A 219,568-nucleotide genomic window follows, 5' to 3' on the forward strand; every position below is an offset into this window, starting at 1 on the left:
TCGGCGAGGGGGCCCGGCCGCCAGCGAAGCTGTGACTTTATTAGGGAGCCAATTGGAGAGAATTACAGTAATTACTGCTCCATGTAATTAAGCGCTGGGGAAGGGCTCGTGCTGTCGCTGTCGCTGCCGGAGGACGATGCTCGCCTCGGGAGGGAGCGAACGGCCGGGAGAGCTCCGGCGGTGAGCGAGGAGCCAAACCCCACCTTCCCGATTCCCTGCCCTCCGGGGACATGGGGGGACCTGCCGTGGCTTTGGGCAGGGAAGGGCTGTGGGATTTCCCTACTCGCCAGCTCCCCACGGCTGCTCCCCAGGCATCGCCTGGAGCACGCCGGAGTATTTGCTGGAGGGGTTTTGGGGGTGTTTTGCAGTGAAGATATTGAGGTCTGGGGTTTTTTGCAGTGCAGTGGGACAGCAGCTTTGCTGGGTCTGTGCCAGAGCCCGGCAGACCTGGCAGTGCAGGGATCTCAGGAAGATGAACCCACATTATCTTCTAATGTGTATTAGTGAAACCATATTAAATCCTCAGGAGATAAGTCTTATTCCAGATTTCAAGTGCTCTTAATTCAATTCCGCGGTGAATGGAGCCGCGTTGAATTTATGCCTCTTTAATTGCGTGTGAAGTTTCCGTGCCACGATTTAATGGCCGTTAATGAGCGCCTTTCCCACTCCGAGCTCTCCCTGCTCCCAGCGCCTTTGGGATGTGTCGGGAGCGGGACAGGAGAGGGGAGTGGGGCACCCCGAGCTGTGTTTGCTTACACGGGTGCTGGGTCCAAACCAGGCCACGACAGCCAAACCTCAAACACAAAACTGAGAAGAGAGCAGAGAGGGAGGGGAGGAGCGAGTGCATTCAAAACCCCAACAATGGGGTGAGAAAAGGGAAAATCCAGTAAGGCACATCAGCTGCTCCAATGCTGAGGGCTCAGGCCCCGCCTGTGCTGCGGATGGTGGGGGCTGGGGAGTGTCCCAGGGAGACACAGCCCCTGGGCTCTGCTCTGAGCCCTTCCCTACCTAAAGGCTGCCAGGATTTGGGGAGCTCAGGCTGAGCCAGCAAGGCCGTCCTGATGCTCTTGCGGGTGCAAGGGGAAGGAGCGGGAGCTGGTCCTGGCCTGGCCACCTGTGTGACGGCAGCGCTTAACACTTGACCCCCTCTTGAAGCTCGAGGAATGGGGGGGGGGGGGGGGCACTGTTAGCTCCAAAATTAAGGATGGAAGTGCCCATCCCACCTCCCAGACCTGCACTGGGAAGGGGTCCAGTGAGCCCTACCCAAGGTTTCCATCTGCCGCAGGACCCCCCACCCCTGGGGCTGCTCCAGCCCTGCCTTGCTCCGCGCCTGCAGGAATTTGGGGGATTCCCAGCACAGCGGGGCTGGCTCTGCACAGGGGCTGGGGCAGGATGGCCCAGCCCTGGCCCCGGGCTGTGGACCAGCAGCGCCATTTGAGACACAAAGCTGTCATTAGTGGGAACACCGGCCTGGGCTGGCATTTATGGCCAGGGAAGGCAGCCCAGGGCTCACCTGCACTTCTCTGTCTCCCTCTGGGGATACATGGCCATGCACACGGAGGAATGGGCTGCAGCCCCCAAGGCTGAGTCTTGGCAACAGCAGCCTGTGGCACAGTTCTTGGTGCCTTCCAAGGTTCCATGGCTGTCACCACCTCCCCGTGCTACTGGCTGCACTGCCAGTGCCTGGACATGACTCCTGAGACCTGCAGGAGCTGCAGAGAGGGGGTGGCTACAAACCCAGGGGGTCCCTCTGGCCACCCCTCTTTGGGCTCCTGACCCCCCTGCAGAGCCTGGAGCCCTTTGGGCAGGGGAACACACTGTGTGGGTGTGGGGTCCCTGATGCCAGCACTGCCCAGGACCTCACATAGCCTCTGCCCCAGGAGTGCCCTGCCAGGGCCCAGTGCGTCAGGAGCAGTGCTGCCAGGAAACTGTTATTTGTTATAATTTTTTGGCCTCCTTTGAGTGCTTCACATCCTTGGCTGTCACTCTGCCAGTGTGCGGGAAACAGCCCGGGGGGACCGGGACCTTCCTGGGCACTTCTTGCTGCCATCCCAGGCCACAGGGGCCATCCCAGGGCTGGCACCAAGTGGCACTGACCAGGAGCCACCACTTGCTCCCTCCAAAGCTGTCCTGGAGGCCCACGGGCACCTTTCCATCCCCAGGGCCAGCACAGGCATCCCCAGTGAGCCCCTGCTCAAAAACTTGTCAGGTTTAAGACTTTAAGGAAGAGCAAATTGGGTTTTGCCTTTAGGGTTGGACAGGGAGGGCTGCTGGTGGCTTTCTCCCTGGCTCATTCCCTAAGGAGGCGTTAGACAATCCCCACCTTAAATCCAGCTGTGAAACAGTGACAAAACCAGGCAGGGGCTGAGAAATCCCTGTGCTGATCCCCTCGAGTTCTGCTGGATCCCTGGCTGGCCTTGCCAGGGATCACTCCAGAGGCTCAGGTTTCCAGCAGAAAAGCCCCTTCCCATCCTTGTCCTGGCTGTTACCATCAGATATATATATATATTTTTTTTTAAATCTACAAAGCAAAGCCTTGGCAAGGCTGGCTGGGAAATGCATTTCAGATAAAAATAGGGGAAAAAAATTAATGCCAAAAAACCAGCCTAAAACCCCAAAAAGAGAAAGATCAAAAAAGAATCAATAGTTATAATCAGCCCTGCTACTTAACAGTGACAAGTAGCACACTGTACAAGGGAGCCATAAATATTTGAGCACAAAGCCCAGTGGTAGCAGGGTCACAGGTGGGGATGGATCTGGTGGCATTGGCGGCAGAGCCCTGCAAGGGCTGGGGGATGGAAGGGACCAGCTGGGCTCTGCCAGGCCTGGAGGAAGTGCAGGGATTCAAACATCCCCTCCTGGCAGTGACACAGGAATGGCCCCCACAGGAACACCACTTGCTCCCTTTCTGCAAATCCCAAATTCCCCAGCTGAGCCCCCAGCTTGTTCCCTCCATTGTGCACCTGCGTTCTTCCAGCAGTATGCCATGAAAACAAGACATTCCCCACACCTCAATGTATTTTAGTAACAAAGTTGTTGGCACACAGTGCTGGGATCTCGTTTAGTCCAGCAGTTTATTCCAAAGTGCACCTGCACCGGTGCCATTCCAACTTGCTGTCACCCTGAACTCCCTGGAATTGGACAGAACCCTCAGTTTCACCTCAATTCCTGGATGATGGTGTTAATGGAGCCCAGGAGCTCCCTGAAGTAGCCATCCTTGTCCCCTTCCCTCTGCTCCTCAGCCGCCAGCTCCTCGTACTCACTGCGCAGGAGGCTGAGGGTGGTGCCCAGGGCAGGGTCCCCCCGGTAGTGCTCCCTGCAGAAGGCCACCAGGACCCCCACCAGCTTGAGGACCTTCTCACGGGTGTCATGCTCGGGCATGGCCAGCAGATTGGGCACCAGGGTACACCAGCCCTGCTCCACCACCGCCGGCACCAGCCTGACCTGCTGGTACTGCTGGATTTTCTCCTCCATCTGCTCTCCATGCTGGGAGTCCTGAAGCAGCATCTGTGGGAAGTGGTGGAACATATCCCTGTCAGAGAGGAACTGCTCCCAGGAGGTGACACAGTAGAGGAGGATGCGTGTCCTGTACCACTTACCGTGGACAAGGACTTTGCCACAGACCAGAGCGAGGTTGTGTCCTGGCTCCCTGGCCACAGGGCCTGTTTGTTCACCCTGGAAAGCTCGCAGGGACTGGGGGTTTCTTTGTCACACAGCCTGGGAGGGGACTCGGGGGCAGGATGCTCAGCAAGATTTGTAAAGTCTCTGGTCTGATGCTTTTTCCTGCTGACAGGTGCTTGCAGCACCTAATGAACATCATCACTTGGCTCTGTTATGCTCCTCCCAGATGGGGATCTCAGTCTCCTCCAGCCACAGCCAGACCTTCCCCTGCCAGCCTGGTCCAGTACTGAACCCCAGTACTGAAATTCTGCAGGGGGCTGGATCCCTTACAGTGAGAGAGACCAGCCCAGATGGGAAAGGGGACCAGGGGGAGGAAGGGAAACTGCCCCACACCACCCTGTGAGCCCTTGGGTGGAGAGGCTGTTGATAGCATGAGATTTCCAGACAGGGACATGGAAAGACAACACCAAGGAGACCTTCCCTCTCCTGGTCCTCTTGAGAGCTGCCTGATGATGTGCAGGCAGGATTTGGGGTGAAAAGGAAGGAATGTGGCAGGAGGAAGCATTCAGAGCCCCAGTGACTCCTGTTTCACACTGAGAGCTGCCAGAGTGCTTTATGATTCCAAACCAATCCATCTGACAGCCAGCCAGCCCATCCCAAACGTGCCACCCCAGCTCGGAGCAGGCCCCCAGCACCCAGGGTACAGCATTCCCAATCCAAAGAGCAGCTAAAAATCGCTGTTTTAACATAAACCCAAGAATCTGCCAGGCTGTGGCTGTCCCAGACCCACGGAGGAAGGAACAGATGGGGCTGCCGGAGGGGAGAGCTGGGAAATGGGCAGCAGGATCAAATGGGAATGGTTTGAGTCAAAATGCCCTTGTCTGCTCCTTTTCCATGGAGCTAACAGGATCATGTTAGAGTCAGCACCTGATAAGATTTCAGACCTGCTAAAATAATTTGCACCTTTACAAAGTCTCCTGGAAAATAACTGATTTAACAGAGAGGTGCTGCTCTGCCGTGCCTGCAACCCAGGTATTAGAGCAGCCATAATCTGCAGGGCAAATTGGCCATAAACTGAGCCAGAGTGGATTTAATTCCCATTCTCTGGAGTCAGGGAAACGCACAGACTGAACAACAAGCCATGGCAAGGAAAGACAGGCTTTAAACTGACACTTACAGCAGTAATCCAGGGTATTTGAAAATAAAACATGGAATGTGGCAGGCTGGGCTCCAGTGAGGGACGTGCAGCAGGCAAAGGGCTCTCTGGCAGGCAGAGACCCAGCAGGGCTGGCCTGTCCCTTGGCCTTGGCTGGACACCACAGCCCAGGGCCAGCATTTCCTACTTGTGTTCCCTGTGTCCTGCTGTTTTAAACACTCTCGGGAGGAAATGGTGGCAGTGACTTGAAGGCAAACAAAGGTTTCAGCTTCTCTGGGTTCCCCCAGGCACTGGTGTGGTGTTGGCCAAGGGGCTGAAGAGGACTCATCCCCACTGATGCTGGGCTGGCTCCTCCTCATCCTCGTCCTGTGAGGATGTTCAGGCCTGGCTGGGTTTAGGGGTGAAGGTGGGGAGTTCCTGGCCAGACGCCACCCCAGCTCTCACCTTCTCCATGATGAGGTCATAGAGCAGTGTCACCACACGGACATGGAGGGGCTCCATCCCCTTCTGCCGGAAGAGGCTCCTGAGCACCTGGAGGCCGCCCAGCTTGAGGAACTGCTGCTGGGCGTAGGGGAAATGCCTCAGCATGGAGGACAAAGCAAAGAGAGCCTGGTGGAGAGAGAGAGGGCAATCACCAAGGTGGCTATAGCCACCCCATGTGGCATGGCCCCTCTTGATGGCACCCCATGGAGACAGCAGAAATATGCTCCAGTCCATCTGTGTGGAGCTCCATGGAAAATGCACCCCAACCTCTTCTTGCTGAAGGACATCTCCAGCAGTCCTGTTTGCAATCCCAATCCTCCCCAGCACTGTGAGGCTGCCAAATCGTGGGTACTTCCATCCAAAACCCAGGCTGGGCTGTCACTGAGGGGCCTGTGGCCAGCCCCTGACAGTCCCAACCCCATCACTTCTCCATGTTCACCCCCGCAATGGGGTGAGGAGTGTCCAGCACCACCCAGCAGAGCCTGATCCCTGCGAGGTGATTTGGATGCCAGGGGTGATGTCCCCACACCCCCACAGGTAGAGGACAAGGCCATGATGTCGCCAGCCCCGACCCGGGCCCTGTCAGGGTGCAGCCCCACCAGCCAGAGCCCAGCACGCCGCAGTGCCCCAGGGGCTTGGCTCGGAGCCGAGGAGGCAATTAGGGGCCAGCCCAGCGCTGCCTGTCACCCTGGCTGGCTCTGACGGCCGGGCCGCCCGGGGCAGGGGACGCGCTGCTGTCGGGGCCTGCCCGGGTCCCCACACGCGGCCGGGCCGCGCCGGCTCCACACGGACTGATCCGAGCTGACAGCCGCGTCTTCCCTGCTCCCATTTGTTTCTATTTTCCATTTTCCGCGTTGCTGCTGGTGAATTTGAGATGCTGCTGTCTCCCTTTTGAATCGTGGGCCAGAGGACGGTGCAGGGAAGGAATGCACTTTTGGCCTCGCTGCCGTGCAGGGCTGTGAGCACCGGGGCGGAAAAACCATCGGAGCGGGAGCCCGGGGCTGCTGCCCTGTGCAGGAACGGGCTGGCCACCAGCCTGGCCTTGGGATCCGGTCTGGAGACACAGGACACTGCACACAGCACAGGAGCTGCAAATTAAAACCTCTGTCCTCCTGGAAAAGAGGGTTCAACCCTTGGAGGGTCTCATGCAGCTGTGTGTGAATGTGGACAATACTGAGCCCACCCCTCTCATTTCTGCAGGGGCTGCCAGCACGGTGCACTCAGGTTCACTGGAAAGAACTACTGTGGTTCACAGCAGTGCTGTGAGAGCCCCTGCACGGCCAGCCATCCATCCCCACCCCAAAAACAGCTCTGGGTTGAGCCACCTGCACTCCTGGGAGGAGTTTCTGAGCAAGGAGCATCCCATAGGATCTCCTTACATCCATAGCCAAGTGACATGGTGTTTCACAGCTTTCTCCTATGCCTTTCACTTGCTGGAGGATTCTTACCAGGGTTAAAAGGGAACATATTTTAGGGAGCTCATTACAGGTGAATGGAAGAGCCAGTGGTCTCCCCACCTTGCTGGACCCCTCATGCAGGAGGTCCCTGTGGAAAACAGGGCTGGGGTTTGGGAGCAGCCAGGTGGTGTTACAGAGTGGCATCACACACTAAAGTGAGGGTAATGGGATCTCATGCTCCAGGGAATACAGCAGGGAGGCAGGGAGGGGGCGAGGAAGCCCCCAGCCCGATGGACAGCGCTGCACATTTGGCTTGGGGCTCTTGGTGCTGCTTCTTGCTCCAAAGCCTCTGCCAAAGGCAGGACACAGGGCTGGCTGCGGCAATTAGCTCCTCCAAACGTCAGCTCCCATGTTTGTCAGGCTGTGATGGCTGTGCTGCCGTGGGGACCCTCGCCCGTGTCCCCCAGGAGCTGTGGCACCATGCTGTCCCCACGGGCTGGCAGAGGCACCATGAATGCCACTGCTGGCACTGGGGGGACATCCGCAGAGCCGGGGGAGTGCAGGCTCCACTGGTGCTGCTGGGGTGGTTTGGTACCCAGGCCCCCCTTCTGCACCCCTGGGAGTGAAGCCCACCCAGTGTGGGGAGCAGCGGGGGTCCCACACTCTCCATGTGTCCCTGTCCTGAGGGTGTTTACATGGAGCTCAGCACAAACCCAGCTTTGCCCAGATGTGCAGCCCCACTCCTCACCTTCTTCCTGACAGCCAGGGGTTGTTCTGTGGCCAGGATAACCAGGAGTTTCTGCAGGGCTCCCCCCTCGATGGCTTCAATCTGCACTTTGGGGTTGCTGCAGGGATGAGAGCAGAAGTCAGGTCACCAACAGACTGGGGCAGGGCAAGGTGGGAGACACCTGGGTCTGGCTTGTACCAGCACTGGGGTGGCAGCAGGACCAGGACAGTGATTGTCCCCTGTGCTGGCACTGCTGAGGCCACATATTGAGGGCTGTGCCCAGTTCTGGGCCCTCACAGCAAGAAGGACACTGAGGGACTGGAGAGTGTCCAGGGAAGGGAACTGGAGCCCCAGGAGAGGCTGAGGGAGCTGGGAAGGGGCTCAGCCTAGAGAAAAGGAGGCTCAGGGGGACCTTGTGGCTCTGCACAGCTCCTGACAAGAAGGGACAGCCGGGGGGTCGGGCTATGCTCCAGGGAACAGGGACAGGAGGAGAGGGAACGGCCTCAGGCTGGGCCAGGGCAGGCTCAGGGTGGACACCAGCAGGAATTTCCCCATGGAAAGGGTGCTCAGGGATTGGCAGGGGCTGCCCAGGGGGGTTTGGAGTGCCCATCCCTGGAGGTGTCCCAGGAAGGCCTAGAAGTGGCACTGAGTGCTCTGGGCTGGGGACAAGGATGGGATCAGGCACGGCTTGGACTCAGTGGTATGGGAGGGATTTTCCAGCGTCAGTGGTTCTATTTAATTCTATTTCCACCCCACAGTGGACATGAACAAGGGTCAATCCAGCCTGATCCCAAAACAAAATCCCCCAGTTCCCACCAATGCTGGCTTATGGTTATGGAGAAGGTACAAACCCTGCAGCCACCTCGAACACACCTGAAATGAAGGCAGCAGGGATGGGGACAGCACACTGGGTCACCTGGGCCTTCCCACCACACCCTCCATGCCACCTGGCTTCCCCTGGCAAGGAGCCCTCCCCTGTGGCTCCCTGGTTCTATGAATCCTCTCACTCCACATCACATCCACTCCTGAACAGCCTTCATATTCCAGTTCCTGCTTCCCCCTCCCCTCACTTGCTGCGAGCATGCTGATCACCCACACACCTCTCACAGCAAGAGCTCCTCTCCAAGGACTACTGTGGATAAATCCACCCTCCTGCCTGCCAGGACAGGCTGAAACCTCAGGTCAGGATGTCAGCAGCTGCCCAGGGACACAGACAGACACACAGACAGACCATTCCCCCTGTCTATGCTGACACATTGCAAGCCCACTTCTAATGCATCTTGGAAGGTGGTGGAGCCATCAGACGCTGCAAGCTCCCTCCTTGGCAGGGCTTTTACAGTCAGGGCATAGTGTGCCAGCTGTCTGATCCCTGATTCCAGTGCTCTCACACTCCAGGAGCAGCTCCACACTGCAGCCTTCGCTGGGCTCTGAAGCAGCAATAGCACTGTGCCAGACAGAGGTCACCTGCAGCTCCCGCTGCTCCCAGGGAGCTGCTGCAGCAGCCACAGCCCAGCCCCTCCAGGAAATGAGACACAGAGGCAGGCAGGGTCATAAAGAAACAAAACCAGAGACAAATGGGGCTAGGCAAGGAGCAGCTTGGAGTTAAAACCACTGCTCAGAGCAAAGCTGGTGTGGGACTTCCCAGCTGGCAATACCAGGCTGACCTCAGGGCAGGAAAAGGGTGGTTGTTGAAAACCACCTTTGATTTCTCCTTCCTCACCCGCTTGCTGCAGCAGACATCCAGGCACAGCCATGGCACTGGTACTCTGCGAGGTGGGGGCATCTGTGACTTGCCCAGACAGGGCACGAGGGAGAAAGAACAAACCCAGGAGCTCCAGGATCTTCCTGCACACGAGATTTTCGCAGCACAATTCTCAGACCCCCATGTACCAGCCCTGCAGCATCCCTGGAAGCAAACCAGCTTCTGCAGTGCCTGGGTCAGGTGGGACCTGACACATCCACCATGAGGAACCCATCCACAACCTCCCCATGCCAGGAGGTGCAGAAGAGTCTCCTCCTGCAAAAACAGGATGCAATTTTCCACCCCAATATGTTGTGCAATGATCCATCGATGGCATCTCTGAATGGGCTGGAGACTGATTTGGGGAGTCAACAGAGGCAAACAGCACAAGCCCTAAAACTTCACCTATCCCCACGCCACTCCTGGGCCCAAGGCCATTTCCCCCAGCTCACAACTGGGGCTCTCATTCATCTCCAGCCTAACCTGCAGCCACAGCCATGGCCCCAACAGCATGGAGTCCAAAAACCTGATCCCATTTCATGTGCAAGTCCCTCTGGGCAATGGAGACCAGAGCAAATGAAGAAGCAGCTTGCAGGAAGGCACTTTGCTGAGTAGAAGTGCACTGAAAGGACAATCCCCTGGGCTGGAGACCTCCTGGTGCCATTCAAGGAGAATGGCACATTTGGGATTTCAAGCTCTTTTGTCACATTTCTCTAAAATAAATAATAAAAACACTTACAGCAAGAGACACAGCTGAGAAATTGGTATGCCTTTAATACTTGGCTGGTCACCTGGAGGATTTGATCTAATTAAAATCTCTGAACCATGGAGCTTTTGCCAAGGAGCAGCTCTGGAGGTGAGGGAGCCTTCCTGGCTGGTGGGTGTGCCGCTCGCTTCTCAATGCTCCTGTTGCTCGGTCTCTGCTATCAATGGTCCTGGCTTCAAGCTAACAAAAAAAGCTCGTCTGAAGGTTTGGAAAACTCAGCAGAGAGCTGTACAAATTACACTGTCAAGCCCAGGGAAAAGCAGCCTGAACAAAATAAACACAATGAGACAGACAGTGGAGCGCTCGCATGGGAAATTCAGCCGTGCTAATCTGTTAATGGAGACAGGATGGCGGCATCTGCAACAAAATTCACTGAAACGGGAGTCTGAGGCTGGGCCAAAGCTGAGCCAGCCTATGGTGACATCCCATAATGCTGCAGTGATGGCACAGGTTTGGGTGTGCTGCACTGATGAGATTAACCAGCCCCTATCCCAGGTGAGGAACAGCCACAGGCTACGGGGACTCAACACAGGCCCCTGCAGCTTCCCAAAAGAGACCCAGGTGTGCTGAACAGCCCCAGTTTGCCCTGGGGGGCCCAGCCTGGCTGTGGGGTCACAGCACATCCCCTCCAGATGTGGCTCTTGCTGCACATCTGAGCTCCTTGTCCTCCCAGCCATGCTGCCCACATTCTGTGCATTTTCACCGGCAACTCCTGGCATGGAAGCAGTTCCTACTTCGCAGATGAAGGAGTTTTTCAAGAGTACTCTCTGCTAAGAGACACCCGTGTTCCACTCCTCCTAGGACGACCCCAAGTGCACAAATTTAGGAGAGACTTCTCAAAGTTTTTGCAGACTGCACATGCAATGGGTGTGGGAAGACTGAAAAGCAGCAACACAGCCCTGAGGCGACAGCAGCTCTGGAGTTAGGTGGGAACTTACAATGAGGCAGCAAAATTAGATTTAAATTAAAAAATAAAAAGAAAGCAAGCCAAGTGGTGCGGAGGGACCTGAGGACTTGGAGGCACAGAGCAGGGCAGGCAGGCAAATGCCCTCATCTCTACTGCTCTGACAAGGACACACACAGAATATTTATTTCATGGCCTGCTTGTTGCAGAAACTGCATGAGACCTTGGGAAAGAATGGCTGACCTCCTCTCCTGGGCATCCTGCTGAAGCCAGGTGGGGAAGGACCAAGCAGGGTGTGGAAGGGAGGGAGATGGAGGGGCTGCCCCTGCCTGGCTGCTGGCACAGCGCTCCTCCTGCCCTGGCATCTCCCCAGGCACAGGGAGGCGAGGCTGCAGAGCTGAGCTCTGATGAAAGCCCGGTGCTGGTGCAAAGGCATGATAATCACCGGGCTAGACGGGGCTTAATGGGTCTCTTCTCTGCTCAGATTCAGCGCTCTGCGGTGCCGCCTGGGAAATCAAAGCCAGGGATCAAAGTCTGCAAGTCTGTGAAACAGCCTAAAAAATTTAGTGTAGTCTATTTAGCTTGTGCTGTAACCTGAGGATCAGAAACAGGCAGCGAGGCAGCATTGCTTACCTTGCCCTCCCCCTCTTTCCCTTTCCCTCCCTGGTTTTCGGTCTGAAATCTGTTAATGGAGAAAACAACAGCAAACCAACAGGACTGAAGTGTGCCTTGTCTGGCTCCTGGGGCTCTCAGACCCTCACACCTGGGTCACAGTTTGACAGGCAATGGAAAAGGTCATTTCCATGAGCCCTGAAAACAAAGCAACACAAGGGTTGCACTTGAAAAGGCCAATGACTTCTTCATCCTTCTCAGTGTTTGGAGGGTTTCTGACAGCTCTTGTAAGCACAGACATGTTAAAATTATTTGACAAATAATAGATAGAGAGATAAAACAGATCATTACAGTGTCAGTAATTCCAGCCCAAACTAGAGCTGTAAATCTGAGACTGAACAAGGGCAGAAAAGAGAGGCAGGGTGATCAGCAGCTTGTTAATACTTGAATGACTGAATTTCACATTGCAGGTTTAAGAATAAAAAAAAAAAAAGCATTCAAACAGTTCAAGTGAGAAGCAACACATAAGGAGAACACGGCTTCCTTCCCCACTCCAAGCTCTGGCTATGAACTATCCCTGTGGGAAATGACCATGGAGCAGCTGCAGTGAGCCAGATGGCTCTGAATCCATGACTTCCCAGGTATCCACATCTCCTTCCAAACTTCCTAGCTTCCTTCCTAAGAGGAGGATAACTGGGACAACTCCATATCAACAGCCCTGCAGTCTCCTCACCCTCCAAAATGATACCCTGGCTCTACCAGTAAATGACACCTAAGCACAGGGTGGGTGAATCCCTCACAAAACACACATTTAACTGAGGCTTTCCACAGTCCCAAGCTATGGAAAAGGACATTTGCATGCACAATATGAGATACAGGATAATAATAAAATAACCCCAATGCCACCAAGGTTGCCTGTGAGTGTTGGAGGGAGAAGGAGGAGGGATGAGGCACAGTCACCCCCAAATCCTCCCCCAAGGGCCATGTGCAGCAGAACTGGCCTAAAAATCCTCTTCTCCAAGCACCAGCTCAGACCTGAGTTTATCACAGACAAAGGCCTTCAGAGATACGACTTAAGGAGATTAAAAACCACACAGAAAAATGGAGCCCTAAGTCGTTACACTGATCAAAATACAGCAGAGAAGAAAGCAGGGGTGAGGGGGGAAAACCTGACAAAAGGAAAACTAGGTTTCAATAGGCAACACAATACAACAATTTCATATGGAAGATGTGAAACATGAAAGAGATGTTAGATGTTCAAAAGCCCAGAATATAGGAGAGATATAAAAAAATCCCCAAGAAGATGAAAATCTTCACTTCAATGCAATGCTGCCTTCTCACTTTCTACCAAGCCAGGCGCTGGCTGCCGTGGCGGGGGAGCAGCGGCATCCCTGGGAGAGCACCACGGCTGCCTGTGACATCCTGGATTACAGGGACACAGCACGGCTTTTAATGAGCAATTAGGTTAGGGAGTATTTGTTGCTAAGAGGAGAACAGAACTGCAGAGAAGAAATTGGAGCTGAGTGTGTGGCTCTGTGATTCTTATGGGCTGGTGTGATACTCAAAGCTGGGAGCATGAATCATCCCAGAGATGCAGGAACAACGTGGAAGGCACCTGGAGAAAGCTGGGGGAACCTTGGCTTGGCTTCCAACCACGTATCTGTGTCCCAGGCAAGAGAGAGGCAAGCTTCTTGTGAGCCCTCCAGCATCCCCTCTGAAAGCAGGAGGGCTGTTACATCCCAGTAGAGAACCCCAGGCTCCCTGGGAGCACAGTGACATTGGGTTTAACTGGAACACGCTGCTCCCAGCCACATCATGGACGTGGGAATTACCTTCTGCGAGCTCCTGGCCCTTTGCAGTCACAACGCTGAGCTGGAAGTGCAGAGCTTGGTGTGGTCAGGAGCCACTGGGAGCCCTGAACCCACTGGGAGCCCTGCAGGGAGGAGACACGGCTCACCTGAGCCCAGGCAGGGCAAGTTAAGTGTTTAAAACAGGAAAAAATCCCAGGAGCTGTGATGCCCTAACACAGTGTAACAGATGGATAATTAGATATATACAAAGAGCTGTAAAAGAAAGTAATTAAATTAAAATACAGAATAACAAATCTGCTGCAGCAAGACACCTTGCAGGGCTGCAGAAAGCCCTTGCAGCTGTGACCCAACATTCCAGGCATGGCATGCAGGAGCTGGAGCACTTGTATGTGTCAGCCGAATCAAAGAGGTGTCCAAAGCACAGAGAAAACAATGGGAACACAGGGACTGAGTTGAGTCCCCTCCTCTTCCTCACCTCTCTAGGGAGCAGAGTAGAGTGAATACCAGCTCTGGCAGTAAAATCTCAGGTGCCAGAACAAAACCAATCACACCAGATTGTTCTGCTGAACACACACAAACAAACTGACTGTCTCTATTTATAGACATAAGGAAAAATGGTCCCACAAAAACAGACAGGAGATCACACACAGCCCCAAAGCGAGCCCAGGCAGGAATCTCACTGCCCCAGCAGGAGTGAGGCCTCCAAGGACACCCTCAGAGCCCTTTTCTCCTGACCCTTGGCGTTGCCCGCTCTGAGCTGTATTTCAGTGCCAGCATGAGCCCCTGGTTCCAAGGACACCAGCGCTGTCATTGACCCTCACTGGGCTGCTCCAGGGGGAATTTGCCCCTGGAGCTCCCACAGACACCCGGGCAAGTAGGGGGTGCAGCTTCAAGGGCCTGAGCTGACAGCTCAGATTCTATGGGTTTAATCAACAACCCACAGACTATTTTATTATAAAATACAGAGGTTTGGGGATTTTCAGGATGACTGCCACCGCCATGTCAGCCCATCAAGGTCAGCCTGACTTCTCTGTTCTGATGGTGAAGGATGGGCTGTGCAGGCCACTCGGAGGGTTTGTCACCCCTCTGTGACAAACTGGGCTGGACTGGGTGACTCGTGTCCCACCTGCAGCGGTCACAGGAGCAGCATGAGCTCTCTTCCAGCTCAGTGTGGTGAATGATTGATCCTTTAGGTAGGTACAGGCAAGTGCTCCACAGTGCATGGAGAAAGGCATCCCAGGAAACCCCCCCAGTGTTCAATCACCCAAACTGATGCTTTGTTTCTGAGGATAAATCAACCTTATGGCTCTATCTGCCACACTTACAAAACACACCCCATGGATTCCTGAAAGCCTGGTATTTACTGTAGGTCAGACAGGGACCGGTGCCGAGGGATGGGCTGTGCTTCATCAGAGGCTACATTAATAAAAATGAGGAGATGCTTTCCAAGTGTGAGCAGAACTCATTTATTTCTGTGCCATTTTAGCCAGAGCCCTCAAAAATTGTGATGATTTCTTTTTTAAAAAATCCCAACACAGCAAGAAACAAGAACAATAGTGCAGGATTAATACCATGGCCTCGAGCTCATCCCATGTTGTTCATCTCAGAGCCTTCAAAGCACCCCCTGATTTATAGACGGGGAGACTGAAATGCTCCCAGGAGCGTTGGCAGCCGCCTCAGGGTGCGAGTGTGAGTGCTGGCTCCTGCCTCCCTGCTCCTCCTCTTCCTCGCATTCCTGTTCTCTGCATGCCTCCACCCACCTGGCTCCAGATCTGGTGGTGACAGAACACCCAAGGTCCTTCCCAGCCCTTTGCTGCTGCTGCAGGACCCCTAGTGAGCCCCTCAGACCCCGCGGTGGGGCAGCTTTGCACAGAATTCTCCCCCCGAGCACGCTGAATCACTGTGGGCATCATTTCAGGCGCACCAAGTCACTCGGATATTTCAACAAAACCTATTCACACGCCTTAGGTGAGATGAAAACACTGCAAAAAGCTGTCTGAAAGCACCACAAGAGCCTCGCTCTGAACGCTCCCGCTCTCCGGTGCCGATGTGACACATCCCACTAATCATCCTGAGAGATGCTAAAGGGGGCCCGAGGCTGAGCCCTTCCATTGTTACTCGCTTTGTTTGCTTGCTCATTTGAGCTGATTTTTCTTTAAGACAAGTGCTAATAATATCAAAAACCCGAGGAAGCCTTTGCCTGGCGCGTTCCTGCTGGGAATGCCAGCGGAGCGCAGGCTCTCCGCAGCTCTTTCCGAGACACAAAGTGAAGTGTGAGAACAGGCATTTCACTCCTCTCCCTTGCAGCAGCAGCTCGGCGCAGCTCTGTCCTATTTTAACCCTGCCATCTGCTCGCAGCTCCTCCCGTCCCCGGGCAGGCAGAGCTGCTCCGAGCGGAGCCTCCCTCCGCTCCCACCCGCCCGGCTGCCGGCCGTGCCCCGCCGCAGCCGGGTACCACGGCGGGAGGGAGGCGATGCTCCTTAAACACCCATCCACTCATCGCTCCCGAGCCTCATCCCGGCCCGTCCCACTTCTTGGCAGGCCAGGGAAGATGCTGGATCCACCCCACTGCCGTGTCACTCTGGCTCTTCCTGGTCCCAGCGGGTTTAATGGTGCTATTAGAATCGTTTTAGTCGATAAAAGTAGATTTGTTTCACTGAGTCATGACTCAAAACCAAGACTTTGCTCCATTTACAAAAGCAAATCACCATCTCGCAAATGCCAAGCACAGATTTCAGCTCCAAAAGTGAAGTCTGGGGAATGTTTCCAGCCAGAGGGAGAATGGAAAACTGCATCTGCAAAAGCTAGGAAACATTTTTCTCATTTATCTTGTTTTGATAAACATAGAGGATATCCTGTGGAATACCAGCTCATGAAGAAACCTGATGAACTCATTCTACATCAAGCAATTTAATCATGGATTAATAGAGGGGAGAGCAACAGCAGGAGATGCCACAGGACCAGGGACTGCAATAAAACCCATGGATAATTCCAACCAGTTCCTAGGTGGGAAGCCCTCGAGGAAAACTTGGGAGCCACAGAAAGCACCAGCAATTCTTTCTGCTTTCTGATTCATCCCTACTCACCCACCCACATGCCACAGCAGAGGAGGCTGTAACTGCTACATTTAGGATGACATTTAAAAATCAAGGTTGTGCTGCTGATGGTCATTAAAAATCCCACAGCATTTTTCAGAAATAAGTGGGTACTCACATCAGTGTCCCTGCCAAGTATCAGCACAACAGTCATTTTTTCTAGCAACTTCAGTTAAAAGATAAAATAAAATCGTGCCCACCTATAATTACTGTTATTACCATTGGTTTTTAAACATTCACTATATACCTTTACATTTCCTAAATACAAATTAAGAAGAAAACATTTCCCCAAACTTTTCCAAGTGTCAGATTCTTCTCTTTTAACATCAGACAGCTACAATTAAGACATCCAGCCCATAAAAGCTGCCTGGGCTCCCTCAATAACATGTCCTGACCTGCGGTCTGCATGTCCCTGGAGACCCTGTGCCTGTTTTTCCATGGGACATGCCTTCCCTGGCTAGCCCAGAGAAGCAAATCCACTGCCCAGAGCTTTAGGGTCACTCTAAAGGGGGCTGCATCTGTTCTGAAAAGCATCTGAGGAATTCAAGGTCAGCAGTAGCAAGCAGAAAAGATGATTTGTCTAAGGGGAGATGGGGCTGCCTTTGACTCCTGCCTTAGCTGGAATGATTTGCCAGCTGGAGGATTCCCTGTCCCTGGCTGGATAGCCAGCTCAGGTGGAGACTCGTGTAGGAGCACTGCAGCTGGGTGACACAGATCCCATCTTCAGAGAGAGGATGAAGGAAACACCTATGAATGCCTGAATCAAGCTCTCAAAGAGCCAAGGTGATCAAGGTAGTTAATAAAATACAGGAATAACTAAAAGGATTCATATGCAGGTGTAAGAAACAAGGCCATGGCAGATACCAGAGCTGAACTGGGTGTCAGGAAGAGTGGGAGAAGGGAGAGGAGCACTTCCAGAAGGGAAGATTCTGCATAAAAGATGAAGTGGAATAAGATAATTATGCAGAAGGAAGAGAATGTCAGCAGTGTGCCTTATATCACTGATGGATGGAGAGAGCAGGTACCTTGACAAAGAAAGCCAACATGCTATTTAAGATTTAATGACCCTGAAGGCAAAGACAAAAAGCCCTCCTTTGCCACAGTGGAGAAAGGAGTGGACAGAAAGCCTCAGTCTGGCAAGGGAAGGTTAGGAAAAGCCCAAAAGATCATGAGATGAACAACATCTCTGCAAGAGAGAGCATTCCAACACCAGGCTCTGCCAGGCAGGAGAGAAGGGCTCCATCCCTAGGGCAAAAGAAAGCTCCAAGAGCTGAGCGTGGTTGTGGAAGCCGAGCTGCCTGCATCCCGGAACAGCTTGAAGGTGAAAGAGGAAGTGAGTTCAATTCATTCCACACTCTGGAACTGTGGAAAGACATACGCCAGGCAAATGTGAGTTGTGATGATCACTTCCCACTGCTAGACTCCGCTAGGAGGGGATGGGGAGGTGACACAACCAGGAGTTCACACATGTGCTGTGAAGGCGCAGGAGGAGCCAGGGCTTGCCAGTAATTGCTGGGGTGTAAAAGCCAGGCTGACTGCAGCCTCGTAAACAAACCTGGCTGTGCCTCCCCATGGCTCTGCTGCCCACGGGGTCTGCCAGGGCCAGAGTGCACACCACAGGGATGCCAGCCCTGGGGAGACCGGGTGCTGCCTCTGCTTTCAGAAGCTTCAGGAAATCACTTCAGAAATCACTGGTCCCGCACCAATGCTTCCTGCCCAGATGGATGGCCGTGACTCCATGTGGGAGCAGCCTGTGCTGAGCTGGGGCAGAGCATCTCCATGCTGAGGTCCATCAGCAGAACTCAGACTGAGCCCAGGCCATGCACACCAGGGAGGTGGCCATGGCCTCCAGCAGACCACACAAACCCTGCATAAGGGGCTGAGAAGCCACCTGCTGTGTGATGAGTGAGGACATGAGTGCACCGTGCTCCTCTGGCCAGCCCCTGGGGTGTGACAGGCTGGCCTCTTCCCAAGCCAAGCTGCCGCTGTCTCCCGCTGACAGCATCCACGTCTGATTTGTGGCAATGACATCAGCCTGCTCCTGCTCCTGCCCTTACTCACATCCTGCCCTTCCTGCTCCCCCAGCAGCAAGGACACCAGCCTGCCACCAGGCCTCATTCTGGGCTGGCTCCCCCCTCACCCCACAGCTTGTGGCACCCAGTGGCACCAGCACAGCACAGTGACACCTTCCCCACACTGGGCAATGCAGAGTCCAGGTCACAGCATTTGTGGGTGATGTCTGGAAACCATCACCCCGTGGTGAAAGGCTATCACACTGACCTACCTCCTTCCCATTTTCTGCCTATTGTGCAAAAGCAAGAAAAATCCTCTGCTTGATCTCAGTCAGCCATTTTTAAGTTCCACAGTGGATAGCAGCTATTCCATGGATTCACCTCTGCTCTGGAGATACGCTGAAAGAGGTAGAGTGGAGAATGGAATGCTCTGAGGAAACCTCAGAGACCCTTCCACTGCCTAGAGGGCTCCAGGAGAACTGGGGAGAGACTTTGGACTGGGGCCTGGAGTGACAGGGCAAGGGGGAATGGCTTCACACTGAAAGGGGCAGGGTTAGATGGGATATTGGGAAGAAAATGAGACCCTTGCACAAGGTGCCCAGAGAGGCTGTGGCTGCCCCTGGATCCCTGGAAATGTCCCACGCCAGGTTGGACACTGGGGCTTGGAGTAGCCTGGGATAGTGGATGGTGTCCCTGCCCATGGCAGGGGGTGGGATGGAATGGTCTTTAAGGTCCCTTCCAGCCCAAACCATTCTGGGATTCTGTGATTCTCCTCTCCCAGGAGGGCTGACTGCCCAGAGGAGCTGGAGACAGACCAGTTCTCATGTTGGGCAGCATGACTTGGACAGGCTTGGTTTAAGTCCATCCTGCAGAACCATTATGTTCAGTTCCAATTCCCTCTCTTTTCTGTGTGTTCACTGTGAATTCCCCAAAAGTATCACAATCTTTCAGCATTCCTGCCATGGGATGAATCTGGGCAGGTTCCCGGGCCTCACTCACTGCTCCCTGTTTGTGTCCTTCACGCTGTGCTGTGACAGCCTGTGCCACAGGATGCCTTGGACAATCTGGGCCACACATTTATGGCCATGGACCTCTGTGTTTCACAGCACAAATTTGGGAGCCCACAGCTGACCATGGACACATCACTCATTCTTGAAATGTAGGCCACAAAGCTACTTTAGTTCTGTTTTTGCTTGTAAATCAAGGGCTTACATATGTAATTGGCCCAGCCTTAAGAGCAAACAACAGCAGTGGTAGCACCGTGCCAGCAATTATTCATGCCTGTAATAAATGGCTGTAAAATTGAAAGCCAGCCTTTAAAAATCTGGCTCCTCACTGCACAAACAACAAAAACTCATTTGCAGGGCTTGGCCAGGGGAGTTTTTAATTTGGGGAGAGAGATTGAGGTGGGTGAGGATTTATTTTTTCTTTTTTCATTCTCTAAAAACACCATTCATGCCCACGTTTAGGTCACAGATTACCCTGGCTACATTTCAGCACTGTGGAATAAACCCAGTGGGAGGCACAGGGGACAAATCTGCCCTCTGCATTCCAAGACTAGGGCCCTGGGAGCAGGCACAGCTGATCCCCATCCCCTGGCACATGGGAACAGTGAATTGTTTGCAGCCCTTCCTGCCTCCATGCTGAGCCAGCAGCGAGCCTGCAGATGAGCCACCATCCCTGGGGATGACACAGCCCCTGGCCCTCCAGCTCCAGCAAACCCCATGCTGCTGTTCCACACCAGGACAGGGATGCTGAGCCTTGCACAGGTCCTACCAGTTAACAGGAGCATCCTAGCTGATAAATCACTCCTCAGGGTCAAGGAGCAAACATCCCTCTGCCTCTTGTGCCCTCTTTAACCAACCGTGGCTGCCACGCAGCGCTCTTGGACTTGCAGGAGCAAAGGTGTGATGAGATCATTCCTTCTGCTGTGCACATTTCTCACCCACAACGCCAGAGCAACCCCTTCTCTTCTAGCAACTCTTCAGAGCAACTCTTCTAGCATGTGGCTGAAAATCTCCTTGGTGGTGCTGAGCAATGGCACCAGAGGAATGAGCAGAAACTGATCCCTGCTCCCTCAATACTCACCAGGCATGAGCAGATTTTTCCCACTCCAACAGCAAATGACAGTAGCAGGGACCTTCCACATGCTCTGGAATCCCCAAGATTAGAAGGTCTGAGGCACTGACAGACTTCCTTACTGTTTTACAACCTCCTTTGGCATTTCTGGTTGGCTTCCTCCTGCTTTAAGCAGTGGCAGAGCACGAATGGAAGAGCTCTGTGAGGACTGCTCTCCCTCTCTGCTGTGGAAAGCTTCCCTCGTCAGAAATCCCCTCTAACTACCAAGTTTCAGTTTCTTCTGAAGGAAGCCGCATTCATCACAGTTCAGAAGGGACCTTTTGGCCTAATCCCCACTAGAAAAACTGCCAAACTGATCCTCCCATCGCACAATTAGCAGCCACAGAGACTTTGCTACACCGGGCGATGCGGCGCTGCTATGACAACAGGAACGGGAGCCTCGTTAAGGGTCTCATGGAGAGGGATAACGAGCAAGCACGGCTCGAGAGGAGGCAGGAATCAATGGGAGCTGTTGATACCGGCGCGTTTGGCTGCACCGGGCCAGGTACTCGGGAGCCCTGGAAGCCTGACTCGCGTTGTTACGGCACGGTCGCCGCGAGTACAACTTCTGAGGACAGGCAGATTCCTGGGGAGTAGAGATGAATATTCATGAAGGAGCTCAGTTTGGGAGAGGAAATGAATCAAGTGTGACAAATGCCGCCTATTAGGAAAAGAGGGTGGCGTCTATTTTTAGTGGAGTTAAGCAAACATTAAAGCTCACTCTCTAAGAACTCCAAATAATACCACTCCCTGCTCTGCCTCCCCATCGGCAGATAAGAATTTAGCAGCACGTTCCCACCAGCCAAAACCCGCTCGCCTCAACAGAACTTTTCCGATTTAGCCCCCGTGAGTGTTTTATAAAAATACAAGTTTTAATCTCTCATCTGCATAGGAAGATGTAACGGCTTCCACCAGGATTTATTCCCCTCCCCCCTTCTCCAGCATCATAAGGCTTGAAGGAACCTTTTTAAGACGGAAGAAAACGCTGCATTGAAATCTCCTAAAAGAGCACTCACGCGGAGCTGTAATCACTTCAGATGCACAGAATTATCAGGAGGAGAAAATTCATCTCACTTAGAATCAAGCCCCAATTTGAAGCAGAAAGGAAGAGGCTTGGTTTGCCACTGTGCCAAGCACTCAGACTTTTCACTGAAGTCAAAGAAGCTACAGCTGCTCTGAGCCATTGAAAATCATGCCCAGAATCTCTAGCGAAACTTGTTTGCAGAGATGGCAGCAGGCTGATAAGGATGTTGACTATTCCAAATAGGCCCATGTTATTTTATATTTTTAGAGATACTCAGCCTGCCTATTATTATTATTAAGCAGAGGTGGAGTATTTACTGCCCTTTTCTAGAAATCTGTACAAATGGTGCTTTTCAGCAGGCTCCTCTGTTCTTGTGGTGAACATTCCTTCTTTTATTTTTCAGGCTTATTAATGTCCAATTAAGGAAGACAACAATGAGAGGATAGTGCCTAACAAAAACACCACCATGCCCACAAAGCTACTTGAGAGACCTTCATCCCATAAGATAAGCTGCTCCCCAGCCAAGATTATGACCAGAGCATTTGGAAAGCAGTAGGACATGGGTGGTCCTAACAGTGAGCACTTGGAAGACCCCTGGGTGGGATGGGGGGGGACATGAGTCAGGGGTGAAGGACCCTTGGCACAAACTCTCCAGGCTCAGCCAGGCTCTGCTGGCTCCTCCATACACCAAGGGCCAACTCTTCAAGGCAAATGCCCAAACTCCTCCACGTGCAGCACCACATGGCCTCTGTCACCTCTCCTGTAGAGCATCAAACACAGTCTTAGTGTGGGTTTAAAAATAAGCTTCTCTGAAATTAGACATGTCAAGTGTTTATTATCGATACCAGTCTCTGGCACCAACAGCAGTGAGACACATCCTTTCCCAGACCATCCAAACCCTGGGAAATCGTCTATGGCTTTGGGATCACTGGTGGTATCCCTCCCTGAGGTCCCCTCCTTGGCCTTTCTGTCCTGATTGAGTGTCCTCATGAGTCCCCTCAGCTTTCAGGTTACAAGCTCCCCTTCCATGTGGAGGGGAAGACACCCATGGCTAACAAATTGTGACTTGTACCTGGGGCAGCCTGCATGCCCAGCACAGCTGGGACCCCCCCAGGACAACAGCCAGCACACAGAGTTGTCCATACATCACCTCCTGGTGCTCGGCAGGGCCATTTGTCAGGGCAGTTGGGCCCGGAGTCCTTTGGAGAGCACATCTCCGTCCCTCACCATGCCAACCCTCAGCAACTGTTGCCATGGTTATTTCATTGGAGTGCTTTTCATCAAGGAGATGCTGCAACTGCTGAATTGTCTCTTGCAAGAGTTATATAGGAATAACTAGCTGATAAGTAGGAATAACGGGTTCAGACTGCCCACGGAAGCCAGCGATCCCAATTATTTTTGTTTTGATCCTGCCTTTCTTTTGGTCTCCGCCAGGCTCAGGTTTAAAGCGGGGGTTAGAGATAAGCAGCAGAGAAGGAACGCTTCCTGATGGGAAGCGCACTTGGCTCTGTCAGGAGATTAAAGGTCTCTCCTCACACAAAGCCTCTGCTTTTCAATCAACCCTAAATAGGCTCTAACAAGGCACAGCAATCAACCAGACAACATATATCCATCCTCACCTGTCGGCTTGGGGCGAGGAACGAGATGTATTTCCCGGTTCCATCATGCTAATTGTTAATCAAGATATTATCGGCGCAGCCCCAAAGCCGTTCATCAGTAGGGCAGTGACGGATGTCCTGGCTCTGCCGCCGGGGGCAGGCCCACGGCTCTGCCGGGGCTCGTGGTGAGGCGGCTGCCTCCCAGACCCACTTTCAGCATCACAGCATGCAGGAATAAAGCCTGCTCTGGAGAGCCAGGGCCGTTTTGTTTAGTCCTCATTGAAAGCTCTGGGTAATGATGGATCTGCTCTTCCCCCGCTCGTGGGGTCCCACAGCGCAGGCCGTTAGGCTTTGAGAGACAGAAATGCCTTTTTCTGCTCTCTGCTGTCCTTGGCACAGGGTTTGGGTAGGGAGGTGCTACCTCAGCCCTGGAGAACAGTGCAGCTGGAGGAGAGGCACATGGAGCCCACTGCAGCCTGCACAGCCACCAGTGTCACACAAATCCCAGCCTGTGACAGTGGAGGGGACGCCCAAAGAACAGGACCCTCCCCACGGAGGGATGCAAAAGAGCAGGGGAAGATCTCAGCTTTGTTCACAGGAATGAGCCCCGGGGCAAACAAAATCTATTAGATTTTTCTTTCGTCCTTTTTGGGGGGCATCAGGCCCAGCATCGCCAGCCAGGCAAGGGAGAGGATTGTCCTACTCTGTTCTGCATTGTGGAGTGGCCTCACCTTGAGTTCTGAGACAGTTTTGGGTGCCATAATATCAGAGAGATCTGAAGTTGTTCCAGAGTGCCCGAAGGAGGGGCCGGGGCTGGGAAGGCTCTGGAGGAGCCACCCGAGGAGGGCTGAGGGCACTGGGCTGGTTCAGCTGCAGCAGAGGAGCCGAGGGCACAGCTCAGGGAAGGAGGGAGCGGCTGCAGGGGGAGCTTTGGGATGGACACCAGGGAAAGGTTCTTCCCCCAGAGGGTGCTGGCACTGCCCAGGCTGCCCTGGGAATGGGCACGGCCCGAGGCTGCCAGAGCTCCAGGAGCCTTTGGACAGCGCTGCCAGGGATGCACAGGGGGGATTGTTGGGGTGTCTGTGCAGGGCCAGGAGCTGGACTGGATGATCCCAGTGAGTCCCTTAAACTCAAGATATTCTGATTCCAGATGTAAGCCAAGCACACCTCACACCTGGAGCTGGGCAAACACTTGGTGCTGTGCCATGGAGAGCACTTGGCAGAGACATAGGGTTTGACAGGGTGTCTGCCTGGTAGACAGACACCTGAACTGGAGCCCCCAGGCTGGTGCCAGCCCTGCTCCCTGGGCTGAGCTCCCCTCCCTGCACTGGCACAGGCAGATGTGGCTGCAGACAGCCACAGCGCCCGGCAGTGCCCGGACACTCTGCAACCACCCACGAGGGATGGGTTCTTCTGGAGAGCACTCTGTAGTTCTGGAACAGCCACAGGCTAAAGACAAAGAAGTGAATGTGGATGATGTGACCCCAGAGAGATCAGGATTCAGCCATTTCTCAAGGTACCAGAAGAGACAGAGGACGACTTCGCAAATTCCAGCTGAAATAGCTGGATTTAAAGAAATTAAATTTGTCAGTTCATTAGTGCGTAACATAAGAATGAAAAAGGCATTTCTAATTCCTGATCTGCTAATCCACAATCCGCCAATCTGCAATCCCCAGCGTCCCCAGGGAAAGAAAAGAAAATCCACAGAAGCCTCATAGTATCTTTCCACGACTTCTGGCCAGCTCCTTCAGAGAGGGCTGAGCTACAGAGCCTTCTTCCCTGTACAAAACTCACCTCAGCAAACCTGCTGCCATCCCAGAGGGGCTCAGGGATAACAAAAATCAAACTGCACTTGTTGGAGTGAGCGAACATGGATGTTTGGTGATGTGCTGGGTATGATGCCCCAGGAGTTAGCTTAGCTCCCCACAATCTGCAGGATCCGCTCATTTCCAGCAGTGCTCCCACTCATCAGGACAATTAGCAAGGTCCCAGTCACCCTCTTAACTGGGAGGGCTGCTACTGCACCACAGGAAGGGATGCTGGTGCCTGTGAAAAGACTGCCCTGGCTGCATTTTGGAGATGCACCCTGTACCTTCTTCCCAGCTGATGGCCCCATGGATGCAGTTTGTTTTCCAGTTTGTCCCAGCAAAACCAGTTCAGTGCGACACACACCTGCCAAGCACACATAGCTGTGGGCCACCAGCCACGTCCACACCTTAAACCATCATCTCCACAGCCAATTTCAACTTCCCACGCCAAATCCTTCCTTAAATTATTGTCAACACTCAGCTCCATTCAGCTGCCTCAGGGGGAGGCACCCACAGGCCTCTCTTTGGCACGTGGGCCATGGCACCACAGCCTGTGCACAGAGGCCAGACCAGCAGTGAGCACCAGGTGGGAAACTGGGAATCCCCTGGGGTTGCCACCACTGCCCTTGCCTCTTGTATTTGCAGGCACCCCCATGGCAGGGAGGAATGATGCATCTGACTCCATGTTCTCAGAAAGCTAATTTATTACTTTATTATACTATATTATATTAAAGAATACTATACTAAAAAAATACAGAAAGGATACTTACTGAATGTTAAAAAGATAGTAATGAAAACTTGTGACTCTCTCCAGAGTCCCGACACAGCTTGGCACTGACTGGCCAAAGAGTCAAAACAACTCACACCAGAATCCAATGAAACAATCACCTGTGGGTGAACAATCCCCAAACACATTCCAGATGAGCACAACACAGGAGAAGCAAATGAGATAAGAATTGCTTTCCTTTTCTGTGAAGCTTCTCAGCTTCCCAGGAGAAAAATCCTGGGTGAAGGGATTTTTTCAGAGAATGTGAATACCACAATTGCCCACCCCCTTCATGCCCTCCCCAAACAGAAGTGCTGACATAGCTCCAGAACAGATCTCAATCTGCCTTTGCAAAACAACTTTGCCTTCACTTGCTGCATCTCTCCAGCTCCAGAGCTGCTCAGGACTTGCTGACCATGAAAGCACCACCATGAGCAGTAAAGCCAGTGTGCACAGGGAGGACTGGTTCCCAAAACATGATGGAGAACTCTCCTTTCTGCAACACCTTTTCCTCCTCCTATCCAGCAGAAAATGCTGTAAATGTCAGTGGCTACAGATCCCAGAAATGTCCAGTAATGCTGAAGCCACCACACATAACACTGCCTGGTGTTTCTTCATTATTCCCTTCCCTCTCACAGGAAAGGATAAGAAACCTGAGGAAACTGTGCAGGTCACACATGGAGCAGGAACCCAGAGCAGAGCCCAAATCCCCATGCCACTCCCATGGCTCCACATTACCAAGTTTTTCTGAGCGTGCCTCAAAACGTTCCCCTGCTCAGCTCTCTGTGCAGGGACACAGGAGCCATCATGCCCAGCTGTGGGAGGCTTGAGGCAGAAACAGCAGCTCGTTACCCAAGTACATAATCCTCACAAGGACCCCGACATGCCACCATCCCTCCCTTCCCCTGACCCACACCTGGGCCACCCTGCCCTCCTCCATCCACAGGTCCCACTGGGAGAGGACAGCTCGGGGCTGGCTCTGCCAGGTGACATCTGTATGTCTCCCCCTGAGCTCTTCACACCCTGAATTGATCCCTAGGTGCTGCCAGGGTAGGACCAAGCCCTGACTCCACTGCACTCTTGAAGGTTTCAATTAATCATAAAGCCAATTCCATTTTGGGCTCCATCTGTCTTTATTCCTTCCAGGGACTAATAATGCCACACTGTGTGTTTTCACACACTAGCTGAACTGAAATTAAGACAGATTTCAATACGAAGTACCTGAGAAGAAAATGCATTTTTAAAAAAGAAATCTCAGAGTTGTTACTGTTCTCAGCTTGGAAAAACACCTTGTTAAGTAAAAGCAGCGGGGTATTAATTTGGAAAACAACTCAGGTGAGTTCCTGCTCATTGCAAGACATGCAGACAAACTAAAATCATATTTAGGGGCTTTTATGACAAAGTATGTATGGAAATATAACACGACCTGCTTCCAGAAGAAGAGGAGGAACATGCAGAGGAGCTCACACAGGCTCCCATGTGCAGCCTCCGAGCAGAGGGATGCTGGCAGCAGACACCCTGCTGCACCAGGCATGGACCAGCACCCAGAAACCCTCCCTGTTGCAGTGACAGAAATAGATAAAACCCAAGAACCCTTATGGTTCATCGTGTATAGCAGGTTTGAGCTGCTCAAGGCTTCGGGAAGCCTCATTTACATGTCAGCACGCTGTTAGCACCTGGGTTTTGTGTTCCTTCCTCTGCAATCCCCCCACGGGGCCTTTCCAGCCAGCCAGGCCTGCACGTCCACTTCAATAAGGCAATTCCCATGTTGATCTGGGGGGTTATACAAAACAACAGCCCTAATTATTGATCTCAGCAGATGCAGCTAAGGATTAATGACCTGTCCTTTGGAACTGGCACTGCAGGGCTGTGCCCCCATTGTCCTCTGGCTGTCAGTCTGGCAGCACCAGCACATCCCCTCCCTCCTCACCCACATGGAGGTGTTGTCCCACATGGTGACAGCTGAGGCTGGGATGCCCAAAGCCAGCTTCAGGATGATTAACAGAAGGGAACAGTTATGGTGTGCCCCGGGAGGGAATAACTGAGGGAGTCATGACTGTGGGGAGGAGCAGTGACAGGACGTTCAGCATGACCCACATTTTGCCTGGGCTTTGGCTAGCACCACGTCACTGCAGGAAGAGCCCTTCCTCTCTCCCATTCCCTGTGTTCAAGGCATTCAGGAAAAAAGGAGAGACAGTCTGGAAAGGATGTTTGCAAGAAATTATACTATGTGCTCTGCGTTGAATTCATAAGAGACACGTGAGACGTGAGAAGTGCAGAGCGCTGAGGGGCACGAGGATTCTGATGGAAGCCAAGATCCTTTGATGGCAGCCTTCTGGAACTGGCTGCAGTACCTTGGAAACTCATTAAATGCAGCAGAAAGGACAAGTGACGTACATCTATTGATGCTCTGAGCAGCAAATTAGTTTTCAAATCTATTCAGGGCTCGCGCAGTGGCACCGAGGGGCCGAGCCTCAGTGGGAAGCGGCTGCGAGAGCCTTCCTCCAGCTCCTGTGGGGACCCCAGCTGCCCTCAGGGAGGGGCTGCCACTGGCCCAGCTCCACAGGGACATCAGGTGGCCACAGACAGCTGCCCTGAGCATCAGGGCTCAGAGAGCTGCACAGCTGCCACGGAGTCATCCCCTCCCAAAACATGCCAGGCTGCTCCGAGGGCCTCTGCTGGACATCTCCTTTCAAGCAGAAAAAAAGGTCATTAATAAAAAAGGGCATCAAAACCTAGCTCAGAAGACACAGAATGTCAGCACCTGAGGGCAGATCAAGTAGTTAACAGAGAGAAGGAGGTTCTTCAGAAAGAGATAATTTCCAGTAAGCTGTTGTTTTCTCTCATCATCCCGTGCAAACACCTGGAGAGCCTCGAAGCAGCTGAGGTTGGCAGCAATCTGGTAGAAGACCTGAGGAGCTGTCTGCATGGATGAATAATCACCTGTTTCAATGAATCTTTAAGCACATGAATAGACAGATGAGAGAAAACTTATCAAAGCACTGTATTAAGAAAACAGGTAGGCTGGAAGATGCCAGGCTGGAAACGAGGTTGATCCCTCTTCAGTCAGGACAGCCAAGGGCTGTTCTTGGATGTCATGGGAGCCTGCAGTTGCTGCTCTGTGTTATTCTGCCTCCTGTGAAAGCTCTGCTGCCCTCTCCTCAGCACAAGGAGAGGAGTGGGGGAGGAAAATAAATCCAGAAGAGAGGCCACAAGAGGAAAGGGCAGCCCCCCAACATGCCTCTGACAGCCCAGTTCTGCCAACTGGCAATGAAATCCAACAAAAACCACCATCAGGAAGGGGTAGGAGGGTGCAGACAGCAGGACCTGCAGAGGAAGAGATGGGATCTGCATCCTCCCAGAGGGTCTCAGACAATGGCTGCAATCATAAGAGTCAATGCTGTCCACCCCAAACCCTGCTGGAAGCAGGTTCTCACTGAGGCTGGATCCTGCATTTCCCACTCCTGTTGTTCATCTCCCAGTCTCCCATTCTTCCCTTCTTTCTTCCACTCAATGCCCTTTTTCAAGCTCCCTTCTGAAACACACCACAATGGGCTGCCACAGCCTCCTGCACACCCTGAGCAAAGAGCAGATGCAGGTGCTTCCTCTTGGTGAGTGTTCTACACCTGTTGCTTGGAGGGAATGCAGAGAATATGCCAAGACCTGGGAGTCACAGCAGGTCAGGAAAATAATGTAGGTGGTTAGGGAGGAAAATCTCTGAAGCCTGTAAAGGCATTAGCAGAGTGTACAGGCTGTAGAAAAAAGGATAAACAGAAAACATAGGATCACAGAATCATTTAGGCTGGAAAAGACATCCAAGATCATCAAGGCCAACCATTAATCTCACACCACCGTGCTCACTGCTAAACCATGTCCCTAAGTGCCAAATCTGCACAGCTTTTCAACCCTCCAGGGCTGCTCCAGTACTTCACAACCTTTTCAGTGAAAAAAACTTCCCTAATCTAAACCTCCCCTGGCAGAACCTGAGGCTGTTTTCTCATGTCCTATTGTTTGAGGGAAGAGACCAACCCCTGCCTGGCTCCACCCTCCTGCCAGGGAATTGTAGACAGCAAGAAGGATGAATAAATAGTGGCTGAAGAGACAGAGGAATACGTGTCCAGCTACAGAACCACGTCTGCACTCGGAAAGAGCAAGTTTGGCCTGGTTTTTTTGGCAGAAAGTGATTAGGTAACCAGCCTGAACATGTATTTTAAATGGAAACCACCACAATAACTCAAAGGCTTCAGCAGAGAGCATTTACTAAACACGATGAGACAGAAACAACATGTTTTATATAATGCACGAGCTGGCTGTGATGAGTCTTTCCCTCCCTGCTGAAGCTCTGCTGGAGCAGCTTCCTAGGGCTCCCCATGCCTGTCACAGCCCTGGGCAGCACTGGCTGTTCTGTGGGGCTGTGTTTGCAGGGCAGGACACCTCCCACAGCTCTTAGAACACCAGCAGCCATGGACTGAGGAGGCCCTGCAGGCTCTGGGAGCACTCACTGCTGTGTGAAGGACTCAGGAGGACAAGGCCACCTGCCTGAGCCCCGGGTACATGGGAGAAGCCAGTGGAGCCCAGTGCTGGGGGAGCATGTGGGAGCTCACTGCCCATGAGGGATGTGAGGCCAAACACCCATTTCATCCTCACTGCTTGACCTCGGTGTCCTCTCAACACACCAGCCCAACCCAGAGAAGTCCCTCCAGAATTCGCCAGAAAGGACAACGAGCTCAGCCTAAGCCCAGTCCCTCGGGCTGAGGAAGGTGTCCATCCCACCTTGTCCCCTCTCCAGCAGCCACAGGCACCTGGGGAAAACACACCTGGCAGAGACAAGGACCTGACCCCACCCTCTGCCACTTCCAGCCATCAGCATTGCTCCAAACATTTCTCCCCAAAAACCCAGGAGCAAACCTTGGATTCTAGACTTTTCCCTCCTTGTCTTCCTGAGAGCACAAGGATGGCAGTTTACTCTTTAATTGTTAATTACACTTCCTTGTTAGATTTCAGGGGCTGAAAAATGTTTAGGGATTTATTCTTCTGTGTAATTAACCACAATGATGAAACATCCATTTATACCGCACTGCAGTTTTTGTTAAGGTTATTCATAATGGGGAAAGGCTAAATAGGTTGAGTTCATTATCATTACAGAAAAAAAATTGAGGTGACCCAATCAAATTAATTTGAAATTAAGTGCAGTGAGGCTGATAACTTCACACAAGTCAGGAGTTCAAATAAAAATAGAGGAGACAATATAAAAAGCAAAAAAATATAAGCAGTCAAGGAGTGAAGCTGGAATTACTGCAACTGGGAGATGGCAAACACATGGTGTGGGCAAACAGGGCCACTGAAAAAAATCAGGGAAAGTGGATAAAGAGATGGGCAAATACTGCAGGATGTAAAAGGAGAAGCTAGAGGAGGAAGGGATGAAGATGGATTGGAAATAAATGGGTAGGGACAGTGCTTGTTAAGCTAACCAGATTTATTTCTCTGCACAGAAATTCTTATGTCCTTACAAGACAGCATCAAAGCAAGGTCTTTAATTTTACTTTTCCTGGGTTTATTGCTTGGGCCTCTGTGTTATTTAACACCAGTGAGCACCAACTAGTTTCAATGCACAGCTGGACCTAACTCAAACCCCTTAAATCTGGTGGAATTTAAGGTGTCCTGGAGGAGCTGCTGCTGCTTCTCCAACAGAGCAGGGAAGCCTTGTGCTCTGGGAGAATGGACAGCACCAGGGGACTGCTGGACAGAGCAAGGAGACAGCATTCCCACATCCCTCTTCCCTCAGAAAAAAAACAATGGAAAAGCAGAACCAAAACCAGGTGGACCCCACAATGCTGAGCTCTGTTGGACACTCCAGCATAGCAGGAGGAAACAGAGCCCATCACTCAAGGAGCTTCTCTGAGGCTTCTCTTGAGAAACAGACACATGTTTTGTGCCTCTCTTGGCTCTACCACAGTGGGGCAAGCTCTGAACGAGCCTTGGAGCTGGGTAATACAAATAATGGTGAATGGGATATTCAGGATGCACATGGTCATCCTTTAAGGGGTTTAATCTCTGGGAAACAGCTAAGACAATCCATGGAAAACCCTTGTGTGTGGCTACAGGATCATGCTTCAGTTCTCACCAGTGATGAGTTTATTCCTGAGCCTTTACCAAGCCCTGTGACGTTATTTTAGCACTCAGGGCCAAAAGGGAACAGTGAGAGCTCAGCAGTGCTGGGCTTGTGGGCAGAGGCTGTGCTGGGACTGTCCCATGCCCTTCTAGGACACATGGCAGATGTCAGCTAGGACCACCAGTGGGACATCCTTGTCCCTGGACACCCCATGGGGTGGGTTTTTAAAGGTCTGGCCAAAATGCCATGAGTCTCTCACTGCAGCTGCACAAGTGGCTGCCCTCCCAGTCACCCACTCTGGCCAGGTCAAAATCTCACCTTCTGAGCCCTTCTGCCTTGTCCCCATGAAATACAAACTGCTTCCCTTTGCCTTGGCGGTCCCACAGCTTAACTTCTCTCCATCCTCACCTCCAACTCATCCCTAAGCACATGGGGAGCGTTTGGGATAAAGCTTCAAGAAGGCATTCAACATAAATTATTATTCTCCTTCTAAACGGATTACAAAAATCCTTTTATTACAAAATACTAAAATGTTCAAATTATTGGTGTGGAAAAACGTTTCCTGTAGGTAAAATTTTCAAAAATGGAGGTTTTAATCACAAGCATAATCCTTTCTGGCTAACATTTCCAGTCTTGTGAAACATGGAGATACAGATTGCACAGAGGCCTGGCTGTGCCACGAACAAAGGGAGATGCTGCCTGTAAATAGCTCAGAGGACATCAGAAGACACTTCTCTCATCAGCAATCTTTTTTAGCTTAATATAGCTCCTCTTTGCATAAAACATTGACATTTTTGTAATGTTTGGACCCAATGGTGCGAATGCTGATTGTCATGCGAAGATACTGGAGTGTACCTTCAAAATATGCAGGAACATTTTACAGACAGTAGTTTCACTTGCCTCCAAAATGCTGGATCTTAATATTTCATACTTATATATATTTAAATGTTAGTACCACAGGATAAATTCTAACATGCTTTTATGCTAATGCAATCACTGGAAATCCAGATAATGCTGTGTATTGGCATATACTGTTAGTGAATTATGGATACCTAAATGTACAACCCCACATGCCTAGCAATTATTTTTGTTAGTGCATTTAACTTTTATTTGCAATCAGAGCACTTGAGGATTGTTCAAATGAAGTTTACTTTTGCAAACTGCTGAATGGAAAAACATTTTGTTAAAGGCTTAAAAACAGTAAGAGTGTGATGAGGTTTTAGACTTGCAATAAGGGCACTGCTCAGAGAGCTCCTCCAGATGGAACGATGTTTGATTTGGTCACAGACTCAGCAATTAAAACCCAAATGCCTGAAGTGAAGGACGTATAAGAAAAACATGAGATGAAACTTTGATTTCTGCCCTGTCAGGTGAAGAAATCTGCCTCTCCTGTGGCAGAGGCTTCCAGAGGCAGATGGATGCCAGGAGGCCAGACCCTGGCAGCTGGACCGAGGACTCTGTGCCCTGAGGTCCCAGTCATGCTGTGCTATGGCTGCTTTTCAAGTCTGCTTTAAGCCAACTACATAGGAGCAATATCAGGAAGGAGAAATCCTGAGCTGGCCCTGTTGTGCCTTCTCCTCCTGCTGCCTTTGCTGATCCAAGCCTTGGCCAGCCCCCTGGCCTGTTGGCTCAAGATGCTGATCCCCTGGAAAACCCTTTTATTCCAATGGGCTTCCAGCACAGCCAGAGCTCTGAGCCAGGTCCTGGCAGGACCACGTGCAGGCAGGACCTGGATGCTGCAACTGCTCGTTCCATTCCTTACCTGTTTCACTACCTGAGCAGAGTTAAGGACAGTGTGAATCTGGAGGACATCTGGGTATTTCTGAGAGCTGAAAAGTTCTGGATGTGACCCAGGCACATCTGGAATTGCTCTGTATCCAGTGGTTCCCTCCTGTGTTAAACACTTGTCTACAGACAAGGCCAAACTCCCTCTTCCAGTCTGAGCTGTGCCAGGAGTTACTGACCTCCTGTGCCAGGCTCTGGAGCTACTATCATCATGCCCCGATTTCCCTCTGGGAATGTTTGCCTGGCTTGAAACCACTGGCCTGAGCCAGCCTGGCTGAAGAGACCTCGGAGGTGGCCACAGACCCATTTGGTGAGCAGCAGACCATTGCCTCTTCCCAGGCTCAGCATCCAGCACAGGATCTGACACCAGCCCCAGGCACACAAGCACAGAGCAGATCATGTCCCTGCAGCCCAGCGAGCTGTGACACCTCTGGGAATTTACCGGAAAGACCTACCACCTCTCTAAGGTTCCCAGGAGCAACCATGAGGGAAGGAAATAAAAAATAAGCCCTCAGAAAAAACACAAAATGCTGTGAAGTACCTGAAATGCCCCCAACAGTTTAACTAGAGCATGGAGTAAGCTGAGAAAATGTATGAACAAACGAATTAAGCAAGCGAGCACACAGCAGACGAGTTGGCATGTAGGTGTCTACTGAGAAAGCTTAAGCACGGCAAGGGGAGAAAAAGCAACTCAAACCAAGGCATAATATCCCTCACATTTTGGAGCAGAGCTCTCAGACAATGTATCATCCAAACCACTCCAAATTACCATCTGCCAGAATGTCCTTCAAAGAAAAAAGGTCCACAAGTTTGCAAAGCAGCAGTTTCATGCTGTCATATCAGAGGAGAGGCTCTCTCCAAAGAAGATTTTTGCACTTGAGTGAGAAATACTACACAAAAGTGTGACTCTTGTGGCCACTGCTACACTGTCAGGTACCATGAGACAGTGAATTTTTAGAGTCCTGACCATGTCATGGCAGGTACACCTGGAAATAAGCTCTTTAACAGCCCCTGTCATTTCACAACTTACCTGAAAATGTTTCCAGACCCTCTGCATGATCTTCTCTGTATGTAGAAAGAGTCTACAAAAAGAACCTGAGTATTGGAGTGTACCAGTATTACAGACGGGACTGCCTTGGTCTGTCTGGCCTCAGCTGCTGACCGAACAGCGGCACCTGCGGTGTTTTCTCTCCAGAGTCGCTGTTCAGCACCTGCGGGTCGCAGCTGAGCACGCGGAGACAGATCCGGGCATGCCCCGAGCTCCAGTGCTTGTGGGCTGGAGCTTGCTGTGAGGGGGTCACTCCTCTGGCCTTCCTGAGCTGGAGAAACCTTTGAGGCGAGGTGAAGAAAGGAGTGGGTCCTGATGGAGAGTTTTTAATCCAGAGTTTTTATTTCGGTGGCACAGCCTCTGAATCTTGCAACAACTCCAATGACCTCTCCAACAGAACCCCAACCTCGTGGTCTGCTTGCCCTTTTACCTAGGCAGAGGGGCAGGGGAGGGGACCCAGGGAGCACCAGCCAGGCACAGGGGGAGGGGGTCTCAGGTGAGAGGGACACCTGGGTGGGCCAGTGGCCCTCCAGGGGGTGGAGAGCATCCTTTGAACCTGCCAATCACTTGATGCTCCCCTTGGAATTTCTGGGTTGATAGACACTGCCCAGCAGGGGTCAAGGGTGGGGAAAAGGAGAGGTGATTGGCACCCCACCTGGCAAGGAAACTTCAGGGACAAACCAAGGGAAACTGAGGCAAGTCATGACATCACACCGCAACACCTGAGCAAACCACTCTGTTATTGTTTCAGAGACTGAGATATACCAGAATATGAAGAGCAAGTTTTTTTTCTGATGTATCTTCCTGTCATCCCGAAGTCAGGCTCAGTTTCAGACTAAAAGCTGGATCCTTTCCTGGTATGAACCTGGGTACCTACTCCTGTCCACGAGGCCCATCACTCCACACACTCTGAGGGCCAACTGCTTTGCATACGAGATTGCCAAGTAAATGCAGGTCTGTGGACCATGTGTCAGACTAAGCCATAAATAATTTATGATGCTGGAGAAGGTGACTGTATTTTTAGGTGTAGAAATATGCAGATAAAACAGTCCTGACCTTCAATTTTCACTCTGCACTTCTGATCCTGAAGTCTGAGTCCATCCAATGCATTTCTAAAGCCTCTGCAGCTCTGAATGAGCAACACACCCCCTGCAAAGCCCCAAAACCCATAAATCAAAAAGGGAGCACCAAGAAAACCCATGGAACCCACAGGATACCTCCTGCAGCACTACACAGGATGCCCCAGCATGAGACAGAGCAGGCTCCTTCCCTTGAACCTCAAACATCCTGCAGGTCAGTCTCCTCTGGATTCTGGCTGCTGACCCTTATTCCTGACCCCACATCTAATCAACACCCCTTTGATGTCAGAGGCACATGTCCATGGGGCCCAAACCTCTCTCTAAAGCCACGGGAGCTGCCCAAATCAGCACCTTGCCATCCTCAAGCAGTCCAGGAGCAAGGATGAGGAAGGACAAAGGTGCTCACTGGGGTGCTCAACTGTAACTGTACCCTCCACCACATCTTCCTCCGGAGAGGGCTGTCAATGGGAGAGAAGGAGAATTATTCCCCACTTGGACTTTGTAGAAACAGGGAGCCCAGGGAAACTAAGAAATAATCATGGATTTGACACCACATTACTTCGGGATATGTCCAATGAGCAAGATAAGGACACACTGAGGAGAAGGGGAAATGGGTGTTGCAAGGGCTAGGAAGGGGACAAGACAATTTTGTGGTGTGTCACAACACAGCTTTCGGTCTCTGCTATCAGAAATAAACCAAGGGAGGTGAAGAGAGGCAGAGCCCAGCTGAGGGCAGGTCTCACCTGGACAGGGCAGCTCCCAGGACGAAGGCAGCATGTTCCTTCAGTGAGGCCTCACTGCTGTTCAGCCCCTCGATCACCAGCTGGAGCCCACCGATGGACAGGAAATCCTTGGCATTGTCCACCTGGGAGAGAGCAGCTTCCATCAGCACAAAGCCCCATCCCCTGGAGGACACCTCCCTTCACACCCACAGCATCCCTTCCCTCCTGCTCTTCCATCAGCAGGGAGTTTTACAAGGAATTAAATATTCTGAGGGAATGGCTGTGGCTGAGCTCGGCACAGCCCTGCCCACGAGCAGCGATGTCACGGCTGCACAGGCACAGTGTCCTCGTGGGAGGACATTGTCACACTCAGAAGGCATCGCTAGAAACTAAAATACTTTGATTATAGCTATCAAAACTGTTCTTGACACTTATTTTGGTAATTCAGCTGGTGTCAAAAACTTGATATATCTGCTGATGTCAAAAAACTCCAGCTCTTTGCTCTCCCCTGTGCAGCCTTTACTAGGGACCCGGGGAACTGCATGTTTTGCAAATGAAGTTAATTAATTGATGCTGTAATTGCAGCACCAGGAGTCAGAAATGTTTAGGAACCTGTCAGCACCAACAGGGTGCAAAGTGGGCATGGGAGTGAGGAGCATGGGCAGTTCTGGGAGTTCTCCATGAGTTCCATCAACAACTTCCCATGGACAAGGAAGGAAAAAGCCAGTCCCTTCTTGGAGGGGTCAGACAGGAGCTCCCGCAGGGAGCAGCCCCACAGTGACTTTTAGCAAACAATAATGGATCAACTGCCAGTAGGGAAAAGTTTACACATTAGTGGGGATTCATCAGCCTCTGGGTCTAAGTGGATCAGGGGCTAGCCAAGCACAGTCCCAGTGGGCATCTGCTCTTGGAGAGGAGATCAGAAAAGGCTCTGAGTGCTCACAGACAAAATTTAGAGAAACAGCACAAACTACTTCAAGTACAAAATTCAGTCCAAAGTCAAATCGATGCATTTTGGTATTCAATGATTTTTTTTTCCAGTTTAAAAGAGGATCTGATGAATGCTCAGAACTGCCTGCACAAAAAAATCAGGTTTAGAAATTCAACATTTCTCTCTGAAAGACACGGATACAACAGCAATCGTTGGCAGATGGAAACAGAATATAAAAATGAGTTATCAGCAGGGCAAGCCGACCCCCTGATGGGGTGGGACAGGACCACAAGCCATGCAGGGCATGTGGGACACTCTTCTAGTCAATGACTTCATGCTATATTTATCTCAACCATATACTTTCATCAAAATTGGCCCTAAGTCAGATATTTCAGGTACCCAGGAGAACGAAGAAGCTTTGTGTCCTACGGGTCTGTCATTACCAACCAAAGCAGGACCTGGGGAGCTCCAGCTCATCTCTGCTCCCCAGTGGGACAATGCCCACCTGTCCCTCTGCAAAGCTGCTATCTGCAGGTCTGCTGGGGCTGATTCAGGATTTGCAGCAGCTTTTGTATCCTTTCAGATGCTGTTCTTTTAACTGTCCCTATAAGCCAGGCCTGACAGTTCTCTCACTTTTCTGCAGACCCATCTTTATCTACAAAGAAATCCATGCAGCAACCCAATTTCAGCTTCAGTGGGTCCTTTTATTATTCAGCCTCTGTAAAAACTGGTTTAGTGCTGGAATCGGACATTGACTTCTGCACCAGAGGGAATGTACGGACAGGCAGGAATTTGCATCCAGCAACTGGTGTGGTAAAACCAGCCCCTGCTGTAACCTCAGCATCATCAGAGTCCTTCATGCTGCCCCAGCGTCAGTGAGACATCACAACAGCAGAATGTAAATTGTGCTGTAAAGCTTATTCTGAAGATGTGTTTATCTTTTTTAACCAGAGTCTGTCGTGAGAGCTCCAGTTCTAAAACTAACAAAATCCCCAAACTTAACAACTTGAAGGTATTAACCTCTCTGGGGAGCAGCAGATGCTGCGAGGCAGCAGCTCCTGCCTCGCTTCAGTCCACTGAAATCGGCACAGAAGAAAAACCAAAGATCAAAAGAGCTGTTGAGCAAAGTATACAGGCAAAGCAGGCAAGGGGAGGGATGGGAGAAGAGCAAATATGACAGCAGTTATTCAGGAAGCAGGTTTGAATTGGAGGAGAAAGAAAATAGGGAGGGAAGGTGAGAGAGAAAATGTTAGAAAACAAGAGCGAGGGAAAGCAGCATGTCAACTGCACGCGATGGAGAGGAAATTAGCAGAGAGAGAGATGGTGTAGCATGTCAGAGCAGAGGAGAGGGGAAGATAAGCAGAGTAAATAATTGAGAGAAAGAGCCTGCAATGCCTGAGAACGGGTCTTGGCTCCACACACTGCTGTGCAAGCACCGTGAATGCTGTTTATGAGTTACGCTCTGCCCTCTTCACATTTGCATTTGGGTTTTATGCGCTACAGATAACCCAGCAAGCCAAACCCTCCTACTCCTTCTCCAAGATGGGCTCCTGAACATGCCAAGCTGAATCGTGGCTGAGGAGAAGCAAACCAGAGCTGGCAACCAAAAGCTGAGCAAAGGCAGAGCCCTTGGGCTGGCTCTTCCAAGACAGGAGAGAGCATCTCCCCGAGCTGGGCACCAGCCACGGCTCCGACAGCGCACTCGAGACACGAGCTGCCCCACACCCACTGCTCTGGGGTGATGATGGCACAGAGTAGGGAGCAGCCTTTGCTTGCATGCCCTCCAGGGCATGGCGTTTTCCACTCCACAGGCCATCCTGTGCCCCAGAGGCAGCAGCAGGATGGCCGGGAGGTGAACAGTTCTGAAAAGCCACTGCACGGTACTGCTCTGATGGAGGCTGGGGAAGGTGAGACCAGCAAAGTGGCCCCACACGTGGCCTGGGCCACCAACACCTGCAAGGATACCCTGCTCCCACGGCAGGGCTGTGACTCGCTGCAGAGTCCTGAAAGTTCAGCCCTTCCAGGGTTATGCGGCACAAACGTCCTTTGGCTGCTGTTCAGTAATTACATTAAGCCAGTGCTGCTAAAGTCAGTCCCAAGCAGAGATAATGCTCTGGACGCATTCAACTGACTGGAAGAAGAAAGAGGAGGAAAAGCCATGCTGGCTTAGAGACAAGTCATATTTCTTATCAGCTTCCTGCCTGACGAGAAGGTGCTGCCCAGCCATCTGCCCTGACAGCACGGGCACAAAGCAGCGCTGTGATCGGCGCACAAAGGAGCCCCTGTGCTCCCGCCAGCCTCCTGCCATTCCCCCTCTCTGACCCCTTTGATACTGCGTGTGCTTCCCTTTGATGCTCCAGTCCCTGCTCCTCTGCCATTCTGAAATTGTTTGCTCCATCCTGTGCTGCAGGGATTTTCTGCTGGAATAGTCCTGACTGTTATACTGGAATCCAAGGCATCACAGGGCATTTGGGAGTTGCTTTTTAGCACAATGGCCTGATGCTCTGGCACCCTTAATCAGGCAAGATTAGCCCTGAGTACAAATATGAAGCTCTTTGGGTGCCCATTGTTCACAGCTATTCTCTGAGTCACACAGATGCCGTCAGTGACACAAAAGCAGGGAGAACAAACAGCAAGGAAGCCTCTGCATGCCCACAAGGGCAATTCAGAGTGGAAATTCAAGACAAAGAGCCCTGGAAATAACTTCCATCACCTGGCACATGGACTCCCTCTTTCACAGCAGCAACACCTCAGCTACCTGCCCCCCAAATACCACATTTTGTTCAACAAGTGCTGTTCCAGTGAAAGGGCTTGCACTGGCACCTCCCAAGAGTTGTCCCATTCACCCTCTGAAATGACAAAGTGCCACTGGAAACTCTCCCAGTGCACTCCAGGTTCTCCCAGTCACTGGGGAGGGAGAAGCCAAGTCCCTTCCCACATGGCAGAGCAGAGGCTGGATGCCCAGACACCCTCCCAGGGGTGGCACCAAGGCAGGCACCAAGCCCAGGGAAGCAGAGCTCTGTGCCTGCAGCTGCATCCAAGGGGAGGTAGGAATGTGTGAGCTGAAAGCAGAGCAAGAGAGATCAGAGAGAGGGAGGAAAAGTGTGAGCACAAACCCGAGGAAGCAAGATGCCAGGAAATATGTTCACCCTCACACAGAGCTAATTAGCACAGCGAGGCTCTGCTTGCCACTGCTTACTCACACCAAGACAAAATAGGGGGTTTTGGGTGGCTGTCACCTTCCCTGGTACAAAGACATTCTCTGTGAACTGATGTAAGGACACCTACCATCAACCACGGCAGTTTTCCATGGAAGCAGAGAGAAAATAATTATTTTCTGATCAGCCACCACTCTACTTACCCAAAAATGGCAGCTAAAACCCCATGTTGTAACATTAAGAAGATAAAAGAGGAAAAAGAGACGATAAGAAAACCAACCTGAGAACAGACAACAAATCAGGCAACCACCAGGATACTTCTGGTTCCTGGCACAGGCGATGATTATTTCCAACCTGGATATAAAATAAGCCTCCACTAGTCCTCTGCTGTCTGTTATTGTCCCAGGATTATGGTAATTAAGCAATTTGTATTACCTGATACCGATAAGAAAAATAAAGCCCCGTTTATGACACCGTATCCCCTGGATTTTACACGGTAGTTACTGAGGCATTCTTGTTACCTGGTGAACATAATATTCGAGATCATAAAGCGACGCGACTTTTTCATCCAGCGTGGAGGCAGAGCTGTTGAATTTGCTGATTAATTTAACCATAATTTCATAATCTGTTTCTATCTTCATGTTCAGCTTTTCAAACTCCTCCTTCAGCTGCTCTATGGGCCGGAACTTCTTCCTCACCTCTTCCTCTCGGGCCTTGGAAACAGAAGGAGGAAACCAGATGTGAAGATAGGAGATAGAGACAAGACAGACACAGAAAGGAATGCCAGCCCCAAATTCACAAAGGGAGCCTGGCTGTCTGTGCCAGTAGATTTATTGCTGTGCATCAGAGGTGCAGGGACAGGGTTGGAGGGTCCTTCTGAGAAGCCCAGGAGCCCAGTTAGCTATGAGATACCCACAATATGAGTGAGCAGTAGGGCTTTGTGCGCCACTTCTACATCTCTACACCATTTGTACACCACTTCTAAATCCCTACAGCATTTATGCACCATTTCTACATCCCATTTCCATCCAGCTCTATATCAAGCCCACAGGCAGCAGTACTGCTGTTCTCTGTTTGCCTGCAAGTGGATCTTCTCAAAACCTGGCTGCAAAAAGCCCTGAGGCACCTCCCTGATCTTACAGTTGAACCTCTCTGGAACTGGACATGCAGCTGGAGAGCTCTAGAGATCCCATCCAGCCCGAAGTGCCCAGTGACTCCAAGGAGACACAGACAAAGATGCTTTTGCCATTCCAAGCATTGAGCACATTCCAGAAAGGCTCTGTCTCCCAGGGAGAGGTGTGGGGACAGAAGCTGTCGTGATAAGATGGGGGCAGCTGATGTGCTGCACCATGGGGCTTGGCCAGCAAACAGCCTGTCCTGAGCTCATCTCCCTTGCAGTAACAGCACCCCAAGGGCTACCCTGAACCAAGAGAGCTGACACAAAACATGTGGTGAGGAGGAAAGGATCTGTCAGAGATCTCAGAGAGTCCCAGAGGCGCAGGAACATCAGCACTGGTGGCACTGGGGACAGAGCCTGCTGCTGGCAGGGGACAGAAGCAGCAGAGAGGCCAGGCTGGAGCTGGGCTGCCCCAAGGACAGGAGAAAGGCAGAAAGCCCCTTTTGGAAGGGATTTGTCACAAATACCAAGATTTGTTTATATGCAGAGTGAGCCCAAGATGGAGGGTTTGCATGTGTCCTGCTCCCCATGAGGGATCAGAGAGAGCTGGAGGAAAACCAAGTGAGCAATGGAGGTGCAATCTGTGTCGATGGAATGATAAATTACCACAGGTACCACACCCAACCCACCCTTTCCCGAGCTGCCTCTGCTGGAGCACAGAGGGGCTCAGTGTAACTCCATTTCCTCTGACATAGAGCCTTCAAGGATGGATTTGCTCTCTGCAGGAGTGACTGCAAATGGAATACTTTAGGTCCATTAGATGTAGCTGCTTTTAGCCTCATTGCTGGGACAAAAGCTATTCTAACAGGGGGTTTTAAAATATGGCTTATTTTCACCTAATAGAGTATCACTAATTTTTGCATTTCAATGATCCTCATTTCCAGCAGCCCTTTTCAGCAGCCCTGCAATCAATCAGCAACGCTGCTATGGAAATAATCTCCAGCAAATGAAATCGTACCATGCTGCCACATAAGGGAAGAAAAAGCCTTTCTGTGACATAAAACCTTTAGAGCCTTGACTCCTCTTGCAGTTTTCGTTTGAGTGAGCCAACACCAAGGCAGCAGGAGGAGCAAGGGTTAAGGAAATGCTGCTGAGAGGGAGAAGGGAAAGAGGTTGTGATGCACCTGATGAGTCACACATCATCCCACCTATTTACTTCGGGTTGTGGGTTGTTTTGTAACTAAATGGACAACTTGGAGCTTGTATAAGGAAACTTCAGCCCCTGCTTCACCATGGCCACTTGGGATTTGCTATCCAGGGCACAAGGTTGGAAACCGAAAGGAAGGAGAGTAGTGAAAGGGAAATACCCTCCGTAAATACCGTCAGCTCCAATGCAGTTCCCTTTGGGGTCTGCAGACATTTTTGTGAATTGAGCTGCAGTGAAACAGGTAAATTAAATTGTTCAGAGCAGCTGTGGCTGCCCCTGGATCCCTGGAAGCGTTGAAGGCCAGCTTGAATGGGGCTTGGAGCAACCTGAGATAGTGGAAGGTGTCCCTGCCATGGCAGGGGGACTGGATCAGCTTTAAGGTCCCATCCAACCCAAACCATTCACAGAATCTAAGAGTCATACAGAAATTCCAGGGATCAATACCACTAACAGGTTAGTAAAGTATTTTAGGTCCATATTCACCACAAAATTAGTTTGCACACTGTTTTCAAAGCAATCATTTTAATCACTGTATTTCAGCATAGTGTAACCGGGTGTGTTCACATCCCTGCAATGTGCATTGCTTTAGAAATGGGAAACTTACCTTCCTTTCTGCCTTCTCACTTTCCTTCATTTTAGCCAAGGCCTTTTTGAGCTCCTCAGATGTGAATGAATTTGCATCAACATCAACCTTGCCCAGACTTGCAGAAGAAAAAAAACAAACGAGAACATGTTAGAAGTGAACAACTGCCTCTATTATATTTTCACTGTGAAGTTCTAGCAATGGCTAAGGTAGGAGGAAAGGAATGAAAAAACCCTACATGCTCAAGAAGAGATTGGTATGAGTGCTGGATTCTGTGTGGGGCCTGCTGACATCTCTCCCTGACAATCAGGGGCTCTACAGACAAAAAACCTCAACTCCTACCACAATAAAAATAGCTGAAGAATTGATAACTCAGAATTTTGTGTTACAAAAGAGGAACCATCCCTGTGGCACGAAATCATTGCAGAGGGCCTACAAGCTTCAACTTGGAGATGTCAGCATATGAATATTGTACAAAAAGTACCAGGAGACCTCAGAGCATCTTTCCAGTGAGTGAAGGGGCAACAAGGAAGTGGGACAGGACTCTTTGTCAGGAACCGTAGTAACAGGCCAAGGGGGAATGGGAATTAAACTGCAAGATTTGGAATCCATTTGATAATGGGAAGATGCTCTTTACTGTCAGGGTGCTTGTCCCTGACACAGGGACCAGTGCAGAGAGGCTGTGCATGCCCCATGCCCAGGAACACCCAAGGCCAGGTTGGACAGGGGCCGGAGCAACCTGCTGTGCTGGGAGGTTGCTCAGGTTGGAACCACATGATCTTCAGGGTCCCTTGCAAGCCAAACCACTCAAGGATTTGATCATTCTACCATGCCCATCTCCCAGTCTGCAGCGGCCCTGAAACGTCTGTGACATCACAGCTCCCAGAGTGTTCCAGGTGGAACGTACAGGACCTGGAAACGAGCAGAGCAGACACTGCGCCTGCTGCCAGCGGTCAGTTGTCGCTCGCTCTGCACTCTGCCTGGCAGCGCTGAGCTGTGGCTGCTGCCTGGGCTTTTCCTGACACATGCTCTGGGGCACCAATCCCAGCAGGATGTGCACTCCCATGCCAGTGGAGGTACAGTGCCATTCCAGGGAGGGAGCACCCTGCTTGAGCTGCCAGCAGCCAAGTGGGAACGGATCGTGTGGGACGGGAACCCCACTGTGAGATTGTGCTGCCTCTTGCAGACTGCCAGAGACACTGTGGAGGAGATGCAACTCCTCCATGCAACTCCTCCATAAGGACATGGTGCTGGATGCGGAAGAAAGGATGGAGGTGGATGTGGAAGAGCCGGTTGAGGGGATGGAAGTAGACGTGGAGGATAACATCGAGGAGATGGAAGTTGATGAGGAGGATAATACCGAGGAGACGGAGATGGATGTGGAGGACAGCATCGAGGACATGGAAGTTGACGAGAAGGATGAGGAGGAGCCCATGGTCCTTGGATGAAGATGGACACCCAACAAGTAAGATGGACAGATGCTCCCCATGGCCTGCCCACAGACACAGTGGGTCCCCTGACGCCAGGCTGGGGCTGGGCTGGATGGCCCCGCTCAGGGACACGGTGCCCGCAGGGGGCCTGGATTGTGGTGGCACAAGCACCACCCCTGGCCTGCCCTGCGCTTGCCTGGGGCCACACCAGCCCTGCCAGCCCTGGCCCAGCCCAGCTGGGGCCCAGCTCCCAGCCCAGCTGGGCCCAGTCCTGCCAGCAGAGTCCCATTTTGCTGCTTCCTTTCTTGCAGTACTGATGGAGGTGATGGCTGTAGATATTACAACTTTGTATATATGTTTGAAAACTCAGAAGATTTCTGTAAATATGTTCTTAGATTAGAAGTTTACTGTAAATATGTTTTGAAGATTGTTAGTCCATAGGATCCCTTGTAAATATGTTCTATAGATTGTTGTTGTTATAAGGATTATTATAATGAAAGGTGTTCTGTAAATCCTAGACTTTGCCGATCTTCGGCAAATAAATACTGCTTCTTTTTAGAACCGCACTCTCTGTCATTCCTTTGGGCACAGGCAGCCTTTGCACAGTTGGGGTTTCCACTTGTTCTGGGATCCCAGCGATGGAGGTCCCTGGGGGAGCTGGCACGGCCACCCCGGGGCTGGGGGTCCCTGTGCACAGGGCGTCCCACTGACACCACTGCTGGCGCTGGGCGCCGCTGCTGATCCTGGGCTGGGGCACAGCGCTGTCCCCAAGAGCTGAGCTGTCACCAGCACAGAGGGGGCTCTCACAGCAGAGGCCCCTGCAGCCATGGCACCAAAGCAAGGCAGGAAACTTTCAGCCACCCTTCCTGCTGCAGCCACAGGGACTCCTGGGCCCAGAGTCGGCATCAGGCCCAGGGATGCAAAATCCACCTTCCCGCTCTGAAGGCCATGGCAGCCTTGGCAACTGTGGCACCTGGATCTGGGCTGCTCCAGGGGCTGATGTTTAAGGCTTGGAGCCTCCAAAGGCTCTGGGCTCTGCTTCCCTGCCTGCTCTGCACTGCCCTGTGCCCGCATTGCTCAAGAGACAAAAGCCAAGCCGGGTGATCCTCACCCTGCCCGCATTCCTACTGCTGGCAGCGGCCACTGGCTCCTGTCCCCCACTCGGGTGACAGCAGGACGGAAAGGGCAGGATGTGCTGGGCAGGGGGCAGGGGGCTTTGGGCCCTGTGGGTGCTGGTGATGGGGACCGTGGGCCCAAAAGGGCCCCGAGCTCAGCCCCTGCCCGGGCAGCTGTTCCCAAAGCCCCACACTCCCCAAGAATCCCCATCACAGGTGGCAGTGGCAAATCCCACATGTTTCAAGAAAGAAATTCCCCATAGCAACTAAACCAAGGGTCCCAAGGGAAAAGTCAGCACCAGCTGATGTTTACAGCACCTTTACAAAGGTGGCTGCAGGGCAGGTGTGTTCTCCAGGGCCTCTGGCAGTGCCTGGTGTGCACGTGAGCCTGTGGGACTGCTCCCAGTGGCACACAGCACCGGGCTCACGCCAGCCCTCAGCCCCTCACAGCTGATCCCAAGGAGCAGGCTCAGAAAGCCGTTTCACACCAGTTGCTGCAGATATTTCAAAGGACTAAACCTCATTCAAAGAAGCCACGGTGCCAATTTCCTTGTGGTGTCGGGGCACGAGAAGCCACGAAGGTGGCCCTGAATGTGCACTGAGGGCACCTCCACTGCCATCCCAAAGGGAACCCAAAGGACAGGGCTCTGCTTTCAGCACTGCTGAGCTCCTAACGCAGCAACAAAGTCTCAGCAAGAGGCAGTCACTGAGTGCACCAGAGAGCCTGGCCTGTAATAAAAGGCAGGAAAACCACAGGCCACCCAACCCAAAGCCTGCCATGTCTGTACCTTTTCCTTCTTCTCTTTTCTCTCGTGTCACTTTCTCCCTTTTCTCTGTCTGGGAGCTTGGCTTCTCTCTCTCCTGTCTGCAGGTTCAGCCGCACGTGTGACCCTGCAGGAACAGCTTGACCTGCAAACAAAGGTCACATTATTTCAGAGTACTGCACTGCTCCAGCTTTGGTAGGGACTGGGAGCTGATGGCACATGCTCCCCCTTGGGAGTAGCTGCTCCCCGTGCCACACAGTGAGTAGTGGGGTATCCACCACTGACCCCCCTCCCACTCAGCAGCACTCCTAGAGTGCTTCTTTTCCCTCCCAGAAGTGCCACCCCAAGCCACCAAATGTGTTCCTGTGCTGCCAGGCTGGCTCTGATCCACAGTGGAGGTGGAATCATGAGCCCAGCAGATACTGTATCCTTCCTCCCTTCTGGCCCAGGTCCTAGGAGAGCACTAAAACTCCATACCAGGTGTGGATTTGGCGGCCACATGGAGAAAGGGGAATTGTTGCTGACTGGGGCAGACAGAATAAAATGCAGCTGCGAGAGGGAAATTAAAGCATTCCACAGAGTACAGCCAGGTATGCTGCACATCAAGGCTGTGCTGGTGTGGAAATACTGTATTAAAAGGAATTTATGATCACTACTATCTGCTAACAAAAATACACAGAATACATTAAGCTTCGGTTTTAAATGCAGAAAAGATAGGAAATTCAGAGTGGTTTTTACCAGTTCACCACAAACACATCTCAGTGGCCAGCCCAGTAGTGGGGTGAAGAGGAGGCAATATTTGGTTGCTACTTCTTGATAGCATTTCTTCTTCTCTTAATGCAGGAATCCTGCCTGCACAGGACAGTGAGGTTGCAGCTGAGCAACCATAGAGCTGTTCACAGATGGACAGACAGACCACAGCTGCTCACCCTCCTCCCTCCTGAGAAGGATTCTCAATTCAGCCTTTCCCTTCTCTCTTCCTTTTACCTAAAAAGGTACCTGAGATAGAGTAACAGCTTGCAGGAGACAGCTGTTCCTTCACTACCAAAGGGAAGTGAAGACAAAGGTAATTATTTTGTACAATAAATACATGTACTCACAGACAAAAAGCTCTGGTCTTGGGAACAACTGGGATGATCCCTCCCTGTTCAAGACCAAAGAGACATTTCCCTGATCAAAGGACCTGGTGCATCCTATGTAATACCAGGATGTTTGTCACAATTCAGTCAGAAACATTTCAAAGCCTGTAGTCATCCAATAGGTATAAATGCATTTAGAAAATGCAGGGAAATACATCTTGGAGGATTTCCTATTAAAACAGGGTTTGCATTTCTGGTAGACTCTCTTTCTCTCCATCAGTCCTGTACACTGGAAGTTGCATTGGTTGGATATGTGAGAGGACAGGTGTGATTATCTCCCCATTTTAAACTAGGGGAGGACAGGTTAGTTGCACCTCCTCCACACTTGGAATCCTTTCCATGGACAGATCCCAACCTCCTCCTGCTCCTTAAACTTGTGATACACAGGACCTTTAATCTCTGTCTATCTGTGGCAGCATCCTCCCACGCTGAGAAGCTGGGCTCTGCAGGAATTTGGTGCCATCACAAATCTGTGCCCCTTGCTGGTGGTGGAGTGCTGGTCAGAAAGGAGTTTGTAGGATCTCCATGAAAAGGGCAACACCACATCTCCTGTTCCTGGCTCGGACAACACTGGGACAGGGCTCTGCCAGCAAGGAAAACACAGCCAATGTTAACGTGCTCCAGTGGGAGTTGTCCCTGCCCACAGCAGGGAGGTGGAACAAGGTGAGCTTTAAGGTCCCTTCCAGGCCAAGCTGCTGTAGGATGAAATGCCATCGCATGCTGAACAGGAGGCAAAAGGACAAGCCCCTCCTCCGCAGACACCGAGGCGCTGGGGCACAGCCAGGACCCAGCTGGCTGCCTCCCCCCAAAGCCCAGAGCTCTCCTGGCCGTGCCACCAGCGCTGGGCAGGCCAGGTCACAGCCCCAGCAGTGGCTGTGGCAGCTCTGGGCTGTCACTCAGCCAGGAAAGGCCTCTGACAGGGAGCACAGCACAGCTCCAGCTGCATCCAGCCACACTGGCCTGCCAGGGGAGAGGAAGGAGGTGGATGGAATCCCATGGAGGGAATCACCCCAAGGAAAAGCACAGGAGCAGGTCCAGAAGGCCTGGGGGACCCAGCCCTCCCGTTCCTATTCTCAGTGTGAGAGATGCTACTCACTTCCAAAAATTTAAAAGGTTTATTAAAACCTTATCAAAAATACAACAGAAGACTGAATAGAGAAAATATTACAGCTCTGGGAGCACTTCTCTTAACATTTCCCTTTTAATTGTGAGAGTCAACCATGGCATTACTCATCTGTCACATCAGCAAGCAGGAAATAAAACCAAACCCACGCCTGGTGCTCACGAGCTGCACCCCCAGTACAGCCAAATCCCAGAGGCTGCATCAGCCAAGGCACAAACCCTTCCTGCTCCTGCTTGGCACACTGAATGGGATTTAACCAGGAGCATCCAAACCCCAGAGCAAAACTTGCAGCCCTGATAGGTTTCAGCAGCTCTTGGTGCTCCAGGGATTTCCCCTGGCCACTCTGCACAGCAGCCCAGGTTCATGGCACAGCAGGACAAACACGCTGCTTTAATAAATAAACCATGAAAAACATCTCTGTTTTCAACAAAAAGATTGACATTGACACTTAAAAATGTTACAGCTGTTCAAGGAAGGTCTTCTGTCTTATTTAGTTTGGGGTATTTTGAAGTCAAAAGTGTGTTTGAGGGTGGGTTGACTTGAATAATGTGATTAAAATTCCTGATTTAGATGAGTAAGCTGGAAATCCTGAATTTTAATCATGTTTCAGTATGTAGCTTCTAGACATTTCCCTTAAAAATAGTTGATTCTCTTTGATTCCTATAATTTGATACTATTCAACAACTGGGAGCACACACTGGAGCAATACATGTGTAAGCAATTACACAGCTTCACATGCTGCTAAAACAGAAACCATTCTGTTAATAGCTTTTTCCCAAGAGAAATTAATTTTTTACTTATTGTTTGCATTAAGTTGCATTTGGGAAATGAAACTCAATTAAAAAAATACAAAATCACATTTTCATTTAAGCCATTTTGTAACATTTTTTCTCCTTGACACCTCAGACAAATAAAAGATGTGTATCCACAGGTAGGCACTGCATAGATGTGTTATTGGATTGTCCCTCTTCCTTGAGAGCTGCAAATCCTACAGCTGCCAGACCTCATCCCTTGCTCCTCATAAAGGGAAGGAAGAGTTTCCATTCTAGTTAATTTCCCAGCTCTAAATCAACTACCCAGTGAGTATAAATAGCTGTGAAATTCCCTCCACAAATGTGCCAGAAGGGCTCCAGCTGTGAAGGGGGAAGCAGCAAACTCTTGCCCCCACAATTAGTTTGGAACTCTTACCACTTAAAAAATATCCCACTCTTGGGATTTTTTAACCACAACTAAAATAAATTAAAATTGATTAAAAAATAAGATCACAGCATCACAGAATGGTTTGGTTGGAAAGAAACCTTAAAGTTAATCCCGTGCCACCCCCCATCCCATCCCATCCCATCCCATCCCACCCCTTGGACAAAGCTGCCAGCCACTGACTGCCCATCAAGAGGAGCCAAAGAGGGACAGGAGACTCTCCCCTTGCAGCACTATCCTGTCCCCCTTGGCAGAGGAATGTCCCCAGGGAGGGCTGGAGCAAGCAGAACCAAGGTGATCCAGCTCACTGAGGCAGATCCCTGGCTTGTCCCCAAGTGAGCATCCTTGTTTGCCATTGTAAGAGAATTCAAAAATCTACCAAGGGTTTGAAAACAAGCCCCAGTTATGAGTCAGTAAGTGGCTCTGCAGCTCTCAAAAATTACCTTGGTATGTGAGCAAGCCTCAGATAACATCTACCTTCCTTTATTCTTTGTTTCTCTCCACAAAGGGAGGGAAAAGGGACTTTCTTTCTAGTACAGGCAACAAAGGAATCTGGAATCAATATGTGAATGTTCCAGCAAAACACACCAGCAGTGCTGCAGTACTGAAATAATCACACTGGCAGAGCATCCATAGTAAGTTATCTGATGGCACCACACCTTCTCCCTTAATAAAATAATGATTAAAAACTACCAGGAGACAAACCCCAGGGAGCAGCAGAGCTCCCCACATCTGTGTCCCTTGCTCCAGGAGCCACCAGTGCCAGGGCTGGGGAACTGGCTGAGGCTGGGGCATCCCATGCTGGTGGCACACAGGGGACACTGTGCCTGACTCCAGCTGTGCCTGGGTGGATGGGATGTCCCACACCAGGGTGCTTGGAGGAAAACAGAGGAGCCAGGCCCAGTCTGGGGGGCTCAGCTCACACCCTGACCCCAGGCTCTGGTTAGAGCTGCTGAGCAAGGAACCAGCAAAGCCTGCCGGGTTTTTTTTCCTTTCTTTCCTACAAAGGCAATTCCTACCACTCTGCAGATTGTTTGTTACTTCAAAACAGAACATTTTTACACACAAAAGGAAGACATGTAGCAAACACAGGTAAGAAAGAGATGGATTGCTGATGAGAAGAGTCCTGGAGTCTGAATCTCATTTTATTTCTTTCTGTCCTTTTTTCACTCAGCTCCAGCCTTTTGCATTAGTTCAGTGTCTGGCACTCACTGCTCCTCCAAATTAAGTGCCACTAGAAAATGTCATTAATATGCTCTATGTCACCTCCTCCTGATAGCTAGTGGAGAGGTTTCACAGCACTGGAAGCACCCCAGCATTCCCCACCTCGGGCAGGGAGGAAGCTCAGACACCTGTGTGCACATCCCAAGTACAAACTCCTGTGATGCTGGAAGAAATGCTTTACAAATCCACTCCCTGGGCAGCTCTTCCTCCCAACTGCACTGCTGGGAAGCCACAGCTGCCTGTTGAGTGCAGCATCTCCTCAGAGAAGCACCAGCCTGGTCACTGCCTCTTGATTTCTCAGGTAACCAGTAACAGCAGGGGCTCTGTTACCTACTGCAATTAATTATAGAGAAAACTCTTTTATAAAATAACTGTCTGCTGTCCATATTCATAAAGGGTTCCCTAAGCATGAGCTCTGACGAACCCCTGGGGTGATGCACCATGCCCAGTGCCATGGTGCCACCTCTCCCAGGCGCTGCCCCGCTCAGGCTGGAGGAGCTGGCTGCCTCTGCCTGTGAGTGACCAGCCCTGCTGGTGCCAGCCTGGTTTCATCACTGCTGTTCTGTCTGATCATTGCCCAGAGGGCTGACAAGGACAGGGATGTCCTTCTCTTCCTGGGATTGCAGAGGAAACCCTAAGAAAGGAGTTTTGTCCTTACAGCATGAGCAAACAATTGGCACTGCTGCTTCCTTCTGCCTCCCAGGGCACCCAGATGTAGCAACATGGGGGTTTAGATGGTGGTTGCTGCTACCTTTTCCCCAGTAAGCATCTCCTGTGGAAAATGTGCTTGGGTAAACATTCAGGGAAAGCAGTCAAGTCCACACACCACACTCACCATGGCCAGCTCAGCCACAAGAGGCAGAAGGGCCTTTTGTATGATGAATTCCAGACAAGGTTTATTCCAGCATGCCAAAGGGGAACCAGGGACAAAGACCTGGCCATGTGGTGTGCACAAGGTTGTGCAGGGGTCAGTGGCCAATGGTCCAAAAGGCACCAGGGCAGCACAAAGGGCAGGGCGAAGGGCATCGCTCTCGAGGGAAGACACGGAGCCTGCCACCAGGGATACCACAACCAATGAGGGAACAGGGAAAGGAGAAACGACCAGAATTTGGGACATATGGGGAAAGGAACTGGGGTGGTTCATAGTGTTGTGCAAGGCTCCATGGGGAAGTCTTCTGTTTCAGCCTAGGTGAAGACTCTATAGTATATCCTTCCAGGGCAAGGCCCTGGGAATTGCCCTGAGGGATTCAAAGGATTCCACACCCAGACACATTGGGAGCAGGCAGGGCCTGATCCCCCAGCCACAGATGTTGCAGAGGCTCTTCCAGAAAGGCCTGAATGGGATGAGTTGTTGAGAGGCTGAATGAAGAGCTCAAAGCACCTCAACAAAACCAAGGAAGTCTCATGTAAGAACTTCAGTTGGTTAGTTTATCTGACAAACCTTTTTGTGACATTCCAAGCTATGTTAAAAAACATCCTGGAAATCGACCTGGCAGAACGGTGATGTCTAACTATGACATCTTCTCCAACACTTATTTTGTTCTGTGCTGCAGTGGAGCAGGGACAGAAGCCATCTGAAATACTTTCAATCCTGTCAAGGGTGAATCTGTCCCCTGTTCAACACTCAGCACTGCTGCTGGCAGCAAAGTCATTCCTGGGAGAGCTCCAAAGCCACCCTGTTCTTATATATCCCAACAGCAGGTGTATTCCTGCCTCTTCACAGGTCCCAAAGCAGCAGCACTGCTTTCTGCTGGACTACAACCCCACTTGAACAGGGGCAGGAAAAGAATTATGGAATGGTTTGGTTGGAAGGGACCTTAAAGATCATGCAGTTCCAGCTCTCCTGCCACAGTGATGCCACCCCGAAAGGGCTGATCCCATTGCAGTTTCTCATTTAGAAAGACAGAAGTGACCCACTGGTGCTTGCTGTGCTACTGCTATCCTGTGGCTGATGCCACAGAGCTCACTGGGGGGACTCAGGGTGATAAGGCTCCTCACACCAGGAATACAGGGAGACACTCCCCACAGTAACCCTTGGGAGAACTTTCTTGTACCCTGTGATTTTTAATGCCAACTTGCTGCAATAACCACATCTCTAAGCACCATCCATCAGGCCTTCAGCTCAAATACTTGTTTGGCTGAAAAGGGTTTTAGAGGCACTCTTTTGTCACAGTGCTGAGAGGTCTTCTCTGTAATTTGTTCCCCTCAGCAAACAAAATGAAAATGTTTTTAAAGTGATGCCAGAATCCAATCCCTCCTCCCGTGATTCAATCCACAGCTAGCAGAGAACAAAGCCTCACAAGGAAGGGGCTCTCCACTAAGTAACCCTTGATTAGAGATGTGAAAGCACCCTTCCATTTGGACATTGGGCTGGACAGTGCTCACAACTGGCCCTTTTCCCTGAGCCAGGGCTGTCCTTTGGCACTGGGATTTATGTTCTCCCAACTGATCAGCCAGTGCTGAGTGCTCTGAACGCTGCTATTCAAACAGAGGCACCCATGAGGCTGGGCTGTGCTCCCTCCTCACTGCCTGCCAAATCCACTTGGCTTCTGCACCTCCTGCAGCAAGAGGGAAGGAGGGGCAGGCGAGCCCCTGGGACAGGCAGGGCCGTGGGGACAGGCAGGGCTCGGGCTGGCAGTGCTAGAGTGGGTCCCTGTGATTGCTGCCCACCCTCACTGGCAGCCAAGGTGACGATGATGAAGACGGGCCCAGCCTCGTGCTCAGAGCTCAGCCTGCTGAACACACACCAGACCTCATCCCTCTTGTGCAGGGGAGCCACGAGGACAGGAGGGGTGGCTGCCACACACAGGGCACAGTGTGGCCCTCCCATGAGGTGCCTGGGCCCCCTGAGAAGTCTGGAAGTGATGGAAGAGAAGGTGGAGGCCAGCAAGGTGCCTGGGGAGGAGGGATCTCAGGGAAGGAAGGGGTGACAGGAGGGCTCGAGAGGGAAATACAGTGCCTCTGATGGAGGCACTGCTGCAGCACCTGCTGGTGTATCTACTGCTGCTGCTGCTGCAGGAGGGAGATGCTTCCTGTGGCAAAGAGCTCCTCCAAGTGCTCTGCCCTCCCACCTCCCTCATGGGAGGGCTGCTCTGCCTTGCAGTGCAACAGCAGCAAACACACCAGGAAAAAAATAACCACAGGGCAGGAAGAAGGGTTGTCCTTTTGCAGAGTGGGCACAACATGTTTTCACTTTCCCAGCAAACCCTTCTCCCCAGTTTCAAAGCAGGCACTGCAGTGAGTTACCACAGCCCCGGGTGCAGCAGGAGCCATGTGCTCAGGATTTAATACGAGGCACTTGATTTATATTTTCTTCTGATACTGGGCTTGAAGTCTGTGAACTGCAGCAGTTTAGAGAGTTTAATCCCACAAAGGTCCGAGCAGAAGAAACAGAGAGACCAAAGGTATCCAGCCACACTCTGATATTTCATCTCTCAAATGGCACACCAGACTGCAGAGACACTGCAGCGACCTTTGTCTCACCACGTCCCCAAGTCAACATCCATGAGAAGCTTACTTACAAAAGCCAGTTTTAAACCCTCTCCAACTCACTACATTATTTATCCCCAAGCCAATGCTACAATCCATTCAATAATTGTCATTCCTCAGGTCTATTTGTTACTCCAGAGAGCCCATCTGGGATGCTGAAGGCTTGGCGACATTCAGAGAAGATCAATGCAGGATGTAGGCAGAGAAGGACAAAGCAGCTGACCAGGAGAATTGAGAACCTGACAAAAGGAACTGAGGATGATATTAATTATGTGAAATTTTAGGCATTTAATACCTTTTGAGAGAGGCTTCTTTACTATGATGGAGGTTAGCACCTCCAGAACATCATCAACCATCATGACTCCCACATCTGTCACTCTCAGAGAGCCTCTTCTCCTCTCTCAGGGACTCAGAAGATGGCCACCAAAGAACCTGGCAATGTGAAGGCACAGAAAGGACACAATAGAGAGGGATAATCCATCAGGACCAAAACCAGTGTGAGAATCAGAAGGTTTAAAATGGCCATGGTTAATCTGTGTTGGAAACGAGGAGTTAAAGGCTAAAAGGGCTCAACTTGAGAAGGGTAAAGGAGCAAAAAAGGAAACTATTTTCCAAGGGAGGGCTGAGAAGCTCAAGAAGGGACATTCATGACCAGGCCTCAGACCTCTCTTTTCCTGTCCTCAGCTTCTGAGTCTGTAACTCACTGCTGAAATTGCAAGGATGAGACGTGTACGACACAAACTCCCTTCTCCCAGCTCCAGCTCCAGTGGGAGCGTTTCAGGACACGCTGTGCTGCTGTCAGGGCGTGCAGCTGACTGCCTTGGATCCCATCTCTGCTCGATGTGTGTCAGCTGGCTCCCCTCACCCATGTCCCAGCACCGGTGTCCCCCGAGCCCGGAGCGTCCCTGGTCCCGAGGGCACGGCTTCGCAGTGTTTGGCCAATGCTGCCCAGTCCAGCCCTGGAAGGTGCTGGTCCCACCAGCCTGGCTGCGAGACAAGCAGGATGGATGGGAAGAGCTGCCTGCCAGCCCCGCTGCCAAGGCAGAGTGAGAACAAATTTGGATAATAAAAGCTGGAATAAGGAGATGCCTTGGAGAGCACGCTTTGCAAAGCTTCAATTTAAAGCCTTGTTTCTACAGCTAACGCAGTCGTAAGGGACATTAGCCTAATTTCTGTCAAGAGAACTTGTCAACACTGCAGTATTTAAGATAGACACTAAAGATGTGTTTTATCTCACAGATAGATCACTACGAAAGGAAGGAGCTGTGCCACACTTGGTTCACAGGAAAATAAATTGACGTTCTCCCTGGGCCTAATTGGTGGATGCTGTTTTATAACACCACATGCACGAGCAGCCTCACATTTTATCAGTGTGCAGCTGAGATTGGTGCCAAATCCACTGTGGGGTTAGATACAGGAATCCACAGGGACATGCTTCAAATGGGCACCCAAGAACACAGAGCTGGGCATTTTCCAGTCACAAAGTAGATGAAACATTTGGCCATGTCCTGAACGGTCAGGTCCTTCTACTGATGGGGCTCACCAGCTGAGCCACAGCTAGTGGGGTGGGAATTCAGGGCCAAGGGGAGAAAACTGGTGACAGAAGAAGAGAACTGGCTTGGCTTCCTCAGGACCACCAGCAGGAACTTGCCTGGCCTGTTTTTTAGGGACACGCCATGGTGAGTCAATAGAAAACAAAGAAAAGAGAGGCTGTACCCTGCAGCTTTAGGAGAGAAGTGTTAGCATGCTCCTGCTCCCATCATACCCCACTCTGAGGAACTAAAATGTCCCCAGGAGTCCGAGTGTGTTAAGGTTGGCATGGCTCCACACGCCCCACGTGCCAGCCTTGGAGCTGGGTTTGAGTCATGCCCAAGATAATGCTGGTGCCACGGCACAAAGGTTTGTCCCAAACTTGCAGCTTCTGCAGTGGAAAGTTGAAAATGCCCTTTCATTTGCAGTTGTTACACAGAAAGAATAGTGATGTGACCTTGTCCCAGCCTTGGAACAGAAATCAGCTTGCAAAGGAAGCCTGAGGGAGCACGACCCTGAGCTGCAGGCTCGAGGGCAGGAGGGTGGCTCTGCTCTGCCACGGATTCTGCACTTGCAGAAGAACTAAATCACTACAACAGCCAGAAATGTCCCTCGGGAAGGAAATCCTCTCAAAGATAAATCAATAACTCAGTGTAATTTTAGCATGCAGCCAGGAGAATTTACATTGCCAGGAAGGCTGAGAGCTCTGCCACAGAGACAGAGGCACAGCATCATCAAACAGCCCTGCACAGACCCTGCACAAGAGCTCAGGCTCTGGGTGTTCACTGCAAAGCCATGAGGCTGGGCTCTGCATTTTGGAACCCCACAGACCCAAATCACAGGGACAGCAGCAGGGATGTGGTCCAGCCAAACTCCCTTGGGACAAACCCACCTTTCCCTTTTCTCCTCTGCGGCAGCAAGGCTGCAATCATGGCAGTGGTGGCAAACACTCCAGGTCCTGCAGGGTGAGACACACAAAGCTCAGCTAAACCAGGCACAGAAGCAGAGGGGGAATGCTCCAGCCACAGCCTCCACCCCTGGCCAGGGGGTTCCCACCAGCCAAGCCACCCACAAAACAGCACAACAAGGATGTGCCGCAGCCCCTGGTGATTAATGAGACTGCAAGTTACGTAATTATATTAATGCTAAGTACACTCAGAGCAGTAAGTTCAAGGGAACTAATGGCACTTTAGAGCACAGTTCAACACTGAGCAGTAACTCCAGCAAAAAGGGGGAGGAAAAAAAAAAAGCCCCTAATTATTCAGTAGCTCTTCTCCCAGATTCTCAGGGTCAGCTTGGAGGAGAAGGTGGCCTGAATTATATTTTTGTTTCCAGAACATCAACAGAATTTCTAAGTGAGTTCCAGCGGCAAGGTCAGAGCCTGCCCATTGTTATGCACGGCAGCCCATGCCAGGGCTGGGCTGCCGTGTCCCCTGCCAGCGCTGCCACCACCAAGCCCTGCTATCCTGGGGACACAGGACCAGCTCCTGTGCCAGTGTTTGTCCTGGTCCCCCAGCACGGACAGACAAACTGCAATAACCAATTCCTCAGAAGCCAGATGTAGCCTCCATGTCTGAAGGTGCAGGAGCTTGTCCAGGATAAGCTGAGGAGCAAACAGCCCAACCCAGCAAGCAGAGGTTTGTGTACACCCAGCCCACTCCAGAGCGCCTGTTGGCACAGCCACAGCCCCAGGCAGATGTGGAGCCAGTGCCAGGGCATGCAGAGCTGGGAAGGACTGTGCCCACACACACAGAGCTCTTCCCTTGTACAGCCCACCTGGAGCCGTGGAAGCATTTTGGAGCACTCGTGCTGGCCACAGTTCTGTCACTCCTCACAGGTTCCTGTGGTGCCAACAAGCTCTCACACAGATTGTGCCATCCGTGCTGATGTGCTCCAAGAGCCTCTGTCTGGAAATCCAGCTTTACAGCAGTTACCAACACAGTCTGGGCTTCTGTATTACTTCATTGAGACTTGGACTTTTACAGGTGCCTGGAGTGGACAGGGAATGGCTCCCACTGCCAGAGGGCAGGGATGGATGGGACATTGGTAAGGAATTGTTCCCTGGGAGGGTGGGCAGGCCCTGGCACAGGGTGCCCAGAGCAGCTGTGGCTGCCCCTGGATGCCTGGCAGTGTCTAAGGCCAGGCTGGAAAGGGCTCGGAGCAGCCTGGGACAGTGGGAGGTGCCTGCCATGGCAGGGGGTTGGAATTGGATGAGCTTTAAGGTTTCTTTCCAACCCAAACTGTTCTGGGATCCAATGACTCTGCACCTCTGAAATGCTGAGATCTGCCCCAGAGCTGCCCCAAGGGCCAAGGTCAGTGCTTGAAGCTGAAGGTCCATTATGACCACCCCACACAAAGCTAGGACAATGACTTCTTTTGCTCCTACAACACAGAACACAAAGCTGCCTGAGAAGCCAGGGCAGAAGAACTCTGCAAAGGCAACACAAAAGAGGAGACCCCACAAGCCTTACACGACCCCTGTGGCTGACTGAAAACCAAACTCCAATTAAATGAACAGGCACAAGTTTGTGTCTCAGGATTGCACTCAGAGCTGTCCTGGTGCCTTCCAAGCTCAGCAACAGGGAACATGCAGAAGGCAACTCAGTGATGATTAGGAAGACACATATGAAGTTATCCATCACAGAGCAACCTGTGTGCACCTACATATCCTGCAGTACAATCAGAAATCAATAGCAAGATGCAGAAACCCTCAACCACTCAGTAAAATATAAAGAACACTTGTAATATTGATTTTTAAAGCACCTCTGTGAAGACAGTTGAGAAGCCTGAGAAAGCAAAGCAAAATGCCTGAATTGAAACCTTTTTTTTTTTTTTTCCCTCAGAAAGACATTAATAATGGATTTTCAATGTAAGAAGAAAAACTGAAACCCACACCAGATTCTCCTGGTAATAACAGCTTTCTGCAAAGCCCAGCTATTAATGTAACAGGGACGTCCATCAATCAAGCACACAGAAAGTACTTTGAGAGCTAAAAAAAGAGCATGCAAACATCTGCTTTTGGCAACTTAAATTTTGCCCTTAAGCACATGGAACATAATAAATTATCAGGAGGTTGGGCTTGAACTTGTTTTCCTCCATCCTGGACCTAAATGCTGAGGATAAGGATGAAGGTACACAAACATACTGCTGCTGGGATTTGTCCTGACAAAAAGTGGGCAAAAGGAGCACGGTTTCATTGGTGTTTTCATTTGAAAACACCTGGTGCAAGAGGACACCAAACAGGGGTGTAGCATTTCCCTGTCTGCATTTCAGAGAGCTCCTGTGAACCCTTTTCCACCTCCAGCATCCTCAGCACATCCAAGCCTGCTGGAGTGGTCCCACAGTGGAGTGACAAATGTGCAGTGTGCTCCAAGGTGCCCACGGCCTCCCTCCTTGCACAGCCCCTTCCCTGCTCCCCGTGGAACTGGGGTGATTTTGGCAGGTCCTCAGTCCCTCAGTGTTCTCTTCAACCACCACATCACACTGCCTGAGGTGCCCCAGCAACCCCAGAAAAGCTGGATTGGCACCAAGGAAACGGCTGCAGAAAGCAGCTGGGGTGTCCCCACGCCTCCAGTGTCTCCTCCCTTGTAAAACACAGCAGGTCAGAGCAAGTGTTGAAGATAATGAACACAATTTACTGATTCCAGCACAGAAGGCTGCAGGCATGGCTGCAACTAAGCTTTAATAAATTCTGAAGAGTGACACCATAAAATGGCATTATGGAAGCCTGTATTTATTGTCTCCCCATGCTTCCGTCTCCAAGGTGCCACGTTACACTTAATAACAGTTTTCTCCCCAGCTGCCAGTGTTGCAAACCCTGACAAGCTAGTGGTTGAGCCAGCCCTTCCCAAACACACACACCTCCACCCAGCACACAGCTTCCGTGGCAGGAACAGGCAAAAATTATTAAACCAGGCTGCCCAGCCTGTCCCCTCTGTGCTGGCTCTGCAGGGCTCCCTGCCATGCAGCAGGACAGGAGTTTTGTCCCTGGAAGTGATGCAGAGGAGGAGCAGCTGCTGTAGGGTGGTACCTGCGTGCCCAGTGCCCTGCTGGGACAGGAGCATCCCTGCCCTGCCCTGCTGGGAACACCAAGGCCCTGCCAGCAGAGCAACCCCACCTGAAACTACTGCCTGCTGTCACAGCTCAAAGGCATCAACACATCCTTGTGGAGAACCACGGGGAACCAGAGGTCCTCATGGAGGACCATGGAGAACCAGAGGACCCCTGGTTCCTTGTGCCAGAAGAGCAGGAAACCTCCCCATTCAGCATTCCCAGCTCCACTACCACTGCAGTGTGCACTTCCATGGTTCCATATTTAGCTTTTGGACCATGGATACAGTTTTTCTGGAGCATGGTCTCCACTGAGTTTCTTGTTCTCCCTGCTGGTGTAGTGTTCTAAGCCTGCAAGAAAATCACCTTTGAGCTTCAGGCAGCTCCTCGGGTGTGGATGGAGACTGGACAAGTATAAAGATGCCGTTGTTCCACCCCTGCCTGCATCACCTGCACCGCAGAAGGCACAAAAGAAATCATGTGAACCATCTTTAGTTCTCTTCAGAATACAAAAAGGTAATAAAACCCCCCAAACTCACATATATCAGTTTATCAAGTACAGCAAACAGTACAAACAGGCAGTGCAGGTGTGTTAGGCCTCAGAACACTCCCAGTGGATGGAGGAGAGTGTGTACATCTCCTCACCCACTGTCCACCCCTCTGGCCACAGCTGGGCTGCAGGAGTCTCCATGTCCCTCCGCTCTTGCCAGCTGACAGCTACCAGCTCTCCTCAGCAGCCTGGCTCCGCTTCTCCTCCAGAACAAGTCCTTTCCCCTTCAGAAAGCAATCCAAAGGTTTAGAGAGCATCTGAAGAGATCAGTGTGTGAAAGGATGATGAAACAGGGGTCGAGTGAAAGGCCCTTGACTTCTCTTCCAGCAAAGGCTCTGCCCCCATGGGGCGCCTTCCCTGCAGCCTCTGGCTCCTGGCTGCAGCCCTCTGGACTCACAGCTCCCCAGCAGCTCAGACATTTCCTGCTGCCTCTTTTCTGAGAAGACCTTTCTGTGCTTGCCCCACTCAGACTGCAGCTGATGTTAGTGGGGGAGCAGCCAGCACCACCACCAGGGCTCGCAGCTCTCTATGAAGCCACCATGAGATTTCTGTCTTAAAAAAGGCACTACCAGACAGTCCCTGATGGCTGAGGCTGGAAACACCTCTGGGATCAGCCCCTGCTCAAGCAGTGTCCCCTCCAGCCCAAGGCCTGTGCTCAGGAGGGTCTGAGATGTCCCAGGACTCCCAGGACTCCACCGCCTGTCTTGTGGAGCTGGCCTGCTCCAGTCACCTTGCAGTAACCAGATTTTTCTATGTTTAAGAAGTGTTTTCTGGATGTTTTGCTGTGGAGGTGTCTTGGAATGGCAGTACAGCCAGCGGGACAGCAGCCACTCCTCCACGTTCCCTCAGACAGGCTATAAATACCTGCACTCCACCTGCAAAACCCATCACCATGTGCAACCCCCTTACAGCTCCAGCTAATCCAGATACTGCCAGGGATAACAATTTTTTGTGTATTATCTGGTGAAGAACAGACAGATAACTGTAATTAGTAGCACCCTGGTTAGCAGGTGAAATGATAGTGTAATTAATGAAGATCAGGTGGGCTTTGTCTCAGATAAGAAAAGCAGCAGATTCTATCAAAATGTAAATGTAGCTTAAAATCCAGCCTCGGTGATCACTTAGAGGTGCTTTTAGAAACACCACCAGCCTGAGATGCAGAGGCTGAATGACACATCCTAAAAATAAACGCTGGTCTGGGGCTAACATGTAAATTGTTGATTAGATCTATTTATTCACACCCTGCAGTGATGGGGGAGACTTGCAGCTCCCTGTTCCTCCTCTGGCTTTGCAGGATCACAGGCACATTCCTGATATTGCTGCTTGCAAGGACTCTGCAACCCTGGGAGCTCTCCAGCAGCAGAACAGCAGCAATTCCAAGTGACAGGCTGCATACATTAATTCTGTATTCAGATAACATCCTGTTGCAAGTGAATGACCCAAGCAAAACTTCCTGCAGTCTTAAGGAGCTGGCAGAAAAATCAGGAGAGAGGAGCCTGAATCTTTTGAATCAGAAACGTTGTCCCTCATTAGAATTTCCAACACCACCACCCTTACTCCTTCCAAAATGTAAACACATAATAAAAAATTAAACATTAATCGGGCGTGGAAGAATTCTTCCAATAAATGGGAATTAGTTCTACGAAACATCAGGACAAACCCAAGGAGATTACATTTCCTTCCCCAGCTTTTTCTGGTAAAGCAAGGCTGAAAAAACAGAGCCATATTTATTTTTTAACTGGGAAGCTTCCTCAGGATGCTAAAGGAAGCAGCTTCAGTAAAGCAGAACCATTTGTCTCAGTGTGCGTTCAAGTAAGAACAAATGCAAAACCAGCTTCTAGACCTCAAGGAGCATCAAATAGCTTTTTAATTTATGTCCCAAATTCCCTGCAGATTCTGAAATCAACAGAGGGCAGGGTTCAGAGAAAATGCCTCGCTCAGTCAAGACAGCTGGATGGATATTCTGAGTTTTCCTCCGAGGAGCAAGATGCTTCCGCACCAAAATGGAGCAGACACAGCACGTGGCTCTGGAAGGATCTGTGGAAAAAGCAGACCTGTTGCTTGTGTGACCCTATAAATAAATGCATGGAAAATTGAATAACTTAGGAAAGAAAAAGGAGAAGAAAAAAAAAAAGCTGGAGTCCCATCTGAGCAAGAGGACAATTTGCAGGCAAGAACTGTGATGGAGCAAGTGAAATATTCCTCACAGGAGCCATCTGACTGTGCTGACTGCCTGAAAACGCTCTGACTTTGTCCTTGCCCACTCAGAATCAGTTCTGTGGAAGTTTCAGTAAGTCAGGCCTTAGCCCATGGGGGAAACTGAAGGGTGGAAGGGCCTCAGCAAGACCATGGAAAATACTCCCTAATTTTGGAAAAAGATAATGATGCAAAGCTGTGGTTAAGGGATGTACATGATCCAGACTGAAAGGCAAGGAAAAACCAGGGATTAGCCCCTAGAGCAGCCAAGTTCTTTTGCAATAACTGCCACACACGTTCCAGGGCCCAAATCCAGCATCTCCTGGAGCATATGGCCACATGTATCCTGGGAAAAGGGCTCAGAAATGGTCATCCTGGCCCCAGGCTCAGGCACCTGTGCTCCAGCAAACCTTCAGCCAGGGCAGGGTCTGGATACAGAGCCAGCAATGCCAAAGGGACAGATGTGGAAGGAGCTGGAAAGATGGTGCATCCCCTCGGGGCTGGGGCTGCCTCCATCACCAGCAGCCAATGACAGCAAATACAGGAGAGTGGGCTGAAAACACAATGTCTGCAAGATATCTATAGATCAGGTTTTAATTTATGAAATTATTGAATAAAGTCAACAAATTTAGGAAAAAAAAAATCTCTGCAGAAATGCCTGACCCCCAGAGCTGCCAGCCTCTCCCAGAGTGTGTGGTCAATCCCATCCTGCAGCAAACACTGCAGTGCCCGTCCCATACAAGATCACACATTTGAAGCCTGAGGGAGTTGCTGTGATTATGTTTGATCAAACCTTCAGAACAGTTTCAGTGACTCTGGGACCCAAGTCCCATGTTTTGAACTATATTCCCACAGAAATTTCCCATTTCCCAAGGAAAATGTTGGAGCCGTGGGCCTGCTGTGGCTTGCTGGCTTTGGAAGGAGGAGGGATGATAGCCAAACTGGAAATTCAAGATAACCAAGGCTGGAGGCACTGCCAAAACATTTTAGAGGAGGGAAAACATTTTTCTTCCAAAGCACTGTTACAAGCTTGAAATAAATGTGCAGACTGTTAGATAAAGACAGAGATAAAAATAGGCCTGTTATTAAATACCTCTTCTTTAATGAGGTTCATCCTTCTAAACAGCCACACAAAGGTTATTGGAGCTATTGCAGAAAATCCAGCCTGCTTGCACATAAAAACCAGAGCAAGATATTCCTCATCACCCAGCACACATTTAAGCACCTCTCAGCAGCTCACATGCTCACAGCATCCCTGGCTTGGCAGGAAGGAGATAAAAGCAAGGAATGAGAGATGTCTTCTCTGGGAAACAGTCTCTCTTCTTTCAAAGCACTTTCCTCCCACCAAACAATGTGCATTTAACCACAGGAATGGTTCCCACTGCTGATGTCTACCGCTATTACACCACCAGCAGCCTGAGCATCATCAAAGTGAAGTTTGAAATTATTCTGAAAGCTGCAGTTTAACCTCCTCCTCTTGCACTAAAACCACTGCTTGACTCTCAGCACCTCCTCTCCTGGTTTATGACCACTCCAGACCACCTGGAATATCCTGCAGGGCTCAGAATTCCACAAACCACTAGCAGGAGTCATGGTTTGGCTCATGAAAACACTGCACCCTTGTTTTGGTAATGCCCACAGCCTAGTCCATGGCCGCACGTTAGAGAAGCTCAGACTTTTATTCTGGCTGCTCAGAAGCACAGTTAGTTTTTGGCAGAAGGAGCATCACTGCAAAAGACTTTTGTAACCAGTTTGAAACCAGTAACATCACGGCCAGTAAGGGATGGGACTGACCTGACACACCAAAAATCCACCCCAAGCCCACTCTGCTCCTAAGCCTGAGCAACAAGGTAGGGCTTTTTCTCACCACACCAGTGCTGCCAGGACACTGCCACTTCTGGAAATGACAGAAGAGAAGTTTTACCTGCATTTGTGGGGCAAAAACTGGCTCCCAATTCATGGAATTGGGGCTCCCAATTCTTTACAGAAATGCTGAAACCAAGCTGCAGGGTGGGACACTCGTGCTGTGTCTCCCTGCCCAGAGCTGGCATCCTTCAAACACCTCCTCCTGCTGGAGCAGGGGGCTGGGAACCCCTGCTCACTGTCTATTGTATTTTCAAGGCATCCCCGACAAACACAGGAATGATGCATCTGACTCCATGTGCTCAGAAGGCTAATTTATTACTTTATTATACTATATTATATTAAAGAATACTATACTAAAGAATACAGAAAGAATACTTACTGAATGTTAAAAAGATAATAATGAAAACTTGTGACTCTCTCCAGAGTCCCAACACAGCTTGGCACTGATGGGCCACAGAGTCAAAACAACTCACACCAGAATCCAATGAAACAATCACCTGTGGGTGAACAATCCCCAAACACATTCCAGATGAGCACAACACAGGAGAAGCAAATGAGATAAGAATTGTTTTCCTTTTCGCTGAGGCTTCTCAGCTTCCCAGGAGAACCATCCTGGACAAAGGGATTTTTTCAGAGACTGTGAATGCCACAACTGTCCCTGCATTTCCTGAGCCCCAGTCCTGTCCTTTCACCAACAGCTGGAAGGAAACATCTCTATCCCTCTTACCCAGACCGGGACTTGGGCATGAAGGATGGGCTTGGTGTGCCACATCTGCCCGGCACTGCCCCACATGCAAGGCAGGAGCAGCATCTGGAGCTTCAGCCCTGGCACTTCTGCCAAGGACTTGGAATTAGGCACAAGCCAATGTTAGGGACACTGTGCCCCCTGTGATGTGAAGATGAGGGGCAAAGGAAAGCTCACAGGGTAGGAAGCTGAGAGAGGAGCCCATGAAGGCAGCTGGCAATAAAAAGGACAGGCACGAGATAAATTTAGGAGATGAAAAGCCTCCTATGCAAGAGGTCAGATTGAAAACAAGCAGAGGGAGAGCTGCCAGGGACCATAACTCAGCTTCCAAGCACTGAATGTTTGCTCTCAAGTCAGCCTGACCTTTCCTACCTGCTGGATCCATCCTCCAGCTCTCCTGTCACTGGCCAAACAAGATTATAACAACTTCAGAGTTTGAGATTCCTCCCTCTGCACATCAGTAACAAGTCATTTTATAAAAAAACTTGGAGAAGAAGCATTTCATCTAGTATAGATGAGGTTTTTAAAATTCCATTAGCCTTCCCTCTATGTGCAAATCTGTGCTGAACTGATGAGGCTCCTATTTCCTGGATCAGACACGTCAAACTTTGCAAAAACGAGCATACCCTGGTGGTTTCACTCTGTACTTCACAGCCCACTCTTGACCGTGCTGCCATAAATATTTCAGAGACCTGCCCACCATTGTCTGGGTCAGCAAGAAGCCCATGGTTTGGACAGTGATTAATTCAGCAAAGCAATCAGCAAGAGCTGCTGCAGCTCAGGACATCCCAGTGAGCAGCAGGAGCAAGGTCCCCACGGACAAGGTGTGAGGGGACCCTCAGCAGCAACCACATCACCACCACGGGCTGGGGACACGCCTGGCACAGATCCCTCCTGCCTCCTTCCTCCCCCTGCTTCAAGAACCTCTTCTCAGCTTACAGCAGTGCTGCCTCATTTGGCCACCAAAATCTCCTGGAAGACACACTGGCAGTGAAACTGGACTGGGTTATTGCCCATCCTCAGCCCTGCTCTTTCCACAGCAAGTCCTTCAAAGCAGCCTCTGAAAACACCTCCCCGATGTGGCTGCCTGGAGAACTGTGTTTCCACAGGTGTAAAACCTTGTTTGAGCAGCAAATGAGACAGGAGAATACCTGTGACAAGCAGGAGCAGCAAAGATAGCCTGAGGATCCTTGGGAGCTGCAGCCATGGATATTTAAATGCCAAGCAATGTATCACTGGCTCCCTGCTGAACATAAGATGGTTTCATCTTTGCAGAAGCTGCACTAACAGCATGTTCACATCAGCTTCACTCTGGCAGCCTGATCAGCAGCAGCAGCTATGGCTCCTTGGTTTTTAACTGTGAAATAATCAGGCACTTCAGAAAATTACTCTGGGCAGCACAAACGCCGAGGAGTCACTGCAGGTTCAGCTCTGCAAGGCAGAGCTTTAACCACAGCTGAAGGTGCAGGCCAGCTAAGCTCCCTGCTCTGCCCTGAGACATCCATCCAAACCCCAGAGAGATCCATGCTGCACCATGCCAGTCACAGTGCCAGGCTCTGCTCTATCCCTCCAGTCTGCAGGGAGCTGCTCTGCAGCAAAGGCAGCCTCTCTGCCCCACTGCTGCCTGTCTGCACAGCAATCTGTAAATATTTTGATATTTTGGGCAGAGGAGGTTCTCACTTGTCCATCTGGATTGGAAACTGGACTCATTAACTCCCAACTGTCAGCTGGAAAAGCTGCCAAAGGGTTTCTGCCACATTAGGGAGCAGCAAAGTACTGCTGCCACAGGGATGGGCAGAACAGAGCCCTGTGCAGCCCCAGCTCTCCACTCATCACTGCTGGGGGGGATGATTAATGCTCTTTTCCTTTCCCAGCTAAACCCCTGCTCTTATATCCTTGCTCTGAATCTTCACAGCAAACTCTTCCCAGAGGAGCCACTGCTGGGTGGAAAATTTCCCATCATGCTGGGTGGAAAATCTGCTGCTCAGTGATACAACTAGATGGTCAGAGCAATCCAACTTCCAATCATCATCAGGAATGCTAAACAAAATATTGAGAAATTTGGTGCTCAAATAACAAAAGTAAAATATGTTCCAGCTCCCAAGGGTACTATCACCTGGAGAAAGTGTATTCTGAAAGAAAAAAGACATCAGAGGAAGCACAACTTCAAACTCTTTTACCTGACCATGAGGAGTCTGAGCAGGGGTGTGAACCTTCATTCAGAGGACACAGCAATCCCACTCACTAAACCCCAAAAAACCTCCTGGTTCTTGTGGACTCCAACCATGGACAGAAGTAAAAGCCCCACAGATGATGACCAAAAGTCCAACAGCAGAGGTGCTGGAAGCCTCTCTGAGGCACACATCTCCCTTCAGTCTGAGCCCTGCACCTGGTGCATTATTTAGTGCCAAGTGAGAAAGAAGCAATGCCTAACGAAGTGTTAAAGGACTTTGGGAAGTTTCACCAACCTTTCCAGAGCCGTCAGCTCCGGCTGCCTGGCAGAACAGACAACTGATCTTGCTTCCAGATTACAGGCAGCACAGCTCTTAGGGCAACTGTCTCTCTGTGTTTGCATCCAGCTACTTCCAGCAGCTTGAAGTGTGCTCAAAGTGCAAGGAAACACTTGATCAAAATCCAGCTCACACTGTAGACAGCGAGGAACAAGCGCCCAAAGTGTTGCAGACACAATAACAATCGAATTTGGGGGGGGATTTGACAGGTTACAGGTTGATGACACTGCTGCAGTCCCGGTGGAAATGTGGATTGATGCAATTAGCAACAGGGAACTGGAAACTCAGCAGAGGAAAACTGGGAATACATCTATAAAAGATGAGCTGCTGCACCATTGTAGAGAAGCACAAAATGCTGTGTGAGCTCAGAACAGGAACAAGTTGAAACAGGAGTGAGATGGGGGAAATGCAGCTCCAAACTCCCTCCCAGTGTTCAGAACTGTAAATCCAAATTCTAAATTCAAACATTTGCCTCCCTCAGAGAGACTGGCCTAGTTTGCCAGAGGGATACAACGGGAGAGGGAGTGGGGGTGTCCTGGAGAGATGGGCAGCAGAAGGCAAACTCTGAGCCCAGCCCAGCAGGCTCTGCTCAGCTGCCAGTGAGTGCAGCCACATGGAAAACATGGCAAGATGCAGAACCAGTGGGTGAGAGATGCTGCCAAGGTGCATGGCTCTGCGGCACCAAAAGGTACATCCCTGTGCAGCCACAGCAGCAGCTTCCCTCGTGCCAGGTCAGCGCCCTGCCCAGCCACAGCTCAGCTCACACTGCGAAAGTGTGGGCCAGAGGCTACAGGGATGGGCTCATGCTGGCAGCAGGGCCCCAGCCTTGGCTAACACGTGCTGAAGGTGTGAGTGCCAGTCCTCACAGGATTTCAGTCCAGAAGAACCCCCAGGAGACAGAAACCCAGGCCGGCAGCAGGAGACCGAGGCAGGCTCCTCTTTGTGCCATATCCCCAGTGCTGGGATCTGTAGCAGTCAGAGCATGAGGCAGGACATCATTTAAGTCTTTAGAAGAGTAACCAAAATTACTCTCCTCTGTGAATACTGACAAGCTCCCCACTTCCACAAGCCCTTCACTGCATGTGCCCAACATGGAATAACTACAAAAATGAAGCAGAATAAGGCACCCAAGCAGTGGAGAAGGTGCTTGTGAACAAACCCTGCAATGAGGTTTCTAATGATTGCAAGTATGTACATGTTCTGTTCCAACAAAGCTGGTGGGGATCTGCCAGGCTGAATAATGAGCAGGGACACCACACGCCTTCCATACATAATGGTACAGAAATGGAATATAAGTATATACTGCAGCTCTGTGGAACGCAGGGGCTTTCGTAGCCATTTATGTTATACAAAGATTTACATTTGGAAAAGTCATTCTGTTATATCTGGCAGAAATTTCAAGACAAATGGAATCCATACTTATTCTTTCAATGATAATACTGAGCACAGGATAAAGCTCTTAAATTCAGAGCACTTTATAAAAATTAATTACTACTTAGTTCACCCTTGTGAGGTGGGGAGGTATTACACCTGCATATACATGAGGACACCAAAGCACAAGTGGATTAAACAGCTCGTTCAGGACCCCAGAGACAGGCTAATTGTTGAAATATGTATGCACACGTGCATCTGTGTGTGTTTGAATGGGTTTGGCCCCTCCAGAGCCTACCCAGCACACGGAGGCCAAGCTGCTCCGCTGGGCTCCTCTCTACACAGAGTCCCAGGCATGTCTAATGAAAGACACCAACCCAAAGAAAGGGAAGAGATTTTTTGTGGTTTGCACAGATGGAAATAAAAGCTAACTTTTAAACAGCCGAGGAACAGAAAACCCATTGTTAAAAAGCTGTGCAGTGCTCCAGTGACAGCTCCTAATCAGCTTGCCACTGAGCAGCACCACACCGGAGCACAGCAGACTTGGGAATCCACGTGCCAACAAGTGTTATAAAACCTGGCCCTTGACAAATGAAGAGAGAAGGGGCTGTGGAGCCAGTGACAGAGACAGCCCCCCACCTACAAGGGAGCTGGCAGCTCACTCCTCCTGCTCCAGTGACCTGAAAGCCCTGGAGCAGCTGCTCCCCTCCTTGGACACTTTGCCAGCAGCCCCCAGTCCCTGCACTGGGTCACTGCATCCTTCTCTTTATGTGAACACCAGCAAAAGCACACATTGTCATGGGAACAAACAGCTCTTGGAGTGTCTGCACGGCTCCTGTCAGTGCTGGCAGGTGGGTTCCAGAGGCATGCTATAATTAGCCAGCAGCAGTTACCTGGACGCAGGGTTTGCCACTGATCCGTGGGGTAAAACACTTCCAGGTCTTCAGGATCAGCGTCATCCTCTGTCCCCGGCTCCCTTCCACTGTCATCTTTTATGTCGCTCTCTTCTATTTTTGTAAGGGCAAACTCCTTTTGGAGAGAAGAGATTCACCTCATTAGCAATTGCATCTGGGTAATTTAGTGCTGGCTGAGAATACAAAATTTTTTCCCTCGCCAGCAGATTTTTTTTTTTTTTGACATCTGAGATTCTTTCCACATGGTTAAATTTAGATTTAAAGTATATTAAAGGTTAAACATGCATAACTAGCATGACATTTGTGCTGAACAAAGCAACGCAGCTTATTTCCTATTCCAGAGCAGGTTGCAGATTTCAAACCAGCTCTCACAGAGCCTCACCTGTATTTCAGTCAGAGGCAGGAGCCCTGGCTATTATTAGGGTTGTGTAACATTGTAAGACCCCATTTTCCCTTGCCTAAAAATATGTCAAACTTTTAACTTTTTCAGCTGAAATTTTCCACACGAGTGGAATGCCTCAAGGCTTGTTGGTTGGTTTGGGGTTTGGTGGGTTTTTTTGGTTTTTGGTTCTTTTTTTCTTTTTCTTAAATGCACTTATTTCAGGCTTGGAGAAGATTTCAGCTAAAATAGTTCAACTGTTTCCAAAATAGGACACAGGAAAAAATACACCGAGTTGCCCACATGATACAAATGTGAGGATCCTCTTCTCCACCCTCTTCCAGTGTTCTCCAAGGCTTTTAAAACAATGAGGCAGGGATTTAATCACCACCTCCATGGCAAGTGCAGCACGAGGCTGGCAGAGGTGTGGGAGAGCAGCCAGCACGAGCGGCTTGATGTTACGCCAAGGGAAGAATAGGGGAGAACAGCAGGGGAAAAAAATCCTTGCTGTGAGGGAAACCTTGGTGTTCGATGGAAAGCCTCCCTAGGGAGCTGGTGGGAGTCACAAAAAACTCTGGAGAGTGCACAGAAAGTACCTGTACTCTCACACCAGGCATTGATTCCTGGGTCTGGGCTGTTCTGGTTCCAACAGGAACAGATGAACTGGTCCAGGCTCATCATCCCCACAGCTCAGTGTCTGCTGAAGGGAATATTTTCAGCTTCTGAGATCACCAATTCAGTCACCACTGAAGAATTTGAGACAACCAACCTACAGGGAATGATTAGTCCTAATTGTTGGCAATTAGGATGGAGTTACAGCTCACTTCATGAAGTGTTTGGATCTTAATCCTCAGGATGTTTTCACAGGGAAAAATAGAAGTAAATTGAGAGGTTAACAGGAAATTCTGGGACACATTTTGCCTTCAGTTCTTCCACTCTTTGGGAAAAAATGCATGCACATTTTCTGTCAGAATTTGGATGCTATGCACATAAATATCCATTTCCAGCCTAGAAGAGTCTTTCTAAGCAACAGAAATGTCAACCTGAGCAAAACACGCACAGTAGCAACGACAGTGTGGATGTGGCACTTGGGGACGTGGGTTGGTGATGGCCTTGGCAGCACTGGGTTAAAGGTTGTACTCAATGACCATAAAGGTCTCTCCCAACCTAAACAATTTCACAATTCCATGACTGTGATAACACACAAAGGTGGCTGACAAACCTATAGAATGTTTTTATTTCAGCTGTGGAAAGGGACTGTGATTTCAGAAATGCACGAGAAACCAGATCTTAACTCCTGCTGTTGCTGAGCGCATCAGGGGCTTGGAATTGTTCAAATTACAACAAATGGTTAAAGCTCAGGAACAATCACAGCCATAAAAGCCCAGGTTCTGCAGATGAAAATCAATGTTAACATTTTCTGAGCCAAGACTCAACAGGACTAAAAAGGAGTGAGTGGAGCAGTTATTACTTAGCTGATTTCCACAGCTCTGTGATTATCCAAGAGGGAGTTAGTGATACAAGCTATTGTAAATTTACCACCAGGCCTTCCAGTGCTGGATCTGTTCAAACACATAATGGAGACAGCTGATGTTTACCAGCTCTGCTCAGGAAAAGTGCCGGGTTTTAAATGCTCAGTAAGGATAAAAGGATGTGACTTGGTTCATTTAAGTGTTGCTGTCACTGCCTGGCCAAGTTACTTTGCAATAACCCATTTTCATTAGCATTTCTAGCAAAAACAGGCAGCACCACACAAGCAATTCTTCATTTACACAGAAATCAGTAGAACCCTTTCTGGTTTGTTTTCATAAATCAAGTAGGAGAAAGACATTTCCTAAAGAATAATGGACATTTCCTTAAGGCAAAAAGCATTCATGTTTCATCAGTCTGAAATCAAGCTGGAGCAGCCAAAACTTACAGGCACTCTGTGGCCCACGCTGGAGCAGGAGAAGAGCACAGACCCCAGCAGCAGCAACAGGCTGACTCTGGCAGTGGTGGGGAGGAGCCCGGTCCAAGGAGACATTGCCACCAGCCTGAAATGCAAAGCAAAACAAGTCCAACAGTATTTTTTTTCCATTTTTGCAGGTTTCAGGACTCTTTACACAACACTTTGCAACACAGCGTGGAATCAGGGGTGTGACACAGCAGGAAGCACAACACCTCGAGGTGTGAGCACAGAGGACTTGCGGGGGGCTCACTGCTAATGGGGTTTGTGACTGGTAATGCCAAGCAACTTATACTGACCCCACAGGGGATAATATTTCTCCTGAAAAATATGAGGAGACCTGCAAGACTTGTTTAAAATCACTGTGTCAGTGCCACGGATAACAACTAGAAGGAAAAATAAAAAGCAGTGTAATCCCATGAGGGCTTTTTATGCCTGTGCCTCATTTTAAGCACAGAAGTAGCTACGTTAATTCAAATTAAACAAAACGACCAGCTGTCCAAGGATCAGGGGTTCATCTAATCCATATGTAGGTTTTTCTTGAGGAAAACAACATTTTGCAGAGGTCAGCAAGGTTTACTTGGTGGTTTCCACAGCACAAGGCTTTCCCTGCTGCTCAGAGCAGAGGCTCAGCCCAGCTGCGGCGCCAGGAGCTGGCTCTGACCAGGCTCAGGTGGACCAGGGAGCAGAGTCATGGCACAGAGCCTCCCTGATGGACCACAGAGCCTCCCTGATGGACTACAGCAGAGGGAAATGAAGGGTTCTGCTGTCGTGGGTGCCAGTGCCCGGGCACGGAGCTGGTGTGCCCACCCTGCATGTGAGCACACACACGTGTGCCCCCAGTGCCTCACACGAGGCTTGGGATCCACCTACAGCCTTCAGCTCACTGCTGGGCTAGGGAGTGCAGCAGCCTGCCAGCACACAGGCTGCACAAGTATTTCCTTTGATTGGCTCTAAATTTACATGCTGCTAAATTAAACTAAATGAGGTCTTTTGAAAGAAGATGGGACTGATTAGTTCCGTTCAAACACTCCTTCATTACTCATCCCTCCATCAAGTCTGCTCCTACTCCTATCCAGGTTTTAAAGAAGTTCCTCCCCTACACGCAGTCCGAAATATCTTGCTTTACTGTCCATCAGGATGGCACATCAGATAGCAGAGTTTTCCCTACTTGACAACCACTTTGTGTCCCACAAAGCAGAAAACCTGCTCACAGCAGCACCCAACACCAGCTCCTGCCACCAAAGAGCCTCTGCCCCAGAAGCCTTCAGGGACATGAAGGGAAGCCTCCTCTCCTTCCACATTTTCACTGGTACCTTGTCCCTCCACTCCACTTTGTTACTATAAACTCTGCTTGGTTTTTGCCAGAAAAAGAAAAAGCAACCCTCCACATCCCACTGGTCAGTGATGGACAGGAGAGGGACAGAGCAGGGAGCAGAGGTAACAGTGCACCCGATGTACTTCTGCATCTTCCAGAAACTCCTGAGCCAGGGTCTTCCTGAGCAGCAGCCTCTACCTCTGAGCCACCTCTACCACATCAACTGGATTTTTCTCATTAAATGGGTTTGGAACAGATCTGGATTTCTGACACCCACAGCATCCCTGGGCAATGACTTCCCCTGCTTAACTCTGTGCAGGAAAGCATCACCTCCCATTTCCTCCTTCAGTGTCTCCTCTTTTCTAAAGGGTCAAAGAACCACCTCAAGGGCCCACAAGCCCTTATTAAACCACAGCTGGAATAGAAGAAAAGCTCCATGTTTTCATAAGCCTCTATCTCTCTCCCGGGACATGGCCAAGCAAAACCAGGCTGCAACCAACACCCTGAGCTGGCACACCCAGAGCACAATGCACAGCCTCAAACTCCCTCTGCTCCCAGAAGATCTTGATCTTCGTGCCCTTTGGGACAGTCCCACAGTCATGACCTCAGTCCAGCATGACCACAATACACAATTCCCTCTCATCTCAGAACAAACTAATGCTTTTTACACAGGGAACAGGTTTTTGGGTTTGGTTGAGGTTTTTTCTGTTATAAAACAAGCAGCAAAACTGGAATAATGAAAAATAGATGTATCCCTCAAACTTCATCTGCAAGCCTGGAAATAAAAAGAAAAGATAGATGTATCCCTCAAACTTCATCTGCAAGCCTGGAAATAAAAAAAAAAAAAAAAAAAAAAAAAAAGAAAAGAAAAGAAAAGAAAGAGAAATTCAACAAAGCAGTGGCTGAAAGCAAACGCACACTCCCAATAAAAATAGAGCTCACGTGTACCGAGGAGGCTGCTAGCAAATGACAGCACAGCCTCTTTCAAGCCTGCAGCCTCCTGCCTGCCTGGCAGATGACATCTGCACAACAATTAGCACTTTGCTTCGGTCCCAGGTAGGCAGGAGGAGCCAACGTGCAACAGGGAGCTCTGGAGCTCCTGGAGGGCAGCCTGCACAGGCTGACATCTTACAGACAGACGCACGCAGAGGGCAGGAGAGGATTTCCACACAGCATGTTCTGTGGACACAATGCATTTCCAGAAACAGCCCTTGCAGCTGTGAAGCGGAAGGGGTGGTCATGGTGATCCCACCTGCATAGGGAATGTTTGCTTGGATTTGAGGACATCTTTGGGGATCCAGCAAGCACAGCAGCCAGGCAGCAGCAAGGCTGGACTAGGCAGGCCACAAATTCCCCTTGTGCAGAGTGGAGAGGCTGATTTTTTTCTTATTAATCCTTTTTTGTCAAACAAAATCAGATACTAGGGAAAGAGCAAAGGGTCAGACTCCGAGAAGCCTCCATGCTACCAGTAACTGTCCTGTCAGAGGAGGAGATGTTGCTGGCTGGGAGGTTCTGCTCCACAGCTCCAGAAATCGCAGTCTGCGCCAGCGGTGGCAGAAACAGCAGCCCAGAGTTGTGCTCCCCATTAGCAGGGACATTCCACTGAGGGCAGAGCTGTGCACGGGCAGCTGCACAGTCCCAGAAATGCAGCTCCCACAGTCACAGGTGACAGCTCCAGGGAAGCCAGCAAGATGAGCACATTTCATTCATGCCTCCTGCTGCTGGCAGCAGTGCGCTGTGCTTTCACATTCCGGCACAGAGCCCACACTGCCCGTCCTGTGCCACTCCAACAAATCCGCCAGGAGCCTCGTCTGAGCTCTGACCTGCTGCTCCAGGAGAGCACACAGACATTCCAGAAGCTCCTCAGCCTCAACATCAGCCTCTGGCTTTGCAGCCAGCTGGAAAGAGAATTCCAGAATCACCAAGGTTCAAAGAGACTTCCAAGACCATCGAGTCCAAGCTGTGCCCCATGCCCACCTTGTCCCCAGCCCAGAGCACTCAGTGCCACCTCCAGCCCTTCCTTGGACACCTCCAGGGATGGGCACTCCAAACCTCCCTGGGCAGCCCCTGCCAATCCCTGAGCACCCTTTCCATGGGGAAATTCCTGCTGATGTCCACCCTGAGCCTCCGCTGGCAGAGCTTGTAGGTCATTTCATCTTGTCGTGTCCCTTGTTCCCTGGGAGCAGAACCCAACTCCAACCTGGCTCCTCCCTCCTGGAGAAAGTTCCCTCTGAGCCTCCTTTTCTCTAGGCTGAGCCCCTTTCCCAGCTGCTCCTCACAGCACTGACTCTCCAGTCCCTTCCCAGCTCCATTCCCTTCCCTGGATACGCTCCAGCCCCTCCATGTTTTTCTTGCCATGAGAGCTAAGAACTGGACACAAGATTGGAGGTCGCTCAACACAGGGGACAGGCACTGTCCTGGTCCTGCTGCCACCCCTGTGCTGATACAAAAATACCAATTATCTCTAAGAATAAACAATAGCAATAAGCTAATCCTTGTTTTCACCTAGGGATAAAAAACTGCCTGCAGATGAACAGACTCAGGCCAGGTTTTTGTCCAGCCAGCCTGAGATGGCAGTGGGAGCACCAGCAGCACAACATGTGCTGCCCAGCACAAAGCACCAAAAGAGCTCTCTCGATGAGTGCAGGGCAGAGATGGGAACCCTCAGAAACACAGCCCAGGCACCTCCAGCTGAACCAGGGCACAAAGACCTGCTGGCACTCACAGCCTCTGTGGCTGAAGGGGAAGTCTCCTGAGCAACAGCAGTTCAGGGAATGATCTCCAGCCAGCCGTGCACAGGGGCTGTGGGATTGGAGAGGCTCTCAGGAACACAGAGTGCACTCACAGCGAGCTGAGATCCCCTTCACACACAATGTCCTTCCAACGGGTGGCATCCACGGCCAAGCCCACCGTGACAGGCTGAGTGATGTGCAGTGCCACGCAGAAAAAGAAGGAAATGTAGCTGACCTGACCTGCAATTTTCCTCCTCTGAGCAAGAGGGTCCCCAGGTCTGTGAGGAGCACTCATGCTTGCTGGTATGCTACAGACACCTTGGGAGCACCCTGTGGCCAGCTGTCCCTCCTGCTTGCTGACTGTACAGCTACACCAACAGGAGAAAGAGGAGGCTTGGAGCTGAAATTCAGCCTGTGCCTGAAATTCAGCTGGTAGGCAAAAGAGGATTTTTGGGAGGCCACAGAGGATTACTGGGAGGCCACACTCTAATGCCCTTCCCCAGTCACTAGCTGGGTCTGCACAACCCTGTGCTTTCAAGCAGGACAACCCGCACACATCATCACCTGAGGTCAATGCCTGGGATGATCTCAGCAGCCCTGCTCCTCCAGGCATCCTGTCCTCAGGAAAGAACCCCTGTGCCTCCAGTGGGCATCCCCAGCCCCAAGCAGTGAGAGCCCCAAGCCCTACCAGAGGGTCCCACCTGGGCACGAAGCCCCAGCCAGGTAGGACACCCAGGGAGCAGCAGTTGTTTGCAAGCCCCTTCACACCTCCAGGATCTCAGTGGAGAGGGTGTAGCTGCCATACAGGCCATTCCATTCATGTAGCTTATGAAATTGCTTTAAAAAACCATTTATTCTTCTTGCTTGCTCCTCATCATTTACTCCTACTAGGACTCTGCTCTGGCATGTTAAAAACACTCCTACACAAAGGGAAAAGTTGTGGGAACACCTTCTTGCTGCCTACAGAGAACCCACACAGCAAGGAAGCCACACTTTGAGGTTGGCAGGAATAAACTGGGCTGGCTGGGCCCAGCCTGAGCATGGGCAGTAGATCCTGCTCCCACCTGCAGCAGAAGCCCTGCTCCAAACTGGAACCAGCCCACAGGAGGGAATTGTGACACGGGCACAGGGTGGGAGGGGCAGGATAACTATGGCACAAACACGTTTACAGAGCTTGGCATCTACTGAGCACTCATGCAACCTTTGTAACAGCTGCTAACAAATAATAACAATAAATATTAATAACCCCTCCAGGCTACCTGTGCAGCCATCAGCTCACACCAGCCCCTCGAGCAGCAGCTTGGCCATGACACCACCCAACACAGCTCTGACAGCACTGCCAGGTGCCAGGAGCAGGACAGGGATGTATGCAGCAGCAGGAGATAGCCCAGCCGTGCCCGGGCATGGCGGGGACAGCTCTTGACCCAGCAGCTTCACCAGCACTGCCACAGCTCCCCCAAGAGCAGGGGAGGGAGTTGTTGTGCATCACTTGGATAAAGCCAGAACAGCCCCTTCTAGCCAGCCACAGCAACCCTGACCCTGCTGATTATACAACTCACACAGTTTAACACTAAGCATCGTTTAGTCTATCATTTAAATTGACTTAATTAATTCGTTCAGCAAGCTGCATTCACACAAAACGCTGCTCTCCAGAGGGCAGGAGCACAGCTTTGTGCTGGGGTGGTTTGAAGCCTGAGCAAGGCTGCCCTCGCTCTCCCCACCTCTCGTTAGCAGCCGTGGCACAGGGGCCACGCTCATTAGTGCTGCTGGCAGAAGGGGCCACGCTCCACCGTGGCTCAGCACGACCCCAGTTCCATGAGCTGCCTCCCCAGCATCCCTCAGACCTTCCACACCAGAGACAGACTGCTGAGTCCAGAACGGGGGATCTTCTCTGTCAGCATGGAGTGTGCAGAAGCAGAGCGTGCCTCGGAGATCAGAGGCTGAATTTATCATTTATTATTTATAAGCAGTGCATCTCTCTGAATTTCTGGCAGCTGCTCTCGCAGGGCTCTGCACTGCCTGCACACCACATGACACTCGCACTCCTCAGAGCTCTGGGGTTGGCAGGGACCTCTGGGCCCACACCAGAGCGCTAGTGCTGATTTGCTCCAATTTAGGACTTTAGGACTTGCCTGGAGATGAGAGATGCACAGGGACCTTCAGGACAAACTTCTTTCTGAAAGCTGTCACATTGCCTGACCTCAATCACATGGAACAGCTTTTCCCTTCTTCCTCACCTCCCCACCACCCCAAATCCCAGCCAAAAACACCTCTCATCCTGCCTGTACCTATTCCCTTCTCCCACTCCTTGCTGCAGTTTCCCATGTACAGCACATACAATAAGTGGTGTTTTCTCCCCCCACTCAGATCTATCCTTTCCATCAGTTCCTATCTGCAAGGTGACACCTTGCCTCACACTATCCCAGGAGTCTCCCAGCATTCTGTGCATTTTTATCCCCTCTGCTTTCCCAAACTTGGAGAATTTAACAGGAAAGAAAGCACATGCTATGCTAACAAGGTCCCAGAGAATCCTGATGTCCCACTGCAGCTGGGTCCATGAATTGCCAAAGATTTAACTGGCTTATTCCCAGCCTCTCTGGAAACAGCTTTTTGTATTTTCCAAGTTCCTGCTGCTCACCCATGGCTCTCACAGGGAATAACAACCTCCTTCCCCTGTCAGATTCCAGCTTCCCTATAAAGAAACGCAATTAAGAGGTTAAGAAACCGTGAAAAATTCCTGCTCAGTGTTACAGAAATCCAGTGGTGATGGATCCAGCACATGACTCCCACAGCAGCACCAACACCACAGTGTCTGCCCAGCACAACCATCCCTGCCCCTGGCTGTAGCTCAGCCTGTCCCAGCCAGGAGCCCCAGCTCAGCCTGCAGGTTTCCCATGGGGACTGCCAAGCCAAGGAGCCACTGCCACTTCCTGCAGAGCACCTGGCACAGGTGGGCATGCCCAACTGTGGGCATGCAAAGGACTCCTCCAGCTGCCCTATCGATCTGCCAGGAACCATGAGCTGTGAGCTTTATGAAAAATGCATTTTCTCACCTCTCCACAGAGCGCCAGTCAGTGGTGACAGCTCTGACTCCCTGTGACAACCGAGGGGACAGGGAGCAGCAGGGAGCAGGATGGCAGCAAATGTGGGGCTCGCCTGCTACATGCTATGAAAACGTGGTCAGGAATAACATGGCATAGCTGCTTGTGGATTGACTGCATGGGATTCCTGGCTGATGTTCAGCCCTGGCTCAGCTCCCATATGCTTCCAGTTTTGTGGCAAGCTCCCAGTTGAAAAGGCAGAGACCACTGGGATCCACCTTGCGGGTCAAACCCAGTCAGGAGCTGCCAGACTGGCAGCAAAACCTGGGATAAAGCCCTAACAAGCCAATCTAAAACCCGCCCCTGAAGGGGGAATAAGGAGCTCTCTGGGGATGAACACAACCTGCTGCCACACAGGTTCCCTCAGGACCAGTCCTCACTTTGTCCCAGTCCTGCATCAATCTGGACACGTCAATCCCCGTGCTGGGGCTCAGCTGCTCCATTCCAACACGGACACCATGGTTACAAACACTGGGGTCAGCAGCAATACCTCCCTGTGCTTGGATGAAAGGCTTGATGCAAGTTTGCTTTTTCCCTCCCTGCACTGGTCCTTTCTCAGTGGTTGCAGAGGATGCCTTTGTTAAGCAATTAAATAAGCCCTGGGACAGGAATGAGCACGAAGGGAGAGCTGAGAGACTGCCAGTCCCACCAATCAGAAGTGACTCTCGTGGTGGTTGCCATTCCTCTAGCCAGGCATTTCCCACCAAGACTGAAAAGCAACTCTTGCTCCCCAGCCATCAAAGCTTCCCCAGGACAAAGCCAAAGCAGAACAGCCAGCCACTGCAGGCAGCATTCCTTCAACAGAGTTTTTCCTGAGGAAATTTAAATCAAAACAAGCCCCAAGGGCTGCAAACGCAGAAGCAAATGCACAGACACAGAAAGCTGAAAGAGAACATAATTCCTTCCCTCTCCTGTTGTTCATCTGCCACCCCTGCTTTGGGGAATGGTTTGTTGCCTTTTAGAGCTATTTTAGATGTTACTTGCAGCAATGTATGGAGAAAACAGTTGAAATGGGATGGTGCAGCATTCTTTTTAATTAAACAATCCCTCAGGCACAACAGAATGGCTCCAGTCAAGCCTGGGACACTGCAGCTCTGCCTCCTCAGGGGGAGATGCTGGCCCCACTCTTCCACCAGAGCAGAAGGTCTCCCAGGCCCCTCTGGAGGTCTGCTATCAGATGGCCCAGATCTTCCACAGGGTTTGTGTCCTTCCTGCTGCCATCCTGGCTTTTTGCCCCAGCTTCTGCTAAGCAGAGCTTTGATCTCCCAAGCAACTCCTGGTTCAGGGACCTTCTTTCCTTCTGCTGCCCAAACACAAAGGACATGGAGCTGGAGCTCCCCAGCACCTCAGCTTCAGATGGGAAGGCTTTGATGTGGCACTGAGTGCCTGGATCTCAGATTCCTCTGGTCTCTTCAAACAGCAGCAGAGCCACAGCTTGTGATCCGTGCAAAAGAGCATTTTCCTTGGGGAATGGAAGCCACGCCAGCGTTCATCTTCACCTTGTCATGGCAGAACAAGCTGCATCGGTGCTTCAAAGAGCTCCTCAGCCTTAAATCCTTATAAAATGTTGATTGAGTGGAGAACCTGTCTCTGAATGTCTCATGAATCCCAGCAGAGGTTATGAAACAGCTTTCCTGTGACTGCCTATGGGACCCCATGCATGCCGCTGGAACCACAGCACCATTGCACCACGGGGCTCCCCTCACAGGGAACACTCTGCTGCCCCAGGGAGACCTGCACTGATGGGTTATGGACAGAGAATTAAAGAGCTAGTAAAGCTCCCAGGTCCCTCCTGGGCTCCGTGACCAGGCTACCTGCTCCTCGGAGCTGTGGGGTTCACTCAGGAGCAGTACTTTAGCTCCATCCCCATTGGCCCTGAGCCACAGCACTCCAAAACCTGCTCTGAGGAAGGAGAACAGAGATGTGTGGGTTTCCTCCACAATTTTCTCTTCCAAGGGACAATTACTCTGTTTGTAACCTCAGTACCTTCCAGTCAATGCACTGTTTCTCATCTGGAGCTCAGACCAACAGCACGAGATCCAGACACTCAAAAGGAAAATCCTTTTGGTGAGACACCCTATAAAGAGCCATTTCATGGACTGGCATATCTCAGTAGTTGAGCAGCACTGGTCCACAGAGGGTTCTTCCTTTGACAGTCCTGGCTGTCACTGCACCTGCTGGCTCTGCAAACACCCAAGCAGCAGCCAAAGGACACAGGGACTTTCACTCTCCATGTTTTGGTGTTTGCTGTGAGATGACTGGCAAAGCCAAGAGCTCAAAATCTGCTGTCAGAGTGAGCAGTAGGCTGTTCCCACACATACCCTCAGCTCTGATCAAAGAGGCACCTGCAGCACCTTCCTCTCTGCTGTGAGACACCAGAACATCCTGAGCAGCTGCCTGTGCATCCTGGTGGTGCCGTGGCAGGTGTAGACATGGCACATCCACACAGGTCTGCCAGACCACGTCTGTACATGTCTGAGCTTCTCCCAAGATGACCACAGCCCTCAGCTGTCCCCTCCTGCACACAGATTTTATCCCGAGCTGTTCTGCATAGCTCCTCCATCAGCTGCCACCTAAATGAAGCTGCTCTGTGAATCCAGGCTGTTTCAGTGACAGCTTCCACAGTGACTTCCAGAGACCACACACGTCACATGTCAAGACAAGTTTTGGCACTGACCCCAGTGAGTGAGAAATCTCCACGCACCCAGAGGCAGGCAGGGGCAGTTCCTCATATGTCAAAAGGGAACAGCAGTGGGAACAGGCCACATGTTTTCTGAGGCAAGGACCCTGTCATTTATGAAACAAACGGTACATTTATTGTGCTATTCAGGAAGAAATAATAACTACAGTGGCCTCCAGTCTCCAGCTCTTTTAAGTCTGTACTTAAAGAAAGAGCAAAAAAAGACCAAAGCAAACAAGCCTTCCACAAAACCCTATGAACTGGCTTTTAGCTGCTGGACAAAAGCGTGGCAGCAGGAACTGCTCTGCATTGTCCCCTCTCGTTCCTGTTTCATAACAGCCCTGGCACTGCAGGCAAAGCACGGCAGCAGCAAAGAAAGCCCTGCTCAGTGCTGGAGCTGCCCTGAGCTCCAGCTCTGCCTCACCACCGCATTCCAGGCGTGCTCCAGGCGTGCTCCTGGCGTGCCCGGCTGCCTGCTGGGCTTGTTCATCCCAGGGCAAGGAGCCCGGGCACCTGTGATGCCATGAGGATTTTTTGCCTTTTCTTTTATATTCCTTTTATGTATTCTCAGTGCCCTTAACATGCACACTTGTAATTCCTTAAGTCTGATAACTTAGCATAAACCTGGCATTCTGTTAGGCCAGAAAACCAAACATGCTAAAGGCCTCTCAGCTGAAGGCTGGAAAGCCCTACGCTATCTTGAGAAACCAAGGTCCCCTCAAAAATACAACCTGTAAACTAAAATTAAGCCCATCTAGTGAAGAATACTTCAAAATAGGAAGATATCATGCTATTCCTCCAAGCCTCCCATTGAGGCATCTTTGTTAAATATGCTAATTTGCCAGATCTATAAAATAGTATACGCGATCTACCATGTGTGTGCATTTCAGCACATTCCACCTTGGTGAAGTGATGCACCATAAAGATCCTTATTAAATACCAAGATAAAAACCCTTTATCCCCTAACTGTGTCTGGCTCTTAATTTTAAGACCAAGGAAAAGGCATCACTTGGTGGGTTCTGCGTGTCCAAGGGCATGGAACAGCAGCACCCAGGGCTCCATGCACAGCTCCACGATGATCTCCCAGGAACACGTTCCCAGCACACATAACTCTCTGTCTAATCAGGCACTCAGCCCTGTTTTGGAGGAGATTTACAGAGAGGTTTTTTTTCTCTTGGAAGCAATAATAGATGGACAGCAGGAAAGGGAAGAAATTAATGAACAAGTAATCATTCCCAAGTTGCAAATAGGAACAATTCCTCACTCTGAGACAACTCTGGAAAACAAGATTAAAATGCTTAGGGGACATATTCTGAAAACTGCAGGTAATAGAACAGATAAAATGTATTTACACTATCTCACAGGGGACATGTACTTTTTATTCTGCTGAGGAATGTAATATTCTGCTGTTCATTGCAGAGCTAAAAGGGTGTCCTAAAAAAGGAACTTAACAAAGCGTTTTTAGTGGCGTCTGGGTCTGGTTCCAGAACACAGGTTCTCCCCTGCCCCGCAGCCCCCACGCCACAGGGACCACAACCAGCACCTGCAGACACACCCAGCACACAAACACCATTAATAATCCATGCCAACAGCACCGTTATCAACCAGCAGAAGGGAGGCTGGGATGGCGGGGGAGGGTCAAAGTAAGGCTCCCTGCGCTGATGTTTCCTAAGAGGAGGAGGCAGGGCTGCCTTCCTCCACTTCCCAGCGCCCGCAGAGCCACGGCTGCCAGCGAACAGACTGTGCCTCAAGTAGCCGCCAGCAGAAACAATTTGTCATGTGTCAGATCAAATAAACTCTTATGAGGCCACTGTGCTCCCTGAAGCAGATGGCTGCCAAACTCCAAAGGAGAAATCCAAGGAAGTGAGCTGGCCGGTGTCAGCCCCAAGTGCTTGTGGAGCCCAGCACACTTCTTGTTGTGAGACACCAGCTCCTGTGCAGCACCCCCACGCCGGGCAGCCACCAGCAGCTCCCATCAGGAACAAGGATTCCGTGTTTAAATTATCACTCCACATAGTCCAGGAACTCCGCATTCCTCATCCAGTGGCACAGCACTTCGCTCATCCCAGGGAGGCCGGAGGAAGGCTCGTATCTGTCAGGTGTCTGGAATGGGCTGCAATGGATTATCACTTGTCTGAGCAAAAGTCCCAGCCAGCACATGCTCTCCTGCTACAGGAATTCCCTCAAAACTGAATTACAGATTATTCATTTTCATTTTAAATAGTCCTAAGACTTTTTTTTTTGTTCATTCCCAAGCACCATCACAGTTTCCCATGCACTGGCCTTGTGCCCTTGCATTGAGGCCCTTTGCAGGTCCCGTTTGCTGCACAGTCCTGCAAGAACCACTAAAGCACGGGGCCCAGGCATGTCTTTGTCTGTGATCCTGCTGGGCAGAACAAACCCCTAAAACTGCTGTGGGCACTTCTGCAAGAATAAATCATGCCAGCAGTACCGTGAGGATCTCAAATCACTCACCTGCTCCTGCAAAGACCAGGCTCAAGCACTCCCTGGTCTGCACAGAGGGCACATCCCTCAGCCCAGGACTCAGCCACTGGCTCCAGGTGTTCCAGTGTTCCAGGTGCTCCATCTGGGAGCAGCCACCTGAGTCCTGCCATAGCCAAGAGAGCCTCTCCTTCTATAGATGGTGGATAATGGCCCCATAAAAGTGAGTCTGCAAGAGGTCTGATGTTCCTGGCTGGAAGGAGATTAGTTTATGGCAAAGTGAGAGCAGCCACAGGGAGAAAGGCAGGAGATGCAAAAGAAGGACAGGAGAAGCTGGAGGTGTTGCTTCAATCCACCAGAAAGCAACCTCCTGCCCCAAACCCCAGCAACAGAACCTCGACACTGCCTATCAACAAAAAGAAGTGAGCAAATGGGAAATCTGGCAGCCTAAAGCAAAGAACAAGGGAAGAACAAGGAATCAGGCAGGGGATATTCCCCCAGTATTAGCAGGGCCAGTACAAATCTCAGCTGCATGGGGTTTTCCCAGTTTATTTAAAGAGCATCCGATGCCTTTTATACAAGTTACATTTATACCCCTTTTATCTGTACCAGGTCCTGTGCTCCTCTCCAGCCCCAGGGACTGGCAGGAGCACAGGACCCCATCCATTGTTCCAGGAGCCTCTCACCCAGCTCAGAACACAACACTCAGCCGGCCCAGGCACCAGGACAGCTGCAAAGGACTCATGGCACTGCTTCCAGCAAGGAGCAAACACAGGCTGTGCCTGGAATGCAGCAACTGTTACACTGAGATCCCGGGGAGGAGGAGGAGGAGGTTACAGACTCCAGTCTGTCATTTCCAGCCATGCTTTTCAGGCACTTACAGCTGCACAGACATCAGGAGTCAGGTTCCCACAGATTCCCAGCCTTTGCATGCTCCAGTTTCCAGGCAGCAGCTCTCTGGACTGTGATCCAGCCCAGCTCAGTTGTGGAAAGCAGTGCCAGCTCCTGCCACAGCCCTTGCCCCCAGCCTTTGAAGGCAGGTTAAGCAGGCAAAGCTTGAGGCATCAACCCAGGACATGGCTTGAACTCACATCTCTGAATGGAGACTCTTCCTCTGAAAAATTAATGCTTTTTTCAGCTCTCTGCCTTTGAGAGATTTCTGAGAGAATCAAAGGGCTGGAGTGCAGTGGGAGTCACACTCGCATCGGGTTCCTCAGCAAACTCTGGTTCTGCTCCTGAACAATGGTAAATTCTCCAGACACCTGGAGAAACCAAATCTGCCTCAGCCACCCCATCTCACCCTGCTCCTCAAATCTGAACAAAGGAGCCCACTTACAGCACCAGTGACAAATTTCTTTACCCAAGAACACGTGTCCAAGTGCCATGCTGTGAGTACTCAGATGGTTCCCAGAAGCTTCCTGCTGACGTGGAACACTCTTCCCGAGCTTCCCCACATACACTCTGTACTTGATTACCCCACGCTTGCTGGGAGAAGAGGAACAAAATGCACACCAGAGCCACTTGCTGATCCTGATTTGAGTACCACCATGGCAGCAACACCATTTTTTCCCCCCCTTTCCAAGGCTGGCACATGCCATGTCCAGTTCCCAGAGACAGGAACCTCACACCCAGCCCTTCTGTTCCGTCACCCTCAGGAGGGCCCATCTGGAGGAGCCATCACACACTAGGTACCAACACAGTATTCAAAACTACATGCAGAACTTGCAGAAGCACTTAGATCACCCACAGCTCCTGCTGGAAATTTTCCACAGTGTAAGGGTTTATTTTGTGGACAGGAAGAGAGCAAGAAAATTAAGTAAGGCAGAGTAAGAAGAAAAAACTCCTTCTGAAGTGAGTTAACTACACTAAAGCAGCAGTTGTGAGCAGGCCAAGTCCATTTTAAGGGCTATACATTTTCACTTCCACAGTCTTGAAAAGGAAAATGAAGAGACTTTGTTCTGTATGCATATTGTCCACCATTTGTTATTGTCTGTCTATTGATGCTCAGTTGAAAAACAAAATTTAATTAAACCCCACAGTGCTGCATTGCCTGCCTTTGAAATATGCCTGCATTAGTGGATCATTACAGTAAATGAAATACAGCTTCATATCAGATTTTTCAAATAATGTCCTAAAACTGTTACAAATTAAATAATACTCCTGCAGAGAGAAATTAAGAGACAGTGTTTTTAGCAAGGGCAAAGAGATGCTTACAGATGAAGTTTGGAATGAGATGTGGAGGCAATGAGGCAGAGTTGCCACAGGGCTCTTCCAGACCTTGTTGACAGGGTTCTGTGTACCAGAAACTAGAAAGAAAAGAGTGTGCCAGGGCCAGGCACGCAGAAAGGGCAGTGTCCCCAGCCCCCCAAGAATGTCTGCATGATCAGACCAGGATTTTGGGGTGTGCTCAACCCAGAGAGGTGTTTCTGCACAGGGGAGAGCTCACTGCAGCCACACATCCTCCACGTCCTCTGCAAACCTGGCCAAAGCAGCAGCAGCCATGGGAAATGAAGCCTCGTAACCACTTGAAGCACTGGTAGCCTGGACACTCAGTGGGCAAGGAAAGGGATGCAGGAAGGTGCTGTTGTGGCAGAATGAGAAATACATACACAGGGAGAAGAAAAACAACAGGAGCTTTGTTATCTCAGGGTAAGTAAAAGCACAAGTGCGTCAGTGAGTCAGCGTTGGGCACAGCGGCAATGCCTGATGTGGAACACAGCAAAGCAGGTGAATATTGCATGAGCCTCACAGCTCTGGCTTCAAGAGATCTTCTCCTTAATAACACCTGGGCTGATGCCAAATTTTCTTTGATGATGTATTTACTCCAAAAAATCATTTTCCCTAAATAAGAGGAGCCCGTTACCACATTCTTCTTCACATGAACCTGAAAAAGGCTACGCCCTGCAGCTCCTGTGGCCTCATCTCCATGGTGATGCACCAACACACACACTGACTCCAGCAAGAAGGCAAACCTCCCCAAGGGAAAAGGCTGAACCTCCCCAAGGGAAAAGGCTGAAGGTGGCAGAGCTCTCAGCAGCACAAGCCATGGCACAAGGTGTGCTGCAGGTGTTGGCAGACAGAGCTTTCCCAAGAAGCAGAGCAGGCCAGCCTACAAGCAGGCTGGAAATAAAACCTTGCAAGGGCACCTCTGGATCCATTTTACAGGAAAATAGTAGATTTCCAGCTGCTGTCTATGCCAGAGAGCAGCAACTGAGAGACAAGTTCCTGTAGTTCTCATCAGCCTGTGAATCAATTATTTATCGGAAGAAGGTTCAGCATATAATCATTGAAAGCTGTCAACTTCCAGCCCAAGCAGAGCTTCCTCTGTGGAAAGGCTGCTGCTCTGTGAACCAGGGACTCCTCACCCCTGCATGTCACAGGATTAAATGAGCAGCTGTGACACGAGGGGATCCATTACACTACAGCCACAATGAGCACTGGGACCCCAAGGCACTAACAGCACTCAGCAACATCAGGCAAAAACCACAGAACTACAGCAAACGCAGCCCAGGATCCTTCCTAAAGGAAAAATACAGTGTTGAAAGGGCATTGGGAGTGATGTAACAGAGCTGGCACATGGAGCAGCGGGGGAAGGAGACTCTGACAGGACTCTGTGGGGCCAGACTGTCGAAGACAAGGCAAGCACAGCACTGAAGCACCAGCCCAGTGCTCTCCTATCCCCACACCAAAGCCTCTACAGGGATCAACTCACAGCCACTCACCTGCACACCCACAAATGCTCTCCCATCAGGAGATTGTGGCTTTGTGCTTCCCATGCTGTGGCAAAGCCACCCCTGACAGTGAACAGCAGCACAAGCAGCTTGCATAGAGGATGGAGATTGCTGAGGCTTTGCAGCCTTCCCGAGGTGGGAGCAATCCACGAATGCCACAATCATCAGGCAGTGGGAGCACGCCAAGAGCAGGGCAGAGGCTGAAAATGAGCAGCTTCACACTCCAGGATTTTTTGTATTTCAGGAAACGTGCTCATCCTCAGCTCACCAGCACTCTTTGAACACAGCCAGAATGAGGTCTGAACATTAAAAACACACCAGAGTGCTGCTCCCAGTCTGCTGGAGGAAATAAAGGGAGGGGGATGTCCGATAGGGAGGAGGCATAGGCAGCACAGGCACCTCTGGAAGTGCCCTGCTTCTGCAGTTCAAGGTTAAACACCTCCTTTGCACTCATCTCTGAATCTGCCTCTCTTTAAAGCTGCACCAGGTAATTAGAATCATTATAACTATTATTAGACCATAATATTATTATAGCATTTTTGCTACACTTGACATCTGTTGGCTGATAGATTTAACTGGTACATAAGAAATAACTGTGCAGAGATTTCTTGCAAATGAGCACCAACACGGAAGACATTAAAGCATTCTGCATTCAAAAAGTTAATTTTATGGAAGGACACTTGAAATAAACATTCTAAAATTAAGTTAAACCTTTAAAACCTCTCGTTAAAGGAATTATTTGGGCTTAAAGTAGGCAACCATTTAAAACATCCCGACTTTTATTTAGATGCTTAAAGGTATATATGTGGCTTGGTATCTCCTTCAGATCAACATATGCATCTTTTTCCCATCTACTTCAGAGATTTCTAAATCATCCTTCCATCTTCCTTTCCCTCTCTCTGCAGCAGGCACTTGAATTATTTGGGCAGAGTCTGACTGCACAGGGAACCAGGATAATCAGGGCTCTTACAACCTGCTGTCTGCAAATCCTATAGAATTATCAGCAAACACACATCTAGAATAAAATACAGCTTCCTGCAGCCCATGAAGCCCAAAGGGCTTTGCAAACTAGACTTGGGATGCAATTTATCCACCACTGAGATTCCGCTGTAATCCAGAGTGGAACACAACCTTTCCATCCATATTTAACTACAGCACACAGCCCCCTGGAGAAAAATGAGGAAGAATCCAACAGAAGCCATAGGAAGGTTTTAGGGAGACTGAATTTTCTCCCCTGGAACTGAAATTAGGTCAGGGCATCCACCAAGTTGGACACAATGATGTTTGTGGGTGCCTTCCAACTCCGAATATTCCATGCTTCCATGATTCTACCACCAGCCATGGACCAACACAGGAGAAAAAAGAGGGCACAGTGTCTCCATCCTGTTGATGGTGTCCCTGAAGCACAGCTGGAGTGAACAGCTGGGTACCACAAGTTACCAGCCTGGAGAGGAGGAAGACATGAACACCACAGAGGAATCCTGTGTTATCCCTAAATTCTGTAGGGCCCAAATTTCACCCCACAGTTACACTCACGCGCAAAGAAAGATGGAATAGCACTTCAGAAAAGGACCAATTCTTGAACTTCAGGCAGCTGAGCCCAGCAGCACAGTACTCACAGAACTCGGGGAGGGTAGAGCTGGTCCTGCTTGGGCAGTGATGTTTGCTCCAGTGAAATCTCTTTCAGCTCAAGTAACTCCTCTTCCTTAAGCAGTTGGCACTGAGGTGACAGCAGAGGCCTGGTGCAATGAGGTATCCTGCAACCACACCCACCATGACACACTATTTAGGAATAAAAATGAGTGTCAATTTCTCCAGAACAAGTAGCTTTCTCTCTTTCAGAGAAGAGCAACCACACAAGGAACTTGGATTGCTTGAGAAGAAAAATGTATTCTTGCTACCTTAGCCACTACAGACAAGCCCAAATATCACTGAGGAGAGACCTATGAAGAGAAAAGGGGAGCAGGAGATGCTGGGCACAACTTCCCCCATGCACAGCCCACTGCTGAGGCAGCTCTGAGTGGGAAGCAGGGCTGAGGATTGTCTTGGAGCTGTGCCAGCCCCAGCAAGCGTCACCAAGAAGCCCCAGGTGAATAAAGTTCATGAAAGCTCTTAAAAATCACCTTAGCCTTCAGAAGGAAAGCACAATCCCCCCTACAGAGACCTGCCCATCATACCTCTGACCAGCACAAAGCAGGCTTTTCACTCTATCTGATGCTTTCAAAAGCCAGAGGAGCTGGGTCTGGCCAAGCCCACCTTCATGAGGCCCAGTGCTCATTAATAAGAAAAAAAAAGACCAACCAAAGCAACTCAACCCCACACACTTGAGGGGTAGCTATCAGAAATTCCTTGTCACCACAAGAGAAATCCTTGTGTATGGGTCCTGGGAGCTCAATCCAGGTCTGCTTCTGTTCAACCACTGCATTAATAGTTTGAACAACAAAAGAGAAAGCACTTTTATAAAACCTGAAAGGATGCCCAGGAGTTCAGAGCTGGAAGCACTCTGGAGGTCATGATCAGAATTGATAAACTGAAGAAAAGTTCCCAAAACACCCACAAATCAATAGAAGAAAAGCAAGGAAAACCATGCAAAGAAGTGCACTTGCAAACAGCACAAACAGAGATCAAGTACACAAACAGAGTCCAGGGAAAAGCCCTCCAGACAGAGGGAACCTGGGGAAAACTGGGGACCAAACTAAATGTGCCAGCACTGTGACACCACAGCTCCAAAGAGCTGAACACCACTCTGTGATCCAGGAACATAAAATACCTAATACTGGGCTCTGTGCTGGGTATCAGCTCTGAGTTACTGACAAACCAGAGGGTCTGGCCAGCCAGCAGAGCAGTCAGCAGTATAAAACATGCTGCCCCATACCAGCTGTGGAGGGGTTTCTCCATCCCCGCTCCCTCCAGAGCCAGTACCAGCTCTCAGATTTTAACAGGGTTTACTTACAAGGACAACCAGCCATGGAGCTCCCCACTCTATGAAGGCAAGAGACAAACTCACTGCTCAGTTTGCTGCAAAGGCAAGTTAGATGAGCTGTCAGGCTCTGAGAGTGGGATTCCATCAAGGCCCACAGGGAACTGGGCCCTGTCCAGATCTGCATTACCATCCACCACTGTCCAGCCTGGAGCCAAGTATCTCTCACCTGGCTTAGGACAAGGGCACAGAAAAGGAGGCTGTTCCAGCCTGGTACTTCATTTTAGCATCCTCCATCTGGCTACTCCTACAGCAGTCACAAAGCCAAATGAACAGCCTTCTCTTCCCCAAAATACAACAGAGCTCCTCATCCTGCTGAGGGGCACCCACACAACACAGACCCAGCACCACTGTGGCCGTTTCCATTCACGCCTTTGTTCCCCCTCACAAACAAAGCTCATCGAGCTTCATTTGCCACCTCACTGCTGCAGCAGAGAAGCCAGCAGGGAATGGGATGCTGGCCTGGGGAAGGGCACAGCTCCCCAGCTTCCCTCCTCCCCTCCCACCCCACACAGCCCCATCCACTTCTGCACGGCCTGAACCCCACAGGGGCCATGACCCAGCCCTGCCTACCCCAGACACTTTAATTTGAGGGGACAGTCGTTCAAAACCACTGAAGTCATTGCCACAAGATGTTACAAAGCAGGTGACAGCAGCTGGTGCCGCCAGAACACAGCTGCGCTAAACCCAACCACCAGCTTGGGAGAAATCCAGCGAGGGGGCAAAAGCTACAAATCTCATGCAAAAGCAGGGCTTAGCTCTCAGGAACATTTCAGATTTCCCAAAGACTCAGAGGGATTTGGGGTTTTGCTGAGCTGCCTCGTGAACCACAGCCAGAATGGATCTGACAAAGCTGCGGTGAGCAGGCGCCGTCTCCCTTGGCAGGGCTGGTTCCCAGAGATCCCCAGCCTTGTGTCACTTCCCACTGCAGGTGCTAAGAATATCTGTGTATTCATAAAAAATAGCAACCAGCTATTGAGAACTTATCAACAAAGTGCTCAACTAAATCTTAATTAAAGCTGATTCACCTCCCTCACGAGCCCGAGTCGACCGTCATTTCTCAGAGGAGAACGCTGAGTGTAAGAGCTGAGGTGGGTTACAAAAGCCACGGAGGGAGTCAGTAGCACAGACGATTAGCACATGGAAAGGTTGACTATTATCCCTAAATTTATTCCAGTATTCCACTGCCTCACAGATTCTCAAGTTATGGCTGCTGTGCTTTCAACCCCATCTGCCCAACCCAAGCAGAAGCAGACAGAGACAGGTTTGGGGTGCTGGAGTTTTCCAGGTGTTTTATTGCTAAGGTTAAAGGAATTCTCCACTGTAAAAATGAAGAAGGTGGTGGCAGTAGCACCAGCGCTGCTCTTGTGCTGCTTCAGGACACAGGGACAACACTGTGGGCTCAAAGGCTGTTCTGACAGTTCACCAGGAATTGTTTCCAGCTGATTTCTTCCCAAGAATCATATTTGTAACCCTTCAAGTTTAGTAAACACATGGTCACACAGACAGCAGCGTCCAGGAACTCGCAACACTGCTCTCTCACCTCTGCTAGCTGGACTCCTACACTGAAGTTTCTGGGACAGTATTTTGGATACTTCCACCACAGAAATGCCCTAGAGGCTGCTGAAAAACAAAGGGGACCAGGCTGGGTCATTTTAAGGCAGGGTTAGGGAAAAGAAAAGAGAGAAACTTAGAAGCGCATTCCTTAACAGTGCTACTCCCAGAGAACAAATGAATTCAAAGGATCACAGGGAGGCAGGAGCACTGCGGCAGCACGTTGGGTAAGTGACAGGGCTTGTCATCGTCTCCTGAAAGAGCATCCTCTGGACACTATCTGCACTTGAAGGGCTCCTGCCAGGCTGTGCACGGACCAGCCTCTTCCACAGACAGCTCCACCACAGAAATGCCTCTGTAGATTAGCCTCCTTTAGCTCTGCCTCTGCGCTGTACTTGGGACTGCGTTAGTTCTAGCAGAAAAACACTGCAGAATAAATAACTTGGCCTTAAGAAATTTTGTCTATAGAACTTGACCCTCCTGAAGGCAGGCAGCATCAGAGCTCTGTCAAAGATCACTCCTAATGCAAGTGTTAGTCAACCACTGAACTTAAACATTTGAAGGCAACATTCCAAACAGTGTTTATATACAAAATCCCATTTGCTCAGTGTTCCCTTCCTGGCCTTGTGGAATGCATCGTTTCACCAGCTCTCCAGCCAGAGAACCATATGCAGGCTTATACCAAAACAATTAAAACAGTTTTAAAATTCAGACCTTGTGTTATTTACAGAGCGCACACCCTGAAGAAACATCCATTTTAATATCCCAGAGCTACTCCAATTTTTCCAGCACATTTTTATTCCACAGCAGCCTGAGCACACAGTAGGCCGGAGGTCAGGCAGCCCAGCCTCGTGCTCCGGGCAGAATCCAAACTGTGCCCGTTGGGGGAAACTTACGTTTAAATATTTTTGTTTAAAACCCTTCATTGTAAGGAATCCCTGACCTGCCCCGACTGTGTGCCCTCACAGGGCCCGCTGCGACACTGCAGCCGCAGAGGCTGCCTGCGCAGCCAGGCCTGCCGAGCCCCCGGGGCCGCACACACACCGTCCCCAACGGCCCGGCCACGGCCGCTCGGAGGGGAACGGGCCGGCGGGCAGCCCCCACCCCGGCAAGGCCTCGCCGCCAGCTCCACTCGCGCGAGGGCAGAGCAGGGGAGGCAGCGGCCGGTGACCCATGGGGCCGAGACCAAGGCTCGGGGCCGGGACCAGGCTCCGTCCGGGACCGCGGGTCCCCGAGCCGGAGCTACGGCCCAGCCCCCACGGGGCACCAGCAACACCGCCCACCGCAACCCCCCCCACCCCACTCACCGCTCCGCACTACGCACGCTCCGCCCGGCCCCCCTCCAGCCAATCAGCGCCGTCCCTGGCTCAGCTCCTGCCCTTGGCCCCGCCCTTAACACCGCCCTACCCACTCAGCCCAGCCCCACTCTTGGCCACACCCCCTGACCCGGCCCGTTCTGTCAGCACCGCCCCTTTCCCCGCCCCCTGCTGTTGGCCCCGCCCCCGGCCCCGCCTGTGCCCCGTGAGGCGGCGGTGGCTGGGCTGTCCTGGCCCCGCTGTGTCCCGGGCTGGGTTCGCCGGGCTGAGCCTGAGCCGTGGCCCGGGCCGATCTGAGCCATGTCCCGGGCTGGGTTCGCCGGGCTGAGCCGTGTGCCGGGCCGGGCCGATCTGAGCCATGTCCCGGGCTGGGTTCGCCGGGCTGAGCCGTGTGCCGGGCCGGGCCCCGGAAGCCGGGGCTGCGCTGGGCGGGCAGGAGCTTCCCTGTCTGTGGGAACGGCCTGTCCCGGGCTGCGGGCAGCAGCAGCCCCGTCCTGCAGGATCTGTCCCTCAGGAGGGGACAGACAGGAGTGCCTGGTTTGGCGCGCCTCTGTGCCTCCTGTTAGATTGGACTTCTGGAGGAATTTCTCCATGGAAAGGGTGGTCAGGCCTTGGCAGGGGCTGCTCACGGAGGTGTTGGAGTCCCCTGCTCTGGAGTTGTCCAAGGAAGGTCTGGAGGTGGCACTCAGTGTCCGGGTTGGTGACAAGGTGGGAATATCTGGGATGGGTGCTGGGGATCAGAAAGGAATATTCACAATGATCTGGAGATGTTGGCTTTACACATCACATCATACCTGCCGCAGGCTACTTCACCACCCCGTTTATTTTTCACAGGTTTTGAGGAAGGTAGTGAGGTTTCAGGTAAATACAAGGGTATAAATTCTCAGCCTTGGCACCCCTGGCTGATGCTGAAATGAGGTGAGAAAGTCAGAGAAGGCACAGGGAGCTCACTGGTGCCCTCACCTCATTCACTCAAAGCACTCTGCTGATTAAAATCATGCCAAAGCATTTCCCACCCCTCTCCCGACTGCAACTGAGTGATGGCATTGCAGAAATGATGGAAAATCAGCCACAAGCTGTGCAGCCCTCCCAGGCGAGGGCTGAGCTGTGGCTGAGGAACAGGCCATGGGTTCCACTGCACAGCAGCCAAAACCAACATGCCAGCCCCAAAATTAAACCTGCAGTGCTTAATCATCTAGTGAAAGATGCTCAGTGACACCAGGGGGACCTGTCCCTGGGCCACTGTCCCCACAGCTCTGCTCACCCGTGCTGCGTTTCACTGCTGGCACCCACAGAGATCCTGGAGGCAGGAGATTGACTGTAAGCAAATCTCAGCTCTCCTTGCCAGTAATTGAATATTTTCAATCTTTCCAGGTTGGTTGTAAACATCTCAAAAACATAATCTGGAATCAAATCCCTCAAAGCCTGTCAGGAGTGCACTAGAGCTTTATTGATGTTTATGATTTTTGTTGGGGTTTATGGTTTCTCAGGCAGCTATGTGATTGCTGCCTGGGTGTAAGCCCTGACCTTTGGATGGGGGAAAGTACTGCTGTACTTCAGCCTCTTCCTCCTCCTTCTGGGGTCCACACATCAAGCCCAAGGCTGGCAGCCAGGCAGGACTGGTCTCTCTGCTTGCAGCCCAGGAGCCAAATGCCAGCTGGGGCACTGGGAAGAGGATTTTCTCCCTGCTTGTCTCAGGGTGCTGGCACACCACCACCAGGCACTTTGGGAAGCCTCACTGAGATGCTCAGTCCATCCAGAGAGGCACTGCTGCATCCCTGGGCAATCCCAACCGAATCCCACATCTGAAACTGCTCCCACATCTAAGAGATAAGAAAATACACTCTGCATGTATTACCTTCTGCATCTGAAGTTCCTCTCTTTGGTCTGATGGGGTGGAGGGCTTTTTCAAAAGGTATTAGAAGATGGGTGCGAGAGAGTAATTTGGGACTGGGAGTAATTTTTCATTAGTGTACTTAAAGACAATCACAGCACTAGGAGGGAGGCCTAATTGTGGAGTTGTGTAATTAGTTTTTATGTCACTGCAATTATTCTGTTGGCTACATATAAAGAACATGGGAAAATGCAGCACTTAATTTTAAATCAAGACTTGATTCTCTTTTAGTAGGTAATTGATGTTGATCACATCACTTAGCAGTGACTATAAAATGTGCTATTTAGATTGTAAAAGGATGGAGAAAAGGACTAAGCAGATAGGTAATTGATGAATCGCGGGCAGCGTTGGTGGAGGCAGCAGGAATCCTTCAGCTGGCTCTGTCTGCAGCTGCTCCTGGGCTTTGGTAGTGCCCAGGGCTTTGACAGGCACTGAGCCCCTGTCCCTCAGGACACAGCATCGCTCTGTCCTGGACAGCAGCAGCAATAGGACAACTGCTCTTCATGGATTGATCCCTCCTGGTTAAACCCCTTCCTTTAAGGAATCCAGATTTTCTTCAGGAAAAGGTGTGTGGGTTTGTTCCTAGGACTGCCATATACTCGTCTGAAGCCACCAGGCTCCTCTCCTTGAGGCTGTTTGGCTTCTCCAGTAGTTCAGTTGTGGCAATGTGTCCCAAATTTGGTCACAAATAAAATTACCTGACTGGTGCTAAACACCCCCAGACACATAATTGGACATTTAAGTCCAAAAGCAAAATTAAGTCACAAGGTGCCAGTGCTGTGAAGCCTCACAGTGCTGCCCCTTGACAGGTAACTCTTCATTTTTGGTGATATTTTCATATTAAAAGTACCTGCAAGTAGTTTTGGTTGGGGGAAGACCCAGAGAAAAGCCATGGACGGTGTTTAACACAGCAAGGCAGAGACATCCAGAGGGTTCAGTTGCCCTCTTCCTTCTGGAAGGATGCCAGGATGATGAGAGGTGTCTCTCCTGGGTTCAAAGCAAACTCCACAGGCTGCAGGAAACTCCTGAGGTCACATTTCTTGGTAGCAGGTCCAGGCTTTGCACTTGCACTTAAATAGATGGATACGTGGCCAGACAAGCCTCTGCATAGAGTCCTACCAGGATTTTTAAGTGAAACACTTTTCCCCTCCAGCCTTTCCTTCCCCTGAGCCTTTTTTGTGTGCTGTAGCAAAATGTGAGATGGAATTTGAGCTGCAGTGGGTGTAATTGTTGAACAGCCTGCCCTGGCCGGCCTCACCGCTGCCAGAGCGCTGCCCACAGCCACTTTCCGTGCTGATACAATGAAATGCATTTTTACAGCCCAAGACATGAGTCATGACCCAGGCTGAGTTCAGAGCAGAGCGTTTTTGGAGTACATGTGATTCCAAAGAGTCCAGAGAGGAACTCTGGGCTTGAGATAGGATGGCATCACAGCTCAAACACAGAGTTTCCCCAGACACTTTTAAAAATGCTTTTTCTCACCCATTTTTTGTGCTGGGATATGAAGGCTATTGCAGGACTTGTTCTGCCATGTCAGCATCAGCCTCTCTGAATTGCTGTGAGGATCAGACGGGTCCATCTTGCAGTCTCTTATCACCACCAGCACAAATCCTATTTCATTCACTGCCAAAAAAAGACACTCATCCAAGGGCTTTTGCCGTCAGTCCCTCGGAGGCTCTGGAGCCATAAGTGGGATGCGATGAGCCCAGGGGCCATCCCTGCTCTGGAAGGGCTCTGCCGGCGGGGCGCAGCACAAGGCTCACGGGTGAGCTGCTGCCCGTGCAGCAGCGGCACAGCTCGGGGTCAGCGCCCGCCGGGTGACAGAGCCTGACGGCTCCTCTGCCTCCGGCCGTGTCCCCAGGACAGCTCTGTCCCCGTGGCAGCTCCAGCTGCGGGGCGGGGGGCGGACTGTGCCTGGGTGAGACGGGCGATGCCGGGTGGCCGCCGCGTTTCGCTCCAGGTTATTAACGGCGCCGGTCGGCACCTCCAGGTGCTTCGCGGCACGCAGGGGCCCCCGGGCTGCCCTCATTCGCTCCCGCCTGGTACCGGCTTTGGATTAAATCAGCGAAGGCTAGACAGTCATCAATTCCCAGTGCCCTCCTTCGGAGCCGGGCACAAACGAGGAGAAAGCAGGGAGGAGAATAAAGCCAGAGTGAGAGCACAGGGACCTGCAGGTACAGGAGGGGTGAGAAGGGAAACTCAAGTTTTTAGTGCCACCAGCTCAGCTGTGACCAGGCAGGGGCAGCGATCCTAGGGATGCTTTTCTAGAAGCCATCATGCCAATGACCTGGGTAGGGGCCTTTATGGGTGCTCAAGCAGGGATCTGGATGAAAAATTGGCCAGCGCAGAGGGCCATCAGGTAGCAAGGGGACAGTTCAATCCCCTGCCTCCTCCCCATGGAACAGACTCTGGTCACATACACACAGTCCTGGTTATCCCCCAGCAGAGTCAGACTCCATTGGCCAGGGGGCAGTCAGTCCCTCCCAGGGCTGAAGGCTTCAGATCACTGGACAGCTGTGGGCAGCACCCATCCCTGCCTCCCTGGCTACCTCCCCCTGGAGCCACATCCCAGCTGCCACCTTCGCTTCACAGTATTTGAAGCAAGTCCACATCACAGCATACATGGGCTCAGGAGCAAGGGCAGGGGCAATTAATAAAACACCTCCCCTAAGGTGGAAACATGAGACCACCCATCTCAGCAGTGTCACACCACTAGAGGAGAGGGGATGGTTATGAGCCATTATTCCCTGCACAAATGGGCTTTAAATCATCATCTGTCACCAACACCCAGCACTGGATGTTCCAAAGGTGTCCAGCAAAGGCTTTGTAGCTCCTTTCCACCACGGCACAGGTGACCACAGTGCCCATCACCCGGAGATCCTTATGGAGCCTCCACAGTCACACTCTGCTGCTGCTCTGGGAAGAAATCAGCCCTGTCAAACATCAACAAGACCAAACTGCTGCTTTGGGGTCTCAGGTCCATTTCCCTGGGGTGGGATCACAGCAGGGCAGGGCTCCCCAGCTGCCTCACCCCTCCTGGCCTGGCAGGAAAATTGGGTTGTTATGGAGCAGCAGTGCAGGAATTGAAAGCCTTTTTCCTTCTGGAAGCCCTTGAGGCTGCCAGTCTCAGCTGAGCCGCCGCTTGCCAACAGCTTTTCATTTCTTCTCTGTTTCATCTAAACTTTCCATTGGGTTCCTCATCCATCTGAGCTGCAATGATAAATATGGAAATAAAGAGGAATTTACAGCCCCTCTCTTGGGCTGGTTTTGTATATAAACAAGTTGTGCTCACAGCATCTTCTTATTCACAGTGCTGGTACAGGAGCAGCAGGGTCTGCCCAGGACTCAGTGGGATGAAAGATTTGGGGGAAATCCCTGGGTCACTGTGGGGAAAAAACTGCAGCAAAAGGGATGGGGCAAGCAAGGCCCACCGGCACTTCTGTAAAGGACTAGACGGGAAAGAGCAACAGCTGAATGTGTGAATTTTGAAGAAAGGCTTTAATTTGCACAGAATCTCTTAATCCATTAATCACAGGGACATTTGTGTATGAAAACCTCCCTCTCATTTAATACTATCTCAGGTTTGTCCAAGAAGGTAATAACTGCTTGGTAGGGGAGTGGGAGGGGCAAAGTGGGACAGGCAGAGGCCATGGGCTTGTTTGCAGGGAGAGATCAGCCATTGACAGTGTGGAACCAGGGATGAGCAGCCATGAAAAGCACTGGACACAGCAGCCAGGAGTCACAGTGGCACTGGGGACACTAGTTCCCTGAAGGAGGATGCCCCAGTGCCTCTTGGCTCTCTGGAAGTTGCCTGCAAAGGCTGGACAAACTTGCCTGGGTGCCTGGAACAGAGGGTTTGGGGCTTTAAGAGCAGACTCTGACATCTTCCCTTCCCCTCCACCACAGTCCCTTCCTCTCCATTCACACTGTTCCAGTGCTCCTTCCCTTGCCCCACAGAGCTGGGGGTGTGAGGATCATCCTGGAGGCAGGGGGAAGCTCTGGCAGCATAGCATGGACTGATCCATTCCCAGATCCTCACCTGATGCTTCTCTCAGGTTTAACCTGTTCTGCTTTAATCCCACGTGCTTTCCCAGCAAAGCTGGCCTTGCACCAGACCAGCCAAAGTCTCCTTGTGCCCCATGATGGTCCCACAGACCTCAGACTTCCCTGTCAGCCAGCGGGTAACCATAGTATCTACAAACCCAGCTGCCTTCCTGGAGCTGTTACCTGTGTTCCTCAAGGGAGGAGAATAGGAAAAATTAGTATGCGGCTTCTTCCTCAAGAAATCAATGCGATCTCAACTCACTGTGAAGTTCCCTGACTGTTAGAGATGCTGCACTGGTAAAAACTAACCCTCAGAGGAGAAAGGGTGGGGAAAAAAGAAAGAAAAATAAATTCCAGTGACTAGACAAGTCTAAAATGTTGCAGAAGGCTAAACTGCCAGGTCTGGGGTTTGTTTGGAAGTCCCAGAGTGGAGAGGGCCGTGCAGTCCAGCTGTTTATCACCCCATCAAGAATCAGCTGTAATTGTTAATTCTAATTGGAGCTGTTGGGTAAAAATGTAATCAAGAGTTTCCATTAGGAAAAAAAAAAAAAAAAAAAAAAAAAAAACTTTTCATCTAAATTAAAAATTTTGTTTTTAAGAAAGGGGATAAACGTTGAAAATTTTGTAACAACCCATTTCAGCATTTTCAAGATGAAAAGGGATGTATTTTTCCTGTGAAATGCATCATCAATTCAAATGTGTTTTATCTTACAGTCTGAAGAGCAAAAAATAGTTTTCAAATCAAAGCAAAAATGGTATTTTTAGACATTTTCTTTAAAAAAGCCTATCTGGGGGTTTCTGTCCTAATTAAGAGTGATTATTGGTTTTCTTTTTTTCTTAATGGAATAAGCTTCCTAGTTAGCTCTGCTCTAAAACACTGGGTTGATGTGCCCACCCATCTGTCCCCAGCACCTGACCCCAGGGCTGTGCTCACACCACCCCACTCTGGGTGCCAGTACTGCCTGAAATCCCTGGGATTTGAGTCAGGCTTTATAAAACTCACAAAATTAAAGCAAATCCCTTGCTGCCAAGAGACCTGGTGGGGCACTGGAAGGACACAGGTGTGTTTGGTGGGCCTTGTGCAGGTATGAATTCCTAAGTTGAGCTGATTGTGGTGCTCACACTCAGGGCAAGGCAGCTGCAGCCCCCTCTTGTACCCTGTGGTTGATGCCATGGGATTGCCACAGATCCCAGCAGGGGTTGCATCCTGGAGGATCCTCTCCCCAGGATTAGCAGATCACATTTATCACACTGAGACAGTGGTTTAGGATCTGGTAGATGAATAGCAGAGCTTGTGGCTTGTGGTAGGAGCACTGAAGGAGAGGACAGAAAACATGGGTGTTAAATAGGAGCAGAAGGGGACAGCAGGGAAGGAGACTGGGCCAGGGAGAAGCTCAGAAGGAGAGGAGGATGGAAAAGGAAGGGAGCAAAGCTCAAGGGCTCTGCCAGAGATGAAACAGAAAAAGAAATTGCTGTGCAGCATTTTCAGCCCAGAACAGAGGGAGCTGCATGGGCTCCTGAGTGCATTTTGAACAACAAAACAACAAAAACCAGCAAGCTCTGACAGGGCCAGGAGACCCAGGAGGGCATGGAGGGGGGAACGGAGAGAGGGGCTGCAGGCCCGGGGGAGCCAGGGTCCCACAGGCACGGCACGCTCCTGCCCAGCCACATGCAGGGTGGCAGTGCCCTTGCTGCTGGTGCACCACCCCTCTAGCAGGCTGATCGGGGGTTATGTAACCCTTCCCGACTGCTCTTTCCTCCACACCAAGTGAGGCTGCTGCTCCAGCTCCCTGTGAGGGAATAGCCCGAGCAGCCTTTTCCCCAGCTGCCCAGAGGGACACAGCCAGCCCCAGCCTCTGAGACAGCTGAGCATCAGGTCCTGCCCCACTGCCACCCCAGGGGAGCTGTGCTGGCAGACCTGGCACCCAGGACATGGCACCAAGCCCCAGTGGGAGGCTGCAAGCCCTTGGCCAGGGAAGGAGATGGTTGGATCATGGGTTCTTCTCGCAGGGAGCAACTGGTGGATGTAGCCTGCAGCACCCACTCACACGTGGGAGCAAACACAGGATAACACACTGCACCAGTGCTTCATGCACCTAACTCAAAATAAGCTTTCTTTTTAAAAAACATATCTAAGAAGAATGATTTTTCCTTTTTTTTCTTTTTTTTTTGTTATTATTTTGAAGTTATAAATTACTGAGACTTCTCACTACTCTCCCAAATCATTCTCAGGCAAAGAAAAGGCAGTTCTACCTTCAACAGTGCTTTGTAACAAAATGAGTCAGGTTCATTTCGCTCATGATTTGCCATTGGCTCCCTTTGTCCATGTCTTAAACTACATCCTGGCTTGGTCTGATTAGCAGTGTCTCCTCGGAGGCAGAGGAGGCCCTGCAAGAGCTGGAGCTATTGCAGGTCAAGATTAAAGTGCTCTGTATCCCATTCACTGTCAAAACTATAACTGGCTTAACTCAGTGCAATTAGGTGGCTCAGAGGTTACGGAGTAACGGCAGCAGTGTTTCAGTGCCGCTGACTAAAGCACAGCCCTGGCATTAAGGGATGTGATTAAAAGGTGGTATCAGGGCTGAGACCTGGCAGAGGAGCTCAGCAGGCAGAGTTAAATCCACAGCTTCTTCTGGGGTTGGATACCCCAGGGCCTGGAAAAGGTCTCTTAAGTATCAGCTGAGCCAGCTCAGCTTTTAGGTCTGGAATGCCATCTTGTGATGGCAGTGGGGAAGTGGAAATGGCCCCTCTGTGGAGTCAGAGATGATGGAATTACAGAAAGGGTTGGGTCAGAAGAGACCATAAAAATAATTTTATTCCTCCCCCTGCCATGTCAGGGACACCTTACAATATCCCAGGCTACTCCCAGCCCTGTCCAGCCTGGCCTTGGACACTGCCAGGGATCCAGAGGCAGCCACAGCTGCTCTGGGCACCCTGTGCCAGGGCCTGCCCACCCTCACAGGGAGCAATTCCTTTCCAATATCCACCATCCATCCCTGCCCTCTGGCAGTGGGAGCCATTCCCTGTGTCCTGTCCCTCCATCCCTTGTCCCCAGTCCCTCTCCAGCTCTCCTGGAGCCCCTTTAGGCCCTGCAAGGTCTCTGAGCTCTCCCTGGAGCCTTCTCCTCTCCAGGTGAGCACCCCCAGCTCTCCCAGCCTGGCTCCATGGCAGAGGGACTCCAGCCCTGGCAGCAGCTCCGTGGCCTCTCTGGACTTGCTCCAACAGCTCCAGGTCGTTCTGATGCTGGAGCAGCTCTGCAGGGGCATTTCACAACAGCAGAGTAGAGGGGGACAATCCCCCCCTCACCTGCTGCCCACTCATCTGTGCGTGCAGCCCAGTGTAGCCATGATATTTTCTGAAAAATCCTTTTGCCAGGATTTTTCTCCTGAGGAGCCTCAGGAAAGAAATGTAAACAATTAACTATCTGCTGCTGTGGAATGCAACAGGTGCATCTTCCATTGGTCCATGTGGATTGTTTTCAAATGATGACCAATCACAGCCACTTGTGTCAAGGCTGTGAGCAGTCACAAGATTTTGTTATGCATTCTATTCCTGTTCTTTCAAGCCTTCTGATGATCTTTTTTTCTCTGTTCTTTTAGTATAGTTTTAATGTAGTATTTTAATATAATATATATCATAAGATAATAAACCAGCCTTCTGAAAACATGGAGTCAAGCCTCACATCTCCACACATGGGGAGCCCAGCCCAGCACAGGGGAATTTCTGGCTGTACATTCAGGGCTGCTGCTGTACATTGTTGGCTCATGTTCAGCTTTTAATCCATGATATCCTCCAAGTCCTTCTCTGCTGGTCAATGAGCTCTTGTCCCAGTCTGTGCTCATGTGTGGGGTTGCCCTGACCTGGGTGCAGCACCTCAAAGAGTCCTGAATCTCCCAAGAGAGGAAAAGGCACCACCGAGGCCATGGCTGCCCCACCACCTCTGCTGTGTGGAAGCCGAGCAAGGCTGGTGTCCCTCATAGGGCAGTGCAAGCACCAACACCCACAAGGTGTCATCATCATGGTCCCCAGCCATGACAGACACCAGGGGGACAAAAGTTCTTCTCACCAGAGCCTGAACGTGCTGTGGGGCTGGAGGTGACCACCATGGTAAATGACGATGTACATCCACAAATCTTTTCTTTCATAGGTTTACTGAATTTTCTTCCTCTTCCCATGGTACTACTCTGTCTTTTTCTCTGGTGACTGACGGTGTGGCCAAATGGTGTTGAGCCAAAATCTGATTGGTACAGAAGGATCACAGTACCAACCCTGCAGTGCCAGAGCTGGAGGTGAGCAGTGACATGGGGCAGGCAGCGAGCTCTAAGCATAGGTGTGTTCAGGACTGAGGTGACAGTAAAGGATCTCTCTTGCTGCCACAGAAGCTGCAGACCTTAGCTACATGGGGGATGTCCCACCCCAGGCTTGGAGCACAAGTATTTTGAAGCACTACAGCTCCATGCCAGTGCAGATCTCTTGAGTGGATGCACTGTGCCAGCACAGTGTCATGTCCTGGTTTAACCCATCCTGCTAATTTATGGGAGCAAAATCACTCAGATGTGATTCCTCCTTTATGCTGCAACTGAGCATTCACATGGCAGAGGTTACCCAGGCTTCTAGAGCCTGTTGAGTTGCTTTGAACACAAGCTGCAGGGCTGTGCTGGGATGCACACAGGGAGCTCAGGGGAGGCTGTGTCTAGACTAGAGGAACTCTCCTGAAGGCTAGCTGGGCTTTTGTTTTGTAGTAACTCATATCTCTAATCTGGCTAGCAACAAAGCATGTCAATCCCTTCAGACCCTGCCACAACACTTGCAGGAGAAAAGGAGGATCTGTTTAGTGGTCAGCAAGCCAAGATGAACAACAGGGACTGGCTGCAACTAATGCAGAAAGCACATTCCTGTGACAGAAAAGGGCTTCACTCCCATGGCAGACCTGCTGTGTTTCATCTGGTTTGATGCTTTTCACCCAAAGTTCACAAATGATGTGCAGGCCTTTGTTTGAGGCCCCCTCTGAGGCCAGCAAGCAGAGGAAAAGCTGTGCACACAGAGGGAATATGTACTGGGAAGTGAGAGACTGGTCCTGGCACTGAGAGTTGCTGAGTTCTAGTATTTGGCATTCAGGAAGCTTTTGAAGTATCTCCCCAATCCTGCTGAAAATGTCTTATTAAAAGAGACAAAGCATATTAATTTGGGCCCCATGCTGCGCTAATGAATTAAACTGTTCCAGACTGAAGCTGTGGCTTAGGGTCTCAGCAGAGTCATCATCCACCCCTGTGGGGCACATGCACTCGGTCATGGGCAGCGAGACCCGCAGGAACAAGAGCATGAAATGCTCTGTGTCTGCCCTTACCTGTCTCTCCTCCAGACCTGTCTCTCTTTTGCTGTGCTGCACTGGCCATAGCTGGGAAACCTGTTCCTCACCAGGTTCATCACTTACAGGGGAAGCACCGAGCTCCTTCTGCTCAGCACCAGCCTCTCTCCCTGCACACAGTGGTGTCCTGGGCACAACAAACCCAGAGCTTCCCAGGACAAGGCAGGATCAGGCTGAGTTGGGGAGGAGCACCCCACATCCACGAAGAATAGCTGCCTGCCTTGGGCTGAAAATAGACCGTGAAACATTTGAAGACAGAGCTGGAGTGGATGATTGCCTGAGGCAAGGCGCAGCTCCAGCTGAGTTCGTTGCTGAGCTCTGAGAGCATAAGGACATGAGAAGCATGTGGGAGGGATGCCAGGCTTTCTGGAAAGGCTTTGAAGTGTCCCACTGGAGCACAAAGCCCAGAGAAAAACTTCCTTTGAATGGATCCCCAGCAAGGGAGGTCACAGTTACACTGCTGTGCCCAGACATGGATACACAGAGCACTGGGCTGATGTTAAGGCATCCACTGGAGGCCAGGGAAGGTGTGGAATTGTGCTTCTCCCAGCAAGGCACTTGGCAGCACCCCAACTTTTTCTCTGCTTATTTCACGGCTGGATTTTTGTTGCTGGTAGCTGTTTCTGAGCTGGCACTTCTACCTCCTGTGCCTGAAGTGGGATACATCAGGGGCAAGCAGAGGCAGCTCACCAGCCCTCTGCTTCCCATGAGCTGGTGCTTGAGTTCAGTTCTCCCAGCTCCACAGAGCCTGTATTTCCTGCTCTGGCTCGGTCAGGGATGCTGGAAGTGTCCAAGGCCAGGCTGGACGGGGATTGGAGCAACCTGGGATAGTAGAAGACGTCCCTGCCTATGGCAGGGAGCGGGCCGAGACGATCACTAAAGTCCCGCCCAGCCCATAACGCTCTGTGACTGATTATCGAGGGGTTTTCCCCGCCCCGGGGGGAGAGGCCGAAGCGAGCGGGGCGGTGCCTGTGGAATCACCTCGGCAGCGCAGCTAGGCCAGCTCCTTTTCTGCCCCTGCCGCTCTGGCGGGCCGGGCTCCCTCAGCTCCCGCCATGGGGGCGAGGAGCGGCTCTGGCGGGGCGGGCTCCCTCAGCTCCCGCCATGGGGGCAAGGAGCGGCTCTGGCGGGCCGGGCTCCCTCAGCTCCCGCCATGGGGGCGAGGAGCGGCTCTGGCGGGGCGGGCTCCTCCCTCAGCTCCCGCCATGGGGGCGAGGAGCGGCTCTGGCGGGCCGGGCTCCTCCCTCAGCTCGCCGCCATGGGGGCAAGGAGCGGCTCTGGCGGGCCGGGCTCCTCCCTCAGCTCCCGCCATGGGGGCGAGGAGCGGCTCTGGCGGGCCGGGCTCCCTCGCCATGAGGGGCCGCCGCCGACATGAGGTGAGGGGGGAACAGGGCACGGGTGGCGGCGGCAGCGGGGCTGGAGACCGGGGCTCCGGGGAAGGAAGGCGCCACCTGAAATACTCACTTTTTCTTATTTAGCTGTTCCTGCCAGCCGACAAGCCCTGCAGCCCGCGGTGCCCGGGACTGGGGATGTTGCTCGGCTGTGCTGTTCAGCATTAATTCCTCAGCCTCTCGCTCGGTGTGTTGGCTTTTGTCCTCTGCCATAAGCCAGGCTGCTGCTGTTGAACTTTATGAATACAGATGGAACTAATAGATTATTTGCGATGTTTTTGCTGTCCTCTCTTTAGGCCTTCAGCCGATGGGGGGACCGCGGTGACCCGCAGCTGTCGGTGGCCGGGAGCAGCCCTGAGGTGGCCCGACCTTGTCGTGTGTGAAACCCCCAAGCTGTGCTGTGCTGGGACAGCCAAGCAGGCTCTCCAGGAGGGGCACTTGAGCCTGTGGAGATGTGAAGGAATAACCTGCCCGTGAGAGACAGGGAGAGCTCTGGAGCCACGTGGGTGAGGTGTGACAATGAACCAGTGAGAGGAAATGGGGGAAAATGTTTGTTTTGCTGTTTTGAATTCACTAAAAGGCCTCTGCTGGCTCCTGTGCTAGCCTCAGGTCCTCAGCGTGGAAATCACATTGCTGGTTTATCCAGCAATTAGGTTTAGCTTATCCCTCTTGCTGAATGAAGCCTTGATGAGAGTAGGCATCATCAGAGAAGTGCCTCCACGTTTTTTCTGCCCTGTAAACCCCCCAGTTTTGGGTTTTTTTCTCCCAGCAGTAGTCAGCTGCCCGTGGCTGCTCAGTGCCTGTGGCAGTGTTATGCTGCTGGGAGAGAAAGGTGCTGCTGAGCTTTCCTGGCACCGGTGGGGCCGTCCTGGTGCTCAGTGGTGCCAGGTTTTGGCAGCACTCTGCATGCCCGAGAGTGGAGTAACTCCTGCCCGTGGAGTTAGAGCCTAGATTGGATGCAGACAACACACAGAAAATGGAAAATTCTGTTGCAGATATTTTAATGTGCATCTTTTATATAAAAATGAATGTCAGTTAATTAACTGGTCAATGCTAAGGTTGGAATAGGGGTCCTCTTTTCAGCTGTCTTTGTTGGATTTTTATTACAGGTAAATTGTTGGTGTGAGGCTTGCTGGAGCAGCAGGAGTGGTCAGAAGTAAAGCTGTCAATGCTGCTTTGAAGATCCTTGTTTGAAAGGTATTGAGAAGATGGAAACCTGGTGCCCACAGTTTAAAGGGGGCAGCTGGAAAAGAATTTGTTTTCAGGATGTGGATGTAGGAATTGGAAACATCAAAGGTGATTTGGGGCAAAGTATAACAAGAATTATTTGTAGAGTTTATTGTTAATCTCCTCTCATTGCTTGTTGGAAATACATTTTTATATGACCTCAATTAAACGTATTTATATTTAAACTTGCTCAGTTTGCTTTTCATTATCTTACAAGGCTGTTGGATGCAGCAGGATTTGAGAGTGGAGACAGGAGAGGCTGTAGTGAAGCACCAGCTCTCATCCCTAGGCCTGGGGGGAAGTGAGCCCACAAAGGAAGGTTGGAAAAGGCTGATGGATATGTAAAATACAGCAGAACTGGTGGGGAGGGACAGGGAGGGTTTCAGAAAAAAATGGTATTTAAATGCAAAAGTTGGAACAAAAGGAGTGTTTTGCTCTGCAAAATGAGATTTGGATCCCTTTGGATTCCTTGCAGTCTTCTAGGAAACCCTGAGTTTGTGAAATAATCCAGACTCCTTAAATGTCCCTGACACTGTTAGTTTAGCCATGAGCCCTTCTGCCACCTGAATATCCAGAGCTTTGAACACACTTTTTTTTGTACTGCACATGGGAATACTTGTTAAAATACTAACCTTGGGAGTAAGAGTTTTTCCTGGTTGAAGCCTGAGTTCTATTGTTTCTGTAGGAACAAATCCCACCTGCAAAACTAATCAGGGGTTTCCCTGTGGATTTATGTTGTGTCCAGCAATTTTCCTCTTTCCCAGGGCTGGGTGCCTGCTGCCTTTGTGGGAGGGGGGGGTCCTGCCTGCTGACAGCCAAGGAACACTCACTGTGTCAGGGGGCTCTCCTGCTGGACCAGGTATTCCCAAAAGTGGTAAAAAATGGGGAATATGGGCTTTTCCCAATATCCCATCCATCCCTGCCCTCTGGCAGTGGGAAGCCATTCCCTGTGTCCTGTCCCTCCTCACCTGGAAATTGTCTCTACATGTTCCCTGTCAGCTCCTTCAGGTCACATCACCCCAAAGCTTCTCTCCAGGTGAACATTCCCAGCTGTGCCAGCCTTTCCTGCCAGCAGAGCTGCTCCATCCCTCTGCCCATCCTGGAGCCTCCTCTGGCCTGGCTCCAGCAGCTGCAGCTCCTCCCTGTGCTGGGCCAGGGCTGGGGCAGCTCTGCAGGTGGGCTCTCACCTGAACACGGGCACAGGTGATGCCTCAAGTTTTAGCTTTTATATTTTTCAGATTCTATTCTGCTTTAGTGTGTAAGTTTAGGGTTCATATTAGGGAATGGTGAGCTCTCTTCACAGAGTAGAGAGACAAAACAATTCCTTCTCTAGATGGGGACCAGGGACAAATGATCCAAATCTCAGGCCCAAGACCACAAACAACATGGACTGAAGAGAGAAAAATGAGAAGGATGGGACTGCCTGGGCTGCACCTGGAATTGGACACTTAACTCCAATATGCAAACGGAGCAGAACTGATAAAAGTGTGAGACCCTGTGACCAGTCTTCCATTTTGTGCACATTTTGGGTTGTGCTGCCCAAGGTGGATCTATTTGAGGCCTCTTAATAAATACCTATTTTATTCTTTAGCTCCTGTCTAGTCTCTGTTCTAGGTGAGCCTTCACAAGGCATCACAGTGACAGAATGACCCCCTCCCCTGCTGCCCACACTGGGGCTCAGTCCAGGGCATGCGGTGGGCTTCTGGGGCATGTCCAGCTTACAGCTTTGTGCACAACTGGGAAATAAAAAATAGGGATGTCCTGAAAGGTTCTCCTGTGGTCAGCACAAGCATGAGGTCTGGAGCTTGGGGTGTCACCTCTGGCAGGAAGGGGACAGTCAGCACTGTGCAGCTCCTTCTGCAGCAGGAGGTGATCAATAAAGGTCAGGATGATTCACCTTGGCCCTGCTCTGGTACCTCGAGCGCAGGACAGCAAAGGGAATTGGGAGAGAACCCATGAGGTCCAAGACTGGCAGGGAAATAAAGCCAGGAAATGGAGCAGGACCTGCATTCGTACTTCAGAATTGACAATGTGATTTATGGTTCTGCTAGGAGAACCATACATTTTGCAATCTATATGTGACTTCTGTTAGGCAAAAGTGGCTGGACTGCATGGATTTGCTCTGCTTTACTACTCTGCAGCACCACAGCACAGGAGGATTGTTAACTGAGATTTATGGGCTTGTTTTGGAGCACTTCATTGTTTTTTACCTTGAGCTTGTTAAGAGCTGGATTTCTTGTGATTGTTCTCTGAGTATTTCAATATTATTTCAGCACGTATATTGTACCACTTCCATTTTTTAAAAATACCTTGTGTTATTTCATTGTGCTCTCCAGCCATTTACAGAGGAGGAAAATCAGCCTGTGATGAATTGAAGAAGCAGATTTTTCCTTTCCCCTGGAACTTTCCCTCAATTCATGTACACACCCTCATTTTCCTAAAGTTGCTGGAGCACAGCAGCTTCCAGGCTAACGGAGAGACCGGTTCTTTAGCCCCAGAATTAAATAGGGAAGAAAGATGTTGACTGCGAAATAAATCCAAATTACAAATAGCACTTAAGGGGCTGTACGAGTACTTTGGTGACAACTCGCCGATTTCAGGAGGGCAGCGGCACAGGGACCTCTCCTCATCCAGCACAAGGTGGCAATGTTGGATCAGAGGAACAGCACAGCCTTGCACATCGGCTGCAGGGCCTTTTTACCAGAATCTTCTAACGGCCTCACAGCCAGCGAGAGCCCAGAGTTTTGAATATTTTAGCGATGGTAACATCTGCGTTGCGCTGAGGAGAGCGGCCTCGGGCTGGGCGGGGCTGCCTGCGCGTGAGCGTGCCCTGGGACACAGAGAACAGCGTGGGGACAAGAGGATACTGTGGATATCCCGGACACTCTGGATAACCCGGACACCTTGGCTACCCCGGACACACCCCGCAGCGGCGGTGCCGGCGGTACCACTCCCCGAAACCGGCTGAGGGGAGCCGCGAACCCGGGGTCCCGGGCCCCGCGCTCCTCCCGAGGGGCGTGGCCGCTGCCCCACCCCGCCCCCCGCGCCTTCCCATGTTGCCCCGCGGGAGCGCGGACAATGAGCGGAGCGCGGGCGGCGGGCTGGTGGCGCGCGGTGCAGCGGCGCTCTCGCGAGAGCACGGTGAGCGGTCCCCACCTCTCGCGAGAGCCGTACCGGCTGCGCCTCCTCCCCGTCCCCATCCCACATCCCTCACGGCGGGCGGGGCGGGCGGTCCCGGCCAGCGGCGGGAGCGGCGCGGACTCACCGGTGATACCGGAGCCGAACGGGGCGGCCGCCGCCGGGCACGTGAGCAGGCGGGCAGCGGGCGGGCGTGCTCTCGCGAGCGCGGCGAAGCGCGCGCGGGGCTCGCGCAGCCGCCCCAGTCCCTCTCTCCCTCCCTCCCTCAGTCCCGCTGTCCGTCCGTCCGTCCCCTTCCCCCGCCGCTGGCGCCGCACCGAGCGGGAGGCGCCGCCGCCGCGTTCCGTCCCTGCCGGCCCGCAGGTAGGAGCGGCGCCGCGCCCCCGGCCCGCCGCCATCTCGGGGTCCGGCGGCCCCCGGGGCGCCCCCGCCCGCCGCCAGTCGGAACTGCGGGCGCGCCGGGCTCGAACAAAGCCCCGACCCCCGCCGCCGTCCCCCGCGCCCGGGGACAGCGGCTCCCGCTCGGCCCCTCGGCGCTGCAGCTGTGACCCAGCTCCACCGCGCTTCCCGCTGCCTGCAGCTCTCCCCTGCGCCCTGCCAGCGCTGCTGGCGCCAGCCGCGGCCTCGCAGGCGGCCTTGTTCCTCCCTCCTTCCTTAACTGTCTAAAGGCCGTTAGATTCTAAAACTGCGGGTTTTGATGCCTATCTGGTCTTAAGAATTAATGAATTGAGCAACAAGAATCCTGACAGTGCAGGCAGCCGTTTGACCCCTCTTTCTACTCAGTTTCACTTTCATATAATTCAGGCTGTGCTTACAAATCAACCTGCGGGGGTGTTTTTTTTTTCTTCCTGTGGTGGATTGATAACGTGCCGTTTCTTTAATGTACACACTGTGCTTCCAGAGTCAGAGTAATGAGATACAAAGTTCACCTATTCTGAAAACATCCAGAAGTTGAAAAGAACTTTCTGGGAGCCTGAAATACTGCTTTGTTAAATGATAAATGAGGCATTTACGCTGTTGAAAGAAAGCTGAACCATCCCTCAGATTCCGAATGTGTGGCTGTTTTTCTTTCCGCTATGCAGACCTTTGGGAAAAAAGTATCTAATAGTGGTTCAAACTGCTGAATGATCTTTATTCTTTTTACTCAGCCTTAAATTCTTCAGGTTTTTTGAACTGTAGGTGGTCCTGATTCCTGGAGTCAGATAAGTAGGGAGCAGCTCTGGTCGCAAATGTAAGTTTCTTAAAGCAGTCTGTGTAGTTTTCATGGGGAAAAGAAAAGGGTACATTTTCAGGAGCTTCTTTACAAAGAATCTATTGATCCAGTGATTTAATCTTCTCATATTTGAAACTTTAGTATTTCAAGTTTTCAATGTGCTAAAACGGCAAATTGCGTTTATAACAATGTAGTGGAACGTACTAACATTTTTATTGTATGCCCAAGAAATTAGTGAACTTCTGTCTTGAATTTTATAAAAAACTTCCCAAAATGATTCATTACTGAATTCTTAGTGAGGATACTGGCACTCAGACCTTGGATGTGTTTGTGAAGTGATAAGCCAGTGTTTGTACTTTTGCATTGTGCACTTGGTGTTACATACATCCTGGAAATAAATTATGGGAAAAGAACCCCAGAGAAAAACCTAAACATGTCCTTAAAATGCGGATATCCGTGTTCCTAAAGATAAAAACTGAAAATCAATTAAAAAGAGGGGATTAATAGAGTCAGTGTTTGGGGTCCAGACTGAAGTTTTGTATAGCTGTTATATTATAACCACTTGGTTTATTCCGGAATAAACTGCACTTAAATAAAAACACTCATTAATTGGGTGAGAAATTAAGAAAAGCTGTGTGCTGCCCTTTGCTGTGACTTGCACGTGTCTCTGCTGAGAGATTTGGTGAATACAAAGGTATTTTATAATGTAATACTCAACAGGCTTCTTGGTGGCTCAGCAAATCTGGGGGAGAAACTGCAATGAAGCAGAGCTGCAATGAAATGATTTCAATTCAGTTTGTCAATTTATGAGTGGTTTTTTTCAATGCTGCTTCCTTTCTTTATCAGCTTTCTGAGTCAACAAGTCTTGAAAACAAAAGCAAATATTAAATGATATTTCTGAACTCATTTAGTTTGTGAGTGTTTAAGTACCATATTGTGCAGTCGTAATTTCAACAAAAGGGTTTTTATTTTGAGCACTGAACCAGTGAAACAGTTCTTTGATTTTTCTCTCCAGCTAGAATACTTCTTGCAACTTCAAGCAGGATTTCAGCTGGGAAAGACCAGGATTTTATCCCAGCCCTGGAAATGCCTCGAGGCAGATGGAAATTCAGGTTGCCAGATAAGAACACAGAACTGTTCTGTGTGAGGTTTTTCCTTTTATTTTTTTTTTTTAATGGTAAAAATTGGTCTGTGGTTTGTTCTGGTGTTGGTGTCAAGATTTTGGTGTCTGAGGAGCTGTTGGTCCCCACACCTGCTGGGAATGAAGGAGGATTGTGTCCTTGCTGTGCACAGGGACACAGTTGTATTGCTGATGCTTCCCAGTGCAATCCCACAGCATTCCACAGAGACACTGCTTTGGGCAGAGCCCCCTTTGTTAGTGGCTTTTTTGGAACTGCAAGAACCTATGTGCTTCTGTCTTACTGGAGAGTGGGGGCTCTGAAGGTGTCCCTGGCATTGAATGCAGTAGAAAGGAATGGCTGGAAGCCATATAGGTGTTTGTGGTGTGGTCACCTCAGTGACAGCAGTTAACTTTTGTTTTCTGGGTGTTACTCCTTTCCCTTTAAAAAATAAGTGGGTTTTGCCTTCTTTACTGTTCTTGAATCTTTTTTCTACTTCTGTTTCTATAAAGAAATAAATGCACCTCTTACAAAAGAGGGCTGGTTGAATATATTAAATTATATAATGAGCAGAAATAGGAAACCAACCTCTTTTGTGTTCCTCTTTGCATTTGGATGTTGAAAACTGTAAGTTCTTTTAAGATTCTTGATTGCTAAACCAATAATTTTAATTCCCCATTTGTAAATATGCCTGTTCAGATGTCACACTTCCCTGTTCTGAAGCAATCCTCTGTTACAGTCACTTCAACTCTCAGATTATTTTGTGTTTCTCTGATCAAGGAAGTCCCTGGGATGAAGAGAAACATAATCCTAAGAACTGAAACTCCTCCAGTTGTTGTGCCTGAAGCAGACTGGTTAATCTGTGCCCAGAAAAAGTGTGAGTCCCCTGTGCCAGGTGCTCCTGAAGTTTCATGAAGGGCATGACCTTTGAGGTGGCTTGAACAAGATGAGTGCTTTTCTTGCATGTGGAAAAGCAGTATTAAATAACCACTCTGAGTATTGGGAGCTGAAATGAGCAAGAATCTGCATTTCTGTAAGGCAGCTGGGCAATTCCTCCTTTGCCTTTGGACAATACAGTGGCCTTTTCTGTATTGTCCAAAAGTTAATCCCTTGGATTTGAGATCCATTGTACTTGGTCATTCAGCAACTAGATAACATCTGCTTCTAATTTCCTTGCAAGTTCTTGTTTTGCTACCATTAATTCTCAGAGCAGCATAGGAGGGCTGCATGTCCAAATTCCAGATCTCTTCTCTCAGTAGCCCTTTTTGCCATGATGTGCTGGAGCCAGTTTTGCCAAGGAGCAGAAGAATTCTCCCATGGCAGAAGGGATTGCCACACCAAGTACGATGTGTAAGAGAGGAAGAGGAAGACGTATAGATGTTTATCCAAAGAGCAGACTTCCAAAAACTTCTATGGTACTTTTTTCCCAAGGGTGTATGGTCTGCAAAAGCATTGTGTTGTTACAAAATCAGGGTGTGTTTTTCAGTTTGTGGATAATTTCATGTTTTTACCATAACTGAATTTTTGTTCTAATTCAATGTGTTTTGAAGTGAAAGTGAAACTGACTAGAAAGTGAAAACAGACTTTTTTTCTGTAAATAGTGGAATAGGAGTGGGTAAAAGATGAGTTCTTCTAAGAATAAGATCAACATTAAAATTACAGTAACTTTGCATAGGTTAAAACCCCCTGGGAGTGGCAGAAGGAATAGGGAGCTGGGGACTTATTTTCAGCCTATTTGTGTTCCATGAAAGGTGGCAAGCTGAGGTTATTGTGTTCAGCATGATCAATATATTCCAAAAATTCACTGAATTAAACTGTTCTCAGGTCAAACGTAATATTGGAGCAAGAGTTCATAAGCTTTATTGGAAAGATATGCTCAGATTTACACTAAGAGAAAAACCTTCATAGTGTTTGAAAATCAGCCTCATTTTGGGCTCTGTTTGACAACAGTGTACTCTGTAGGATTCAAATTCCTTATTTTTGTTGTCTACCTTTATAGAATACTCTTTTGCAACTTGTAGATACAAATGGTTTTCATTGTCTGCATTTGTCTGGAAATCTAATAACATTTTGACTTTGAACTTATTTCAAGATTGCTTGATGTTATATATTTTCAAATCTTAATAATGGCCAAATTTCTGCCCACAAATCTTAAAAAAAGGTGTATCTGAAAGCCTGTCTGTTCCCAATTAGCTGAAATTACATGGAGAACAAGTAGCATAACACTTTGAACTAACTCGTGTCTGGGTCTCGAGGCAGCTCTGTTCAGTTCTGCCCATCTTGTTGCTGTGACTCAGTTGATGGCACCCTCTCTCAAAAGCTGGCCCTGCTCCATGGGAACCTGTCCCTATCAGATACGGCATGGAATCATCAGCACAGGAAGTGCTGCCTTAGGATCACATTAAACCTGACCCTGTGGAAGTTAAACATCTTTGGTGTGAGGGTAGGGCTCTTCCCCCACCTCCTTCCGTTGTCTTAAAGGATGGGGTTGGTTAGAAGTGGAGTGCAGCAGCCTTTGAACAATGAGTGATGTGATAAATAGTGGGTTTTTGAGGATATTCAAACTCATTAATTGAAGTACTCAAGTACCTAATTGTATGTAGGGCGTTTCCTGACTAGCACCAATTGCCAGCTTGTGCTGTGTCTTCATCATACACTTGTCTTACTGTCGCACTTCATGCTTTTCCATAAGATTGTCCCTCTCTGTGTCTTTGTCTTGGTTATTCTCCCATCTTTCCTATTTTTATTTTCCCTTTGCCCCTTCCCTGGGTGTTTGCAGCTGCAGGAGCTGGGTGTGGTTTTGTAAAGCTCTAGAGTGGGGTCTCAGCATGGTGCCATCAGGTCCTGTAGCCCTGGTCCTGCCAGGCCGGGCTGCCATGGGTTTTGTTCCCTGCTAATCTCTGCAGCAGCACACAGTGAACTGCCAGTTGACAGCTGCGACAAGAAGATTAGGGAGCATTTGTTCAAATAAAAAATAAAGGGTGTTTCTGAAAAGTAGAGAACTTTCCTGATTTAGTGAAAACTTGAATAGTGTGGATCCTTGCACTAACAGCAGGACACAGCGAGCCTGTCCTGACCACAGGGGTATCTGTGGAATTGCTGCTGGTCAGACTCAGAGAGCCCTCTGGAATACCTGATTTTATGAAGAACCCAGTAAGTTCAGCTTCAGACCATTCTGAGAGTGTGTGAATGAACTAGGAGAAAATTTATGTGTAACAATTAAATGAGTAAGGATTAGCTTGTAAAATTGTCATAAAAGTACTTTGAATAATAATAAATGAATGTAAGATAAAAGCATGGTACCCAGCTGAATATTAGAGTTCCTCTCTGAACTCTGAAGAGTCTTGATTTTTATAATATAGTTCTTCAGTGCTTTCTGTTCAAGTGTCCTCCAGTGTGGCCCCCTTCTCTGGGACATCTCCCTTAGAATTCACCTGGTATGCTCCCCCTGTGTTCTTGTGTTGCTGTTTTCCTCTGAAGCTTTCTGCAGTGTTTTTCTGTCTTCTGCCTCAAAACTTTCAAGCTTATTTTCATCCTCATGTTTCTCAATCTCTTATTATTAACAAATGTCATACAGTTGAGCTTCTTTTTAGTGACTCCAGTGTATTTGAATCTTAAAAATGTAGCTGAAATGAGCTTAGATGCATTGATAACAGATTATGTAGCAAATTGTGTAAAGGAGTTACTTTTGCAGAGATAGAGTTGTGTGAGTTATGTGTGCTTTGTGTATTTTTCAGGGAATCCTCTTTTTTTTTTTCTTTTTTTTTTTTTTTAACCTAAATGGTGCTATAGAGAAAAAAAACCCAAGTGGTTTTCAGCTTTGTGCGCTGTTGGAACAGGCTGTGTATTGAGCAGGCAGTGGGGCTAGAGATCTCTAACCTTGACCTTTTTCCTTCTCTTTCCAGTCCAAGAGCCATTGCCTTCTGCAGAGCTGGTCTCTTCAAGGAAAAGTCCTTGCTTTTGTTTTGTCCTTTCCATTCCTCCCCAAACGTACCTGTTCTCTTGGGAGCTGACTTCATTTGCAGCTGTGCATCCTGTGCTTGTTTCGTTTCTCAGTGATTCTGTGTCTGATGTGCTCCTCGGTGGCAGTGCTGGAGAAGCAGAGCTGCTCTGCCCACGCTGGAAAGGGCTTTGCAGCGTCGGGGGCCCAAGAGCAGATTATTCCTGCTGGAATATTTTCACATGTGTTGGATTACTTTAAACTTTGTGTATCTGTCCCAAGGCTGGAGGAGGATGGGGTGAAGTATTACAGTTATTTCTGCTCTGCCCTGAAAAAAACATTTTATGAAATTTATTCATTGCAGCATGCTATGGATATTGATAGACTATTTAGTTAGAACTTTGTGTAAACACAGTTGAACCAAATATTTGAGTGCTAGGTTATTATTTTAGTGGGACACTAAAGAGTCACCTCTCTCTTGTGAGCAGTGTTTTAGGATCTTTAACTCCCACAGGTGATCACAGTGTCAGTGCCAGCCCCAGGCCAGCAGTGCCGCTGGGATGTGGTGCCATCTCCTGACTCACTGGGGTCTCTTCCTGCAGGAGCAGGGTTTTTCTTGGGTCTCCCATCCCAGCACTAAGCCTGACCTTGTTTAGTTTGAGGTCTGAGAATACAGGCTGGTGTCATAGCTGCCATGTAAAGAGTAAAGAATCCCTTCAGAAATGCTGTTAGCAGTGTAACTGCAATTGGAACAAGAGGTCTTGTTTACTTCCTGCAAAATGTAAAACTTGTTTTTCTCGTTCACATCTGTCTTCACATCAGTAATTGGAATTTTACTGCATAAAGACTTAATATTATGTTTGGTCTTATTTACAGATCTTATAGCAGAAACTTTTTGCCCAAACTTCAGTTACTTTTAACTTCCTTTCGTCCTGTTCTGTGGTGGTAGAGGTTTCATTTTCAAATATGTGATATATGCCAAAGTCATCTTGGATTCTATGGACCTAAGTTTTTTGTGGTCTTCTCACAGACACAGTACAGTAATGTAGGGTATGAACAAAGCCATTAACCAGAGATCAAGGCTGACATGTCAGTAAACTTTATAGATGCTTTCAGACATCGCAAACTTCTGAAATTCACTTTTCTTCGGTGTGAAAGTAGGTTTTTGTGGAAGAAGCGTAGTATGTATAGGAAACACTACTGTATTTTTATCTGCAATAATATATGTAGGTTCTGGGTACCTCTTGAATCTGTGATGTGATAAAAGCCTTGTAAGATTGAGATCTTTAATGTTTTTTTAGCTCAACATGATGCATAAGTTTAAAACTGCATCTGTTTAAAGGGATTTATGACTAAAACTGCTTGTTTTTCTACAGAATTGTCTGGTGTTTCTCAGCTTGAAGAAGATCTGCAGTCATTATTGATCCTCTTTCTTGGCGTTACCATTTTTGAAGTGAAGTTTGCCTAGCTTTCTAGTGTGAGCTCTCTTTGCAGCCATCTTAAAAAAAAAAAAAAACTAAACAAAAAAATTTTTTGATCCATAAAGTAGACAAGCTCTAGTTCTACAATGTCCAAGTCATTCCAGCAGTCATCTCTGAGTAGGGATTCACAAGGTCATGGGCGTGACCTCTCTGCAGGAATAGGCCTTCTTGCTGCTGCTACCCAGTCTTTAAATATGCCAGCATCTCTTGGAAGGATGAACCAGGGTACTGCACGCCTTGCTAGCTTAATGAATCTTGGAATGAGTTCTTCATTGAACCAACAAGGATCTCATAGTGCACTGTCTTCTGGTAGTACCTCTTCCCATAATTTACAGTCTATATTTAACATTGGAAGTAGAGGTCCGCTCCCTTTGTCTTCTCAGCACCGTGGAGATGCAGACCAGGCCACAAACATTTTGGCCAGCTTTGGTCTGTCTGCTAGAGACTTAGATGAACTGAGTCGCTATCCCGAGGACAAGATCACTCCTGAAAACTTGCCTCAGATCCTTCTACAACTTAAAAGGAGGAGAGCTGAAGAAGGTTATGGTAGAGATGGCAGATCATCCACACGGGAACCACCATACAGAGTACCTAGGGATGATTGGGAAGAAAAAAGGCATTTTAGAAGAGATAGCTTTGATGATCGTGGTCCTAGTCTCAACCCAGTGGTTGACTATGACCATGGAAGTCGTTCTCAAGAATCTGGTTATTATGACAGAATGGATTATGAAGATGACAGATTGAGAGATGGAGAAAGGTGTAGGGATGAATCTTTTTATGGTGAGACTTCGCATAACTATCATAAATTTGACAGTGAGTATGACAGAATGGGTCGTGGTCCTGGTCCCGAGAGATCTCTCTTTGAGAAAAAGAGAGGTGCTCCTCCAAATAGCAATATTGAAGACTTCCATGGATTCTTACCGAAGGGTTATCCCCATCTGTGCTCTATATGTGATATGCCAGTTCATTCTAATAAGGTGAGTTATGCACCAGATACTTCTATTTTCCTTTACGTTGTAGTATCTGTTCTGTTTTTACCTATTTCATTAATTATTTCTATGGCCTGGTTGCTTTTGAAATGATCTGAAAGTTGGTTTGAGAGTGAAAAAGGCACTTGGTGTATTTGCAAGGTAATTGTTGACAAACATTGTAAACCAGGGCTTTACATTAATGTATTTTATTTGCCCAGATTGCTTAACTTCAAGTCAAACAGCTATCATCTACTGGGATATCTTGTTTATATTTTACATCTACATGTTCTCTTAACCACAAACATCTGGCATTCAAGCAGTTTTGGGGTGGGTTTTGGTATTTTTTTGTTGGTTTGGGGGTTTTTTGCAGTGTATCTACTGTGCCATTCCGGAAGCTAGTTTCAGCTCTCCTCCACATCTGTCTTGATTGCGGATTTATATGTAGTTAAGATGCATTCTTGCACAGTTCTGCTTTTTCCCTGTCCAGAGGGAAAGAGTTAATGTAGAGCCCTGGAAGTTATTTGCAAAAGTAAAAACCACGTTTTAGATTAGCTCATTCTTGCCTTTTTAATTTCACTTTAACACTCTATCTCATACTATGGCTGAAATTTGTCGTCATTTTTCTCCCTTTTTCACAACTTTCTTAGAACACTTCAGACTCACTTTTTATTGTCACATGTTGCATCTATCCCTGTAGACTCTCCGAGCAATCAGTCTGCTGTTGCAGTACCCTGCTCTGTGTTCCTAGTAGTGTTCTTTACTTGGCTCACGAGTAGAGTGGCTCTTCGGTGTGTTCGGTGATGCTGAAACTTCCCTCTTAGTTATCCATGCCTAGTGCAGCTCTGCAAAGGGAGCAGGTTACTCAGCATGATTCAGATGGTGTTTTCAGAGCCTTCTCACGTTCACCTTTTCCAATGTACTCATCTTGCTGATTTCCAGTATACTAGGCAATTTAATTGGCTAATTGGCTAATACAGTGCCCCTCTTGTCACAATTAGTGGCTAATTAGCTTGAAGGCCTTCAATTGAAAACATAATACGTGCTATTACTGTAAAATTGATACAATGTGGAATTGCTGTTACTAACCATTTCTTTACAGTTACCTCTCAGAAAGTGCTGTTCTGTACATCTGATCTTTTTGAAACACAAGAATCATTCTGTCCCTGCAAGGAAAGGATCAAACCAGTTCTAAAGCACACGCTGTATGGCTCCACGTGATCTGACAGTTTATGAACTTGTGTTGCTTTAATTACTTTTGATATAAAATACAGTAATCCAGGTTTCTTGTCTCCTGTATTTGACGTTTATTTTCACTAAAGTTTTAAGTGTTAACAGTTTAGCTGCCATGCTCAGTTCTGTAAAAGGACTTCACTTGGTTAGATTGAAAACATTAACTTCTGAGGCCCTTGAAGATGGCAACCAGTAATCCTGTAAGTAGGGGTCTTTCTAGCTCTTTATTTTAAAGGCTCATGGCTGTTAGTGTGCTATGGAGTGCAGATCTAATGAAAGGATATCCTCATGGAAATACCTTTCCAGGTATGAGAAATACCAAATTCTTTTAACAGCATAACCTAAGTGACTGACCTCTTCTGTAACATACAAAACTTTTTTTCTTTTTAGGAATATACTTTGACTTTAAAACTGGTAGTACACAATAAAATACTTGTGGTTGGATCATCTGGTTCTTATGACCCAAGTTGGGGCTTTATTTCTGATTTCAGAAATCATGTCACCACAAGAATTTTTCTCTTTCTCTCCTTCTTTCCTCTGCTTTGCATACCCAACCATTTCAGAATTCCTTATTTTGTGTCTTCCACAAAATCAAATCAAGTAAAACATAACTTTTAAAATAATCTGATTTGAACCGAAATGTATGGAAAGCAGAAAGGGAATGCTTTTCATAGCTGGGACTATGTCAGTTTATTACTGTAGTAACAAAATCTCATTTTCCCCACCTCCAAATAAAAATATCGATGATTTTTGAAAGTGTTTGATCAAGCTATGTGTATTTTAAATGCAAGCAAGGTGTTAAACATCCTTAGTGTAACTTAAATTGGCCGAGTGGTCTTCTAGTTTTTTTTTTAGTGATGTTCTTAATTGCTTCTTTAATTTGATGTGTGCATATTTTAAGACCAGGTTTATTTTCTGTGAAGTAAATTGTGCCCCAGTTACTTCAGGCAGGCATTTTGTCACTCCTGATCCCTTTATCAGGGAATGAGGTGCTAGACATGGAGAGATTGTTTTCCTGCCAGAGACAAAGGCTGATGCAACCTGAGCAGATGAATTTGGAGGTGAAACGCTTGAACCTGGTACATCTCAGAGGGAGAACCTGGCTGTGACCCTGGGAGAGGGCGGGCTAAAATTAGGTGCTCGAGTGTGGCCTCATTTTCTGAGGAACAGAGTGTCCTCTGGCTTTCATCAACCGAGCCAAAGGGGAATCTGGGTTTTCAGAAACTCGGTTCAGGTTTTCTCTCGCTCAGCTTGGGGCCTTTGTGTTAATGAGTTCCTGTAAATACAAATAATCTGGTGCCCCAAAACCCTGGGGAAGGAATGCTTCCAGATGGGTGCAGGCGGCAAAGGGAATCCAGATCAAGAATTGTGTAATAAAAAGTTAATGTAGATGAGCTACCATTGTTCCCTGGGGGAGAAGAAAAATCTGAAGTTACAATCACATCTCCCTTTTTTTCCAATTTAAAAGCATTTGAATGAGAATTAAATCTCCCAAACTTTGCCTCTAGTTTGCAGGTAACTTCTACATCAGTTTTGTGCTGAGACAGGTTCAAAGTATGTTATGTCTGGTGGAGCCAGCCACTGAGGCTTTACTGACTGTGCCCCCGAATCTAGAGGGGTTTGGGGTTTAGAGGACTATTTTCTAGAGTGTAATGCTAACACTTGTTAGCAGGTGTTGAACTGAAGAAACTTCATATTGAATGGTTCATAGACTTTTTTTTTTTGTGGGTATTTTTTTGTCCTAATTGCCAGCCTATTTATAGTTGCAGAGCCTACATCTTGTGCAGTTAACAAGAAAAAGTGGTGCTCTCATTTTACATCTTGATAAAAGGGATGACTTCATCTTGCTCCATGTCAGGAGCATCATGGAGTAATATTGTAGTACTTTATGAGAGACTTTAAATTCAGATTTTTCTCCTTTGTAGGAAGTGCAGGATAGGCATTTAACATAAGGAAACACTACAGTGAGCCTTGGGAATGTCTCATTGTATGCAGGATGGCTGTAGTGTGGCAGAGACCAAAAATTTGGAAAGATAAGGGATTAGGCAAAAGTCCTTTGTGGGTGCTGAGCAGAAGCAGACATTTAACAAGAGCCACATAAAGCAGTTGCCAGTGCACTTTGTGTTCATAGTTGAAAATGTGGCTGATAAGAAAAAACCTTCAGTTGGAGAAAACCTTCAGCCCCAAGGTTCTTGGATGACTCTCCCCCCTGTGTTTATCTCTGCTGGTCCTTTTCTTCCCTGAGGAGCAGCAGAGTGAAGGTCAGGCTGTGGCTCCCAGATGTGCAGCAGGGAAACTCCAGAGTTTTTGTCATTTTACAAATGTGAATAAAACACAGATTTGTGCTCTTACTTGTAAGAATATAAAGATACAGAAATCAGGCACTAAAATAAGTAACTGCCTTTGTAGTTCAAATGGTCTGCAGAGAAAAAGTAGAAATCCCTCATTTCTTTCTAGTACTAAAACCAGAACCAGGAGGAGTTTTACCTGGATGAATTGGTTCAATTTCATTATTTCTCCTTTGTAACATCTTGGTTTAGAGCGGCTTTTTTCCTTTATTATTCCCCTTGAGTAGTGATATATTTTATATTCACCTGTATATTTGTAGTTTGTCCTAGCTATGCACTTAGGCTTCTTTTAGTCTTTCCTTTCTGAATTCCGTGCAATTTCTTGGCCTCTTTATGGTTCTAAAAATTGGAGTGTTTCCTTCATATTAATCTGTAGAAATCTGAGGAATGAAGCAGAGTAGAGGAAATTCTGCAATGCCTGAAGACATACAAACAGCCTTCCGTTCCAAAGGCTGCCATTGGCCCTCTGTGCCTGGGCTGGAGTTTTCCAGGGAGCATTGCACTCTGAGGCAGGAGCAGCCCCATTCCCATCAGACACCTTTTCAGCCAGGTTAGCAGAGAAGAGGTAGGTTCAGTGTCAGTGTCTCCTCAAAGCACCACCAACAGATTCCATTCTCTATGGATCTGCGAAACTGCATCATAGCAGAGAAGACACTGCTGTAGGCCATGACTTTGTGGGAAGGACTGCCTTGTGTGGCTGCTAATTGTGCCTTGTTTACTTTGCTGCAGGAGTGGAACCATCACATCAATGGAGCGACTCACAGCCGCCGCTGTCAGCTGCTGCTTGAAATGTATGAACTGAAAGTACAGTAACTGGGGAGGAGGGCTCAGCCTGGGCACAGCACCGGCCTGGGACAGCACTCAGGCACAGCCTGCCATTCCTGGGTGTCCTGTGCAGGGCCAGGAGTTGGACTGGATCATCCTTGTGGGTCCTTTCCAGCTCGAGATGCTCCCTGATTTTAAATAACTGTTGCACAGAGCAGGTTTAGAAAACTTACTGTGCCTTCTAGGGAATAAAAGCAACTTGGAGCATCTTCAGGACAAAAAGGGATCCTGGTTCATAGCTTTGGAATCCTGCTGATGTATATGTAACAGCTGGAACTTAGCAGTTGAGAATCTGTTGTAATTGTAGTTACTGATACCACTTGTACATTTTTGTTGTAAAGCCAGCAGTTCTGCAAACAGAGTAGGGAGTTTGTCCTGAAGAGCAGCATTTCTGTCAGTGCTGCTCATGGCTCTGGCAGTGGGCCTGGAGTGTTGCCTGTGATGCACCTGTGTTACACCTCCAGGTATTGCTGCTTGTGTTACACAGCTAGAGGAGATTGCATGTTTCTTACATTTTCTTTTAATTTTGTTTCTTTTAAGATACCCAGAATGGAATCCTGACAGTGATTCAGGACATGGAATGTAAGTAGTAATTAATTTTGAAGTATTTATTAAAATTGTTTATTTGAAATTGTTTATTTGAAGCAGAGGGAGTTCCTAACTTTTTATGTGAAACAACACATTTCCTTTGGTTCAAATGGATTCCTCCCTTTGTTTTCCAGCTGAAGGGCAGAAGTAAAAGTAGCCTGAGTTGTGTGCATAGAAGCTCTGCAGAAATTAGGGTGTTTTGTGAATGAAAGCTTCACAGTTTCTTGGCTTAAAATGACAGTGTGTTTTCTCCTCTTTCTAGGGGTGATCCCTTTATGTTGCAACAATCTACAAACCCTGCACCAGGAATTTTGGGACCACCACCACCTCCATTCCACCTTGGAGGACCTCCTGTTGGGCCCAGAGGTAACCTCAACAGGCACCTACCTTCACCAGGCTTAATTTTTAGCTAGGTTTTTTGTGGGTTTTTTTTTACTCTTGTTTAAATTTGTCACTGGTGTTCTAAAACAACAAAGAAAAATGTTTTTCTCAGCACTGGAGCTAAAATGCTTTGGCTGTGGTGGGACTAAGGACTGGTACTGTGTTCCCACACTTCACCTTTTTGCCAGCTGCCAACTCCCTATGGCTGGTGGTTTTTAACTGAGATTAATCAACATGTGTTGAGCACCTGGATATTTTTTTTCCTATGTAGGAGATTTTTCTATCTGTCTTCTGAGTAGCTACATGTTGGTGGAGTTTTCTGGTAAGAATTCAATGTCCTAAGTGTTTTTTCCTCCTATTTTCAAGTGAATATGAGAAATAAATTGGAATAGAAGTGAGAAGTGGGAAGATGGATGATGCAAGCCTCTTCCTCTCAGGAAAGGAGGCTAAGAATCAGATTCTTGCCTGATGCTCTTACTTCCTACCTTTTAGATAGTTCAAATGACTAAAAGAGCAAAGCTGATTAATTTACCTAGCTATCCTGACAGAGTGCAAGTATTTTAGACACTTTTTAGATGATAGATGCACTCATACTTTATTACATTAAAATAGCACCGTTAATTTTTCAAAATATCTCAAATTTAACTGTAGGCCAAACTATTTGAAAGGGGGTTTTGTTTGTGTTTGGTTTTTTGGATTTTTTTATGGTATTGTGATTGAATTGGTGATGTTTTAGAACCTAAACCCTCAATTGTATAAAGAGTGTCTTAGATAAAGAAATCTCATACCCTTTGTGTACAGAGATGTTTTCTTCTGGCAAATCTTGTTTAAAACAAGAGATATTTTTTTTTCCAATGGGCTGTGCTTACTCTCTGCTGTTCCTGGTCAGCAATAAATGCAGCTCTTTCTCTAACGTTAGAGTGAAGAGAAGGAGCAGGAATGAGGACCTCACATTACAAGAGCTCTGAAATAAATAAAAAGCCTTTTTAGTTTTTAGAACTTGATCTCATTCTGCTATTACAAGTGACATACCTTTTCAGAACTCATGATGAGACATGTTAATCCCAGTCTTACAGGTTGAGCTAAGCTTGTTCATTCTTTTAATTTCTTAAAGGAGCTGGAAATGGAAATATGCAAGGACCCAGACACATGCAGAAGGGCAGAGTGGTTAGTATTGAATTTTTTTTTGTTTTAACTCACATTTTTGTTGTATAATTTTTCTGTTTTCTTAAGTTGTGGATTTTGTTTGTTTAATGAATTTATTGTCTTTAGAAGTGAGATTTTAGAATTAGTGTAAAAGTACTGAAGCTTTGGCATGAGATTGGGAGTTTGTGTTGAGTACGCTACAAAATTTTTATTCCAAAACTGTACAGAACTTCTTTAAATGTTCTCTTCATGATGAAGCTGTGGGAAGTGAACTTAAGGAAAGGCAGCTTTGGCACGGCAGGCATCTTGCTCTGGAAATCCGTAGAAATTCTGTGCCTTTTCTGGATGCGTGTTTTGGTCACTAGTGAAGATAGATAAAAATAGTGATTAAAAATTTAAACAGTTACACCAGTAGAGCAGAGCCTTGGCAGACTTTGGCTTTGCTGGTGCTCAGGTTTTCTCATGCTGTGTGCACATGCTTTGTGTTCAACAGGAAACAAGCAGAGTTGTGCACATCATGGATTTCCAGAGGGGAAAGAACCTGAGATACCAGCTGCTTCAGCTCGTTGAACCCTTTGGGATAATCACAAATCACCTGATTCTAAACAAAATCAATGAGGTAAGGTTGGGTCCCAGGGCACTGCTGCTGGGGCTGGCTGGTGTGTCTGGTCGGCTTCCTGTCACTGTCTGAGCTTTGTTTTTGGAAAAGGATTTGCTCAGCCACCCACTGAGATGCCACATCTATCATCAGGGCCATGTGGGAAAGGAGGAGTGTGTTTCCAGACATGCTGCACTACCGCATTTTCACTTAAATATTGAAAAATCCTCCTGGTTGGTTGTTCATTGCTTTCTTAACAACACCACATTCTGCTCTTGTTTGAAAACTATCTGAAAACTTTTTTGATCTTAAGTTTGTATTCTGGAGTGTGTCTTATTTTGAAGTGTGAAAAAAAGCAATACCACAGAAGTGGAAAAAGGAGGAAGCAATTGAATGTTTTGAATTCAAATCTGGGTGGAATGTAAACAAACAAAATAGTTCTGTTTGTGCACCTAAATAAAGTATCTGCCAAGCTCTGCAGGTCAGTTCACGTTGTAACCAAAAAGCAGTTTTCATTTCTGATGCAGTTATTTTTAAAAGGAAGCATGGAAGAGCTTGAAAATTTGAAACAGAATTAGATTCCTGAAAGAGCAGCACTTAATTTGATTTTGTATGATTTCAGGCATTTATTGAAATGTCAACCACTGAAGATGCCCAGGCTGCAGTGGAGTATTATTCAACAACACCTGCCCTGGTGTTTGGTAAACCAGTCAGAGTCCACTTGTCACAGAAATACAAGAGAATAAAGGTAAAACACTTCAGCTTTTTTTAACATTGCCTTATTTTAATCTGGGGCAGTCAGTGTTATGAGGCTGCAGCATTTAAGTTACTCCTAATTTCTGTACTTTTCAGTACATCAGATTAATCAAGGGACAGTCACCCTTGTATATTTTATACATAGGTCTTAAAAAATGTCTTTGCCTTTTAATCTAAGAAACCTGAGGGTAAACCTGACCAAAAGACTGAACCACCAAAACCAGAACTTGGTCGTGTGATCCACCTGAGCAACTTGCCCCACTCGGGCTACTCTGACAACGCCGTGCTCAAACTGGCCGAGCCCTACGGGAAGATCAAGAACTACATCCTCATGAGAATGAAAAGCCAGGTGACTGCAGGGGAGCCCCTAGGGCACGGCTTGGAGGGGGGTGTTAGTTGGGAAGAAATGACACCTTCAGCTGGGGCATGTGTGGACTTTGTGCTCTGGCATAGGCTTGGAAATGGCTCAGGGTATGTCTAGGTTGGGGGTTTGCTTTGGAGCTTCCTGTGAGAGGTCTCTGGAATATGAGCTGCTTTAAAAACAGAAAAAATATATTTCAGCATGGAGGTTTAATTATTGGATGATGCAGATTTCGTGGAGCCTTGCAATTGTTTTCTTAGGGCTGAAAAACCATTACCTGTGAAACACAAATATATTCCACTGTTAAAGCATGTTTCTTTATTTACCCTTTATTTTTCATTCTTTAAACAAAAGCAGTTCTGCTGTGCTTTTTTAGCTTAGAAAAGAAAGGTTTGAAGACAGACCATTGCATGTGTATAGGGCAATGCAAGATTTCTATAAGTATACAGGAGTTTAAACTATTTAGCTCTATTTTTTTAAGCTTTACTGTCCCAGTTCATTGCTCCCTTGAGTAAAAAAAGGAAGTTCTACTGCTTTTACAAAGAGATGGGTGCCTGAATCCCCTAATGCCACACTTGAGAAGTGAAAAATTACTGAAGTATTGTGTGACCCCCTAGGAAGTCCCTGACCTTATTTCACTGGAAAAATAAAATTGCTTGCTGCCTAAGTTGGCTGCTGAAACAGCTTTCAATTTTTTGGCAAGGATACTCCAACCCAGATGTGTGTGTTTAAAGCTCATTCAGCAGCCTTGTGAGACCTCCTCACAAAGCTGGAAGAGCAGCAGTTGCTGCCTTTCTGTTTCAGCCTTCTCTCAAAAACCAAAAATAAAATACTGAGGTAGTCTCACAACTCCCCTGAAATTCCCAGGTACATAAGCACTAAATAAGAGTTTCATTGTCCTGATACTTTTTTTATTTAAATCATATTTTACTTTATGATGACTTTTTTGGCAGATTATTTAAATGCCTGTTTAATTTCAGAACTGTCTCTGGGACAGATGCTCGGAATGGAAAAGCTGGGATTTGTAAAGCACTTGGGTAAATGTTCAGGTGTTTGGTGAGGATGGGTATAGTTGAACCTCATGATTTTGTTTCAGTATTTGGAAATGAATATTTCTTAAGTTAAATCACTGCCTGGAAAAGTGTTTCAGAGTCCTTTTTATTGTGTGTTTTAATCTTTTCAGGCCTTTATTGAGATGGAGACCAGAGAAGATGCTTTGGCCATGGTTGAGCATTGTGCCAACAAAGCGCTTTGGTTCCAAGGCAGATGTGTGAAAGTGGATTTATCTGAAAAGTACAAGAAACTGGTGTTAAGGGTAAGGATTTCTTTAACTGTAGTTGAATATGTAAAGGGAAGTAGATGACAGCCATTGCTTATTGAAAATTCAATGTTGCATGTAGAACTGAGCAGTTGGCTTTAATATTTTCTGGCTCCTTGAGTGCAGTTACTTGGCACGAGTGGTGGTATTAGGAGGACAAGTTAAAGAATATTCCTTTCAGATTAAACAAACCACAAACAGTTACTATAATTCAGATTTTAGAGTAAATTATATAGATTTTAATTAAAATTACTCCATTTAGACCATTCTCTAATGTGGGATCTTTTTTTCCCTTTGTCTTTGAAAATGAAGAAGGTTTGTGAAAACTTTAAATGTATTAGAACTGCACCTCTGCCTGTGCAGCTCATATAAAGGAGGGAAAGGTTGACTGAAGGGTTTTTTTACATAACACCAGGGTAACATTCATGCAATTATCGGTGTTTCTTCATTGGACTAGGACAGTAGGTACAAAACTGAGAAGAGGTCAGCTGGTCAGTGTTGTGATGAATTTTCTGTGTATGGAGACACAAGGTTTGACTCCATTCAGAAGGTTGATTTATTATGTTAAATGTTTTACTAAAATGCTACATTAAAACTGTACTAAAAGAACAGAGAGAATAGAGAGATCAGAAGGTTACAAAGAACAAGAATAGAATAGAATGCATAACAAAATCTTGTGACTGTTCACAGCCTTGACACAAGTGGCTGTGATTGGTCATCAGTAGAAAACAATCTCTATGGATCAATGGAAGATGCACCTGTAGCATTCCACAGCAGCAGATAGTTATTGTTCACATTTCTTTCCTGAGGCTCTCAGCTCCTCAGGAGGGGAAAAATCCTAGGAAAGGATTTGTAATAAAATATCATAACTACAGGTCAGAGCATGGTGCTGATAAATGCCAAGGTTGTGGGTTCAGCCCCTTTGGGCCATTCACTGAAGATCTGGACTTGATGATCCCTATGGGTCCCTTCCAACTCAGAATATTCTGTGGTGATAATAGGTTGACTGAAGGGTTTTTTTACATAACACCAGGGTAACATTCATGCAATTATCGGTGTTTCTTCATTGGACTAGGACAGTAGGTACAAAACTGAGAAGAGGTCAGCTGGTCAGTGTTGTGATGAATTTTCTGTGTATGGAGACACAAGGTTTGACTCCATTCAGAAGGTTGATTTATTATGTTAAATGTTTTACTAAAATGCTACATTAAAACTGTACTAAAAGAACAGAGAGAATAGAGAGATCAGAAGGTTACAAAGAACAAGAATAGAATAGAATGCATAACAAAATCTTGTGACTGTTCACAGCCTTGGCACAGGGGACTGTGATTGGTCATCAGTTGAAAACAATCTCTTATGGATCAATGGAAGATGCACCTGTAGCATTCCACAGCAGCAGATAGTTATTGTTTACATTTCTTTCCTGAGGCTCTCAGCTCCTCAGGAGGGGAAAAATCCTAGGAAAGGATTTGTAATAAAATATCATAACTACAGGTCAGAGCATGGTGCTGATAAATGCCAAGGTTGTGGGTTCAGCCCCTTTGGGCCATTCACTGAAGATCTGGACTTGATGATCCCTATGGGTCCCTTCCAACTCAGAATATTCTGTGGTGATAATAATGAAGTCCTGTGATAATGAAAGCAGGAGCAATCTGAACTGTCAGGCTGTCTCCTAGAAACATCAGCGTTGTTGTGGAGCATGAAGAAATCTTACTGATGCACATGGTAGTGCAGCAAAATGAGCACTTAGTGGCAATTTGAATAGATTTCCTTGTTACTGCCTACAAGTGACATTTCCTGTTCAGTACTTCATAAACAGGTGAAGTGATGGAAGTCTGCTAAAGGTATTCCACTAATGGTGGAGAAAAGTACAGCTTAGGACTGATCTGTGCCAGTGCCTGCATTACATGCTGCTGGTTCATAAACAAGCCAGGAACTGTATGTGAATTTTTTGGAGCAGGATGTCCCATTTGTTTTGTATTAAATAATTACTATGAATAAAGGCAGGGAATTTCTAGGTTGGTCAGGTCCTGTCTGACTTGAGATAAAGGTTTACTGATCAGTTGGTGGGTGGCATAGACAGAGTTCCTGGGGGTTAATGTAGCTGGAAGCACTTGGCTGGAGTGGATTCTGGTCTTCATTAATGCTACAGCACTTGTGTAAGTCATACTCTGCTGTGACTCACAGATTTTTTTAAATTTTATTTTAGATTCCCAACAAAGGAGTTGAACTGCTGAAAAAGGATAAAACCAGGTAATTTCCTATTGTTAAAGCATGATGTTGTTTAAGGGAAATATGAAAATAGTGAAAATAACTTATTCAGAGTATAGAAACAATAGAAAAGAGTCAGGCAAGCTTTGAGATCAAATGGCTGGAGGTTGTGCCCAGAGATTAACTGTTTCAAATATGCTACCCACCCTCTTCCTCTAACAATGGAGATTTCACAGCCTCTTCAGTCTCCTAAGGAAATCCTTTGCAGTCCCTAATTAGCCTTGCCTTCCTGCAATTTAAACATACAAACAGTTGTCGTGTCTTGTAAGGATAATTTCTCCTTGGAGCAGCATTTTGTATGTTTGAAGAATCATGTCCTTCAGGATTTCCATCGGCTTTCCATTTTCTAAACTGAAACATAATAGTTTCCAGACTTATCTAAAAAAATCTGATATTTTTCTTTAGTAATTTCTGGACTCTCTCCAGGTTTACAAGCAGCAATGTTCTTTGTCCTTTACAGAAAGAGAACATATTCCCCAGACAGCAAAGATTCTCCCAGTGATAAGAAGTCCAAAACAGAACCTGCTCAGAAACCTGAAAGTGGCAATACAGAGGAAAAAGCGAAAGAGGAGAAACAGGAGGATGCTGCTGAGCCTTCAGGTGCCAAAAGTGGGGAACAGACAGAGCAAGATGAGCCCAGTTTACTCCTGGAGTCTGAAGATGAGCTGCTGGTGGATGAGGAGGAGGCAGCAGCACTGTTAGAAAGTGGCAGCTCAGCAGGAGAGGATGCAGATGTTGCCAATTTAGCTGATGTGGCTACTGAAGAAAAAAAGGACACACCTGATGATGCAGCTGTAAAAACAGAGGGGAATGTTGCAGTCACTCCAGGAGCCAAGAAAAAGCTTAAAAAGGTAACTCACACAGTGAGCTGCTGAGTGAGGGAAGCCCAGTCTAACTTAGGTAGCACACCATGTACATTCTGGTGCAGACCTTCCTCTGTGGGTCTTTAAAACTCCTGTCTGGAAAGGAGCAGGTGTTAAAGCTCCTGTGAAGAAAGTGGAAGATCTCACTGGGTGGAACTTGCCCATGGATTCAGTTAAAAAGCCCTGATTCTCTTTTGACAGAAGCCTTTAATTTGTGGTCTTTTATCCTTGTTGCTTTCTGGGGATTTGCTTGCTTTTCACCCTTTTTTGATTAATACTTAACCAGGAACTGTGTTCTTCTGAGCAGTTTCTCAGCAAACTGTATTTACCCTTGAGCCCAGAAAGCATGTTCAAAAAATAATGTACTGGGGGCTTGAGGCTAATCTGGGCTTGGACAGAATTGGATGTACAGCTACACCTTACACTGAGGGGCAGGTAGGGCCATCTGCAGTTAGCCAGGGCCCCTTGCCCACTGGAGAAAGACAAGAATTGCTTTCAAGATGTTTCCAGTCACAGGCTACTTGCTGTGACTTCCCTTTTTCTCACCACATCATCCCACACTCTCGTGGGTTTTATATCGTACCTGCTTTGTTAATCATACTCAGTTCTGTGCAGTAGTGTGCAAAGTTGCAGTAATTTGTTGACTTGGATTGTTGTTTTGCAAGAAAGGCATGTACCTAATTAATTAATGAGATATGCATGGATCTCAATTTTGGGGGATCCTTGTCAGGAACCTGGTTAACAGTGCTGAGATGAATACTGGCCATGCAAATGGCATTTCCCAGTTTTCTTAGTGTTCCTTATTGCTATGTTGGCATTGGCTGTGACAAACTGCTTCAAAGCCAGACTTCACTCCTTTGAAGACCTACATTCACAAAGCTAATGCTGCCTCAGTCCTGTTAAGTATGTGGAATAGTGATACTTCCATATCAGCAGGAGCATTTCCAAAAATTCTGAATTTAGACAGTCCCTCTTCTAACAAAACCTGGATTTTCAGAGGCTTTCCCAGTTTGGGTGGTTGGTGGGTTTGGGTTGGGTTTTGTTTCTGTTCTAGTGATTGTTTTAATGTGGATGCTCTAAGCTTTCTACTGGTTGAAAAGAGCTTTTAATTCTTTTTTATGAACTTTCATACCATTAGTGGGGACAGAATAGTTCTGGTAAGGTTTTGCCTTCTATTCAGGCCATGAATTCAAGGCTCTTATGGGATTTTCAAATAGAAACAAAATTGGTGCACTCCAAAATTACTTTCACTTAAGGTACTCATGTTAAAATACTTTCATCTTGAGAATTTAAGTGGTTTTGGCTCTGTTCTTAAGTTGAAATTATGTTGCTGTGGTGAAACAATGGCCATTCCTGATGCAAAAAAAAAATCATTGTGAAAGGGAGTCCTTGATTCTGGGGCAGTGGGATACAAAAAGAGCTGGTTAAATCTTGAGTAACAGTTTGAGTGAGCGAGGCAGCTCTCGTAGGAGGAGTCTGGAGCACGTATTTGTGCTGTGCAGCTGAGGGGGCTTTGAAGGGAGCACTCAGGCTGAGCTGACACGGCCCCGTTGTCCCCGCAGCGCTATGTGGGCGGCTTCCCACGCAGCATGGAGGGCTTCGTCACCCTGGACGAGGTGGGCGACGAGGAGGACTCCGACCACCAGAAGCTGCGCAAGTCCGGGCTGGCAGCCAAGGCTGCGGGCAAGAGCGAGGACAGCCTGGCAGAGATCAAGGTGGACAAGATTGAGGAGCCAGAGCAGGAGAGTGAAACGTTAGAAAACGGAACAAAAAGCGAAGAGAGCGCCAAGGCTGAAAGTGTTGAAGCTTCTGATGCTACGACAGCACAGGATACTGAGAAAAGCACCCAGGAAAACACAGACCCCCAGGGCGAGCAGGAAACAAAGAGTGTTCTGGAGAAACCTCTTGTCCCAGATGAGTTTAGGATTGGGCCATACCAGCCAAACATTCCTGTTGGTAAGGCTGTTTCCATTTCTTTTCCAAAATGTCTCTGTGCATCACAATAGCATTTCTCATTTCATCTGACTTTTATTTTTGGCAATACATTGCCCCATAGCCTTTCATTTTAGGGCTTCCCCCTCCTCCCCCTTCTTCACTCCTGCCCTAAACCCAGTATTTTCTTTTTTCCTTATTTTCATAGCGTTTTTCATAACCCTTTCCTTAGGCAGAAATTGACAGAGGTATCTTTTAGCAACACAAATTCAATTGCTAGCACAAAGCACAACAGTGATAATAGTTCAGAGTCATATTAAATACTCCAAAACTGATCACAAGACATTGTGAGTTCTTGAAGGACCCAATAAAATTAACCCTTAATCTGAAAGGTGAATTTTTAAATATAAAAAAACCCAAAACCTGCACATACTTAGTTACTATTAGGCCCCTGCTTGACTAAACTAAATCAGAGACTTTTAAAGATAAAGCAGCTTTTAATGTAAAGTGAATTATGGTTTTAAGATTTAGCTGAAATGACATTAAAAGAAATGATGTAGAGTAGATCTCTTAGTTTATTTTGTGGTGTTTACTCCTCTAGGTGTGAATTATGTGGTACCCAAAACAGGGTTTTATTGCAAATTGTGTTCCCTGTTCTACACAAATGAAGATGTTGCAAAAAAGACCCATTGCAGCAGCCTTCCTCATTATCAAAAGTTGAAGGTAAGGCAAAAACTTGTTCATTTTAAATGGCTTGATTCTTTCTGGGGAATAGAGCTCAACGAGACCGGACTGAGAATACAAATACCTTTCAGGCAGTGGAAATTGGCTTTCTCAATAACTTTAACTCTAGATAGACCTCTCCAAAACATCATCTTGTGAAAATAATATGCAAAATGCACAGTTTAAAGAGTGGCTCCAGCATTTTTTATCTTGTAAATTTGGATTAAAGAGGGAATTCCAATTGGAATAAGGCCAGGCTTAGAAGTAGTGATGCAGAGTAAATGCAGATGGCCCAGATCCCTTCCAGTTGTCCCTTTGAGAGTGTTTTCAACCAGTCAACATTGCTTAAGATGAAGTTTTATATGTTTAAAAAAGCAAAAATCTTTGCAACTTCTGATTTTGTGAGCACTTTTCCATTTTCTGACTGGATGAGGTATCACATGATTGCATGGCATGAGTGACAATGCTGCTGCTGTAACCTCATACTGTGAGCTGCAAACATGACCTCCAGGAAAGGCAATCCCAAAGGAATTCTGATAGTCCTGCAGTGTCACATTAATGCATTTCAGGGCAGTTGATCCCTGAGGCTGAAAGCAAACCCCAGGAGCTCCACAGAGAAGGAGAATGTGGCACCTCATAATTTAAACATTTGCCTTCTTGCAGTAACGGGGAACCCCTAAATAAACAGAGGGCCCAGGAAGGCAGATGGCATAAAAATTGTCACCAAACAACACTGTGAAGGAGTAGATCAGAAAATCAGTTCCTATGCAGGATCTTGTAGGAAAAAAATCCACCTCATCCATCACCATAGTGTTTTTTTCTTTTTTTTATTTTTTCCATTGAGGTACCTGCTTATGGGACATTAAAGCCTTGATGTAAAATGGGAAGGGGGGAAAAGTGCCAATTTGTGAGGTTTGTTACTTGAATGAAACATTATTTGTTCTGTTTTTTCTGTGGCAGAAATGATCAGTGAGCTGTTTTGTGGGTGATTGTGTGACTGTGGTGGGGTTTGGAATTGGGGAGGGAAGGGGGAAATGCAGCTTCTGTTTCACACTGGCACTTGATTGGAGCTGGGAGTCTGCTTGGAGAGCTGGGAAAATTAAATAGGTGAATTGATGTTGCTGCCAAATGTCATCAAAGTGGTACCAAATTCCTCTAAATTAACCCTTCTCTGGGGAGGGGAGATACTGTGTCCCTGCCTCTGTAGAGGGCAGATTCCACCCAGGTAAGTGGCTCAGTCATGTCACAAGTCCATGACAAAAGGGGAAGGAATTCCCTTGGCTTGCCAAGGAGAGCTCCACTCCGGGACGGGGAGAAGTGCCAGCCTTGTTAGTTAGGATCTTTGCAATTGCAATTGATGCTCACAGATTTTAAACTTGGAAATTTGATTTATGTTTCTGTTCTTTTATGTTGTGCCTGTGAGAAACTCTTTAAATATATCCCCAATATAACTGCTTTCTTTCAACAGAAAATTCTGGATAAAATGGCAGAAGACTTCAGGCAAAAGAAAGAAGGTTAAAAAGAAGGATGTAAGGAAAACGTGGCTTTGTTTTTAATGTTAATCTTTTTTAAAAGCAGTACAAGTAGTAGATGGAAATACTGTATTCTTTTTTGTTTTAGTGAGATACAGTAGGCATTATAGGTCTGTTCATGTGTTAAATGTTGTAGCAAAAAGCATATGCAGTTAAGTTAATGACAACAGTTTGTTCTTAATGTGAGAATGGCAACAACCTTTCATTTGACACTTCAAGCTATTACAGAAAAAGAAATCTTGCACCCTTGTGGAAAGCTCATCTATGAGAAGAAAACTGCGTTTAAATGAAATTTACTACTTTCAAGCTTCAGAAATTGTCTTTCAGTTCCATTCTGAATAAAAAATGAAAAGTAATACTGTATTTTTATTTTATCTAGAACATTCCGTATTTTGGTCTGAGCCTAGCAGCTGTTTAATTTTGAGTGTAAGGCTGTCATTGCATTTCACTTTTGGAAAAGTCGTTAAATGTAAGTTGCATTTTTAAGTGTTGAATTGCAGTTTCTTTTAATGTCACTGCTGTTATCTATAGCAAATAGGGAAATTAGTGATTAGTCAGCTTTACAACTTTGTGATTTTTTTTTCTAAGCTCTTGCTAGACTTTCCTATTCAGCTATTCCGTGTATTTTAGTGAGAAGTAAATGCCCATTCTCTGACCAGTATTATTTCCTCGAGCTCTTCCTGCTTTTACTTGAATCTCGTCGCTGTCGTACATCTCTGGTATATCAAAAGCAGCATTGGAGTCCTAAAAGGGACAAAGGTATCTTTATATTCTTCACATGGAAGTTTTCATACCTGCATTTTAACACCATTTTTTGTTAAAATCTGGTTTTGTCAAGACTCTTTAGAACTGTGCACTTAATGTACCTGCACATGTGAGATGTGAACAGGAATTTGCATGTGTAACCTGTGTTTATCTGTAGTTTTTGTTATTTACTGCTTATTTGTGACTTCAGGTTACTAAAGTGATTCCCAATAAACAAAGCTAGACCACAGTGATTTGTTATAGATGTTTGGCATGTTAACCAGTGTTTCTGCTGAACTCTCTATCCTGTGTCACATCACCACATCAAAACTCGAGCTCTCTTTTTAAAATGTGCATGTTTATAACACCTTTGCTTCAGCAGCTTCCTGCATAACTCTTCTTTCTCTTCCCTAAACCCTCTTGCATTTCCAAACAAATTAAAATATCACTTGTTAAAACCCTGGTAGGTATAGTCTGCCGACACTTTTATTTCTGGAGTTTTGGGGTGTTCTCATCAAAGCTGAAGCCACATCCCATTCATGCAGACAAAACATACTGGGGCCCATTCTTCCAGCCTGAGCCTCCATGAGTGAGGATCTGGGGCTTGCGAGGGGTTTGGCATGCAGGAGGCTGAGTGTTGATGAAGTTGTAACTCCTTCGTTAAGCAGACACACCCAGCAGACACAGGACTTTGTGTTGTTTGCAAGTCAAGCCTTAAGAACTTGTTTTTCCAGCTGTGACTTTGTGTTGCACCCTCACCTGAGGGGGTGCAGTCCCTCACAGAGCTTGAGCTACCTCCAGTGAGGGCAGCAGGTTCTGTGGGGCCTGGAGAGGGGAGAAGTGCTGAGGAGCAGCTCCAGTGCAGGGTTTGTTGAAACAGCACATCCAAATTAAAGTTTTACCATGCAGTGACTCATCCCTGTACAGAGAGCAGTTACTGCTCTGTACACGACACTCATTAGTATGCAAAGTGATGTTTGGGTTTGTAGGAAATGGATTAAATGTCAGGCATTGATAGAATCTTAAAGCTTTCTGAGACCCCTGAAAGAAATCAGAGGCACCAGCAGCCCTGCACTTAGAGCAGAACAAAGTCAAGGATGGGCTTGGAGCCCCATTTAGGTGGCGTTTGTCACTCATCTGTCACTGAGAGGCTGTTGAGTCCCTCTGCAGTGGCTGCAGACCAGGCACCCCTCTCTGAGGGAGGCAGATAAATTTATTTGCAAGGTCTTTTAAGTTTCCTTACAATGTGCATTTAAGATTAATGTATCGAAATACTACATTCAGTTTTTTAAGTAGCCTTTTGTTAGCTAATACTTGTGCTGATCTTGTAGCTTGTGTGAATGCTGACCTGTGTACAGTCAAACATGTACATGTTTAGTGTTTAAACATTGAAGCATTCCCAGGTGTGAGTGTAAGGATGCTTTTACATGTCAGAAGTTAAATCAAACTCACTGCTTCACCAAGTGCCTTCTGTTCCCATGCAGACGTCAGGGAGAATAGAGCCCTCAGGATAATTTCTGAGAAAAAGGTGCCAGAAAAACCTGCTCTTGAGGACAGATTCCAGACACACATGTTGGTGTCATGGGCTGCTTATTTGGGAATAACTACACTGAAGGGTGAGGGAAATCCCAGAGTGCACGGGTGAGTGTGAAATGTTGGGCTCTGTGCTTCAGGCACGAATTTCAGCTGTGAGGAGGAAGCTGGAGACTGCTGACCCACTGCTGTGGGGAGTGAGTAGAAAGAGAAACCTCTTCCACTGAGAAAACCACATCCTGCTGGATTTGTAGAGTTGGAAATTGTGGAAATAAGAGTAGCAGGTGCACGGTGTTGTTTTTCTAAGGATGATGCTTTCAGAGGTATTTTGCAGTGTTTGATGGACTGTGGGGAAACCCTTGGGCCCTGGGAACAAGTTGGTAATGGTGGCTGATGAAATCAGTATAAACTAGCGTACACTTGGGCATTTCCATCTGCTTTGTGTGCCACGACTGGCTGCAGCTGGGGCAGCTGGCTCGCGGAGGGTTTGTGGCTCCAGATTTTGGCTGCGAATGGGCAGGAGAGGCATTCCCACCTTCCCCTGAGGAAAAGGGAGAGGAGAAGCAAAAGAATAAAAATGGCTTTTTGAGCCCATTTTGTAAATTGGGCTGAAGCCTCGGCATGTACTTGATAAAGAATACCTATTATGTCCCATTTCCTGACACAGAGCCTTAAAACGCACGAGTCCGTTCACAGCCACCGCTTTGTGAACATTGTTCCCCCAGTGAGGCGAGGGGTCTGCGCCTGCGGGGTCAGCCGCTGTGCCGAGGGACGCTGGGGTGCTTCGGGAGATGCCCGGTAACGGGGAGTGTTGGCATCGCGCTCTGCCAGCCCCGGGGTCGTTCGGCGATCCCTCCGCGAGCCCCCGGGGTCTTCGGTCCCCGCCCCCTCACCGCCGCTGCCACAAGATGGCTGCCGCCGCGCCGGACTGCGCTTCCCGGCGTGCCCCGCGCCGCCGCGCGAAATGGCCGCCAGATGCAGTGCGGGACTACAGCTCCCGGTATGCCGCGCGCTGGGAGGAGGGTGGGGGGAAAGACTACGAGTCCCGGTGTGCAGCGCGCCGCCCCCCCGCCGACGCTGCGGCCTGCCGCGCGCCTGCCGCCGCCGCTTCCGGGGGAGAGAGGGCGGGGCCCGGCGCTGACGGAAGTGACGTCAGGTCCGGCGGTGTGTGGCGGAGCGGGGCGGGCCGGGCCGAGCGCGGACCGGGCGGAGCGGAGCGGGGCCGGTGGGTCCGGTGGGGTCCGGGCGGGTCACGGCGGAGCGGCGGCTCCTCTGCGCACCGCAGGTGAGAGGCGGGGGACGGCCCCGGGCACGCACCGTCGGCACCGCCGCGGGGGCTCGAGGGCGCCGCCCCCTCCCCTGAGGCGGCGCCGGGCCGCGGCCTCCACCCCCCGCGGCGGGGCCGCCCCTCGGTATTGTCTGCGGCGCCATCCGGGGCCTGCGGGGGCGGCTGGTGCCGAACAAAGCGGGGCCGGGGGCGGTGGCCCCGCGGCGTTACCGCCCGCACGGGGCCGAGCGCGGGGCCGGGGCAGCGAGCGGCGCGGCCCGGGGTTACCGGCACCCGCGTTACCGACAACACCGGCTCGCGGCGGCGGCCGCGCTATTACCGAAACATGGCCCCGGCGCGGGTCCGGCCCGCCGCCGAGGGGCCCCGTCCCTGCCGGGGCGCTGCTCCCACAAGCCCCTGCTCAGCCCCGCGCGGGCGAGGCGGCTGCGTTCGGTAACCTCCAGCGCAGCGCTCGGAGGCGTTTAGATCAGATAGCGCTGGCGTCCCGCGTGGATTTGATTAAGAAATCTGTTTATTGGGCGAGTATAATTATTAGACGGTTATAATCAGCTCCCTTGATAAGAGCCGTGTGCTAATCTCGATAGATACGGAGGAGCTGGGCCGACTCGCAGGAGCAGTCACGGCTGATAAACAAGTCACTGACTTCTGGCCGAGCTGCTCTAAAACACCTCCTTTAATCTTCTGCTCACACTAAAACCATGTTATTTTTGGGCTCTTAAAGCAAATACCGTAATTTTTTTTACTTAATTATTCTCTTTTTTTTCTGTGGCGGGTAAGGACCTGTGGTTGCTGCATGGAATTAGGCCTGACCTCACCTCCGGAGAAGGCAGTGGATAATCTTCTTTCGTGACTGGATTTTAAATGCAGACTCTTCAGTCACAAAGCTCTGAATTTTAATGATGGTCGGTCAAGGGCTCTTCAGGGCTGTAACTGCAGCAAAATTCAGGGAAATGGGTGAATTAATGGGCCTTAGTGATGTTCTGGAGTAACAAGCTGCACACTGCATACAGAAAACAATTCAGGGTTAACTGAAAGCCTGTTGTTACAGGATTTTTTTATTCCTGTCTTCGTTCCTAAGATACAAATGCTATTTTTTATTAGTGTCTTTCCTTATGCATTTGCACTGTGCTTGCTCCACCACCCCCACTCCACACTAAAATCCCAGAGGAACTCGGGTCAGAACCTCAGTTTGTCACCATGGCAGAATTCTCCCTGTTTTCTGTTCCTTAGCACTGCCAATGTTACATTTCCTCTTCTGCAGTGAGGAGCTTCAAGCTCCTCTGCTTCCCACCTACTCCCAGATGGAAAATGGGTTATTTTTGTTCCCAGCAGCAGTGTAGCCTGGCACTGGGGCTTGTTTCCTGCAGCAGCCTGCTTGGATTGGGACTTTTTGCAAGACTGAAGTGGCATTTGGCTCTCCCCCTCAGAATTCCCTGACTGAAAAGGTTGTAGCAGTACTGGTGGAACGAGACTCAGCTTGTCCCCACACGTGAGCACAGAAGCTTGCTCTGTGTCTTGAAGTGGAGAAATAGAAAGGTTTATTTGTTCTAGAAGATTTATTTGTTCTGTTGGAAGCTGCAGAAAATTAAATCGGGAGTGCTGTGAGTGAGGAACCAGCCTGGGGCTTCCTCAGAGTTCCTGCAGGATAAGTGGGCGTGGGCATGTTTCCTTGTGGGAAAGGCATGAATGGACTGAGGGCTTCATCAGATAAACTTCAAATATTCAGGCCGAGCCTGGGTCCTTCTTGAAAATCATCCCCATCATCCTTGGGCAATGGTGGACAAAGCTGGTTTGGTCCAAGCTGGACTTCTCTTCCTCCCTCCTAAAGCTGGAACTCCTGTCTGGTGGGAACGCTTCAGAAATGGGAAAGTTTGCCTGTGATTCAACAAATTAACCTTCCAAGCTTTTACACAAACAAGTAGGGTTGGTTTTTTAGTTTGGGTTGGTTTTTTAAATTATTTTTACCATTCTGGACTTGTCTGGGTACAATCACCTTTGTGTACAAGCTGCCTGAGTTCCTCACTGCTGAGGCAGTTACTTTCAGGAAAATAATAATATTACTAGCTCACAAAAGAGAAGGTGAACATGCATGCCAGTAAAAAGTGAGGGGAGAAAGAAATACGTTTTTTTAGGCTTTATTTCGTATACTCCATCCCGTGTGTTGGCTTGGGAACAGCTGAAGTGGCTTAAAGCAATTTCAAGCTTGAATTGGGGTGTTAAAAGCAATGTCCTTTCCTGTTTTATGTAAATGCTGCCAATAATCCTCAGCAAGTTTGTTTTGAAAGAACATCAAAAAGAGCCTGTTTTCCCTCAGTGGAATAAACAGTGGAGTGCAGGCATCTGCTCCCGGTTGTGGCACTTCCCAGGGAGCTGCAGTGACTTCCATGCTGGGGTTTGCCTTTGATTGGGAAACGTGGAACACAGCAAGCCAGGCAGGTTCCTTCTTCTTTGTGCTTTTCTTAATCGGTCACTCAGATGTGGCAGGTTTTTAGCTGGTATTATCGAGAGTTTTGAACCAAAACTTGCATTAATTCCCTAGATAACAGGACCAACTGGAATGCCAAGAGAAAATGGGAGGTGCTGGGTGATAAGCCCTTGTACTCTAATAACAACAAGGCTGTATTTTGATACCCTCCTCTCTGAAGAAGTCACTCTTTGATATGCAGACAACAAAATTTTGTTAATAAAATAAAAATATTTTCACTTGCTGCTGAAACTTCCATTGTGAATTTTAGCATGAGAAAAGCATTTAAATTTGACTTGAGTTTTTTTTTGTCAGGTTTTTTTGGTCAGGTTTTTTTTAGGTCTTTTTTATGATGTTGCCTCACTTTGTGTACTGTTTAAAGAAAATCTATACTACCAGTGTTAGCATCCAGCAAATACTGAGCTTTGCAGTGTTGATCTGTGCATTTGGGCATGGTACAGAAGGACAGCAATGCTGTCTCACCTCAGAACACACAGATTTCCAGGTGGCCCTGTGCAGGGTCAGTTCCTCGTGGTTTCTGCTCCCTGCAAGGTTTCCCAGCAGGAAAGGGCTGTGAAACCTGGCTCGTGCCATCACACACAACACTTAAAAGTGCTTTGGAAAACAAATTCTCCTTTTGAGTGTTTAAATATTTTCCTACTGGCAAGTTTCCTACTGTTTTTTCCTGTCACTTTTCATTTGCCATGGTGCTTGGCTTCGGTAAGGTTCAGCTTGGGAAATGAATTTGTCGCTGGAATCCACACACAATGGGAGCGGTGCTTGTGATGCTGTTCCTTGTTGTGATCTCAGAGCTCCCAGGGCTGTAGTCAGGGCAAGGCTGCCTGGAGCCTCCAAATGCAGGTGCAGCCTCTGTTCCCTTGGGCTGGGCTTGTGCAGGGCAGGGAATGAGGAACGTGCAGGTGTTGAATGCTGCCCTCCTCAGTTGCAGGTTTGGGATCGGAGTGGCAGCCATGAAGGACCCGAGTCGCAGCAGTACCAGCCCCAGCATCATCAGTGAGGATGTGATCATCAACGGGCACTCCCACGAGGATGACAACCCCTTTGCTGAGTACATGTGGATGGAGAACGAGGAGGAGTTTAACAGGCAGGCAAGTCTTTCCCTGCTTTCCATGGCCCGTCTGTCCTTTGTCACTTCCCAGCTGAGGGGACAGAGCTGGGGTCCACCACTGACAGACCTTTGGAGAGGAAGTTTCAGATGGGCTCTCTGGAGTGATCTGGGGAACAAACAGGTCTCCCTTGCTCTGGCAGTAAATGCAGATCTTGTGTAGTCCTGGTGGAAAACACAGGAAGCGCAGCACATTCTAATGCATCCATTAATTAATTCCCTGCTTCTGCAGGAGCCAGGGGAGAACAGAGAGTTGACAGAAGTACGTGGCACTTGGGAAGGGCTGGCCCGGGAGGTGTTCATGTGTGGACGTGCTGAGTGCCCCAGTGCTGAGCTGGGGAATTCCAGGTGCACACCTGCCTTGGGAACAGCACCGCTGCTCCACAGGGTGCTGGGTGACAGCTGCTCATTTTAGTACTTGAATCTTACAGCTCGCTTCTCTGTCTGGTGGGAAGGAAGCCTTACCTTCCTCTGCCACCTCGCCTCTGTCACCCTTTTCTCTCATGCTCTGGAGACTGGGAACAGCCCACCTCTTTCCACACCGCTTTCCCATTCCCAGCTTGCTCTGTGCTCTCCATAGCTGCTGCCTGTGCTCCAGCAGCTGTGTCTGTGCTGGGTGCTGAGCTACCAGCATGGGATCCTCAGGGTGCCAGCAGCTCTGAGCTCATTCAGAGTCAGTTTTGCTCACAAAACCTCCGTTCTCTCTACTCTCGTGCATTGTTTCCTGTTTGGTGGCTTTTTCCCCCTGGGAACTGTCCCACAGTTAGCATACAGGGGGTGTAGTTCTCTGGGAAGGAGCTGAGTTGTGTCCTGCTTTTTCAGGCACAGATTCCATTGTCAGAGCAGAGGAAAGGTGGATGTGTGAGGGGAGAAGGGTCATGCTCAGACAGACACACTTGGCGCAGCCTGGTCACCTGCTGCTGCAGACACAGTCCTCTGGGAGCCTGAGCAAGTTAAACTGGAGCTGGAAAATAAAAACAGGCAGTCCTAATTTCCAGCTATTTGGGGAATTAAATGTTATTTAGTACTGCTAGAGCTGCCGTGGAGGCACCTGTAGGGGTACAGGCCTGTAACCAAGCCCCTGGAGCTGGGCAAGCCCTGTGTAACAGGGGCCTGTGGCTGTGTGCCCATAGCAGGAGGGAGGCAGTGCCTCCTGGAGGTGCCACCCAGGCTGGAGTGCTGCTCTGGGGAATCATTGAGTCAGCCTTCAGTGCCTCTGGAGTGCCTGGGCGGTGGCTCTGACCATGTGGGGATGAGTCCCTGCTCCCCAGAGCACCAGGTGAGCTCGTGGGTGTGTTTGCCCCAAGGGCAAGGACCCAGATTGCATAGCAGTCCTGATAATCTGGTGTTAATGTTTTTGATTTTGTGTTTGTGGTAACTGAATTTCCATTCCAGGATTGAGGAGGTGTTTGATTTCAGAGCGAAGGGTAGATGGGAAAACTTGTTCGAGCTTCCACTGAGTGAACTTCTAAATCTGTCCTGAATCAATTTTCCATTCCCTTGTGTCTGGGCAAGTCCTTCACACTGGCTTCTGTTTCCCTCCTTTCCCTTCTTACGCAGTCTGGTTCAGGACATGGAAAATTTGTAGGATGATCTCGCTCCAAAGCTCGTTTACTGAACAACCAAGGAAAACTGCTTTACTCTCTGCACTGCATGTCAGTTCTGCCTGGGTTGGTTTGTCCTGCTCCCAGGACAGCAGGGCTGCATTCCTCACAGCTGCTGGGATCAGGTGGGGTTCCCCAGGAGAGGCTGCTTGTTCCAGGTGACAGGCAGGGGTTATTTTTTCCCCAGGAGTCCCACAGGACACTTTCCTGGGGAGTGTTTCCTGGCTCTGTGTCTTGGCACAGCTCCCTTCCTCATACTTGAAGCGAGCTGGGTCCAGACTAGTTGGTACAGCTGAAGTTTTTGCTTGGGACCTACATTTTCCTTCTCCTTCAGGTCATAACAAGAGCAAACAAAACAGCTGGGGCTGGGGGGTTCTCCTGCCTCTTCCTTTCAGCCGCAGCCCCAATCCCTTGGACAAAGCACTGATGTCCTCCTTGCTGCATGGACATGGTGCTGGGCTGGGGTGCTGCTGGGCAGCTGGGAAAGTCAGCTGGGTGCGCACACCTGGGAATAAACCCCCCTCAAGCTCACAATAGATCTGTTGCTGAAGCAGTTTCTTTTCATTGCACAGATTGAAGAGGAGTTGTGGGAAGAAGAATTTATCGAGCGCTGTTTCCAGGAGATGCTGGAAGAGGAGGAGGAGCATGAGTGGTTTATTCCAGCCCGTGATCTCCCACAAACAATGGATCAAATCCAGGACCAGTTCAATGACCTTGTTATCAGTGACAGCTCATCGCTGGAGGATCTGGTGGTAAGCCCAGCTTCTCATTCTATTTCTAAAGCTCAAGTCTTTGTGTGAGGCTGGGGCTTACTGCTGCTTATGGCAAGAGAAAGTCCTTTCCAGCAGGAAGGAGCCTGTTAAACCCTGCCTGGCTGTGCAGGGTAGGTGGGAAGGAGGTGTCTTCATGGGATGTGACCTGTTTGGTGGCTTTCTTCATACCCATGCGGAGCCTTTCCCATGGCACAACTCCAGGAGTGGGTGGGATGTTATGAAAGAAGGGCACTGAGTGGAGCCAGGGCTGGGAAAGGGTCACTGGGTATCTGCCAGCACTGACACATTGGGCTGGTCTGAGCCCTGTCCCAGGGTCTGGTTGGGACTGGGAGAACCACAGCAGATCCCTGGAACAATTCTAGGGAAGGGGAAAGCAACCAAACTGATTATTTCCCTCTTTTTGCCGTCTGACTTATGTGCAGAGCTCAACCCAAAGGAAAGGGCAGCATGTGCTTATTTTCCCTCACAGAATCCACAGCTGCTTGTACACAGCACAGACCCCACACAATCCTGCCACACAACTGCTCTGAGATTCAGGTGCAGACCACAACTTTCCCAAGCTGAAGCAGCTGCAGGCAGCAGTTTCAGCCTCAGTGAGGATCAGAAAAGCCTAATGCTCCATTTCTTTGTGATAAAGAGCTCCTTTTGAAGGTGCTGGTGCCCACCTTGAACTGCAGGACATGGAGCAGCAGCAGCTTGCCAAGGGGCAGGACAGGGGAGTCACAGACAGAGACATGTAAAAAATCAATACAGTGCTCATACACATGAAATTCCCAGAAGTGGCTGAAGTTCCTGGAACAAGTCACCTCTTGCTTAAATAAGCAAAATTTAAAAACCTCATGGCACGTTTTAACAGCTCAACGTGAGAAAAGGCTGTTTCAGCATGAGGGGAAGCTGCTGTGTTTGGTGCATGCCTGTGGTTTGCTGCTTATTCCCTGAACCCTCATCCAGCTGAAACTTCAGGTGGAGCTAAGGAAGGTTGGCTAACCTGGGGAGTAGCACAGAGGAATGGGCTTTTCTGGGGATTACAGACTGCTGCTAAGTGTAAGAAGCCTATTGTGTACCTGATTGTTCCTCTAAATCCATAAACCTTTGCCTCTAATTGTCTTCAGCTTGAAAATGGAAGCTTAAAATAATGATTCACCTTGATTTCTGCTCTTCCCTTCCTCAGGTCAAGAGTAATCTGAATCCAAACGCAAAGGAGTTTGTTCCTGGGGTGAAGTACTTAAACATTTGAGTAGACTGGGCCCTCTTTTGGTGGATGTAGCACAATTTCCACACTGTGAAGCCAGTATTAGAAGATTTAATTGTAAAAGCTCTCTCTTCTTGTCACTGTGTTACACTTATGCATTGCCAAAGTTTTGTTAGTCTTGCATGCTCAATAAAAGTGCTGAGACTGTTATTAAGTAAATCTGTCAAAAGTTTAATGGAAACATAATTGGGCCCTGGCTCTGTGCGAAGGAGGCAGTGAGGTAAGAAGCACCAGTCAAGTTGAGACAAAGTACCACGTTAATAAAACCTTCTGCAGACTCTGACTTTTTAAACAGGACTTGGAATTTGCGGTGAATGGTCTGTTTTTAACTAAAGATGTGTTAACTGGTGCTAGCTTGCACCTGATAATGCCTTAACTTCCAAGTGAAAGTGAGGAGATCTGATTGTTATGCAAATTAGCTAACTTTCCTTTGAGGTATCAGTGTTGTTACTAATGTTAATTTCCCCCCCTTACAAAACATCATGATCCTGGGAGGCAGCGTAAGCTTAACCCAAATCTCACAGGCCTGTACAGAGTCGTAGATCTCAGCTCCTGAACTAACATCCAGACGATTGGGAGGAAGCAGTTCCCTGTCCTTTGCAGTGTGTGATCATGTTAGAAACCTTCCCTTCCCGTGCTGTTCAGGGAGGTGTGGGATCCATCACACTTCCTGCCAAGAACAGGCATCCCACATAGCACTGCCTGTGGAACCCTTGGCATCCGACTTCCCACAGCTGGATTAAACCAGGCAAACCCCAGCGTTAGTGATTTGAGTGGTGCTTTTCCCTTGCTTTGTTTAATCATCACTACACAATAGTCTACAGCACAATGACTTTTTGGGGTTTTTTTTGGTTTTTTGGTTGTTTTGGTTTTTTTTCTTTTAATAAAGCTAGAACAGTTTTGGCTTCTTAAACTTCATATTTGGGTAGGTTAAGCTGCCATACGTGTTCAGTGTGAATAGTGTTTAAGTTGAAAATATTGTAAAAAAATTATATTTTTTCAAAAATATTTAAAAAAATAAATAATAGTAGAACTGATGTGGTGGCTGTCTCATAACTGGGCATCTGGCACGGGAACTCACTCGGCAGCATGTGGAGGACAGGGCTGGCACTGTGGAGCCCCATGGCCCTGGATCCTGGCTGAAGCTGGACTCTTCATGGAATCACAGACTGCTCTGGGTTGGAAGAGACTTCAGAGACCCAGTTCCATGAGCAGGGATGCCTTCCACTGTTCCAGCTGCTCCAAGTCTTGTCCACCCTGGCCTCGGACACTTCCAGGGATGAGAATTTATTCATTTCCTCCCGCTCTGTGCTCTCCCATCATTCTCCCTGTGGCTGTTCCAGGCTGGCAGGCCTAGGAGCAGCTGAGGACTCTCAGAAGCTGCTGCCTGGTGCTTGGCACAGGAGCCCCAGAGCTGGAGTCGAGTGCTGGCTGCAACAGCTTCTCCAGCCCCATCCACTCTTGCTTCATGGAATGTCCTGAGTTGGACCCACAAGGATCAAGCCCAGACCCTGCTCAGGAGAGCCCAGCCTCGCTGTTAGTATCTCCTTTTTAAGCTCGGATTAAGGCGAAGGGGCCCAGCTGAGGCTGCAGCTCTGCAGGACGGGCAGGGTGAGGCGGGGCCTTCCTGCAGGTGCTGCCCTGCGGCAGAAGCATCTGGCTGTATCAGGAGAGCCTCTCCCCCCTGGGGGAGCTCCGCTGCACCAACCCCTTCTGCTGCTGCTCTGCAGAATGATGGGCACTGCCCTCCCTTCCCATGCAGAGAGCTGGCAGAACTTCTCCAGGATTTCCACTGACCTGGGGAGAGTTTAGACTCGAGCACCTAAAGGAAAAGGTCAGCAATTCTGTCTGCACAGCTGATTCTATCTGCAGTGGGAGTTCCACCAGCGAGTCCTGCAGTTTGTCCACGAGCTTTGCCTGGCCACCGTCACCTCGGGGTGGTGGCAGCTGAGTGCAGCAGCCAGGAGCCAGCGTGTGGAGCCAGCCTGGCCGTGGTGCTCTGCTGGAGCTGGGTTCATCCCTCTGCTGTGTCCCGAAGCACTGGGATGTTCATTGGGGAGGAGCTGCCGCTGTCCATGCTGCCCTGCTGGCTTTGGGGTGTGACTGCAGCACAGGGGGTGGCACCCAGCGCTGAGCAGCACTGGCACTGCCCCCAGGCTCCCTCTCAGTCCTGCTCCAGCCCCAGCGAGTGGGCTGGGGGGACAAGGAAATGGGAGGGGACCCAGCTGGCCAGAGAGGTGTCACACACAGTGACACCGTGCTTGGTACCACCACCAGGACAGCAGCCAAAGAGGGAGCTCAGAGCCTGGCTGGTGCTTGTGGGAGGTGGGGAGTGGTTGTATTTGCATCCCTTGGGGGTTATTTTAAGTTGGGGGTGGTTTTTTTCCCCCATCTTCACTTTTAACAGATTTTCTCACTTCTCTCCCTGCTCTGGCTTGGAAGTGTGTGTGACAGTGCCACCCCGGGCTGTGACTGGGTTGTGCAATGTTGCCTCAGCTCAACTTTGGTGCTAAATCCAGGCTAAGGACTGGCCTGACCCCGCTGAGGTGGGGGTCAGCCACCTCCGTGCCTGAAGCTGAGAGCAGCCCGGTGACATGGGGCAGTGTCACCAGCACAGCCAGGACAGGGCCAGCACTCCAGAGCTCCCAGGGCAGGAAGGGTTTGCCGAGGGCTTGTGCCCTCTCCCACAGCCGCGGGTTCAGGCAGAGCCCACCTGGAAGAAATCCAGGTTGTCTCCGTGCCTGGCAGCCCAGGAGGAGCATGGTCAAAGGTGCTGACACCTTTGCAGTGCACAAAGGACAAGGGAACGGTGCAGGAGGCAGCACAGACACTGGCCGGGCACGTGCACTTGAATATTTTATCATTTTTAATGGATCGTCTTAAGTTAGGCATCCTAAGGCTGGTCTGGACACTGCGCCACGCAGAGCCCGTGCCGACTGCTGGGTCACCTTGCCGGAGCCGAGGGCACAGCGTGAAAATCCATGGCCCCGGGTGGGATTCGGTGGCCCCGGGGCTCTGGCTGGCTCCGATGTGGCTGACGGGCTTCAGCAAGCGCTGGCCAGCTGAAGCTTCGGGTGGAGCGTGGCACGGGGTGGTGGCCCCAGGCTGTACCCCAGAGCTCGGGGTGTCCCCCAAGAGCAGCGTTGTGTTCCCCTAGCCCCGCGTTCGAGCCGAGCACCGGCAGCCGTGGCTTTGGCCTTGGTGGGTGCTACCGAACCCCGACAGTCCCCCGGGAGCTCGGCTCGGCTCCTCCGGCGCTGGGGCGGGACCTCCCGGGAGCCTCCCCTCGCTCAGACCTTGGTGCACACCGAGCCCCCGTCCGTGCCGTCCGGGCCCTGAGCGGCCGCCGTGCCTCTGCCCCCCGGCCGGGCCCTGAAGCCGGTGAACACCGGGCAGATGGGCACCTTCCTGAGCCAGCGGCTGCTCCGCACCACGCCCATGCCGAAGGGGAAGTCGTAGCTCCTCAGGCTGGCGCTGCTCGTGCTGTCCGAGTGCGCTCCGGCCTTCCACTGCACCAGGCCTCGTTCCTCCTCCGTCCCTGCGGGGTGTCCAGTGTCACCCCCCGCCCTGCCATCCCCTCTGGCAGCTCCAAATCAACAGAAATCTGCCCCAGCCTCGCTGCTTTCCCCTCCCCGGCCCGTGTGCCGTGGTTACCCGGGATGGTGTTGTCCAGGACGAAGGCGATGGTGCCCCCGACAAACATCTCCGTGGTCAGCAGCACCGTCAGGATCTGGTCCAGCTCGGGGACACCTGCGACAACGTGGGACGGAGCCGGATTTCCCCGCTGCTCTCCCAGGTGGGCGAGCGCCGGGAGATCTGCCCTCCTCTCTCCCCAAACTCCCGAAACTGCGGCTCTTCCTGGCGGGCGGTACCTGTGTTAATGGCCCCGGGGTGGGAATCCAGGTAGTTTGGCAGCGTCAGCCCGAAGAACATGGCAAAGCCCAGCACGAAGAGGTTTCGGGAGGAGTTCATGTCGACGAACTGTAGGTTGGAGAGGCCGACGGCCGTGATCATTCCTGCCGGCAGAGACGCGGCGATGCAGGCGGAGGTGCCCACGCTGGGCCGGGCACCGGGGGCTGCCCCAGCCGCGGGGAGGGTGCGAGGGGCCCCTGTTCCCCCCCAAACCCGCCCTGCACCCCTGGGCTCACCAGCCCCCGAGGCTGCGGGGATGTGGCCCGGGGCTGCGTTTGGGGCAGACAGTTACCGAATAAGGTGCAGAACATCCCGCCGAGCACGGGGTCCGGCAGGGAGGCGAAGAGCGCCGTGAATTTGCCGATGGTCCCCAGCAGGAGCATGATCCCGGCGCCGTACTGGATCACCCTCCTGCTCCCCACCTGCACAGAGACACCGGCAGCAGGTGACGGTGCCTGCGCCCCCCGGCCGAGCCGGGACCCTCCCCGGCCCCGGTACCTTGGTGATGCCTAGGACGCCGATGTTGGGGCTGGAGGACGTGGAGCCATTGCCGGTTCCCAAGAGCCCCGCGATGATGCAGGAGATGCCCTCGGTGAAAATGCCCCTGGGGAACGACATGGTCCGGCTCGTGCCCATCCCACTCTCCTGCAGCATCCCTGAGCGGTGTCGAGGGATGCCGCGGTGCGAGTGAGGTACCGCAGAGGGGGGAACATCCGACTGTACCTGTTAATGGCGTGCACAGGGGGCGGGGGCGCTCCTGCCAGCCGGGCACAGGAGTAATAGTCCCCGATGGACTCGATGATGCCCGCCAGCGTTGCACTGAACATGCCCAGCACAGCTGCTGAGGTCACCGTGGGCAGCCCCCACTGGCCTGCCCAGGGGCAGAGCAGGTCAGGGTTGGGGACAGCCAGGAACCCCCTGCCGGTGCTCACCGGCACCACTTCGGGCCCCCCGGGTGTTCCCCAGCCCCGGTGATGCTGCACCAGGTCCCCACATCCCGCAGGGCAAAGGCGTGTCGGGGCCCCAGGGCGCCGTGGGGCTGCCGGGCACTCACAGGGGTAGGGGACGCGGAACCAGGGTGCCACGGACAGGATCTCCCCGCGGGCATCCGTCCTGGCCTTGTAGCCGTACTCCTCGGGCTGGCTGGGGAAGACTCCGGTGCGGGTCAGCACGTAGCAGATCAGCCACACCAGCATGATGGCCAGGATGATCTGCGGGGCACACACCGGGACCCTCCCGCACCACTCCCGAGCCCGCGTGGGGGTAAAGGGGGGAATGTGGGGCCGCCCCAGGATGCTCTCAGCCAGTCCCTACCGGGAACATCTTGAAGATCTGGATGCGGAGCAGGACAAAGCCGTGGCCGCGCCGGTAGCCGGGCAGGCAGATGGCGACCTGCCGCAGGTACTGGGCAAACAGGACAATCAGGAAGATGGTCCTGGGGGGAAAGACAGATGGGATCCTCTGATGCCTCAGGTTTTAGCTTTTATATTTTTCTGGTTCTGTTCTGCTTTAGTGTGTGGGTCTGAGCTTCATATTAGGGGAAGGTGAGCTCTCTTCACAGAGCAGGGAGACAAAACAATTCCTTCTCTAGCTGGGAACCAAGGACAAAGATGAAAATCTCAGGCCCAAGAGCAGAAACAACACGGGCTGAAGAGAGGAAAACAAGAAGGATGGCACTTCATAACCTGAAGCTATAATTAGACAACAGGAGCATAACTGATAAAAAAAAAGTGAGAGACCAGTCATCCATTTTGTGCCCATTTTGGTTCACCTGGGGTGCAGCCCTGGCTGGGCTCTTGTGCTGCCCAAGGTGGATCCATGGGGACCTCCTAATAAATCCCTACTTTATTGTTTAACTCTGTCCAGCCTCTGTTCTAGGTCAGCCTTCACAAGGTATCACCTCATGCCCTGACAACCTCCTGGCTCTGTGCTGGACAACCCTGCCCTCCTGTCCCGGTGTCCCCTGTGTCCCCATGCCATACAGCACAGAGATGCCCCAGTGGGAGCCAGCCCGGTCACCAGCCGCCTGGAAAACGGAGAGTCCGATGAGGGACACGGTGGGGGTGACGGTCAGAGGCCCGATGTAGCTGAGCAGTGCCCCGGGGAGCCCCAGCAGCCCGATGACCACTTCTACCAGGCTGGACACTATGATGGCCCCCTGGATCTGCAGGGCATGGAGAGGTGCAGGAGAGGGCGTCAGCATCCTGCCAGGGAGTCAGGGTGCCGCAGGGTGGTGGCAGGATGGTGGCAGGATGGTGACAGGATGGTGGCAGGATGGTGGCAGGGTGGTGGCAGGGTGGTGGCAGGGTGTACCTCTCGCATGCGGGGCTGCCAGATGTGGGATGTGTTGAGCGGCAGTGACCAGTTGCCGTAGATCTGCTCTGGGGATGAAGGGTGGTGAGGTGGTCCCAGGGGTCGGGGAGCAGCCAGACACCCCCTGCACCCCCCTGCCCTCACCTTCAGATGGGCATCGCCACTTCTCCAGGGCCAGGATGGACTTGGCGGGGACGAGGAAGGCCAGCGCGCTTGCCTGGAAGAGCGGCAGCCTGCGGGGACAGAGGGATCCTGCGCCCAGGCCCGGGGCTGGGCAGGGGGGCCCGCGGGGCCATGGCTCTACCTGATGCCCACGGTGGTCTGGATGAGGGTGGTGATGCCCACGCAGGTGAAGATGGTGCCGATGAGGTAGCTGACGGTGAGCTGGTCCTTGCCCACGCACAGGCTCTCGGCCAGCAGGAAGGGGACAGCGATGGTGCCACTGAAGCAGGTCAGGTAGTGCTGGGGGGCGAGGGGGGGCTCAGCAGGGCTGGGGGTGCCCCACACCACGGGGAACGGGGATTTGGGGTCTGACACTTTCCAGGCTGTACCTGGAAGCCGAGCAGGATGCAGAGGTACCAGGGGGGCACGTCCTCGATCTTGTAGAGCATGTCCACCTCCGGCCGGGGGGGCCTGGTGCCCGCCCCGGGGTCCTGCTGTGGGGGCACAGCTCAGCCCATCTCACCCTGGGGCTTCTTGCAGGGACGGGCACCGCACCCTTCCCCATGGGAGCCCCTGTGCCCGCAGGGATGGGAGGGGTCCTGGCTGGCCGGTCTCCATCTGCAGGTGTGTCCCAGATGAATTTGGGGTGTGGTGCTGCCCACGGGGTGCCCCGGTACTCACCCTGCCCGCCACAGGCAGCTCCTTCCCAGGGCTGTGCGGGGAGCCCGCAGGGGCCAGAGCCAAGGTCCCGTTCTGGCAGTGGGGACGAGGGGGGAGCTGGGTCAGTGTGGACCCAGGTGTCCCACGGGAGAGGGGCTGGGCTCTGCTCTGAGGGATGCGAGTGACACCGGGCTATGGCCCAGGGTGTTTCCTGTCAGTCCCACCCGGTGCCAACTCTGACCCCCACGAGGAGTCTGGGCTCCTAAACCCACCGATCCCTAGGTTGTATTTTGTTCCTGGAAAGTCTGGAGGGGGATCCCCCCTGCAGGAGATGGGAAAGGTGGCACAGCCAGTCCCAGCCACAGCATTCTAGCGTCTCCCCTTGGTCCCGCGATTCACTGCAGTCCCCAGGCTCACCCTGGCCTTTGCCAGCCCCAGCAGGGCATCCTGACCCCGAGATGGCCATCGCTGGGGTCAGTGTGCCTGGCCACCACCTCCCTCCCCACCGCCCTGGGATGACACCGAGGGAAGGGATGGGGATGGGGATGGGGACAGGGACGGCGCCTGCATTCACCTGGGGCTGAGCCAGGTCTCCTGAGCGGGTCCCCATCCTCCGACGTGTCCCCGGCGGCGCTGTCCCTGCTCGGGGGGTTTTATGGCCGTGGGAAGGACTTTAGTCCCCGGCCGGGCGGTGGCGGTGGCGGGGGGAGGACGGCCATTGGCTGGGGGTTGTGAAACCGGCGAGCGCAGCCCCGGCACGGATCAGCCATTAACTCCTTTAATTGTGGCTGCACCCGCCCGGAGCAGCGCCGCGGTGAAATATTACAGCCCGTGGGTTACAGAGTAATTCCCCGCTCGCCCGGACGGAGTCCACGCTGCTGCTGGCACGGCCGGGCCGGGCCTCGAGCGACAGCGGCGACATCGGTGACAGGCGACACCGGGAAGGCGCGCACCGCCCGGCACGTGTCGGCTCCCGCTGGGGACGAAGTCGGCTCCGAAGGTCACCGGGGCATTAAGCATTAACCACGCCGGGCTACAGCTCGTTCTGCAGCGCCTTGCGGGGGTCCGGGCGCTCCTTGCGGCCGGCACAGGGTCCCTTGTCCCCGTGGCACAGCAGCTGCCGCAGCGCCGCCGGGCCCCGCCGGTGCGCGCCGTAGATGTGCGCCTCGCCCCGCTCGCCCACGTAGCCGTGGCACAGCTTGGAGAGCCTGCGAGGAGCCGCGGTGTCACCTGGCGGTGTCACCCAGCCCCCCTGCACCGCCAAACCCCGACTCACCTGCTCGGCCACGGTCCCCCCGACACCAGCACGCTCAGAGGCTGCTGCCTCGGCAGCCCCGGCCCCGACAGCCGCTTCTCCCCGTCCAGCTCCAGCACCCCGTAACTGCGGGGAGAGGGGAGTTAGAGGGAAAACGGTCGCTGGGGACACCCCTGTCCCTCGGGACACCCCCGGGTCACTCTGATCCCTGGGGTAGTGCCGTCCTCGGGGACATTCTGACCCCTGGGGACTCCCCTGTAGCTGGGATCACCCTGATCCTAGGGACACCCCCATCCCAGGGACACCCTGCTCACCTCTCCCAGTCCTGCGAGCAGCTCCTCTCCAGCACCTCTATGTAGTCCGACTCCTTCAGAGCCTTCTTGCCCACCTTCCCTTCTGCCTTGCTCAGCTGCTCCTCAATCTGGGGTGAGAAAAGGCAGAATCAGGGCACTGAGGGTGGCAGCCTGTCCATGACCTGCTCCAGAGCGGGACTGGGCTCTGCAGCCCCTTCTGTGCAGCCCCGGCAGCAGAAGAACATCTGGGTCAGAGGGTCCATGAGGAGCCCCAAAAGTCTTTTTTGAGGCGCCGAAGGGGAATATCCATCAGGGGCGTGCCCCAGAGGAACAGCAGCATCTCGCCAGGCTGAAGCCTCCCCACAGGAGTTCTCACTGCCATTTTTGGGATGCCGTGTCCCCAGTCCCCACCTGGAAGGCGATGGCGTGGCAGGCGTCACAGCGCAGGGATTCGGGCATGTGGGGCGAGAGCCGCTCCTCGGGGCTGAGCTGGGGCGCGGGGACGGAGTGGGACGGGGCGGCAGGGGGGTCCCCGCACGTGTCCTCAGCCCCTGTCCCCCCCAGCAGGCTCAGCACCAGCCACGCTGCCAGCGCCGCCCGCATCCTACCGCGCTCCGAAAGCGCTGGACGGAGGCGTGGGGTGGCTATAAACCCCCCCGGCCGGGCTATAAACCCCGGGGCGGGCTAAAAATCCCCCGGGACTGGCGAGCGGCGCCGAGGCGCGGCCAGCACGCACCTGCATCCGGCTGGGGCGGCCCGTCCGACCCGGGCGTCGCGGCAGGAAGGGGGCTGTGCATGGGGTGTCCCCGACCGGGTACCCCCTCTCCAGGAGGTTTTTGCTGTAACTCACTCCTGTAACTCAGCCTGATCCCTTCTCCTCAACCTCAGTCCTTCCTGGGATGGTGTGGACTTAGAGGGTCTGGAGCTGGGTAGGGATTTGGGGTTCAGAGCTGAGTTAAGGACTGGGGTTTGAGGCTTATGGTTGTGGCTTGGCGCTCGGGGCTGGGGGTTGGGGTTTAGGGCTCACTGCAGAGTCTCCCACTGCTCCTCGGGACTGGGTGGATACTCCAAGACAGAGAGAAGCACTGCATGTTCCAAGTGCCTCAGCCTCTTGCCTCCCTTTACAGACCACACAAGCACAGGATGAATAAGCAGATTTAAAGCTGTTTCAGCATTTTTATTACTATTTTGGGTTATCTGTGCTGTAGCCGTGGCTGGGGCAGGGGGGGGGGTGCTGGAGGTGGCCAGGCGATCACCCCCTGGGTGAACCAGCTCGGGTCATCCTTGGGATGGGACTGGCAGGACAGGGAGAAGCAGGGCCTCTGTGGTCCCTTTGCTGGCCAGAGCACACACCTCCATGTCCCCCTAGGGCTGCCAGGTGCTCACACCGGAAAACACCCTTTGTGTCCCCGTTTCCATGAGAAGCCAGTGAAGTCCAACCAGTGCCCGCTACCCCTCGGCGTTTTGCCAGCTCAGTCGTGGGCAGGGAGGCTCTCCCGTGCCAGGGGTGGTGCTGACTTTGGGCTAAGCCGGGCCAAGGGAAGGGACATCCCCGCGGATCCTTCCCGTCACATGCGGAGCAGCGAGCCCTCGGGCGCGGCAGGGCTGGCTCGGGCCGGGGGCTGCTCGGGGCCGGGGCTGGCCCTCATACCCGTGGGGATGTAGTACAGGCTCTCCAGGTAGCCGCAGTCGGGACCCCCGGCAGAGGACGAACCCTCGCCCTTGGGAGCGGAGCCGGGGGTCCCGGGGTTGTCGGCAGCCGGCAGCGAGGGGTGCGGCGGCGAGGGGGCGGAGGGCGGCGGTGCCGGGAGCCCGGGGAAGCCGCCGTAGGATGCGTAGGGCGGGCCATAGACCCCCGGGGCCATGACCAGCGGGTTGAAAGGTGCCTGGTAGAGCCCGGTGTGTGATGCCACCGGTGGGACCAGCACCTCCAGGTACTGCCCCGTCTCGGGGTCGTAGAGCGTTTTCATCTGGGGCTGCCGCGGCGGCTCCACGTAGTAGAACTTCCCGCTGCTGGGATCCACGAGCATCCTCCGCTGGGCAGGCACGGCGGTGGGGAAAGGCTTGGAGGGGCTTTGCCTGCTCCTCCCACTCGGCGAGGAGCCATCGGTCCTTCTGAGGAAATGAGGAGCATCCTCCAGGTGGGGCTGGGCTGGGGGCTCCACAGCAGCCGAGCCCTCGGGGGGTCGGGGAAGGGGGGGCTCAGGGCTGGGCTTGCCCCAGGGCACTTCCCCACCAGGAAGGGGATAGGCACCGGTTCCCAGCGGAGCGCTGGCTGGGTTGGGGACAAAAGGGGATCCAAAGAAAGAGCCGGCTACACTGGAGACTGATGGATGCCCAAGGGAAGTGGGGGCTGGGTTGCTGACCAAGGGGGACCCAAAGGATGACCTGCCTGGGTTGGGGATCAAGGGGTTCCCAAAGGATGCACTGGATGGATTGGGCACCAGTGGGGACCCAAATGATGCACTGGATGGATTGGGGATCAAGGGGCTCCCAAAGGATGCACTGGATGGATTGGGGACCAAGGGATTCCCAATGGATGCACTGGATGCATTTGGGACCAAGGGGTTCCCAAAGGACATGCTGGATGGACTGGGGACCAAGGTGTTCCCAAAGGACATGCTGGATGCATTGGGGACCAAGGGGTTCCCAAAGGATGCACTGGATGGATTGGGGACCAAGGGGTTCCCAAATGATGCACTGGACGCATTTGGGACCAAGGGGTTCCCAAAGGACATGCTGGATGGATTGGGGACCAAGGGATTCCCAATGGATGCACTGGATGCATTTGGGACCAAGGGGTTCCCAAAGGATGTGCTGCACAGGTTGGGCACCAGAGGGGCCCCAAAAGACTTGTTGGAGCTGGAAACCAAGGGGGTCCCAAATGATGTGCTGGCCAGGCTGGAGGCTGATGGGAAGCCAAAGGATGAGCCGGTCACGTTGGTGACCATGGAGGTCCCAAAAGAGGCACTGGCTGGGTTGGGGGCTGAGGGAGCCCCAAAAGAAGCGCTGGCCGGGCTGGGGACAAAGGGGGTCCCAAAGGATGCACTGCCTGGGTTGGGGACCGAGGACAGCTTTGGCATCTGTGTGGATTTGGGGGCTCTCTCGGGGATTGCCAAGTAGTTGGAGTTCTCTGCCGGGGCAGCCGGCGGGTAGGGCTCCGCAGCCGCCGGCCACTGCGGCGAGTGCTCCCAGGCCTCCCTCTGCTCCGGCAGCCGCCCAGGGGAGGCTTCGCTGCTGTCCCCGGCTCGGAGCGGGGCAGCGGGTCCGGTGCCACCGGCAGAGCCCCCGCTGCCCACCGACACCCGCCGGCCGCCGGGCTGCTGCTGCCTCTGCTCGCTGCCACCGGGCTCTGCCGCGCTCCTCGCCGCCGGCTCCGCAGGCCGCGGCCGGGCGCTGCTGCCGCCCGGGGCTCCGGCTCGGGGGTCCCGGCTGTCGCCGCTGCGGGGCCGCTGCCCCAGCGACTCCGGCCCCTCGGCAGCGGGGAGCGCCCGGCTGCTGCCACGGCCGCGCACCTCCTCTCCCTCCGCGGGACTCGGCGGCGGCGGCGGCAGGAGAACGGTCTTCTCTGCCCGCAGCACAGCGCTGCTCTGAGCCGGGGAGCTCTCCCGGGCCGCCGGGGCCGGCCGGCCCACCAGGACGTGCAGATGGGTCTCCACGTGTGGCACCCGCTCGGCCGCCGGGGCCCGTGGGGGCAGCCTGAGCTCGCTCCGCTCCCGGCGCGGGGGCGACGCCGGCGGCTCCTCCGAGGGGGCCGCTCCCCTCCGCGTGGCCTGGACCCTCGTGATGTTGATTGGGGAGCTGTGCGGGGTCTTTGCGGGCCCCTCGGCACACGCCGGGGCTGGCTCTCGGCCAGGGGCTGCCAGCACCTCCTCGCCCGCCGGCTCCGGCGGCGGCTCCCGGCGGACCGAGGTGCAGTGGATGACCAGGGGGGTGGCTGGTGGCGGCTCCCCGCTACTCGCCGGTGCCACGGTGCCGCGGGAGGCACCGGCAGTCCCGAACTTGAGGCTGTAGCTGCTCTTCACCAGCTTGCGCACGTCCCGGGGCTGCGGGACGCGCCCCTTCCCCTTCTCCTCTGGCTTGGGGGGCGCGGCCGGCGGGGACCCCCGGGGTGCCGGGATGGTGCCGGGGCTGGGCGGCCGGCGGGGCACTGCTGGTGGCTTCTCCGGCTGGCTCTGCGGCAGCGTCCTCGCCTCCTGCGCCCGGGAGGAGGCGAAGGGGCGGCGCGGCGGGGTGGCGGGGAGCGCCCGGCTCTCAGCCTTGAAGGGGAGGCTTTGGGAATGGATGGGGCCGATGGCTCGCTCCTTCAAGCTGGGCCATGGCCTCGGCGCCCTCGCAAACCGGGGAGCAACATCCAGCACCTTCCCCACGCCGGGCTGGGCCTCGAATAAGGCGCGGGCTCGCTGGTAGCAGATCCTCTCCGACGTGTGCTTCTCCGCGGCCGCGGGCAGCCAGCGGCCCTCCAGCACCTCCTGGTACTTCATCCTCTGGTTGAGCTCGTTGAACGTCTTCCTCAGGTTGCAGACAGTCTCCCTCGTCGCCTCGCTGAGCACCACGCCCTTGGTGGGATGGGTGGTGGTGGCGGAGCTCTCCGCGACCGCCGTGGCCACCGGCATCCCGCCGCCCCGCAGGTCCTCGGCCGAGAAGCTGCAGTCTGAGCGGGACAGAGAGCTGGACTTGCCCTCCAGACCATCCCCCAGCAGGTCGGTGCCGGCGGAGGACGGTCCCGAGGAGGTCGAGCTGCCCCGCAGCCCCTTCTGCTCCATCTTGATGCGCTGCTCGTACTGCATCTTCTTGGCCAGGACGTTTTTCACCAGGCACGAGGCCGCCCTGGTCCTGTCGGGGCCGGCCTCCAGGGACGCCGCCTTCATGAACTGCTGGTAGTTGAGCCTGAAGTCCTCGCCGACGGCTCTGCCCTTGCTGGGGGGCTCCTTCCTGGCAGGGGGCTGGGGCGCTGGGCCATCCCCCCGGGTGCCAAAGCCCGTCTCCTTCCTCTCCTTCCTCTTCAGCAGGATCTGGCGCTTGGGCACCGTCCTCTTCTTGCCGTGGCCCTTCCTGGCCTCACCGCTCTCCAGCTCCACGTCCACGCACTCAAACTGCTCCTTGGCCAGCAGCTCCCCGTCCACGCCGGCGAGGAAAGGCCAGCCCACCCTACCGTGCAGAGCTGTCGCCGCGCCCCGGGGCTCCCCCGCGCCCGCCGGCCACCGCCGCGGCCGCCCGCCGTCCTCCGACAGCGAGTTGGAGAGGCTGGAGGAGGTGTGGGAGCTGCACATGTCGAGGCGAGCTCCGGGGAGACCCGAGAGGCTGCGGAAAGCCCTGGCCGTCAGCGCCTGCACCTCGCCGTCCACCTCGTCCGAGTCGCTGGGAGCCCCGGCGAGCATCGCCCCGGGCTGCCGGGGCACGGCCGGCTCCCCGCCGGCGGCCGCGGCCGGCACAGGCTGCCGGTCCCCACCGAGGGGACCCATCCTGCCCCCCTGGCCCGGCGCTGGGCTATTCTTAGCCGCGCTGGACAGCTGAGCCCGCTGCGGGCGGGCGAGGGGGCCGGGCGGCGGGGGCACGCCGGGGGCCCCCGCCGGAGCCCAGCGGCCCGGGGCAGCCCGGCCGGGCGATCCCTCCTCGTCCAGGAACTCCAGGCAGTCCTTGAAGGTCTCCGTGCCGTCCGAGCACAGGGCGGAGTGGTAGGAGGACACGGAGGAGCTCGACATGCTCTTGGTGAGGTCGTCGCGGGGCAGCCCCGGGAGGTGTCCGTCCTCCTCCTCTTCCTCCTCCGCGGAGCGCCGGCCGTCCGCAGCCGCGCGGGGACCCTCGGCCTCGGGGCCGGGCAGCTCGGCGGGGGACAGCAGGACCGGGTCCCTCTTCCCGCGGGGCATGGTGGCAGGGAGGAGCCCGGGGGCTTCAGCCGATGCCGGGGAACCCTGTTCGGGGCTGGGGCGGCTCTGTCGGGGCCGCTGGCTCGACCTTCTGGCTCCCTCGCCGTCCCGGCGGCTGGACCCGGCGGCGGCACAGAGCAAGCCCCGGATCACATGGACTCGGCGAGCGCCAGCCGGGGCAGCCGATGCCAAGCGCATTGCAGGGATGCCACCGCCGCCCCCAGCCTCGGGGACCTGCCGGGGGCCGCCGGCCCATCCCTGCTCCTCATCCCGCACCGCTCTCCCCAAACCGCAGGACATGTCCCAGGGGACCCCATACAGCTCCCGGTTGTGATCCCATGGCCTGGGCTGCCCTGGAGCGGGGGGGCCCTGCAGACCTCTCTGGGGATGTCCCATCCGCGGTGTTGAGGGCACGGCAGGACCCCGAGCTGCAGCTCCATCCCCACCACAGCTCCTTTCCCGGTGCCACTGCCCACCTTGCCACAGCAATGGTGCGTCCACGCTGGGCTTTCCCCTAAACACACCCTACCCCAAACAGGAGCTCCCACACAGCCAGTCCAAGCGGCCAGGAGCAGACTCAAGGCTTGGGATCAACCCAGGCATGGAGCTGACCAAAGGACTGCAAGCATGTGTCTTTTCTGGGGACACCCCAAGCCAGTGGTGGGGTGGCTGGGGTGACACGAGGGTCTCTGCAGCTTGTCCACCCCAAGTGCTGCTGGTGCAGTCCAGTCCCAGCTTTTGGGGGAATTTTTGCCATGAAATAGCAGCAGGTGCTCCCCAGCGCTGCCAGTCCCAAAGCAACCTGATGCCCACGTCCTCTGGGTTCATGCAGGGACTAAATTTAAACCTTGGCAAGGAGGAGAGGAAAGCTTCCCGCAGAGCTGGGCTGGCACTTAACCCTTCCCTGCTGAGCTGGGCTGGGCTTGCAGGTGGCATTTGTGCCCAGAGGGACTGCAGGGGACCTGCCGTGGGTGGTGCTCACTGGTGTGGTGGCCTTGTGCAAGAAGGAGTGTGTATGTGGGATTTTCAAACCCCCAAATCCCTTTCTTCATGCTCAGGCACAGGCACAGACTGCCAGGGCAGTGCTGGAGTTGCCATCCCTGGTCCTGCTCCTCCACGGAGCTCCAGGGTGTGTCTGGGGCCATCCCACCTCCCGCAGCACCCACAGTGGGTGCCGGGAAGCGGATGGACAGCGGATGGACAGGGGTGCACACCACAGCCGGGTGTCCGGTGCTGCTCTCCTGCCACCCTCGCAGCCTCCGGTGGTGTTGAGTCACTTGTCACAGCTGTTGTCACTGTGACCATTTTGGTTTTAGCGGGACCTGGGTGTCAGAGCAGCAGCAGCAGCAAGGACTGTGCTGAGCACGAGTGTTGGAGCGAGGCAGGGAAAGGCTGGGAGAGCTGGGGCTGCTCACCTGGAGAGGAGAAGGCTTGCAGGGCCTAAAGGGGCTCCAGGAGAGCTGGAGAGGGACTGCGGACGAGGGATGGAGGGACAGGACACAGGGAATGTCTTCATAGTGATACAGGGCAGAGTTAGATGGGATATTGGGAAGGAATTGTTCCCTGTGAGGATGGGCAGGCCCTGGCACAGGGTGCCCAGAGCAGCTGTGGCTGCCCCTGCATCCCTGGCAGTGTCCAAGGCCAGGCTGGACAGGGCTTGGAGCAGCCTGGGACAGTGGGAGGTGTCCTTGCCATGGCAGGGGGTGGAAGGGAGTGGCCTTTGGGGTTCTTTCCAACCCACACCAGTCTGTGATTCTGTGACCCCAGGATGCTGTGAACAGCCCCTCTGGGGGTGCTGTGGGAGCAGCAGAACTGTCCAGGCATTGCTGTCACTGCCCTGGCTGCAGCCCCAGGCTGCCACCAATGTGCCAAGCCAGGCCACGCTGCAGACCTGCAGCTCCTCCTGCTGCTCCCGAGTTTGTCCCTCGGTGTGGAGGCCATGGAGAGACCCCTGTGCTCCTCCTGCCAGATGAAACCCAACCAGCACCTCCCAGCAGCCAGAGCAGGTTGGGCTGTGCCTGTGGGGCACAAACATGTTACAGAACAGCGGGTGGACCCCGGCTGAGCCAGATTTGCTAATTAAACACTCATTTATGTTTAAGCCAGCATGATACTGCCTGTAGCCTCACCACTGCATTTGCTTATTAACCTGGATTTCGTGCCAGCTTGGAGCGTGCTCACCTCAGTGCTGGCAAGCCTGGCACGGGCAGTGAGGAGGCGGAAGGCTGCTGGTAGCTGCTGAAAGCAGGATGTGCCTCTCCCACGCTGGAGCTACTTTTTGCAGCTCCGGAGGAGCGGCCCAGCTTGGCAGGGGCTTTCAGAGCCGCCTCGGGTTCAGGAGAGACCTGGGCATCCGGGCCAGGGCGCTGTGTGACAGGCGCCCAGCCGCCCCCCGAGCCAGGGTGTCCCTGCGGCACAGGGGCGATGCCCGGGCGGCTGCCAGGGCCGTGCGCCCCGAGCCGCAGGGCGGGCCCGGGCTGGGACACGGCGGGGCAGGGCCGTCCTGCGGCCACACGGCGCCGTGCCAGGGGCCAGCCCCGCTCCCAGCCCCTGTCCCGTTCCCGGCACCGTTTGTAACCTCCTGCCTCGTTCCCTGTTCTGTTCCCTATCCCGTGTCCCGTCCCCAGTCCCGTGTCCGTTCCCGCCGAGCCCCACGGCAGGTGCAGGCCGCGCGGCGGGGCCCGCACAGACCCCGGCCCCGCGCACACGGAGAGGGCCCGCTTCCCGATCCCCATCCCCATCCCGGTCCCGGTCCCAAGCCCTCGGCCATGTCCCCGCGGCAAATGGCGGCCGCCTCCTCCCCGGCCGCGTCCCCGCCATCCCCCGCAACTCTCCCGGCGCCAGGCTCGGACAACCACGGACAGGCACAGCGATGTCACGTCTTTATTTAAAAATAAATAAATATATATACACACACAAACCCACGTTCAAGCGCTTGGTGCACTCAGGAACACCCTCTCCTCCTGTCAGAGCCCCACAAAGAACCCCAAGTACCCTTTGGAGAAGGACAGCGATGCATTTCCACATCGGGGCCCCGGAGAGGATTCTCCTTTTCCCCGAGGAGCACTGAACAAACACAACTTGTCCTGTTTGTCACCGCAGAGGTCCCAAGCCACACGTCCTTCCTCACAGCACACACCAGGACCAGCACCCTGACCCTGGTTAGGAACAAAAACACTTATTGCTTTTGGGGATGTTTTACCTCCCTCCTGCGTTTCCCAGCTGGTTGTGCTTCCCACAGGAGGTCTCCATCAAGTACTCGAGGTTTTTGGATGAAAGGTACAATCTGGTTTCAGTGCAAAGTGCTGTGGAGGAGTTCAAGCTCCGTGCAGGACATTATGAGTCCAGGAAGTTGCCAGATTTGGTCTCCCTACCTGCATCCCTCTACAGTCACACGGGAACAGCAGGGAACATACCAACCCTGGAACAAAGTCCAACCATTTAAATAGATTCCTAATATATTCTACAAGCTATTTAATATATAAAAAGCAACATTATTTTCACTTTTTGTACACTCACGTGCTCAAAAGTGAGAAATACCAGCATTAAGGCTGCCTGCTGTGCCAGCCACCAACCTGGAACCATCACCCATTTCTGCCCTTAAGCCCTGGCACTAAGAATGCTCAACACCAACCCCCTCAAAATGCCATTTTCACTGGTGCTTTTCCTGTTCCAGGTGCCCCAAAATTTCAACTCAACTTCCCCACATTCCTACAAGGTTTCTTACAAATGGGGCACAAAAATGCAATTTAGAGTCACTGTGTCCGTTTTTTTCTCCTTTTATGACACCCAATCACAGCACTGCTGCTGGCCCTGGACCGTTCTCCTCCTCTCCTGGGATGTTTAGGGCTGGTGTACAGAAGCACCAGGCCTCAAACCAATCCCTCATCCTTGTGCAGACCCCAGGAAAGGTTTTTTTCCCAGCTTCCTTTCTTGCCAAACCTCCAAGGGCTGTATGGATGGGACAGGACATGGAGGGGACACACTGTGGCACCAGCATCTCCAGTTCCATCCAGTGAGATTCCTACCCCACTGCACCAGTGCCCAGCCCACAGTCTGAGCTTTAAAGGCAGGCTTAATCCTGGCATTTCCCAAACTTTTGAGTATTTACTCCTTAGGTCTCAGCCAAGGCCACCTGTGCATCCTGTGTGACTCGAGTTTCAGGCATGTGGCAACAGCAGAGCATTGCTCAGGTGTCACTGACTCCCGTTCACAGGGTCAGAGGGGAGCAGTGCTGCTCTGTGAGCCCCCACCCCGGGCAGGAATTCCCTGGAAGAGCAACTCATTCCATGCAGGGCATACACCAGACTGCCTCGGGGGGTTCATGGTGCTCAACTGGAGCAACACGGCTCTAACACTGCTCTGCTGCTCACCAGGACAACCCAGCATCAACCTGCCTTCAAGGCCTGGCTGTGCAAAGGAGGACCAAGAAAAAACAGGACATTGCCACATGGATTTTTCTTTGCAATATCATGTCTACAGTGAAACATTCATAGCTGCTCAACGGAGTAAAAATATGCTACATGAGAACTGTACCAGAAAATGCAGGATCCTGGGAGAGCTGGGGGAGTGTGAAGATAAAAACCAGAATGGAACAGCCAGCTTTGAAATATGCCACTGGAAACAGAGGAGGGAATGACCACAGTGCTGCTTTCCCAGCAGTCTGGCAGACACTGGAATGGGTGCAATTCCCAGACTCCCATGCTGGTGTCAGGAAGGGCACAGCCCTCCCTTGGAGCACCCGAGAATGGGAGAGCTGGGAATGTGCTCAGGGGCTGCCCTCAGGCAGGGACTGTCCCTCCCGCACTGGAACCACCCCAGCTCTGTGGCACAGCCCGGAGGGACAGGGGGAGGTGACACCCAGCCCCAGCACGGCACTCTCCGGGGATCCAGGGGCTGCAGATCCATAGGAAACAAGGGAAGCAGAGAGAAGCCTGCTCTCTTGGGAAGCACACACAGCCTGGATGGCAGACAAACCACCCACACAGCTGGGGTCTGAGCTCAGAGCGTGTCCTGGGGAATGAATTTACAAAGTGCCACTGGTCCTTGGACCCAAATCTAATGTACAGGATATATTACAGCAAACAGCAGCCCTGCAGCTTGTGCCAGCCCCTCTCTGCACTGCCTGCAGGAGGACTCCAATATCTACACTCTTTACAACAGACTCCTTCCTTTTCACATGGAGGAAAATAAAAACGTAAGTTAGACCAGCAATAAATAAAAGTATGGAACGTGTGCGTCCTGGTCAGCCCCCTTTATGCATCCCAATCAGACTGGAGAGCTTCTCACAGTGCTCAAGTTTCAGGGACTCTGCTTTCTGTTTTAACCGCTCATCTCTGTAGAGCTTGGCCAAATTGGACAAATCAGACTCTGAAAGATGAAAAAAAAAGGTGTATTAGGATGAAGTCCTGAGCCTCCTTTAAAGAACTGTTTTTAAGTGCTTTGTTATCCTTGTGACACTTCTAAATTTTAATTTTGGTGGGTATTGAAGCCAGGGAGGTGAACAGCTACCCAAGGGACTCTTCTGAAAGGCCTCCCTGCCCTTTCATTAACAATCTCAAATGTACTTTGCATTTTGTTCCCCTTCTTCTCAAAAGCTACATAAAACTGAAATAATTCCATTGTTTAAATTATTTCCTCCCAGTAATTCAGAGAAGTTGCTTTTGCTGATTAGCTGAGGAAGTCTTAATATAGGTTTCTCCCCGCAGAATAATTTGTCTGCAGGATTAGATGCACCGAGGAGAACAGCAGTAATTTACTTCTGAAAAGGTCAACATCTCTGTAAGCACGGGCTACCTGATGACACTCCATTTTCCAAAGAGCTTTTATACGCCTTACAAGCCCCTCATTTTACAAAATTATTCAGAGTGGAAAGAACTTCAATAGATCCTTTCATGCCTTACGAATTCTGTCCCTGTCCCACTGAAATTTAAAGCCATTTACCCTCCTCCCACTCACTGAAAAGCTTCACAAACTGACAGGCAGGAACAGCTCATTTTAGAGCACGAATCCATTTCCAGGTTTGTAACCAAATGCCACTCAAGCAGTGCTGGGCACAGCCTTGTCAAGCCTCCAGTAAAAACCAGGCTCAGGTAATTGTCCCTGAGCCCAGGGTCCCTGGAGCTGTGCACTGGAGAATCTCAGTTTACACTTATCCAATTGAGGAAAATTATTCCCTGCACTTTTGACAGTGTTCATTCCATCACATTTGCTCCTTGTGGGTTTCAATCTGTTACAAAGTAGTTCTTCTGAAGCCTTTTCTCCAAGGAGGTTCTAAAATATTGAATTCCAACTACATTTACACTGGATATACAGAAGAAATTCCTCCCTGTGAGGGTGGGCAGGCCCTGGCACAGGGTGCCCAGAGCAGCTGTGGCTGCCCCTGGGTCTCTGGCAGTGCCCAAGGCCAGGTTGGACAATGGGGCTTGGAGGAGCATGGGACAGTGGGAGGTGTCCCTGCTCATGGCAAGGGGTGGAATTGGATGAGCTTTAAGGCCCTTTCCAACCCAAACCATTCCATGATTCTGTGATACTTATCCTGACTTGGTTTTCAGTTGCCTCCAAGCTCTCTGCAGTCTCACTTTACAATTGAGCCATCCCAGCTGAAACATCTCCTGTAAAACCTGGCATGTGCTTTTTGAACTTAGCTGCGCCCCAGATTTCAGAAGACCCAAACCCACAGCACTGTATGTTTCACATACTGCTCTGCTGAGTCTGCTGCAGCACTGCAAAACTGACTGGCTGAACAATGTACAACCAATCCATTATTTTAAAGGTTTTTCTTAAGGTTGTTGGACACCAGGTAATGCTTTTCAAGTCTTAAAATGAAGGACTTTAAAACCCAAGCTGTTCCTGAACTACTCATCTCTGTTTTGCTGGTGCTCAAGGGAAATGTGCCCTCAGTAAACACAACAAATGTACTACAAATAGGCATTCGACTGACAAAAAGCTCATCACACCAATTCCAACACTTCAGCAAGGATTAAGGGACCAGCACTGTGCAGCAACAGCTGACTAAGAACTGCCTCAGCATCTGCAGAACATTTCCCCAGCACTCCATCCTGTACTCAGAGTTTATTTTTACAAACATGACTGTCCTAAGGTCAGCCCAGTCTCAGCTACGGCCAGGATGGGAAGCACTCTGAAAACGGTGAGTTTTTAATGACAGCAGTGGCCTCAGGCTATGCTAACTGTGGCTGCTGTGAATGTATTTGTAGCTGGTGACCAACACAACCCCTGAGTGCACAAAGCTCTGGAGGAGCATGGCTTGGCAGGAACTTGGCATTCCAGGCTGGATCATCTCCCCTCTCTGGCTCCTGGGCTCTCTCAGACTCACAAACCTTGTCCCCTCTTTGGGACTGGGCTCTCCCCAGCTCCAGCTCTCTGTGAAAGAGACAATGTGGTGACTTTCAAGTGCACGAGGTCAATTAAAGGGATTTTTCTCTAAGAAATAAATTCTCCCCTTTAGCAAGAGTACATTTATGAGTATGAACATCCACACTATCCCTGGAGGCTGCTCCTGCCAGCCACAGATAATCAAAGCTGATAAATCAAACACACCAAAAACTTCAGGGCTTTTATGGTCTTATATTATATATTATTTTCCTTTTTAACTTCAGAGCCTACATATTTTTTATTTCTCTTTAAAAGCAGGATTGGTAACTTTTATGTAAAATAAGCCAAAACAAGCCTTCCCATCAAACACCTGTAAAGAACCTGGAGTCAGCAACACTAGTTACCTCTCCTTTAGGATTAAATTAGTCCTCTTTAGATAAATTGGTAAAGAAACTGAAAACAAGTGCAAAGACACCTCTTAGGAGTGTGCTGAGGAGTGTTCTGCACAGAGTAATTAAAAACCCTCACCAGTGTGTGAAAGCAGCTTGTCTGCTGCTACTGTACATTCACACAACTTGTTCCAGCTTCCTTTACACACAGCACCACTCGGTGTTGACTCATTTGAAGGTGATGAGCACTTCAGGTGAGTAAAATCACTGAATAAAACCAGTCACAACATTCCAGCCTAAACTACTCCTTGTGATTTGATTTATTTCTTACCATTCTGCAAACAGCAGGAATTTGCTGTCTCTTCAACGAAACAGATTAGTAGCAATTAACAAGCAATAAAATATGGGTTAACACGCCTTTTTTTGTGCCACTGATCCACTCAGGGCTGAGTGAGAATAACGATTTTGAATGCTCACATCTGTGTTCTTCCTTTCTGCATTCAATTCTTGTTTTTGAAAGACTTGAAAATGGTGAAAAACATGATCTCTAACTCAGCTAAAGATAGAAAATGCAAATAACACCCAAACCACGGAAGCATGCTCTGAAAACTGATACCAGGAACACAGTCCACTGCAAGGGAGCCAAGAGCACCTGGACACACTCTGGACTCTTGGAGAAATTTTAAGGAAAAAGTTACAGAAACTTCTTGTGGAGACAGTCAAAGCAAAACTGATTCTGCTCCAACAAAGGAAACATGGAATAAGTGATGTCTCAAGATCTTTTCCAGCCTAGCAATCTGTCAGGGCTGGATAAATGTGGTGGGTTGTATGTTTAAAACATCACTAAGGGTTATTCAAGCATAAAACCTGAGTGGAAAAAAGTGTCTCAAATGGTGAAGTCTACTTTCCACTCATCTCTCAGAATCACTTAAAATGGATTTTGACAGATCTCAAGAACAGCAAATTCACTGTTAGGAGCAGATGTGAGACACCTTAAACCAGTGCAAGGCTGAGATGTTACAAGGACTGGAAACTGAGGCTAAAACCAGCAGCGCTTTGTGAAGCACAGCCACCCCCCAGCCCCTGAAACACCCTTGGGACAGAAATAACTTACTTTGCTGTTTCTCCTTCCAGCAGCTGGTCTGAATATAGTCTATGTAATCTTTCTCAACTGTTTTCTCAAGCTCCTGAAGTTCTGCTCCTTGATAATTATTTTCAAAGTTTTTATCAACATAGTAAGGCACCTGCAAGTGCTCTGTTTCTCTGCTCACAACGTGGCCTATGGACCTGTGGGAGCAGAAGGGAGAAATCAGATGTTTCAGCAGTTCAGACCTCAAAAAACCAAGAGCTGTTTCTCCATATTAGCATTTCTAGAGGCAAATATTTACAGGAATGTTTGTACAGTTCATTTCTGCAGGATTATGGCTCCCTCAACCATCCAGCCAGGAAATTACAATCTCAGGGACAGCAAGCTGTGCAGTACAACCAGAACCCACCATCCTGCTACAATCATCAGAAAATATCCCAGAGTCTGTAGACTTAGGGCACAATGCAGTTGGATCTGGATTTTCCCATTTTTTGGATCCTTTAGTAGAAATACAATTTAGCAGGGGGGGATTCTAGTTACACTTTTCTTCAGGGTTTTATAATCGTAAGTAAGCAAAGTGAGGCATGGAACAGGATGGAAAATACCCTGTAGGAAGAATCAGCCCATCTGACACAGTTACTGGGTTAAACCACACTCCTGGAGTGAACTTCCTTATTTAAGCAGATACCCAAGGCCTCTGCTCAAGTCCCTGCCCACAGAGAGAGGCAGACAGCCAAAACACAAAGTTTACACTCAAAAGAATCCTGTTTGCCCCTTTTCCTGGACTACTCTTTTCCTTCTCCTCCCTGTGTCTCAGAGGTGTCCCCAGTTTCTTTTGGTTTTTAGGCTGTTCAGTGTTTTAAGGCTATGATTTAGATAAATAGCCTAACTCTGAACCAGGCTCAGGCCTGACTATCTCCCATCACCAGGAGAAGGGGAGGTGGTGAAGAAAAGCAGCTCAGCTGCTGTGGGGGCAGCGTGGGAGGTTTCACATGGGACTGGCAGATAGCAAAAACACTCCCTGGGAAAAAAAAAGCCACCCTAAAAACATCCACCCTCCTGCTCTTTTCTGAGGGCCTCACACTGACATCGTGTGGTAAAACGAGGAGGGGTGTTGGGCTGCTCTGGCAGAGCGGAGCAGGGCAAGGCTGGATTTGAGCAGTTTTACTCCCAGAAGGGAACAAGAGGACTATTTGGAGCACTCTGCTGGTTGCCCCAAACCTGCCAATCCCACTCCTCTCTCAGTAAGGGCCAGCCCAGGTCAGCTCTTTTCCTCCTCCAGCCCTGGAAGCTGAGAGCAGCACGTGGGTTTTCCTCTGCCCCACAAGCTCCCAGGACAGCAGCTCTGCTGGGGTCCTTCTGCTCCCAGACCCAGCTAGCCCCCAGGGCCCTGCTTCTCTGCAGAGGTTAAACCAGGGCATTTCAAGGCTTTAATGATTTGTTGAGCTTCCAGTGGAATTCATGCTCCAGAAAAGATTTGGATTTATACTGCAAACCACAGGTTTCATTTTTTAGCTGCTTTCCAGAGGAACCTCAGGGGTGATCCACAGATTCTGGGGTTTGGTCAGATGAGAGGCTGATCTACATCCACAGTCCCCATCCTGTATCACTGTGCAAAACCATTCCATGCCAGCTGAGGAAGGTTTCTGACCCTCACAGTTCAGCACCCTGAGCACTGAAGCTCTCCACAGGTAACTTCACAGTGCTCAGAACTCACCAGAGCAGGCTGTTGGTATTTCCTTATTTAGAAACTGGTAACATTTTCTATAAAAAGTAGAACATTAACGTGCATTTTGCTATCAAACCCAACTTCCATCAGCCTCCGTACTGCAAACAGCAGCAGCAGAAAAATGTGGTTTTAAAGGACTTACGATTTGTAGAATAAGCTGTAGGGTGGGTTGGTGGCCATCAGCTGGGTTATGACTGACACTATTATGATGATGAAAACTGGCATCAACTGGATAAATGCAGAGTATGAATTCTGAAAAGTACAAGGATTAGCAGTCAAGAAAATACAGAGATGGAAAAAGGCATCTGTTCACAGAAGCCAGGCTATCAATCACAGATCAACAATATGTTACATGTAAACTCTGAAGAAAAAAGTACTTTGGGATTTTGAGAGGGAAGACACTGTAATTTCTAAATAACCTTTATTAATAATATCAGAACACTCTTGGACACAATTTTCTTTCCCTTTCTTTCTGCCCCTTCCTTCACAATGCCCACAGCACTACTGTACCTGTCAGTGTCCAATCCAGCCTGCAGGAACACCCTGCAATTCCTGAGTGCCTACAGCTTTCCTGCACCCTCTGAATTTGCTCTCCATTGTAAAGATCTCAGCCTCTGCCCAAGCCCTGCATTTAATACCTGAGCAGTAAAGGGTTAAGTGCAACTTCAGACAGGATGCAAGCACCCGGACCTTTGATTTCATTTGGCAGAACAAAAGAGTGGAAACACTATCAAAGAGAAAACACTGATCTTTCCTTCTGCTCTTCCATTTCTTTCTAAACTGGCTTCTAAAATGCCTTTTCTTATGCAGAGAAAAATATCATATGGAGCTCTTTAGGCTTTGCCCTCTGCCTTGGGATAGCAACAAGGATTCCTGATGCAGCAGTAGGTGGGATTCACAGGATCCCAGGATCACTGAGGTTGGAAAAGTTCTCCCAGACCATGGAGTCCAAGCCGTGCCTGATCCCTACTTTGTCCCCAGCCCAGAGCACTCAGTGCCACCTCCAGTCCTATCCAGGACACCTCCAGGGATGGGGACTCCAAACCTCCCTGGGCAACCCCTGCCAATCCCTGAGCACCCTTTCCATGGGGAAATTCCTGCTGATGTCCCCCCTGAGCCTGCCCTGGCCCAGCCTGAGGCCGTTCCCTCTCCTCCTGTCCCTGTTCCCTGGAGCACAGCCCGACCCCCCCGGCTGTCCCCTCCTGGCAGGAGCTGTGCAGAGCCACAAGGGCCCCCCTGAGCCTCCTTTTCTCCAGGCTGAGCCCCTTCCCAGCTCCCTCAGCCTCCCCTGGGGCTCCAGCCCCTTCCCAGCTCTGTTCCATTCCCTGGACACGCTCCAGCTCCTCAGTGTCTTTCCTGAAATGAGGGGCTGGATTCACTTCTCCCAGCTTAGCTGTCTGTCAGCTGTACCAGGTTTTTTTTCTGAGCCTGATACTCACAAGGCAAAACTCATCTTCCTTGGAGAATGATCCCTGGAGGTTAACAGATTGTCTCCAGAGGAAGATCTTGCCAAGTCAGGTGGCAGGTGTGTATGTGCACTGACAACAAAGGACACCTTGTGTCTCATCTGGAAGTCTCAGCTGGCAGCAATGTGTCCCAAGCCCACCCTGTCCCCAGCTGGAAGAGGCCTGTGCAGCCCCTGGGTGCTCATTTACTGAAGGATTAAATACACACTGAGGACAAGCCAATACTTCCACATCCATCACAGTCCCCATTTGGACTCATTGTTGTTGGATTACCAAGCACTGGAGCTTGCAAAAAGCAAGCAGCAGCAAAACCCTCAGTGACAGAAACTGGAGTGCCTGAGATGCTGTAAATACAACAGATCTTTACAGCAGTGGTTAATAAAAGCCAATCCAGTGACAAAGAAAACACCCACTGTGGCTGCGGCCCTCGAGAATCAACACTGAGCACTCAAGCATGGGAGGGTTCGTCCTGGCTTTGGAAGAGGATCCCTCACCCTGCTGAGCTGTTCAAATATTTAAGCTGAGGAGATCTCTGTTCCTGGCTACCTGTGGCCTGTGCTCCTCCTCCTCTGGCTCCTGTGTCCACGCCCTCTCGGCCCGGTGCCTCCGTGGGTAATAGTGAGCATCTCTGGCTACATTGGAGAACATGTGGATATTCCCTGCAAAGAAACCAGGACAGACTCATGTCTCACCCAGCTGCTGGTACTCACCTGCATTCCTCAGCTTCTACTGAATTATCCAGGTTTATACTCCACAGCCAGAATTCCAGCTGGGAGATCTCAAAGTAAAAAGCACAAACTGCCTCAGAATTAAACCACCACAATGTTATTCCAAAAAGTCTACCAGAGAAATTGTAGTGTGCTCCACTCCATCTTAATTTAAATCGAGCTGCAGAAACATGGCCTGATTTGTATGATTTTATCTCATATTTTAATGCTGTTCGTGTCACATTCACTTGCAAGGCTGTGGCAGGAAAATGAATTTGCTTCACCATGCTCAGGCTGTGAATTATGGTCTCCCATAATTACTGAATGTGGTCTTCCACCCTCATTTCTAATTCCTCTGCCTTCAAGCCATTAATAATTTCACTTAGTTATTCTATAATAAAGAAAGAGATTTTTAAAAGAGTAAAAAAGGAGAACCATTCAGGATTTTCTTTCCTGCACACAGAATGTGGTTGATTTATTTTAAAAAAATCTAAAATGAGGGAAGAATTGCATTTGCTGCTTCAATTTGAAGCCCAGGATCTGATTTTATCACCATATGAATATCTTAATAATAGCTGTGCTCTCCTCTTTTGAAATTCAGAATATCTTTGTGTTAGAGAATTGAAATCTGTGGCTTATCATCACAACAGAAATGCAAAACTATTTTTAAGCCCTGGGAAAGATGTCACATTATTTTATACTCTTATCCTGTCCTTTTTTTGAGTTTCCCAAAGAATTCTGCAAGAAACCTGGGCAAAGGTGACCTCTGCTATTGTGTCAAAACCTCTGTTCCACTGCTTGTTCAAAGATTTTCCAAGCTTCAGGCATGTGTGCAGTCAGAGCTCCAACAGTGAGCCAAGCCAGGCTGGCTCCAAGGAGGGAAGTTTCTTTTGGGAAAAAAAAAAAGAAAGTTTATTTCTATCATTCAACATTGCTCAGACAGGATTTTATCAAGCTGTGAAAAGAACCAGCCAATCTGGGAAAAGAAGAATGGCTTTTACAGGGGTGCCTAGAAAAAAAGTTTTCCAAAATTTTAAGTTTCTCCAAGGATTTCTGGCAGTAGTTTCTTTTGTTCCACGTGCATTTATTTTTTTATGTGAAGAACTTGTATCCTCTCTTCATTACAACTGCAACACTCTGCCAAGTGGAGTCTCCTTTGAGTTTTATCACGTTTAACATTTTAATTTAACTATTTTTCCATGGAATATCCATATAGGAAAACTGCTCAGTAAAAATAAAGCCATAAACCTGCCCTCAAAAGCCCAGTGAGGAAACTCTTGTTTACTGCCAACACCTACTACTAAAAAATTATATTTTTATTTTTTTACTTTTTGCTGCTTTGCCAAAAATTCCCATTTTCTCCTTCATGCCAGTCTCCCTGATAAACCTGCCATGGCCCATACTCAAACTCCTCCTACAGCTCCTCAATTTCCTGTCCTCAACTCCAAGCATCCCTGTCCCCCACAGGCCCCACACAGGACACATCCAGATGCAATTCCTTGCACACTCAGAGATGGAAAACTTGCAGACTCCAGCTGGAATTACACCATGCTGGGGTTGGCTCTGCATATCCACTGGTGCAAGTGTGGGATCCAAGGTCCCCTTAGCTGCAACATGCACCACTCACAGCAAGCTTTAGTAAGTAACTACTCGTCTGTGTGTCTTCAGGCTGTAGTAAGTGGTGTGTACCTCACTTTGTGACACCTTGGTGGTGAAAAGTTCCTGGGAGTGCTAAAGCAATTCCTTAGATGCTGCCAGGAAGGCCCTTGAAGTCCTCACAACCTTCAAATTTCCTTTTAATCCAGTGATCTTGCAGGATCTTTCTATTTTTCCTACAAATCCAAATGCCAAGGCTGGGCTGAGACATGTACCGAGCTCCTCCAGGTGCAGTAACACTGATCCCATTGCTGTAACACTGATCCTGCACACCCCCTGGATCCTTCCTGGCAGGCAGCACTCGCTGAGCTCCCAGGCTGTGATTCTACTACAGCACAGGCTGCTGTGAATCACAGGAGCTCCTGCTTCCCCTGAGACCACAGCTCCAGGAGCTGGGCCCTGCTGGCCTGGAATGCTGTCAGGTGCCTCAAGTACAACCCAGGCATGGAACTGTTCATGTTGGACAAGACGTCTGAGGTCACTGAGTCCAACCATCATGGAAAACAACTCTGATCCCTTCTCATTCACACCCTGTGTTACCTCCTACACCATTACGGGCTTCAGATGATGGAGGGAATAAAATAAAGGCAGAAATCAAATGTGAAAATGTTTCTGCTCTTTTCAGATGTATCATCAACTCCCTGAGCAGTCCCAAGGGAACTTCCTCATGGTTTACAGAATCACAGAATATACTGAGTTGGAAGAGACTCCCACGGATCATCCAGTCCCTGGCCCTGCACAGACACCCCAGCAATCCCCCCTGTGCATCCCTGCTGTCCAAAGGCTCCTGGAGCTCTGGCAGCCTCGGGGCTGTGCCCATTCCCTGGGGAGCCTGGGCAGTGCCAGCACCCTCTTGGGGGAGAAAGGAATTCTCCCAGAATCCAGCCTGGCCCTGCCCTGGCCCAGCTCCAGCCATTCCCTCAGGGTTAGTCAGTCCACTGCCCTTTGAAATCACTGCAGCCAGGTACTGACCTGTAGGGAAGTGCCCACCAAAAAACACATTGAATATTTCTTCTGGTGTGATGTCTGCTTCAAATTCTGTGTAGTAATTGTAGTGCCTGGCCTGGCCAGTGCTGACGTGCTCGTGGTCACTGCCGAGTTCATCGTAGCGGAGCCGTTTCTCAGGGTTGCTCAGAACTGCAAAAGCATTGCCTATTGCTGGAGAGGGAATTAAAACCAGTGTTACATTCCCAGAGCTCACACTTTTGGAAGTGGAGCAGCAAAAAAAGTCCAAACAAGCCTAGGAAATCTGTGCTTGACCAAAGATTGAGCTACTTCTATAAAAGATGTGTAACAGCCCTGCCACTACCTGTGATGGAAACCACTGCTGCTGTCACTGATAACAGGAGAAACACAAAAGTGTCCAAGTATATGGAGGGACTTGAAATATTTGTAAAACTGACATGAGAGTTCACTTCAGCCAAGAAATTGGGTGAGAATGGAGAATTTTATCAGCTCAAGCCAAATGCAAGTTTGGTCTGAGTGCACCTCCATATCCCACAGACAATTAACACAAAGTTAATAACTGCAGGCACCAATTAAAATGCATAGGGCTATCCCAAGTTTTTCCTGCTGGCTGAGATGCTCCTGAAGCTGTGTGGCACATCTATTTCACACCTCACATCCAACCACTCAGAAGGGTTTGTTTGGCTCATCTTCTTCTTTGACCTCTGACAGAACAAGTTCATAGACAAATACAACCCAAACACAAACAAATAAAAAACAGCATTCCAGAAGCTCCTTGTTCTAACAGACTGAATGAGTCACTGGCTTTCCTCATGCCGGGCTGCATGGAAAGGAGAAATATGTATGAGTTTAGACAGTAACACTGCAGCATCACTGAGAACTCCAGACACAGCACACTGGATTCAATATCATATTCCCATACATATACATAAAAATAAAAATTTATTCATGACAAGGTGCAGTTATTGATGACAAGCACTCAATTCTCCTGCATGGCCAGTGCCAGTTCCAAGTTCTGAACCTTCTTCTGTACCATGGAATCCCAGAATGGCTTGGGTTGGAAGCAACCATGAAGATCACCTCACTCCAATTCCCTGCCATCAGCAGGGACAGCTCCCACTTGATGAGGTTGTTCCAAGCAGGATCCAAGTTGGCCTTGGACACTTCCAGGGATCCAGGGGCAGCCACATCTGCTCTGGGCACCCTGTGCCAGGGCCTCAGCACCCTCACAGGAAGAATTTCTTCCTAATATCCCATCCATCCCTGCCCTCTGACAGTGTAGATGCCATTCCCTGTGTCCTGCTCCTCCAGATCCTGGTAAAACTTCTCAGCAGTATCTGGGCATGGGACCTGGGATGCATTTCCCATCGTTTCTAAGGGAGACGCGTATTTTGCAGACAGAAATGCAAACCCTGCGGAGCCGCAGCAGGGTTCTGTGAAGACGCTGCTGTGTCCGTAACCCCGCCCGGCGGGCCCCTGTGCACCGGCGCTGCCCTCACGGCGCCCCCCGGGCCCCCTCACCTTTAAAGGCCTCGGTGGCTCCGGGCGCGCGGTTCTTGTCGGGGTGGAACTTGAGGGCCAGCCTGCGGTACGCCCGCTTCAGCTCCTCCTCGCCGGCGTCCCGGCTCACGCCCAGGATCTCGTAGTAATCCCGGCACCGCTTGATCCTGAGGGCGCACACGGGGTTATACCAGGGCGCCCCGGGCCCGCTCACCGCTGCGCCCCGGGCTCACCCTGCCCCTCCCCGCCGCCCCCGTGCTCCCGCGGACCACGCGTTGCCGCTCACCGCTGCACCCCGTCCAGCTGCTCGGCCGTGTAGGTCATGTCGGCCCGCGGCCGCTGCAGCCCCTCGCTCACCGCCCGCCGCCCCGCGCCGCCATCTTGTGCGCGGGGGCTGCTGGGAGCGGGCCCGGCGGAGCCGGCGGTGCGTGACGTCACGGCGAAGGGCGCTGACGTCATGGGGGTTCTGAGGGGAGCGGGAGGTCATGGAATGGTGGAATTGTGGAATGTCCCGAGCAGGAAGGGATCCACCAGGATCATCCAGTCCAGCTCCTGGCCCTGCACAGGACCCCAACAATCCCCCCTGTGCCTCCCTGGCAGCGCTGTCCAAAGGCTCCTGGAGCTCTGGCAGCCTCGGGCCGTGCCCATTCCCAGGGCAGCCTGGGCAGTGCCAGCACCCTCTGGGGGAAGAACCTTTCCCTGGTGTCCATCCCAAAGCTCCCCCTGCAGCCGCTCCCTCCTTCCCTGAGCTGTGCCCTCGGCTCCTCTGCTGCAGCTGAACCAGCCCAGTGCCCTCAGCCCTCCTCGGGTGGCTCCTCCAGAGCCTTCCCAGCCCCGGCCCCTCCTTCGGGCACTCTGGAACAGCTTCAGAAAGGGGCTGGGGGTGCTGGTGACAGCAGCTGAACGTGAGCCCAAGGTGGGCAAGAGGCCGATGGCCCCTGGGCTGTGCCAGCCCTGGGGTGGCAGCAGGACCAGGGCAGTGCCCGTCCCCTGTGCCTGTCCCCACTGCTGGGGCACCTCAAGGGCCGTGTCCTGTTCTGGCCCCTCACTACAGGACATTTCCTGATTGCCTCCATCACTGCTAATGCTGTTGGTGGTTTCCCCTCATTCCACCTGCCAGGGTCACCTTCCACCATCCCAGGCTCTTCCAAGCCCCATCCAGCCTGGCCTTGGACACTTGCAGGGATCCAGGGGCAGCCATAGTGTCTCTGGGCACCCTGTGCCAGCGCCTGCCCACCCTCATTTTAAGACCCTCAAGGGCCTGTGGGAAGAAGGAGGTCAAAGGAAGAAAAACAGTGGCGAGATCCTATGGAATCTCAGAGGTCCAGGGAGATTTGTGAAAGCTTTACTTTCACTAAAAATCTACTTGCGCTCGATGTGTGGAGTCACAGGTCTGGGAACTGGAGCTGTCTGGGTCCATCTAATTGGGAATTATCTGGGACTCTATGTTAAGGAAATTCACCAGTCTGGTGGAGCCTAGCTGAGTGACAACATTTTACTTTTCATAAATGTTACCAGAAAAACTTTATTTATTAAGAAACAACTTGTTAAACTACCTGGTGCAGATGTCAGAGGTTATAAGTGTGTTGGCTCTTACCAGGAGCTTTGAAAATGTTGCAATTTTTTTTGCTGAACATTTCCTTGCCAGCTGCAAAGCACAGCTGCCTCTGGCATTGCACAAAGGGATGCTGCTCTTCCTGGTCCCAGGAAGCTTTGGGGAAGCAGCGGTGGAGATCACTGAGAATTCACAGAATGACCAGGTTGGAAGAGACCTTCAAGATCACAGAGTCCAACCCAGCCCCAACACCTCAACTAAACCCTGGCACCCAGTGCCACATCCAGTCTGTTTTTAAACACATCCAGGGATGGTGACTCCACCACCTCCCTGGGCATGCTATTCCAGAACTTTATCACCCTTTCTGTGAAAAACTTTTTCCTAATATCCAACCTATATTTCCCTTGGAAACCCTCCTGGCAAACTTGGGCTGCCACACTCCAGGAGCTGAAGGAGCTCAGCGTTTTGCTTGTGGCCATTCATTTTACACTGAGATAAACCCTGGTCTGTGCAGGGTCTTTGTTCCTTACACTTCAGCTGAGCACGTGGGCAGATAACGATCTGCCTTCCTGAAGCTCCGTTGTTATGAATAACGATATTAATAAAGTGTTTAAGATGGCAATTTGCATTTCAGCAGCACCTTTAATTCACGGCTCTCCAAACGCTTTACAGACAGAGATTAACGAGGCCTCACAACAGCCCTGTGAGGTAGGGGGATGTGACCATCCCACTGCTGTGGGGACAATGAGGGCACTGGGGATAAGGGGCTTGGAGCAGTCGTGCTGGGATTTGACCCAGAACTTGGGCATTTAAGTCCCATCAGGCCTTCAGCTTTGGATCAGGCTGTCCCAATGCACGGGTCTGGCACCACGTGGGGCTATGCTGATTAACGAGCCTCTGACTGCCTGGCACAGACTATAAAGGCCATTCATCTAAGGCAGAGGTTTATTAGTGGAGTGGATGGTGCCTTGGTGCTTCTTGCTGCTGGAATTATCTGAGTGTTTGAAGGCATATCAAAAATAGAGTTAGATATCAACCACTGAGTGTGGCAGGCTGTAACTGGAGAAAGCCCTTAGGCCCCAGGTGGGGAAGCTATGTAGGACACTACTGTAAATGTACTGATCAGAAAGGACATAATAATTTATCTATAAAGTCCACCCTTGCTCTTTCCCCGAAGGAAAAATAAAAAGAACCTAGAAAGCCACTGCTGGTTATCACGTGTCAGCTTCAAGCTCTGGGCTCTTGGCTTCATAGCACCTGCCAAAAGAAAAAAAAGTGGTCATCAGTGGCCTGGCTGGGCTGACAAAGGCAGTAGAGTAATGTGTTCTCCCAAACTCAGTCCCAGCTTTAAAACAACTGAAAATGATATGAATTCCTCATGTGGGATGGACTTGAGAGCACTGATGGGGATGTGCTTCAACCACCTGAGGGGCAGGAGTGGATAAGCTGGGCTGGAGGGTGAGACCTCTATTTCTTACAGACCTCTCAGTTTAATGGCAAACCCCTCCAGCTTTGCAGCTGGCCACAGGTGATGTCACCTGTGTACATGAGGTAAACTTGGCACCTCGAGTTCAGCCAGCCCAGGTAAACCTGAGATGGGCACTCAAACTTTTCACCAGGCTCACTGGAAGCAGTTAGGACCTTTAGAAGTTTGGTGTCAGCTGGTTTTTGTCATATTTCTGAAGGAATAAAAGAGCAAAGAAATGCCTCAAGGCATGCTCTTATCCAGCCAGAGAAATGATCCCCAGCTGATTCCCTAAAAAGCAAGGCTGAAAAGGGAAACCTTTTCTGACGGGGGGTAGCTCATGCTGTTGTTGGTGTTGATGTTCTTCATGGAGATCAGAGTGATGCTGTTCCCCTTCTGGCTCATGTCTGCCGAGCAGCTGCCAAGGAAAGGAGATAATTAATTACTCTGGGAAACAAGAGAGGGAACCATAGAATCACAGAGTCACTGCGGTTGGAAAAGACCTCCAAGATCATAGAGTCCAACCTTTGAGCAATCAGCACCTGGTCAAGCAGACCAGAGCACTGAGTGCCATGTCCAGGTGTTCCTTGGACACCTCCAGGGACAAACTTTCTTTGCAGAGAGCTGGAGATAAACAGGCAAGGCTGAGGCTGGTGCAGGGGACCAGGTTTGGTTTCCACCACCCATGAGCTGCTGATCTGATTCAGGCCCATCTATAGGGAGTTACAAGGCTTGGGAAGGTGGAATTCCCCTTTTTTCCTACCTTGAGGGCTGGGATGTGTATTCCTTGCCAGTGGAGGCTGGATGACTTTGGGGTCAGGGAACTTTAGGCACTGTCCTCTTTTCTGTCATGTTCTACCTCAGTGGCTTCAGATCTCTTGGATCATGATCGTTAAGGGTATTTAGTGACCACTGATGCTGATGCAAATTTGGCACCTAAAAACTCACAGACTTTGCTCCCTGTGTCCCTGGTCCCTTTCCAAAGCAGGATTTAGGAAACTATCAAATGGAAAAATAGCAGCAATATGTTTTGGTCCCTTCCAGCTCTTGTTTCCTGCTGTTTTCCCACATTCAGCCTCTCCTCTGGTACAGCAGTTGATGGACCATGGTGTTCTGATGGACCATTCTCTGCTTGATGCTTCTCTTCCAAAAGCCTCTGAACTGGGGCTCTTTGTCCTGCTCTCACTGGGAAACAGTAATGGGCATCTTGGGAGATATCTGAAACTGCTCTGAAATCCAGAAACTCCAGTTTAGACTTTAAGGCTCTATCTAGCCAAGGAAGACGATCAGTCTGCTTTGGGAAGGTGGGGAGTCTTCTCTCAGTGCAGCTTTGGGATGAGCCCCCTAAATATTAATCTATTTATGTGTCTATCAGAGCATGAGGTGTTATCAAAGCTGATTTTGCTTTTCTAACTCTCTCAAAGATGTCTTGACAAGCTTCCTTCCACCTGAAATAACCAAAGCAGACTCTTTTCCTTGCTAAAATTAACTCTGGGATTAAACAGGCACTCTCAATAGATGTGGGTGGCATGAGCAGCCTTACCTCTCTGATACCATGGAGGTTCCTGGTTTCTGTTTGTCTGGGGGGAGAAAAGCAGGTGGTGATGTAGAGGTGAGAAGTCATAAAATAAGTCAGCTCTATTCTGAATTACTTCATGCAGGGGTATAAATGAAGTCTGAATGAGATTGGAGACACTGTGGGGGATACTGGGGAGTTGATTAGAGAAAACCTTTCAGCTAAGGGGACGTACAGGCAGGACCTGCTGGCGCTGCTGGGCTTTAGGAAGGATTTTGCCTTGCTGCAAAGGAGCCTTGCCCTCTGCTGGGCACTGCTTCATGGAAAATGGGATTCCTAAGGAAAAGGAGTGTCAAACTCCACGATTTTTGCTGGAAGAGCTGCCCACCTCTTGGAATTTGAGCTGCAGGAAATTTGAGACCACATCCACATGAGGCTGGGCTGGGACTCTAGCGAGAGGGTCACAGTGCTTTCCTGACTGCTCAATCCATGTTCCAGTCTGGCTTCCAAACCTCCCCACCATGATGTAAGCTTTTCAAATGCATCTTTTAAGAATTGCCAGATCCACGTGGAAACTGGTGGCTTGTTGATTAGGGAAGCATAGATTCCCCCAGACAAATACCTTCTGAGTCCTTGGAGTGGTTGCACTTGAACCGCAGGCTGACCACGCTGACCAGGATGATGACCACCACAATCAGGATAACAACAAAGCTGATGACACCTGGGGATGGAGGAAAGAACTGTCTGAGCAGCAGAGAGACTCTGACATCAAAACTTGGCGAGGAAATCAATATTTTCATTAATGTGAGCATAGTTCTTAATAGGCAGAGAAGCAAACAGTTGTTAAAACAAATAGCTTTATCCTCCTGTGTTTTAACCTCAAAGGGCTTCTATGAATACTTAATCAATAAATAATTAATTGGTAAGGCAGTGCCAGGAAGGCAGAAGTCAGCTGATTACACTGGGGATTGATAAGAGTCCGTATGTTCCTGCTACAGTTGCTAAATCTTATCCCAAAAGTGTGTAAAGCCAGATAAATAAGTAATGTAACAGGGAGAGACAAGCTAGAAATGTGGGTGATGTTATCTGTCCCATAAACCATCTTTAGACACTTTAAATCAAGTGTAGATTTGATACTGACATCAGGCCTCGATAAATCAAACAATTCTTTGCACAGGAAATTTGTCCTGCTAAGAATCCCTTGGACTTTGAATCCTGGAATCCTGAAATGGTTTGAGTTGGGAAGGACCTTAAAGCTCATCCCATCCCACCCCTGACATGGGCAAGGACACCTTCCACTGTCCCAGGCTGCTCCAAGCCCCAGTGTCCAACCTGGCCTTGGACGCTGCCAGGGATCCAGGGGCAGCCACAGCTTCTCTGGGCACCCTGTGCCAGGGCCTCATGAAGTTGGGTATCCAAACCAGCATTTTTTCTCCCAAAACTGCCCTAAACCAGGACACCTGGTGAAAGAAAACCCCCTCCTCCACCCAGGTGGCACAAGACCTTACCAAAAGCTGCCACTGTCAGTGGTGATTTCTCATCTGTCGGGGTGGGCTCGGGCAATTGGCTGGAGGAGTTGGGTGTTGGGGTGATGGGTTTTGAGGTGCCTACAGAGGGGAGAAAGGTAGATTTACATAAAAGTCATTCTTCCATGGCTGGGAAGAGGATTCCTAGCAATGCTAGGGGCCCTAAATCTCACTTGCGCTTCACTGAAGAGACCAAGTTTGGATCCTGGCCAGGCCCATCAGTATTAACAGCAAAGTAAGCGAGACCTGTGTGGAATCATTGCCTTGGTGGGGCCCCTTTTATGGACAAGCTGAGAGCACCCACAGGGCTTCCTTCTGGGACCCCAGTGGGGAAGGGTCAAAGTCAGCACTGGCACTGCATTTGAGGAAGGAATTTGTCCAGCCTTCCTGCTTTTACAACCTTTTGCCATAATGGCACCTTTCCTGCTGTTTCTAGGCTCAAGAGCTTGCCCTGAAGTGCTGTTTCTGCAGAGCTTTACAGGCTTTTCAAGGGCTGGATGGGATATTCATCACCCCTCAGGAAATCCTTGGTGTCCATGCTGCCTTGAAGACAGCTGTGTGATGGCCTTGCTGCTGGCTGTGCAGAGGAACATAAAATATGGAGCAGGAATCACCTCTCTGTGAGGAGGAAGAACCTTGAGTCGCTGATGTCGTGGTGCTCTCATTCCTCATGGGATCCTGACCTGCACAGAGACACAAAATGTGAGTCTTGACCTCCAGTAACATTCAAGAACCAAAGGAACTAATGGAGAGAAAATGGATTCACAGTAGTGCCAGTGATATCTGAGGAAACCTGGAATTTATACTCCCACCTCCATACTAAAATCTTCCCACCAAACATACTTTATCCTGTTTTCCATGTCCAAATGGAAACCTAGCAAACCAAAATTCAAATACCCTTTTGTGAACTCGTTAGGGTCTGCAGTCCAAGGTACAGGTTTGGGGCAGAAACAGCAAGGCAAGGCTGGAAGACTGAGCTGGGAAAGTTATAGATGTGCTGTGGGTCATAAACATTGAGACTTTAAAATAAAGTCTGATTAGGGGAAAAAATATTGCAGAATGTGGGTTTGGATTGAGTGTTTGGCTTGTCCCTGGACTTGAAGTGAGTGGATTTGCTGTGCTGGGTTATCTAGAAGTAATTAAACCTGTCTGAGTTGGGCTAACTTGTACACCATATGTAGTCTAGCTGTGGCAGCACAGAGGTTTGTCCAAGCAAGGACTCCAGCTCTCAGTGGGATAAACTGGCTTGTGTGAAGCTGCTTGATTTGTAACAGCTGGTTCCAGTGCCTGTGCAAGGAAATATAAATCCAGCCCACGTGTTTTACTTGTACAGAGAAAAAAATATCCTTTGCTGCCTTCAGGCTGTTGTTGAACAGCCAGAGTGCCTGCATCAACCTAGATGAGCAGCTACAGTTCCTGTCAGGAGACTCAAAGTGATACTTCAGAGCTTCACAAGATCATCTGTAGGTCAAGCAGGATCTTCTTCCCTGCTTTCCATGCCCAGGTTCCCAGCAGCAGCGCTGGCCAAGGGGATGTGGTGCCTGGAGAGGTGTGCACAGCTCCTGGCGCTGCCTGGGGAACAGCTGAACCCAGGTCCTGTCCCACAGCAGACATCCCTGCTTTGGAATGGCATTTTGCCAAAAGCCAGAAGAAAAAGAGGAAAAGGCATGAAATAATAACTTTAGCTGTTTCAGAAGTCACAAGGAGCAGAACAGTCTGGAGAAGCAGGGTCTGCTGCTGTACAATTTTTTGCCCACTCATCAAATTCTTTGTTTAATGTTGAAATTCTTCTTCTGGCCACAGGCAGAAGCTGTGGTTTGCTGAGCCTGGCACAGATACCCTATCCTTGGGAAATGTTGGGTCTCACACAATGGGAGACCTGGCTTTTGGAAGCATCAGCATCTTTATTCAAAGATGTGTGGAGCTTCTCAGTGGTAAATCAGGGCTGGAATGAACAGCAATCTGCTCTGAGCAAAGGGATCCTGGCTTAGCTGGGCACAGCCGTGCTGGGTGGGCACCTGTGTGTGCACAGCTGACCACGGCTTCCTCACCTTGCTTGTGTTAGACATCTGAGAGGTACTTGCAGAGGCAGAGCAGTTTCTTGACCGTTGCAGATTTTTGGGGCTGCATTTTTAATGGAGAGTCAGCTCAGCTGTCAGATTTCAGTTTTCCAGTCACTTGGGTTCTGCCCTTATTCTGAGAAAACTCTTACTGAATTCTCTAATTTGTACTTATAAAGTGGGTAAAGCAAAGCTGTACTTTACAAGTTGGGTAAAGCAAACTGTCAAAAGAAAATTACTTTTATTTTAAAATATTTTAAAAGGGCTCCCCTCTCCTAAACAGAGATCCATTGTTCAGCTGCTCAAGTTCATCCCAGCAGAGGATGTTAAGAGCATTTATCTCGTGTTTTATCACTGCTTATAAAGACACCAGATGTGATTCTGGATGGCTCACCCCCCAAAAAAGACTCGTGCTTAGAGAACCTATGCCATCGATTGCCATCAAATTATCTGATCTTCTTGTTAGTCTCTAAAGGACAAAGTACCTCGAGGTGCTGGAGAAGGAGCTGCCGTGCTTCTGTTTCCACTGGGCTTATCATCTAGATAAAGAAAACATGGGAAAAGACAATTACCTTGGGAAGCCACTGCAAATTCCACTCTGGAGAGCTGCTGGGCGTCCATGGAGTAAAAATCTTTATTTGCATGCTACTTTCCCTCCAGACAGACATCAGGATGCCCAGCTAGCCAGGTGTGGAGTCAGCTCAGAGTGTACCTGACGGGTGAGCTTGGGAGAGGGAGCCTGGGGAGACCAGAGCTGCTCCAATATTTGATAAAGCATGATCTGGATTTTCTGATATGGGCTTGGCCTGGCTGTGTCCATCTGGGGAAATGGAATGAGCTGCTTGTTCAGCAAAAAAACTCTGAGAAATTCAATATTTGCAGAATTGCTGAATAACCAGCACAGTGTGGACTAGGCCCAATATTCTGATGCCTGCAGTTTGGCTTGGATAAGGAGGGAGGCACAAACAGGTCCTGCCTGAGCAAATATTTGAGTTTTCCATCCTTACCTCGCTCAGTGATTGCTGTCAGGGTTGTTGTAGTAGTGGGGGAGGGCTTGGCTGTAGTAGTTTGACCCACAGAGGTGAGGCTCAGGTTGGTCAGTGGTGTTGATTTTACTGATGGCTCTGTAGGGAAATTGTGGTGTTAATTCAAAAGGTTCAGCTCAGAAACAGCTTGGAGAGGGCACAGCTATTGCAGAGCCCTCAAAGTCCTCGACAGTTAGGAATCATCTGCTAGGAAAAGCATGGAAATAGCCTTCATCCTGCTCAGTCAAGGAGCTCTTGTACTTTGGAATTTCCTTTTGCTCTTTTCACTGTGAGGAGATGCTGAGCTGGCAGAGCTCAGCAAACACACGGAGAAAGTCAGGGTTTGCCCCTGCTTCTTTCCCTGCTGTGAAAAGTGAAGGTGTTTTTGTCACCAGACTCTTGACCTGCCTGGAGCTGCCTGGCACCACGTGATCATTTCCTTGTGCTCTGAAATGCCAACTTCCACCTTTCATCTCACTGAGAGTCTCCAAACACAAATAATTCAGCTCTTGAAGTGGTCTGGAGGCTCTGTCCTGTGCCTCAGCCTGCTCCAAACTGCCCCTGATCCAGAGCAAGATGTGAGGGGAAAAGCTTTCAATAGTCCCTCTGCAAGGAACAGTGGATCACCAGCTGGGAATTTATAGGGAACTTCATTGTCTAGACAGCTCTTGGCTTCAGAATAAATTGAGAAAATGGTGGAATGGTTTTAAGGTTAGTGTGGTGGGGTTTTTTTCCCCTTTATCCAAATGTTTCAGTGAAATATTAGAATTTAGGATTAACTTTAGTTTTGGTGGGGTGGGGGTTTTTTGTGTGTGGTTTTTCTTTTTTTTGCAAGGCTTGGAAGCTGGAAGCTGAAGGTCTTTTTGAGATCTTATTCCTTGATATTTTTGGGATCCTCCTGGAAGGGTAGCTGTGCTTAGATTATTTTTTTTCCTCCCTGAAACATAGCAGGAAGAGATCTGTCTCCAAAGATCCAACTGGACACTAACAGACATGAAGCTGGAGAGATAATTTCTTTTGTAATTGGTTTTCTGTAGATATGAAAAATTATAGGAAGGCTTGTGTTGGAAAGGATCTTAAAGATCAGCCAGCTTGGACAGGGCTTGGAGCAGCCTGGGATAGTGGAAGGTGTCCCTGCCCAGGGGGAATGGGATGAGCTTTAAGGTCTCTTCCAACCCAAACCATTCTGGGATTCCACTCTATGATCATCTCATTCCCCCTATTCAATTTAGTGATTTGTTTTGCCCCTGGTTTTGCTCACACCTGTGCCTTGATTGTTGTGGGGTGAGTTTGCAGGATCAGAAGCCCTAACACCACAAAATTTCCTTCCTCCTCACTACTGCCCTCTGCACAGCCCCAGTTACTGTGGGGTGGCCCAGCTGGAGTGAGGTCAGAGCAGTTCCCCACTGGGATGTCCCTAGGCCAATCTCCAGCTGAGCATTACCTGAGTTGTGGTTCTTGGCTTCAGGGCTGGGTGTTGTTGGTTGGGATGGACCTGGAACACAAGCAGAGGCACGGAGGTGACATTTCCAGGCTGGTGGGCTCCCACAGAGAGGGTTGGAGGATGGGCCAGAAAGGGGCCATGGTAGCCAATGAGAGCAGAAAGGGTGAGGAGAACAAGAGATGCTGAGGAGAGGGTTTGTCCCTCGTGTGGCTGTAGGGACCAGCTCCATGGATCCACTGCTGCTAGGGAACAGGGAGCAAAGAGGAGGCAGGATCCCTCTGCTTTCCCCAGGCTTCCTGGAACACAGCCTCGGTCACCCTTCTGGACAAAAAGGAGCCAAACCAGGTCACCCCCTGGGGCACAGTGCCCTCCATGTCCCCTGGAGGTCTGGGGGTGACTGCTGATGGATGGGGCAGGCAGAGGCAGGGTCCTGGGAGAAAATCCCTCAGCAGATGGGAGTTTGGAATCAGAGTCCCATTTGGGGCTTCTCCCCAAATTTGCATCCCCCCATTTCCATGCGCATCCACATCCAAAGAGGCACATAAAGCACATCACAAGCAGAGGTACCTGTTCCAGTGGGGGTGGAGGAGTTTGTGGGAGCTGTGGAACCTGAAAGGAAAGAGCAGAGGGTGAGTGGTGCTGATCTGTGGTGGTCACTAACACACTGCTGTTCTTGTTCCTTGTGGGATTTGGGTTTTCCTCATCTTGTGTTGGAATGACTTGGAAATACGGGATTGCCCCAAAAGCATTAGCAGAGAAGTAGTAGCAGAGAAGTTTTACTGAGTGTAAAACTATCAGGCTCTGAGTAAATTAGTAGTGGAGTTTATCCAGCCAGGATAAATGTCCTCCTCCCCTTTGGGGGGCCACAGAAATCCATGGGGTCATTGCCTCCCCGTGAGCTGTTTGCCTCAGCCCAGCCCTGGCACAGCAGGGTGTGTGACCTGTATTCTGGTGCTCTTCAGAGGTGAGACACACATCTGAACTCTTTGTTCCCTTGAGACCTTAAGGAATGGATGGATGAGGTTTGTAAAGGCTTCCAGGAGCTGATGGGACTGTTCTCCTTCCTATCCTGTGTGTCCTGGGAAACTGAAGCCTAGGGCTGTGAGTCTGGAGGGAGCTGCAGCCCTCAGGAGCTGCCTTCCCTGTACAGGTCTATACAAGGTTGTAGGTGTTCATTGGGTCCCCAGTTCCTCAACTGAAAGGGGGCTTTGTTTGCCTTGTTTGCTTTTCTTTTGGATTCATGACAAAGCATCTCTGCCTCAATCCCTCACATTTCCTACTCTCAGCATCTGTGATATTTTCCTGTAAGCCCCAGCTCCCGGGGTCCTGTGCTTATGGAGTCACAGAGCAGAGTATTTTACTTTGGAAGGGAATTTTCAAGGTCATCTAGTCCAACCCCAAGGGTTAGATGAGATGGTAATTAAAAATGCTGCCCTTGAAAATGGGAGAAAGAAATGTCCCACACTCTAGCACAAGACCTGAAAAATATAAATACACTTTAAATGCTCAAATCCAACCCAGCTGGTTTAACTTTGGGAAGGTGACTTTGAGTCTGTCATTGCTGGAATGCACATCCTAATTGGGATTTTCAAATGGTTATTGCTGGTGACCCTGGTGCTCTCCATGGTTGAGTGTAATGGCAGAAATGACACTACAGGTACAGAAAGCAGCTGAATCTAACTGCCCTGGTGATCCATCTCACCACAGTCCCATGGGAGAAAATGGATTTGGGCAGAAAGGGACAGCAGACTGTCCCTTCCAGCACACTGTCCCCTAATGATGCCTCAGGGCTTTGTGGTGGGAGCAGTGCCTTTGCAGGGGTGCAGGGGAGGACAGCACCAGCCAAGGCACAGCAGTGCCCGTTTTCAGCCAGAACCTACTCTCCTGGAAGGAAATTCTCCCTGGGAGGGTGGGCAGGCCCTGGCACAGGGTGCCCAGAGCAGCTGTGGCTGCCCCTGGATCCCTGGAGTGCCCAAGGCCAGGTTGAACAGGGATTGGAGCACTCTGGGCTAGTGGAAGGTGTCCCTGCTCATGGCAGGGGGTGGAATGAGATGAGCTTTAGCGTCCCTCCCATCCCAAACCACTCTGTGATTCCAGGATTTGATGCCAGGAGCTGTAGGGGTGGTGTAGATGAACTCTGGGGGTGGTCCATAAGCTGCTGGTGCCTGGGGAGGCTAAGGGCCTGGACAGGGAGGGGTGTCTGGAAGAAGACCCTGAGCACTGAGTGTGGGTCTGGCTCAGAGCTCACCCTCAACACCCTCTGGGTGTAGGGAGTTCCTGATTGATCTCATTTTCCTCATGGAATTGCTCTGGAGCCGTAATTGTTTTTGTGTCTGAGGCTTTATGACGGTGATCCCAGCCAGACAGGAAGTGTGTAAACCATGGTGAATACATAATAAAATGTGGTTTATTCCCAGACATGGCTTGACTGTGAAAATCAGACTGGACTTTTCAGACCTTTTCTCTTCTAATTTACTGGGCAGCAGGCTGGGGAAAATGTCCTGTTCAGTCATGAAAGAGGAGACAGGATCAGGTCTTTAATCACACAGAGAGCAAAGGTCTGGTTGATTTTCTAACTCCATTTGGAGCAGGATCAGGAACTAAGGACCTTTATGTGCAGCAAAGAAAAGGAAGGCTGGGAAATAGGAACCTGTCTTAGCAAAGGCCTAGTGAGGTGCTAGGAGTGATTGTGATGGAGAATTTATGGGATATCCTTCCCTGGAGATTTTGAAGAGCAACTTAAAGGAGCATCAGGGTGATGCCTCAGTTTTTAGCTTTTGTATTTTTCACATTTTGTGCTGCTTTACTCTGTGGGTCTGGGCTTCACATTAGGGATGGTGAGCTCTCTGCACAGAGTAGGGAGAAAAAACAATTCCTTCTCTAGCTGGGGCCCAAGGACAAATGATTCAAGTCTCAGGTCCAAGAGCACAAACAACATGGACTGAAGAGAGAAAAACAAAGATGGGACGTCATGGGCTGGAGCTGTAATTTGACAATTAATTCCAATATGCAAATGGAACAAAACTTATAAAACTGACAGACCCCATGACCAGTCATGCATTTTGTGACCATTTTTGTTCATCTGGGGTGTAGACCTGGCTGGGCTCTTGTGCTGCCCAAGGTGGATCCATTGAAGCCTCCTAATAAATCCCTACTTTATTGTTTAACTCTGTCCAGTCTCTGCTCTAGGCCAGCCTGCACAAGGCATCATGGCAGTAAGAGACGGGGTTATGAGCAGCTCTACCATCACCTACTAAATCAATTAATATCATGGGAAAAAAAAGAATGTTTTAGCACATGTTTGCCCTTCCTTTAGAGGTAGAGATGCTTCTTTTGAGGAAGGGGGATGATTCTGGACATTGGTTTGCAAATGCCTTAAGATACTCTCTACATTCAGCATAAAAAATAAAGTGCTGAGATCGTCATGGGGGTCAATATCCTCCAGCAGCTGCCAGACTCACACAGCTCCCCTTTCTCCACAAAATTCCCTTGCAAGACCCATTGCCAAGTTTTCCTGAGGGGAGAAGTAGCTGTGGCACTCTTATGGAAACGCTCCCAGGTACTTTTTCATGGACATGGTGGAAGCACCCACAATTGCTGCAGAAAGAGCTGCTGTCTGCACTCAGCCTTTGCCAAAGGAAAAGGGGAAGTGAAGGTGCTCAGCTGGACATTTATTCCACATTTTGGTGCAGATGAGGAGAAATCTGAGAGTCTGAGAGCTCCAGAGCCTCTGGAGATGGGAAGAAGCTGAGGGCGAGAGAGGTGACATTGCTCTGCTCTGCCATCCCTCATGGGTCCATCCATGGGTGAGCTCCAGCATCTCTTGGACAGGAGGAAATTGTTGTACTCAACATTTTCTTCACTGCAGCTCATCCTGTCGCTGAGGGTCACACTGGAGACCTTCTGAAGTTCTCTGTTTGCAAACCTAAACCTTGTGGTTATTGTAAAAAAGATGAAAAAGCAGGTTTTTTTTCCCACTGCTCAGTTCCCAGAGTTCCTGTGGCTGGGCTATGCTTGCCCTGCTCTGGAGAGGCTGAGGGCTGGAGACCTCTTCTGGCATTCTGCTCCGGAATAAACGGCCCTGCCTTCTCTAAACACATCCACACTTCTTTTCAAAGTGCAGCAGGCCTGGCTCCGGCTTCTGGCCACTGCTGCTTGTTGTGCCTTCCCTGCCAACTCAAATAAGCAAAAGCCCTGTTCTATTGGGTGTTTTCTTTTGGGGACGGTGCTCAGCATCCCCGGTCCCACAGGAGCAGGGTGGATCTGTGCAAGGCAGGATGAGAGCAAGCTCCCATTGTGGGGCTGGGCAGCAGGATGGGGTGAACACAACGCGCCACGTGTCACAGCTCCCTGCTGTGATATCCCGGGGGATCCTGGAGCTGGAAACCATTCCCTCCCAGGGCTGCTGCCAGCATGCAGAGCCCTGGCTGTAGAAACAGCTCCCAGCAATAATCAGGACACGGCTGGCGCAGCTGGAATTGCAATAAACATCAAAGCCCTTCCACAAGGGCAAGCACTGCCAAGGAGTTTGTTGCGTGTTTGGGTGCAAAGGATTTACAGCTGGATTGTGCAGTCCTGGGTGGAGACTGGGAGCTGGCTGAGGGATTTACGATGGGAAATACGGCTTTGTGCTCGTGCTGTCATGGGAAAGTCCCAGTTAGCCAGAGGAGCTGCGGGGCTGCAGAGGAGCACGTCGGGGCTGCAGCTGCACTTCACTCTCGCTGCTTTCCCATTAATTTTTCCAAAGGGTAAACAGGAGAATTTTGGATTTCTGGTTTTGGCAGTTGTTTTTCTGTGGGGCGAGGTGTGTCTAGACTGACCTGGAGCCTTTTCTCATGGCAGCTGAGAGACTCCCAAAGCCAGCAGCTCACCCCTCTCATTCCTCAGCACACAGAGGGTGATGCCAACTAAAAGACAGGTGAATTTTAGGTATTTCTGCTTTGGTATTATTTTTGGCAATTGTAGACATTTAAAGCTTTTTTTTTTTTTTCCAGCTGCTGACCAAAAAGAGGGCTACTTTAAACCTCCAGACTTTGCCAGGGCCTCCTATAGAGATCTGAGCCAGCTGTTGGAAAAGTTTCAGCAGGGTTTAGATCAGGCTCAGGCGTCCAGCCTGTGTTCATGGAGGCTGGAGTCACTGGGGAGGACCACTGGCACTGGTGGAGTCACAAGGACTGCTCCTGTCTGCTGAGAGCTGCTGATGGGGAGGGAACATCTGTTCCCAGTGACAAGGAACCCTGGGCTCATCCCTTCCCTGGCAATTTTGGGGGATGTCCCACCTGCAGAGCCCATGGGGCAGGGCTGCACCTCCGTCTCACCCTGAGCTTGAAAACACTTTCAGGAAAGAGATCCAGCAAGCCTAAAAATAGGCTTTGCAACTCAGATATCGGCACTTCTGTCAGATGACCCAAGGAAAAAAAAAACCCAACCACTTAACACAGGTGCAGCTGTGTAAATGGCATCCAATTCTTAGGATTTCCATATGGAAAGAAACCCTCTTTTAGGACACCTGGAAAGCAGAGAGTCCTGCCAAAGCCTAGGTCCTATTTTATTAAGTGTCTAAATAAGGTGTCTCTGCCTTGAGGGTCTCACAGCAGAACAGGTTGGGTGGGAATTGTGGAGGAGAGAGAGGAAAAGTGTTGTTCTGCAGGGTGGATAACTGACAGCCCAAATCAGGGCCAGATCCACAGAAGTGTTCAAGTGCCTAATTCCCAAATGGCATGGGGGGGTTGGCAACTGGCTGCCAAGTTGTTCTGAATTATAATGACTCAGTCAAAGTGTTATGGAAAGTTTAGAGAGCCGGGAATTAATCCTGGATCTCATCAGCAATTAAAATTAATCGTTGCCTTCCTCTGCCTGTCCTCAAGGGCTGGGCCTGGGCATCCTCTCCAAGCACCACATTCCCTGCTCCTCTCTGGTGAGCCAGTCTGGAAGCAGATCTTAGTGGGAGGCAATTAAAACCCACTTGGATGTAGAAACAACCAGGGAGACAAACAATGTGGGGAAGCACCCCTGTCCTGCCCAGGGCTGGTTTTTCCATGTGAAGGGGTTGTTCCTGGAAGGAAAAGCAGCCTGGCTTTTCTCCTGGCTGCACCACCCCTGCTCCACCAGGCTGCTGCTCCATCACCCTCCCAGCTGCTCACTGGTTCCATTTTTCTCCTGTCCTGCTTATTTTAGAGCTCTGGGTTTGCTCCTGGTGGTGTGGGTCCTGTCCTCCTGGCCATGCTGCTCCTCAGGTTTGGAGCTGGGTCTGGGATTTTGGAGGGGAAATCACTCCATGCCCAGTGCAATTGAAAAATGGGGGCACCACCAATCCAACCTTGATGCGACCCAGAGCCCAGCCTGAGCTTTTTGCCTACCTACAGTTTTTAAATAATATTACTTATTAGCAGAGCTCAAAGCACTTTACAGAGGAGACTTGCCAAGTTTCTTCCCAAACTGATTATTCTTTCCAGTGATTCTGGGATTCCCCAGGTTTGAGTGCTGCTCTGTGGTGTTTATGAACCACCAAGCAGAAATGTGATCTGCTGGGGCTGGTTCACTAGACAAAGTGTGAAAGTGGCTGGGTTGGTGGCTAAGGGACTTCTCAGAATTCCTGTTCTTTCTACCTGCTTTTCTTGAGTGTCCTGGCTTGAGTACCAGGGGAGCACTTGAAGAATAACCCTTCCTGGAAGAGGTTCCAGTCTCACAGCAGCAACAGCTACAGGCCAGGTAAAGCATCTTGGCCTGACAATTCATCTGAGTCCAGATTTTGGGTGAATGACCCACATTTCCTAACTCTTCATGTATCCCCCACATCTCATATCCCCACGGTGTGGGCAGCAGGGCAGGGGGGATTCTGCCCCTCTGCCCTGCTCGGGTGAGACCCCACCTGCAGAGCTGCCCTCCCTCAGCTTAAGGACATTCCCCCTTGTCCTGCCCCTCCACCCTTTGTCCCCAGTCCCTCTCCAGCTCTCCTGGAGCCCCTTTAGGCCCTGGCAGGGGCTCTGAGCTCTCCCTGGAGCCTTCTCCTCTCCAGGTGAGCACCCCCAGCTCTCCCAGCCTGGCTCCATGGCAGAGGGGCTCCATCCCTCTGACCATCCTGGTGCCTGCTCTGGACTCACATGGGAGCTTCTCCTCTGTTGAGGTGGTTGGGTCATGCTGGGTGGGCTCCTCCGGGAACTGGGGCCAGGAGAGCTCCCAGCTGGGACTTTGCTGGTGCTGCAGAAGCCCCAGCTCCCTTCTCCAGCCTGGCTTCCCAGCAGGAACATTCCTGGCTTTGGGACACCAGCACCACCTCCTGCAAGGACACCTGTTGTTGACTCACCTATTGTAAATGGGACAGAATTCCTGGAAACTGCTGCTTCAGATCTGCAGAGTCACCGAGGAGTTTCATGTTACCGAAGTTTGTTGTGTGAGCAAACATTTCTCTAAACCACCTCCTGCTTTCTCTTCCTTGTTCACCGCCTCAGGGCTGGGCTGGCCTCGCCCTTGGCTGAGAAATCTGCTTTAGGATGCCCTGGTTTGAGGATGCAAGTCTGGAATCCGGGTGCCGGTCCTTTAACTGCACCCCATCTTTTTGATTATATAAAAAATATATCTCAAAACACATCTGCTTTTGAAATACCACATTTCTTGTGGCATTATCCATCCACAGGCTGTGGCACAGATAAGGAGAGCAGTGGATGGAACAACAACAGTGGGAAATCCTGCTGGGTTTTCATCAGCTTTGAGGAGGCATTTTTTCAGTGGAAATCTTTTGTCTGGAAAACGCCTGCCCATTGTAATTGAAAGGGTCTATAGGAAGAGGTTTGTTTGGACAAATTTTCTGCTAAGTGTTTCTAGGACAAGGAAAACCAAATTGGAAATGCGCCAGACCTTCCCAATTCAGCAATTTCAAAATAACAGTTTGAGCTTCCCTTATTTGAACCTCCCTTCAGAAATAACCATGAGAATGGAGAAATTTAATTTAGGAAATGATAAAATAACAAAATACTGAATTTGCACCAAGCAAAAGCAAGAAAGGCCTGTGTGGGACCAGGCAGGTGTTAGTGTTCAGCCTAAGCTGATTCTGTGTCTCCTCAAGGTTACATCCATGTCCCCCAGGGCAGGGAGCCTTGTTCCAGAGCCCCTAATTCCCTTTTCCAGCTGCTGGTGTGCCAGGAAACCAGTGGCACCATGGAGCCTGACGGCCTCTCTCCTAAGCTGCTGCTTTGCCTTGTGCAGAAGCTTCCCCCAGGGGCTGCACCACCTTTGGCACTTGCTGTAAAATTGAAAATTAAATTAAAAAGCCATGTTGGGGCTGTTGGATCAGTGCAGAAGAGGGAGGCAGACATTCCAGGGAAGGCCGGTTTGGTGGGAGAGGTGTGACGGTGCTGTGACCATGGAGTGGGATGGTCCCTGCCCTGATTTTAGACAGGTGGCTTTGAGAGGACAGAGTGATGCTGTCGAGACTGAAGGATGGAGGGTGGCATCCCTTCCACCTGTGCTGCAGCACTAGGTGCTCCTGGAAGCTCGAATTCTGGGATTCTGGGCAGTGCCTCTGGGATTCCCACTCCATGGACCTTGGCATGGTACAGCCCAGCCAGGGAAGGGGCCTGACCCCCTCTGTGCCATTGCTGCCCCATAAAAGCCCTTCTGAGCAGTTTTAAAAGGAAAAGCAGCATTCTGGGTGGACATTAAGGAGTGTCACAGGGTGGCCAAGGCACTCAAAGCCCCTTGGTGTGATCCTTGCTCTTGATCCCAGGCACAAATCCCCCCTCAGCAGTGTTGGCCTCTAATAAAGAGAGAAAATTTCCAATCCATTTGCTCTTATTTCTTGGAATTATACAGCTACAAACTGAATTGGTTTCTATATTCTACAGAATGAGATGATCTTTCCTTTCTAACACAAACCATTCTATGATTCTCTGCCTTTTAAAAATCCCATTATTACCAGCACAGTGGCTGTAACCCGAGGCAGCTTCTATGGTTTAATGATAAAACCTCGAAGTTGGAGACACATTATTTTATATTCCTTTGAATCTATTCCAGCTCCCAGCTACTACAGCTGTCAGCAAGGGAAGAGGGGCCTGACAATGCAGGGAAAAGCAACCTGTCATCCTTTGGAGCAGGAAACCAGCTCCTTCATCCCACACCTCGGCTCAGATGGGAAAGAGAAGCTAAAGAATAATTACCCCAAAGCGGCAGAATTATTACAGCAAGGACAAGATGTGCTCTGCGTGAGCCTTGCACGTGGGCTTTGTATTGATACTAATGAGAGCAAAAAGTGCAAATAAAAAGTATTTTTGAGGAAAACAATGTCCTGTGCATTGAAACATTCCTCCTTGACTGTTTCTTGACAAAAGTCACTTACTCCAAACACCTCGGCAGAAGCACTCCTTTCATTAACCTGCAAACAAATCTTTGTATTCCAGCAGTGCCAAAGAAACCCTGTAAACCTGACAAAGCCACGTTTTCCCCAGCAGCCCGGCTGCTGCCACCCCTGAGCTGCAAGGCTGAGCTGTCCCGTGGCAGCTCCCAGCCTCTGCCCGGTTGCCTTTGGAGCCCCCCGCGGACCCGGGCCCCCCAAATCTCCCCGTCCGGCAGCGCCTTGGGCTCGCCGGGGTGCGGAGCAGCTCACCTGGGAGCAGCAGGAGGAGGCAGAGCAGGGGATGGAGGGACGCGAGCGGCATCTCCGCGCTGCTTTGCGGCTCGCGGAGCCTCTGGCCATCCCGGGAGGGACCACGAGCAGCGATTCGACTGCCTGGGCTGACTCTCACACAGCTTCCTGTTAAAGAATAGGAGGAAACGGGCTCAATCCACAGGGGAACTGTGTTTTTCAGCCCATTATGGCCGGGGAGGATGTGAGACATCGCTCACCGGCGGCAGAGGAAACCTCGCCGGGCTTTGCCGGGGTTCGGTCCCGCTCGGAGCGATGCCCTGCTCTGGGCCTCAGCGCCTTCCTTACGGTGCCGGGGTTTTTTGGGAGGTGTTTTGTGTGTGGTGCGATGTGCTCCAGGTCCCATCCCCCCCACATCAGCCTCCCTGGGGTAAGAGCTGCTGGAGGAGCCTCCCCAGCACCTGAGAGGAGGTTTCTTACATATCCATGAGGAATTTAGGGATAACTGCTCCTTTGTGGGGCCAAGGGTGGCTCAGCAGCTGGGTCTGCCTGTACCCTGTGCCTGCCTGGGCAGCTCCAGCGAGTCTGGGCAGTGGGACGTGCCAGCTTTAGCCTGGTGGCTTTGGGATGGTGGCTTTGGGGGGCTCCTCTTCTGGCAGCACAGCCTCCCTCCCTGCAGGACACACAGCACATGCTAGTCTTGGACCTACTTCATTCCCAGTTCCTGGAGAAGGGCAGGAACTGGAAAACTGGGCTGGTTCTGCCCCCATCCAGCCCAAGGGGCTCAGGCATTTGGTTTCTTGGCCCTGGCCTTGTGTTGTGCTGCTCTGTGCAGGTCCTGCCTGTCGCAGTGTGAACCCCAGAGGTTCTGGTTTATCCTGTGCTGGGTGTCAGTGGTGTTTGCAGGAGGAGAAGCATTTCAGTGTCCTCACCTAGGAAAGGCTCCTGTGTCCTTCTTGGCAGGTCTGTCTGGGTGTTCAGGATGCACAGCCAGAGGATTCTGTCTGCTGGTCTGAAGGGTTTGTCCAGCCGCCTCCCACAGCCCCCAAAAGCCACAGAGCCTCAGCCAAAGGCCAAGGAGGTTGTCCTTCACTGCACAGAGAGCATCAAGGGTGTCCTATGCTGCCAGCAGGATCCTTGCTCTCGCAGCTGGCAGACAGCAGCAGCACTGGTGGGAATCATCCCCCACGCATGGCACAGTTCCTCACATTCCATGGGTCTGTCTCTTCCAACCCCTCCAACCCCCCAGGAAAACCACCAGGCCCAAGGCTGGTGGCCTCCACAGCAGCCTTGCTGGGAGAAACCCCCTTCCAGCAGCCCCCCCTCCCATCCTTTTGTCCCTTGCACAGATGTGACGCTCAGAGATTATGCTGTAGATTAAGGTTTTACTGGATCCTGAAATGAGTGCAAATACCCAGAAGCTCACACGCAGTTGAATCTCTTCTGGATGCTCGGCTGGATGGGGAAAGGCATTTCCCACTGTGTCATCCCCACGTGCAGGAAGGACAGAGCCCAAATATTCACCTCAGCCTGCTGAGAGCCTGCAGGTAAGAGCAGAGGTGTTTTGGGGTGGAAGGATGGGAAGATTCGTTTTGTAATGGCTGAAACTCCGAGAGATCCATATTTTCTGCTCTGCGATGTGCTCAATGTCACTGCTGGTCAGAGGGTGTGACACACGGCACCCCTGGGCCAGGGGGATGTACCTGTGTGCAGGGTGGGGACACGTGTGAGGGGAGGGATGTGCCAGCCCTGACCTGGCTCTGGCTCCTGCCTGTGACCTCCAGCAGCTCACACAATCCTTTAGGTTGGAAAAGCCTCCAAAATCATTGAGTCCAACCATTGAACTGGGGGCCCAAAGCATCCAGAGCTCCCCATAGACTCACCCCACAGCCGTGCTGGCAAATGAGTAAATTCTGCAGCAGTGGGACCCCCATCATCCCCGGGGCTGTGCCATGCCTGGGGACAGGGCCCTTCCAGCCCGGAGCACAGCGTGGGTGTGCCGGGCTGTGCAAACAGCTCACAGGCCGAAGGGGATTTTTTACACCCCTTCCTTCACCACATTCAATTTTCACGCCCCGCCGGTGGCAGCCAGGAGGCTTCCTGCAGCCGAAGGGGGAAGGGAGGGTGCTTCTCCCCGGACAAAAGGGCCCTTGTCCCGCCGCGGGGGACAGGAGGGTCGCAGGGCGGCAGCGCTGATGTGGCAGCGGCAGGGACGGGAGCGGCGCTGCCCGCGGGATGAGCGGGCGCTCCGCGTGTGCCCCGGGGAGTCCCGGCGGCGGCGGGGCCGGGCCGTGACGTGGCAACTTCCGAGGTGAGTCCGGCTGCACCTTCACCAGAGAACAACCCCGCGGCTCGTCCTGCTCGCCCCGCCGGCAGCTTCCCAGCCCCGCCGCCGGAGATGATGATTCCCAGGCAGCAGGGACGCCCAGGTACCCCGTGGGGCTGGCAGGGCTCTCCTTCCTTCTTTTGCCATTGTTGCCTGCTCCCACCCGTGCTGGCTCCACGGGATCTTGTCTCTTGCGAGAGACGACTGATGGGGTTGGGTCCCCCTGGGAGGTTCCCGTGGGGTTTGTTCCTGGATCAGGTCCGTGGGGCTGGGGGTGGGGAGGGGAGGGCAGAGGGCTCCCCACAAGAGCCGGGTGTAGTGTCCAAAGACGCCCAGGACAGGAGGATGCAGGGATTGCCTCATCCTGCAAGCCCCAGACTTCACCACCAAAACTTCCCCGGTGCTGCGAGCCCGAGGGAGGGGACGCTCACGGGATCGTCCCATTCCCTGGCAGCTGCACGTGCAGGCAGGAGCTGCGGGCTCGAGGGCAGAGATGAGGATAGGGACGGGCTCAGCTCAGTGGTCATCGCCTGTGTCCCCGTGCCAGGTCACCCCGCTGAGCCATGAACGCCTCGGTGCCCGGCAGCCAGCTGAGACAGCCCGAGCTCCAGGACACGGCCGCCTTCACTCCCGTCTCCATTGTCAAGAGCGTGACCAAGAAATCGGACGCTCTGCCGGTGATCTCGGTGATCGTCGTGCTCTTCGTGCTGCTGGCCGTGTTCATCGTGCTGGTGGTGCACTACGGCCCCCAGCTGCGCACGGTGCAGGTCACGCTGCACCACGAGCCCATGGCCCAGCACATGGACAGCGTGCTCCTCACGGACTGGAGGCGCCTGGATGCCCACGGGAAGATGGGCTCAGCTGGAGTGACCTGCCACTGCTCCTGCAACCACCACCTTCCCCACGGGAGTGCTGAGCCCAATGTCATCGAGATCACCTACCTGTGACATGGCCTGGGGCCACCTGGGCAGGGCTCGAGGGATGTGTCCCACCGGAAAAGCTGGGATGGGATGTTCGGGTATCCTGGGACTTGCTGCTGCCCACACACAGAGGCTGCACCTCCCCAGACCCGTGTCTGGCCCCAGGAATGCTCAGCCAGGAGGTTCAAGACCCATCTCCAGCCCCCAAAAGTACAGCTCAGGGGTGTCACTGTCCCCAGGCAGGAGCTGGGTCCCAGCCTGGGCTCTGGGGCTGGCTCAGCCTATGTGGGACAGCTTTAGCATCTCTTCTGGTTTTACCTGTCCTGGTTTTACCTGTCCCACACTGCCTGGGAGCGGCCAGCAGAGCTGCCTTGGTCCTTGCCCCAGCTGGGGAGCTCTGCGGCTGTGCTCGTTCCCCTGGCAGTAGCTGAAAGTTGCATCATCTGGAATTGTTTTCCAGTGAAAGATGTTTCCACACTCACGGCGTCCTCATTACATGTTTATATGACACAGAGGAGCTTCCAGCCCCTCTTTGCCTCATACCACAGCCCCTTTTCCCACACTGGGGGTTTGGAACATGATCCTGCCCCTGCCAGCCCCCCCAGCCCCTCGGGCAAACAGCCAGAGGAGAGGAGGGCAGAGGATGCAGCTCCTGATTCCGTGCTGGGTGGAGCCAGTGACACGTGTCCTGTCCCCACTGGAAGTGGGTGAGAGAAGAGCGGTGACACAGCAGAGGCAAGAGGTGAAAATGGCACATCACAGCTGGCTGAACATCTGGAGGTGCTGGCACCAGAGGGGAAGCTCATGTGACTCTGGGCAGAGCCTGCAGCATCTCTGTGCAAAGGGATGGGGAGACCTGAGGTCACCCTCACTGTGGTCATCTCTCTGTCCCCATCCCTGAGTGCTGTCCCAAGGGGGGAGCGATGGTGGGGTTGGCACTGTCACCCTCGGTGGGGTGGTGTTGAAGTGGCTCTGTCACCCTGTGGAAAACCTTGTTGAGGTAGCACAGAGGGATCAGGAGAGGTGAAACCGGAGCCCTGCAGGCTCCTGGGGCTGTCAGAGCACGGTCCCTGTTCAGCCCTGGGGTCTCTGCTGCTGCAGGCACTGGGATCTCTGCAGTCTCAGTTTCTCCTCCCGTGGTGGGCGCAGGACCTCAGTGTCTGCAGTGCCTGGGGAGGGAGCAGCCTCTGAGATTCCCTCGAGGATTCATTCTGCTGGACAGCTCCAGAAATCAGGATACAGATTCCACCTCTCCCATGCTGGAAAAGCCAGGTCTGTGTCTGCCCTCAGATCCCTGGCACAGATCCCTGTGGGCACAGATGGACAAGAGATGGCTTTACCTGTTCCTCCAGGTGCTGGAGGTATTCCCAACATGCCAGATGCTTCAGGATCCCTCCTCTCACTTATTTCCATCTCTTTTCTTGCTTTAAAGCTGGACTTGCTGGAAACTTTTTGTCTCTGCAACAAATATAATTTATATTACTTTTTGGGAGGGTTGTTTTTTGTTTTGAATTTGTTCCCATTTGTTTTCCAGGGCTGATAGGGCATTATCACGCCGTGTTAGAGGAGATAAGGGCTGTCATTTCCATTGAAAATCTTGGAGACTTGCTCCGCTTTCCATGTCAAAAGAGGACTTTGTTTGCAATGTGTATCCCTAACAGCACTCCTGAGGAGATAATCACCTCTAGGGACTTCTCCTAATTAAGAAATCCTTTCTGGAGGTGGGCAGGCCCTGGCACAGGGTGCCCAGAGCAGCTGTGGCTGCCTCTGGATCCCTGGCAGTGCCCAAGGCCAGGCTGGACAGGGCTGGGAGCAGCCTGGGACAGTGGAAGGTGTCCCGGCACATGGCAGGGGGTGGCACTGGATGGGATTGAAGGTCCTTTCCAACCAAAACCATTCCATGATCTCTTTAAATGACATCTGTGGATTGTGGTCACCCCCACCAAGAGCTGGAGAAAGCCTCTTGTGACCATCACAAGATCTGCACTGTGACACCCAGAGAGGCTGCACCCTCCTCCTGGGGACATCAGCCAGTGTCACCTGCCCTGGCTGAGGCATCAGGGTTGTCCCCAGCTTTGGTGGCTGTGTCATTCCTGCTCAGGGAGCAGCTCCATCCAGCACAAAGCCTTTAATTAGAAGAACAGGAACTTTTCTGGCAGCTCCCTCTGAAGGACACCCACAGCAGGGAAACATCATGTTTAGAGAGAAAAGATTAAACACGTCTAAATATTAATAAAGAGAAAGACAAAATGGGTAATTATTGCTGGCACTTATTGATTTGCAGCCGCTGGGGACTCGTAAAGGTCTGATTGATGTCACAGCGTGCCAGGGCCCGGATCCATCACTTACCCTGTGCAGCACAGGGAGCGCACCCTGGGCTGTTGTTCAGGTGTTTTGGGCTGTCAAACTAAAATCAAATCAAGGTGGCAGTGGAAGGTGGTGCTGCTGGGTGCCCCCTGCCCCCATCCTGTCAGCAGCCCCCTGCACTCTGGGAAGATCCAGCTCTGAAGCCCCAGCCTTGGGGAGTTCTTCCATGTGTTTCATTTGCAAACAGAAATGTAGATACAAGCTTTTGAAGCACAGGAAAGAAATTACTGTAAGACTTAGAATAGCAAATTAAATCATACAAGCGAGCGACAATATGCTGCCAGCTTTCTCCTCCAGAAGGACATCAAGGGTTAGATCTCAACTCATTGCTTTCTCCCACACAATAAAACATCATTTTTACAGCTTCTCCTCGTTTCTCTTTGGCCAGCTCTCCCTCTCTCTGCTCACAGAATTGCTTTTTGTAGCACCAGGCTTTATAAAACACGTCAGGGTCCTGGAGCAGCAGAGCCGTGCATGACATTACCATAACATTATTCCTGTCTATTCAAACACCCAGCCTGGCCCAATTTACTTCACTTACAACTTTCTTCCCCTCCTTAATAATAATTCTTTTATGAGCACGGAGCAACAATAACTCTCCTTATCGTCTCTTCAGTGCAGGGCAGCTCCTGGAGCCCGGCAGGCAGGAGCTGCTTTGCTCAAAACCAGGTTTTTGCCTGGGGAAGCTTTCAGGAGCTGCTACATCGATAATTAACTCTGTCCTCATCAGGGATCACTCGCACCCCCTTTTATTTCCCCCCCTAATTAAGGTGTTGCCCTGCAGGAGGGGAGGCACCTCTACAACCCCCCCAGAGGAGGGTTTGGGGGGGGGGTACAGCGGAGTTTGGGGGAGACTGCTGTGATGCTGCAGTGTTGCCTAAAATCGTGTAAAACTCAGGGAAACGCCCTAAAATCGTGTGAAAGCGAGGGAAACACCCTGAAACTCTGCAAAACCAGGGGAAACACCCTAAAATCGTGTGAAACCGAGGGAAGCACCCGAAAACCGTGCCAGACAGAGGGAGGCACCTGCTGAGGATGGAGGGGAGGCAGCTGCAGCATCGCCCAAGCCTCCCTGCAGGGCTGGGGGCGGCGGAGCCCCCCGGGACCGTCCGCCGGGGGAAGGGTGGTCGCAGCCCCGCTGTGGGGAGAGTCTGGGGGGCTCAGCACCCCCAGCCCCTCGGGCGGCGCCGGGGATAGGCGGGGACAGCGGCGGAGCCCAGCGCGGAGCAGCAGTGGGCTCTCGTGGTGGAGGGATCCAACTGCACAGCGCAGGCACCGCCGGGGCTGCGCCTTCCCCGGCCTCGGCGGGCACCGGGAGCTCCGGGCAGGCAGCGCTGGAGGAGCCCGCAAGGACTCCCGGGTGCTTGGTGATGGTGGCGGAGGATGAGCAGCCCGGGCCAGGCTGGAGCGGGTGGCACGGCGAGGTCACCTTCAGCCGGCGTCACCTGCTGGTTGTATGGAGACGAGCTCAGGGAGAGCCGGGCCACCCCAAGGGAAGGTCCCTCCACCTCTTGCAGAGCTCCGTACCTGGTGTGAGAGGGGGAATCACGCCCTTCCTCCAGAGAAAGGGCCCCCAGGAGCCTCGCAGGTCCCTGCAGGCAGCTGGGGACGGGGAAGGTTCTGGGCTCCCTTGTGCAGCTGCACCTCACACATCTCATGCTCAGGGAGGGATTGTTGGCCCGCTGAAAAGGGAGTGACACTTCTAGAGGAGCAAAGGATGTATTTGAAGGGCTGAAAATTCATGGAATCATGGAATATCCACAGTTGGAAGGGACCCACAAGGATCATCCAGTCCAGCTCCTGGCTCTGCACAGACACCCCAACAATCCCACCTGAGGCATGCCTGGGAGCGGTGCCCAAACCCTCCTGGAGCTCTGGAGGCCTTGGACACTGGAAGGGGCTTCAAGTTCTGCCTGGAGCTTCCTCTTGTCCAGGCGAACATCCCCAGCTCTCAGCCTGTCTTCATCAGAGAAAATTATTAGATGTGAAAAAGCCTCTTCACTCTCATTTCGAGCTGCCCTCCGCTCCCTGCTGTGTTGTGGCACAGCTCCTGGTCCCAGGCTAGCACCGTGTCAGCCCAAAATGACAAAGTTTGAAGACCTCCAGCTGTGCAGTGGAGCTCGAAATAACCTGGTGGTGCTGCTCTCTGCCAGGTGATGGACAGGGAGAGTGGTGCCTCCAGCACAGCTCTGCACCCCTGGGAGCTCAGAGTGTGTCTGTGCCCTGCCATGGAGCCTGGAGAGCAGCTGAGCTGCAGAGACCAGGTTGGCATTCCTGCAAATGGCATTTCCAGCTGCTCTGGGCACTGACAGCATCGGGCAGGAGCTGAAGGAAGCATTGCACACAGTGAATGCATGAAGTGCTGTAAGAATTCAATGTAGCTGAGGCTCTTTCTGAGATTTAAATGAAAGGGTTCAGGTGCAGTCTAAACCTTAGAGGGGGTATTTTGTGTTTGTAGCCACCACAGTCCATGGAGGTCCTGAAGCACATTGGGAGCCTGCTGGGGTGTGAACAGGAAACAGGAGGAGACACGTTTTGTTTTTAGCACCAGATCTCATTTCCGTGCCTGTGCTTCTGGCAAGTCTCAACTCGACCCTGTTTTTCTTTCCTATTTTCTTGCAGCTTTACTCTGTCCATCTCTCTTCACAGCACTGATTTGCAGCTCAGCCATGCTTTTGCAGCATCCTCCTGCCAGCTGGGAATGTTCTGATGGCTGGGGGTCACAGGCCTGGTCTGTAGGGGTTTATTCCTGAAGAATCATCAATAATTCATGCAGGAGCTCCTCCAGCTCCTCCTGGGCAGGCCAGACCTGTCACCAGTGCTGGGATCTGTACAGCCAGGCTGGGAACAGTGCTCAGGGGGCTCAGCCTGGTGACAGTGACTTCTCCTCCCAGCCTTTCCCTGAACAAACTGGTGCTTAAAATCCCACCTGGTCCCTGTCTTTGGGGAGGAAAATTAGTGGTTTGGAGGTTTGGAATCCTCCCAACTGAGGGGTGGGGATGGCAGCAAGTGGGGTCTGGCAGGTGGGTGCTGGAGTCAGGGGGAATTCACCTCTTGTGGTGGCAGTGATGGGTTAAACACAGGGCACTCAGGGAGAGTGGCTTGTTCTGCAGTGAGACTGGGAGGTGATGGGGAAGGAAACCCCAGGTAGGGCTCCTCAGGGAACCCCCACAGTCCTGGGGCATCATATTTATTTCCTTTCCCTTCCAGCATGGTTCTTCTGTTCAGCTCCATTCCTGAAAAGGAAAAGCATTAAAAAAAACCACAAGGTGGAGAGGTAACAGTCCCAGCAGAAGGAAGTGGCCTTCCCACCTCCTCTCCCAAAATCGGGCATGGGCTGCTAGACATCCGCTTCTCCACCCGGAGCTCCGTGGGCAGCGGGAGCGAGCTGAGTGAGAGGGAGCATCCCTCCGGGAGAGCCCCGGGCTGTGCAGGAGGAAGTGCGAGCACAAAGCAGGGAAATGACTTGGCAAAGGTCACCTGGAGCTGGGGCTGAGCCCAGGAATAGCACCGGGCTTTGGCCACCCCCGGCAGCACCATCCCTTCCTCCTGCTGTGCTGAGGGCACAGCTCGTGGCACCAGCGTGGCTTTGGTTTTGCTGCTCTTTGGGACATCAAAATTCACCACGGCAAAGAAAAGTGAGGACAGCAGAGCCTCACCTGGGAAATCCAGAGCAGTGAGGGGTGCTGGGAGGGATGGGAATAGGCTGGGGGGACAGGGGTGCCCATCAAGGCAGGAGGAGAGGGCGAGGTGGGCACAGGACACCAGAGGCTACTGGACGCTGCCTGAAAGGTGTGGAGACACAAAGATGATGTGGCTGGTGGGGCTCCAACCACACCTTGAGGATGATCCATAACAGCCAAGGAAATTTCCAGATGACCTTCCCTGTTCTAAATGCCTTCTGTCACCTTGAGACCAAAGCAAACCCAGCCTGGGGTCTGGGGGCTCTACAGGCTCAGGAGGAATGCATGGAACACCTTCAGGCTGTGCTACCTGTGTGTGCACAGCTGGCCAGCTGTGGTGATACTGGTGCAACAGCTGGGCAGCCTGAAGGTGGGGGCTCGGGGTGAGGTGCTGAAATAAGGCCAAGAAGGGATTTGATGGTGCAGGAGTGACGCCGGGAAATCAGTACTGAGCCAAGCTGGGATGGAGCACATGCCAAGAGAGGGAGCAGCCAGGACAGCCGGATGCAGGGATGGGGAGAGGCCTGAATGGACACAGGCTGTGTCTGCCAGCGCCTCCCTCCTTCCCTCGTGCCCTCCCGGCTGTGTTTGATGTGGCCATGCTCCTGCTGATTCATCAGCTCATTCTGGTGCGTCCATCTGGAACTGGTGACATCATCACCTTTGTACTGGGAAAGGTGACTCGGGCACATTACCCTCCAAAGTCAGGGTAAGGAGCAGGGATTGCACTTGGATTTGGACAAAATGAGAATATGTCAAAGTCTGAGATGCAAAAGCGTGGGGAACAAGGCTTTGGGTCAATGCAGGAGCAGGAGTCCATCACCTCTTCCTGAAGCACAAGAGGTTTGTGGTGGTTCAGGGCTTGCAGGAATCCCACCTTCTGGGCAGTTGTGCTCTGCAGGTGACAGTGGTGACGGTCCCCCCAGGCTGGGATCGGAGGGCATTTCCACACCCTCTCGCAGCCGGGCCCGTGCCGCCCCACGAGCCCCCACCCCGCCCCGGCATTGTACCAGCCCGGTCCTCCCTTTTCCTGTAGGTGGGGTTTCCATAGGATGTCGGCTGCTCCATCCCCAGCCCGGCCAGCCGGCCGGTGGCTGCTCCGGGGACGGTCCCTCCGCTCCGGGCTGTCCCGGCCCGGGGAGCCCCGGTGATGGCAGCGTGGGGGATAGCCATCAGCCCTGCTCGTGATTTCCCCTCCTTTCCAAGCTCTGGCTGGAGCCCACGGCCCTTGGAGATGGGAGAGGATGCCGAGGCCCTGCGGTGGCCCTGAGGACTCTCCGGGGATGCGGTGGCCGGCAGGACAGCCCATGGCAGCGCGGCGGGGCCGCGGGGGCTCTGCCAGCAGCGTGCTGGGGCTGAGCCGCTCGGCGCTGCGGCTGCCGGCGCTGTGGTGGTGGTACCTGTTCCTGAGCGCCGATGCCCAGGAGGTGGCCACGTTCACGGTGCAGTACCGAGTGCTGGAGGAGGTGCCCCCGGGCACTGTCATAGGGAGCCTGGCCGAGCACTTCGAGGGCGGCGAGAGCGGTGAGGCGGCCGAGACCTTCCAGCTGATGGAGACCCCCGGGAGGTTCCCACTGCACGTGGGCAGCGGGGATGGGGTGCTCAGCACAGCCGGGCGGGTGGACAGGGAGCAGCTGTGCCGCCACAGTGATCCCTGCTGGGTGTCCTTCGACGTGCTGGCCGCCCAGAACCCGGCCCTGATCCACGTGGAGGTTCAGGTGATGGACATCAACGACAACGCGCCGCGGTTCCCCACGCCCGAGCTGGAGCTGGAGATCTCAGAGAGCGCATCCCTGCGGACACGGATCCCACTGGACAGAGCCCTGGATGCTGATGCTGGCCCCAACGCCCGCTGCTCCTACGCTCTCTCCCCCAGCGAGCACTTTGCTCTGGAGGTTGTCTCCAGCTCCGATGGGACGAGACATGCGGAGCTCGTAGTGGTTAAGGAGGTGGACCGGGAGCTGCACTCCTCCTTTGACCTTGTGCTGACGGCCACTGATCATGGGGAGCCACCAAAATCAGGTACTGCTGTGATTAAAGTCATTGTCCTTGACTCCAATGACAACAGCCCCGTGTTTGCAGAGAGCTCCCTGATGGTGGAAGTTCGGGAGGACGCCCAGCCCGGGACCCTCCTCGTGACAGTCACAGCCACTGACCCCGACCAGGGTCCTAACGGGGAGATCGAGTACAGCCTGAGCAGGCACGCGCCCCCCGAGGTGCTGAGCACCTTCAGCATTGATGCCCGCACGGGCAGCATCCTCCTGAGGCTCCCTTTGGACTATGAGGAGACCCATGCGTACGAGCTGGATGTGCAGGCGCGGGACCTGGGCGCCAACCCCATCCCGGCGCACTGCAAGGTCCTGGTCAAGGTCCTGGACGTTAATGACAACGCTCCCGACGTCCACGTCACCTGGGCAGCGCGGGAGCCTGTGCTGTCCGAGGCCCTCCCCAAGGACAGCTTTGTGGCCCTGGTGACAGCCAGCGACCCTGACTCGGGAAGCAACGGGCAAGTGCTCTGCTCCCTCAGCCAGGGCTACGAGCACTTCAGGCTGAAGAGGACCAACAGCCACAGCTTCGCGCTGCTGACCAACGCCTCGCTGGACCGCGAGCGGCACGCTGAGTACAACCTGACGCTGGTGGTGCGGGACATGGGGGATCTGTCCCTGGCCGTGCTGAAACACCTCACCATCTGCATCAGCGACGTCAATGACAACGCCCCAGCCTTTGAGGAGGCTGCCTATGAGGCTGCTGTTGCTGAGAACGGTGAAGCACCTGCCTTCCTGCTCACCGTCCGTGCCACCGACCCTGACCTGGGCACCAATGGGAAAGTCACCTACAGGATCCTGGACCCCTCTGCTTTGGGGCTGGTCTCAGTTGACCCCATCACTGGAGATGTTTTTGCCCTCCAAGCTTTTGATTATGAGCAGGTGAGGAGCCTGGAGTTCCTGGTGACAGCAGAAGATGGAGGACATCCCAAGCTGGCATCCAACATCTCCATCAGGCTGGCTGTGCTTGACCGGAACGACAACGCACCCATCATCACCACGCCAGCACTGGTGGGAGGGGTGGCCACGATCTCTGTCCTGGTCAATGTGGACACTGGGTGCTGCTGGGTGGTCCCCGGGAATGGGAGCACCCAGGGGGCTACGGCAATGACCAATTCCACACTCGTGTCATGCCCTGCCAACCCCTTCCTCTTCACCATCATGGCCAGGGACGTGGACTCTGGCATCAACGGGGCTCTCCGGTATGATCTGGTGGGTGGGGATGATGCCGGGCTCTTCATCCTGGACCCCCTCCTGGGGCAGGTGTCCCTCAATGCCAGCAATGCCAGCAGCCTGGCCGGCAGCCAGCGGGAGCTGCTGGTCCGGGTGAGTGACCAGGGGGACACCCCCCTGCACACCCTGGCCCGGCTCCGCTTGCTGTTCCGGCGGCACGGGGCCTTCTCCAAGATGTCAGCGCGGGATCCCGGCTGGCCCAGTCTCCCCGTGGTGCTGCTGATCTGCCTGGCCGCTCTCCTGGGTGGGTGCGTGCTGCTGCTGGCGCTGACCCTGTCCCTGCGCAAGAAGGACAAGAAGGACGGCATGGCCTACAACTGCCGGGAGGCAGAGGACGCCCGCAGGCAGCAGCAGCTCAAGAAGCCGCACAGGCAGATCCAGAAGGCCGACATCCACCTGGTGCCGCTGCTCCGCGGCCGCCCCCGGGAGCCCGAGCCCCCCCGGGCCTGCCAGGAGGAGCAGCCCGACACAGCCACCCCTGCGGCCGGGGGATCCCCGCAGGCTCCCCTCCACCTCACCCCCACTCTCTACAGGACCCTGAGGAATCAGAGGACACAAAAAGGCTCGGAGGAGCAGCAGGGCACCTTGGAGCTGCCCGTCCTGCAGCGCCGGCCCTGCCAGCCCCACAGACCCAAACACCCGGTGAAGGAGGCTGCGGGCCCCCCGGAGGCACCGCTGCACGGCAAGAGCTTGCTGAAGCCACCCATGGGAGAGCCCCGAGTGCCAGCCGAGCAGCCCCTGGGTACGGGGGGATCCGGGCAGCCCCAGCCCCACCAGCAGATCCTCAGGAGCCTGGTCCGGCTGTCGCTGGTGGCCCTGGCGGAGCAGAGCCCGACCGGGGAGTTCGCCATGGAGTCGCCCCCAGTGCAGGTAGGAGCTGCTCCGGGCGTTCCCGGAGTGTGGGCACCCCCAGTCCTTCCTTGCACCTTCCCACCCTGGCGTGGTGGGAATGTGCAGCCTGAGGGTCTTTGCTTGGTCTCTTCCCTCAAGCCTGGGTAGGCTGAGCAGCTCCGCCACCCAGCAGGGTCACCCCAGCAGGACAGGCAGGAGCGGGGCTGTCACAGGGGAAGGGGACAATCCCAGGGACAGGGAGCAGCAGGAGGGGTGCAGGGGAAGCTCGGGCCCAGGTGGGCTGCCCAGCGCTTGTTTTTCCCCCGATGTGGGGATGCTGAGCCATCTGCAGGAGGAGGAAACGCTATAAAAAGGCCGGGGGGCTCGGAGGGACGTCCTGGCAGGAAGCAGCTTGAGTGGCCAGCCCGGGGCTCAACAGGCTTTTCCTGCCTTGCAGCAAATCTCCCAGCTGCTCACCCTGCTGCACCAGGGCCAGTTCCAGCCCAAAACAAACTACAGGGGAAACAAGTACACGGCCAAGAACGGCAGCAGGTAAGGCTGGCTCCCAGCACTTCCCTTCCCCACTCCCCCTTCCCCTGCTCCAGCCCCACCAGTCCAAAACCTCCGAGGGCAGAGACACACAAGGAAAAGCCTCATCTCCTGAGATTGGAGGTTCTCCCTTCAGGGGCAGGTTGTGCTCCTCTGGTCCTGGCTCCCAGTGGTATCCAGCTGCTCTTTGCCTCCTTCCTGGGATACCTTTGGCAGGTCCCTCCATACTCATCTGAGCTCCTCCGTGGCCATGAACCATCCCTTGCCAAGAACTGTGATGCTTCTGGGTGCTCAGGAGCACAGAGGAGCCCAGCTCTGGAGGCAGCAGCACAAGGATGAATGTTCTCATGGCTCTGGACACTTTCTTAGTGTCTGCCAGCATGAGTTTGGGACACCTGACCCTCTGCCAGGAGGCAGATGAGTGAGGAACTGCAGCAGGGCTGGAGGCACTGAGATATCCCAGCTGTGTGCCTAAGATATCCCCAAACTTCATGGTGATCCCGTTAAATTATGCTGTGTGCTCTGGGTGCACACTGCTGAGGATGCTGAGCCTTTATCACTGCCTTGCCATGTCCCCCTGTGCCCGCCTGGCCAGGTCATGGGCAGACACAGCTTTCTCCACCTTTCTCACCTGCAGCTGCAGAGGATGGAGAGGGAGGGAGAGCAGCTCCAGGGTATCTGGGGTGCTCCTCACCTGGTTCTGCAGGGGGAAGCTCCTCTGAATTAATGGGGAGGAGCCAGCAGGTCCCTCAGGATATGCCCCTAGGTCCCTGGAAATGTTCCAGACCAGGCTGGATGGGGCTTGGAGCAACCTGGGATTATGGAGGGTGTCCCTGCCCATGGCAGGGGGTGGAATGAGATGAGCTTTAAGGTCCCTTCCAACCCTTCTGTGGTTCTGTGATTTTGCTGCAGAAGGATAAAAACCCTTTCAGGCAAGAAATGTGGAGCAACCCCCCAAACCTCATTAACTGAGGGGCACTCAAAATGCCTTTGGTTCTATGAGTGGTGCACGGGGAGGGTGCCCAGAGCCCCTCTCCAGGGCATTTTGGGGAGATAGAGACCCTTCCAAGGGCTTCTTGAGGCTGAAGTGACCTGGGTGTTGTGGCCCCTGGCAGGGCTGCAGGGCTGGACACAGGGCTGGACACGGGACTGGACACGGACTGCCTGAGCACCAAGGACAGCGGGCACGGCGAGAGCGAGGCTGGGGACCGCGACTCCGACAGCGCCTTCGAGCTCTCCGTGCAGCAGCTCGTGGGAGAGGAGCTGGAGACCCTCCTGGAGCCTCAGGCAGGTGAGGTGACCTCGCTGCTGGGACGGGGTGGGGCTGGGGGGCTCCAGCAGTGACACCTCCTCAGGTAACCCACACTAACCCCATCCAGGAGGTCCTGCTGGCCTGCAGCAGCCAGGGCACATCACACCTCCCAGAGTGGCTCTGGCAGGGGCAGCGCTTGGGGCAGCACGTATGGACCATCCCAGGCTTTTGGTAGCAGGCCAAGGGACTTGCTGAGCTTCACACTGAATTTTTCTATGTGTTTATGGCTGCTCTTCCCTCCCATGGATGTGTCTGCTGAGGTTTAGGGTTTAGTGATGTGTGAGCTTGGCCTCTCTCATTGCTGGGGGTGAGGGCCAGTTGCACATTGCAGCTGCTGAACTGCTTCCCATGCTGGCCTGAGCCCTCCCTTCGTGGTCTCCTGGTCCATGCAGAGTGAGAAAGGTGGACATGTGTCCTTGTCAACCCCCTCAAGATGTTATCTACCCTCAGAGCCCCACTGGGTCCTCCTTCCTCTTCATCTCCTGTGACCAACTTGCTGTGAATTTTATATTTTTTGAGAAGTGTGACCAGAACTGTGTGCAGTGTTTAGGGTCCACCGGGGGTACAAGGAGGTTTTCTGGTGTATTCCTCATTCCTGTCCTGCCCAAGCTCCACGCTGAGTCCTGTTTGTTCTAACTCCCAAATCCCTCCTCTGCGTGGAGGGAGAGCCATCAACACATGACAGGTTGTTGTTCCCTGTGACAATTATCTGACAGTTGGTGACACAGAAATTCACCAGCCACGTTTTGCTCGTGGCACTCAGCATTATCAGGTCCTTCAGCAACCCTCTGCTTTTGGGTGTTTTAGTGGAGTCAACACCAACATTGTCCCCTTGCCATATCATTTATCATTATGTTGAGCAGATACTCTGGGACTCTGCTTATGACCTCCCTTGGTGAGGAAGATTAATTATTCCTACCCTCACTTCCCAGCTTTTAACACATATTAGTCCCTACAGAACCTGGCTGCAAATTCAGCACAGCTCAGGTCCCCTGCAAGCCTGGCTGGTGCTGTTCCATCAGCTCAGGTGACCCCTGCCTTCACAGAATTGAATTCTGGAACAGTTTGTGTTGAAAGGGACCTTAAAGCCCATCCACTGCCAGCCCTGCCATGGGCAGGGACACCTTCCACTGTCCCAGGCTGCTCCAAGCCCTGTCCAGCCTGGCCTTGGGCACTGCCAGGGATCCAGGGACAGCCCCAGCTGCTCTGGGCACCCTGTACCAGGGCCTGCCCACCCTCCCAGGGAACAATTCCTTCCCAATATCCATCCAGCCCTGCCCTCTGGCTCTGGGAAGCTATTCCCTTGTCTTGGCACCCCAGACCCTTGTCCAAAGTCATCCAGGACTCTCCATGCAGCCCTTCCAGATTTCCAGAACACAATTCCCCATGTGACAAGGTCAGGTGGTTCCTTTGGGAGCAGCAGCTCCATGGCTCTCTCTGCTGAGCCTTGCACAGAAGGATTTCTCTGAATCTGCCTGGGCTGGATTCACCTTCACATGCTTAAAAACTCCTGTCACCATTTCCACCTCCCCTCCCTTTGATCCCGCATTCATTTGAAGCAGTAGTTAATGAACAGCAGCTAATAAACCAGGCAATTTCATAACTGAGTTCCTCTGGCACTCCGGGGTGAATACCATCTGGGCCTGACATTTTCTACATGTTCCTTTTATTGATTTGTTCTAAAAATCTCCTCTCTTGGCATTTCAATTTGAAAGAGTTGGGCTGACTCATGTCCTGTAGCAGAAATTTCATTGTGGAGCCTCTGTGCTCCTCCATAGAAGAGAAACTCATTGAACTTTGCTGCTGGGGTGGTTTGAATTCCAGAGCTGGGCATTTTTGGTGCCCTTCCTTTGGGACAGAACCTGCTGCTTCTCCCCCTTTGCCTCCCTGCTCTTTTATTCCAGTAAGGAGCAAACGAAGGAAAGGCTGAGACCTAAAAGTTTCCTTGGATTCCAAGGTCCTGCAGCCAAGAGCAGGGAGCAAAGAGGAGCCCAGCTCCATCCCAGGTGCACTGACATGCCCTGATCCCAGAAGAGACGGGGGGTGCTGCCAGCAGCTCTGGATCCAGTCCTGCCCACACAAGGATAGAAAATCAGAGCTATGGTGATCCATGAAGTGCCATTCCCATGATCCTTGGATCTGTCCAAGGATCCCTTTGGCCAAAGTCCTGGAATTCCACAGGATCATTAGGGCTGGAAAAGCCCTCCCAGACCATTGTTCCCCAGCACTGCCATGTCACCAGTGACCCGTGTCCCCAATGCCACATCCCCATTCCCGGCATGATGATTCCACCACTTCCTGGCAGCCAGCAGGGAATGCTGAGGCTGTGTGGATTCCTGCTGATCTGTGTGGATTCCAGAGGCTGATCTGTTCCAGAGCTGCCAAACCTTCCCCAGGAGCCCAGAGCTGCCCGCAGAGGCGGCCGAGCGCAGTCCCCAGAGCTGCCAGGCTCCTTCCTCCCTCTCCCAGACACAAACAGAGCCGTGGACTTGCATCCTGAGAGGGAGGAAGGAAGCACTGCTGGTGCTCAGGAGCATCCTAACAGCTGGCTGAGGCTGGCTGGGCCTTTGTGCTGTTCCCAGTGGGGGACTGCAATCCTGGGCAGCTCTGGGATTGTTGATGTTGTGGGATGAACTCGCAGCACCGTCTGTTAGCTCTGATCTCCCAGCAGCCCAGCACAGCATTCCCAGCAGCAGATGAGAGGTAGAACTTTATGGATGATAAAAACAACCCCTGCTCCCCAAACACCATTAAAACAAGGCAGTAAAGAGTTATTGGTCAAATTAAACATACCTAATTATGAGGTTTTCATGGCCACGGGACTGTCAGCCCAGCTCTCCCTGCAGAGTGCAGACCAGTTGTGCCTTGCCCCAGAGCTGAGGCAGCCAAATATTCAGGGAATGAGGTGGCTTCTTGTAGACTGGGGAGAAAACTGCTTATTTTACAGCAAAACCTGCAGCACACTTGGGTGATGTCTCAAGGAACAGTCACTGCAATTCAAATACTGAGATTGCAGAAAGAAACCCTGGATGTGAAGCAACACAAAAGAATTTTGGGGCTCCAGCTGAAACAAAAATCTAAGGCATACCTGCCCTTCTCTCCTTACCAGGCTGGAGTCCCAGCTCTCACCCCCAGCCCATGCCAGGGCAGTTGTTTTCCAGAGAAGAAGGAGCAATTGCTCGGCTGGCTGAGGAAGGAGCCTTGTCTCAGTCACTGACTGCAGATCCCAGGTCCCAGCTGTGGCAGGGTATTGCCCACCCTCTGGAATTAGCAGGATAAGAGCATTGGAATGGGGACCCTCCTTTCAGATGCCACTTTTTAGTCAGAGCCACACAATTATTATTACTACAGTGACACCAGCCTTTGCCACTCTGGGACTGCTGGGTTTTGTTACCAGTGAGGTTTTGCTGCTCCCAATACCTTTCCTAAACTGGCTTGTTGCTCTGAACTCCCCTGATGTTCTGGGATGTGCTTTGGGAAGGAACAATGAAGGGCTGGAATGCAGCCTCTGTGCACCACAGCACGGACTCTTGTTTACCAGCGACCTCAAAAAACAAGAATCCTTGTTCCCCTTCCTGCTGTCTGACGAGGAAGCTATTCCAGGCTCTCCCTGCTATGGGGTCCTTCCTTTATTTTCCAGGAGATGTTTATTCATGGACATCTATAATCACTTCTTCTCTTGCCAACACTATTTTAAGCATAAAGATTTCCTCTGCTGGTGCATATCTCCTCAAAATAATGACAGGTTGCAGTCAGATCCCTGGAGAGCACTTGCTTCCTTAGGAGCAGCAACCCCCAGCTCTTGGGGTCTCCATTGTGTCAGCCTGGATCACTCCTAGTTTCATCTCCAGAGTTTTCCCTGTTGGTGTCGTTTCAGCTCCCTCTCCCACAGATAGATAATCAGATTTGTGTGTAATTCCCCTAATCAGACCCAGTAACAATCCACCCTGGCTGTGCCTCCCTGCCAGCAGGGAATACCCTGAGTCCTCTGTGTGATTCCAGTTGCCCATTGTGGGCCACAATCAAATTACTGCTGCACTAACGAGCCTGCCCCAGCCCCCAGCCCAGGCTCCCCCTGCTCCTCAGCTGTTTCCAATCGAGGAACAACTACTTTAGAGCTCAATTGTTCAGTCCCAGTCTCCAACCAGCCAGCTGTGCATTTTATAATCCAGAATTTCATTCTGGTATTATTGTTTTCACAGTAACCCATTTCTTTTCGGTCTCAATCTGCCTCCTTAGCAGCAAATTCCCACCCTGGAGTGACCCTGAAGGGAAGTCCACTATCTTTGTGTCCAAAACTTCCCCCTGGAAAGCTTTTCATTGTCTGCTCCCCTTCAGCCAGTCCTAAACCCTCCCTCTCTCAGGCTTTGCTAACAATTTAGCGAAGTGCCAATTGAGACTGCAACAAATGAGAACGCACAGTGATTCTAATGGCTATTATATTAAAAACAAAACAAAACCCCCAATAATTTCAAACCAGTTCTATTTTGTTTGGCTTTTTAAAGCTGCTGGTTTGCGTGGTGTCACTGGTGATCTGTTTACAATCATGCCTCTTAGCTGATTTTAGATATTTTCATTTATCAATATTTTTATCAATTTATTCCCCCTGCTCCCCCCC

The 219,568-nt window shown here is 51.1% G+C and overlaps 10 protein-coding genes, 1 long non-coding RNA gene and 1 other non-coding gene across 22 annotated transcripts in view; 6 read left to right on the forward strand and 6 right to left on the reverse strand.

Moving 5' to 3' along the window:
* Positions 1–3,055: 3,055 nt before the first annotated feature.
* Positions 3,056–94,832, reverse strand: SIL1 (SIL1 nucleotide exchange factor). Of its 3 annotated transcripts, XM_041470048.1 has the most exons (11): positions 94,764–94,832; positions 90,542–90,679; positions 72,892–73,006; positions 70,574–70,709; positions 46,715–46,835; positions 43,403–43,499; positions 40,996–41,187; positions 36,407–36,528; positions 7,406–7,502; positions 5,222–5,386; positions 3,056–3,507 (listed from the first exon to the last, which is right to left on the reverse strand). In XM_041470048.1, exons 3-11 carry the CDS (start codon positions 72,994–72,996, stop codon positions 3,157–3,159), a joined length of 1,386 nt encoding a protein of 461 aa, XP_041325982.1. In that variant the 5' UTR covers positions 72,997–73,006; positions 90,542–90,679; positions 94,764–94,832; the 3' UTR covers positions 3,056–3,156. The 3 variants fall into 3 exon arrangements, with proteins under 3 accessions (XP_041325982.1, XP_041325990.1, XP_041325999.1); XM_041470056.1 differs by lacking the exon at positions 90,542–90,679 and having other exon boundaries at positions 94,764–94,817; XM_041470065.1 differs by lacking the exons at positions 90,542–90,679; positions 94,764–94,832 and adding an exon at positions 93,446–93,530.
* Positions 94,833–107,088: 12,256 nt separating this feature from the next.
* Positions 107,089–108,881, forward strand: LOC121355090. The gene is made up of 3 exons (XR_005955383.1): positions 107,089–107,454; positions 107,766–107,980; positions 108,579–108,881. It is a non-coding gene; the product is annotated as an uncharacterized LOC121355090 (long non-coding RNA).
* Positions 108,234–108,436, forward strand: LOC121355254. Its single transcript, XR_005955400.1, has one exon. It is a non-coding gene; the product is annotated as a small nucleolar RNA SNORA74 (small nucleolar RNA).
* Positions 108,882–111,762: 2,881 nt separating the features above from the next.
* Positions 111,763–138,423, forward strand: MATR3 (matrin 3). Of its 5 annotated transcripts, none has more exons than XM_041470496.1 (15): positions 111,763–111,837; positions 119,482–120,563; positions 124,865–124,926; positions 125,501–125,542; positions 125,811–125,914; positions 127,044–127,096; positions 127,569–127,694; positions 128,296–128,421; positions 128,608–128,778; positions 129,974–130,105; positions 132,318–132,361; positions 132,840–133,230; positions 134,805–135,198; positions 135,776–135,897; positions 137,366–138,423. In XM_041470496.1, exons 2-15 carry the CDS (start codon positions 119,673–119,675, stop codon positions 137,414–137,416), a joined length of 2,709 nt encoding a protein of 902 aa, XP_041326430.1. In that variant the 5' UTR covers positions 111,763–111,837; positions 119,482–119,672; the 3' UTR covers positions 137,417–138,423. The 5 variants fall into 5 exon arrangements, with proteins under 5 accessions (XP_041326430.1, XP_041326457.1, XP_041326449.1 ...); XM_041470486.1 differs by lacking the exon at positions 111,763–111,837 and adding an exon at positions 111,847–112,197; XM_041470523.1 differs by lacking the exon at positions 119,482–120,563 and having other exon boundaries at positions 111,781–111,837.
* Positions 138,424–140,834: 2,411 nt separating this feature from the next.
* Positions 140,835–149,250, forward strand: PAIP2 (poly(A) binding protein interacting protein 2). 2 transcript variants are annotated; one of them, XM_041470228.1, is made up of 4 exons: positions 140,835–140,991; positions 144,402–144,567; positions 146,761–146,940; positions 148,133–149,250. In XM_041470228.1, the coding sequence occupies exons 2-4, from the start codon at positions 144,430–144,432 to the stop codon at positions 148,196–148,198; spliced, it is 384 nt and encodes a 127-aa protein (XP_041326162.1). In that variant the 5' UTR covers positions 140,835–140,991; positions 144,402–144,429; the 3' UTR covers positions 148,199–149,250. The 2 variants fall into 2 exon arrangements, with proteins under 2 accessions (XP_041326162.1, XP_041326166.1); XM_041470232.1 differs by having other exon boundaries at positions 140,851–140,991; positions 144,408–144,567.
* A 2,130-nt stretch (positions 149,251–151,380) lies between these two features.
* SLC23A1 (solute carrier family 23 member 1) lies at positions 151,381–156,030 on the reverse strand. Its single transcript, XM_041470259.1, is given in 17 exon segments — positions 151,381–151,751; positions 151,868–151,963; positions 152,086–152,229; positions 152,418–152,547; positions 152,624–152,729; positions 152,849–152,996; positions 153,180–153,336; positions 153,440–153,560; positions 154,108–154,289; positions 154,439–154,506; positions 154,583–154,671; positions 154,743–154,900; positions 154,990–155,094; positions 155,282–155,353; positions 155,835–155,905; positions 155,908–155,973; positions 155,976–156,030. Coding segments are annotated over 17 exon segments (2,016 nt in total). The 3' UTR covers positions 151,381–151,503.
* Positions 156,023–157,414, reverse strand: MZB1 (marginal zone B and B1 cell specific protein). The gene is made up of 4 exons (XM_041470245.1): positions 157,220–157,414; positions 156,830–156,936; positions 156,537–156,641; positions 156,023–156,468 (listed from the first exon to the last, which is right to left on the reverse strand). Exons 1-4 carry the CDS (start codon positions 157,409–157,411, stop codon positions 156,294–156,296), a joined length of 579 nt encoding a protein of 192 aa, XP_041326179.1. The 5' UTR covers positions 157,412–157,414; the 3' UTR covers positions 156,023–156,293.
* Positions 157,415–158,005: 591 nt separating this feature from the next.
* PROB1 (proline rich basic protein 1) lies at positions 158,006–163,380 on the reverse strand. Of its 3 annotated transcripts, none has more exons than XM_041470383.1 (2): positions 159,610–163,380; positions 158,006–159,375 (listed from the first exon to the last, which is right to left on the reverse strand). In XM_041470383.1, exons 1-2 carry the CDS (start codon positions 163,072–163,074, stop codon positions 158,377–158,379), a joined length of 4,464 nt encoding a protein of 1,487 aa, XP_041326317.1. In that variant the 5' UTR covers positions 163,075–163,380; the 3' UTR covers positions 158,006–158,376. The 3 variants fall into 3 exon arrangements, with proteins under 3 accessions (XP_041326317.1, XP_041326308.1, XP_041326300.1); XM_041470374.1 differs by having other exon boundaries at positions 158,006–159,369; positions 159,604–163,380; XM_041470366.1 differs by having other exon boundaries at positions 158,006–159,229; positions 159,425–163,380.
* Positions 163,381–165,547: 2,167 nt separating this feature from the next.
* Positions 165,548–179,987, reverse strand: DNAJC18 (DnaJ heat shock protein family (Hsp40) member C18). The gene is made up of 7 exons (XM_041470170.1): positions 179,800–179,987; positions 179,535–179,680; positions 178,020–178,205; positions 175,231–175,343; positions 173,361–173,470; positions 171,517–171,689; positions 165,548–168,048 (listed from the first exon to the last, which is right to left on the reverse strand). Exons 1-7 carry the CDS (start codon positions 179,970–179,972, stop codon positions 167,924–167,926), a joined length of 1,026 nt encoding a protein of 341 aa, XP_041326104.1. The 5' UTR covers positions 179,973–179,987; the 3' UTR covers positions 165,548–167,923.
* Positions 179,988–181,053: 1,066 nt separating this feature from the next.
* ECSCR (endothelial cell surface expressed chemotaxis and apoptosis regulator) lies at positions 181,054–199,832 on the reverse strand. Of its 2 annotated transcripts, XM_041470459.1 has the most exons (11): positions 199,706–199,832; positions 190,672–190,713; positions 190,105–190,155; positions 188,643–188,759; positions 188,121–188,174; positions 186,190–186,258; positions 185,558–185,656; positions 184,672–184,770; positions 184,077–184,113; positions 182,852–182,951; positions 181,054–182,325 (listed from the first exon to the last, which is right to left on the reverse strand). In XM_041470459.1, the coding sequence occupies exons 1-11, from the start codon at positions 199,755–199,757 to the stop codon at positions 182,317–182,319; spliced, it is 729 nt and encodes a 242-aa protein (XP_041326393.1). In that variant the 5' UTR covers positions 199,758–199,832; the 3' UTR covers positions 181,054–182,316. The 2 variants fall into 2 exon arrangements, with proteins under 2 accessions (XP_041326393.1, XP_041326386.1); XM_041470452.1 differs by lacking the exon at positions 181,054–182,325 and having other exon boundaries at positions 182,810–182,951.
* Positions 199,833–202,573: 2,741 nt separating this feature from the next.
* On the forward strand, positions 202,574–202,957 carry SMIM33 (small integral membrane protein 33). Its single transcript, XM_041470024.1, has one exon. The coding sequence runs from the start codon at positions 202,574–202,576 to the stop codon at positions 202,955–202,957; it is 384 nt and encodes a 127-aa protein (XP_041325958.1).
* Positions 202,958–210,080: 7,123 nt separating this feature from the next.
* Positions 210,081–219,568, forward strand: part of PCDH12 (protocadherin 12) — a 12,248-nt gene continuing 2,760 nt past the window's right edge. Inside the window, exons 1-3 of the mRNA XM_041470127.1 lie at positions 210,081–213,128; positions 213,547–213,641; positions 214,754–214,929. Of these exons, the coding sequence (XP_041326061.1) occupies positions 210,225–213,128; positions 213,547–213,641; positions 214,754–214,929 (3,175 nt within the window). The 5' untranslated portion in view covers positions 210,081–210,224. The remainder of the gene's footprint in view (positions 213,129–213,546; positions 213,642–214,753; positions 214,930–219,568) is intronic.

The sequence above is a fragment of the Pyrgilauda ruficollis genome, unplaced genomic scaffold (assembly GCF_017590135.1).
Source record: "Pyrgilauda ruficollis isolate IOZ18807 unplaced genomic scaffold, ASM1759013v1 scaffold105, whole genome shotgun sequence".
Lineage (NCBI taxonomy): Eukaryota > Metazoa > Chordata > Aves > Passeriformes > Passeridae > Pyrgilauda > Pyrgilauda ruficollis.

Excerpts from the sequence above, each read along its gene's own strand:
- SIL1 (XM_041470048.1), bottom strand. The coding sequence starts at position 72,996 with ATGTCTCCTTGGACCGGGCTCCTCCCCACCACTGCCAGAGTCAGCCTG. Across the intron at positions 43,500-46,714 it reads GAAAAGAGAAGAAGGAAAAG|TCTGGGCAAGGTTGATGTTG; the intron begins GTACAGACATGG and ends TTCTTCTGCAAG. Across the intron at positions 7,503-36,406 it reads CTGGGAGCTGCCCTGTCCAG|CAACCCCAAAGTGCAGATTG; the intron begins GTGAGACCTGCC and ends TCATCCCTGCAG.
- MATR3 (XM_041470496.1), top strand. The coding sequence starts at position 119,673 with ATGTCCAAGTCATTCCAGCAGTCATCTCTGAGTAGGGATTCACAAGGT. Across the intron at positions 128,779-129,973 it reads TCATGAGAATGAAAAGCCAG|GCCTTTATTGAGATGGAGAC; the intron begins GTGACTGCAGGG and ends TAATCTTTTCAG. Across the intron at positions 133,231-134,804 it reads CCAAGAAAAAGCTTAAAAAG|CGCTATGTGGGCGGCTTCCC; the intron begins GTAACTCACACA and ends TTGTCCCCGCAG.
- PAIP2 (XM_041470228.1), top strand. The coding sequence starts at position 144,430 with ATGAAGGACCCGAGTCGCAGCAGTACCAGCCCCAGCATCATCAGTGAG. Across the intron at positions 144,568-146,760 it reads AGGAGGAGTTTAACAGGCAG|ATTGAAGAGGAGTTGTGGGA; the intron begins GCAAGTCTTTCC and ends TTCATTGCACAG. Across the intron at positions 146,941-148,132 it reads CATCGCTGGAGGATCTGGTG|GTCAAGAGTAATCTGAATCC; the intron begins GTAAGCCCAGCT and ends TCCCTTCCTCAG.
- MZB1 (XM_041470245.1), bottom strand. The coding sequence starts at position 157,411 with ATGCGGGCGGCGCTGGCAGCGTGGCTGGTGCTGAGCCTGCTGGGGGGG. Across the intron at positions 156,937-157,219 it reads GCCACGCCATCGCCTTCCAG|ATTGAGGAGCAGCTGAGCAA; the intron begins GTGGGGACTGGG and ends TTCTCACCCCAG. Across the intron at positions 156,642-156,829 it reads TGCTCGCAGGACTGGGAGAG|TTACGGGGTGCTGGAGCTGG; the intron begins GTGAGCAGGGTG and ends CTCTCCCCGCAG.
- PROB1 (XM_041470366.1), bottom strand. The coding sequence starts at position 163,074 with ATGGGACATCCCCAGAGAGGTCTGCAGGGCCCCCCCGCTCCAGGGCAG. Across the intron at positions 159,230-159,424 it reads CCCAATGCATCCAGCATGTC|CTTTGGGAACCCCTTGATCC; the intron begins CTTTGGGAACAC and ends ATCCAGTGCATC.
- DNAJC18 (XM_041470170.1), bottom strand. The coding sequence starts at position 179,972 with ATGACGTCAGCGCCCTTCGCCGTGACGTCACGCACCGCCGGCTCCGCC. Across the intron at positions 173,471-175,230 it reads AGGAGGAGCACAGGCCACAG|AATTCATACTCTGCATTTAT; the intron begins GTAGCCAGGAAC and ends TGTACTTTTCAG. Across the intron at positions 171,690-173,360 it reads TACAGCTTATTCTACAAATC|GTCCATAGGCCACGTTGTGA; the intron begins GTAAGTCCTTTA and ends CTGCTCCCACAG.
- ECSCR (XM_041470452.1), bottom strand. The coding sequence starts at position 199,757 with ATGCCGCTCGCGTCCCTCCATCCCCTGCTCTGCCTCCTCCTGCTGCTC. Across the intron at positions 185,657-186,189 it reads TTCTTCCTCCTCACAGAGAG|GCACCTCAAAACCCATCACC; the intron begins GTGATTCCTGCT and ends TCCCCTCTGTAG. Across the intron at positions 184,114-184,671 it reads CCACTCCAAGGACTCAGAAG|ACAAACAGAAACCAGGAACC; the intron begins GTATTTGTCTGG and ends TTCTCCCCCCAG.
- SMIM33 (XM_041470024.1), top strand. The coding sequence starts at position 202,574 with ATGAACGCCTCGGTGCCCGGCAGCCAGCTGAGACAGCCCGAGCTCCAG.